The 225,671-nt window shown below is 43.1% G+C and overlaps 1 protein-coding gene across 5 annotated transcripts; it reads left to right on the forward strand.

The window, feature by feature from the left end:
• The first annotated feature begins 3,692 nt into the window (after nucleotides 1-3,692).
• On the forward strand, nucleotides 3,693-204,798 carry LOC119653869 (UDP-glucosyltransferase 2-like). Of its 5 annotated transcripts, none has more exons than XM_038059003.1 (7): nucleotides 3,711-3,833; nucleotides 105,201-105,443; nucleotides 105,512-105,771; nucleotides 139,575-139,945; nucleotides 140,009-140,207; nucleotides 203,846-204,285; nucleotides 204,352-204,798. In XM_038059003.1, the coding sequence occupies exons 3-7, from the start codon at nucleotides 105,517-105,519 to the stop codon at nucleotides 204,623-204,625; spliced, it is 1,539 nt and encodes a 512-aa protein (XP_037914931.1). In that variant the 5' UTR covers nucleotides 3,711-3,833; nucleotides 105,201-105,443; nucleotides 105,512-105,516; the 3' UTR covers nucleotides 204,626-204,798. The 5 variants fall into 5 exon arrangements, with proteins under 5 accessions (XP_037914906.1, XP_037914915.1, XP_037914931.1 ...); XM_038058996.1 differs by having other exon boundaries at nucleotides 105,515-105,771; XM_038058978.1 differs by lacking the exon at nucleotides 105,201-105,443 and having other exon boundaries at nucleotides 3,693-3,833.
• The last annotated feature ends 20,873 nt before the right edge of the window (nucleotides 204,799-225,671 follow it).

A 225,671-nucleotide genomic window follows, 5' to 3' on the forward strand; every position in this document is an offset into this window, starting at 1 on the left:
CGACTTCTGCAAATGGAATCCCCGAGACGATTGGTCCCGAAGGGACGGTACCGTTCAACGCCGCTGTCACCTTCGGCCTTTGGGCCGATCTTGATACCTGCTGCCTTGTGACCTTAACATTGCGGTATGCAGAACATCCACGGTACGAAGCCGGATGCCCTCCGCTCCCGCAGTTGACACAGAAAGCTTTTTCCTTGCCCTCTGCTTCAGTCAGCGAATATTCGGCTGCGGTATGGCCTTTCCGGCACTTTACACGTAAGGTCATTTGAAAGTTCACTGCCGAGTGACCGTAGCGCTGGTAATTAAGCGACCTGATGCCGATCAGATCGCTTCGCCGGCTCTCCGGGCTTATCTGCACGAGGAAATGCGGCAGGATTCGATTTTCCAAAATGCATCTCCTCGTACTAAAGCGTGACACTGAGAAGAACTTGGCCTCAGTTCCCGTCTCCCGAAGCATTTCGAGCACCTCATCGGGCTCTTCCTCCGCATCCAAGCCTTTCAGAAGGAAGGTTTGCACCTTCTCTTCCTTCGGAGTGTAGGTGAAGTGAAGAGCCTTCACTCGCTCGAGGACCTCCCGTGCTTTTTTGTAATCTGATATTTTGTTACATTTGACTTGGACTCTCTCGGCCCCCATCTTTTTAATAACAAAATTCGAGAGCCCTGCGCTCCCATTAAGTAGAGTGGCTAAATCTCTACCACCTAATTCATAAACATTAATGGGGAGCACCTTTTCCCCCTTTTCTTTATTTCGAGTGCTATTTGCATCCCCGGTCGGATTATTTTTTAAATTTTCAATCGTACTTGTATTATTTTTTACATTAGTTAACATTTTTTCTTCAATTTTCTTTTTCTTTTTTAATTTTTTAGAAACATAAAGCAGCCAGTTTTTCCTCTTCACTACTACAACTTGCCTGGTTAGCACCCTCTTCTGCGACATTTCCATCGCCACCGTTGTCGGTGTCTCTCGTATCGTCAGCTTGATTGTTTCCTATGCCCTCCATATGAACAGATTCGCTGCCGAAAACTTGTTCGCCTCAAGGCAGCCAGGCTCCTCCATGGCTGCAGAAGTAGTCGAAGAAAGCTTCACGTTTTTCCTGGCTACCTTTGGAGCCAGTGGCGGGCCCACCTCCCCAGCCATTAGCTGCTCCGTAAGCTTTCCATTTTTCTTGATCAATAATGTCATTTGATTTTTCAGATCTTCTTTCAAGATTGGCTATACTTACTTTGACTCTTTTCAAGTCTGGATCCTCCTTGTTTCGGACTTCACGACCGATCCGAGTGCCTCTAGGCCTTATTGTGGGGGGCAGGTCTGGTCGGCGGCTCGTCGCTCATTCCCGTCAACAACACACAAGCCAAAAAAACGAATTTGTTCTCAAAATTTTTTTGGGAAAAAGTAACTTAAATAACAAACCAAAAGTAAATTAGTTTCAATTAAGTTTTAAATTATATATTATTAATTAAGTAATATAAATGTCTTTTTATATTATTGACAAAAGTTAATCTAATTTTAATTTTAAATTCTTTTTATTAATAATATTAATTTGTAGACACGTCCGTTCTCTACAAATGTCAGCCTACTACCACAATCTGCCCTCAGTTTATCTTTGTTTGGTCTTGTTGCCGGTGTTCTTGGTAAAATTATACTTCACTTGAACACCTCTTTCTCCATATCCGAATCACGGGTAGCATTACATGCCACGGTAATCAAGTTGTCCACCACCGAGGCACTGCGGGGAGCTGCTTGGTCACTCCCAAAAGCCTCCGGTACTGGTGTTTCGAGCTCCTGCACCATAAGTTTTTTACCAGTCATGTTTTCAGCCCTCACTTCCCTACGTTATTAAATATGGGACCTGTTATTAATTGAGGCTTTTCATTTAATACCCCACGTGGCTATATCCTGTGAAAAAAAGTGTTGCACCTCCCTTTCAAATGTGTGGGGAGCCCCCTTTAAATTCAACAGAAAATGGCGCCAATTGCTGTATGTAAAGGTATTCCCAGACCAAAACCCAGACACAGACCAAAGCCGTTTCCGAATAAATCGGGTGTGACGGACACATCGAATCAATTCTAATGAGTTTTTGTTTCACACACAAAACCTTAAACAAGTCGGGACACCGGAGGCTGGGCGTTTCAGGTCATTTCGGGTTTCATATTCTTTGCGGAACTGATTTTGCATGGTTTACTATTCGTACATAGCTAAAAATGCAAAGTATTTCTGCATTAATTACTAAACTCCAGATATATACATATGTACATCCAAATCGTATACAAAAGGATGCAAGTATGTACTTAAAGTAAATACCAATGGTACTAACATACCACATGTCTATCCTATGACGTATTCACCTCTTAGGGTGCAATACATTTTCGTGAAATGCAAAAGTTTCAACGCCAATAACTTTGTTAATAATAATTGGATTTAACTTAAACTTCCAAGGTTATGCCTTTTATAATTTGTAATACCAATGCCAAGCTTTTACTTCTAGGATGAACTTAAGGGGTTTTGGGTAAATTTCTAAAATATAGTAATATGCTATTATTAACTTTATTTGAGCAGATATCCGAATGAGATGTACTTTAAGGCCTAGATTTCGTATAGATGCATCGTTGTGATTTTTTTCAGATTTTTCCGCTGAATAGGTTCTGAGAACGAGACTTGTTCCACTTTTTGGGCCACACATTTTGAGCTCCCACTCCCCTGTTTCACCATATTCGGTGAAAAAAATTGGTTCAGCTGTTTCCGAGTAAACCGGGTGTGACAGATAAACATACGAACAGACAGAGAGACATTGAGTCGATATTAATAAGGTTTTGTTTTACACAAAGCCTTAAAAAGACCATTTGCAGAACCAACTTCAATTTTCAACGAAGCATTCTAAGGAAGTTACGAAAGAAAGCTGTATTTTCACAATCTCGAAAACATGGAGGGGGGGGGGGGGCTACTGTATTACATACATCACCTAACCATCTCTACTAAATGGATAAACATTGGACTATTTTCCATCTTATTCTAAGTCTTAACCCTCACTCATTGGCATAGGCAAAAAACCATTGAGGACGAAAGAATAATTAAGTCTAAATCTCCAAACATACTTGTACCAGCGATCATATGGCCACCAATTTTCCGACAATTAGCAACCATCAGACAAGGATATGGAGATCCCTACAGTGTTTCATTTTTTGGTTGTATGGGGACATCCAACTTAGAGGGAAGGAGTTAACACCGAATGCAACATTCCATGCACGAGCACCTAACAAAGCAGCTTCCATAATCCATTGACCTGACCAATTTTGGCCATTTGGCAGAAATAACATCTTTCGCTATTCTGCTGACGCTACGGTACATGCCACAAAGGCGAAGAAATATAATTTAGTGGTAATTAAAGGTAGTCTAGAACCAACCTTTGTAAAAACGAATTTTTTTCTCAAAATTGTAAATTATAGTTTTGTATTTATATCAAAAATATTTTATAAGTTACTGGGAATTGGAAAAGTGAATAAAGGGTGTGTGGATAGTAAAAACATTTCTTTTTAAGACAAGTGAGTTCAATAATCGGAGAAAAAGGTCAGCGAACACAATTACACGTACATGCACTTGTACCCAGAGTGCATCTGTGCGACCGAGTCTCTCTAATGGCGTCTGGTGCAGAAAGAATGGGTACGACAATGAAGCATTCGCCATCCTCATGACAGATCTGCTTGTGCGCCGCTCGGTCAAAGAATTGTTCAGAGCATTTTGAAAGTAACGTAGGTACAATCCTCAGTATAGATCGTGTGCTTAAGGTTTTCGTTTGCCGCCGCCTCGCTGGTTCATTCAGTTCTGATCGCACTCTGTAAATCTCTGCCAATTACTTATTCCTAATTCACAGCAAGTTAATTCCGTGATTTAATCATAATAAATAATATTATTTCAAAGTAATTTTTGTATGCACGTTTGCGTAATCGCTTCTTGGACTGGGAAGATTTCTCCTTTTGCAAGTATTCAGTAGTGAATAGAATAAGCTGAAATCTAATTCTAGCCAGTGGATTTCTTTACTGAATAAGAAACCTTCCTATCGTAGCGACACGATGTATCTGTCGATGGCAGTATGGGGTCGTTGGCACCTCAGAATTATGTCACATAAAAATAGCCAGGGCATCCCTGACCTGTGCGCTTTGTACCTATTGTAAACGAACTGCGATTGCTCTGTGTGAACAATACGCTTTCTATGCATACTATGCCATACTGTACTTCACCGATGCAACAGTTCCACACAAAAATAGAATACGTCTAGTAATGACTTTGCAGTTTCAATAGCTTTGATCAAGCTATGGAATGGATACCTTCCTGCTCCACAACTGCAATGACACTGAAAAAAAATACAAATATTCCTTGGTAGTCTGGATCTTAATTAAAATGTAGGCAGAGTTTTGCCACTTCTTCAAATATTATTCAATACTAACTTCCTGCCAAGTCAGAGTTAATGGTAATAATGTACGAAGGTGACCTCCCACATGAGTATTTTTTTATTTTTGCATATGTGGCAGGTCATAGCCTTGATCATTCACATATACATACAGTGAGCAAAAGTGAAATCCGTGCTTAGAAAAGGCGTAGAAGGAATTGTGTGTGTTGTGTTTTTACGGGAACGTTGCATACAGTCTGCTGAATGCAATGCAAAAAGAATCAAAGAAAAAGGGTAAAATAAGACCCACTCTGAGTGCGAAAAACAAAACAAACTCGTATGCAAAATTGAAATCCGGGCAGTGCCAAAAATCGTAATAATGACATTAAAAACTCAAAAAAGTCAGGAAACCGGAAGCTAGGCGCTTCGGGTATAAAATGTTTTGTGTTTCCCTAAGTAAGGGACGATGAGTGCATGACAGTTCCGTGGGTACATAGTTAAAAATCCCATTGCTCTCTATTTTTTAAAAAACCGTTTTCACAAATAATTTGATTTGGAATGCATTGCATTGTATAGGACTTTTAGTATTTCCTGGGATGTCAATTAATAATAATAATCGTTGGCGCAACAATCCATGTTGGATCAGGGCCTTGAAGTGTGTTAGAGTACTTCATTCAAGACCGTAACGGTACACTAGGAGGCAATGTGGTCAGCCTTGCGCTCGCCCGAGATTATTACCCTGATTTGACTCAGGTACTCATTCACAGCTGAGTCGACTGGTATCCGACGTCAAATCACGATTCAAATCCCACTGCCACCAATGTCAATTATTCTTGACGTCAGCATCTTGTTTGCATGGCGTAAGATGTAGTAAATTCGCGCCAAATTGACAAGTTTGAATTGCTATAACTTTGACAGTATAGCCGGATGGATTGGCATGGTCCTCTATGCGGGTGCAAAATTTGGTACTGCTAAGATGAACTTAAAGGGGGGGGGGTTCGCTAAAATACTACTAGTAAGTTTAGATGAGCATATATCGGAATGGGTCCTATTTTGAAGTTTAGACTTCGTACAAGAGCATCACCCTGATTATTTTGTGATTTTTGGGTTTGGTAGTTTCCAAAAATGAGGGTATGGTCATATCTTGAATGTTTAACGAATACACAATTTTTTTTGCGCTGGTATGCAGATTTTTTTAAAAATATCAATGTTCATATTCGCATCCATATTCCGCTCCACGGATGCCACATTTCCCACGCCGTCCGCGCCGTAACAGCTTTCCTACCATAGCACTTCCCAAGTCGTGCATTTTACGTATTGCACGAAATAAAACTTGTGTTAATGAAGTCAATCAAGTAAAGCGATTTGAGTTTGTTCAAAGCCGTCTTGTTAAAGTCCAAATGCTTTGGGGTGGTGTACTCTTTGTCGATGAATCTAAATTTAATGTATTCTCCAGCTTTGGAGAAAAAGCATAGAGAAAATCTAACGCAAAACTGAAGCCCAAAAATCTGAAAATCCCAGTAAAGAAAGAGAAGAAAAATTCCAACCGAATATATACAGCGTTTGATCAAATCCACTGCCCAGAATGATGTATATGATGTTAAAAATCCCCATACAGAGTATTAACTTGTCTTTTGAGTTTTTAATGTTGTTGTTACGATTTTTTCGAAATGTCCGAATTTAAATTTTGGATACGAAAATATTTTGTATGTATTTTATCCATTTCGCTTATTTTCGTTGCATTTCGTTTCGGAGCACTTACGTATTTCATACGACGGCGTCCGGATTTCACTTTCGCTCACTGCATGTATGATCCTGAAGAGGCAGCAATACGACATCACCCTGAACATTTTTCTAGACATATGTATATACGTACATAGGTAGCGGTACTTTCACATATGACAAAAATGAATGTATTGTTTCCATGTGATTAAAAATGAGAAAATTAAAGGTCTTGAGAATTTAAAGTAAATAATGTAATAAGCTATGGTATGTATTGCAGGCATATAAAAAACAAAAACGTGCCCAAATTTTTTAAAGGTGATTTCCGTTAAAAAGTGAAACTGTTTTTAATCTTTATGTTATCTGCTATATATGATTTTGTAGCATATATTATATAGAATTAGATGTGTGATTTCCATTTTTGGAAAAAGTTGTCATAAAGTAACCACCGCTTTTATATATGCATATATCAGCATGCGGTTATAGGTTTTATTTTCTAGGATGAGCATAATGTCGCGTCCAGACACTTGTTAACTACCGCAAACTCCAAGCCTTCAACAAATATTTACCTTGGTTTGGCATATCGACATCGTCATCGTGCCCAACTGCGTTACACTAGCCACAGACGTCCAACCAAGTTGTCAAGCAAGTTTTTGGTTGGCGAGAGATTGCACGTGTGTGGACAAGTTACGGTTGCGGTTGCCGCAACCTGACGGCCAACCACACATGGTCAGCCCGGCGTGTAATCTCACTGTAACCGCAACCAACAAACGTGCGATTTCCTTCCTAGTATTAAGCCTGCTCACCACATTTGCTGCTTGTCGCCACCCAACCGGAACTAAAGGTAGAGCTTCCTTGAAGACTCATTTAGGATTAATAGCAATTGATCTTAATGGAATCTGTGAGCGAATGGTGCTTTAAAGTTCCTCTATAGGAAGTTTGGTGGAAGTACATGAGCATATACATTGTTATTCTTTTGTTTCTGTTTCCGAGCATGAACTTTTTAGAAATATTTCAAGGGCAGTGAAAAGAATAAAAGTTTTAACTACTATAGTGCGGCGTTATAAATATAGACTTCATTGGGTAAGTGGAAATATTATATTTTACAAGCATATTATAGAACAAACATAAGCTTCATTTTTAAAGTAAGTGGGCAAATTGTTTTTTCTACCCCCGCCCAGTAAAACTATTTGTTCCTGTTAGGGAACTCCAAACCCCCAGAAACGTGCGGTGTGAACTCTAAATCGCTTACAACTTCAATGTACAATGAACATTCCATGTTGGCGAAGTTCGCTCCAAATCCGCAAAAACAAGATTTCACATTGCTTCTTCATCTCGCGCACGCGCACACACTTTGATTGTTACCAAAAAAATGTCACTCCATTGGAACAAGCCAAACACCTTGTCCACGAGTTTACATTACGACTATTTGTTTATGTTTGGCAAATGTGTAGACGCGCCGGATCGCCACTAGCAACCAAATCAAACTACATGCTCACACGTTTGCGTTAAGGCGATTTTTTGTTAAGACATGGTAAATATGTGGTCGCGGCAGAATATTTGTGGCTTTAATATGAACATGCATATATCTGGAAGTTTAGAAATATATGAACGAATATTTTGAAAGTTCGGCTATGTACGAAAAGGAAAATGTGCATAGAAAGTTTCTCACATAAAATGAACACAAAACCTTTAACCCGAAGCGTCGAGCTTTCGGTATTCCGACTTGCCTCCATTGCCTCTCAACACACTTGAAGGCCCCGATCCAATTGGGTTATTGCGGCAACGATTATTATTATTATTATATAAAGTGAACTTATATGAATGGTGGGATCAATGGGGACATTTTAGCTTTCGTTTTTAAGGTTTTGTTTGCAAAACAAAACCTTATTAAAATCGGTTCAATGTCTGTCGGTCTGTCTGTCCGTCTGTCTGTCTGTTTGTCTGCCACACGCACTTTTCTCAGAAACGGCTATACCGATTAACACGAAATTTGGTGGGAAGGTGGGAACTGTGGACGCCCAGACATGCACTGAGTGACATCCTTCTATGTTGAGATTTAGGGGGCCCCCCATACATGTAAAAGGGGGGTGTAACATTTTTTCTCACCGAATATTGTCATGTGGAGTATCAAATAAAAGTTCTCGATTGGTACTTTTCGAAGCCGGTCTTAGTTTTGAGATTTGTTAAAAAGGCGGGGAGTGGGAGGGGGAAAAATTTGAAAACAATTAATGAAGCTCCCTCTATAAGTGCTATATGGTGCCCAGGCCTCAAAATACTCTCCATATTTATATTACATTTTTTACATTTTTACTACCTGAAAGGTAAAAATGCAACGAAGGCGGTCAAAAAAATTTGTGAAGTTAATGGGTCGGATACTGTAATGATTCGCACAGCCCAGCGTTGATTCGATCGATTTCGTTCTGGTGTAGTGGATATCGAAGATACACCCCGTACTGGTAGGTCAATCGTCGTAGAAACCGATAAGATCGTCGAAATCATCCAACTAGACCAGCATGTGAGCATTCGCTCGATTGGCCAGAAACTGGGTAAGGGCCATAAAACCGTTTGGAACCATTTGCAAAAGTTTGAATTCCAAAAAAAGCTGGATGTTTGGATGCCACACGAGATGTCGGAAGAAACTCTTTTTGACCGATATATAAGAGGGGATAATGGAGTTGCCTTCTAAATGACAACAAGTTTCCGAACAAAACGGCGCATATTTGACTCAAATCCGATAATTCTAAGTATGTTAAATAAAGCGTTAAAATTCGATCACAAATACGACATTACTTTTTCCCTAACCGATGGTAATTGGCACGGTTGACTGGTCGCTGCAGTACAAGCGGGATACACTTGCTGCCTTCTTGGATATAGAGGGAGCTTTTAACAACGTCAGTACCAACGCCATCAAGGAAGCCTTGACTGGTGTAGGATTGGCGGGGTACCTTACGCATTGGATTATATCCATGCTGAGTACCAGGATAATCCAGTCGGATCAGGGAGGCAACCACTTGACCAGAGCTTTGAACAGAAGCACGCACCGGTACTCTGGTTAATAGTAATGCACAAAATTTTACGTACATTGGACAGCAGCGGGGTGAAGGTAGTGACGTATGCCGACGACTTGGTGATATTAGTATCAGGGATGTTTCTGTCGATTATGAGCGACATCATGGAAGGAGCGTAGCACAAGGTGTGCCTGTGGGCCGCAAGATGCGGACTCAACATAAACCCAACCAAAACGCAACTGATGCTATTCATCACCAAGACAAGGATATCTGAAGTCCATCTACCACGGCTGAATGAACAAGGATTGGTTCTTTCCTCTAATGTAAAGTATCTGGGTGTAATCAATGTACTCCTGCATCTCCTCCCCCTAGACCTCTACACAAATATGCTGCATCGTGCAGTGCCGTCAGACTACGTGAGTCCGGGTGCTGGGCAGCGAAGTCCTACGGCCACAGCAACATCCTAGATGAAATACCTCGGGAAATCTGAGCATCCCCCACGGACTATGTCACACGCAAGCTGAACTTCACGAGAAACTTTGCTGTGGACCTTTCAACCAGGGCAAAGTGGTAGACCGGCGGCGTGTTGCAAGAATATGACACGGTATTGTTTACGGACGGATCAAACATGGCCTCTGGAGTCGGCGCGGGGGTTCTCTCGAATACACACGGTGTATCCAAGTCATATGGTCTCCCAGGTTTCGCCAGTGTATTCCAGGCGGAAGTACTGGCGATATTGGAAGTCTGTCGATGGCTGGGACGTGATTCGAGCCCCAAGCGTAACATAGCCATTCTGACCGACAGCCAAGCGGCCATCAAGGCCTTGTATTCAACGACGACATCTTCCCGGCTGGTGGGGCAGTGCAGAGACTCGCTCAACCATCTGGGCGGCACGCTCAAGGTCACTCTCACCTAGCAGCAGCGGGCCTGAGATGACGAAGGCTTACAAGTTTTGCCAAGCTGTGATCACGAGAGCTCCTGTGCCAGACGCGCAAATGCATTCAAGGCGGTCTGCATGGGGCACTGGCCCATAGGGGATCATGCCGCTAGGCTCGGCATACCCTACAACTCGCATTACCGAAGCGGCGGAGAAAGAAGGGAAACCCTCATGCACTTTCTCTGCGATTGCCCAGCTCTGGCTAGAGTCAGGCTGTGGACACTCTGTAAACCATTCTTTAGCGACCTCAGAGAGATTTCTAGCTGCAGGGTGGGAGAGCTGCTTTCCTTCGTGAATACTACAGGCTGGCATTGAAGATCCGAGCCGGCTGGACTCTGCCTCCCTGCTCCCATAACAACAGTCACGGTCTTAGGAGTTTGTGGCATCAAAATGGCGCACCAAAACGCTAATTGGGCTCCTCGGAGCAGCCACTGATACCTACCTACCTACCCCCAACCCAATATAACATGAAGCTTATTATCCCTAAGTTTGATCAAAATCATACTATTAGTAGCAAAGTTACAGTAGCTCAAAGTTGTCTTTACCGTGTAAATATACAACCCGAAGTACTAAATCTAAGTGCTAAGTGCATATACAGGGTGCGGCAGCATAACTTCCTTTTTTAAAATGCGCGCCACTCAGTTAGTTGATGTCATAGCGGAGCGCTAGTGGTCTCGTTCAAGAGGGGATACAGTAAAGTTTTGTCCCGACACGGTTCAGTCGCCATCATCCGTTGGAATAGTGAGGAGCGTGCCTTTGCCGTTGAGGTTTACTTTTCAAGTGGATGTTCGGTTATTGCAACACAGCGTGCATTTCGGAATCGCTTTAATTTAGCCCCGTTGGCTCTCGTCCCAGACCGCAAATCAATTGTTACATGGGTCACTACATTCAGAAAAACTGCAAGTACGACAAAAGGAAGAACTGGAGTCTCTCGGCCCGTTAGATCACCTGAGAACATTGAGGCAGTGAGAGCGTCAATGTTGCGATCGCCACGACGTTCTGCGCGCAAACACGCATCTGCCCTTGGACTATCCGATGGTTCTGTGAGAAGAATTCTTCGTGATGATCTTCATTTTCATCCCTATAAGACGGCAATAGTGGAGGAACTTTCAGAACGTGACTTCAATTCTCGGATGAACGCGTGTGAGCTTCTTCTTGATGTCGTTCCCGAGGGTGCTATTGTTTTTTTAGCGATGAAGCCCATTTTCATTTGTGTGGGTCGGTCAACAAACAAAAGATGCGCTACTAGGCTTACACCAACCCTGGAGAATTGCATCAAAAGCCTTTGCATTCACCCAAAGTCACAGTGTGGTGTGCAATTTCCTCAGATATTATTGGTACCTGGTTTTTTGAGGAAAATGAGGTTACAGTGACAGTGAATTCGGACCGGTATGTAAACATTACAGATTTTTTTTTCCACGGCTAGAAAATTTGGATTTGGGGGACACTTGGTTCCAACAAGACGGTGCAAGAGCACACACTTCAAGAGCATCGATGGCTGTTTTGAGGGAACACTTTCCAGAGCGCCTTATCTCAATTAGAGGCGATTTGGAATGGCCGGCACGCTCTCCCGATCTGTCCCCTTGTGATTTTTTTCTATGGGGTTTTTTGAAATCCCGTGTTTATGTGAACCGTCCAAGAACCCTACAAGATTTGAAGACCAACATCCAAGAAGAAATTGCCAACATAGCACCTGCTATGCTAACAAGAATCATGAAAAACGCCAGAAATCGGTTTACGCAATGCATGGAGAATGGGGGACGTCACCTAACAGATTTGATCTTCAAAACAATGTAAATAAAAACTTTAGACATGTACCTACATTATAAAAAATAAATATTTTCCGATGCATACAATAGTTTTTATTGAGTTTTGAAAAAAGGAAGTTATGCTGCCGTACCCTGTACATAACGCGCTACCATATGTACAAAGGAGATAGTGCTACACTCAAATATACTCAGAGAAGAAGCAAAGAAAACCTTTCATACCTGCAGCGCCCAGCTTCCGGTTTCCCGACTTGTTTTTTTGGCTTTTTTAGTTATTTGAATATCAGTATCAATTACTAGGGATTGCTATGTATACGAGTAGTGTACAATAAGTAAGACGTGTGTATACTTAGTACCAACGATTTTTACTTTACAAACATATGTGTTTGCTTTTGTGCAGGGAGTAAAGTCGAAATACGTGAAGATGCGTTATGTATTCATCAGTATGCAGTAATGTGCAATGTTTCTTTATTTAGGATGTGTTCATATTTGTCTTTCATATGTATATGTACATCTGTATGGCTTGAAGTTTGGCAATATATGGATGAATATTTTTCAAGGATTGGATATCGATTTCATGCTTTGTGTATATTTTCAACTTAGCTGCGGAATAACTCGGTTTTGCCCCAGCATGACATGTGTCTGAATAGCTGAGTGGTTAGAACACAAGGCTGTCATACGGAAGGTCGCGGTTCGAATCTCACTGAGTCAAATCAAGGTAATAATCTCGGGCGAGCGCAATGCTGACCACATTGCCTCCTACAGTATATTGTAGTGTATCGTTACGGTCTTGAATGAAGTGCTCTAACACACTTCAAGGCCCTGATCCAATATGGATTGTTGCGCCAACGATTATTATTATATTATGACATGCTTTATTGGGTGCTCCGGATCCTACCCCGGAGATTTTTTAGATGAGAATAAGCTTCCGCCTTTCTTATTTTGTAAGATATACTACCAATCCTAGAAACGATGATCGTCTCAGGCCGAACACTCATTTTCTTCTTAAAATGTATTTTGTGGATCAACCTTAATCCAACTGCCACGACCATTTTTAATGGGAATTGTCTGCCTCAATTTCGCTAGCGTTTTGGGCAATATGTTCCCACCTAGCGAGGTTTCACCACTTTTTCTCAAGACTTATTGGTTTCTTCGGTGGTCCTCCTCTTTCTCCAGACCCCTCTTGTTTCTCCGGAAATCAGCGTTACATGTATTGTCTGCGATTCTGTCAAAGGGTGATTTTTGGGTATTTCCTTCGACTCTTTCTCATTTTTCCATATCCCACACCATCCCCGTTTATTATATAGAGCGGTGGTTGCTTTTTGGTGGTTTGTGCACGCAATCCTTATCTTCAATACATTCCGACAGCTCATCGATTTTGGCCAAACAGAATGAAGGACAACTCTTGACTTGTGACCTCCATTCCTCCTTCCTCACATTACGGGTTGTTTAGAGAACTGCTTTGGCTCATGTCTCTTATTGCTGCGATCATGTTTGCACATTCTCAAAAAACGCCGATCTGGGGGTTTCGTATCCCGTATCGTAGGTTTACATCTTGCATCGTCCATATCGGTTTATTGCTCTGGGTGACTTTTCCATAGCCATTTTTGTCTACCTTTCCGACCTGTGCATAAACACGCCCACACATCCTAATGCGTACATGTGCGTGTTCATACGTACTGCCGAGAATTCCCTCATCTGCCTGAACGGACGCCGTTAATGGGAGGTTTGGCAAACTCTTCATGGACTCTGTCTGTCTGTCACACTTTTCTTAGGAACGGTTATATTTATAGGCATGCGATTCGGTGAGAAGGGCGGAAATGTAAGTCCATATGCATGCAACGTAATTCTACGGTGAAATTTAAGGGGTCCCCATACATGCGAAAAGAGGGGGGGGGGCACGTTAATTTATTTTTACCAGATATAGATATGTGAGGTATCAAATAAATTAAAATTATCCGGTTTAGTTCCAATATTAGGTGCAAAGGTAGCAGGAGCTGGACAGTATTCACTCATTTCGCGGGCCCATATTCAGAAACTGTCCACTCTAAAAACGCGAAGCTGCGCCTATATCTAGGCATAAAAAGACGTTCAATACTGATATTTGCTCAAACAAAGTTGTAGTAATTTATTGTTATCGTTTATGAAAATTGAGTTCAACCTAGGATCATACAATCACAATAATATAAGATATAATGTAAAGCAGATAGTATTAAGTTTGGTGAAAATTCTATCATTACTAACAATTTACAATAGATCAAATGTGTGTAACTACAACCCGGGAACAATATTTTATCCATATCAGTGAATAGTCTGACATACCAAATGCATATACATTACGAAATAACTACAAATGGAACAGTTGTGCATTCAAGCCTTCTTATATAACAAATGCACGTTTTCGTTGCTACTAACTACACTAGGTTAATTCAATTTATCGACAATTCACTAAATAATATAATAATCGTTGGATCAGGGCCTTGAAGTGTGTTAGAGCACTTCATTCAAGACCGAAACGGTACACTTCAGTATACTGTAGGAGGCAATGTGGGCAGCATTGCGCATTGCTACACTAAGTTAATTCAATTGGTCAACAAAATAAATATTATGAGAGCAAGAGGGGAAGAAGTCTTCAATAAAATTCTCTCTCCAATAATTTGTTAACAATTCTATCGCCTCGCCATTTCAGCGTAAGGCTTGCGACGATTGAGTACAATTTTTAAGGTTTTGTTTGCAAAACAAAACCTTATTAAAATCGGTTCAATGTCTGTTTGTCTGTATGTCTATCCGTCTGTCTGTCTGTCTGTCACGAGCACTTTTCTCAGAAACGGCTATACCGATTGGCACGAAATTTGGTGAGAAGGTGGGAACTGTGGACCCCCGAACATGGAATGACTGATATCCTCCTACGTTGAGATTTAGGGGGGGGGGGGTCACCATACATGTAAAAGGGGGGTATAACATTTTTTTTTTACAGAATATAGTCATGTTGGGTACCAAATGAAAGGTCTCGATTAGTACTTTTCGAAGCCGGTCTTAGTTTTGAGATTTGTTAGAAAGGCGGGGAGTGGGAGGGGTGGAAAGTGATGATTGCTTCAACGGACTCATTCTCAGAAACTACCCAACCGAAAAATCTGAAAAAAAATCATGAAGCTGTCTCTATATGGTGCCCAGGCCTCAAAATACCCTCCATATCGATATCTGTTAAAATTAAGTTAATAACAGTATATTACAATATTTTTGGGGCAATTGAGTAAAACCCCCCTTAAGTTTATCCCAGAGTTATAAAAGGTAGTAGCATAGAATATAATATGAGCCATATTATCCCCAAGTTTGATCAAAATCATACTATTACAAACAAAGTTACAGTAGCTTGAAGTAGACTTTGCCGTGTAAATTTACTGCAACTAAACATCAATATCACAGTAAAGTGAGTAGCCTAACATGCTAAATGCATATACAAAACGGGCTACGGACAAATGGGATAGTTCTGCACTTAAATATACACACAGAAGAAACAAGCAAAACCTTTCATACCGTGCTTCCGGTTTCCCGACTTGTTTTATAAGAATATGGCCAGATATTAGTTTCCAAAACAGACTAGCTTACTGCGTCAGCTGGAAGATAAGGGATCGAGGACCCTAAGTCTACCCACCGTAAAATCTAATAGTTCTCGTGCTTAAAATTTGTAAATAATAACAGAGATGATTCAATATAAAACCTAGGTCTCAAAATATATCCCATTTTGTTACCTGCATAAATAAAATTAAAAATCGTATATGTATTACTATATTTTAGAAATTTATCAACAAGACTGCCTTAAATTCAGTTTTAAGTACGACATTTTGAAGAAACATGAAATATACCTCCGTTCATTGCGGCAGAACCGAAGTTATGCTTCGCAATAGTTAAAACTTTGACACTGCAGGTGTCAAAGGCGTTATAGCTACGTCGTTTCCGCCCTCGATACAAAGTATACGCTAGAGGTGAGGGACATCATCCTAAACCCGCCGCCTGAGAGCCGGTACACGACGTTGAAGGAGGCTTTGGTGAAACGCCTGTGTACGTCCCGGGCGCAGCGTACGCGACAACTTCTCGAGAAGAGATCGGCGACCGTAAATCGAAGCAGTTTCCTTGGCAACTGCGCGACCTCGTAGGAACATCATGCAGCGAAAAAGTTTTTGGCACGCTGTGGGTGACCCGATTACCCTCCAACGGCTAGGATATTTTTGTAACTCAGAAGAATCAGCCTCTAGACAAAGTAGCTGACCTGGTGGATGCACCGTTAGAATCGACCGGCAGCCAGGTGGCACAGGTCTCCCCAGGAGGCATCGAGCCTTTGGGCATGGAAGCCATCGTCGTGTTGCTGATAGCTAAGCTCACGCATGACATCGACTCCTAGAAGCATGAAATACGATCGCGATCGAGAAGCCGTAGTCACTCGCAAGCGAGTGGCCATTATTGGTACCATGACGTTTTCGGTGCCGAAGCAAAAAGGTGCCCGACGACTCGCACCTGACCGACTTCACATGGTAATGAAAAAAGATAGCAACTGGCGGTCTTGTGGTGACAACCGTGGTTTCAGTTCACGCGCGATACGCGACAGATATCCTACACCGCAAGTACACAACTTCGCGCAGTCTCTGCAAGGACCTCGATATATTTTAAGATCGCTCGCGTGTACAGCCAAGTGTCAAACTCTATTTAGAGCCGACCTTGCGGAAGCGACGCTCTTAGCGCACCGTAGTGCAGGAACGCAACTGGCCCTCGTATGTGATGCGTCCAACCTTCCCCCTGTTCAGTAAAGTAACGGAGAATTATAGGAACCAAAAGCTGAGTCCAGCCGAAAGCAGCTACAGCGCTTTTGACAGAGAATTGTCCATCATCTATAGCGCCGTCAAGAATTTCAAGCATATCCAGGAGATCTGTAGTTTACTATCTTTCATCATCATCATTAACGGCGCAACAACCGGTATCCGGTGTATCCCTACCTTAATAAGGAACTCCAGACGCCGAGGTCCAACAATTCGATATACCTAAAAACTATCTGGCGCCCTGACCTCGCCATAGCTCCATCTCAGGCAGGGTCTGCCTCGTCTTCTTTTTCTATCATATGCTTAACGATATCAAATACCAAAAGACCCTCCAGCGGGGATCATTTAGAGATATATAGTCTCCGCAGTTCGCTTACAATATTGACAGATTGATTCGTCAACGAATTTTAATCCTCTATACCGGCTCGCTACAATATTGGATTGGGTCCGACAGAAGGATGAGATCGATGATCTCGGTTTCGAAGCTGTGGTCGTGAATGTGAAAGCTACAATGGTGGACATGGTGGACGCGGTTGACGCGGATATTTTGAGGTGGGATCGCGGTTTGCTGGGTTGTCTTACCCAGGTGAGGGTAAGGTTTTCTGCTTTCCATGAACGCACCAGGGTTCTGCTTGATGTTGGAAAAGCATTGACTTTCCGGGCTGGATAATCCTCATCCATATGGATTAAGTGACCCGTCCACCGCAACATATTGAGCCGGATTTTATCCACAACCAGACGGTCATGGTGGAATCCTCCATCCTCATGTAGGGGGCCAAAAATTGTTCGGATGATTCTTCTTTCGAACGCGCCCAAGAGTTCGCATTTTTTTGCTAACAACCCAAGTCTTCGACTGGCAAGATCATAGTCCAGTTTAGTAAGAGCTTTGCCCTTATGGTGAGACTTTTCGAGCGAAACAGTTTTCGTAAGCTGAAATAGGCTCTGTCGGCTGCCAACAACAGTGCGCGGATTTCATCATTGTAGCTGCTATCGGTTGTGAATCTCGACCCTAGATAGGAGAAATTTTCAGTGGTCTCAAAGTTGTAGTCTCTTATTTTCATTGTCTTCGTTTGACCAGTGCGATTCGATGTTGTTCGTTCGTTCGATTTTAGTTTTGGCGCTGAGGCTGCCACCATGTACTTCGTCTTGCCTTCATTAATGTGCAGCCCAAGATCTCTCGCCGTCTGCTCGATCTGGATGAAGGTAGACTGTACATCTCGGGTTGTTCTTCCCATGATGTCAATATCGTCAGCGTAGGCCAGTAGTTGGATGGACTTGAAGAAAATGGTGCCTCTTGCATTTACAGCGACATCGCGAATCACTTTCTGCAGGACCAGGTTAAAGTGGACGCATGATAGGACATCCCCTTGTCTTAGACCATAGTTGATGTTGAATGGTCCTGCTGCTTTTATCTGGCCTCGCACATTGGTCAGGGTTAGTCTAGTCAGTCTTATCAATTTCGTTGCGATACCGAATTCTCTCATGGCCGTGTACAGTTTTACCCTGGCTGTGCTGCCATAGGCGGCTTTAAAGTCGAAGAAAAGATGGTCGAAGTGATGTCCATATTCCAATAGTTTTCCATCGCTTGTCATCCGGACTGTTTCGTCTATGCTTGGTGGTAGCAGCATTTGTCCTTCAGTTGACGGGACCTACAACTCGCCGATATTTTGGTTGTTGAGAAGTTCATCAAAATATTCAACCCATCGCTCCATTCCCATTCTGTCGGAAATTAGATTTGCCTCTTTGTCTCGGTAGGATGAGCATCGAGGTGTACAAGGCTTCATCCTGCTGACTTGTTGGTAAAACTTCCGCGCCTGGTGCCGTTGCTCTCTGTACTTTTCGAGTTCACGGACTTGTTGATTCTTCCAAGCTTCCTTTTTCCGTTTGTGAAGTCGCTTCTCCGCTCGACGGAGTTCGTGATAAGTTTATGCGCTTGCCCGCGTTCTTTAAGAATGCAAGATTACTCGGTATGCGGCATTCTTCCGTTCCGTAGCTTCCGATTTTTCTTGCGGCTGGGGCATGTATCTTTGTGGCCATATCAATCAATGATAACGTTTTTCAGGTGGTTGTGAAGATCATTTGTTGATGCTTCGTCTCCAGGATCTCTGTTGATTGCGGCTATTGCGGCATCCATTTCCCCCTTATAGGTGTTGCGGAGGGCGTGTTGCGAATGGCTTCAGTATTCACTCTAATGTGATTGTCAGAGGGGATTGTAGGTGGTGTCGTAATTCGAGCTCGGAGCACTATCGCAACGAGATAGTGGTCCGAGTCTATGTTGGACCCCCTGTATGTTCTAGTATTCATTAGGGCTGAGAGGTGGCGCCGTTCAATCAGAACGTGGTCAATTTGGTTGAAAGTGGTCCCGTCTGGAGAGACCCACGTATATTTGTGAACCGCTTTCTGCGCAATCCCGGTACTTCCAACAACCATTTCGTGCGATACTGTGAACTGAATAATCCGCAGTCCGTTATTATTAGTATCCCAATGTAAGCTATGGAAGCCGACGTATACGGGCTCCGTGTTGAAATCTCCAAGTATGATCTTGATATCGTATTTGGAACAGGCTTCGAGGGTCCGCTCGATTGCCTCGTAGACGGTATCCTTCTCCGACTCTGCAGTCCTCTATAGGGGTGTGAACGTTGTATGTGTGTGTATGTGTATGTGGTGGGGGAGAAGCTACAGTTTTTGAGCACTTAGGCCGCGTTAGTCCATTGTACTCGTCACCCCCGTCTAAAGGAATATTCTGGATTAGTTAGCGTATCGCACGATTTCCGTTAGTGGATGTGATGCGACCCGTCGCAACTGGAGAACATCGGAACCAAAGATCTGATGCCTGAAGCGTCCATAGGCAGGGCATTCACATAGGAAATGCTCCGTGGATTCCGCTTCTTCATTACAGGAGGGACACGTATCATCTTGAGTAATTCCTATTCTGAACATATGCCCAAATAGTGAATCATTGTCAGCCAGAATGCCCATAATACACATGCAAGTCCTCCTGCTTTTTGACAGGATAAACTTTGCGGTACTCATGTTCGGTTCTGGCAGGAAAAGTTTGGCCTGTCAAGCAGGATTTAGGCACTGCCATCTGCCATTGTGGGAAACTTCTTCTCAGTTTTCGAAGACACACTTAGCCAATGCTACTGATATTTCAATTGCTGGTTCCGGTTCCGGCATAGGGGGGATTGACCCCTCTTTCGCTAAAGCATCCGAGATTTCATTTCCTCTACGCCACAGTGACCAGGTACCCAGCCACCGTATTGAATCTAGAGATAGATTTCAAACGGTTTCTGCATTCCTGAACGATTTTCGAGGTGATCAAAGGTCTACTCAACGCCCTCAATGCAGCTTGGCTATCACTGCAGATTGCGATGCACCTGCCCTTCAACCGCTCGTCAATCATCCAGTTTGCAGCCCTTAGGACCGCATAAACTTCGGCTTGAAAAACCGTTGCATATTGTCCCAAAGGCAAAGCCCACTTCTCGTTTTAATTCGAGAGGTGGACTCCAGCTCCAGAACCCTCTTCTGTTTTTGAGCCATCGGTGTAGAAGACTTCCGTATATCCCGCCACGCATTCCTGTGGGACTTCCTAGTTCTTTCTACGCTTCAGGGTAACTTCCTATCTTCTACCAAACAGATGTATGGGGACACGAGCATCGGAAGGCTTTGTAAGAACTGGATTCAGTACTCCCAGTAACTCTTCCAATGCTCTGTGTCCACACCCCCGTTATTTCCCCATAGAGCTAATCGAATTAGTCTATGAGCTGAACGTGAACGTTTATGAGGCTTATATTTCTAAACTTGCCTCGTAGACGCAGAGTACATACCCTATTTTCAAAGCCGATAACAGCAGGTTTCATTTTTTGGTTGACTAAGAAACCTAGTCCGAGCACATGGTTTACTGAATGGTCGCTATAATATATGGTGTCGTTGCCGGGTTCGTCGTTTTGAAATCCATCCTGTCGGAAGCTCCTTCCGTGGCTTCGTAACATCGGTTTTCCGTGTAGGGTTGTCCCAACCCAACCCCCAACCTGGAGGAGCAGTTGGTACATTTTGTCCTATTTTTAGGCGCGGGGGACTCACCTCCATCTTTCTCCGTCTGCAGTTTTTCATAAACACAGAACTCCCAGCGATGACCATGTGGAGGTGGAGATAGGATTTGGTAGTAGAGCTGTTGGTGTAGGTTCAGTAGGCGTTTCCCAGGTTTTATGCTCCATCGTGGGTACCAACCCACTTATACTACCTTTTGACCGTTTACTATCTTTACCGACGATAAGTGGCTCACCTCTGTATTCAATAGGAAAGTTGGCAGCATCTCCCTGGTAAGGACAATATTGCTGTAGAAGTGCTCTCGGGAACGAGAGAATTGAAACTCCTCCGATTAACTACTTTGTGTTTGTCGTAGCTCAACTTGTCAAGAAGGAGTTCAACACACTCATTGAACGCGCGGAGGTGGCTATCTACTGCGACATGTCGACAAAGGTCGTTCGACCCTACATGATGCCTACATAGATTGTCTCATCAGGTAGCGAAGTCAACGGCGAAAATAGCAACGTAGCGTGATATTTGGCAGTTGAAGATCTCGAGGCACGTGAAATTGTCGACTAGCAATTTTCAATAGCCCTCTTCCCGCTTCGAACATGCCCACAACAATATCGTTACACTTCCACACTCGGAAGGAATGCTATGATATTGCCTAACGTGCGTCGACCGCTATACCCGATGGTCGGAAGCGTTCCTAGTGCCAGACCAGGGCAGAAAACGTCGCCAGCATCTTCTACAAGAGCTGGATCTGCCGTTACAGTACACTACTGCGAGTCACGACTGACCAAGGTTGGCAATAAATTATGTCCTTTCCAGTCCCTGAATCGATTGAATCGTTTGGTAGGCACGAATCATATACGTACGGCAGCCTACCACCAAAGCAAAGGGTTGCAGTGCAGCTGAAAGCCTCCATTCGTTGCCATCAGCAGGAGCAATGAACATGAGTACTCCTTATTTTTCTTCAACTTTCGTCCCGTTCAAAAGCGGGGTCGGCTCGTCGTGAACCGTTACGCCATTTTATTTCATCAATTGCCTGATCTTGATGCAATCACCAGGCTTTTAAATCTCTATGCAGCGTATCAAGGCACCGTTGTTTCGGCCGGCCTTTTGGTCGTTTACCATCGACTTCAACGTTCAGACCAATCTTGGCAAGTGAATTCTCGTTAGCGCGAATTACGTGACCATACCGTCGAAGACGCCTCTCTCGCAGTTTTTCCACGATCCATATCGATCGCGGATATACTCATTTTGGATGTGATCAAAACGTGTCACGCTACTAATCCAACACACCATCTTTCTCTCCAATATCGCGTGACGCCTTTCATTGTCTTTTATAGCTGGTCAACACCCAGAACTATAGAAAACGACAGGACGGACGACACTGCAGTAAATTTTAGATTTGAGCAATTGTTGATACGTCTATCACAAAGAACACCAGTTGTAGAACGTTACTTCATCCAGGTTGCGTTAATGTGTGAAGCAATTTCATAACGCAGTTCTCCATTGGCTGAAAGTGTTGGCCCGAGGTGTTGCGTCAGTAGTTCCACAGTTCTTGACAAATCCGGCTTGATTTACGATTGTTTCAACGATTTCGCGAATAACACAACAATCCATATTGGATCAGGGCCTTGAAGTGTGTTAGAGCACTTCATTCAAGACCGAATGTTGTCAAGAATGCCTTCAAAAATCCTCTTGGTATGTGAAAGTAACCGGATCGGACGGTAATTTGAACAATCTGTTGGACTACCGTTTGTAATGGTCCGCTCGGGTGACAGCGATCACGTTCTTACCTTGGTAATCTTATAAATTTGTTAATTGGCCGATGTGTTATAGTCGAAAATAGTTAGTCGACGTGGCGCTGCGTTCTGGGTGGCCGTCGCGAGGACCCCCCGCGGACCTAGTTTTTTGTGGTAGGCGCGAATTTACACGGGAGCGTACATCTGGTCACTTTATCACCGAATCTAAGTTGGTACCAGCAAATGCCTTTGTCCGTAGGTTGTCGGGACGACCTGCTACCCGAACGCCCTTTTCGAGTGGCAGACCGTGAGCGAGCTCGCGATCTGGTGTCCGAACGCTGAGCGTCCAGCGTCGCCCGCATCTCGGCAACACTGGCTGTTAAGGGGGCTATCTCGCGTCTCAAGTCGCCCACCTCGTCCGACGGCGGTTGAACGGCCGCTATGGTCGGACGTACGTGCACTTCATGCACTTTGTCGGCCGCAGCTACCAGTTCCTCCAAGGAATCGGAGACGCAAGCGAGGACCGCCTGGGTGCCCTCCGGGAGCCGCCACAGCCAGAGCGACTTGATCAGGTCGTCGCCGATCTGCTTCATTTCGCGCAGCAACTGACTGGAAGTTCGATCTCTTAACGTTAAACCCGCCAGCAAGTGGTCTAGTTTTGCCAACTCAGTTACCGACGCCTGATCAATTCGGTCTTCAACTGCGCGTACGAAGCGGACTTCATCACATCGGACACCAAAAGAATGGACTCCTCGTCCAGGCCGGCCAGCGCGTAATTGAAGCGGCTCGCATCGGCTGTGATACCGGACATCTGGAACTGTGCTTCCAAATGCACGAACCACAGTTGCGGGTTTCGCCGCCAAAACGGAGGGACGCGCACGGCGAGGGCGGCCACTTACGGGCCCGATGACCCGGCAGGTCGCACCCACAAATGTCCGTACGAGCGAAAAGAAAAACGAAACCATTGGAGCGGACGCTTTATGCGCAGACCGAAAATAATCCAAAGACCTCGCCAAAGGAGTGGAAAGCCAACGCTGAAAATTTCGCAAAAGCTATTGACGCCGTCTCTCGCAGCGGTTTCTATTTTTATTCGTCTGAACGACTTCAATATGTAACTTTGCAAATCGGTTATTTTAAAATAAAAATAATAAAAGTTGGCGAAGTCAGCTTCCGCTTCTTAGCGGCTGGTTATCGAACTCCTGCTGTGTTCCTTGCGGTAAGCCGCGTCGTTGGCTTTTCTTTGGAAACTTCGCTGAGCTGAGGACCTACATCAGGTTTCCGCTGTGTGGATGCAGACCTCGCACGTGAACTCGGCTGCATGACTCTGCCTGGGCGCAATCTTCGCAATCACACAATTTCCTATCTTCCACTCGGCGCTGATATGGGACGTCCTCGACCTAATTCAATTACGTGGCGGCTACGACCACGAAATGAATTCCTTCTGACCACTCATTTAACACCGCGTTCTCGGCGCTGCGTCTGGTTCCTTCGGGCGCCCGGTTTAGCCACCAAACGCATTCGCAACGAGCGGCACACTATACACAGCCCGAAACTGGCCCTGCGACGATGTCGGCTGTCGCTCAAGTCTTACTGCGCTGCCCCGCTAAACATCAATTGAATGTCGGGCCTCGTTGCCTCCGCTGCCTTTTTCGTTCGAATTGTCGGGGTCACCAATTTAGTAAAACAAATAAATGTTTAATACACGCCATTTTTATTTGTTTTATTTCATTTAACAAATTTTTCCTTTGTATTGAAGGTTCGAATTTTTAAAGCACATCCGGCGGCAACACAAGTTGGAGGCAGAAGAGACCGGTTCGTCTCCATGCGGTTCTTTCTGCTCCCAACCAACGGCACATGCTCACCGCTAGCTCTCCACTCCCGTGGCGAGTTCTAAAGGCGTGGAGAGTTCCGTGCGCCATCTATCCGCTCGTATCCGCAACATTCGAAATAAATTTCGAATGCTGCGAATCCTGATGCGTCACAACCTGCTTATGCTATATGACAGCCGACTATGTATACTGGTGAACTTTCTGTACCAGAACTTTTACACCTGATCCAGTCCAGAGCCCCTCCAGTTCTTCGGCTGGCATTGCTAGTGATAATGTAAATCAGTCTAGCAATATCCTGCCTTAATGAATCCCGCCGACGTTCCAATTGCAACCTGACAGTCGTAACTGCGCTATAATACACAAATGATTCTAGTTGCAGCAGCGACATACCAGCACACAATCGAGATGCAATCTCATCATTGATTTGAGATGAAATTGTCGAAGTGTCTGAAGATGAATATAGTCAGGGAATACCTGGCCTATGCTAAGGACAGATTTCCGAAAATTTTATACACGCTCTTTAGAGTTCGTCTCGAACCTCAGAGAAAACCTTAGCTGGACGGTGGAGGAGAGTGCTTCGGCGGGTACTGAACTGCGGCGTGTTGTTGTTGGTGCCGCCGACTCTGACCATATGGACTCTCCCTCCTCCTTTATTGATGATTTATTTTTGTTTTCTTATTTCTTCCTAATTATTTTTTGTGTTGCATTAATTTTTTGATTTGGAGTATTTCTTGTATCAAGCATTCTAACTAAATTTCTTTGATTTGCGGACTTCCTTCTTTTCTTCTCCTCCTTAACTCCACCAAATTCACCAAGCTAGCCACTTCTTTTTAGGTATTTAAGAAAGTCCTTCCCTCTAGGTCGTCTTCGGCCACTCAGAATGGTGTTTTTTTTTTTTAAGTTTTTTATTTACCATAGTGTCTTACTTCTAATACATTATTAATTACTTTCTAGCTTAGATATTAAGCTTAACTAACTTAACTTTATTTCAATGGGTGGCTATTACAATTGTTTGGCCTACCCGACCTTCTGTGTAATTCTTACGTTAATTGTATTGATTTAATACATGGATCTTCACATTTGTTTTCAACTGATCTGAATTATTTCAAGACTGCGCTTGCACTAAAAGCGCCAGAAGGCATTACTTACTTACTTAAATTAACTAAGCCTAAACTTAATCTAACTTAATCTAACAACAAATACTCAACCTACTATTTACAATAGCACATTACATGTCTTGTGCTTAGCCTCGATGTACCCCTACCAGGCAGGGAGAATCATATAGGGAAAGGATGGCGGGTTTAAGAGCTTCGCTCACTATTTGGCAGGGCCTTAGGAAGTTGGCCAATGGGAAGGTGCTACCCTGTTGGTAGAGTTGCCGGATTAGTGGATTTGGATGGTTCTCCGTTCTTTCGAAGAACCGTTCCACCAAGTTGAGAACGAATTCTCGAAGAGGTTGTACCTTGACGCGCCGATATACCTCGGCGTTTTTTCCAACCTTCTTGGTTTTCCAATTATAGGAAAGACCAGTGCAGTACCTTAATATCCGGCGTTCGAATGCCTCACATTTGGACATGGTTCGGGTGGAGCAAGTGATCCACGTGGGCGCTCCATAGCAGATAATGGGTCTGATCAGGGTCTTGTAGAGAGTCAATTTGGCCTTGGTGCTGAGTCCTACCTTCTTTCGAAGAAGAAAGTAGATCCTACTGAATGCACCGCGTGCCTTACCGATCGCGAGCTCAAGATGTGGCTTGAACTTAAGGAGTTCGTGAAGTTTAACTCCTAAGTACTTGATGGTCTGGGAATTGCTCACTATAGTGTTACCGATCTTCATTTTCAAGCGTTTAGCTTTTCTATGGATTCCTCTAGAACCTAGGTATCTAGCTTTCCTCCGGAAGGTGCAGAATTGCGTTTTGGCCTCATTAATCTTAATGCCCCATGCCAGGTAATATTTGCCAAGGTCTTTCAAATATCTCTCGACCGCTTTGGCTGCCCTGTTGGGGTGGAGGCTTGAAGCGAAGATGAGTGTATCATCGGCATATTGAATGAGTTCGGTGCCGGTCTCAGGAGTTGGGACGTCAGCCGTGAACATATTATAAAAGGTGGGTCCAGAAATGGATCCTTGCGGTACTCCCGATGTTACCGACAAGAGATCGGAGAATTCATTCCCCACACTGACGTAGAAATATAATACCTATCGTCGAAGAAGCTTAGTGCAATTCTAATGATCGGAATTGGGAACTCAAGATCTATCAGTTTGTAGATTAGTCCGTTTACCCATACGGAGTCAAAGGCCTTTTCTAAGTCTAATGCACATGCTACGGTCGGTTTATTATTGACGTTAAGTCTTGCTACGACGGTGTCGTGAAGGTAGCTAAGTGCATGTTGAGTTCCGTGCTTGCTGCGGAACCCGAACTGATGGTTCGGTATAATCTCTTTGAGGTTGCAATATTGGACTAGCCCGATTGTCCATGCTCTCTCAAAGAGTTTGCCTAAATTGGGTAATAATGAAACGGGTCTAAAGTTGTTAGGCTCAGTAGAGAAGCCTTTTTTCCGGATCGCAATTATTTTAGCTATTTTCCAGGTGGTGGGAAAATAGCCATTATTTATGCAGTTATTAAATACTGCCAGCAAAAATTTGATGGAGACTCGGGGAAGTTGCCTAATTACGTAATTAGGAATTTCGTCAGGTCCGGCTGATTTTTTACCGTTTAGGTTTAAGGTCAAGGCGGTGAGTTGTGATAAACTCAGGAATTGTTGCGAATCCGTTGGTTTTACCGAGGAGTTCGTTTGGGAGAATGTGACTAATCTATTTGAATGCCTAGAGACAAAGTCGGCGATAGTTGTTTCAACCATCGACACTATTGCCGGGTTACTTTGAGGCGGAGGGGTATTGAGCTGAGACTCAAATGATTCCGCAAGGACTTGCGCCTTTCTAGCGTCTCCGCAGATTGGTTCCTTGTTCCTGGTAAGAACGAAATTACGGGACTTATTTTTCCCCGCTAGCCTATTTATATGTTGAAACATATCTGGCCCGGGCTTAATATCTGCGAGATTACGGGTTAATTCTTTATTCCGAAATTGCGCCACCAATTCCCGGATAATTGTACTCAGGCAATTAATCCGGGAGAGCAATGCTTTGTATTCAGCATTAACTTTATTTCCATTTTTATGGAAGTTGCGCTTGAGGTTCCTGCGCCAAATCTGTCTGACCTTCATATGTAGCATGATATCATGCGGGAGTTTGTTGTATACAAACTCATCAACTTTGATAAGCCTGGTATTTCTGCGTGTAGCAGTATTGATGGCGTCCGTGGCCAAAATGATTGCTTCGTCGATTTCTTTGTCCGACAAATTGCGATCTGTAGCGAGCTTCTCCAAGTTCAGCCTTGGTGATAAATCTGACTTGAATTTGTTCCAATCAGTGTGGGCGAATGACCTGATGGTTATCTTAACTCGCTTCTGCAGTTGTGAAGTTGAGGCCATTTTGAGTTCAACTGCAAAATGGTCGGACATGCCTGGCAAGGTTTTGCAGGAAGTTACCTGAAAACTTTGCTTGGTTTCATCAGACAGCAGGAAAAAGTCAATGATGGATTGACTAGCGGGTCTTGTCGGCGAATCCGGCGAGACCACCTCAAGGTTGGCTGGCGTGAAAGGGTCGTGGATCCAGTTATACAGGGTTTTCCCATTTAAATTTTCTGCCTTATCGCCCCAGGATTTGTGCCGTGAGTTAAAGTCGCCACCGAAGATGAGATATTTTGATTTTAACTGGAGATCGCCCAAGACTTTTAAGTCATGGCCCAGTTTCTCACTTGGGGAATTGTATTTGAAATAAACGGAAACTACCAAAATCCGTTTATTATCGATAGTTTTAACTATTGCCGCTGCAGCGGAACAGACTAGTAAGCCCTCGATGACGACTTCTTCAAAATGGTAGTCTTTTTTGACTAGAAGGGCAGCGCCCGTGTTGCTGTTATGCCGAATAGTGGTATATCCGGTGAAATTGACATTATGTCTGTGGTTTAGGTGGGTCTCCGAAACGCAAAATATGTCTGCTTTCAGAGTATCAACCAACGCTTGGGCAGTGGCACGTTGGGCGTGTGAGACCAGGGACGCGGAGTTAAATGTAACTATATTTAACTCCATAAGTTCATCAGTAGTTGGATTGCGGCAATTTGCCGCTGCTCATTCGTTTGGGCGGAAGCGAGGCTATCGACCAAGTTCTTGAAGGCCAGTTTGTTGCCTTGTGGAGCTTGAGGTGCAGCTCTAGGAAGAGTATTCCTAGCTGCTTGGGCGTATGATACACCTGGCCGGGACAAGCTTTGTGACATCTGTGTCACCGTTTGCTTGGTCCTCGCCGTTTCTGCATTTTTTCGCGCCCTGCCAGCTTCCCTTCTGGCAACCATATCTTTGTATGCCGGGCATCCGCGGTAGTTGGCAGGATGTCCGGTCTGGCCGCAATTGCAGCAATGCGGCGCCTCCGCCGATGGTGTGGGGCATTCCCCGCAGACGTGTTTTTTTGCGCACTTCACGCACCTGTGCACAATGGAGCAGTTAGGGGCAATGTGGCCGCAGTTCTGACAGTTGTAGCACTGCACTTCTTCAATTGGCTTGACTTTCTCAAGCGAAATCTTCTGGTGAAGTATATATTTAATTTTTTGTACTTCACTGAGCTCTTGGGAGGGCTCGAAAGTGGCTATGAAAAGTCCCGATTGTGACCTCATCGGGAGTGCCGGGTTCTGGCTGTGCAGAAGCTTATCTGCACGCGTAATTAAGTCGGCCACAGTTTTCAACTTTAATTGCGGGTAATCTTCATTGAGTTCCCGCAATATGTCTGCTGGATCTGTCTCCCTGTGGAGACCGCGAATAACCAGCGACTTGGTTCTAAGGGTCGGTGGGGTGCTGGTGGTGGCGTGAAGCCCTTTCTCTCTTATGAGAGCGAAAATTGCAGCATGGTCTTCTACCGTCTCGGCGAAGATGAGGGTCTTGTCAGCCCTCGTGTTCTTCAGGGTTGCTTTCAACCCTTTCTCTTTAATGAGTCGTAGGAACTGCGGTACATTTAGCCTGTACCCAGTTATCGGTGGAATTTTGGGTTTCTTAGGGGTGGCTGCTTGGGGAGAGGATTTTGGGGTGGTTGGTGGGGCACTAACAATGGTGGCACTAACCTTAGTCCTATTCGCTGCCTTTTTTTTCCGGACGACGAAGTTGAAGGGGTCGCCTTCTTCCTCCTCGATGATTATGTCCGGGCACATGCCGTCATCTTCCTCGCTTTGCTGCTGCTGTCGTTGCTGCTGCTGCTGCTGTTGCCGCTGCTGCTTCCTCTGCTCCTGCTGTTGTTGCTGCTGCTGTACGATTAACTGCTGATGTTGGACCGGCTGCTTCGCGGCCATGTTAGCTGCTTTTAACTCAGCCATCTGCTGCTGCAGCTCCTTGATAAATGCCAACTGGCACTCCAACTGTTGGGCCATGTCGGCCTTTTCGTGCTCCAGCTCTGCTATTCTCATAAGGAGGCTCGAGTTCCCCTCCACCATCGTTGTAGGGCCCGTTGTTCCCTCCTCTTCAGACGAAATTTCGTCCGGCAGAATCAGCTTTGTCCTCTTGGCGGACATTCTGTCCCCAAGCCCGTCCTGCGTGGCATCATCCTGTACTTCACTGAAAAGATAAAAAACGTCACTAGTAAATTTATCACTTGGCTATGCAGTGCCTCAATAATCTCGAGCTGCACTGTATAACGAAACAGAACGATACTTCCTTGAGTATCTGCTTCTCCCTGCAGTTGTATTCTTCTCTGTTCGTCTTGTCCCGCACTATCACCACTCACTATCAATTTTCAGAATAAATTTTTTGTCAGCGCCGACGTCTGTTCACTTCGATGGCTCGGAGTGAACGTGTGGGAATGGTGTTTTGACCATCCATAATCCACAATCCATCCCATTTAGTTATTACATCATAAATACGAATGCGAACATATTCTATGATTTTCTATGAGTACGAATACGAATTATTATACATTCGTATTTGTATACGTGAATATTTTCTTATACACACAAAGTGAATAAAAATATATTTTCCCATATTCAAAAAATAGAAGAAATAAGAAAGGGCAGGCAGCAAAAGTGCAGGTGTAGATAAAGAAATATGTACATACAAACTCGAAAGATATTTCCAAGCTTGCAAATTTTTTTTGTCAAGACAGTTGAAAGCAAAGACAACTACTTCGTTTTCTGTGTTTGTCTCAATCAAATGTATGCGACTGTATCAGACATCAGACAGACAAATGACGGTTTCAAGTAAATGTTTGTTTCAGACAAAATCTCTTTCCTTATCATACAAATGTCTGAGTCTATCTAAGGTATCAGGCAAATGTAAAATAGTCTAAACCAGACAATAGGCAGACAGATATTTGTGTCTGTAGTAAACAGGTGGTTGGGCAATTTACTCACACAGTAAGTCCATGTAAACAAGTACCACTTACGAAATACGCATATATAAATATTTAAGTCCTTATTTGGTTAGTCTCAAATGAAACAGAAACTTAAGTATTTTTATATATGCGTATTCCATAGATGGCAATCGTTTATATACACGTACTCTGTGAACCAGTTGTCCAATTCAGCCGGAACCACCTATTTGCTTCAAACACAGGCATCTGTCTGATTGCTGTCTGATACAAAACAATACGACCCAATTCGTATTCGCACTTGGAAATATATGATGAAAACATTCGCGTATCCGAATGCGAATATGTTCGTATTCATATTCATAGAAAATCATCGAACGCATTCGAGATTACAATACAAATATTCCCAATTCCGCTTCGAACCACCGTTACTACATGGAATTTAAGGACATGTCACTTCAAATTCACACAATCTCCGTTATTTAATTCACTGTATTATATTAAAATATAAGGCATAGTCAAACTTTCCGGATTTTACTTTTGCTGAGAAGTACTAACTTCCTGCACATAATTTATAATTTCAATTCATGATTCATGTCTTTTGTAATATCGATTTAAATATGCTTTGAAATTTGCATGCGATTTTACAGGCACCGCTATGTGATTTCTGCTTTATTTTATTTAATATAGTAATGAATCTTGATTTCTCCACTAATTATCATAATTTGTCCAAATTTATACGTTACTAAACCTTATTAGGTTGTTAAGTTGCACTGGATGAGTAACTTATCTCCGGTATTCGAATGATTCGTGGAATGTAGCTTCCTCGGTCCTCCAAAACTCCGAGGCTTGGATAATGTTTGTTCGTTGAAAATACTCTATAGATCAAGGTAGCTGTCAGATGGTAATATTAATTTAATTACTTTGGTGAACTATATCTGACTCATTTTTATCCTGGGTAAGACTCTGTTCCCCCACTGTAACTTGCCATGACGTTGTTCCACGGTAAAACAGTTTCTATTATTAATGAAACATCTTTAGCGCCCCTTAACCTCAACGCATGCTTCCCTTACTGCATGCGTGGAAGTTCCCGATGCCAAATTTCATTTATCTTGATAGATGCAACTGTTTTCGAGAAAATTGTGTGTGATAGATTATAATAGAACTTTGCTTTGCAGAAAATCTTAACAACAAATGGGGAATCGGTAACCCGGGGTTTCAGGTATGAAAGATTTTCTACGATGCCGTTTGCCAAGCAGGTAATGAATGCGGGCGTTAAGTTTGTTTACTTATATTCGCACAAGTGGCTAGCTTTATTGGCTAAAATATCTATCGGAATCAGCCTTGCAATTAAGCATGTTGGTCCACACAATATTGTCCGGAAGGCAATGGCTGAGAGCGAATAACAAGTTTATCGATGCAAACTTGAACAGTTTTCTGCAATTTGTTAAAAGTACCAAAGGAATTTAATGTTCGGCAAGCTGCAGCCCGCAGTTTTCAAGCCAAGACTTATCGCCCAGATAGCTCGCATAAGTTTCGACTTGATATCACGGGTCACCAGTGCGCAGTATTTCTCTTCGTCAAAGGCTCCCCTGGCTCATCAAATGAATTTGATGGCCAACGTATTTCTGGTCTCTCCAAATTAGGATTTATTGCCCTGTCTGCCTACCTGGCTAAACCTATCGAGATGGTCAAATGTCAGGCATACAGTGAGTGATATATATTTTTGTGTGGAATTTAAGGGGCAGCCCTAATACAAGAGAAGACAAAGTGTTAAATTGATTTCCGAAAGTAGCGTGTGGACACATTATCAGAAACTCCTCAACCTAAAAGTCTGCAAAAGAACAAAATGATCCCTGTATGTAAAAACTGAGCCTTAATATACATTTCATATCGACTTCTATTCAGATAAGGTTAACAATAATATCATATATTAAGTTGGGGAAAAAGTAATGTCGTGTTTTGTCAATAGATGGCGACACTTAAACATATCTTGTGTTGTACATATCGTATCGGGTCAAACTATACGGCATTTTGAAGACGACAGTCTGGGCTACAGGTGTCTCTTTGACAGTTTTATGATCCTATGTTTCAGTCTCAAGTTATAGCGCGTCAAAGATCGAGTCCACCAAGCAAGAAATTCGTCATATTTAACGTTTTTACTACCTAAGAGGTAAGAATGCAACGAAGGCGGCCAAACAATTTGTGAAGTTTATGGGTTCGATACTGTAACGATTCGCACAGCACAGGGTTGGTTCGATCGATTTCGTTCTGGTGTAGTGGATGTCAAAGATGCACCCCGTGCTGGTAAGCCAATCGTCGTAGAAACCGATAAAATCGTCGAAATCATGCAACTAGACCGGCATATGAGCATTCGCTCGATTGGCCAGAAACTGGGTAAGGACCATAAACCATTTGGAACCATTTGCAGAAGATTGGATTCCTAAAAAAGCTGACTGTTTGGGTGCCACACGAGTTGACGGAAAAAAATCTCTTTGACCGAATCAACGCCTGCGATGCACTGCTGAAACGGAAAAAGATCATGGTCGAAGCGCGACGAGTCGGCCCAAACCCGCCAAGCCCGGATTGACGACCAGGAAGGTTTTGCTGTGTGTTTGGTGGGATTGGAAGGCAATCATCTACTATGAGCTGCTCAACTAAGGCCAGACCCTAAATTCGGTCCCCTACTGTGAGTAGCTCGACCGTTTGAAGCAGGCGATTGAACTCGACCGGCGGAAGGATCGGATTGTAAGGGATTCCCTGAACTAACAACTCTCTTCCTCCCCTCCCCTCCCCGTTGGTGAAAGGCATTCACTGTCTTGAATGCTCCCTAGGCCGAGAGAGCGGGAGGGCTAGTCCGAAGTAACGTACCAAACGGTTCCAGGCTAGTTCTTTGATGACAGGGAGGTGTTTAGTTAGTGTAGTGTTGCGGGAGTCCAACCCTCTGTGCGTAAACACATTCACCTATCCTACTCCACAAAAATAGTACTATATCGTCGGCACCACCTATGACCCTGGTCTCTCCCGGAACCGGAAGGTTAGACTGATTATTGTACATGGCGTTTCATAGTAGGGGGTCCAATACGAAGCCCTGTGAGTTCTCCATGAGTGTTATTCCAGAGGCTCATTTCTACTAATTGGATGTCTGCAATAGTGGCGAGATAGCTGAAAACACCAATCGTCGCCAGAGATTTCCGTAATAAACTACAGCAAGCCAACTTAAATGTAAAAGGTCACCATTCTGCAATATTTGCTGGTACTTTTCCGTGAATTGCGTTCTTGGCCAAGTCGGTAACCAATGTGATGACATCAACCGTTGATCTCGTTTTACGGAACCCATACTGCTGATTAGATTGTAGATTACCTGCTCTTCATGTGGGTCTATAGCAGGATGGTTCATCGGAAGGAGGCCCTAAGTAGTAGTACCAACTTCTGCCACTTCCCTGCTGCAGGAAATTTACTCTCGAACATGCGCGCTTCGAACAACTCAGCGGACATGTCCGGTCTAGATTTCACGGCGAGTTCAAGGAAACCAATCGCTTCTCGACTGTTGTCAGCTATTTTGATGCAAATATCCTACAACTCGTCTCTGGTGACTGCAGGAATTGCCGTCACATTAGAGATCTCTAAAAGGTGTCGTTGTCTCTCTTTTGCTGAGGACGTAAGGTTAGTCTAAACATACTTCTGTGCAGATTTGGCCAACCAATCCTCTTGCACACTAGATTGATGCAATCATCAACTAAATTTCTCCACACTTTGAAAATAATTTTCTGGTAACCTCTATGGTTGTAGGCCCCATGATGTGCCCGCACATACTGCGGCCCAGCTCAGGATTAGCAAAAGCCAGGTTTACGACTGAGACAGACCCCTTTTTCGAAAAGGGCTTATATAACCTGCGTTAGCCCGAACTATATTCAATTGTACCTCTAATAGACTTCGACCCTTTGCGTTGTTTTCTCTGCTTCCTCGCTCGAGGGCCCACGCATTAAAATCATTAGCTATCATCTTTGGACTTTGTCCCCCTGCGTCGTAAAGAGTTTGTCTAACATTCCTTCAGATTCAAACAATATGAGACTGGGTAGGGCGTAGCAGCTGTACACATGTGCGCCGCTTACCTTTACGCACATAAAACTGCTGGCCTACTGACTCATGGTGCAGTTACACAATGCAGCAACCGTACTCCCATATTACAGCCCAACTGGTCAGTGACCCATACGCCAATTTCCATCTCAAATTCTTAGGCAGTCTGCTCAAGTAAATCCTAAACGGCAATAATAGAGGTTTATTTAAATAAGACTCATTTGTTCATTGCAGTTAACACTGGGCATTTACCACTTCCAGTAATATTGCGGTTATACATTCCCTCCCTTCCCACACCTTCTGAGCCGTCCAGTTGTCTCCTCTAAGCCTATTATTTTTCACTTTCATTATTAGAGTCCTTAGTAAGATCGTACTTTGCTTCAAAATCTCTTTCTCCAATTTTGATTCAATTATAACATTGATAGTATAGTTCCAATTCCTGTCTGCCTTTCTATCTAGTTGTCTTTCTGCATGGTAGGCTGCTGGTAGGCATATGGAAAGCATGAAATCCCCCGCACCCAACGAAAAGCATGATTTTGTGTGGAGTTTAAGGGGGCTTCCGATACTTTTTTTTCTCCGAATATAGTCATGTGAAATATCAAATGAAAAGTCTCCATTAGCACTTTACGGAAGATTAGATCAAATTTGTTTCCAGTTTTAAGGTTAGAAGGAGGGGTTACGAGTTAAAAAGCACAAATTTGAAGTAGAAGAAATCTCATTCTCAGAAACGGCTGAATCGAGAAGTCTGAAAAGAATAAAAAAGGCGCCTCAATATGAAATCTAGCCGGTAAAATACATACATATAATCTCTGTTTAAATAAAGTTGATAATATTAAGGTATATTACTATTTTCATGGTTTCAATGGAAGGCTTCTATTAAATTTATGCTAGGATTAGAAATTTTGTGAAAACGTAAAGCCCAATATCAGGCATGATATTGGATGTTTGAAGAGAATCGCACTACAACTGATAAATTTATAGTGGGTCAAATTTGTCTATTTCATGTGAATTTACTTGACCCTCAGGCAGCACAGATCGCGAGTATCATATTAGAGGGAATAGTGTGACTTATTAGATTCATATACACTAGAATCTATTAGCTACCGGGTGTAGAGATGGGTCTAGTGGTCATAAATGTTTCATATTGACAGCTGATTGCCTTTATGTCAGAGTGCAGATATCTGTCAATAATATACAGTGGATATTGCTTTAAGTATCACTCAATATACCTTTTTCAAGGTTTTAAACTTTATTAAAATTGATGCACTGTCTGTCAGTCTGTCACACGTACGTTTTTCCAAAAAGGCTAAACCGATCGGAACGAAATTTGGTGGACAGATGGGAACTATAAAATCCCCAGGCATACATGCCCATACATGCAAAGGGGGGGTTTACAAATTTTTTTCACCAAATATAGTCGTGTGGTGTATCGTGAGGTATAAAAGGTCGCGCTTAGTACTTTTCGAAACTGATATTAGTTTTGACGTGAACTGTAAAGTGCGCGAATAAGGAGTCAAAATGTACACACTTAAAGTGAAACTAGACTCATTTTCGGAAGCTACCCAACCCAAAAATCCGAAAAAAATTAGGGCGGGGCACTTAGATGAAATCTAGGCTTCAAAATATGTCCCACTCCGATATCTGCTCAAATAGACTTACTATTAGTATATTACCAACTTCTAGAAATTCGCTGAAAACCCCCGTTAAGTTCATCCTAGGAATATTGCAGCAGCATAAAGGACAATATTTTGCATACACATGCCAAATTTCAGGGAAATCGGGCCCGCAACGCCAAAGTCATAATACTTCAAACTTAGCAATTCCGCGCGAATTTACTGCTTCTAAACCCATGCAAATAAGATGTTGACGTCATAATTAACGAGAATAATTGGCATTCGCGTGAAATATTAAGGTCGCATTTATGAGGAATATACTTCTCCCCAGCCCTTTTTAAGGTTTTGTGTGAAACACTTATGTGAAATCTAAGTCTCGAAAGATGTCCCATTCCGACATCAACTCAAATAAACTTACTAATAGTATATTACCAACATTTAGATATTGACTAGAATATCCGCCTGCAGTTTATCCTAGCAGTACTTAATTCTACACCCGCTATAGAGGACAGTATCGTGCATACGCATGTCAAGAAAATCCGGCTATTAGTCTCAAAGTTATAGCAGTTCAAACTTATCAATTTTGTGCGAATTAACTGCATCCTAAGCTGTGTAAGAAAGATGCTGACGTTATAATAAACGATAATTGACATTCGAGTGAAATATTAAAATTTCATTCATGAAGCTTTTGTATAAAACAAAACCTTATTAAAATCGGTTAACTGTCTGTCCGTCTGTCTGTCAGCCTTTTCTTTCGACGTTGGAAGGTGGTAAGTTTCAAAATCTCCTTCTAATTCGACTTTACCCACGGAACTCCTATAAAGTATTGCGTCGCGGGGCTGGATCAACTTTTAACTGCGGCTCATTATGGTTCTCTCCCTTCCTTGTTTCCGTCGTAGTTCTGCCTCAGCTGTTGATGAATAGCTGCCAGTTCCTTTACAACCTGGTTGCAAGCATCCGTTGACTCCAGCATGAACTCCACAATGTTTTCGGGTGTTAAGCGTCTGTCTGCGACCGCTTGCATTCTTGCTCGGTGCGCGGTGAACCTGAGGAAATCAAATATGACATGCTCCGCATTCTCAGCCACGTTCCCACATCATGAGCAGCATGGTGGCTCGTCGTGACTAAATCGATGTAAATAAGCACGACAACCTCCATGCCCACTTAAGAATTGTGGTAACTCGTAGCTTAATTCCCTATGGCTTCGTTTAAACCATCTCCGAATATTCGGAATGATGTGGTATGTCCAACGACCAGTTTGTGACTCGTCGCAATACGCACTGCATACCCGGAGTGCACTTAGCCGATGCAGTCATCATGCTGATTACGTCGACAGTTAATTTCGCTTCACGAAGTCCGAATTGTTTATCGAAAATGCCTCCTTGCTTTTCCGCAACAGCGGGCAGCCTGTTGTATATTAGTCGCCCAAATTATTTGCCAATGTTGACCAGACATATCGGTCATTATGAGGAGGGGTCATTCAATGGGTTACCTACTTTCGGAATGAGTATGAGCTTTTGTAGCTTCTATTGCTCGGGGAATTCTCGTTCCCCAAGGCATGCCGTGAAAACTTGTATAAACATACCAGGCGCTGTCCTGGCGGCTACTCTCAAGGCAATACTAGGGATTCCATCCGGCCCTGGAGTCTTTTTCTCAATCAATATTTTCGCTGCGTCTAGAACCTCCTCATTTACCAATACCGGCACTTCGTCGGGATTTAAATGTACCGCAGGAAGACTTGTACAGTTCACATCTACTGGGAACAGAGTGTTATCTATATTCTGCAACAACTCTGGACAAGTAATCACTGGGGAGCACTCGTCCTTTAGTGATGACATCACCGACCTATATGCGCCACCCCAAAGGTCCAAGTCAGCTTGAGTACACATCCGCTTGAAATGTTCGGATTTGCTCTTTGTGATAGATTCTTGCAATTTTTTCCTCGCATTTTTAAGGTTTTGTTTGCAAAAAAAACATTATTAAAATCGATTCAATGTCTGTGTCTGTCTGTCTGTCTGTCATACGCACTTTTCTCAGAAACGGCTATACCGATTGACACGAAATTTGGTGAGAAAGTGGGAACTGTGAACGCCCAGACTTGCAATAAGTGATATCCTTCTACGTTGAGGGGGGGGTCCCCAAACATGTAAAAAGGGGCTGTACAAATTTTTTTCACCGAATATAGTCATGTGGGGTATCAAATGAAAGGTCTCGACTAGTACTTTTCCGGTCTTAGTTTTGAAATTTGTTAGAGAGGCGGGGAGTGGGAGGGGTGGAAAGTGATGATTTCTTTAACGGACCCATTCTCAGAAACTTCCCAACCCAAAAATCTGAAAAAATTCATGAGGCTGTCTCTATATGGTGCCCAGGCCTTAAAATACTCTCCAAATCGATATCTATTCAAATTAATAATAGTATATTTCCATATTTTTGAGAAAATTGAGTAAAACCCCCCTTTAGTTTATCCTAGAATTATAAAAATTGGTAGTAGTATAAAATATAACAATGCTTCATGGCCAAATTTTGATCAAAATCATACTATTAGTAACAAAGTTATAGCAGCTGAAAGTTGTCTTTACCGTGTAAATTTACAACCTGAAGTACTAAATCTGGCATGCTTAATGCATATACATAACGGGCTACGTACAAATGGGATAGTTCTACACTCAAATATACTCACAGAAGAAGCAAACAAAACCTTTCATACCTGAAGCGCCCAGCTTTCGGTTTCCCGACTTGTTCATATTGCACGTGCAGTTCCTCGAACTCAGGTCGATTTCTTCTGCGCTGGGCCCAGTTTTGGGGCACTTTTTCGGCAATCTTCAATTTCTGAATTCCACCAGAAATTAGGATACCGTTTTCGGAAAGTGCTACGGCGAGGCATCGCATGCCCACTACCATTTTTCAACGACCTGTGGAACTTTTTTCTGTGAGTTTCCCGATAGCAATGTATAATCCAGAAGTACCTTCTTGAACATTCCCGCGTCAAATTTCTTGGTTACCCAGCTCATCGTTATTCTTTTTAATGGCTTCAGAATATCCCTTTGCGAGGTTTGGAAGATGATAGCCTGATAATCGCTGTGGGTGTACTTCTCGCTCACACGCCACTACAAGTCTCTGATATTAGAGTATCACTGGCGAAAGTAGGTCTACCACCGATTGAAATTCTCCCCGCCGAAATATGTTGGCTCCCCCAGAGTTGACAAGTACCACTTTTAAGCGCGAGAAGGTTTCCAGCAATATTCGCCCTCCTGCATTGGTTTCTCTCCTACCCCATTCTTCTACCCATGCTTTGAAGTCGCCGGCTATTACTTTGGGATTGAATCCCTCTAATGTGAGGCTCGGTGCTGTGTACATTCGAAATAAATTTCAAATGTTGTTAACCCCGCTGCGCCACATCACTCCGCCCCCAGATGAACCAGATTATACGGCGAAGCGAACGCGACGTTGATTTGGGGCGCAAACGGGTTTCAGCCTGGATAAGAAGACCCCCTTTTTCTGTTCCCTGATCTCGAGCTGGAAGAAATGCTCTCTCCGCTCGAGAACATGGTACGGGCCTTCGTATGGAGGCTGCAGCGGCTTCCGGACAGCATCCGTCCTGACCAGGACGTGCGTGCACGTGTCCAGCTCCTTGGGTAAGCAGGTAGGTGCGGACGAGCGTCGTGTGGGAGGTGTGGCTTTCATGTGGCGAAGATTGTCTTTCAGCAGGCGCAGGAATCCCGAGTCTATAAGACCTGATCTCTTGTCGAAGGCCGGATCAATTGGGAGCTCCGCGAGGCTGGCAGCAAATTCCTCTCGGCGGGTTGTTCGTAAGACGAGTAGGACGAGAGGCAAGACTTGAGTCCAGAACGGATCATCGCGAGCCATAATGGTGGCTTTCAGCGTCCGGTGCCAACGTTCTAGCATCCCATTGGATTGCGGGTGGTAAGCCGTAGTTCGCTGGCGTTTTAGTCCCAAGAGTTTGCCTAACTCCGAGAGAAGGTTGGCTCAAATTGCATTCTCTGGTCAGTGATGATCACCTCGCCAAAGCGAGGGATCCACTCTCGACAGAGGGCTTCGGCACAAGATTGCACCGTAATGTCCTTCAGAAGTACTGCCTTAGGCCACCGCGTAAACCTGTCGATGATTGTAGGGCAATACCTGTAACCATGCGAGTCTGGCAAAGGTCCTACCATGTCGAGGTGTATGGTGTGGAACCGCTTGGTAGTGCGGGGAAATAAGCCAACTTCTTTTCTTACACACCTGGTGACCTTACACTTTTGGCATACGATGCACTCTCTGGCCCAGGAGTTGATGTCCTTATTCATGGAGGGCCAGAAGTATTTTTCGGTGACTAACTGATTTGACATCCTGATGCCTGAATGCGCTAAGTCGTGAACCGCGTGAAACACTTCCTTGCGAAAAGTGGCCGGAATGTATGGCCGGGTCCCCTTTTCCGAGTATTCGCAGCAGAGAGAGAGGTTCGAGCCGAAGATGGGCAACTCCCGAAATTTATATTTGGGGTGGGATTTGAGGCTCTGAAGTACTGCGTCATCTACCTGCGCCTTGAAGATTGCCGAGAAGTCAAGTGAGGCGGGGATGTTAACCTCGGAGACACGAGACAAAGCGTCAGCAACTATGTTGTCCTTGCCGGACACGTGCTGGATGTCTGACGTAAACTGGCTTATAAAGCTCAGGTGTCGAAGCTGACGAGGGGACGCTTTGTCGGGTTTCTGTTTCAAAGCATACGTGAGAGGCTTATGGTCCGTGAACACTGTGAACGGTCTGCCTTCTAGGGAAACGCGGAAGTATTTAATGCTCAAGTACGCGGCGAGCAGCTCCCGATCCTAGGTGCTGTAATTCCATTGAGCGGGGTTTAACTGTCTGGAGAAGAAGGTCAACGGCTGCCAGACTTGATTCACCTTTTGATGCAGAGCAGCACCTAGTGCGATGCCAGAGGCATCAACAAAATCGGCTAAAATCTTGTCGAGGAAATGCCAAGAGTGTAGCATCAGCCAGTTTTTGTCGGGATTTATCAAATTCGCTGACAGCCTCTTCAGACCACACAATCTGGTGTGTCCTTAGTTTTGGGGCCAGACAAGTAAGCGTTGAAATCGGACTGGTATTGGGCGGCCTTGGGCGGGAAACGATAATGGAAGTTTGGCATGCCCAAGAACCTCCGCAAATCCTTCACGGTTTTCGAACGCGGGAAGCGGGAAACTGGAGGAACTTGCATTTATCAACGTTTAGGACTAAACCGGCCTCACGGAAACGTTGAAAAATGCACTCAAGATGGGCTAAGTGCTTTGAAAGGTTTGCGCCGCATTGCACAACCCGAAAATCATTCGTGTGAACTCGAAGAGTCCAAAGGGTATGTACATTGCCGTCTTTGGAATGCCTTCTGGAGCTACAGGAATTTGGTGATAGACCGTGGTTAAATCCAAAGTCGAAAAGAAGCGGCAGTTTGCGAAATGATGTGCAAAGTTGTGAATGAGTGGAATAGGATATCGGTTTGGAACAGTCTGGGCGTTTAGCCTTCTGTAATCCCCACAGGGGCGTCATTCGCCATTTAGCTTAAGGCTGTGCTTCACTGGTTTGGAGAGACTACATTCGGTAGTAATCTGTCTGAACTTTTGGAGGAGTGCCCGAACACGAGAGTCAGTAATGCCCTCCGAAAGTACGGGAAGATTGTTACTTGGGTGGGATGCCATTTGGCTCGACGAATTAAGGTTGGTTGTGGAGTCTATAAAGGACCTGTTCTGCAAGTCCACCAGCAACCCATAGTGACAAAAGTCTGCGCCTAGAATGGGGAAGTTGACGTCCGCCAGGATGAAACGCCACGAAAATGTCCTAAGCAAGCCAAGATTCACGTCTACTTGCCTATACCCGTAGGTGTTAATTCGGGAGGAATTTGCCGCTGCTAGTTTCAGGGATTGTGGAAATAGTTTATGGTGCTGGGGTACGGGAAGAACCGAAACTTCCGCACCAGTATCCACGAGGTAGTTGCGCCTGCTGAGAGGGTCATAAACTGGTAGGCGACGTAGCGCTGGGTTCTGGGTGGCCGTCGCCAGGACACTCCGCGAACCTAGTTTTTTGAGGTAGACGCAAATTTATGCGGGATCGTACATTTGGTAGCTTTCTCGCCGAATCTGCGATGGTACCAACAAATACTTCGGTCCGTAGGTTGTCCTTTCCGAACGCTAAGCGTCCAGCGTTGCCCTCATTTCAGCCATACTGACCTCTAGCGCGGCTATTTCACGCTTCGGCTCGCCAACTTCGTCAGAAGGCTACTGAACGGTCGCTATTGCTGGACGCGCGAGTTACACAGGACCTTACACCCATTAACATAAGTACACCTAGTACACTTGTACCTAACCCCCAGGGTAACCTTCACCAATAATCCAGATGATGACATCAGTCCATATCATCAGTAATATAAGTACATATGTAAACATCCTCAACTAATGTAAACACTATCTAAGATCATATGTAAACATCCCTCAACTAATGTAAACATCAATCCGTTCAATACCATATGACTCATCACCTTATCTTTTCCAATATTTAATCCGTATCTTTAATATGATGAGTCATCACTATTTCATCATCATTTCAAACAATAGATGAATTCATTCGATCTACATAATATAAACAAACTAGATCAAATGAAGATCATCGCGTAATTAAAATATCGAATTACAGAATATGCAAAATGCATTATCAGCATTTTGTATCCTTTGTCCGGAACACTATAAATATAGATATCATTTCAGTTCGAGTGGAGTTCTCCAGAAGTTCAGTTAAGTTCAGTTCTTGGTTCTTATTCTAATAAATTCAGTCCGGTTAATTAATTCAGTGTTCCTTTCAATCATTTAAATAATAGTTCCAGGATACATAAAGTTAGGTGAAATCACCATAATTATTTAATAAAGTGCTTTAAAAGAATCAAAATGGCGTTTTAAATAACAAGCCTCGCGGAGGAGACTTAAATTCTTATCGTTTTAAATAGTGCAACCGCACTATTTGTAACTCGCGTGCACCTCGTGCACCTTATCGGCCGCAGTTCCTAGCGCCTCCAAAGAACCGGAGAAGCATGCGAGGACTACCTGGGTGCTCTCCGGGAGTCGTCGCAGCCAGAATGATTCTTACAATTGCCTCATTTCGCGAAGCAATTGGCTGGGAGTTCGATCGCCTAACGACAAACCTGCCAACAAGTGATCCAGCTTAGCTGACTCACTTACCGACAGGTGCTTGATTAACTCGATCTTCAACAGTGTGTAGGAGGCCGATTTCACAATCTCGGCTACCAGCAGGATGGTAGCGTGGATGAGGATCCAGACCTATAATCGCGTGGTTACATTTGGTCGCCAAATTTGGAGGGACGCGCACAGCGAGGGCGGTCACTTGAGGATCTGATGGGCCTGCCGCGTCTTGATTGTCGAACTGCATAACTAAAGCTAAGTTAACGACGCGAGTGTTGCCAAAGACGCGGCTGTACCGGATTCTAACAAAGCCCTGCACTGACTACGGTAGGCCGTACCCACAAATGCCCGCACGAGCGAAACGCAGACACCAACCCACGCACCCCGAAGCGGATACGTAGACCAAAATGAAAAGAACTCACCACAAAAGCGAAACTCCACCGACGACAACAATGTGTTTAAAATTATTTGTATATAAATATATATAAATTATGAAGTAATGATAATAAATAATAGTATAAATACTTAAAACTTAAATTTTTTTTTTCGGTGGCTCCTTGCGGCGACGTCGTCGAAGTCAGCTGATTGTTGAGTTTGCCTTGCCGATTTGCTATAAAATTATGTGATGCCGACGATCCGACAATCGCTCCTAGTTCGCGTTCTCAACGCCGCTGACGTCACACAAGATTTGAAGCACAAATTGGTTGAAAATATCCAAACATCGTCGGTAGAGTAGTAGACTTCTGGCAAAAAAAAAAAAAAAATGCAGACACACCAGCGTACAAGGGCGTTAGGTAGGGCCTCGAATTCGAAGAAGGGGCAACGAAAATGTCCGCTGGTGGCACTTTGACAGCTAGGGCCGTGGTCGTAGCTTTTCCTTCCTCCAATCGGGCGAGTTCTTCGGGGTCACCAATTTCGACTTACTGCGAATTGCTGTGTTATTTCCGTGCGTGAAATGTATCAAGTCCATTTCGTCTCCCTGCGAATTGCTATGTTGTTATCGTGCGTGAAATGTGTCAAGTCAACTCCGTATTTCTTCGAATTCACTGATCGCGGCTGAGTTCCTTTCTCGTAATAATAAATAACAATTTGGTCTTCTTCACTGTATGAAATCAAATGTTTACCATTTAGCGAAAAGTCGATCTTAAAAAAAAACTTTATTTTATTTCATAATTTAAAATATAATGCTAACAAAAACTTCACAACTTTTAATGCTTTTCTTACTTAATTCACAAACCACGGCCTGCTCCGCCACGGAGAACACCGACGGTGGCCAATGTCAATCGAATTAACAAAATTCGAAATAAATTTCGAATATTGTTAACCCCACTGCGCCACATATATATGCGTATCTAAATTGGTCTAATGCATTTTCACTCATTTCCAGTTTACCCCGTGCATAAAAGCATATATGTATAATCTGTACGTACATTAAAAACCGCTGGTAACCAGGTACACACATGTCTATTACCTCGGTTACTACCCGCAAGCTTTATTAGCACATCCATATATACATACCCATGTCTACCTCGAGTAATTGATACTGACATGCAAATAACTAAAAAGACACAAGAAAGGAAAACCCCGCCGTGCTTATCACATTCATTACCTGAAATGCGAAACTTTCACCTTCTATAACTTTGTTAGTAATAGTTGGGTTGCCTTCTATAATTAAAACAACGTGGCTTGGTGAAGACGAAGAAAAGACTGTCAAGTTTATTTTCATAGACAAAGGTGTAAAGAACACAGCCAACTTCAGTTCACATATTTTATACAAGATGGCACTAGTAATAGATATACATCTATATTTTCCTACTACAATATTCCCACTCAAAATATATATAAAGAGAAAAAAGAATAAAAAAAAAACAAATTACAATTTAACAATTCCTAAAGCGTTCAAATACTTATAATGTTTAATACCTGGCAAACAAATCTGCAGGCATGTTTGATGTACACAGATATTTAACACTTACAATAATAATAATAATAATGACATCAATATGCTTCGTTTTATTACGGAATACAGTGTTCAACAATAATTTCTGTGCACTCATATTATCATTATACAAAGTGATCTGATACATTCTATTAGTCACTTCAAACTGTAAATTTCTCAAGTAAACTGCCTCTTTTCAAGCTTCTGATATGGATGCATATTCAGATTCTGTACTAGAAAGTGTAATACATTTTTGTTTACTACAACTCCAAGATATAACTGACCCAGATAGAGTATGACCATATCCTGAATATGATTTCCTATCATTAATATCATTGCACCAGTCTGCACCAACATAACCTTCAATGTTTATGTTTTTATCTTTACTATATTTCAAACCTAAATCCCTTCCTTTAAATATCTTAAGATTTTTTTAGCATAAATCCATTGTTGTTCAGTATTTCAATTATTAAATTGACTTAAATATGACACTGCATAAGCTATATCGGGCCGTGTAAGCACAACTAGATACTTCTAGCTCCCGATAAGCTCCTGATAGGGATTTTTATTACTACAATCACTTTCCTTCTTACAGTTTAAATTGATCTCCATTGGAGTATTTACAGAGTTACAATCAATCTTAGATAACGGTTTATCAATTTATTTTTCTTGACTCAAAGTTACAGTACAATTTTGTTTATCAAATGCAATTGACATACCAAGACATTCCTTTACTATTCCTAAGTCTTTCAACATGAAATGCTTATTTAACATATTCTCAAGATCGTTAGTTATATTGCTGTCATTTGAAAATACAAAGAAATCGGTGACATATAGTGTCACTTTGATTTTACTGCTGCTGGCACATTTCATACATAAACATGGCTCAGTTTTAGATTTAATATAACCGTCAGCTAACATGCAATTATCCACTTTCTTATACCATTCACGGAATGCCTGTTCCCACTGCTCACTTCCTGCTTCTTCTAAAGTCAGTTCATTGCTAATGTATTCATTACACTCTTCTGTGCACATGAATCCATATCTGTATGGCTTTTGTCTCTGCCGTTGTGGTAAAGTTTTTAATATGGCGTCTGATTGCTGCTTTTCATCAGATATCATGGTCTCATCCGGTACATAGGTTTCATCCATTTCATTCGTCGGAATGAATGAAACCCCACTATCATGATCTGAGACCTCTCCCACTGAAGATGTATGTGGACCATTCTCTGTTGGTTTGTCGTCATTTCCATTTGAATCATGTTTTTAGATGTTTTTTTCATTTATGAAGATAACATCTCGACTGGTTCAAATGGCCTTTGTTAAAGGATTGTATAACCTGTACCCTTTGACATCCTCAGGGTAACCAACCAGTATGCATTGTTCTGACTTCTTATCCCACTTATGACTTCTTCTTTTGGGTATATGGCAGTACTACCAAATATCCTTAAATGACTGAGGTTAGGTTTCCATAACTCATACGGTGTACAGTCATTCAATCCAGACGGCTGTGGTAATGGCTTCAGCCCAAAACTCCTAACTTAGTCTTGCATCAAATAAGAGACATCTGGCTTTTTCTATTAGAGTACTATTCATGCGCTCACAAAGCCCGTTTTATTTAGGGGTGTAAGGATTTGATTTTTGATGAATTATACCCATTTGTATACCGACTTTGCTTTACTTCACAGCACAATAAACAGTTAGACTTGCTAATGTCTGCCTTCTCAGTTAATTTCACCCCCTCCACACCATCCCGCATTTTATTCATGTTATAACTGTTGACGTTCCCCAATCTACGATGCCAAACCTCTGGAGACTCTGCTACTGCTGCCACCAAACAAGTAGAAGTATTTAATTTATAAACTCCATTTACAAATGATGCAGTGGCTACTAGAGTGTCCTATTTATTAAATATCTCGTATCTTTCGCTGGTAAAATGGACCCTTTTGCAATCTTTATTGCTTGTCAAGTACGAACTAGCGTCGGAGTCGACATACCAATCATTCTTGTCAAATATTCTGTTAAAAAACACGGCATTAAATGCATTACTCCGTTTTGACTATTTATTTTCTGGATCCTTGTTGCATTTAAAAGTACACTGATTGCGGTAGTGGCTATGTTGTTTGCAATTATAACACGTTTTGTTGACGTTTTGTTTTCCTTTGATAGATGTTGACACTTGTGCATTTGCAGGTGGGAACTGTAAACCCCCAGCCATTCAGTGAGTGATATCCTTCTACGTTGAGATTTAGTTGGGGTCCCCATACATGTAAAAGGGGGTATACAATTTTTTTTCACCAAATATAGTCATGTGGGGTATCAAATTAATGGTCTCAATTAATACTTTTCGGTGCCGGTCTTAGTTTTGAAATTTGTTAGAGAGGCGGGGAGTGGGAGGGGTGGAAAGTGATGATTCCTTTAACGGACCCATTCTCAAAAACTACCCAACCGAAAAATCTGAAAAAATCATGAAGCTGCCTCTATATGGTGCCCAGGCCTCAAAATTCCATTTCTCCATATTGATATCTTTTCAAATTAAGTTAATAATAGTATATTTCCATATTTTTGGGAAAATTGAGTAAAACCCCTCTTAAGTTTACCTCAGAGTTATAAAAGTTGGTAGTAGTAGAAAATGTAATATGAAGCACGTTATCTCCGAGTTTGATCAAAATCATACCATTACTAACAAAGTTACAGTAGCTCAAGGTTGTCTTTATCGTGTGAATTTACAACCGAGAGTACTAAATCTGACATGCTAAATGCATATTCTTAACTGGCTACATACAAATGGGATAGTTCTACACTCAAATATACTCACACAAGAAGCAAACAAAACCCTTTATACCTGAAGCGTCCAGCTTCCGGTTTCCCGACTTATTTATATATATTTGTTGACATGTTCAGTTGATATTTAAGCATTTGTGGTATTGATGGCCACGCGTTGCACAGTGTGTGTCTACAGTCATAAGATGTATATATTCGATTTACAATATTTACATATAAAATATGTAAACGCCCTACACTATCTGATAAATAACCGCCATTATTAATTATTTGATATAGCCGGTTATATATTATCCTCTCGATGTTAGCTGGCCTATCTGCGTACCTGTCTTCAGGATCAATATAAGTTTTTGTAATTTCCACTCAGCGGGAAAGACCCTTCTTTTAGACAGTCTGTGAATACTTGTGTATAAGTTTGGAATTGATTGCTAAAGGGAGGAGTGCGGGGGTCTGAAGAGAATCAGTTACTTCAATGGCCCATTTTCAGAAACTACCCAACGTAAATATCTCAAAAGAAATATAGTGGTCGATGCACATGGTATCTATGCCACAAAATACTCTCCATACCGATACCTGTTTAAATAAAGTCAATAATAGTATATTACCTTATTTATTATAAGTATATTTTCAAGAAATTGAATAAGAAATCATCAACCTTTCTAGTAATATAGACTATACCACAGAGCATAATATTATCGAGTTTGATGGAAATCGTACGATTACTAATGGAGTTATAATAAGTCAAATTTGACACTTTTGTGCAAATTTTTTCAAGACTTTGAATTTTAATATCATATTAAAGTGAATGGTACAAATGGGGGGAATGCACTTAGCTTCCGGATTCCCGACTTGCGTGAAACAAAACTTTATTAAGATCAATTTAAAATCTGTCCTGTCTGTCAGTTGTTACTCGGAAATGGCTGAACCTATTGTCGCGAAATTTGGTGAGTGAGTGACGTCATTTACTATTGAGTTTAAAGGGGACTCCATACATGGAAACGAGGGTGCACATTTTTAAGGTTTTGTGTCAAACAAAACCTTATTAGAATCGATTCGACGTCTGTCTGTCTGTCTTTTTTTTTTTTGAGGAGGTGGAAATCTTCAGAAGACACTGGCCTGGACACGCCAGCGTGTGGGATTCTTACCCACTAAAACCACCCCCGACTCCCTCCCTGCACCGCGGAACCACCATAAGGTATTACATCACGGAGCGGAGTCAGCTGATTTCAGCTTGGTCCCCTTTCGTCTCCACGCGGCGTACGTAAACGCGCTTTTCTGGTCTCCTCTGCCTTTCGCAGTTTGCTATGGATAGATACGACCATGGAGTTGATCGCATCCCAGTCTTCCTGACATGCTAGCATTCTTCGCACCAGATTCTCTGGTACGAGCACCTCTCCTAGAGTCTCCTCTAGGTTCTTCCTTTCCTCCACAAACCTTGGGCAGTGGAAGAATACATGCTCTGGGTTCTCTGGGACTCCATCGCAGTTTGGACAATCGTTTGAGGTATCTAGTTTAAACCTGAACAGGTACTGGCGATATCCTCCATGCCCCGTGAGAAATTGAGTAAGATTATAATTAATCTCACCGTGCCGTGTCTCTAACCACTCCTTGATGGCAGGGATGAGCCTGTGTGTCCACCGACCCTTTCCCGAGCGTCCCCAAAGCTCTTGCCATCTATTTAGAGATCTCTCCCTTTCGGCGTTCTTCCTCTGCGATAAGGGAGAGGTAGACTTCGCACTTTATATATTCGTCATCTCATCTGCCAGGATGTCAATAGGCATCATTCCAGAGATGACAAATGCTGCATCATCTGAGACAGTCCTGAATGCCGAGCACAACCTTAGGGCTGTTCTGTAGACTGAACTCAGTTTGTTAGCATTAGATGTAACTTGTCTGTGTGGAGTTGCCAAATCTCCCATCAGGCGCGTCCCTTCGTGCGGATAAGGGAATGCTCGGCGAATGTGTCATGGCCATGCACATGCACGCATCCGGAGATGTGCGTGTATGGGCATGTTTATGCGCAGGCCGGGTAGGTGGGAAGTAAACGCCCACCCGTGGATAAAAATTGGCTATGGGAAGGATACCCAGAAATAAAACCAAACATGGAGGATCAGAAGAAGAATGAAGTTATGGTGCAGGGCTTCGGAAACCCAGTACCGGCGGTTTTTGGGAGTGAGCAAGCGGGCTCCCGGCCGTCGATATCCAACGACCGCAGTGCCTCAGTAGTAGGAACCTTGGCTACTGTGGCATCTAATGTTACAAGCGTACGGGAGGAACTTGAACTGGCTCCAGTGATGGACCCGTTCAGAAGGAGCTCGATTTTTCGCAGATCCCCTCCCACACGGGCACAAACCCCCACGATCGCTACCCCCAGTGGGAAGCGTATAGCGGGAGTCTTCGATGAGGAAGAATCACTGACGCCGATTCACTCGAGCGATGTTTTGGGCAATGATCAGTCTGGGGCTGCCTTTACTGCCCTCGGTAAAAAGATCATGGAGCTGTGTGAGTTTATAAAGGAGCGCAGGAACATTCACCAAAATATAGGGGCCAAGATAAGAGGCATCCGTTTGACGTACGGCAAGGCCCAGGATGAACGAGTAGTGAAGTCGCCGATTGGAAAAGTGAACCAGGCAACTCAAGTAACGCCGGTTCAAAACACAAAAGGGGAGAAACCGGGGAAAAGGCTGCGCGAGAAGCTGAATGACTCAGCAGGCCAGCAAACCCCGAAAAGAAAAAAGGACTCAACTCCCAAAAAGGCGGAGTTCATGAAAAGTACGTCTGAAGCTGCCAGTGAAAATACTGCAGTGGCTACCTCGAGAAAAGGGATCGAACCTTCAAAGGCGGATGCGGAAGCTTGGAGGAAGGTAGAATCGCGGAAAAGAAATTATCGGAGGAAGATTAGACCGGAGGTGATTTTCATTTCCAAACGGGGCGAAGGGTCATACGCCGACATTCTCAGGAAAGTGAAGGCAGACCCCGAACTCACCAATTTGGGAGACAATGTCAGCCGCATTAGACGGTCCCTGAAGGGAAATCTTATGTTGGAACTTAAGAAATCCAAGGATGTAACCGCGGACAAATTCTTAAGCCAAATCGGGAAGACATTAGGGCAGGAAGCTGACGTAAGAGCTAGCAGGCCGGAGATCACTATATTCTGCAAAGATATAGATGAAATCACGACGAAGGAGGAGGTTCGCGAAGCGTTGGAGAAACAGTTCGATCTTGCCGGACTACAAGAGTCAGTGGTGAAAACGCTAAGGAAAGCCTATGGGGGAACACAAACCGCCATCATCAGCCTACCAATAGAGAACGCACTCAAACTGTTAGCAGCAGGGAGAGTGAGAATAGGCTGGGTTATGTGTCGCCTTAGGGAACAGGTGGCGTTAAAACGGTGCTTTAGATGCCTTGGCTTTGGTCACATTGAGAACGCATGCACTAACTCAAATGATAGGTCAAAGCAATGCAGGAGATGCGAAGTGGAAGGCCATATCAGCAAGGACTGCGGAGCTGACCCAAATTGTCTACTGTGCAAAGGAAAGGAGGGTGTGGACCATCGGCGCATTGCGGGCAGCAGCAGGTGCCCGGAATACAGGAGAGCCCTTAGCACGAATCGCAGATGAGGTTGATACAAATCAACCTCAACCACTGCGAGGCGGCGCAGGATCTACTCGCGCAAACCATCCGCGAGATAAACATCGATGTGGCCATACTAAGTGAACCATACCGAAACCGCGGTGGTAACGTTTGGGTCAAAGACCAAACGGGCCAAGCAGCGCTGTGGACTTGTGGAGAACAAGCCTTCCAGGAAATAATGGAGCACCCGGAGGAGGGCTTCATCAGAGCGAAGGTGAAGGACATCCACATCTACAGCTGCTATGCTCCACCCAGCGCTACACTCGTCGAGTATGAGCGGATGCTTGCTGCTCTTGTTTTGGATGCAAGAGGACGTTGGCCGATCATAATAGGAGGCGATTTCAATGCGTGGGCTCTTGAATGAGGCAGCCGGATAACTAATGTCAGGGGACGTGTTCTCCTCGAGGCATTCGCGGAGCTGGACGTGGTACTGGCGAATGTTGGGTCTTCGTCCACTTTCCGGGGAAGGGGCCTGGGGTCTATAGTGGACCTGACATACGTGAGTGCCACTTTAGCCAGTAGAATCGCTTGGCATGTCAGTGAGGACTATACTCACAGCGACCACCAGGCAATCTGCATAGAGATCAAGGGCGGATCGAGCTCGAAAAAGTGTTCTCGCAGAATGCCGGGTGGTATGCTTGGCTGGACAGTGAAAGCTTTCGAGGGGGACACGTTTTCCGCGGTGCTCAAATCTGACATATCCCTGAATGGTACGGCTGGAGAGAAACCCACGCAGATCACTCGATGGGTGACGGAAGCATGCGATGCTACTATTCCCAGAAGGCGATTGCTCCCCAGTAGGCAACCCAACTACTGGTGGAACAACGAAATCGCAAGTTTGCGAGCCGCATGTTTTCGGGCAAGGAGGCTTTGCCAGAGGCTCAGGGGAAAACCCGGTGGCGACGGTAGAGAGGAGGCACACAAGCAATTGCGTGGCCGCCTAAAGGAAGCCATTCGGAGGAGCAAAAAGAACTGCTTCAAACAGCTGTGCGACCATGCCGACATAAACCCTTGGGGCGAGGCTTACAGAGTGGTGATGAAAAGGCTGCGGAAATCACGCCAGGTGACCTGTCCGCGCCTCCTGAAACAGATTGTTACCACTCTGTTCCCTCACCACGAAAATAGGGACAGGCAAATTTTTGTCCAGCTAAATGACGGCATAATACCGCCTGTAACTGTGGAGGAGCTGCGGGAAATATGTGGTAGGTTCGGTGACAACAAGGCCGCAGGTTTGGATGGCATCCCCAACCGAGCTTTGAAACTGGCAGTGAAGACTAGGCCCGAACTTTTCGCCAACACCTTCCAGGCGTGGCTAAAAGAAGGAATATTCCCTGCCCAGTGGAAAAAGCAAAAGTTGGTGTTGCTTCCGAAGCCTGGCAAGCCACCTGGAAACCCAGCGTCGTATCGTCCTATCTGCCTGTTGGATACAATGGGGAAGATGATGGAGAGACTCATTTACAACAGACTCCTGCCCATCGTCGAAGCCAGCAATGGTTTGTCGGAACGCCAGTTTGGTTTCCGACGCGCCCACTCTACGGTGGACGCAATTGGCATGGTGGTAAACCTGGCAAAAGGTGCACTAATTTCTGGCGGCTGCTGTGCCGTGGTGGCGTTGGATGTCAAAAACGCATTCAACTTGGCCAACTGGAATAGAATTAAAGGGGCGTTGGCTGACATAGGTGTACCCGGATACTTAGCGAATTTGGTGGAAAACTACCTCTCAGAGAGAACTCTCTGGTACGGGACGGATGAGGGCCCCAAAGAGTACATTGTCACAGCCGGGGTACCGCAGAGATCGATACTTGGTCCCCTGTGGTGGAATATCATGTATAATGGGGTGCTTGCTCTTCCAGTCCCCGAGGGGACTACGATTGTCGGCTTTGCTGATGACCTAGCTGTGGTTGTTGCAGCAAAACACCCAGAAGATGTGGAGGTTTACGCAACGAAAACAGTGAGCGCGGTAAAGTCCTGGCTAGAAAAGGCCGGGCTGACCTTGGCGGACGCGAAAACGGAAGCGGTCTTGATAACGAAAGGCAGGAAAAATAACACTGTAAAAGTGGAGGTCGGTGGACATATGGTCGTATCAAAGCCGGCTATCAAATACCTGGGGGTAATAATTGACACCAAATTGAGTTTTAGGGAACACCTAGAGTATGCTTGCCAAAAGGCAGCCAGTGCCACCACGGCACTTGCAAAAATGTTGCCAAATATTGGTGGACCGAAACATTGCCGGAGGTTGGTGCTAGCCGGAGTGGTGCGTTCCATCCTGCTCTACTCGTCGCCTGCGTGGGCAGAGGCGCTTGCAAGCTCTCAGAGACGGAAGCAGGTGAACTCGGTTTACCGGCTGATGGCTTTGAGGGTTTGCAGTGCTTTTAGAACAACATCAGATGAGGCAGTATTGGTGGTGGCAGGCATGATTCCGGTTGACATTCTGGCCAAAGAAATGAGTGTCCTGTACAATGCAAGACATATGGAGGGGCATGCACAGCTTAGAAATGCGGCAAGGTCAGAGTCGCTTGATCTCTGGCAACACAGATGGGACGAGTCTACGAAAGGTCGGTGGATGCATAGGCTCATTCCCAACATTAGGGTGTGGCTTGAGCGAAAACATGGGGAGACCAACTACCACATTACCCAGTTCCTCACGGGACACCGTGGTTGCTACAGGCAGTATCTGCACCGCTTTGGGTTGCATGATTCTCCAAACTGTCCCAGATGCGATGGCATACCGGAGGATCCAGAGCATGTGATGTTTCACTGCCCACGATTTGCGATGGAGAGAAGGAGCTTAAACCAGGTACTGGGCAGGAGCGGGACCCCGGAGAGCTTGGTTACTGAGATGCTGGAGTCCGAGGAGAAGTGGCTTGCGGTTGACTCCGCAATCATCCAAATGCAGGAGGAGTTGCTGAAGGAACAAAGAAGGAGGAAAGCTGCAAATAGGTGAAGGATGAGTGCCTAAGAGCAAACCTACCCCGGGAAGTAATACCTGAATGGTGGTCCCACGGGGCTGGGGCTGGGGCTGGAGAGACCGGGGGTGGTTTTTAGTGGGTGTGAATCGCACACGCGCCCGCTGTAGTTCCGCCGTTCAGGCGGCGGAGCTGCGGCGGACGTGTCTTTCTAAGATTTTCCACCTCCGTGTACGCACAAAAAAAAAAAAAGATGCAACTTGCAATGCCTTTCCCCAAACTGGAGCTGCATAGAGCAGGATGGAACTCACTACCCTAGCCATAAGCAACCTGGAAGCATGCCGTGGCCCTCTCACGTTCGGCATCATTCCAGGGCCACACTCGCAGTGGATGCTTTGTCATAGAAATACTGCACGTATGGCTTATAGCTAATCTTCCCATCTATCATCACTCCCAAGTATTTGATGGCAGGCTTAGAAGTGATGATATGATTCCCAATTTGAACACCGTCAAAATTTCTTTTACGGCGCTTGGTGATGACGACCGCTTCCGTTTTTTCTTCCGCAAGTGTCAGACTAGAACTCTCTAGCCAACCCCCCACTGATCGCTTCGCATGAGTATAACTCAGCATCTTCGAGATGTTTTGCGACAACAACCAGCGCTATATCATCGGCGTAGCCCACCACCGTGGCTTCCTCAGGAAGAGGAAAATTAAGAACATCGTTGTACATGATGTTCCACAGCAGTGGGCCCAGTACGAAGCCCTGCGGGACACCCGCGGAGACACCGTACTCCGTCATCGGTGTCATACCAAAGCCTCCGTTCTTGTAGATAGCTGGTGACAACAGTTGCAAGATAAGCGGGAATACCAATCTTCGCCAGAGATTCCCGTATTAGATTCCAACTGGCCGAATTGAATGCATTTCTCACATCCAGGGTCACTACTATGCAATATTTGCTAGTACTGCCCTTTCCGTGGATTGCATCTTCGCCCAAGCCAGTAACCATTTTGATGGCATCAATGGTTGATCTGGCTTTACAGAACCCATACTGCCGATCTGAGAGACTTCCCTGGCTCTCAACAACCGGGAGTAATCTATTATAGATTACTCGCTCTATCATTTTGCCCACAGTGTCCAAAAGACAAATAGGTCTGTAAGAGGTTGGCTCACCTAGAGGTTTACCAGCCTTAGGCACTAGCACCAACTTCTGTCGTTTCCATGATGCAGGAAATATCCCCTCGTACATGCACGCTTCGAACAACTCAGCAAACATGTCCGGTCTGGATTTCACGGCAAGCTTAAGGGCCTTATTTGGCACGCCATCCAGACCCGGAGCTTTGTTATCTCCTATTCTAGCGCAGATCTACAGCAGCTCGTGACTGGCGGTATTGCCGTGTCGTTCAGAGGTCGCTGGAAGCTGTCTATGCCCTCCTCTTGCTGAGGGAATAACCCCTGGATAATTTTTAACAAGAGTGAAGGACACGTGATCTGCGGAGATGATCGCCCTCTGAATCGCCACATCACGATTCTATAGGCGCTCCCCCACGGGTTTACGTCCGCTTCTAAACAGAGCTCCTTAAAGAATTCCCTTTTGTTCCTGCCTACCACTCTTTGAGCCGCTCTACTGGCTCGGTGACAGGCTGATCGAAGGTTGGCCAGTTCAGCATTCCACTAGTAGTTTGGTCTTCTACTGGGGAATGAGCACCTCCTGGGCATGGACGCGTCACACGCTTTGGCGATGCATTGGGCCGCATTGGTAGCTCTTTCCGTAGAGGCGCCTGCTTTATTAGGTTGGTCTAACCACACCTCCATGAAGGTCTGCTCATCCAGAGCTTTAGTGGACCAGCCTGACATCTTTCTCAGTTTCGGGCATGATGGTCTTATGCCCGGTGATTCGACCCATAGCCCAAAAAAGATTGCCTGGTGATCGCTGTGGGTGTAGTGCTTGCTGACGCGCCAAGACATACCACGTGCCAGTGCAGGGCTGACAAAAGTTAGGTTTACGATTGAGGTAGATCCCCCTTTCTGAAAGGTGTTTACATATCCTTCGTTGACGAGAACGACATCCAACTGTGTAAAAGCGTCTAAGAGACTGCGGCCCCTTGCATTTGTCTCTCTGCTACCCCACTCCCGGGCCCAAGCATTGAAGTCACCAACAATCTTGGACTACGACCCCTTGCGTCGAGAACAAGGCTGCCAGCATTTCCTCGAATTCGGGCAGTGTCAGGTTTGGTGGGGCGTAACAGCTGTATACATATACCCCATTTATTTTCGCCCACACAAAGCCACTGTATGTCTGATTCCCAGTACATTGTATGGCTTGTCGACCGCATGCCCATATTGCTGCTCCACCTGACGAATCTATAACCCACACGCCACCGTGACGGTTTCTGTAGGGGTCGCTAATGATGGCAATTTCCACCTTGGATTCATAGACGGTCTGCTCGAGTAAATCTTGTGCGACCTTACAATGATTAAGGTTTATTTGAATAAACCTCATTTTTTCATTGAAGTGAGCACCTTCCTAAATTCCGGGCATTTAGCACTTCCGGCAATATGCCGGTAATCCCGTCCCTCACTTCTTTCGCACAATAAGCATTCGGGGTCCCTACTGCACGCTTTGGCAATATGGCCTTTCTCCTTACACCTTCTGCATCAATCGGACCGATCAATGTCGCTGGTGTATGCCTTCTCGAAATGGCCAAATGCGAGGCACTTGAAGCACCTCTTTAGAGAAATCTGCTCTCTCAGACGACAAACAACCCATCCGATTCGAACCTTCCCGGCCGCCAATAACTTCTGCGCGGCGTCCACTTGCAATCGCAATGTGGCCGTTTGAGTATTGCCATAGGCTTTTTGCAAACTCACAATGGCCTCTTCGGCAAGTTCCTCCAACTTGAATTGTTCCATCAAGTCAGTGAAAATTTCTCCTTTGGAAGTCACTTCATCGAGATCCTTGGACTGAATATAGACCTCATGTTTTTGGGTCCGTACTGTGACATTCTCCGCAAGTGAGTTCTTAACCTGAGCTCGGAAGTTTTCCCCAAGCTGGTTTTTTTTCAGCTCAAACATGAGGGCACCCTTTTGGGTCCTTCGAATCTTGCTAACATTTCCGCCTAGATCTTTTAGGTCGGGGTCAGCTTTGACCTTTTTCAGTATCTGCGCGTAAGACAAACTTCCATTGCTGGAGATTACAATCGCTTCTGGGCGAATTCGCACTTTTGCCTTTTTCTGAACTACCTTGGTCCATCCACCTTTTTCATTCCCCTTGAATTTTGTCGAGTCGATTGCCGGAGCTCGCACCTGGGGGACCTGCTTTCTCTCTTCGGTGCTTTTAGTTCCATTTTTCGGAACTATTTCTTCTTCTTTTTCTTCAGCCTTTGTCCCGTTCACAAGCGGGGTCGGCTCGTCGTGATCGGCTTCGCCATTTGGCTCTATCAAATGCCTGATCTGGGTACAATCTCGAGGCTTTCAAATCCCCATCCAGCGTATCAAGCCACCATTGCTTAGGTCTGCCTTTTGGATGTTTACCATCGACTTTGATGTTCAGACCAATCTTGGCAAGTGAGTTCTCGTTTGCACGAATTGCGTGACCATACCATCGAAGACGCCTCTCTCGCAACTTTTCCACGATCGGTGCAACCCCATAACGATCGCGGATATCCTCATTTCGGATGTGATCTAAACGTGTGACGCCACTAGTCCAACGTAGCATCTTCCTCTCCATTACCGCAAGACGCCGTTCATTGTCTTTTATGGTCGGCCAACACACAGAACCATAGAGAGCGACTGGATGGACGACATTGCGGTAAATTTTAGATTTGAGACGTTCGTTGATACGTCGATCACAAAGGACACCAGTTGTGGAACGCCACTTCATCCAGGTTGCGTTAATGCGTGAAGCAATTTCAGAACGCAGCTCTCCATTGGCTGATAGCGGTGACCCGAGGTATGTAAATCGCTCAGTTCTGGGCAGATCACTGCCGCTGACAGTGATTGTGCCTGTTTCATGGGGATCGGTCGTCAAAAATTCAGTTTTGTTTAAATTCAATCTGAGACCGTGTTGCATGAGGCGATCATTCCATTTTTGAACAAGTTGCTCGAGATCATTTTTGCTATCAGATGCTAGGAAAACATCATCTGCATAAAGCAGTGTGTAGGGCGCTGGACGTTGGATATCCCGTGTGACGGTGTCCATAACAAGGACAAAGAGGAGTGATGAGAGGGCACTTCCTTGATGAACTCCAACAGAGACACGAAGCGGCTTTGATACACCCGCGATACTTCGAACTTTACTTTTCGGATCGTGGTAGAGCAATTGAACCCAGCGCACGAGTTCTTCTGGCACTATTTGTATGGCTTTTTTCCTCTTAGGCGCCTGCTAACTTCCCAGAGAATCCACATCTCCTTCCCGCACCCTCTTGTTTGGTGGTAGGCCAATTGCAACACGATTAGGTGTCACTTGGGTCGCTTGTGACATCGTTGTGGCAACAGATTTCGACTTGCCCTTGGAATTTTCTGCCTCCTGCTGCGCTTTGTTGTAGAGCACTCTAATTGCTCTCACCATATTTTTTATGGCTTGGTGGACGTTGTGCTTGTCCTTGATGAACTCAGGCAGCTCCACTATTTTTGCACCAAGGGTAATTCCTCCGCTTCAGGGCTCTGCTCTCCATGATTCCTAACCAGATTACTACTTTTAAATAGTCCTTCACATTTGGCATTCATTGACCTTCTCTCCGTTTTATCTTTTTTAAGGTTTTGTGTAAACACAAAACCTTATTAAAATCGGTTTACCGTCTGTCTGTCTGTCTGTCTGTCTGTCCGTCTGTCTGTCTGTCTGTCTGTCTGTCTGTCTGTCTGTCCGTCACACGCATTTTTCTCGGAAACGGTTATAGCGATTGACTCCAAATTTGGTAGAAAGATGGGAACTGTGAACGCTCACGCATACAGTGAGTTACATCCTTTTACGTCGAATTTAAGGAGGGGTCCCCATACATGCAAAAGGGGGGTGTAAATTTTTTTTGCATCAAATGTAGTCATGTGGGGTATCAAATTAAAGGTCTCGGTTAGTACTTTTCGAAGCCGGTCTTAGTTTTGACATTTGTTGGAAAGGTGGGGAGTGCGGGGGGTTGAAAGTGACCATTCCTTTAAGGGGGCCATTCTCGGAAACTACCAAACCAAAAAATCTGAAAAAAATCAGGAGGCTGCCACTATATGGTGCCTGGGCTCCGAAATACCTTCCATACTGATATCTGTACAAATAAAGTTAATAATAGTATATTACCATAATGTTTAGTAATTGGCTGCAAAACCCCCCTTAAGTTCACGTTAGCACCATGAAATTTCGCAATGATATAGGCTATATCATAGAGCATGATCTCACCAAGTTTGGTTGAAATAGCACTATTACTAACAAAGTTATAATACGTCAAAGTTGTCGCTTCCTTGCAAATTCAAGACTATGAATGTCAATATCATCCGAAAGTGAATATTCTCACATAATATATGCATTTATTACGTGCTACGTACTAAGAAATACACAAAACCTTTCGTACCTGAAGCGCCCAGCTTCCGGTTTCCCGACTTGTTTGATGTTTGGCAGTGGCGGAGATCTCAAAGTTGACGAACTTCTTCTGAATGGGTCCTTTTCCTGGTCCTGGAGTACCTCCTGCTGCTGCTCTTCTTGAGTATGTGCGGTCAATGTTGTTGCTGTTTTTGTTGTCCAACGATCTGCTTTCAATTCATCCTTCTTCGGTTTTGTTACTGGTGTCCTTGGTAGAATGGTACTTCGCTTGAACACTTCCTTTTCCAAATCTAAAACAATTGTAGCATTAGATGCCATGGTAGCCAAGTTGTCCACCACCGAGGCACTGCGGTCGAGGGATATCGACGGCCGGGAGCCCGCTTGCTCACTCCCAAAAGCCGCCGGTACTGGGATTCCGAGCCCCTGCACCGTAAGTTTTCTCATTCTCACGTCTTCCATAGTGGTTTCATGTTCTGGGTATCCTTCCCATAGCCATTTTGGTCCGCGCACCAGAGATGAGCAAACACTAGCCCATGCACCGTCAGAAAAGAAAAGTGCATGAGCACATATTTACACATCAATAGGTATGCCCCAATCCGCCAGCTAGGGTCGCGCCTGATGGGAGATCTGGCCACTCCTCACAGCTCTGTCTGTCTGTCTTTTTTTTTATACGTTGGAAGGTGGAAAGGTTCAAAACCTACCGCTGGCTCCTGCCACACGGTTATGTGAGACTTTTACTCACTAAAACCACCTCCTTCTCCTCCGCTTACCCCGCGGGACTGCCATTTCGGTATTACATCGCGGATCAGGATCAGTTATCAACTGCGGCTTCTGTCGTTATTTGTCACTTTCCTCCGAAGCTCCTCCCTCCTCAGCAGATTGTGGACCGCCCTCATTAATTTTTCCACCGCCCTCCAAGATGGTTCAGAGGCTAGCATGTGGTCCACGATATTCTCGGGTGTCAACCGTGCCTCGGCGTTAATTTCCGCCTCCGCTCTGTGTGCAGCGAACCGCGGGCAGTTAAAAACAACATGCTCCGCATCTTCCGGAATCATCACGCATGTTGGCCAATACGGGGAGTCGTCACGCCCGAAGCGATAAAGGTATGCACGGAACCCTCCGTGTCCGCTTAGGAATTGAGTTAGGTGGTAACTAACCTCACCGTGCCTTCGCTTGATCCATTTAGAGACATCTGGAATAATCCTGTGTGTCCAGCGTCCTTTAGGTCAATCATCCCACCTTTTCTGCCATTCCACAATAGGATCACTTCGTGCCAATTGCCGACGATTGGTATAAGACTCACCGATTGCATATGATGGGTCATAGAGGTGTCGACCCTCATTCGTCAAGATGTCGATGGGGATCATGCCGGCTATCACACAAGCTACTTCATCTGAAGTTGTACGGTAAGCTCATGACGTACGTAATGCGCTCAATCGGTATGGGGTTGCGATTTTTCTGCTGTTTGCTTCCACCTTCAAAGTCGATGCCCAGACTGGAGCTGCATAAAGCAAGATGGAGCTAACAACTCTCGAGACCAGGAGCCGACGGCTTTGCCTAGGACCACCTATATTTGGCAACATTCTTGCCAACAATGTAGCCACTCCGGAAGCCTTGGTTGCTAAATTTTCAAGATGAGACTTGAATTTTAGTCTTTGGTCAACCTTAACTCGTAGGTATTTAAGCGTTGGCTATGACTGTATTATGTCTTTTCCAATCCTGATCTTTATCGACGTCTGCTTCCTTCGCTTTGTAATCAAAACTACATCGGTTTTATGCTCCGCGAGTATCAGACCCGCTTCCCCTAGCCAAGACCTGATTTCAAAAATTGCCTCCTTTGTGAGTACCTCGATCTCATCAATGTATTGCGCCACGATTGTTACTCCGATATCGTCTGCGAAGCCAATGATTGTCACTCCATTGGGTAGTTGCAACTTTAAATTCCGTCATACATTATTATCCACAGGAGAGGACTGAGGACTGATCCTTGTGGAACTCCGCAGGTTGTTGTATAAGTTTTAGGTCCATCGTTCAAATCGTAACACAATATTCTCTCCCGGAGAAATCCCATGACTATGTGCACGAGATATTTAGGAGCGCCCAATTTGGTTAAAGCCGCAATTATTTTGTTCCATTTTGTCGTATTAAAGGCATTCTTCACATCGAGAGTAACTACCGCGCAAGATTTATTGGCCTCCATTGCTTTTTCCCCAATTTCCGTCACCGTGCTGATGGCATTGACAGTAGATCTTGCCTTTCGGAATCCGAACTGTCTGTCTGAGAGACCACCCTCCCTTTCTGTGATTGGTACAAGCCTATTGAAGATGACCCGTTCGAAAAGTTTGCCGATGCCGTTTGGCAGGCATATAGGTCTGTAAGACGAAGGATCACCCAAAGGTTTATTTGGCTTCGGGATTAGCACAAGCTTCTGTTTCCGCCACTCTTCCGGGAAAATCCCATCTATGAGGCACGTGGTAAATGTTTCAGAGAACCACCTTGGAACTGTCTTGACGGCCACTGTCAGTGCTTTATTCGGAATGCCGTCTAAACCTGGGGCTTTATTTTCGGCAATCTTCTTCACGACTTCCAGGACTTCTTTTGTGGTTACCTCGGGAATTTCACCGGGATTTACCTGGACAGTGGGTAGGTTCGACTCACCTGAAACGTATGGGAAGAGAGTGCTAATGATTTCCCGCAGCAAATCAGAGTTGATGATCGGCGGTGAGCGCTTTCCCTTGATTGTTGCCACAACTGCCTTGTATGCACCTCCCCATGGGTCGAAGTCCGCTTCCCTGCATAATCTCTCGAAGTGTTCAGTTTTACTACTAGAGATGGCTGTTTGCAATGCTTTCCTCGCCTTCCTATATTGGTTGTGCAACTCTTCAGACTCAGACCGGTTTCTGCTACGTTGGCTGCATCTTCTGGCTTTAAGGCAAACTTTACGAAGTTCTTCGATTTCGGCATTCCACCAGAAGTTGGGCATTCGTTTTTTGAATACCGTGCGGCGAGGCATGGAAGCGTCACAAGCTTTTTGTAACTTTTCAAGGACCTTCGCCACCTCGAACATTTCTTCATCAAGTTTTTTGGAGGTCCAACCCGATATTGCAGTGTTCTTGATTCGCTTTGCTCCTGTCGTACGCTCCATCTGGAAGATGATAGCCTGATGGTCACTGTGCGTATATTCCTCGCTCACATGCCATTGGAGATCCTTAGATAATGAATCGTTAACAAAGGTGAGGTCTATTACCGATCCCATATCCCGTCTCCGAAAAGTATTGGCGCCGCCAGTATTTGCCAGAACAACGTTCAAACGTGAAAACACTTCGAGCCATATGCGACCTCTAGAATTTGTTTCGCGACTTCCCCAATCTTCGGCCCAAGCGTTAAAATCGCCAGCTATTATTATTGGGTTGTGGCAGCTTGCTTCGGAAGCTAATTTTTCCAACATCAATGTGAATTCATCTAGCGTGAGGCTCGGCGTAGCGTAGCAGCTGAATATGTGAATGCCACCTACCTTAGCTCGTGTGAATCCATCATTGCCGCTTTGCCGCTTCTGTCTGATACAAAGACACCACTGTGGAAGTCTTTGTAATATTCGCATATAGTGGCAACGTCAATTTCATGTTCCAGCACGCTTTGAGAAAGCAGTTCCTGAGCTGCCTGACAATGGTTTAAATTCAGCTGTAGGAATTTCATTTACAAGTCGCCTTTTTAAACGCTGGACATCGGTAACTGCCTGTGGCATGATCGACGTTACCCTCCTGCATAGCAGGCATTTAGGATTCGCATTGCACTCTTTGGCAATATGCCCTTCTTCTCCACACCTTCAGCACAATTTAGATCTATCGTACTTGCTTGAACAGTTTCTCGAGATGTGTCCAAATTCCAGGCATTTGAAACACCTCTTCGGCGATATCTGTTCTCGCAGTCGACAGCTGACCCAGCCGACGCGTATTTTGCCAACAGTAACAGCCTTTTTTGCTGCTTCGAATGGTAGGACTATTGTGGCCGTCTGAGTACCACCATATGCTTTTCCGAGCCTTATCACATTGGACTCAAGGATCAAATCTAGCCCGAGTTGAGTCTTGAAGGCCTCGCAAATCTCCGCTTTTGTGGTGATCTCATCCAGGTCCTTGCATTCAATTAGCATTGAGTCCTGGCTCACCTTTACCTCAGCTACTTTGCCCAGTGATGACTCGATCTTCTTATGTAAATCGTGGGACTTACTCTCTCCTGGCCTAAGCTCAAGGAGCAAATCGCCTTTCTGCGTGCGTCTTATACGGTTCACGTGTTCACCCAAGTCCAAGAGGGAACTGTCTGTTTTTACTTTCCGTAAGATTTCTGCATATGTCAGGTCGCTTGTTGATTTTATAATAAGCGTATCGGGCCTTACCTCTTTTGTGGCCTACCTTTTCGCTCTACTTTAGTCCAAGTAGAGTCACTGACGCATGTCTCCTGATGGTTTGGTAAACTTTCACGGGGAAAGTTTGTTGATTGCACTTGCTGTACTTTGCCCTTCTTGCGCTTTGGAGTCCGCTCTGGGGATTCTATATTAGCGTCCCTATGCCGTTTGCGGGGCTCTGCTATTTTTTTTTTCACGAAGCCGATCCGCTGCTAGATTATCAGCTCTAGTTCGAGTTCCTATCAGGTGGATTGATTTTGAGGACGTTTGTGTTGCTACTTCCACTGTAACCTTTTTTTCTGAGAGCAGTGTAGCTCGTTTCGTGCTTCAAAATACATCGATCTGGTAGCACGCACTTGGCTTTTTATTTCGCCGTGCACGTTGTGCCGGGGACCTACAAACTCCATCAGGTTCAAAATCGTCTCCCCTAACTTTGCAAAAGCGTCTTTTTCCTCGCCATTTACAGCATTAACACCGTTTGCTGCCGAGTTTTTCCTTACACTTGTAGTTGGTGTGCGCTCTAATATCCCATCTCCTCCACTTTTCCCTGTCGGCGATCTCAATACTCTAGCGCTCCGCCTGAAAGGATCGTTTAAACGGCTCCTCTTTAGCACATTCGCAAGTGAATTGTACACCTGCTGCCGCGATGTCCTTCGGCAAAGGGGAACACATATCTCCTTCGTGCTGAATGTCCTGATCCATCCTGTAATTATCTTGAAAATTTTAAATTAGAATTGATAATTTATAAAAGTTGGCCACTCCAGGTACCGCGAGCCATATGTTTGTCCAATTAACTATTTATACACAACCACTCTTCAGGGTAAAACAATTAAAGTTTATTTTAGAATAAATAACCCAACTCTGCCCGCAGTTTATCCACCGTCGCCACGCAACTAAAGTACGCGCTTTAGCGGAAGACTATGCGCTGGCTATGAGTGCCCGACTCTGTGTAGCACTACCTAACCTGCACTAGTTAGGGTAAAAAAAAATATATAAATTTAAAAATTGCTGTTTTTCCTTTTTTTGTTTCGACTGAATATCAAACCCAATGGGCCCACAAGTACAGAGCTTAGATGAAACGTTATTTATTAATCAATAAAAAATTCGATCTAAATTAGAATCGAACCTGAGCCCCAATGTCCCCTGAACCAAAACGTTTCCAATACACGGCGCACACACCCATATTACCCTTCTCAATATACACTAGCTCAGCTCACAGTCGGCAATCAGTATATTTAGTAAACGGTGAATTCCCGCATATCAAATCAAATAGACAAAGGAAATTACCGCGAACAAAAGAACTGATTGTTGTTTAAATAATCGGCTAATTTATGCAAAGGTACACTGGTCTGGACACACCAGCGTGTGGGATTTTTATCCACTAAAACCACCCTCACTCCCTCCTGCACCGCGGAACCACCATAAGGTATTACATCAAGGAGCGGAGTCAGTCTCCACGCGGCGTACGTAAACGCGCTTTTCTGGTCTCCGCTGCCTTTCGCAGTTCTTTTAAGGTTTTGTGTAAACACAAAACCTTATTAAAATCGGTTTACTGTCTGTCTGTCTGTCCGTCACACGCATTTTTCTCGGAGACGGTTATAGCGATTGACACCAAATTTGGTAGAAAGGTGCGAACTGTGAACGCTCACGCATACAGTGAACTACATCCTTTTACGTCGAATTTAAGGGGGGGTCCTCATACATGCAAAAGGGGGGTGTAAAATTTTTTTTCATCAAATATAGTCATGTGGGGTGTCAAATTAAAGGTCTCGATTAGTACTTTTCAAAGCCGGTCTTAGTTTTGACATTCGTTGGAAGGGTGGGGAGCGCGGGGGGTTGAAAGTGATCACTTCTTTAAGGGGGCCATTCTCAGAAATTACCAAACCGAAAAATCGGAAAAAAATCAGGAAGCTGCTACTATATGGTGCCTGGGCTCCGAAATACCTTTCATGCCGATATCTGTTTAAATAAAGTTAATAATAGTATATTACTGCAATTTTTTGTAATTGGTTAGAAACCCCCCTTATGTTCATCCTAGTACCATGAAATTGCAGTGATATAGGCTAAAATATAGAGCATGATCTTACCAAGTTTGGTGGAAATCGCACTATTACTAACAAAGCTATAATACCTCAAATTTGTTGCTTCTTTGAAAATTGAAGACTATGAATGTCAATATCACCAGAAAGTGGATACTCTCACATAATTTATGGATATATTACGTGCTACGTACTAAGGCATACACAAAACCTTTCGTACCTGAAGCGACCAGCTTCCGGTTTCCCGACTTGTTTTTTTTTTGGGGGTAGGGTAGGTGAATGCATTTACGCACACAGTGTTGGACTCCCGATTCAGTACGTTGTCGGACTACCAACTAAACACCTCCCCATCGTGAGAGAACTAGCCTGGAACCGTTTGTCATATTACTTCGGGCCAACCCCCGAACTCTCCCGCCTTGCGGAGCCTTCAAATCAGGGAATTCCTTTCACCAACGGGAGGGGAGAGGAGGAAGGGAACTGTCTGTTCAGGGAACCCCCTGCCATCCGGCTCCTCCAGCGGTCGAGTTCTATCTTCTTAGCAACGAGAAGGGCCCGAACGTAATGGGCAACACGGTTCCAGCTGTCAGCAGTCCTCAACATCTCTTCCACAATGTTGTCTGGAGAGAGATCCCCTGTGTTTAAATAGAGCTGCTGACGAACCCCATCCCACCTTCCACAAGAAAAAAAAGTGTGGTGGGCATCGTCCACAACTCCATTGCAAAACACACAATCCGGAGAACGCGCCTTTCCAATCTTGTGCTGGTAAGACTGAAAACCTCCATGCCCACTTAAAAATTGGGTAAGGAAGTAGTCAGTCTCACCATGCTTCCGGTTCAGCCACGCACCTAAGTTGCCGATGAGCCGCGCAGTCCATCTGCCTCTAGTTTCATTTTGCCAAGAAAGCTGCCACTCGTCTAGAGTGTGTTGCCGTTCTTCGCGAGCAACCACCTCCCTTGGCTCATCTCCCTTGCGCTTGTATATGGCCTGACGCTCCCTAGCAAGAAGGGCAACGGGGATAACTCCCGCGATCACCATCACGGCCGGTTCAGAGACTGTGCGGTACGCAGACGCCATCCGTAAAGCTCGCAGTTTGCTATGGATAGATACGACCCTGGAGTTGATCGCAACCCAGTCTTCCTGGCATGGTACCATTCTTGGCACCAGATTCTCTGGTACGAGCAGCTCTCCTAGAGTCTCTTCTAGATTCCTCCTTTCTTCCGGAAATCTCGGACAGTGGAAGAATACATGCTCTCGGTCCCCTGGGACTCCATCGCAATTTGGACAGTCGGGTGAGGTCTCCAATTTAAACCTGTGAAGGTATTGGTGATATCCTGCATGTCCCGTGAGAAACTGGGTGAGATTACAATTAATCTCACCGTGTCGTCTCTCCAACCACTCCTTGATGGCGGGAATGAGCCTGTGATCCACCGACCCTTTCCCGAGCGTTCCCACCGCTCTTGCCATCTATTTATGGATCTCTCCCTCTCAGCGTTCTTCGTCTGTAATAAGGGAGAGATTGGCTTCGCATGGTATATATTCGCCATCTCATCTGCCAAGATGTCAATCGGCGTCATTCCAGAGATGACGAATGCTGCATCATCCGAGACAGTCCTGAAGGCTGAGCACACCCTCAGAGCCGTCCTCCTGTAGACTGCATTCAAATTGCTAGTGTTAACTGATATGCGCAACGTCTCGCTCGAAACTGGGGTCGCATAGAGCATGATTGAGGTCACCACCCTGGCTATAACCTAGAGGTATGCCGTGGCCCTCCCACGTCCGGCATCATCCTCGCCAGGGCCATACTCGCAGTGGATGATTTATCACAAACGTACTCTACGTGTTGCTTATAGCTGAGGTTCCTGTCTACCACTACCCCCAAGTATTTGATGGTCGGCTTGGAAATGATGATATGATTCCCGATTCTAATACAGATGTCATTTCTCTTCCGGCACTTAGTGATGAGGACCGCTTCTGTTTTTTCCTCCGCAAACGTCAGACCAGAGCTCTCTAACCAGCATTTGACAGCACTGATTGCCTCGCTTGAGTATAACTCAGCATCTTCGAGATGCTTTGCGACAACAACCAGGGCTATGTCGTCAGCGTAGCCCACCACTGTGGCTTCCTCCGGAAGTTGAAGATTAAGTACATCATTGTACATGATGTTCCACAGTAGTGGGCCCAACACGGAGCCCTGTGGGACACCCGCGGAAACAACGTACTCCTGGGGTCCGTCATCAGTGTCATACCAGAGCCTCCTTTCAGTTAAGTAATTATCAATGATAGCAGCGAGATAGGCGGGAATACCAACCTTCGCTAGGGATTTGCGTATTAGATTCCAATTGGCCGAATTGAATGCATTTTTCACGTCCAGGGTTACCCCCGCGCAATATGTGCTGGTACTACCCTTTCCGGGGATTGCATCTTCGGCCAAGCCAGTAACCAAATTGATGGCATCAATGGTTGATCTGGCTTTTCGGAACCCATACTGCCGATCTGAAAGGCCGCCTTGGCTCTCAACAACCGGGAGTAATCTATTATAGATTACCCGCTCTAACATTTTCCCCACCGTGTCCAAAAGACATATGGGTCGGCATGACGATGGTTTACCTCAAAGTTTACCAGGCTTAGGCAGAAGTATTAATTTCTGTCGCTTCCATGCCGCTGGAAATATTCCCTCGTACATGCACGCTTCGAACAATTCAGCGAACATGTCCGGCCTGGATTTCACGGCAAGCTTAAGGGCTTTATTCGGTACGCCGTCCAGGCCTGACGCTTTATTGTCTCCTATTCTACCGCAGTTCTCCAGCAGCTCGTCTCTGGTGACTGGCGGGATTGCCGTCACATTCAGAGGTGACTGAAATGTGTCGGCGTTCTCCTCTTGCTGAGGGAATAACCCCTGGATGATTTTCAGCAAGAGAGTGGAACACGTGATCTGCAGAGATGAACGGCCTCTGAATCGTCCCATCACGATTCCATAAGCTCTCCCCACGGGTTGACGTCCGCTTCTGAGCAGAGCTACTCAAAGCATTTCCTCTTGCTTCGCTGGATGGCGAGCTTGAGGGTTTTGCGGGCTGCCTTATAGGCGCACTCTTTCTGCCCTGATCGACTCTACTTACCGCCCTCTGGTCCGCTCTTCTGGCTCGGTGGCAGGCTGATCGAAGATCGGTCAGTTCATCATTCCACCAGTAGTTTGGTCTCCTACTGGGGAATGAGCACCTCCTAGGCATGGACGCGTCACATGCTTTGGCGATGCATTGAACCAGATGGACGGCTCTTTCCGTAGAGGCGCCTGCTTTATCAGGTTGATCTAACCACACCTCTATGAAGGTCTGCTCATGCAAAAATTTTGCAGACCAGCCTGAAATCTTTTTCAGTTTCGGGCATGATAGCTCTTTGGCCTGAGGCTCGACACATGTCTCAAAGAAGATTGCCTGGTGATCGCTGTAGGTGTAGCGTTCGCTGACGCATCAGGACATACCACGCGCCAGCGAAGAGCTGACAAAGGTCAGGTCTGCAATTGACCCTGACCCCCTTTCTGGATGGTTTTTACAGCACCTTCGTTAGCCAAAACCATGTCCATCTGCGCGAAAGCTTCTATTAAACAGCGCCCCCTAGCATTTGATTCTCTGCTACCCCACTCTATGGCCCAAGCGTTGAAATCACCAACAATCACCTTTGGACTTCGTCCCCTTACGTCGAGAACAAGATTATCAAGCATTTGCTCGAATTCAGACAGTGTCAAACTTGGTGGGGCGTAGCAGCTGTATACATATACACCACTTATTTTCGCCCACACAAAGCCACTGGCTGCCTGACTTGCAGTGCATTGTATGGCCTGTCGACCGCAAGCCCATATCGCCGCTCCACCGAATCTGTGACCCATATGCCACCGTGACGGTTTCTATATGGTTCACCTATGATGGTAATTTCCATCTCAGATTCGAACGTGGTCTGCTCAAGTAAATCCTGAGCGACTCTGCAATGATTCAGGTTTATTTGAATAAACCTCATTTTCTCATTGCAGTGAGCGCCTTCCTAAATTCCGGACATTTACCACTTCCGACAATATGCCAGTTATCCTGTCCCTGTTTCGCGCAGTAGGCATTTGGGGTCCCTATTGCACTCTCTGGCAATATGGCCTTTCTCCCCACACCTTCTGCGTCGATCGGATTGATCAATGCTGCTGGTGCATACCTTCGCGAAGTGTCCAAACATGAGGCATTTAAAGCGTCTCTTCAGTGAGATTTGTTCTCTTAAACGGCAGAAAACCCATCCAATCCGAACCCTTCCGACAGCCAACAACATCTGCGCTGGCACTCGTATTGTGGCCGTTTGAGTACCACCATAGGCTTTTCGTAAGCCCACAACAGACTCCTCGGTAAGTTCTTTCAACTTGAATTGCTCCTTCAGAGCAGTACAAATTTCTCCTTTCGATGTCACTTCATCGAGATCCTTACATTGTATATAGAACTCATGTTTTTGGGCACGCACTGCGCATTCTCCCAAAGTGAGTTTTTCACTTGAGTGCGAAAGTCATCAGTTTTGCCACCGCTGGATCTTTTCAGCTCGAACATGAGATCCCCTTTCTGGGTTCTTCGGATTCTGTTCACATTTCCGCTCAGATCTTTTAGGTCGAGATCAGCCTTGACCTTTCTGAGTATCTCCGCGTAGGACAGATTGCCCTTACTGGAGATAACAATCGCATCTGGACGAGTTCGCACTTTTGCTTTTCGTTTCGCTTTTTAAGGTTTTGTGTAAACACAAAACCTTATTAAAATCGGTTTACTGTCTGTCTGTCTGTCCGTCTGTCTGTCTGTCCGTCTGTCTGTCTGTCTGTCTGTCCGTCACACGCATTTTTATAGGAGACGGTTGTAGCGATTTGCACCGGTTGTAGCTATTTGAAAGGTGGGAACTATGAACGCTCACTCATATAGTGAGATACATCCTTTTACGTCGAATTTAAGGGGGCGTCTCCATACATGCAAAAGAGGAGTGTAAATTTTTTTTTCATCAAATATGGTCATATGGTATCAAATTAAATGTCTCGGTTAGTACTTTTCGAAGCCAGTTTTGACATTTGTTGAATAGGTGAGGAGTGCGGCGGGTTGAAAATGATCATTTTTTTAACGAACCCATTATCAGAAACTACCCAACCGAAAAATCTGAAGAAAATCAGGAGGCTGCCACCATATGGTGCCTAGGCTCCGAAATACCCTACATACCGATACCTGTTCAAATAAAGTTAATAATAGTACATTACTATAATTTTTAGTAATTGAAAGGAAAACCCCTTGAATTCAGCCTAGAACCACAAAATGTTGCAGCAATATAGGCTGCAGCACAGAGCATGATCCTACCAAATTTGGTGAAAATCGCACTATTACTAGCAAAGTTATACTAGGTCAAAACTGTCGCTCTTCTGCAAATTCAAGACTATGAATGTCAATATCACCTCAAAGTGGATATTTTCACATAATATATGCATATTTTACGTGCTACATGCCAATGAGACAAATGCACACTCAAATCTCTTTATAAAAGAAATACACAAAACCTTTCGTACCTGAAGCGTCTAGCTTCGGGTTTCCCCCCTTGTTTATTGGTAACTTTAGTCCATCCATAGTTTTCGTTCGTCTTAGGCTTCGCAACGCTGGTCACGTTTCCTAGATTCGCTGTACGTTGTCCTCCTTCTGAGCTGTTAGTGTTGGTTTTCAGAATGTTTTGGCCGCCTTTTTTTCTCTTAGGCGCCTGCTGATTATTTAAAGGATCCCCCTCTTTTTCACGTACTCGCTTATTTCGCCGGGATTCGATGGTCTGTCCGTTTGTCTGTCTGTCACACCCGATTTATTCGGAAACGGCTGGACCGATTGTCACGAAAATTGGTAGGAGTATATGATCTGCCGTTCCCTTTACATGCAGCAACTGACGCCATTTTGTGTTAAGTTTAAGGGGGGGCTCCCCATAGATGTGAAAGGAGGGTGCAACATTTTTTTTCACAGAATGTAGCCATGTAGGGTATCAAATAAAAGGTCTCAATTAGTACTTTCCGAAGCTGGTTCATTATTTGATATTGGGTGAAACATAGGGGAGTGAGGACTCAAAATATGACCATCAAAAAGTGTAACAGGTCTCGTTCTCAGAACCTATCCAACCGAAAAATCTGAAAAAAATCACAGTGGTGCATCTCTACGAAATCTAGGCCTCAAAATATATCCGGTTCCGATATCTGCACATTTGCATTTTAGAAATTTACCCGGTATCCCCCATATGTTCATCCCAGAAGTACAAAATTTGGCATGCGTATAACGAAGAACACAATGCACAATTTGGTTGAGAATAAACACAATTTTTAAAGTTTTATGTTCACACAAAATCGGTTCAAAGTCTGTCTGTCTGTCATACCCGATTTGCTCGAAAGCGACTGAGCCAATTGTTACTAAATTTGAGAGGAAGGTGTGGTCTGTGAATCCCTTTTATGTTGAGTTTGAGGGGGATATATGTACAACCGTGTATTCGATAATAGACAGTTTGTTTGTTTAGAGTGAGGGTAATATCTATGGCTTTTTGGAAAAATATGAAGGTATACGCCGGATTTATAGCTATATAGGGATGAAAAAATATGCGTAGAAGTTTTTCACATAAGATGAACAGAAAACTTTGATACCAGAACCGCGAGGTTCCGGTATTCCGACTTGTTGCATTTGGGAAGCTATTGCTTCCACACAGGTTACTCTCTGTTCACAAATAAACTTTAGTTTCGGTTGTATGCATCTGCCGGCTCAGAGATGAGATTTTAGATACCACCTGGACAAAGGAACGGTTTCCCGTTTCTTCATCGCTTTCTGTGGACCTGACGCTTTTTAAATGTAAATAACCCAGCTTGGGGCTACGTTCTTTAGCAAAGATCCGCTTCACCTTCGCAAAACCGTCTCCATGATGATTCTTTCGCTAATCTTATGTCTTTCTTTGGAGCTTCCTGTGCTCTTTATATCGATTCCAGCCAGCGGCTGAATCATGCAGGAACGGGGTCGACCATTTGCAGAGTTCGTACATACCTCGAAGAGCATTACTGCCTGTGATACTCATTTGCGTTTTCGTCGGCAAAGCTTAGTCGTAACATTTTACGGTGTAGACCTACGGACTCTAACCGAACCTTAATGCGATAATGCAGTCCTTATTACTACTTACTTCATATGTGCATGTGACCCCAAAAATACTTTATAATTTACAATACTTTAATAAAATTTGTTAACCCATCATTCGATAAAAAGTGTCTGTTCACTAATTTTCACTTGCTTTGCAATTTTACCGTACAATGCTCGCAAAATTATGATAATAATAATAATAATCGTTGGCACAACAATCCATATTGGATCAAGGCCTTGAAGTGTGTTAGAGCACTTCATTCAAGACCGTAACGGTACACCACACTACACTGTGGGAGGCAATGTGGTCAGCATTGCGCCCGCCCGAGATTATTACCCTGATTTGACTCAGGTACTCATTCACAGCTGAGTCGACTGGTGTCCGACATCCAATCACGATAACAAATTCCTCTGCCCCCAGCGAGATTTGAACCGCGACCTTCCGCTACGACAGCCCAGCGCTCTAACCACTTGAGCCATCCGGACACAATTATGATAGATAAACAAAATTGATTGTGGAGGAATTGTACGCTTATGCATAAGAAATATGAATAAAATTTATTCGTTCTTCAACCATAGAGCGTTTTAGACAAAAATAAAACAGTTTCTTCCTAAGCTGTTTGCCCAGCTCGGTATCACAACCAGTTGGATTGTTGTCATCATACAAGATCTAGACACTGGCTTCGATAGCCCGCTGCAAATGAAGGCTTTGCGGTTGTTGCCGGCCGAGCCTCCTTTGCTAGCTTTTGTGTCGAAGAGTTGAAGGAGAGCACTTCTACCGCTTCGGTTCGCCCTTAGCCGCAAGTGTGGCAGATGCTCCTTTCCTCTCAACCTTGACAAAATCGTGGATTGGGATTTGCCCGGAGGCAATTATCGAAGGAGGTTTACTCGGGGGATATTTACAGTCCAAGGATAGACGCTTACCCATGGACAAGACTTTAGCATCAGCAGGCAGCGGAATCAGGAGTACTGACAGAAGGGACTTGCTTCGGCTCGTCCGTTGAGGACTGAGTCCCAACCAAATTGGTTCCCGTTTGAGTAAGTGAAGAATCTGAGTCTAGACTTAGGTTCTCCAGCGATGAGCTTAGGATTGCCCTTTCAATCGGGGTTGTATCGTCACGGTCCACATTTAATTTTAGTTTTACCTAAGGTTTCTTATTTTTTGTTTTTCCATAATTGGCTACCATGGCCTTAGTTTTATCGGGGAAAGTAAGCCGATCTCTGAAGAGCTCCTTTCTGCCGAGACAAGACTAGTTGAAACTTGGAGCCGCCTAGTACCTATTGTTCACCGTTCACGGGCATATTTTAACCCAAGAAGCCTCTCTCCCAATTGCCCCAATCCAAAATGAGGATATCCACGATCGTTATAGAGTTGCGATCGTGGATATCCTCATTTCGGATGTCATCAAGGCGTATCACGCCACGACATTGCGACATTGAACGCGAACGCGGTAAAAATGGCTATAAACTTCTCTATTTTGGTAACCGACACACTCAATATGGTGTTGGCGTTGCCATTTCAGAGCGTTTTCCTGATCCCATTAAAGCAGTCGAACGGTTTGATGATCGGCTAATGAAGCTCACCATTATATCAGTAGTATTCATTTCTTGACCATGTACGCACCAGCGGCAGGTCGACCTGATGCCGAGAAAGGTGCTTTCTGCCAACTTCTCCATGCAAAGACCCGCAACGTGCCTGCTAATGGCTATATCTTCATTGTCGATGACCTTAATGGTCATGTGAGTGAAAAAACAGTGCGTGAAAAGGCAAACGGTGCCAAGAGGGAAAACGTTTGGAGCGCACAATGAGTGCGGCGAGTTTATAGTGAATTTTGCGGACACCCATGACTTATGAATACATGGTTCATCAAAAAATTGTCTCATTTTTAAGTTTTTGTGTAAAACAAAACCTTATTAAAATTGATTCAATGTCTGTCTGTCTGTCTGTTACACGCATTTTTCTCCAAAACGGCTAAATCGACCCGAACGAAATTTGGTGGACAGATGGGAACTATGAAATCCCACGCATACAGCGAGTAGCATAAATTTAGGTGGAGTTTAAAGGGGGGCTCCCCATACATGCAAAGGGGGGAGTCAAAAATCTTTTTCACCAGATATAGTTGTAAAGGGTATCAAATGAAAGGTCTCGATTTACACTTTCCGAGACTGACATTAGTTTTAGCATAAATTGCAAAGTGCGTGAGTAAAGACTCAAAATGAACGCACATGAAGTGAGACAGGACTCATTTTCGGAAACTACCCAACCTGAAAATCCGAGAAAAATCAGGGTGATGAATTTTGTACCAGCATAGAGGACAATATTTCGTATACACGTGCTAAATTTCGTCGAAATCTGGCAATTAACGCCAAAGTTATAGCAGTTCAAACTTAGCAATTTCGCGCGAATTTACCGCTTCCAAAGCCATGCAAATTAGATCCTGACGTCATAATTACCCGGAATAATTGACATTCGCGTGAAATATAAAAGTCGCATTCATGAAGAATCTACTTATCTGCAGAACTTTTTAAAGTTTTGTGTAAAACACTTATGTGAAATCTAATCTTCGAGAGATGTCCCATTCCGGTATCTGCTCAAAAAATTTACTAATAGCATATTATCAACTTTTAGAAATTGACTAAAGAACTCCCCTTAAGTTCATCCTAAGTGTACGTACATACACATACCAAGTTCCATGAAAATCCAACTATTAGTATCAAAGTTATAGAAGTTCAAACTTATCAATTTCGTGCTAGTTAACAGCATCCTAAGGCATACAAATAAGATGCTGAGGTCATAATTAACGAGAATAATTGAAATTCGATTGAAATATTAAAATTCCATTCAAGAAGAATCTAATTCTCCCTAGCCCTATCTTATATTTGATGTTGGTTAAATTGTTGGCATTTGCTAATAATATTAAACTCAGGGTGTGGGGCGTATGAGGTTGACCATTATCAACACAGGGCTTTCCATCAAATGATTCATTTAAATCGCTTCTAGATGGAATTTTTAGCTGTATTACACGGAGCTGTCGTGCACTCGCTGCTCCACACATCTTTTTCTTTTAGTTCAGCCTTCAGTTCACAAGCGGGGTCGGCTCGTGGTGATCGGTTTCGCCATTTTATTTTATCAAATGCCTGATCAGGATGTAATCTCGCAACCTTTAAATCCCCATCCAGCGTATCAAGCCACCATTGTTTTGGCCGACTTTTCGGTTGCTTACCATTGCTTTCGATGTTCTGACCAATACTGGATGTTGAATTCTCGTTAGCGTGAATTACGTGACCACACCAAAACGTGTCACGCCACCAATGCAATGCAATATCTTCGTCCCCATTACCGCAAGACCCTGTTCATTGTCCTTTAGAGAGCGGCAGACGGACGACATTGTAGTAAATTTTAAATTTGGGACGTGCGGTGATACGTCGGTCACAAAAAACACCAGTTGGGGAATGCCACTCCATCAAGGTTGCGTTAATGTGTGAAACAATTTCTTTACGCAGTTCTGGCAATGGCAGTAACCTGCCCCTCGAGATATTCAAATCGCTGAGTTCTGGCAATGGCGGTAACCTGCCCCTCGAGATATTTAAATCGCTCAGTTCTGACAGTGGCAGTAACCTGCCTCTCGGGTCAATGCTATAAGCCAATGGAGAACTACGTTATGTTCCTCACATAGGGAAACACAAAACCTTTTACACCTGAAGCTGTCAAGCTCCCAGTTTCCCGACTTGTTTATAGTGGGAATAGTAAAACACAAATCGTAATCAAAGTCGTACATTTTACAGTGGGAATAGTAAAACACAAATCGACTATATTCTCATAAGACGCCACCGTCACTGATTGCAAAGCTACTTCCTATAAAACTATTGCACCTCAACATCAACCTGCCACGATATGAGCGATTTAAATATCTCGGGTCAGTGGTATCAGTCAATGGAGAACTGCGTTGTGAAATTGCTTCACGGATAAGCGCGATCGACGTATCAATGGTCGTCTCAAATCTCTGTATGATTCTAACTGTTGGTCAACTATAAAAGGCAGTGGACGGCATCTTGTGGTAATGGAGGCGAAGATGTTGCATTGGATTAGTGGCGTGATACGCTTTGATCACATCCGAAATGAGGATATCCGCGATCGATATGGAGTTGCACTAATCGTGGAAAAATTGGCAGCAAGACGTTTTTGATGGTAACGAAAATTCACTCGCGAACATTGGTCTGAACATCGAAGTCAACAATAACCGAACAAAAGGCCAACCGAAATAACGGTGGTTTGATACGCTGGATGGGAGTTTGAAAGCCTCGCAATTGCATCCAAATCAGACTTTTGATAAAACCAAATGGCCGATCACGACGAGCCGGCCCCGCTTGTGAACAAAACAAAAGCTAAATAGAAAGAAGAAAATCACGACGAGCTGGGCCTGCTTGTAAACGGGACAAAAATTAAAAAAAAAAATGAAAATAGTACGGAGCGGAATAAAAAATAATACATAATTTTTATTGCTTCAACAAAATCCTATAATTACCAACAGTTTCCTATGAATTCATTCTCCGGAAGACATCATCCATACATGTAAGAGCACACGGATTCCTAAGTTACGTCATAGTATCAAACCTAAAAGCTTTTCTGTGTGGGGTCCCCACAGGTATAGAAACGATTAGATATTATAGAGTTTGAGTCGTAGTGGTTTCGACAGGTAGCAGGTTGCAAAAGTTAGCAAGATTCCTACTTAAAATTGTCATAGCACCAAAGGTATATTTGTTTATATTTTCTTCCGAATAATGTCAAAAATCAAGTTTTACCTTGCCAGGCATTTAATATAGTGGCAATCCCTTGCCGGCACCTCCAACATTCAATACAAAATAACTGCACCTACGATTACCTGATGTCGTGGTGAGGGAACTCAGTAAGGAAGATCCTCTAGGGAACAAGAGGTCACACCTGAAGCCAAGCGGTAATCAGTACCCCAAGGTGTGACTATCGTGCCGAGGGCTGAGTGGTCACAGGGATTAACTAGCCTTTTCTCGGCAAAAAGGGGCCCTGCAGAGACGATAAAACTAAGGTCATAGCAGCCAATTATAAAAAACCGAAAAACAGGCAACTTTTAAAAATAAATAAAATTAAATTTGGATCGTGACGTCTTGTAGCACCAGATGAAGGAAATAAGTGTTCCCCAAAAATAATTTAATCGTTAGAAACATCGCAAGATTACACTTAGATACTAGATGAGTTCGTTTTCCACACGGTCAAGCACTTCCAGAAATGCAATATAAAGAGGACGATGCTTCTCCATTTATCTATGCGTAACCACGCAGCGTGTAGTGCGTCAGTAGTTCCGTAGTTCTTTTCAAACCCGGATTGATTCACGGTTTTTGAGTACGGTTGTAAAAGTACGTTCAAAAATAAATCTTCATGGTATGCGACAGCAACCGGATCGAACGGTAGTTTGCACATTCTGCTGGACTACCTTTCTTTTTCCATATTGGAATTGTGGATCCCTCTTGCCAGTCAGATGGTGTTCTACCTTCCTCAATAACCCGATTGAAGAGCTCACTAAACCTCAGGGTTGGGTAGCAGCTCTTCATTTTCCAAAGTCCAGACGCAATGCCGTCAGGTCCTGCTGCTTTCCTCAATTTTATTCGTTGTATTGCTTCCTTCTTTAGTCACGCTGACAGATGAAATGGCTCCAAATGTCGGTACTGCCTGTGGAAGTAGAGGAGGAAGAAATTGTTTCATTGAAATCTGTTGAAAATATTCTTGCCATCTATCCGTCACGGCTCGTCGGTCGGAAGTGCTCGACATCCTGTGTGCATTAGTGGCTTTTGTCAAGTCAATATAGGCCTCTCTCGCCATTCCGAGTGTCCAGTTTGTCGTAAAGATCTTTGTAATGGCCACTGGGAAGGCAGCGATCCCTTTGTTTGCTTCCCAGTTGGCATTCTTGGAAATTTGCCAACTGGCCAGCGTTTTATCGTCAAGAAACTTGCGCTAACTTCATTTGGACATCGTCCCTCCAAAGCCAAATATCTCGAATGTTGAACCAATTACCTGGCTTGGTGACCCCGAGGATTGCATAGACCGCCCTGTGGATTGTGTCTTTAACTCGGTTGCACGATTCTTCCCCATTCGGAATGGTTGGTAATTGCGTAAGTAAGATCATTTCTTCTTCTATCTGACGAAACCACCACCATTTATTGCGCCGTGGGCCAGTACGTTTCTCACGCTGTTTTATAGGTGACTTGATTCAGAAGACGGTAATCAAAGGCCTATGTTGAGGGATGGTCTTATAGAGAACAGCTTTCCAGACAATGGCGGCTTTAAAATGTAAGCCTCTTTCTTATGAAAACATAGTCGGTTTCCGTTTGACTATTCCCACTATTAAATATAGGATGATGAGACAATCTTTTAATGAACGATATATTCATAAGTACAAAGTTACAATAATAATAATCGTTGACACAACAATCCATATTGGATCAAGGCCTCGAAGTGCATGAGGCAATGTGGTTAGTATTGCACTCACCCAAGATTGTTACCCTGATTTGACTCAGGCACTCATTCACAGCTAAGTTGGCACTTGTTGCTGTCTGTTTTTTTCCACCCACATGACCAATAAAGTCACCGGCAATGATGATATAGTCCATCCGCAAGCACATCACAGGTGTTTGCATTGAGAAATTTTCAGAACGCATCTTTCTCACATCACCCTGTCTGTGGTGCGTACGCGGCGAAGAAGTGAATAGGGCGATTAGTTGATATAATTTTGAACTTAATTAACTTCTTTAATAGCATTACGGAAACCCCCAGAATTTATAGCCATTTTTTCCGCATTCGCGTTCTATGTCGCAGCTTTTGCGGGGGGTTCTTGTAGAGTGCGAATATCAATGCGCCTCCTCCGAAGGGCTCTTGCGAGTAATTGTTTTACTCGGACTAACTTGCTTACGTTCTGATGTCGTCCATGCGTCAGGGACCCCTATCTACTTTTCGGACGGACCCGGGACCGTCCTACCGCGTCGACTGAGGGAAAAGCCTTTACAGAGACTTAGGACTCAACACCATCATTTTGTTTTTAACGATTTTAGATGGATGTTCTTGGTGGACCTATCGTGGGACCTGCCGCCAAGAAAGATCAAATGGAGTCCGTGGATTCAGGGAGCCTCAGCTACCCTAAGATCTCTCCTATCCATCTCCTTCTTTTTCGCTTTAAGAATGCTTTGAGTATAACGTGCCACTCGGCTCCATGTGTCCTTGTTCTGCAGCAAAGCACCCTTCCATCGAAAGTTGATAGCGATGGCGTTCCCACCTTTTGCAAAAAAAAAGTATGACAGGCATCATCCACCACGTCCTTGCAATAAATGCAGTCGGGTTTCCCATGCCCGCTGAGCAGCTGGGTTAGGTGATAATCAATCTCACCGTGCTTTTGATTAAAATACGTCTTTTTTGAGATGCACGGTCCATCTGCCTCTCGATTCTGTTTCCCAAGATTACTTCCATGCGGAGAGCGTACCAGATCTCATTTCACAAGCGACAACTTCGTTATTTCCCTCGTCTTTTCTGAGGTATAAGCGGCAGCATGGAGAGAGATCGGGATAATTTCCGCTATCACCATTACAGCTGGCTCCGAGACGATACGATGGGCGGACACAACTCGCAGAGCCCCCGTCTTTATGCTTGCACTTGGTGCTTAGGATCCATTTCCTTACTGAGAGGGTCGGCCTATACTTCGAAACCTGAAAAAGAGAACGGAGTAATCCGCACTCATCAGCAAGCGACACTTGCTTGATGAAGGACTTCCGACATTGGACGTCAGCCGGCAAATGGCAAACAGCAGCAGCAGCCTTGTCTGCGGTGTTGCGAAACTGCCCGAAGAATCTCATTTTCGAGTCTATCATGATGCCCAGGTATTTCACTGCTTCGAGAAGACATGGTTTCACCCATCTGAATAGGAAGGACTGTGCGAACCCTCTACTTGTTCAGCACAACGATTTCGATTTACTCCAGAGCTAGGAAGAATCTATGCTTAGCGATCCATCTACTTACTCGTCGCATCACCGTTCCCAGTGTGACCTGAACTTGCTCAACCGTGCGTGCGGTATCCGGTGGCACAACATCATCCACGTACTCGACCAGATGTGATTCAGCAAGCATCTCGAGTCGTAGAAGAATATTGTATAAGGCGTTCGAAAGATCCGGACCAAGGATAGATCCCGAGCCGCCCTCGATGTCACCTTCATTCGGCGCTGTCCTTCCAGCGGAAGGGAAAAAACACCCGCTGTCTGACAAATTTCAATCTTCGGGCTTAACCCACGGAAGGGAAATTTGTCCGTGTGCTGCTCTTGCCGCAGTTTCGAGAGGGAAAAGAAAAAATAAGAAAAAGACGAACGGGAGTGACTTGAGACATGTTTGCGTGTGGGATGGAAAAAGTTGATGATGGTGTGAAAAAAAAAGAAAAGGAGGTGTTTGAAAAAGAACGTGGTGAAAAATGCTGCCCGATGTTCATTCATCCCATGGACACGGTTATAATCAATCTTTGAATTCATATTACTTTTATCAACCAGCCACACATCACAAGGCCCGCGCATTCAAAGCGCGCTACAATTAACTGGAGCGCTCCCACTGGTGGAAGCTGTTTCAAGCGAGATTTAACATTTTTAAACTCTGACTCACAGTGCAGGGTCTGGAGAAAGATCATCTACGCCCGTCCAAAACTTCGCGCTTTTCAAAATCTTCCCGCCTTCGGTGAAATATTAGGTTTGCTATCGATGTCCAAAAATAGCCACTTATCTCATCCGAAAATCTCGTTACTATCGTCGGTTATTGTCCAAATTTACTATACCTTAATGATGCGCATTTAACGAATCGCCATGAAATCGTTCACGTGCCACGTAATTTTTGGCCCATCAGTAATTTGGAGAGTTTATTCTTATGTGGAATACCAATTGAAGTAGCCCAGATTGTACTCTTTTGTACCGAGAATGCACTGAATCCAGAGCATTTAAGGATTATTGAATCCGATCCGGTTACGGCGTATATGAGTAACGTATTTGCGGAACCATTGAAGCGGAAGAAATTGTGACATTTGGGAGTTTCGATAAAATTTACCGTTTACTACTTTTGGAATGCGCCATTTATAGATTTAAGAAATGGATACCCGTTTAATGCTCATAAGAGTTGGTTTGGTTCTAACCCTCTCCTAGGATAGCGTTGGTTTATTTAGGGTTCTCCAATTATATTGGAAGCGGCAGGGAGCGAACACTTAGGTTTGGATGAGCCGCCGCAGGGCCATCATATCAAATGGCCCCCCATAAAGAAGAAAGGAAGACGGGCCACTCGTCGCATTGATTTCCGTCTCCCTTATTGGACCGTTTGACATTTTAACTCCTCTTGGATTGAAACTTTTGGTGGAATCACTCCGTCTCGAAACTTCACGCCTCTAATAGTGTAGTTTACCCCGGGTAGGTTTAGTTTTGTAGTAGGCTCCTGAATCAAGGCATGGAATCTCTGTGTCCTGACAAGGCGATAATATGTGATGATAATATATGTTTTCGGGTTAGTTCCAACAAGTGCCGTCCGGTTCCATATATTATCTCGCTCAGTAGATGTCCATGACTGGCAAATCTGTTGGCGGAGTTTGGTTGGTTGACAGCCTTGGTGACCGTGTTGCTGCCAAGGTGATGCATCGTTGGAGTCCTATCGTAACAGAGGTGGCGCCCAGCGTGGTGCCACAGTATACCACACGAAACTGAATTGGTGCCCAGCGTGGGGCCCGAAACGGCGCATTTTCGCTATCTTTCGGGGTTTGCACCCATCGGGCTTGACAGTATTAGGATCAGAACTTCCTTCGCTTGCGAGTGTTTTAACGCCTAAACGAACTTAGGAGAATTTAGGTCACCAGGTCCTTTTGTAAGTTCGAGCTTAACGCTCAAAACAGAGCTATTAAGCGAATTCCTCTGCATAGCCGGCTGAAACGATTGCCAAGCTGCCGAAGTGGAGGATATAGAGAGAAGTAGAATGGGCCGCCCTCCGAAACCCAGAATCCATCTTTTAAATGTTTGGCAAGGAGTTTAATTAAAATTCGTCGTCACGTTTTGTTGACTTTGTGGCTGTCTGGTTTGGATCTTCGCTTTGTGTTTCGACCAGACCAGTCAAAGTTGAGAAGATAGCCGTGCCGTCACCCCATCCCTAGCCTGGAAGTGACTCAGGTTTGCGATTCCCAACCTCATCCTTTTATTTCCTCAAAAAGCTTGAGGCTGATTAATCTACAGGGTCGGCAGGTGGTCGTCGACTTTCTTCTTCATGGGAGAATTATTTTCTTTATCTGTGAGGACTGACGTTTTCTGGGAGTTAAGAAGGAGCTTAAATACCGCGAACTTTCACAATAACTTTTTCTGTTCTATCTTTATCGTGGAACGGCTTTCAGAGAAACCTCTAACACAATAAATAACGAACGAAACATACACTCTGACGGATCCTCTGCGCTCGTCCAATAGATTGAGAGGCTACAGGAGGAGACGCGGGGAGTTAGGTTTCCACCGGAGCACTGCACGGTTCGCTCTTTACCGCCCGTATCCAACGAGGACTCACCGAGTCCCCGATCGTACCGGAATACCTCTACTCCTCGAGCTGGAGCATCGCATTTGCCATCTGGGAGTTCGGTTCCAAGACCCATTTCTAACCTGATTAGATTCTCCACAGGAGGAAATTACCTGGACGGCCGCGTGGGGAAGATAGTGTCCGGATGGAGCCTGAAGTTGTCGGGAGCCTCTGACTCGATGCCGATTGGCAGTTTCTTGCTGACTTAAGATACCCTTCAGTCGGCATCTCCACTTGTTGTTAGCAGGACCTGCCCTAGAATGGTATTGGCGTTGTCGGTGGAGCGCTGGTTTTCTGCCCTAGAATCGACTGTGCGACGAACTGCTACATCGGTTCGATCAGACTGCCTCCGATGGAAATACCCGGAGTCCCATGAGCAGCCGATTCCATGGAGAGGGCGAGCCATTCGACGAGTATCTCCAGGCAACTCTACAGCTGGAGAACCGCCTATCCACGCCCCTTGTCCAGGGCGAACTGTTCGAGGTGCTCCGAGCAGGGATGAGCATTCCGCTTAGACGAGCTCTACTCAGACAGCGTCGTAGCAGCGTCGCGCAAACTGCTGGGGAGCTGGAGTTCCTGGATAAAGAGAAGCGATCGAGGAAAAGTTCGGAACGGTTCGGAGACCGAACCCCTCACTCACGAGATCTCCAGCGATTCAGAATCTACCCCTTCGAACGTCGGAGAGGTGGACAACCAGCTAGAAGCATAGTCCGTCTGTATCACCAGGCATAATTCCTTCACAATGCGATGATTCCCGGATTGCATTGAACGCCTGCAGCCCGTTTGAATCTGTCAATCTGTCTTCTAACGATAACTTTATGAAAGTAACCGCAACGCCCAACTCGAATTCGTCGATAAGTATTGTAGCCACTACTAGCAATTTAAATAAACATTCAATAAATTCAAATACACCCGTTACGCCATGAATCCCTTCGCCGGATTTGTCTCGTGAGCAGAGATATAAACATGGAGGTATCAGGAAGCTCGAGAGCGAATTGTTGTCGAACGAGATCTTGAGTAACAAAAAGTAGGAGTTTGCAATGAAAACGCGGTGAGTTTGTAATGAAAACGCGGTGAATTTGCTCCGACACGGCAGGCCGCTCCCACAAATGACCGCACGAACAGAGTAGATAACAACAACCCGAAGCGGACGCTCTCAAGCACAGACCAAAGTTAAGGAGGAACTCGCCAAGAGAATGGAGAACCTAGTAGGCGTTCAGGATCGTTTGATGATGTGCGGCCCTGGGCAAGAAGCGACGATAGAAATTTAGCATGTCCAAGAACTTTCGTAGATTCTTCATCGTGGTTGGTAGTGGAAAACTTTTAATCGCCTCAACCTTGTCTGGGTCAGGGGGTTACAAAATGGCCAAGAAATTTCACCTGCCTCTGGAGAAATTTGCATTTTTCAACTTTGAGTACAAATCCGGCCTGAAGGAGACGTTGAAAAATACACTCGAGATGTTCTAAGTGCTCAGATTCTGAAAAGGAAGCGACGAAACAAAAGTCCAAGTTTCGTAAGACAGAGTGGATGAACCTCTGGAAAGTCTGCACAGCTTCTAGTGAACTCGGAGAGTCCGAAAGTTATGCAGATAGCCGTCTTCGGAATGTCTTCCGGAGCGACAGGGATTTGGTGATACGCCTTGGCTAGATCCCAGGTCATAAGATCACGCAGTTCGTTAACGAGTGCGCAAAATCATGGATGTGTGGAAAAGGATACTGGTCTGGAACTGCCTGAGCATTCAGACGTCTATAATCTCTACATGTGTCGCTCGCGCAAGAGCTTCAGTTACAAGCTGCGGTATTCAAATTTCTCTCTTTCACGTAACAAGAACTAGGACGTACATCGTTGGCATCGCATCACATTGATGTAGCAGATGCCAAACCGATCAAAAAGCATCACTATTCAGTATCGTCAGCTGTTGCTTTTGTATGCCGAGGTACGTCGGCTGGGGAAATAAGGGTCGCCGAGAAATCCCAAAGCGCTTGCGCTTCTCCGGTGGTGGTTGTGGTGAAACAAGGTAAGGATGTGCCTCGATACCCGTAGAATTAATCTGTGCACGGTAAAGAGCGCTTATCCCATGCCGCTCATTGATGAGATCTTGAGTCGGTTGCCTAAGGCTGAATATCTTTCCGGTATTGACGCGTCAAGGGCCAGGTAGACCCTTGTACCAGTTCCGAACTATGCCCTTCGAATTATGCAATGCACCACAGTCATTATGTGAGCTAATGGAAAGGTTGATTCTAGGCCATCTGAAGAATCCAATGTTTCTTCTATCTGGATGATTTGTTGATCGTGCCTGAGACTTTCGAGGACCACATTTTCATCTTTCAACAGGTTGCAGCTCATCTAAAAAGCGCGGGTTTGACTATCAATGTGGAAAAAACCATTTCGCACAGAAGGAGGTGAAATATTTGGGGCATATCATCGGGCATAGAATAGTTCTGACGGACCCTGACAAAATAAAAGCTATTGTGGACTTTCCGCTACCGAAATCAGTACGACAGTTGCGTCGTTTCTTGGGTGTCTGCCGCTGGTACCGTAGGTTCATCCGCGACTTGGCAGCTGTTACAACTCATTTGACCAATATGCTATGTAAGGGTCGTCGGTTCGAATGGACCGATGAGCGTTTCTTCGACTGAAGACAACGCTTACTTACGCCCCTTTGCTGTATAATTCAGACTTCACCAAACCGTTTACTACACAGCGTCAGCGTTCATGAGACTCGCAGATGTCGGGGCTCAGCGACGAGGACACCCCTGAACTCGATTTGAACTATCCCGCTTTTAAATCTGCGGAACATCTCCTACTGATAGTTCAAATCCAAAACAATTCTCGTCAACTTCCGGATCTGCGTGCGGTCGAACGGTACATCTACAAAAGAACAGAACGCCTCGAGAGATGCTCTCCAGGAAGCTTCGAGTTGGAAATTTTGAGTTCCGGGTCAGTTGACGGAGGATTTAATTGAGCAACTTTATGACCAATACCTGTGTGCTCATGGGGGCTTTGCTAAGGCCTTACATCGTCTAAAAAGCATGGACTTTTGGTACTGTATGGCTCAACAGGTGAAGTCATATGATGGCAATTGTAGTACGTACCAAACCAAGAAGGCGCCCAATCAAACACTTCGCCCTCCTATAGTTCCTACTCCAGTCCCCAATAGGCCTTTCCAGAAGTTGTTCATCGCCCTCATTGGTCCGTATCCACGAAGTAAGTTGGAAAACGTCGGAGCTACTTCACGAATTTGTAATCTGAATTCTAGTGGATCGCATCTTTAATGTCTTCGGCACTCCTAAATCGGTGTTCAAGGACAACGAGATACAACTTCGTTCCGCTCACTTCGTCGGGTGATGAAGCTAAGGGGCATTAAACACGTGTTCACCGCTCTGTATTTCCATCAAGAAAATGCCTATGAACGGGTTAACCGATCCATAATAGCCGCCATACGGACTTATGTGTCCGATGATTAGCGCGACTGGGCCAAAAACGTCGCTGATATCTGCTGCGCGCTGAGATCATCCGTACATTCAGCCACCGGACACATCCCTTACTTTTTGACTTTTGGTCGGAATATGATCACGCATGGTGGCAGGATATTCCGGAGCAACTTCTGGCAAAGCGATTTTAATAAACATTATAACGCCAAGCTGGACTTGAAGTTCCTCCCCAGTGTAGTGAAGAAGCGCCATCTGTACCTGCTGGCGGATGATCGTGGGAGAGATGTAGGGGAAGTCCATGGGAAGAACATAAAGTCTAGCTCTCAGAACATCCCTAGGCAGCTCGCACCACACCACGCTCCTCGAGTCGTCTCTTCGGACGAAGTTGATACCGCAGTGACCGAAAAATCATCATCAGTGGTACTACCGCCGCTCAAGGCGATTACCCTCATCCAGAAGGTTCAAATTGATTTGTTGAAGTTGATGGACCGAGTGAAGCAATACAAGGGCGGTTCTCGAGTGAGCAGGGAGTACTTATCCATAGACGAAATGCTTACTCAGAGGCTTCTCCAACTGGACTTGATAGACGCTTGGGGCCTGGATAACGTCAAGGCCGTCCGAAGGGAGGCCATCAGTCTACGAGTGCATTTCGGTTTTGAAGGCAACCTTCGGCTCAACCGCTATTGACTGATTCCCTCAGGTTCTCCTCCTTGCCGTGGGGCCGGGGTGTATGGTTTGTTACACTGATAAAATTTTCCTGGCCGCTTTTGAGGGTCGAAAATTCCAATTTGAAATTAAACTTCGAAAGTTCAAATTTGAATGTTTGAACTTCGACCACGAAAGGGGAATTCGTCCGTGTGACGCACTGCTCTGCTTTGCCGCACTGCATGGCTGGGGAATTGGCTTTGGACACGGTTACAATCAATCACAAGGCCCGCGCTCCCACTGGTGGATGCTGTTTCAAACGAGATTTAACAATTTTGAACTCTGACTCACAGTGCGGGGTTTGGAGCGGGATCATCCACGCCCGTCCAAAACTTCGCGCTTTGGAAGTGATAAATTTGAGCGAATGCACCTACTTTTCCCGCCTTCGGTGAATTATTGGGTTTGCTATCGATGTCCAAAAATAGTCACCTATCGCATCCGAAAATCTTGTTACTATTGTCCGTTATTGTCCAAATCTACTATCCCTTAATGGCGCCCATTTAACGAATCGCCATGAAATCGTTCACGTGCCACATGATTTTTGACCCGTCAGTAATTTGGAGAGTTTATTCTTATGCGGAATACCAATTAAAGTAGCCCAGAATGCAGTGAATCTAGAGCACTTAAGGACTATTGAATCCGATCCTGTTACGGCGTATATGAGTAACATATTTGTGGAATCATTGAAGCAGGAGAAATTGTGACATTTGGGAGTTTCGAGAAAATTTACCGTTTACTATTTTTGAAATGCGCCAATTATAGATTTAAGCAACGTCTAATCGTTTAATGATCATAAGAGAAAAACAAGCCGGAATGCCGGAAGTTCGTGCTAAGGATATAAATCTAACATATTACTTCATATTCTTCCAAACTACAACACATACGTACTTATTACAGCCATAGATATTATCCCCAACCTAAACAAACAAACTGCCTATTTCCAAATACTGTGCATATATGCACGTATATGAATTGAGGGTACCCGTTTTCCGATTTACTTTGTGCCCAAAAGCATACATATGTACATATATGGTACGTATATTATTTATGGCTGATTTAATGTGCAAATATATCTATCCGAATTAGACACTACACGCAAATTTCATTAGCACGCATATACTACTACCTATATACTCACATGTCTCGTTGGAATAATTGATATTCATATACAAATGATTAAAAAACTAAAACAAAATAATTCTTTTCCACCCAATTCATACGAACTTCCTTCGTTGTGGTATTGGCGAATTGATATGTGATGATGACGTCATACACGTGGTAGAATGCATGAAATTCATAAAAAAATGGCGAAGTTATAACTTTGTTAATAATAGTTGGAATTTGTTCATGTTTGACCAAATTGTGCACTATGTTATCCCTTACATCCATGCCGATGCACTACTATGTTTATTTTCAGATTTTTTGGTTGGATAGGTTCTGAGAACGAGACCTGAGACACTTTTTGATAGTCATATTTTAAGCCCTCACTCCCCTATGTTTCACCCGATATCAAATCTAGAACCAGTTTCGAAAAGTACTAATTGAGTCCTTTTATTTGATACCACACATGGCCACATCTTTTGAAGAAAAATTTGGTACCCTTCCTTTACATGTATGGGGAGCCCCCCTTAAAGGTAACACAAAATGGCGCCACTTGTTGTTTGTAAAGTAAACAACAGATGACACGCTTTTGCCGATTTTCGTGACAATCGGTTTAGCCGTTTCTGATTAAATTGGGTGTGACAGACAGGCAGACAGATAGACGGACAGACAGAAATCGACTCGATTCTGATAAGGTTTTGTTTCACACAAAACCTTACAAAGAAAAATTCACATTTGTGTATGCTGTACAATACTAATCCACAATTTATAAGCTATTGACGTTGAAGAGAGTAGGCGGGAAATCGAATTTTTATATGCTTTAAGATACTAGTTCATAATTTATAGATGCTCGACAATACAGATTCATAATGTTTATATGTAGTATTGTTCAACATTCACAGTTCATAATTTACACTCTATTGACGTTAGAGTGAGATAACGCGAGAAATTGAATTTAATTTTAATATACTGTAGTAGGCCTTCAATAATAAGTGAAATATGAGGAAAAAATAAGGCAAGTGACTCCAAGATGGTAACCACTAAGTTTCAATGTAATTGGCATATGAAAGTAATTAACTAAGTAGATTTATATGTTACAGTAACTTACATTGATAAAGTTGTAATGAATTAGTCGTGTTTGTTTGGTTCTAGCCATCCCCCAGTATAGCGTCGGTCCTCCCATTTATTTACGGTTCCCCCATTATATTGGAAGCCGGCGAACAATTATGTTTGGGTGAGCCGCCGCAGGGCCATCATATCAACTGGCTCCCCATGAAGAAGAAGAATGCCGTTTGGCATTTTAGCTCCTTCGGATTGAAACCGTTGGTGGTGTCACTGCGCCTGGAGACATCACGTCTCTAACAGAGTAGTTTACCCCGGGTTGGTTTAGTTTTGTCGACTCTTGAATCAAGGCGCGTCATTAAATTTCTGTGTCCTGACAGGGAGATATCCCGCCGAACTGCGAGCATTCGGGTTAGCTCCAACACGTGCCGTCCGGGTCCATATGTTACTTTGCGCAATACTGATTGTTCATGACTGGCAAACCTGTTAGCCGAGTTTGGTTGGTTTGCAGCCTTGCTGACTGGGTTGGTGCCAAGGTGATGCAACGCTGGCCTCTCATCGTAGCAGAGTTGGCGTCCAGCGTAGGGCCACAGTGTTGCGTACCTAACAGCTTCTCTGGAAATACCATCCACCTCTTGCGCACTGAGCAATCCCCCGTATTCTGGGACAGTTCCTTCGTAGGTTTGCAAATCCAGCTGTCTACCTGTACACGACTAATTTCCCGGGATGCAATTTCCTTTTGGGAGCCGGGGCATTACAAGCTGCGGTGATGGGGTTCGTCGAAAGAACTAGCGATTCAGTTGCGGTTCTTCTGTCTCCGCCTGGGTTTTGTCGCTGATTCACCCCTCTTGTGAGAGTTACGACAAATTCAAAGTCGATAGATGTTTGCCCGACAACAGAGCATTAAGACCTTTGTCACTTCGAAAGAAATGTACTGATGATCACTGGTCGTGAAGTCTTTCAGTGCCTTCTATCGTTGGACCACTGATCCTAAGGACTTCGTTACGTCGGGGATAGTGCTCCCACAATCGAAGCGTCGGAATGTCGGAGTGCTGCCGGTATTTACGGCAATAAGTCCTGTCTGTGTGCCTCAAGAATCTGGTTAAGACATACTCCATTCGAGGGTTCTGGCGTTAAAATTTCCTCCGACTAGAATTCTCCCTTCCATGTTTCTAATCTCGTCCTTCAAGGCGGTGAGCCTATTCCGAAAAGCTTGCATAGATTCATTCGGTGTGAGGTATATCAACATATCACGATAGTGAGCTTCTATCCCGATACTGTTCGCTGAGAAGTAACAAGTCAGCTCTTCTTTCTTGCACCATCTGCCTCTTCAGGTCGTGGCCAGTTACACTCCTGTGCATGTTTGTTTGCAGGATGTTGGTGCTTGAATTTTTACTTCCTGTAAGTCTTCTTTGAAGACCTGGCAACGCGCATCACTTAGAGTATGAGCCACATCTTCTTTCTTCAGACCGCGGTCTTTGCAACGGACACAGCACTTTTCCGATTCACATATCTTTGCTTTGTATTCGGGTTCAACACATTTGTGACACGAAGTGCTTCTGCGCTGCAAGCCCTGCTATATGTCCCCTTGCAACCCCTGCCATACGCCCGTATGCCTAGCCCTTAAGACAGCGGGCTGGAACTGTCCTTCGCCTTATTCTGAAAATAATCACCCGATCTTTATTTTTCCGCAATGGAGAAGTTGGCTTGCTATCTTCTTAGGGACAATGACAATGGCCAATTTTTGTCATCTGGAGTTAACTTCCGGGTAATTCCTTATTATCTCCTGCTCCACCTCTTCTGTATTATTGAGATAATCTAGGTTTCTTATTTCAAGGGTGTACATGGGTTCTAGTCTGGAAACCACTGCTTTCGTGCCTGGAGTGTCTCGCAGAATGTACTCTCTTTATCGGTCTACGATCCAAGCTCAACTAGTATATCACCGGATAGATTTGGAATCCACCCCAGCGTTTGGCGTTATTGCGGAATTCTGGAAGAACTTCCGCAAGAGATCTCCCTTTGTTCGGCTTGATGAGAATGGGCTCTGACCGTAGTTTGTCCCCTCTCTTTTTCTTTGGCGCTGATATTGTCGTTTTAGTTGACTTCGATTTTGCTACAGTCAAGTAACTTCTGCCACTATGCAACTTAGATTGTTGCTGCTGAGTTTTCTCCTGGTTTCGACGCTGCTTGCTCTGCTTGGTTAACACCTCGTGGGATTCTTCTTACTGCGTCCTCGTCGGCATATCCGCAATGTTTTCTCCTCGCCTGCTTTTGCCGGTGAACTGAGGGCACTGCATTTTATGCAACTATGGGCTGCACTAGTGATGTTCGTTTTCCTCAGCTCCTCTTCCGCTGTCTTCCACAGTTTCGCTAATGTTTAATAATGTCCAGCAGTTCTTCCATCTTCATTATGCCATTTTAACCATCCGGGGAGGGGTGGGGATATTTCGCTGGATGGTGGTAGCAGCCTTCATTTTCTCTAAGACCATCCCACACTCCTTGAGCAGCCTTCCTTCCTCTACCCTTATCTTTCCGATGAGGTCCATCCTCTCTCCCTTTTTTACTTCCAGTCGTCTTCATCATTGGGGTAGTGAGCTTTTCTACTTTTCCAGTAAGTGACCGTCTTAACTTCGCGCTTCTTGCAAACGAATTTATAGGGGAATCTCCCATTTTAGCTGCCAGAAGCGGTGAGCGTGGTGTATTGTTGCTCCTTCTGAAAATTTCAGCTGTAGCCGGTTGTGTCGTCATGCTTGTTGCTGCTGTTCTTGTCATTGGTGTTGTTGTCATTTTAATTTAGATCCCAGCTGACACAAATCCTTATGGGAGTTTGTTTTCAGACCCGGAATCAGGCGTTAGTCAGAAGTCCATCTCAACTTAATGGTGTCACAGCTTTGAACGGTCTTGCTGTCCTACCAAGGTTATTATCGGGACGGAAGCAGTTGTAGCGTTAACCTGAAAGTCACGTCCACGGGTTGTCACTCTCATGTACTAAGGTAACAAGATGCCACAGCTGTCAGCTCATATGCAACCTATTCCGAATCGTTTGCCAAATCATAAATCAATGCCATGTCGGGTGGTCGTCGCTGTACCCGCTCACGTTCACCAGGTTTACCAGTGGTTATCCGGGGCCATCAACTGGGAGGTGTGAGTTGACTCACACTTTGCCCTTTCTGGAGAACCCGTTTGGCTCCTGGATTTAGCAGAGTGGAAAACCTCCAACTATAATTTATTTATCTCTTTTCCTGATCTTTGTATTTAATTTTTGTTTCACTGAGGATAGTGCAGAGTACGTTGTCTCGAACGCTCCTTCTGAATCTGGGCTTGGGACCAGCAAGCTATATAAATAAGATGGTGGAGATAGGTCTCGACGAGTACTTAACATGGCTAGCTGTTCTGATATTTGATGCAAACCGAGGGACTGCGGGGGATGGAAAGTGGTAATTTCGTTCATATCCATTCTCAGAAACTATTCAACATAAAAACCTAACAATTTGAAGACATTGATAGAGAGCCTCCTTAAGTTTATCCAAAAACTATCAAGTTTAGTAGCAATATAGGCTATATTATAGATCAAGTTTGGTGGAAATCGCACTATTACTAACAAAGCTGCAAAAGCTCAAAGTTGTCTCTTTTCTGTAAATTAATTGCACTTTACGATTTTGTCAGTAGCATACCAAAGTGAATAGTCTAACAAACTAAGTTCATAAAAGTTACCAGCTAGGTACAAATGAGGCAAATTCCGACTCCGGTATTTTTATATAAACAAATCGGAATATTTCCTATATTCCGAACTTCACGAAAAATGACAAAGTTTCACTCCCTGTAACTTTGTTAATAATGATTGGATTTTCTTCAAACTTGACCAAACTGTGCACTATGTTATTGCTTACACCCATGCCCATTTTGTACTTCTGGGATGGACATAAGGGGAGTTGCCGGGTAAATTTCTAAAATATGGAAATATAATTTATTTGTTCGGATTTGTTCGGATATCGCAACCGGATGTCTTATGGCCACAGTTTATGAAAAAAATGTTTGCACCTTCTATTCATATGTATGGCTCCCCTTGAACTTAACACAAAGTGGTGCCACTTACAGCATGTAAAGGGAACAACAGATGACACGCTTTTGCCGATTTTCGTGGTAATCGATCTAGCCGTTTCCGAATAAATCGGGTGTGACACACAGACACCCACTCAATTCCACCTTTCATACTGGTAACATTCAGCTTCCGATTTCCTGACGTGTTTTTTATTTATGATAACTGACACTATGAAATAAGTCGGAATACCGGAAACTGGGCGTTTCAAGTAGAAAGGCTCTTATGTCACAAACATTTTAAGCATGTTTTCCAATTCGCACATAGCTAAAAATTCAAAACGTTTCTTCACATATTTCCAAACTTCAAGATATAATTACATATTAGAGAGAGATGTTGTGCTCATCCTAAACAAACAAACATTGGAAACATTGCCTACACCGCAAACTGGCGCGTACATATACAAATATGTACGCAATTAATCAAAAGCATCTCAATATTTCATCCTAACTTTGTCGCAAAACCATATGCGCATATACTTATCCATGTGTACATAAACTGAATGCCGCTGGTACTAACTTATATACATATCCATCTTAATTAGACGCTACCCATAAATTTCATTGACATATACAAATATATATGTCTCTCTTGAGTAATCAATACTCATATGCAAATAATTAAACAAGTCGGGAAACCGGAAGCTGGACGCTTCAGGTACGAAAGGTTTGGTGTATTTCTTAGTACGTAGCACGTAATATATGCATATATTATATGAGAGTATCGGGTGATATTGACATTTATAGTCTTCAATTTTCATGGATGCCGCAATAACCGCAGTCAATAGAGGACCTGGAGATGAAGCATCAACTAATGATCTTCACAACCACCTGAAGAACGTTATCATGGATACGGCCACAAATATACTTGGCCCCAGCCGCAAAAGGAGTCGGAACGGCTGGTTTGACGATGAATGTAAGCTAGCAACGGAACGGAAGAATGCCGCATACCGAGTAATGTTGCATTCTCAAAGAACGCGGGCACGCGCAGAGACTTATCACGAACTCCGTCGAGCGGAGAAGCGACTTCACAAACGGAAAAAGGAAGCCTGGGAGAACCAACAAGTCTGTGAACTAGAAAAGTACAGGGAGCAACCGCACCAGGCGCGGAAGTTTTACCAACAAGTCAGCAGGATGAAGCCTTATACACCTCGATGCTCATCCTGCCGAGACAAAGAGGGAAATCTGATTTCCGACAGAATGGGCATATTAGAGCGATGGGTTGAGTACTTTGATGAGCTACTGAACAACCAGAACATCGGCGAGTTGGAGGTCCCGCCAACTGAAGACGACGGACAAATACTGCCACCACCAAGTTTAGGAGAAACAGTCCGTGCATTTCATCGGCTAAAAAATCATAAGTCGCCAGGAGCCGATGGAATTACAGCCGAATTGGTTAAATATGGAGGCGACCAGTTACACCAAGTGGTTCATCAACTTGTGCTCAAGGTATGGGACAGCGAATCAATACCTGACGATTGGCAACGAGGCATAATCTGTCTCATACATAAAAAGGGAGATATCACATAGTGCAGCAATTATAGAGGTATCACGTTGCTGAGTACCATCTATAAGATATTCTCCACTATCTTGCTAGGCCGGATAGCCCCATACGCCCAGAACATCATTGGCCCATACCAAAGAGGCTTCACTCCAGGCAAATCAGCAACAGATCAGATTTTCTCTCTGCGGCAGGCGATGGAAAAACTGTTGGAATATGGACAACAGTTGCACCATCTGTTCATCGACTAAAGCCGCCTATGATAGCATAGCCAGGGTAAAACTGTACACGGCCATGAGGGAATTCGGTATCCCGACGAAATTAATAAGACTGACTAGGCTGACCCTGACCAATGTGCGACGCCAGATAAAAGCAGCAGGATCACTCTCAAGACCATTCGACATCAACAACGGTCTACGACAAGGGGATGCGCTATCATGCGTCCTCTTTAACCTGGCCCTCGAGAAGGTGATCCGTGATGCTGAGGTGAATGCAAGAGGTACGATCCTCTTCAAGTCCACCGAACTACTGGCCTATGCTGACGATATCGACATCATGGGAAGAACCACCCGAGACGTTCAAACTGCCTTCATCCAGATCGAGCAGGCGGCGCGAGATCTTGGGCTGCACATCAATGAAGGCAAGACAAAATACATGGTGGCAACGTCAGCACCGAAGACGAATCAACCAACAACATCAAACCTCCTATCTAGGGTCGAAAATCACAACCGGTAACAACTACGATGATGAAATCCGCGCACGGTTGTTGTCAGCCAACAGAGCCTACTTCAGCTTACAAAGACTGTTCCGCTCGAAACGTCTCACCATAGGGTCAAAGCTCTTACTGTACAAGACTATGATCTTGCCAGTCCTCATGTATTCCTCGGAAACTTGGGTTCTTAGCAAGAAAAATTGCGAACTCTTGGCCGCGTTCGAGAGAAGAATCCTCCGAAGAATTTTTGGCCCCCTACATGAGGATGGACGATTCCGTAGCCTACACAATGACGAAATCTATGAGCGATACCATGACCGTCCGGTTGTGGATAAAATCCGGCTCAATAGGTTACGGTGGGCGGGTCACTTAATCCGTATGGATGAAGATGATCCCACCCGGAAAGTCTATAAGGGCAATATCTATGGTAGGAAAAGAAGACGAGGCAGACCCTGCCTAAGATGGAGCGATGGCGTGGGCCAGGACGCCAGACAGCTTTTAGGGATATCGAATTGGTGGACCTCGGCGCAAAACCGGGATGTCTGGAGTTCCTTATTAAGGCAGGCCTAGACCGGATACCGGTTGTTACGCCGTTGATGATGATGATGATGAATTTTCAAAGAAGCAACAAATTTGACGTATTATAACTTTGTTAGTAATAGTGCGATTTCCACCAAACTTGGTAAGGTCGCTCTGTATGCCTATGTCACTGCAAAATTTTGTGGGGCTAGGATGAAATTAAGGGGGGTTTCGCAGCCAATTACTAAAAATTGTAGTGATATACTATTATTAACTTTATTTGAACAGACATCGGTATGGAGGGTATTTCGGAACCTAGGCACCATATGGTGGCAGCCCCCTGATTTTTTTCAGATTTTTCGGTTGAGTAGTTTCTGAGAATGGCCCCTTTAAAGAAATGATCGCTTTAAACCTCCCGCACCCCCCCCCCCCTTTCAAACAAATGTCAAAACTAAGATCGGATTCGAAAAGTACTAACCGAGACCTTTCATTTGATATCCCACATGACTATATTTGGTGAGAAAAAAATTTACACCCCCCTTTTGCATGTATGGGGGACAAGGGGGGCTAAATCTAAACGTAGGAGGATATCAGTTATTCCATGTTTGGGGGTCCACAGTTCCCACCTTCTCACCAAATTTCGTGCCAATCGGTATAGCCAGATTTAGTACTTCGGGTTGTAAATTTATACGTAAAGACAACTTTGAGCTACTGCAACTTTGTTACTAATAGTATGATTTTGGCGACAGGACGGACGACATTGCGGAAATTTTAGATTTAAGACGTTTGTTGATACGTCCATCACAGAGAACACCAGTTGTGGAACGTCTTTTCATCCAGGTTGCGTTAATACGTGAAGCAATTTCATAACGCAATTCTCCATTGGCTGATAGCGTTGACCGGAGGTATTTAAATCGCTCAGTTCTGGGCAGATCACTGCCACTGACAGTGATTGTGCCTGTTTCATGGGGATCGGTCGCCGAAAATTCAGTTTTATTTCAGCTCAGATGCGATGTCGTCAGGTCCTGCTGCATTTCCTGATTTCATTCGTTTTATTGCCTCCTCGACTTCAGTTGCGCTGTTAGGTGGAACTGGTCCAAATGTCGGCAATGATTGTGAAAGTGGAGTGTGAGCAAATTCTTCCGATGAAATCTGCTGGAAGTATTCTCGCCATCTATCCTTTGCGGCTCGACGGTTGGTAAGCAAAGTACCGTTTCTGTCATTAACGCAACAGAAGTGTTCGATATCCTGCGTACGTTCGTTTCGGCTTTTCGGCTTTGGCAAGTCGATACAGATCTCTCTCGACATCCCGAGTGTCCAGTTTATTGTAAAGATTTTTATAATGGTTCGCTCGGGTGACAGCGACCGCTTTCTTTACTTCCAGGTTGGCATTCTTATAAATTTGCCAATTGGCCAGCGTTTTATAGTTGAAAAAGTTGTGGTAGAGGCGTTTCTTTTCACGGACCTTCATTTCAAGATCATCATTCCAAAGCCAAGTAGCAAGTACCGTTTACCCGGCTTGGTGACGCTGAGGGTTGCAAAAGCCGCTTTGTGAATCATGTCTTTCATTTGCTTCCACGATTCTTCCGCATTCGTAATAGTCACAATTTAATATGCCGCTTAATTCGCAGGACGGCAATCAATGGCCGATGTTGAAGTGCGATGGTCTCATAGGCAATGGCTTTGCAATCAGTGACAGTGGTAAAATCTCGGCGTCTTATGAGAATATAGTCGATTTGCTTTTTACTGTGTGGGGGAAGATGAGACAATCGTTTGATGAACAATGTATTCATAAGTGCAAGGTCATGGGTGTCCGCAAAATCGATTATACGCTGGCCACCCTCATTGCGCGCTCCGAACCCCTTTCCGAATGGCACCTGTTACCATCTGCCTTTTCACCCACATGGATACCGGATGCTGGACGCTTCGGGTAAAAAGGTCTTATGTGAGAAATTCTCTATGCACGATTTTCCATTCATATATAGCTAAGAAAACAAAATATTATAATATAATATTTTGCAAAATCCATGATACATACATGTACATACATATAAACGACATAAATACTGTATTCATCTTAAATAAACAAACAATGTCTATTACAATGCATGCATAGACTTGTGATCTAACGCTGGTAACCAGCGTTAATGTACGCTAGTTACCAGGCACATACATATCTATTATATTGATTACTACCCGCATGCTTTACGAGCACATACAATTACAAATACATGTTTACCTTGAGTAAATAACACTTATATGCAAATAACTAAAGAAAAGCCAAAAAAGGAGAACTAAAACGCCTCCATGGATCCCGCCGTTTATATAATTTCAATTTATATGATGATGACGTCATACACGTCTTAGGCTGCAATAAATTTACTTGGAATATTAAATTTAGACCTTTTGTCCCGTTGTTAATAATAACTATATTCGGTGCAAAAAATGTACACTCTTTCGCCTGTATGGGGCACAATAATCCATGCCAGAAATGTCGGAAAGAAGCCGTGCTGGTTATACTATGTGCTCTAAACGTTAAGTACCTGTGTATATAAATACACTTCCGTCGTGTCTACGAATGGCCGTACATTGCTGCATTGACATTTTTTCTCTGCGCCTGGTGCATGTTTGTAGCAATAGTGTTAATTATTTTGGTATTAAATTTGAATAGTATGTCCGGATAGCTGAGGGGTTAAAGTACAAGGCCGGAAGGTCTTGGTTCAGTACGGAAGGTCTTGGTTCAGATCTCACTGGTGACAGTCGGATTTGTATCCTGATTTGACGTCGCCGTGAATAATTACCTGAGGCAAATCAGGGTAATAATCTCGGTCGAGCGCAATGCTGCCCACATTGCCTCCTACAGTGTACTGTAGTGTACCGTTCGGTCTTGAATGAAGTGAGCCTGATCCAATTGGATTGAGCTGCCAACGATTATTATTATTTCCCGAGTTGTCACAATCTCGGCAGATGCCGGATTTTACCTAATACTAGCACTAAATGCTGGTGGTGGCCGGTAGTAGATCAATGAAAGCATCCGTCCAGAACTCCACACAACATCGAGTACGTATGCAGAATAGAGTACTTCTGCATGGTTTGAACCAGACTGTGCGAAAATCCCAGGACATCAAGGCAAGCCGTGAGGGATTTAGGTACAATACCTGTAGCTGACAATGTTATGGGAACTACAACTGCCCGCTTGAGACGCGAAATTTTCTTTGATTTCCCGAGCCAGTGGCTCATAGTTCACCTTCTTCTCCAAGTATTTCCATTCGATGTTGCTATTACGGGGGAAAGTAACATCAATAATATACGCGGAGCGATCGATCTTGACAACTAACAGTATGTCAGACTTGTTATGTGGAGTATGGCGATCAGTCAGAACTTGCCGGTCCCAATGCATGCGCAAGCAGAACTATCAAGTACTGCTTGCGGCTCATATCGGTAAACCGGACATGTTCCCGTGATCAGCTCATGCTTCTATGCAAGGCTTTGATGGATAACCTACATAACAGGATAACCAACATACAGCATTAGACCATTACAGCCAGAAATGAGATCGTCCAACGTCTCTAACGCCGAACTACACATTCTGCACTGGTCGTCCTCCACCCATTCTTTCATGAAGAGCTTTTTATATGCTCGGGTGGCGACCACGCCATCCTGAATGGCACACATGAATCCCTCCGTCTCAGCAAAGAGTTCCGCAGCACACAGCACACATCTGTTCGACAAATGCAAATCGACAAATGACTGCCAAAGACAATTCACGTGTTTACCGTGCATTGCCTTCGACTTCCAGTTATCGATCCGCTCTTGGTCCGACTTCACCGCACTCAGAGGACTGAAAGATCGATCCTTCAAGTTAAATGGAGTCAGTCGCCTTCTCTTTCCTGTAAAAATAAGCGCGCAGTGAGTCGGCTTGGCGATGCTGTTGTGCATTGTGCCATCGCCCCCCTATCCCCAACCTCCGATGTCACGAGGCAGGTTCATCGGCCCCACAGCAGAGTTTGGATGATTCATTCGGAACTTGGTCATAGTTGCCCGTATTCGACGCCGGACGTTTTCCAGATCGGTCTTCGTGCACGGCAATATTCCGAATGCATAAGCCAGTGAAGAGATAGCGAATATATTTAATGTACTTATTTTATTCTTCCCCAAGTGATGCGATTTCAGTACCAGCTTTAATTCGGGCAGAAGAGCATCCTTCAGATCACCAACTTCAGCATGGGTTCCTTGCAGAATTTCTAGGTATGTGTAGAATTCAGTGTCGGCCATAGCTTCGATGTGGAGGTCACCTATGCTATGTTTGGCATGCGGCTCCTGATGACCTTTGCGGATAGCTTGGATTCGACACTTGTCTAATTCAAACCCATCCTAATATCACGGCTGCGCATGTCTACTATTCGCAACAGACTTTTGAGGTGGTTGTCAATACCAGCATACAGCTTGATGTCATCTAAGTGCATCAAGTGTGTCAGTTCGCACTTAGAACATAGGCCAAATTTTATTGCAAAACCATGCCCTCTAGCTTCATTCAGTAGCCACGAAATGGGATTCAGTGCCACGCAAAACCAAAGGGGACTCAACGATTCCCCTTGGAAGATGCCTCTCCGCATTGGATGGGCGCTGAAGTATTAGCACCCTCACATGTACGCACTGATAAAGCGTTATGCCACCCTTCCATGACAGTCGCCAAAAACTTTATTAGTTTCGGATCAATGTAATACAAATGTAGGGCATCGATTAGTCAGGTAAGCGGGACGCTATCGAAAGCCTTGGCATAGTCGGTATAGCAACTAAAGGGGTTTCTTTGGCCTCTAGTTTTGTGTCCTACAACTACCGAGTCGATAATGAGTTGCTCTTTGCAACCCCTTGACCCAACTCGGCAGCCCTTCTGCTCCTCGGACAGAATGCCGTTCGTCTCGAGGTACGCATTGATCCTTCCACTAATAATGGACGTTATGAATTTGTACTGAGTTGGTAAGCAAGTAATCGCTCTTGTGGCTGCGGGGTCCTGAACCGTGTCCTTCTTAGGGATGAAGTAGGTAATCCCCGCAGTGAGGAAGGGTGGACATTCCTCCGGCCGACTCATGACCTGTTTATACTGTATGCCAACCGACTGTGTACGCTAGTAAATTTCTTATACCAGAAATTCTTCACTCGATCCAAACCTGGGCCCCTCCAATTCTTCGAGCTGTTTATAGCTCGTCGAATTTTCTCCTCGGTAACATTCGCTAAATTCATGCCAGACGTGGTGACATGGCGGGTGCCCTCGGCGGTTATCTACTTAGCCTGCTAAGCGGGTAACCCCCAAACTCCACCACAGTATTCTTTCGCTTCCGTTACTAAAAACTGTATTCTGTGAACGCTCGGTTGGTATTCGTTAAGAGATCTGAAAAAGCTCCACTGGTTCCTTGTGTATGTTGCATTCTCGACATGTCTGGAGTGACTTTCAACATACCGTCGTAACCAACTGCATACGACAGAAAATTTCTGCTTTAGTGTGTCCAGAATTTCAACTACGGGTGTCTCACTGGTGATGGCATAGTTCCTGTAAACCCTCTGCACTTTATTTCTTACCCATCTGCATTGCCAGTGTTTATTTGAATCAGCCTAACAGTGTTCTGCCTTAGTGAGCCCCGTTCTAGACGAATTTTCCATGGTGGATCTCTTTGGTCACTCAAACCCATAACGCGAAAGCGAATCTTCTGAACGTTCAATCTGACAGCCGCAACTGCGCCACATATTAGCACACAGTCAAGATGCAATCTCATCATTGATTTGAGATAGAATTCTCTGGTCTGGTTCTCTGGTCCCGAACCTCAGCGGAAACCTTAACTGGACTGTAGAGAAGTGTGCTTCGGCGAGTACTGAAACTGTTGGCTACAGTGTGGCCTAGTGTTATTGATCCCGCCGCCTCTGGCCCCATCGACTCTCGGTCACCAGTCTCCGCGATGACCTCAAGTCGGACACGCTCCCTAATGATAGCCGGGATTGTGTCGCTGCGAGTAATAAAGCGGTACTGGTTTGCGACTCGCTACACAGTCACGTGCGTGAATTGCGGAAAACGCTCGACGAATCTCTGGTGCAAGAAGGGGCGGTAAGATGTGGTACCCGCCCCAGACATTATTTCGTAATAGAAGGAGATGAAGAGGTTCATTTCTTCAGTTCACTTCATCCGCTACCTACGCGAACCTGCTAAAGCCACAGACTGTGGCGAAACAGCTGCCGCAGGCGGAGCAATGTGGCGCCCATTTCGACGCCGTGCTGTCCGTTACGGGTGCGCGACCCAGTCACCAAGACGACTCCGGCCAGTTATCCGTACCGGACCGGATTTGCATTTTATACCTAACTGCCAGGTGTGGGGATAGCTTCCTTAGTGAGTAATCTGCAAGACTGCAAAGTTCCTGCACTTTCGTTACCTACCCCTTGAGACGCTGCGGTGACGTATTCAGACTGAAGCTATCCATCCCTCCTCCTTTCACAACCGGGCTTGGGACCCGCTACGGCGGAGTTTGGCGCAGTCGGCAGTATAAATATAATAAAGTTTAGTTTTCTTATTGAAAGTGAACAACGAAGCATTATTTTAATTAGGGCAAGAAGACTGAAAATAGAAGGTTCAACTCCCCTTCGAAATTTTATGATCGTCGTATGTTCGATTTTGTACGGTAAATGCACGAGAAAAATTCCACCGTGCACTGGTATGCGATCACATTACGAGCATGGGATGGAGAAGCATACACAAGAAAGCTATCGGCACACCAATACATTGACCACCTTAGCCTCGGGCCAGTTAGTTACGTCATCTTTCCTCCCGAATAAGCAATGGTGATTGATTTGCTTCTCTGTCTCCTTGGTTGAGGGTTTTCAATTTTATACGGTGTCTATACGAATACTTTTGTATGAATGTTTTTGCCTATGCCTGGTAAGCATGAAGATTTTTGCCTGTTTGTGTCTGCAACGCTATGTGCTTTATATGTTACCCGCTGGTAAGCATAAATACAGGTCATTTGGTTTGGACACATCTGGAAAATCATCAATATATGTACTTTGATGAGGCCTTGGTGTAAACATTTACTGAAAGGTTTTGAAGTAAACCTGGAATGGTTTCCAATATGTAACTAGAAACATTAACCCTATAGCAATAGATTAAAAACTAAAGGTACGACCGTATTTACACTACGCGAGCATAAACTGCACAGTGTCTTTCAAAATACCTATATACAGCTCCATTGGCGGCTATACACGCTTCAGAGGCGCCGCGTTGCGCAACATTCAGCTAGGCGACACGACGTCACCGAGGTGCCTGGCAGAGAATATTTTGCAGCGTCGCCTGTCATTTCCATAGATTGAATTCAATTGGCTGCAGCGATTTTTCAGTTTTGATTTGTACCTTGTTAAAATGTCAAAATAAACAGTTGTGTGTAATTGACTGCCGCGTCGCGACAGTTATGCTGAATGCAGTTTGACGTCGGGTAGTGTATATGCGGTCGTACCTTAAAGGAACGACAGCATCTACGTTACGCGAAGCGATGCGGCCAGAAACTGCACTAAATGTCAAAATATCTTAACATGATTTTGTAGGCAGCAATACACATTTGAGCGACACTACGCGGTGCGACATTCAGCTGAGTAACGCAACACGGCCAATTGGCTTAGCAGAGAATATTTTGCAGTGTCACGTGCTATTTCTATATAGTGGACTGCTGTGATTTTGTCAAAACATGCAGTGGAACTGTACTGAATGTAGTGTCGCGTACCGTAGAGTAAATGCGGTCGTACCTTAATACCAGTAGAAAGCGCCACGTCGCGTCGTCTAAAAATTAAGTAATAATTAAATATCTTTCGAAAATTTTATTTGATTTTTCTAAACACTAATATCCTTTCCTTTCCAGTAGAAATGTCAAAATGGAAGAACTCATTGGCTATAATCCTACTTCTGCTAACAAAAACGCATTGTTTGAAAATTCTTGGGCTGTTTCCACATCCGGGCATCAGTCACTTCCATTTCTTCCATCCTATTATGCGAGCATTGGCAGAAGCTGGTCATGACGTCACCGTTGTCAGCCATTTTCCCGATAAAAGCCCACCGATGCATTATAAAGATATTGTTATTGGTGGTGTGCAACTTCTTAACGACACCGTGGATCTTCAGGTGAATTTTAGCTATTGAATACTTAATAAGAAAGCTAGTATTGATGTAAAATGGTTTTTCTATTTTCGTCCTTACCATTTGCATTTTGGACTAATCTATTATACTAAGCCTTATATATATATATTTATGTTTTAATTGCGGTTTTTTCCTTTCATATATATACAAAGTGAACGTTCTTTCATTGCATTATTCTTCGCTTTTGCATTTATAGAAAATAATAAATCATCATCATGATCATCAACGGCGCAACAACCGGTATCCGGTCTAGGCCTGCCTTAATAAGGAACTCCAGACATCCCGGTTTTGCGCCGAGGTCCACCAATTCGATATCCCTAAAAGCTGTCTGGCGTCCTGGCCTACGCCATCGCTCCATTTTAGGCAGGGTCTGCCTCGTCGGCAATATCTACCATAGATATTGCCCTCATAGACTTTCCGGGTGGGATCATCCTCATCCATACGGATTAAGTGACCCGCCCACCGTAACCTATTGAGCCGGATTTTATCCACAATCTGGCGGTTATGGTATTACTCATAGATTTCATCGTTATGTAGGCTACGGAATCGTCCATCCTCATGTAGGGGGCCAAAAATTCTTAGGAGGATTCTTCTCTCGAACGGGGACAAGAGTTCGCATTTTTTTTTTGCTAAGAAACCACGTTTCCGTTTCCGAGGAATACATAAAAGCTGGCATCATAGTCTTGTGCAGTAAAAGCTTTGATCCTATGGTGAAATGTTTCGAGCCAAACAGTTTTTGTAAGCAGAAATAGGCTCTGTTGGCATAGGTATTATCGGTTGTGATTTTCGACCCTAGATAGGAGAAATTCTCAATGGTTTCAAAGTTTTAGTCTCCTATCTTTATTGTTTTCGTTTGACCAGTGGTTTTTGGCGTTAAGGTTACCACCATGCACTTCGTCTTGTCGTCGTTAATGTGCAGTCCAAGATGGATGAAGATAGACTGCACATCTCAGGTTGTTCTTCCCATGATGTCAATATCGTCAACCTAAGCCAGTAGTTGAGTGGACTTGAAGAGGATGGTACCTCTCGCATTTACATCGGCATCGCTAATCATTTTCCAGGGGCAGGTTAAAGAGGACGTATGATAGGGTATCCCCTTGTCTTAGATCGTTGTTGATGTTGAATGGTTTCGAGAGTAATCCTGCTGTTTTTACCTGGCCTCGCACATTTGTCAGGATCAGCCTAGTCAGTCTTATCAATTTCGCCGGGATACCGAATTCTCTCATGGCCGCGTACAGTTTTACCCTAGTTATATTGTCATAGGTGGTTTTATAGACTGTTCTGCACTGTGTGATATATCCCTTTTTATGCATGGAACAGATAATATTCCGTTGCAAGTCGTCATTGATTCGCTGTCCCGTCATTGAGCATCAGTGGATGAACTACATGGTGTAATTGGTCGCCTCTATATTTAACCAATTTGGCTGTAATTCTATTGACTTCTGGCGACTTATGGTTTTTAAGCCGGTCAATTGCACGGACTGTTTGTTTTATGCTTGGTAGTAGCAGCATTTGTCCGTCGTCTTCAGTTGGCGGGACCCCCAACTCGCCGATATTTTGGTTGTTAAGCAGTTTATCAAAATACTCAACCCACCGTTCCAATATGCCCATTCTGTCGGAAATCAGATTTCCCTCTTTGTCTCGGTAGGATGGATATCGAGGGCTATAAGGCTTCATCCTGCTGACTTGTTGGTAAAATTTTTTTTTCCGTTTGTGAAGTCGTTTCTCTAACGAAGTTCTTGGTAGGTCTCCGCGCGTGCCCGCGTTCTTTGAGAATGCAACATTACTCTTTATACAGCATTCTTCCGTTCCATTGCTAGCTTATATTCATCGTCAAACCAGCGGTTCCCATTGTGGCTGTGTCAATGAGAACGATTTTCCAGTAGTTGTGAAGATCACTTGTTGATCCTTCGTCCCCAGGGCATCTGCTAGCTACGATTATTGCGGCATCCATTCCCCCCTTATAGGTGTTACGGAGGGCTGTGTTGTGAATGGCTTTAGTGCTCACTCTCATCTATTTGTCATAGGTAGGTGGTATCGTAATTTGAGCTCAGAGCGCTATGCCAACGAGATAGTGGTCCGAGCCTATATTAATAATAATCGTTGGCGCAACCATCCATATTGGATCAGGGGCTTGAAGTGTGTTAGAGCACTTCATTGAAGACCGAAACGGTACACTACAGAAAAGCCTGTAGGAGGCAATGTGGTCAGCATTGCGCTCGACCGAGATTATTACCCTGATTTGACTCAGGTATTCATTCACAGCTGAGTCGACTGGTATCCGACGGCAAATCACGATAAAAATTCCACTGTCACCAGTGACATTTGAACCGCGACCTTCCGTACGATAGCCTTGTGAGTCTATATGGTCCCCCTATATGTTCTCACATTAATCAAGACGGCGACATTCGATCAGCACGTGGTCAATTTGCTTGAAAGTGGTGCCGTCTGGAGAGGCTCACGTATATTTGTGGAGAGCTTTCCGCGCAAACCAGGTACTTCCGGTAACAATTTCCTACGAAACTGCTAACTAAATAATCCGCAGTCCGTTGGAATGGTATTCCTATGTAAGCTATGAGAGCCGACATATCGCTTGAATACGGACTCCGTCCCTACTTGACTGTTGAAATATCCAAGTATGATCATGATATCATACTTGGGACAAGGTTCGAAGGTCCGCTCTACTGCCTCTCCGACTCTGCAGTCTGCTCTGTTGGGGCGTGAACGTTTATGAGGCTTATATTTCTAAATTTGCCTCGCAAATGCAGAGTGCATAGCCTTATATTTCATTGCCGATATCAGCAGGTTTCATTTATTGGCTGACTAAGAAACCTACTGCGAGCACATGCTTTACTGGGTAGCCGCTATAATATATGATGTAGTGGCTCTTCTCCAGGAAACGAGTCTCTGTCCAGCACATCTCTTGCAACGCTGTTAGATCAGCCTTATATTCGGACAAGGTATTGGTTAGCTGCTCAGCAGCATTGGATCTGTACGTAATTTCGTTGCCGTTACCGGTTTCGTCGTTTTAAATTCCATCCTATCCGAGGGTCCTTCTGTGGCTTCGTAACGTTGGTTTTCCGTGTAGGGTTGTTAGTCCTACCCAACCCCCAACCTGGATGACCAATTGGTACAATTTGTACGGTTTTTAGGCGCGAGAGACTCGCCTTCATCCTTCGCCGTCTGCAGTTTTTCATTAAGAAAAAGCTTCCAGCAATCACCACATGAGGCTTTCGTGTATTGCTTTTATAAAGACATTTGTGTGGATATTGGTCACATTCAGAGTCTTAGAATGTAGTAAATTAGTATAAAAGTGACCAATTTGACCTAACATAACTAATTATAAATAATAGTGCGATTTCCACCAGATTTGGCAGTATTGTATATCCTTTATGACTGTAAAACTTCATAATTTTAGGATTCCCAGGCAATTTCTAAAAAAATATGAGAAGCAAGTCGGAATACCGGAAGCTCGCGCTTCGGGTATAAAGGTGTTGTGTTCATCTTATGTAAGAAATTTCAACGCACATTTCTCTATCCGTATATAGCTAAAAATCCAACATATTCCTTCATATTTTTCCAAACTCGAGACATACGTACATATTACAGCCATAGATATTACGCTCATCCTAAACAAACAAACTGCATATTTCCGAATACTGTACACATATATGCACGTATATAAATTGATCGTACCCATATCTGGGATTTACTTCTTATATCTATTTGAATTAGTCTCTACCCACAAAGTTCATTAGCACGCATATATTATATAACTACATACACACATGTCTGGTTGACAAATAACTAAAAAACTAAAACAAAATAATTCACTGCGACCCAATTCATAAGAACTCATTTCGTTGTGGTATTGACGAATTGATATGTGATGATGACGTCATGCAGGTTGTAGAGTGCACCACAAAAATTGTAAATTGTAAAACCCCCTATAACTTTGTTAGTAATGGTTGGATTTTCTTCGAACTTGACTAAACTGTGCATTATGTTCCTCTTTCCATGCATGCCAAATTTTTTACTTCTGGGATGAACATAAGGGGGTGCCGGGTGAATTTCTAAAATGTGAAAATATACTATTATTAACTTTATTTGTACAGATATCGGAATCGGATATATTTTGAGGCCTAGATTCCGTAGAGATGCACCACTGTGATTTTTTTCAGATTTTCGGTTGGACAGGTTCTGAGAACGAGACCTTTTACACTTTTTGGGGGTCATATTTTGAGCTCCCACTCCCCTATGTTTGACCCGATATCAAATATTGAACCAGTTTCGACAAGTACTAATTGAGACCTTTCATTTGATATCCCATATGGCTACATTCTGTGAAAAAAAAAATTGCACCCTCCATTCACATGTATGGGGAGCCCCCTTAAACTTAACAATGGCGCCACTTACTGCATGTAAAGGGAACACCAGATTACATACTTTCACCAATTTTCATGACAGTCGGATTAGCCGTTTCCTAATAAATCGGGTATGACAGACAGACAGGCCGGCAGACAGACACCGTCTCGATTTTAATAAGGTTTTGTTTCACACAAAACCTTAAAAACATCGAGGTGTGGAGAATACTTTAAGACCTGGATACCATGCGCATGGACCACCATAATTTTTAAGATAGTTGGTTTGAATAGCTTCTGAGAACGGGTCATTGAAGTAACTGACCCTTTTTGCCCCCTTACACTCCCGCCCTTTGCAACCAATATCAACACTAATATCGTATAATAAGTACTAATCGAAGCCTTTCATTTGATACGGTACATCACAAAAGCTTAAAAATGTATCCAGTTGTTGTTGCCCTTACATTTGAGATTTGATCCATTTTTTTCTGCTTTTTCACCAAACCGTGAACCCAAAGAAAGAGCAAATGCTCTCACATGAAGTTATGATCCGAACTAGAGATAACGGGATTGGCTGAAAGGAGAATTTTGGCAGCTTTTAAAAAATTAAATTTCAAAATTGTTCTCATTTTTAAGGTTTTGTGATTACACAAATCGGTTTACTGTCTGTCTGCCTATCTCTCTGCCTGTCTGTCTGCCTGTTTGTCGGTCACACGCATTTTTTCGGAGACTGTTAAAGTGATTGATACCAAATTTGGTGGGAAGCTGGGAACTGTGAACGCTCACGCATATAGTGAGTTACATCCTTTTACGACGAATTTAAGGGGGGGGTCCCCATACATGCAGGGTGTACATTTTTTTTTTCATCAAATAGAGTCATGTGAGATATCAAATGAAAGGTCTCGATTAGTACTTTTCGAAGCCAGTTAGTTAGTTTTGAGATTTGTTAGATGGGGAAAGCGGGGGTTGAAACTGACCATTCCTTTAAGGGGGCTATTCTCAGAAGCTCGCCAACCGAAAAATTTTAAAAAAATCACGTAGCTGCCACTATATGGTGCCTGGGCTCTGAAATACCTTCCATACTGATATCTGTACAAATAAAGTTAACAATAGTTTATTATCATATTTTAGAAAGTTATCCGGAAACACCCCTTAAGTTCTAGCTACAACTACAAAATTTGACAGTCGCATAAGGAGAATATAACTTTGGAAAGCTTGAATGGCACCCACATATTATTAGCAAAATTATAGAAGATGAAGCTTTTGAATATTTTGTGTGAATTTCGTGCATTCTAAAACGTGCAATTCGACGATACCACAATGTAAGCTCACATGAATGGGTGATCACAAGGAAACATTTCGCTTTAGTTTTTTAATCATTTATATATCAATATCAATTACTCCACTTCACTACCATATGTGTTTATGAAGATTTAGGGTAGCGCCTAATTCAGTTGAATAGATTTGTAAATTGAACAAGCGATATTCACTATACGTACATATGCATGTATGCTTTTGTGCAGGAAGTAAATCGGAAATGTCATAGCGGAGCGCTAGTGGTCTCGTTCAAGAGGGGATACTGTAAAGTTTTGTCCCGACACGGTTCAGTCGCCATCATGCGTTGGAATAGTGGGGAGTGTGTCTTTGCCGTTGAGGTTTACTTTTCAAGTGGATGTTCGGTTATTGCAACACAGCGTGCATTTCGGAATCGCTTTAATTTAGCCCCGTTGGCTCCCGTCCCAGACCGCAAATCAATTGTTACATGGGTCACTACATTCAGATAAACTGCAAGTGCAATCAGCTGTAATTATTGGTCCCTGGTTTTTTGAGGAAAATGAGGTTACAGTGACAGTGAATTCGGACCGGTATGTAAACATGCTACAGAATTTTTTTTCCCACGGCTAGAAAATTTGGATCTGGGGGACACTTGGTTCCAACAAGACGGTGCAACAGCACACACTTCAAGAGCATCGATGGCTGTTTTGAGGGAACACTTTCCAGAGCGCCTTATCTCAATTAGAGGCGATTTGGAATGGCCGGCACGCTCTCCCGATCTGTCCCCTTGTGATTTTTTTGGGGTTTTTTGAAATCCCGTGTTTATGTGAACCGTCCAAGAACCCTACAAGATTTGAAGACCAACATCCAAGAAGAAATTGCCAACATAACACCTGCTATGCTAGCAAGAGTCATGACAGACGCCAGAAATCGGTTTACGCAATGTATGGAGAATGGGGGACGTCACCTAACAGATTTGATCTTCAAAACAATGTAAATAAAAACTTTAGACATAAAAATAAATAAATATTTTCCGATGCATACAATAGTTTTTATTGAGTTTTGAAAAAAGGAAGTTATGCTACCGCACCCTGTATGTTTACGATGAATTTATATACGCGCATACATATCTAAGTATAGAACCCGGTAATAGGCAATGTTTGTTTGTTTAAAATGAACGTAATATCTACGTCTGTAATATGGAAGGAATATTTTGGGTTTTAAGCCATATAGGAATGCAAAAATGTCCGTTTCTAACAAAGATAAACACAAAACCTTGTTTTATTATTATAACATTCCTTAACTCTCCGAATCACTCCTGTCAATTGTATAATTCTTATCCTGATCTTGCTTTGGATCCAACATTTACCTTTTAGAATACTTAGTTTTCGTGATTTGAAGTCAAAATAATTTTCATTTTTTTGCATTATGCATTTTGCATATTGGGCAATAACTTTGTGGATAATATTTGAACCCATTGAGTGCCACCTGGCGTATTAGGTATCCTGAAAAGATTTTTTGAAGAGCAATTCAAGTAGGTGTTATATAGAAGTCCCACTGCCAGTGAACTAATGTGGCTCTTTGGACCCTTTAGTGATATTCGTCAAAGTTCCCAAGAACGCGACTAACTTTCTTCTCAGAGTATAACAGTAAAGAGCACGTACCGAGCACGACCGTATCACTTCTAACAGTAAATATCGGAATTCTGTTTAACAAGAGTTTCGTTATAAACATATAACAGGCAAGGGTAAATAGTCTTTAATTTCCTTGAAGAAATTAAGTAGTATTTCCTTTATTTCATTTTATTCTTGTTTGTTCATTGATCACCTATTTTTTCTGTGCTGTAGCATATCGTAAAACAAAGAAAGAACCATTCAAACCAGAAATTAACAAAGAATCAGGCTGTCGGTCCACAGTGAAGTTATCTCTTGTTGGGAATATCTGTACGCCTGTATTCGCGTCTTTTCGTCGGCCAGAGGTTGGGTACCTGGCTTTCCAACTCAGACGACGTCGTCATGAGTTGGAGTAGAAAGAGTGTATCAACGAAGGTGCTCGATAAGTGAAATAGCCACTTTGTGTTTATTGAGGGACATAAAATATATAAAATGAACTTATCAGAAAAATACATCAAAGAGAGCTCTGGCTAAGTCCAAGGTGCGGAAAACTAAGGTAATAATTAAAAGTTAACAAACACTATGCAAAATCGGTATTCGTACACTATCATTTTAACAATAGTTTGAAAAGTGTCTGTAAAATACTGGACGAAATCAAATAAAGGTGAACAACTATTACAAGGAATAACATTTTTTATTGAAACCACTAATATACGAACATTTGTGTAAACCTTATTAAAAACGATCCAATGTTTGTCAGTCTGTCTGTCTACCACACACACTTTTCTCCAAAACGGCTAAATTGATCCGAACGAAATTTGGTAGATAGATGGGAACTATGAAATCCCACGTATACAGCGAGTGACATAAATTTAGATGTAGTTTAAAGGGGGCTCCCCATACATGCAAAGGGGGGATTTAAAAAAAAATTTCACCGGATATAGTTGTGTTCAAATGAAAGGTCCCGATTAGTACTTTCCGAAACTGATATTAGTTTTGCCGTGAATTGCGAAGTGCGTGAGTAAGGAGTCAAAATGTATGCACTTAAAGTGAGACAGGACTAATTTTCGGAAACTACCCAACCCAAAAATCCAAAAAAAAATCTAGTCCTCAAAATATGCCCCATTCCGATGTCTGATCAAATAAACTTACTAATAGTAAATTACCAACTTTAAAAAATTTAGTGAAAAACCCCTCTAAATTCATCGTAGAACTACTAAATTTCGGACCACATAGAGGGCTGCATACACATCAAAATTTCATGGAAATCTGGCCATTTACGCTAAAGTTATAGCAGTTCAAACTTAGCAATTTCGCGCAAATTTACTGCTTGTTAAGCCATGCAAGATGCTGATTTCCTAATTAACGAGAATAATTGAGAATCGCGTGAAATATTAGATTCGCATTCATGAAGAATCTACTTGCACCTAGCCCTTTTTAAGGCTTTGTGCAAAACACTTGTGTAAAATTTAAGCCTCGAAAGATACCCCATTCCGATTTGTGTTCAAATAAACTTACTAATAGTATACGACCAGCTTTTAGAAATTGACCGAGAAATTTTCCTTAAGTTCATTCCCCTCAAGTTCATCCCCCCCCCCTTAAGTTCATCCCCCCCCCCCTTAAGTTCATACTACTGGTGTACTAAATTCTGCGCCGGCATAGAAGACTTTCTCGTGCATACACATGTCATATCTTATCTACTCTTATCTCTTGCTCTGGATAGATACGAGTTGATCGCATCCCGGTCTTCCTGACATGCTAGAATTCTTCGCGCCAGATTCTCTAGTACGAGCACTTCTCCTAGAGATTCCTCTAAGTTCTTCCTTTCCTCCACAAACCTTCAACAGTGGAAGTATATATGCTCTGGGCCCTCTGGGACCCCATCACAGTTTGGACAATCGGGTGAGGTATCTAGTTTAAACCTGAACAGGTGCTGGCGATATCCTCCATACCCCATGAAAAACTGAGTAGGATTATAATTAATCTCACCGTGCCGCGTCTCTAACCACTCCTTGATGGCAGGGATGAGCCTGTGTGTCCACCGACCCTTTCCCGAGCGTTCCCAAAGCTCTTGCCATCTATTTAGAGATCTCTCCCTTTGGCCGTTCTTTATCTGCAATAAAGGAGAGATAGACTTCGCATTATATATATTCGTCATCTCACCTGCCAAGATGTCAATGGGCATCATTCCAGAAATGACGAATGCTGCATCATCTGAGACAGTCCTGAATGCCGAGCACACCCTTAGGGCTGTTCTTCTGTAGACTGAACTCAGTTTGTTAACGTTAAATATAACTTGCAATGCCTTCCCCAAACTGGCGCTGCATGGAGCAAAATGGAACTCACTACCCTAGCTATAAGCAACCTGGAAACATGCCGTGGCCCTCCCAAGTTCGCCATTATTCTTGCCAGGGCCACACTCGCAGTGGATGCTTTGTCATAGACATATAGCACGTGTGGCTTATAGCTAAGCTTCCCGTCTATCATCACTCCCAAGTATTTGATGGCACGCTTAGGAGTGATGATTTGATTCATAACTTGAATACGGGCAAAATTTCTTTTACGACGCTTGGTGATGACGGCCGCTTCCATTTTTTCCTCCGCAAGTGTCAGACCAGAACTCTCTAGCCAACCCTTAACAACACTGATCGCTTCGCATGAGTATTACTCAGCATCTTCGAGGTGCTTTGCGACTACAACCGCTATATCATCGGCGTAGCCCACCACCGTGGCTTCCTCCGGAAGAGGAAGTTTGAGTACATCGTTGTACATGATGTTCCACAGCGGTGGGCCCAGTACGGAGTCCTGTGGGACGCCCGCGTAGACAACGTACTCCTGGGGTCCATCATCGGTGTCATAACAAAGCCTCCGTTCTTGTAAATAGCTGTTGACATTAGCTGCAAGATAAGCGGGAATACCAATCTTCGCCAGAGATTTTCGTTCCAATTGTCCGAATTGAATGCATTTCTCACATCCAGGGTCACCACTATGCAATATTTGGTAGTACTGCCCTTTCCGTGGATTGCATCTTCGGCCAAGCCAGTAACCATTTTGATGGCATCAATGGTTTATCTGGCTTTACGGAACCCATACTGCCGATCTGAGAGACCTCCCTGGCTCTCAACAACGGGGAGTAATCTATTATAGATTACTCGCTTTAGCATTTTGCCCACATTGTCCAAAAGAGAAATAGGTCTGCAGGAGGTTGGCTCACCTGGAGGTTTACCAGGCTTAGGTAGGAGCGCTAACTTCTGTCGTTTCCATGATGGTGGAAATATCTGGATTTCACGGTAAGCTTGAGGGCCTTGTTCGTCGATGTCTGCCTGTCCGTCTGTCTGTCTGTCCGTCTGTCTGTCTGCCACACCCGATTTATTTGGAAACGGCTAGACCGATTGTCGCGAAAATTGGTAGGAGCATGTGATTTGTTGTTCCCTTTACATGCAGCAATTGGCGCCATTTTGTGTTAAGGGGGGCTTCCCATACATGTGAATGGGGAGTGCAAAATTTTTTTTCATAAAATATGGTCATGTGGGGGCTCGATTAGTGCTTTATGAAGCTTATTTAATATCGGGTGAAACATTGGGAGTGAGGGCGCAAAATATGACCAGCAAAAAGTGTAACAGGCCTCATTCTCAGACCCGAGAAAAGTCACAGTGGTGCATCTCTACGATATCTAGGCCTCAAAATACAGCCGGTTCCGATATCTGCACAAAGAGAGTTAATAATAGTATATTTCCACATTTTAGTAAGTTACCCGCAACCCCCCTTATCTCCATTCTAGAAGTACAAAATTTGGCGTGGGTGTAAGGAATAACAGAATGCACAATTTGGCTTTGAAGCAAATCCAATCATTATTAACAAAGTTGTAGGGGTTGAAACTTTGCCATTTTTTGTGAATTTCCTGCATTCACCAACTTGTATGACGTCATCATCTGATATCAATTCATCAATACCACAACGAAATGAGTTCTTATGAATGGGGCCTGAAAGTTTTTTAGTCATTTGTATATGCATATCATTTACTCTAAACAAACATGTGTGTATATACATAGTACAGTACAGTATAGTTCAGATAGATATATTTGTACATTAAACCAGCCGTATTCAATATACGTACTATATATGAATATACGTATACTTTTATACGGAAATGTAGGTACGATCAATTTATGTACGTGCATGGATATGTACAGTATTCGTAATAGGCAGTTTGTTTGTTTAGGTTGAGAATAATATCTATGTCTGTAATATGTACGCATATCTTGTAGTTTGGAAAAATTTGAAGGAATATATTGGATTTATGGCTATATACGGATGGAAAAATGTGCGCAGAAGTTTCTCACATATTTTAAGATGAACACAAAACCTTTATACCCTAAGGTCGAGCTTCCGGTATTCCGACTTGTTTGGATCTGTTGTAGGTTAAATTCTTCGCATTTGCTTATAACATTGAACTGAGAGTCTGAAGCCTATGAGGTTAACTATTATCAATACAGAGCTTTCCATTTACTTAAATCGCTTTCTAAAAACTAGAGGGCAATGGAATTTTTAACTACAGTTACTCAAAAAAGTATCCGGACATGACCGTTGTATAGATATTTTCAAAGAAATATAAACAATTGTGGCACATTTGCTTAATGATTATTTGTTATATTTATCTTTGATTGGTTTATAATAAATCTCCAAAAAAAAAAAATTTCTCAGTTTCCGCTTTAAAAAAAAATAGCTCCGCTGTTACGAACGCTACAAAAAATAAAGTCAAAAAAGTATCCGGACAGAAAGCGTTTGAAGGAAACTTACCCCTTTAATGTAAAATTTAATATCTTGTTGGACCTCCTCGATTTTTTATTACTTCCCTTAGTCGACTAGGCATCGATTTGACAAGTTTCTCACAAAATTGTGGACTGATCGTCGCCCACTCTTCCTTCAAAGCTTTTCTAAGTGTAATTAGACTTGAAATTTCGCAGTTTTGAATTTTTCTTTTCAAATGTTCCCACAAATGCACTATTGGATTTAGATCCGGACTTTGCGCCGGAGTATCTATCACTTTTGGGCAATTGTACAGCCGCCAAAGTCTACAAACGTAGGAGTTATGTTTGGGATCATTGTCCTCATAATAACAAAAATGCTCCATTTGCATTTTCCTTGCGCTTTGAAGTAAGTTTTCCTTAAGGACTGTGAGATGCTGATATTTGTCATATTTCCCATTTATAAACTTTAAATTGCCAACTCCCGCTGCTGACATACAGCCCCATACCAACTGAGAACCACCGCCATGTTTCACCATGCACTTTAAATTTTTCAAATTCAGCTCCGTATTTGGCTGCCGCCATACAAAATTACTTCCATCTGATCCAAATGTGTTATATTTACTTTCGTCGGCAAATATAACGGTTTTCCAAAAATCGTAAGACCTATTTATATGTGCAATAGCAAACCGTAGCCTTTTTTGCCGATTTTGCTTACTTATATAGGGCTTTTTTCTGGGAACTCTACCGTGGAAATTATTCTTTCGAAGAATATTTCTAATTGTTTCGACACTTGTAACTTTACCAAACCTTCGTTTTGAGAATGAAGAGGGGTCCTAAGTCCGCATCAACTTAATGCAGGACCGGACCAATTGAGGAGCAACTTACTCCTTCTTTTCTGGTCCACGGACCCCTCGCAGGGCTTGCACCCAAACTTTTTTAAAAAAAGTCAAGCGACGGCGGCTTTACGGTTTCTTACCAGGGCAGAGGCAAATCGTCAGACGCTGCCTCACCTCTGCCCTGGGAGCAGCGTGACCGTAGCGGCTCGCAGTTGTTGAATGCTCCTTTATATAATTCGTAAAACACGACATGCCTACGAATTATATTGACCGCAAATCCGCCTTGCTGACCAAAGCTGGCCATGGCTGAAATATTCGTTTTGAGAATGAAGAGGGGTCCTAAGTCCGCATCAACTTAATGCAGGACCGGACCAATTGAGGAGCAACTTACTCCTTCTTTTCTGGTCCACGGACCCCTCGCAGGGCTTGCACTCAAACTTTTTTAAAAAAAGTCAAGCGACGGCGGCTTTACGGTTTCTTACCAGGGCAGAGGCAAATCGTCAGACGCTGCCTCACCTCTGCCCTGGGAGCAGCGTGACCGTAGCGGCTCGCAGATGTTGAATGCTCCTTTATATAATTCGTAAAACACGACATGCCTACGAATTATATTGAGCGCAAATCCGCCTTGCTGACCAAAGCTGGCCATGGCTGAAATATTCGTTTTGAGAATGAAGAGGGGTCCTAAGTCCGCATCAACTTAATGCAGGACCGGACCAAGTTGATGCGGACTTAGGACCCCTCTTCATTCTCAAAACGAATATTTCAGCCATGGCCAGCTTTGGTCAGCAAGGCGGATTTGCGCTCAATATAATTCGTAGGCATGTCGTGTTTTACGAATTATATAAAGGAGCATTCAACATCTGCGAGCCGCTACGGTCACGCTGCTCCCAGGGCAGAGGTGAGGCAGCGTCTGACGATTTGCCTCTGCCCTGGTAAGAAACTGTAAAGCCGCCGTCGCTTGACTTTTTTTACCAAACCTCTTTTCCGCCTGAGCTCTCAACTTAACTGCACTTAGTTTGGGGTTTATTTTCATATTCCGCACGATCCATCTTTCTTCTCGGTCATTAAACTTTCGTGGACGGCCTGATCGCCCTTTCTTATCGATGAAACCCGTTTTTTAAAGCGTGTAATTATTTCATGAACCGTCGATTTATTCACTTTCACGATTTCCGCGATCGCTCGTATCGGTTTATTGTCCTTGAAAAGATCAATAATAACTTTTCTAACATCACTACTAATCTCCCGCGTTTTCCGACCCATCTTTATTAAACGTGTGTATACACAGAAGAATTAAATGCGCTACTAATCAATGTTTAATCACCATGTTAAATCAAAAGACAACTCAGTTGCAATATTGTGCATTTTCCAAGAATTCATCGCTATCCGGATACTTTTTTGACTTTCATAACAAGCATGTAAACATAAATTCTCAGAAAAACAACTGTACTAAAACGAAATGATGATTTTTTTTCGCTCATTCGAAAGTGTTGCTATAAAATATTATTATCGTGGAAAACGAAATTATGTTACTATTTTACAAATCTATGTTTTTCGCATTACAATTCTAAATTAACCATTGTCCGGATACTTTTTTGAGTAACTGTATGTATTACGGAGCTGTCATGCACACGCCACTCCTCACATTTTCTTCTTTTTCTTCAGGTTTTGTGCCGTTCACAAGCGGGGTCGGCTCGTCGTGATCGGTTTCGCGATTTGGCTCTATTGAATGCGTGAGCGGAGTGCAATCTTGAGGCTATTAAATCCCCATCCAGTGTATCAAGCCACCGTTGTTTCGGCCTGCCTTTTGGTCGCTTACCATTGACTACGAAGTTCAGACCAATCTTGGAAGGTAAATTCTCGTTAGCACGAATTACATGACCATACCATCAAAGACCCCTCTCTCGCAGCTTCTCCACGATCGGTGCAACCCTATAATGATCGCGGATATCCTCATTTCGGATGTGATCAAAACGTGTCACGCCACTAGTCCAACTTAACATCTTCGTCTCCATTACCGCAAGACGCCGTTCATTGTCTTTTATAATTGGCCTACACTCAGAACCATAAAGACCGACTAGACGAACGACATTGCGGTAAATTTTAGATTTGAGACGTTCGCTGATACGTCGATCACAAAGAACACCAGTTGTGGAACGCCACTTCATCCAGGTTGCGTTAATGCGTGAAGCAATTTCATAACGCAGTTCTCGATTGACTGATAGCGTTGACCCGAGGTATTTAAATCGCTCAGTTCTGGGCAGATCACTGCCGCTGATAGTGATTGTGCCTGTTTCGTGGGGATCGGTCGTCAAAAATTCAGTTTTGTTTAGGTCCATTCCATTTTTGGACAAGTTTTGGAGGTCATTTTTGCTATGAGATGCTAGGAAAACATCATCTGCATAAAGCAGTGTGTAGGTCGCTGGACGTTGGATATCCCGTGTGACGGTGTCCATAACAAGAACAAAGAGGAGTGGTGAGAGGGCGCATCCTTGATGAACACCAACAGAGACACGAAGCGGTTTTGATACACCCGCCATACTTCGAAATTTACTTTCCGGATCGTGGTAGAGCAATTGAACCCAGCACATGAGTTCTTTTGGTACTAAGTGTTGTCGTAAAGCGTACCAGATGAGTTCGTGTGACACACGGTCAAACGCTTTCTCTAGATCCAGAAAGGCAATGTAAAGAGGGCAATGCATCACGGTATTTCTCCATGAGTAACTTCGCAGCGTATATTGCGTTAGTAGTTCCGCAGTTTTTGACAAATCCGACTTGATTTACGGTTATTTTTGCGAAAGTAACCGGATCGGACGGTAATTTGAACATTCTGCTGGACTACCTTTCTTTTTCCATGTCGTTCCCTGGTGTTCTTCCTTCCTGAATAACGCGATTAAAGAATTCACTGAGCCACAGTGTTGGGTTCCAGCTCTTCGCTTTCCAGAGCCCAGATGCGATGTCATCAGGTCCTGTGGCTATTCCCGATTTCATCCTTTTTATTGCCTCCTCGACTTCAGTTGCGCTGAGAGTTAATCCCTTGAGTGTTTAACGTATGCACCTGCCGTGGAGAATTAATCCTACGATCCTCTTCAGACACGGATTGATTTTGTGACCACAATCAGAGCCCCGCTGAGACAAGCAACAACGGTACCAGTCTATACCAAGTGCATGGCATTCATACTGGTGGATGCAAGAATTACCTAAATCTCTACCGAACTATGGAGTACGGCATCCGTGTTGATACGCAACACCACGTCGAGGCCCGAAGGTCTCTTCTCGCTTGAGCACAACCACCATGAAACTCCCACTAGGGGGGCCAACCGCAAATAACCGAGCTGTCCCAACATACAACAGGAGTTCACCCGAAGTATGTGAGTCCAGGGGCTTTCCCGGTTCCCATGGTACCAGTATACCCCTGGTAAGGTTTCTGAGCACCAAGTTGCGCTGACAGGTGGAACTGAGCCAAATGTCAGTAATTATTGTGGAAGTGGAGGATGAGCAAATTCTTCATTTGAAATCTGTTCGAAATATTCTCGCCACCTATCCGTTTCGGCGCGACGGTTGGTAACCAAAGTATCGTTCTTGTCATTAACGCAGCAGAAGTGTTCGATATCCTGTGTACGTTCGTTACGGCTTTTAGCAAGTCGATACAGATTTCTCTCGCCATCCCGAGTGTCCAGTTTATCGTAAAGATTTTTGTAATAGTTCGCTCGGGTGACAGCGACCTCTTTCTTTGCTTCCCGGTTGGCATTCTTATAAATTTGCCAATTAGCAGGCGTTCTATCGTCGAGAAATTTCTGGTACAGGCGTTTCTTTTCAGGGACCTTCATTTCGAAATCATCACTCCAAAGCCAAGTATCTCGGTTGATGTACCACTTACCCGGCTTGGTGACCCCGAGGGTTGCAGAGGCCGCTTTGTGGATCGTGTCTTTCATTTGGTTCCACGATTTTTCCACATTCGTAATGGTCGGCAATCGTATGAGTGAGATCGTTTCTTCTTTCTTCTCACCAAATCCCCACCATTTAATGCGCCGCGAGCCAGTGTCCGAGCTAGTTCCTCACACTGTTTTATCGGTGGCTTAATTCGCAGGACGGCAATCAACGGTCGATGTTGAGGTGCGATGCTCTCATAGTGAACGACTTTGCAATCAGTGGCGGTGGTAAAGTGTTGGCGTCTTATGAGAATATAATCGATTTACGTTTTACTGCCGTCTGCCTTTTCACCCACATAACCATTAAGGTCGCCGGCAATAATAATATAGTCGTCAGCAGGCACGTGACAAGTCTTTTCATCGAGAAGTTGCCAGAAGGCGTCTTTCTCGGCATCAGGTCGACCTGTCTGTGGTGCGTACGCGGTGAAGAAGTGAATAGTGCGATCAGTTGATATAATGGTGAGCTTCATCCGCCGATCATCAAATCGTTCGACTTCTTTAATGGCATCACGGAAACCCTCTGAGATGGCAATGCCAACACCATATTGAGTATGTCGGTTACCAAAATAGAGAAGTTTATAGCCAATTTTACCGCGTTCGCGTTCAATGTCGCAGCTTTCGGCACCAGAGCATCGGGTTTCTTGCAGAGCGCCGATATCAATGCACCTTTTCCGAGGGACTCTTGCGAGTTCCTCCGTCTTTCCAGTGAGGGTACCAATATTTTACGTGCAGACACGTTTGTTTTGTTCGGACTAACTTGCTTACGTTCTGACGCTACTAAGGTGGACGCCCTAGCATTTCTCCGAGGCTTGTGACTCGATCCGATCATCATGTTTGTAACGACATTGTATGCATTTTCTTGGTCGGCCTGTCGCGGGACCTGTCAGATATCAGTGATATATATATCAAGCATGGTCATTTCGGGGAGCGCCCCGCATGGATATATAACGTGTGAGAGCCGCGGTGCTTCCACACTGCAATGGCTGGGTTCACTTCAAACACTTCTGCAGAAGTCTACTGCCTTATTTAGATCGAGGTTACTTTGCGACCTGATTTTCTGCTTTAGCACCCCGGGGATCTCTGCGATCGGCATATGATCAGAGAGGCGGTAGTTTCCAATGATGTAGTACACTCTTAGTGATGGGTGTCCAACAAGTGCTTGCGTGTCACGCCAAACTCCATTCTCAATTTTTCGACTTATTTGTTTAATCGAAACACCAACAACGGTAAAATCTCCGAGCGCATACCTCTGTTATTGGCTCCAGGATGTTAATTATTGAGACGAATAACCGTGACAGGTGCAATGCAGACCGGACGGCGAACTTCTGTCGCGGTAATCTCAATACGGCAGCTCGGTTGTTATTCATAATCACAAGGTACTGGCTGACGCCATTCAGTTCCGGAGTATTAGCTAGCTCCGGAAATTGTATTATGAACGGGTCATGGAGGCGACGTATTTACCCTGATGGATTCCGTTCTAAATACGTGTTATAATAATAGGTGCACACGATAAAGTCATGGAGTTGATTCATACAGCCCATACGACACCTTGGTGTTCACTCCCTGGTGTTGACGGCATAGCCACCGAAACATTCAAGTGCGAAGAACGATTCTGATGTTGTACGACTTCTAACCGTGTTGTGCACTGTCTTCGTCCCCCAAAGTATAGGGTGGCAACGTCAGCACCGAAAACCAACCAACCAACAACATCAAACCTGACTGGTCAGATGGGAAGAACAAAGATAGGAGAATACAATTTTGAGTCCGTTGATAATTTCTCTTATCTAGGGTCAAAAATCACAACCGATAACAGCTATGATGATGAAATCCGCGCACGGTTGTTGTCAGCCAACAGAGCTTATTTTAGCTTACAAAAACTGTTCCGCTTGAAACGTCTCATCATAGGGTCAAAGCTCTTACTGTACAAGACTATGATCTTGCCAGTCCTCATGTATTTCTCGGAGACGTGGGTTCTTAGCAAGAAGAATTGTGAATTGCTTACTCCAAACTACAATTTTATTTTATTATGTATATATATATTTCGGGAGCAACTTACTCCTTTCCTCAGCTAAGTAGCTTTGCATTGTGTCACCATCCTTCGAGGTTGAAACTGGGTCGATTTATCCACTTATTGCAACCCCAGCCGACACCTATAACTATCCAAGCACAGGAAGCGTCCGCGCTCAAAACTCAACTAGGCGACAGCTCTCAACGGGAACCAAAGACAACGCTTCCTTAAAGATGCATCTAGGATTGATGGCAATGGACCTTACTGGAATCAGTGAGTGAATTGTGCTTCTAAGTTCTTCTGCAGGAAGCTCGTTCTTCAACAATTCCATAACAATCAAAATTTTCTACTGGAGCCCATACTCTGCCAAACAAGTTATAACAGGGTGATGTGCCACGTTGGGTTGTGCAATTGCATTTCCTATAAACTTAATAAAATTTTGTTCAAACATTAGTTTTCGCAGATCTTTTGCAAATGGTATCTCCGCATCTCTCTCGGAACTGATGATGATATTAAAATACCCCTGATTAGAGCCGCCATAACTTTCTAAGGAGGGAAACCGCCGCGATTTTTCAACGGTATTTGAGAGAGAGGACTCAGAATTAATCCTTAACATTTTGACATGAATATAGGCCTATTATGGAAAGCCATGGCGTTTAAAACGGTGATATGAGCCACAATTCTTTAACGGAATTAGAAAGAGAGTCCCTTTCCTTTTCTTCTACATATTCTCTTCACGCCGTCCCCTTTACAGGGTAATAATAATAATAATCGTTGGCGCAACAATCCATATTGGATCAGGCCCTGAAGTGTGTTAGAGCACATTATTCAAGATCGTAACGGTACATTACAGTAACAGTGTAGGAGATAATGTGGTCACAGCATTGCATTCGCCCGAGGTTGTTACCCTGATTTGACTCAGGTACTTATTCACAGCTAAGTCGACTGGTATCCGATGTCAAATCACCATGCAAATTCTACTGCCACCAGTGAGATTTGAACCGGGGCCTTCCATACGACAGCCTTGTGCTCTAACCACTCAGCAATTCGGAAACACAACTTTACAGGCTAAAAATTCAAAATTCAAAGTTAACCATGCGATATCCACCACGAGCTGTGAAGAGGGGGCACCCACCTCTTCCCCCTATAAACTTCTGCCAAAGTTATAATTCAACCGTCAACTGGAAAATATTGTGAAATGAAGCGCAGCACATCCATACACAGAACAATGCAATCGTTTGTGTTGCCCAAAAGATTTCAAGCATGTTTGAAACTCGTTAAAATTATTGCGCAACAGCCTGCATAAGTCACCATACAAAAAATTGGAAGAAACGATGGAAAAAAGAAACTCATGTAAAAGAATAAGAATCTTGAAAAGACGAAAGTAAGAAAGTTTACACAATTCCAAAAACTTCGTTCGCATTTATTAAACAAGTCGGAATACCGGAAGCTGGGCGCTTCAGGGATAAAGGCTTTGCGTTCATCTTATGTGAGGAAGAAAAAAACGTGCAAAGTTTTTTCGCAGATAGCTATAAATTCGAAATATTCCTTCAAATATTTCCAAACTTTCAGATGTATGTACATATTAAAAACATAAAAATTAAGCCCATCATAAACAGAAAATTTAGTTTTTCAAAAATCGCAAAAAAACGTTTGTTGCTAAAGAAATGAATTTTCTATCCGTTCGAAGCCAGACGTTTGCTTCTCATTCCTTAAAAGGAAGACCACGCACATTTCGATATATTTGAACCTGCATGCATGCACACATTATGGATGCAAATATTAAAATTTTTACAGTTATAACTGTTTTTATATTTTTTTTAAGCTGATTCGCATATATTATTTTGAAGTGTGGTAAATGTTATCTAGCGGCAACTATTTTCATTGCAGTTAAGAGGGCCATCTTCCTTCTCAAATTAGTGCGGCCAGGCATTGGTAGATGGCGGGGTCATAATCATATGTGGGAACGCGGCAACGATCGGCACGACATCTAAGAGCGAGGACAGTTATATCGGTCCATACAAGGGATTATTTCAGACAGAGGACACATGGACGCCATATTTTTCCACTCCTCGCGCAGCGTACGAAGCCGGCGGCGAATAAAGGTGTCCAAATCAAGCGATAGTGTTTTAATTTGATGGGAACCATACATAATTTTAATTTGATGGGAACCATACATTGGAATACAATGAATTCACGTGCAATACTAAACTTTGACTTTGTATAACTTTATTAGTAACAGTTGGACTTCCTTCCTTCAATCCTTTCCGAATTGTGTCCTATTTTCATCATATATCATCATATACTGATGCAAATTTCACACTTTTAGTATAAACTGAAGGGGGTTTTCGGGTAACTGTCTAAAATATATGTTATTCCGAGTTATCACAATCTCGGCAGATGCCGGATTTTACCTAATACTAGCACTAAGTGCCAAGCATTTAGGCTCGGACGATCCTACCTACTTAAAAACTAAAAGGAGCACTGGTGGTGGTGGCCGGTGGTAGGTCAGTGGGAGAATCCCCGCAACATCGAGCACGTATGCAGAATGGTGTACTTCTGCATGGTTTGAACCAGACTGTACGAAAGTCCCAGGACATCAAGGGAAGCCGTCAGGGATTTAGGTATTATACCTGTAGTTGACAATATTATGGGAACTACAACCACCCGCTCGAGACGCCAAATTTCTTTGATTTCCCGAGCCAATGGCTCATAGTTCACCTTCTTCTCCACGTATTTCCGTTCAATGTTGCTATTATGGGGGATATCAACATCAATAATATACGCGGAGCGACCCGTCTTGTCAACTAACAGTACGTCAGGCTTATTATGTGCGGTATGGCGATCAGTCAGAACTTGCCGGTCCCAATACATGCTGTAAGCAGAACTATCAAGTACTGCTTGCGGCTCATATCGGTAAACCGGACATGTTCCCGTGATCAGCCCATGCTTATATGCAAGGTTTTGATGGATAACCTTACATACAGCATTATGCCTGGTGATGTATTGCACTGGTGCCATAACAGTAGAGCCAGAAATGAGATGGTCCAACGTCTCTAACGCCGAACCACACATTCTGCACTGGTCGTTCTCCACCCGTTCTTTCATGATGAGCTTTTTATAAGCTCGGGTGGCGACCACGCCATCCTGAATGGCACACATAAACCCCTCCGTCTCAGCAAAGAGTTCCCCAGCACACAGCCATCTGTTCGACAGATGCAAATCGACAAATGGCTGCCAAAAACAATTCACGTGTTTACCGTGCGTTGCCTTCGACTTCCATTCATCGATCCGCTCTTGGTCCGACTTCACCCCACTCAGAGGACTGAAGGATCGATCCTTCAAGTTAAGTGGAGTCAGTCCTCAGTCTGCCTTACAGACAGCCGCATGCAAGGGACTCGCCTGCTCTTTGCTGTAAACATAAGCGCGCAGCGAGTCGACTTGGCGATAATGTTGTGCCGCCACGTCAACCACGCCTCTACCTCCAATGTCACGAGGCAGGTTCATCCGCTCCACGGCAGACTTTGGGTGATGCATTCGGAATTTGGACATAGTTGTCCGTATCCGCCGCTGGACGTTCTCCAGATCGGTCTTCGTCCACGGCAATATTCCGAATGCATAAGCCAGTGAAGGGATAGCGAATATATTCAACGCGCTTATTTTATTCTTCCCCGAGAGATGCGATTTCAGCACCAGCTTTACACGTTGCAGGAATTCGGACAGCAGAGCTTCCTTCAGATCACCAACTCGAGCATGGGTTCCTTGCAGAATTCCTAGGTACTTGTAGAAGTCTGTCTCGGTCATAGCTTCGATGTGGAGGTCAGCAATGCTATGTCCGGCATGTGGCTCGTGATGACCTTTGCGAATGGCTTGGATTCGACATTTGTCTAATCCAAACTCCATCCGAATATCACGGCTGAACATGTCTATTATTCGCAACAGACTTCTAAGATGGTTGTCAGTACCAGCATACAGCTTGATGTCATCTAGGTACATCAAGTGTGTCAGTTCGCACTTAGCACGTAGGCCATACTTTATTGCAAAACCATGCCCTCTAGCATCATTCAGTAGCCATGAAAGGGGGTTCAGTGCGATACAAAACCAAAGAGGACTCAATGAATCCCCCTGGAAGATGCCCCTCCGAATACGGATGGGCTCTGAGGTATTAGCACCCTCAGATGTGCGGACTGACAAGGTGGTATGCCACCCTTCCATGACTGTCGCCAAAAACTTTATTAGTTTCGGATCAATGCGATACAGATGTAGGATGTCGATTAGCCAGGTATGCGGAACGCTGTCGAAAGCCTTGGCATAATCGATATAGCAACTGAAGAGGTTTCTCTGGCCTCTAGTTGCTTGTCCTACAACTACCGAGTCGATAATGAGTTGCTCTTTGCAACCCCTTGACCCAACTCGGCAGCCCTTCTGCTCCTCGGACAGAATATTGTTGGTCTCGAGGTGCGCATTGATCCTTCCACTAATAATGGACATGATGAATTTGTAGAGGGTTGGTAAGCAAGTGATCGGTCTTGTGTCTGCGGGGTCCTGCACCGTGTCCTTCTTAGGGATAAGGTAGGTAATTCCCGCAGTGAGAAAAGGTGGAAATTCCTCCGGCCGACTCATGACCTCATTTATACTGCGTGCCAACCGACTGTGTACGCTGGTAAATTTCTTATACCAGAAATTCTGCACCCGATCCAGACCTGGGCCCCTCCAGTTCTTCGAGCTGTTTATGGCTCGTCGAACTTCCTCTTCGGTAACATCCGCGAAATTCATGCCAGGTGTATTGGCATGGCGGGTGCCTTCGGCGGTGATCCACTCAGCATGCTGGGCAGATAACCCCCAAAGTCCACCCCAATACTCTTTCGCTTCCGTCACCGAGAACTGTATTGTCTGGGCGCTCTGTTGGGATTCGTTGAGAGATCTGAAAAAGCTCGGCTGGTTCCTCGCGTATGTTGCATTCTGGACACGTCTGGAATAACTTTCGCCATACCGTCGTAACCGACTGCATATGACAGAAAGTTTCTGTTTTAGTGTGTCCAGAATTTCAACTACGGGTGTCTCACAGGGGATGGCATAGTTCCGGTAAACCCTCTGCACTTTATTTCTCACCCGTCGGCTGGCATTGCCAGTGCTGATCTGAATGAGTCTAGCAATGTCCTGCCTTAGTGAGTCCCGCCGACGTTCCAGACGAATTTTCCATGGTGGATCTCTTTTGTCACTCAAACCAATAACGCGAAAGCGAATCTTCTGACCGTGCAATCTGATAGCCGCAACTGCACCACAATACACAAGTGATTGTAGTTGCAGCAGCGACATATCAGCACACAGTCGAGACGAAATCTCATCATTGATTAGAGATAGAATTCCCGGAGTTGCTGGAGATGCATAGAGCCTGGGAATACCTGGTCTATGCAAAGGATCCATATCCGAGAATTCTATACACGCTCTTTGGAATTCGTCCCGAACTTCAGCGGAAACCTCAGCTGGACGGTGGAGAAGAGTGCTTCGGCGAGTACTGAACCTGTTGCCTGCAGTGCGGCGTGGTGTTGTTGATGCCGCCGCCTCTGCCCCCATCGACTCTCGGTCACCAGTTTCCCCGATGACTTCAAGTCGAACACGCTCCCTGATGGTGGCCGGGATTGTGTCACTGCGAGTGATGAAGCGGTACTGGTCTGCGACTCGCTGCACAGTCACGTGCGCGAATTGCGGGAAACGCTCGACGAATCTCTGGCGCAACAAGGGGCGGTAAGATGTTGTACCCGCCCCCGCCGTTATTTCGTAGTAGGAGCGGATGATGAAGAGGTTCATTTCTTCAGTCCATTTCATCCGCTTCCTACGCGAACCTGCTGAAGTGGTCGCCACAGATTGTGGCGAAACAGCTGCAGCAGGCGGAGCTGTGCTCCTGGTCGTCGTGGCGCCTAGACGTCGAACCGCCCCACGACTAGCGGTTTCGACGCCGTGCTGTCCATTACGAGAGCCCGACCCAGTCACCAAGTCAGACGACTCCCGCCGGTTATCCGTACCGGACCTCAAATTTCTCCTTCTTCTCATTTTTTGGTGGTGCATTTTATCCCTAGCTGCCAGGTGTGTAGATAGCTTCCTTAGTGAGTAATCTGCAAGACTGCAAAGTTCCTGCACTTTCCTCACCTACCCCCTGAGACGCTGCGGTGGCGTACAGCCATTCAGACTGAAGCTATCCATCCCTCCTCCTTTCACAACCGGGCTTGGGACCGGCTTCGGCGGAGTTTTTAGTTTATTATTATTATTATTAGTATTATTAACTTTATTTGTGCAGATATCGTAATGGAATGTACGTCGATGCCTAGCTTTTGTAGAGATGCATTGCTGTGACTTTCTTTAGATTCTTCGGATGGATAGGTTCTAAGAACGAGGCCTGTTTCATTGTAAGTCCCCACTCCCCTGTGTTTTGCTCAATATAAGAAAGAAGATCATTTTCGAAAATTATTAATCGTTTCGTTTGATATCCCATATGACCATATTCTGTGAGAAAAATTCCACCCCCTTCCGTATATATGGGCAGCCCTCCTTAAACCCAACACAAAGTAATGTCACTTGTCGCAGGTATAGCGGCTCACAGGCAACATATTCTCACCAAATTTTGAAACGATAGTATCAGGTCTTTTCGGAGAAAATCGGGTGTGATGGACACACAGATAGACAAACAGCCAGACGGACAGACATGGAACCAATTTTAGTAAGGTTTTGTTTCACACCGGAAGCTCGACGCTTTAGGTATAGAAGGTCTTGTTTTTTTCCTATGTAAATTTATTTGAGTGCAGAACTATCCCATTTGTATGTAGCCCGTAATGTATATGTATATTTATCATGACAAACTACTCACTTTATTATGCTATTGATATTTGGTATTTTGGATTGCAGTAAATTTACACGGATCAAACTTGGGAATATCATGTTTCATACTATAGTCTATATTTATAACTCCAGAAGGTTGTAGTCATATTCCCAAAAATGTAGTAAAATACTATTATTAACTTAGTTTGAGTAGATATCAATATGGAGAGTATTTTGAAGCCTGTGTACCGTATAGGGATAGCTTCATAATATTTTTTCAGATTTTTCGGCTAATTTTTGAGAATGGGTCCATTAAAGAAATCATTACCTTCAACTCCCTTTTTATTTGGTACCAAACATAACTATATTTGGTGGAAAAAAATTATCACTCCCATTTTATCTTCAGCTCAACGTAGAAAGATATAACTTGCTATATGTGTGGGCGTTCACAGTCTCCACTTGCTCACCAAATTTCGTGTCAGTCGGTATTGCCCTTTCTGAGAAAAGTGCATGTAATATTCAAACAGACAGACGGACAGACCGACATTTTAAGCTTTATTTTACAAACAAAACCTGAAAAAGAAATTTAACGAAAAAACTAATTACTGATTTTTATTAAATTCACTTTCGATTTCAAACTCGATGTAACTCACTATTCTGTGTTAGCTCTTCTACGCACTCTATACTTTACTCTTATTGATTTTTATATCAAAAATTCAGATAATTACATTATTTTGATCATAGCTCCGTTATTATTTATTCCATTAACTGCTATTGCACCTCATTTTAAAGGCCTTTCCAAGCAGTTTAAAAGAGCTTTAGATCAATTTCCACCAAAAGTTACTGATATTGCGTTATTTGACCCTGAAAGTATTATTTTTTTCTAGGCATTACGAATTTATGTTTGACGAGCCATGACTCCGTGCATATTGTACCTTTAAAAAAATTAAAAAATTCATTCTTCTTGTTATTTAATATGGTTTGTTCCTGCTTAATAACATTTTTATATGAAATTCATGGTTTTCGAGTTATTTGCAAAAAACCATTGAAAACATGCATTTTTCCATGAAAAAGCGGCATGTTTGAACATGAATAACTCAAAAACTACTACTTGAACGAAAAATGTTCACAGCATTTAATCGATTTTTATGGTTGCTTCGAAAAGAAAATACCCACACGTCCGGGAGGGAGGCGCACATCAGCGCTTATATGAAATCTAAGTGATTAATGTCAAAATTATAGCAGTTCAAACTTACTAATTTCACACGAATTTACCGCATCTTAAGTCATTTATTTATTTATTTCATTTAACGGACAACAAACAGAGTAACTCCAATTAATTATTGTTCTCAGGAGGAGGAGAAAGCAAAAATCTGATCCTACGTTTAAAACTACTTAAAGTAGAGAAGTTAAAAGGACCAAGCTGTTCTGCGTTGTAATTTCGACAAAGCGTAGGAATCGAGGTCTGCGAAGGGCACCTTGAAAATGTCTGCGCTACGTGTGTTATAAGACGCAGGACGGCAGGTGATATCGTCAGCGGCGGAGCAGTTCATCAGACCCAAGGAAAGTTTAAAAGGGAAGCTTTTCTTAAAGAAGATGGAACGGGTGAATTTACGTTGCACATTTTCAAGGGCAAGACAATCACAGTTACAGGAGGGTGACCAGATCACGGAGCAATACTCGAGGGTATTCCTTACGAGGGAATTGAAGAAAGCTAAGGAGGGTTGGATAGAGTCAAAATCAGAGGAAGAGCGAAGTATAAAGCCTGACAATTTTCCTGCTCGATTGATGACATCGAAGCAATGGGTATCAAAGCGGAGCTTATTGTCGAAAGTGACTCCGAGGTCTTGAGTGGAATTTAAGCAGGATAAGGAATGTCCGTGAAGAGGGTAGGAGAAAGAAGCGGGTGAGGATTTTAGGGAGTAGCACATTGAGTGACTCTTTCTGACGTTTAGCGCTAAACAATTAGTCGAACACCAACGAACCAGAGGGTCCAGGTTAGATTTGTCGTCTACATAGAGCAAACAGGGACAAGTAAGGAGGGAAGGAAGGTCGTTGATAAAAAATAAAAATAACGAAGGACCCAGAATAGATCCCTATGGGACGCGAGAAGAGAGTGAGCAGGAGCGGAAAGTACACCCGTCAAAAGAGACGCGGCAGGATCGGTTGGAAAGGTAAGAGGCAAGACATAAAACAAGTGGTATGAGAACGTTTAGAGACGAGAGTTTGGATAGAAGTATCTTGTGATTTACAGTGTCGAAGGCTTTAGCAACGTCAGTGTAAATGGTTTGAACTAGTTGCCGTGAATTTAGACATTTGGCAACAAAGTTGGAAAAGCCAAGCAGGTTGGAGGCAGTGGACCTACGTTTAACGAAGCCGTGTTGCTCTTTCACTATGTGTTGGCCCAATTGGGCGGGCAACCAGTCGCTGACATATCTTTCCAGGATTTTGGAAGAGGAGGAGAGGAGGGAAATGGGGCAAGCGTACGATCGCCACATTTGTGAATGGGGACGATGAGAGTCTCTTTCCACAAGCCCGGAAAATGCTTCTCTTCGAGGCTTTTGTTGAAAATAAGAGATAGGAGAAGGGAGATGGACTTACCAGTTTTGAGCAAAAAGAGGTTTGAAAGACCATCGTAGCCAGGTCCGACATTGGCATCAAGTTTGTCAATGAGGCACTCGACAAGGATAGGAGTAAGAAGAGGAATGGTAGGTGACGCGGGGCAGGCTACATCCACTATCCGAAGCGATTCGGAGGAACGAGGGGGAACATAGACTGACGAAAAGTAGCGGCAGAGTAAATCTCAAGATAGTTGGGTGGGGTTAGCTGAGAAGCCGGAGAATTTAATGGACGGAAGAGATAACTGGGGAGGGCAGCGGGAGTTGCGAATGCGGAATCAGAAAAGTTTCAGGTTTCCGCGCTTTGGTGAGTCTTCCGCACTGGACAAATATTCATTTCTGGACTTACGTAGTAAGGATTTGACCGAGAAACGAAGAGATTTGAAAAAAAAATTAAATTAGCATCGTTTCTAGGAGACAGGAACTTCTTTCTCGCAGCCTGTTTTTGACGTAGTTTTTTTGTGAATGTCAGTGGTGAACCAAACGGGGTAAAAGCGTAAGCACTTAGGAGAGGAGGGAACGTAATAAGGAGGAAGATCAGATACAATGGTGTAGAAAGTGTTGAGTGCTTGGCCACACTTAAATGGAGAGACGAGGGGGACCCAGTTGATTGACGCTAGGTCTGAGTTCAGATCTTCGAAGCTCGCCTTACGAAAGTTGAACTTGGTTGGCTTGCGAGCGACAGGAGAGTGGATTCGGGATATCTGAACATGGAACTCGAGAGCAAGATGATGGGCTTCAGGGGCAACGTAAGACAGAGCATGAAGGGATTGGAAAAGACAACGCACAGGAAGGTTAGAGAGGCCAAGGTCAAGAGTGCGATCTAAGTGGTTTCTTGAAAGGTTAGACTGGAGGGCGCCATAGGTGTACATGAAAGTGGATAGAGGAAGGGAAGGGTGGATCGAGTTATTAGGGAGGGAGGGAAGACCAAGAGTAATGTGCCAGGAGAGCATAGAAAGATTAAAGTCGCCACAGATGATGAAAGGAAGTGAGGGAAACAAAACGATTAGGTCCTCTGATTCTCTTTCGAAGAAATCCTCGTACAGAGAAAGCGGGCTTAGGCAGGGCTCCCCCGCCAGTTGTCTTGTCAATTGCAGCGCAGTCTCTGTCACAACGAAAGACAGAGTAACCTTCGAGGAGCTCAGAATATAAAATCCTGTCATCCAGCCAGGTTTCAGAAATGCAGATGACATGATGTTGGAGTGCTAATACAGACAGTTTGAAATCCGACAACTTGGTCCTTAGACCCCTTATATTTTGATAAAATAGCGTATAGTTATCGAAATCATTCAAGTTCGGTGAGGCAGGCGGGCGGGCCGGAAATTTTCACGAAGCTTAGTTCTCTGATAAGGCTTGACAAAGACCCCCTGTTGCCAAAAGGAAGATTGGACGATATCATCGAAGTCGTGGGGATATGTGACTTTGAAGGAAGTTATCACTCGGTTAGGAGAGCCATCCTTCGTCAGCTTCACACATGAAAGAAGTGATAAAGTTGAGTTGGCTTCGCTTCTGATATAGGCCGGAATTTCGTCGGACGTGGTGGAGTACGCTAGGCTTCACACGAACAGCTGTTTCGGCGGCAAGGCGACGTTCAATTGGAACCCTCGGGCGACATGAGGTTGGAAAGCCCTGCGGTTCAGCGGTGGCGGGCATCGATGATACACAGGAGGAAGCGTGTGGTGTAGGATAATCACCAGAAGTGCGTAGCGCATTCAATTCTGAGTAGGGAACATGCGCCTCGGATGGAGGACGGTTTTTCAGTTGGCTAGCGGACGTCGTCGGGATGATACAATCTTTTATAGACGCACTGGAATGCTGCGTGGCAGCTAGAGGCGATTTGTTTGTTGGCCGCAGTCGCTGCCAAGGTATAAGCAGAGCCAGTCAGCGGCATCTCAGGAGTTGAGGTTACGCTGGTGCTAGATGAAGCAGCAGCTTGTGGGGGCAGAATTGTCGGCGATTTTGAAACTGCACGTTGAATCAACGCCAAAGTCGCCGTATGTTGATGCAGCAGCTGAATTGCACAGATAGCGTGGTACAGCAGCGGCCGTTACAACGATAGTTGCAGTAAATTTACAGGGGAGAGTCAACTTTGAGCTACTCTAACTTTGTTACTAATAGTATGATTTTGATCAAACTTGGAGATAATATGCTCCATATTACATTTTATACTACTACCAATTTCTATAACTCTGGGATAAACTTAAGGGAAGTTTTACTCAATTTCCCCACTTAACTTAATTTGAATAGATATCGATATGGAGAGTATTTTGAGGCCTGGGCATCATATAGAGGCTGCTTCATGATTTTTTTCAGATTTTTCGGTTGGGTAGTTTCTGAGAATGTGTCCGTTAAAGAAATCATCACTTTCCACCCCTCCCACTCCCCGCCTTTGTAACAAATCTCAAAACTAAGCCCGGCTTCGAAAAGTACTAATCCTTTCATTTCATTTGATACCCCACATGACTATAGTTGCTGAGAAAAAAAATTTACACCCCCCTTTTACATGTATGCGGCCCCCCCTCCCTAAATTCAATGTGGCAGGATATCACTGACTGCATGTCTGGGGGTCCACAGTTCCCACTTTCTAACCAAATCTCGTGTCAATCGGTATAGCCGTTTCTGAGAAAAGTGCTTGTGACAGACGGACATTGAACCGATTTTAATCAGGTTTTGTGTTGCAAACAAAACCTTAAAAAGGTGTTAACACACAGCCACGGAAGCTAATGATGCAAAATGATTCAACTCAATATGAAGTGCATTGAAAAATCACGCGCACTTTGTATAAATTCGGCAACAGCATTGGTTATTAGCGGAAAAAAAGTGTCAAACGACGCGTAGAGGGATCGAACCCAGTACCCAGGGCACAATAGGCAAGCGTGCTGTCGCAGTACCACGTAACACTTCTTACCCCACCGACAACAGAGAAACAGCAATTTAGTATCGAAGTTCGGCCAAAAATATGCAAAAAAGGTCAAATTTATTTACAAATCGTTGCACTTGTAACAATTAAAGGTAATTAACCGGGGAACAGTAATTACAAAATTGGATGCAAAATATTGTTGCCGGAACAAAATTGTGAGTCTGAGAAAGCACACAAGAAGCGCGAAAATTAGCCGTTTCACTTGCGCGAGGTATTGACAGAATGCACAGCACCAGGTTACTCAGGGAAAGGCTGAAAGTACAAGGTAAAGGGAAACTGAAGAATATTTGCGATAAAAGTCCGTGTAACATGTCCGTTCGACTCGAAGTGATCCCACCAGCTCAAAGTCATGTCTCAAATGGAACGAAGACTTAAACCAGAACACCGGACAGCTTTTAGGGTTATCGAGTTGGTGAACCTTAGCGAAAAGATGTCTGGAGTTTCCTAGTAAGGCAGGCCTAGACCAGATACTGGTTTTTGATGATGATGACTATAATATTAGTAATTAACTCTAAGTGTCCGGATAGCTGAGTGGTTAGAGCACAAGGCTGTCGTACGGAAGGTCGCGGTTCAAATCTCGCTGGTGGCAGAGGGATTTGTATCGTGATTTGACGTCGGATACCAGTCGACTCAGCTGTGAATGGGTACCTGAGTCAAATAAGGGTAATAATCTCGGGCGAGCGCAATGCTGACCACATTGTCTCCTACAGTCTACTGTAGTGTACCGTTACGGTCTTGAATGAAGTGCTCTAACACACTTCAAGGCCCTGATCCAATCTGGATTGTTGTGCCAACGATTATTATTATTATTATTAATTAACTCTAAGACGCCCTTAATTTCATCCTAGAATTATAAGTGTTTGGAAGAATCTCCTCTCCCAGAGCCGTAGCATGGAACACCCGTCTAGATTATCTCTACACTTACTCGCTCATTCCCGTAGGTTTGCCTTTCTCCCAAAGATTGCGGCTCTGAAAGATCCTGAAAAGGTGGCTGGGAAAAAGGGAAAATTCTAACGTTTCAATAGTATTAGACAATTTATTTAAATGTTAATAATTACAAAATGTAAATTTATTTCATCTAACTAACTCTTACGAATACTCCTCTGCCGTCGATTCATTGCTCCACCTCCTCAGCGGTGTTTCAGTCCAAAAAACTGGTTGATCATACCGCGAAGATTTTATATGCAAAAATTGTGTATATTTGACGGTTCACAATCATGAATTGTGTGTCGACAACCATGAGTTACAATCATAATGGACGAATCCAGCAAATTTTTATGCTATATGAAATTTTGCTGGATAGGTGGATGAATGTTTGTACGGAAGAATGAACGGAAGCAAGCTTGTCGCAATGTTGTTGATAACTACGATGAATGCTCGACCGTGCATATGTTTTCAATTTGCGGAAATAATACACGATGCGTTCCCATATGTTTTCAATTTCGGAAATAATTGGTAGGGAACAGGATCGGAAAATGTTACTTGGGGATCGCCTGAAGAAAATCAATGATTTCTGTGAACATTCTCCTCTGAAGAAAATCAGCACTTCTCCTGAACATTCTCTCGCCTGAAGAAAATCATTGCTTCCCGTGAACAATAAGATTCTGCTCACTGCAGCCTATAGCCTATAATATAAGATATGATCCTACCAAGTTTGATGAAAATCGCACTATTATTAACAATAGTTATAATAAGTCAAAATTGTCGCTTCAGTGCGTATTCTAAGACTTTGCATGTCCGTTTCACATCAAAGTGACATCCATTATGTGCTAGGTACAAAGTGTATGAAGTTGGCTATTGTCGATACAATGCTTTCATGCCTAAAACATCCAGCTTCCAGTTTCCCGACTTGTTTTTATCTACGTTTGGCGTTTGGCCCAATCATCCGGACTTGCTCAAATGTACATATCAATCCATTAGCATTATATTGAAGTCACTAATCCGGTTCACTTTTTCATACTTTTCAATCTAATTTTATGATAACCGCCTTCTAAACGAATCTCAACTTCGTCAGATTTCGCTAATTAGTTAAGTTTATTGGTTGGTTAAATTTAATAGTAACAGTAATAATATTGCCTCGTAAGCCATCTTTAAAGTTTCTATCATTTGAGGAACAATTATATCATAATTATTATTTGCAAAGTACCTTCGGATGGCTCAAGCACTAGGCTGTCGTACGGAAGGTCGCGGTTCAAATCTCACTGGTGGCGGAGGAATTTGTAACGTGATTTGACATTCGGATTCCAGTCGACTCAGCTGTGAATGGAGATTATTACCCTGATTCTCAGGGTAGGCGAGCACAATGCTAACTACATTGCCTCCTACAGGGTACTGAAACCCGTTCTTGAATGAAGTGCTCTAACACACTGCCAGGTCCCGCCGACGATTATTATTACTAACAGTAATACAGGAAGACTTTCGCCATTTAGATGCCTAAACGGTACTCTGCCACTCTGATTATAATGCATCTTCACCATGACTTTCCCGAAGAAAGAGGATTACGTATATTAGATAATGCAAATACTGCCCGCCTTGTTAGTTCAATATTTCTAAATATATGTTATAACTAACTTTGTGCCAGTAACTTTTAATTATATTTTATGTCAAATCATTGAAAGTCTAGAGCAATTGGTTACACTCTTTTATCTATTCTATTTTTAGAAATTTGAAAATCGTCCAGTTTACAGTATCATTCTCGATTTCTTTAAATTACATGAATGGGGAAAAAATACGTGCGAACACACCTTAAAATCTATTGCGCTGAGAAAGGTTTTAAAATCTCCCGATAAATTCGACGTTATTCTTGTGGAGCAATTCAACACAGATTGCATGATGGGAGTAGCATATGAGTTGAAAGCGCCAACCATAGCTTTAAGTAGCTGTGCTCTTATGCCCTGGCACTATGAACGTTTTGGAGCACCACTGATTCCCTCGTATATGCCGATAGTATTCCATGGCCATTCAGAAGACATGAATTTCTTCCAGCGCCTAGTGAACTGGTTTTCATCTCATTTGCTGCAGATTCTATACGAGTAAGATCAGAATTTTTAATTGAAATATGTATTTCAGGTTTATATTAATCAAATCTTTTTTAGGTATTATTCGCAAAGTTTGGCGACCGCATTGCTTAGAAGTAGATTCAGTCATGATATGCCTGAAGTCAGTGAACTTGTTAAAGAGACAAATTTAATGTTCGTGAACCAGCACTTTTCTCTAAGTGGAGCAAAGCCCTTGCCACCATCAATAATTGAACTAGGTGGTATTCACATTCAGAAGGCAAAGACGTTAGATGTGGTTTGTATGAATCAAAGTCCATAGTTTTTCAAGTTGGAATGACATGCATTGATAAAAATTGAAATCCGGACACCGTTGCAAGAAATGCAAAATGTTCAAAAAGGGAATGCGAAAAAATTAACAACAAAGAATAAAATAAAACCGTTACTAAGTTAGACAAGAAACCGTTTCTTCGTAGGTGAGGTTGAAATCCGGACAGAGCTACAAAATCGTGATAGTGACATCAAAAAAATAGAAAATGACTAGTTAATACTTCTTATTGTTTAGCTTCATATACACGTCGTTGTGAGATGGATTTGACTAGACATAGCCAATTGCTAATTTGCGGGTAACAACAGGCTGCTTGTTATGTTCTTACAAAAACAACAACAACAACAATTCTTTTTAAATCGTTTCTGAACACTTATGTTTTTCTTACAGTGTCCGGATTTTAATTTTGCTCACTATATTTTAGAAAATAAGTTCAGGTAGGGATTCACATGACTCACATACTTACTGGCGTCCATTGTACCCCTGATTTTATGAGTGCAGGGGATGGCAAAAACAGTCAAATATTTAGCAGTACACTTCGATTCCAAGTCAGCGTGAAGGCACCACATCCAGGAACAATATCAGATAGCTGTAGGACTACGATAGGTAAGACCTGGGGACTTTCACCAAAACGGATACATTAGCTGTATACCTGTACATATATAATAAAACCGATTTTGATGTATGCATGCATCGTTTGGTGGCCGAGACTGAACTTTGCTAACAGCAGGAAGCTGCTAACGTATATTCAGAGGCTTGGTTGCCTCAGTATTACTAGAGCAATGCGTACTACGCCGACTGCGGTCCTTGAAGCTATTCTAAATTTACCCCCCATTCACTTGGAGGTGAAACGTAAAGCAGCCAACGACGCATTTAGACTCGATACCATTGGAGCGTGGAAAGGCGGGCAATAATACGGTCATGCGTCTATCTGGAAATTTTTTGGCAAACATTCGGTCGCTCTGATGCCAAACGATCATATGGTTTCCAGATTCGTCTTTGAAAAGACATACGCTGTCGTACTCACCAAAAGAGAAGAATCGTCGATAAATGGCCGTGATTCTTTTCAAATTGCCGACTTTATAATCTTCACCAACGTGTCAGTCGTGGAAGGCGGATCGATTTATTTGATTTCATTGGCAGCAGAAGAACATTCCTGATGTGGGTGCCGGTGCCCTCAAACATCGGTGGTAATGAGGAGGCTGACAGATTGGCTCGCCAAGGGGCTGGATCCACAATAGTGGGACCAAAACCAGCTTTTGGCATCCGGCCATCCGCTGTCAAGTATACTATGAAGGGTGAAATTGCAAGTATTCACACAGTCGAGTGGAGAAATTCGAACTCTTGACGGCGGGCGAAAATCCTTGTGAAATAACCTGAGGTCACCAGAGCGGCATTCTTGTTGTTAAGAAGTAGGACATGAAAACTGCCTCCGAAGAATGTTTTCAGATTCGCTAAGCTAAGGGAATAGGCGATTTATAGGGATAGTACAATGGACCAAACAATGGCCTGAATGCTCGGAGCTGCGGCTCTCCCCAGTCAACTAAACTAAACTAAACTTACGAATTTTGTCTGAAGCCATGCGGTAATGTCAGTAGAAGCCGGGCAGTACAACAAGCCGGTGGAAACTTAAAGAGGTATAGTAGCTGAAGATGAAACTCGGATACTAATATATTTTTTCTCTTTCTATTCTGTAGGAAATAGATAAATTTATTTTCGTTAAGCTTAATTCATGTAAATATAAAATCCTTGAAATCCTTCAAATTAATTTTTAAAAATTTTACCCTAACAATTCATACGGAAGTAAAATTTCTGAGTGGCCGAGTTTCAATTTGAGATCACATACGCAAACTTGTTAAACTTCATTTTTTTTTAAAAATTAATGTGAGTAGATTTTGCTTTGCCTTTAAGGATTTTATATTTGCCTCAATAAAGCTTTATTAATAAAAATTTGTCTGCAGTTTTCATTCTTTTCTTACACTCTTAATGACCTCATAAAAACAAACCGGAATACCGGAAGCTGGCGCTTCGGGTATAAAGGTTTTGTATTCATGTTATGTGCCCGAGCAAATTTTTTGTTGAGGATGCTGGGAATCCTGAGTCCACACTGACTTGGTAATGGACCGGACCACTTGAGAAGCAACTTACTTCCTCTCAACAAAAAATTTACTTCGGCCTGGTTTAGGTCTCAACTACGGATTTGAATTGAATATAATTCGTACCCATTACATGTTTGCGATTATATTTAAAAGGAGGGATTACCACCTCGTTTCACACAAACCTCAAAAACGAGTCGGAATACCGGAAGCTTTTGTTTTGTGTTCATCTTATGCACTTTTTTTCCATTCGTTCCATTGTGCCTATCTGACAATCTCCGACTTACCCCGCGCGCAAATCCAACAGACACATATGTTCATATATCTACTAAATGTGACACTATCCTCAACTCCATTAGTATGTACAGATGCATATATGTATACGCGTGTGTGTGCTGCCTCGAGTAATTGATACTAATATATAAAACCAACTAAAAATAGCTAAAAAAACTCTGCATTTGTATGAGATCACTTTCTGTACACGTCTTAGATTGCTATAAATTCACGTGAAATACACAACTTTGACCTTCTATAACTTTTTAATAGTAGTTGGAGTTTTTTCCAACTTTCTAAAATTGTGTATTCTGTGGCGCGGCAGGATTCGCAGCATTCGAAATTTATTTCGAAGAGATGACGTCACCGGCGCTCTCCACTCAGTTTAGACCTCGCTACAGGAGTGGAGAGCAGAGTAGGTGACGAGAAATGTCACATTTTGGAAGGAGAAAAAAATGAGAAGGGAAAGATACAAGATGTCAGAAAAATAATAAAAATAACTAGCGCCAGTTGTGTTGTTGGAAAATGTGAAAAGATTCCTATACAAATTTTCTATGAAATTCATCCTTTGTTGTTGTCAGTGCCACTGTTTTTATGAAATAAATGAAGTGTTATAACCAGTGAAGATCGTTCTTCTTAACTTCTAAATTGGTGACCCCGAAACTCGCACCAACAGCATCAACAACTAAGGTCCCGAATTCCCAGAACCTGCAAAATAGAAAAACTCAACAAAAAAGAACAATGAACAGCAGTAGAGGTGCTCCGCACCAGCAGACGAGGCACTTTCACTAGCCAGTCGCTTCCTAACGGATTCAATCAATAAGCTGCATTGCAGTTCGAATTTGTTTAAGCCAATGCCAACGACCGCTAAAATTCCACCCAACTGCACAAGCACATCATCATTCACATCAACAAATCGCCCGACAGGCAGCTGGAACAACCACCACAGCATAATTCACGGTCACAGGTGCAACAACAGCCCCCATCTAATGCGCAGCAATCACTGGTGTCGATAGGAAATTTAGTAAGGTCACCGTGGATGACGCTGTTTTCTCTTCGTCACTTTCCGAAATTGCCTGAGGAATACGAAGAAATTGGAGAGAAGTAAGAGTTCCGCAGTCGCAGCAACCATCACTGCCACAGCCACCATCGCTGCCACAGCCACCATCGCTGCCGCAGCCACTTTCGTCGCTGCACTTATGTCCACCATCGCCGCAGAGTTCGAAGCCGCCGCCGTCACCGCAGCCCCACTATCGCCGTCGACGCCACTGCTATCGCTACAGACGTCGCAGCCCCCGCCGTCAACACGAGCCCAGCCGAATGTCACCATCACAAACGCCGACTTCACCGCCGTAGCCGGCACCAATATCACCGCCGCAGCCATCGCCATCGCAGCAGGAGCCGAAGGCTCCGCCACCATTGCCGCCTCCTCAGCAGGCGCCACCGTTTTAGTTGTAATAAGTTAATTGTATTTTACTCTAAGTCAGTAAAAAAGGTGGCAATTATAAAATTTCATCGTCGCAAGAGACGGCGTCGAGGTGTTTGCATCGGCGGATCTCTTTTCACTCGCTCTCAACTCTTGGCGAGCTTTTTACGTCGTTGGTGTTTCAATTTCGCTCGTGCGGTCATTTGAAGGTGCGGCCTGCCGTGTCGTTTAGGGATTTGGCTGAAGTCGGTGTTACCGCAGTTTCCTTCCCACAAGTTCGCGTCATAGTTATTAGTCTTTTGAAATGTCAGTTGACGGCAAAAACGCGGCAGGTCCAGCGGACCCGCAAGTGACCGCCCTCGCCGTGCGCGTCCCTCCTTTTTGGCGGCGGAACCCCGAACTGTAGTTCATGCATTTGGAAGCACAGTTCCAGATGACCGGGATCAGAGCGGACGCGACCCGTTTCAATCACGCGGTGGTCGGCCTGGACGAGGAGTCCATCGTGCTGGTGTCCGATTGGCTTCGAACTCACTGCTCAAAACCGAATTAATCAGGCGCCTGTCAGTGAGTCAGCAAAACTGGATCACTTGCTGGCAGGCCTAATGTTGGGAGATCGGACTCCCAGCCAATTGCTGCGTGAAATGAAGCAATTGAATAAGAGTGAGATCGACGACGAGTTGATGAAGTCCCTTTGGCTGCGTCGGCTCGCAGAAGGAACCCAGGCGGTCCTCGCGTGCGTCTCAGGTTCCTTGGAGGCGCTGGCAGCTGCGGCCGACAAAGTGCACGAGGTGCACGTACGCTCGACCATAGCGGCCGTTCAACAGTCATCGGACGAGGTGGGCGACTTAAGGCGCGAAATAGTCGCCTTAACAGCCAGTGTGGCCGGGATGCGGGCGATGCTGGACGCTCAGCGTTCGGGCGCCAGATCACGAGCTCACTCGCGGTCTGCCACTAAATGTACAATCCCTTGTAAATTCACGCCTGCCCCAAAAAACTAGGCCCGCGGGGGTGCTGGCTACGGCCACCCAGAACGCAGCGCCACGTCGCCTACCAATTTACGACCCTCTTAGCAGGCGCAACTACCTCGTGGATACTGGTGCGGAAGTTTCGGTTCTTCCCGTACCCCAGCACCATAAACTATTTACACAATCCCTGAAACTAGCAACGGCAAATTCCTCCCGTATCAACACCTACGGGTGGACGTGTGTCTTGGCTTGCGTAGGACATTTTCGTGGCGTTTCATCCTGGCGGATGTCAGCTTTCCCAAACTAGGCGCAGACTTCTTGTGTCTTTATGGATTGCTGGTAGACTTGCAAAACAAGTCTCTTATAGATTCCACGACCAACCTTAATTCGACGGGACAAATGGTTTCCCACCCAGGCAATAATCTTTTCGTTCTTTTAGAAGACGTTACCGACTCTCGTGTTCGGGCACTTCTCCAAAAGTTCAGCCAGATTACTACCAAGTGTAGTCTCTCCAAAACTGAAGCACAATGTGCAGCACCACATTAACACTACTGCTTCCCCGATCTTCTCGAAGGTGCGCCCTTTACCATCCCAGAAACTGGCTATTGCACGGAAAGAGTTTGAACAATTCGTTCAACAGAGTATCTGCAGGTCCTCAAAGAGCTGTTGGTCTTCCCCACTCCATATGGTCCCTAAGCCAAACGGCGAATGGCGCCCCTGTAGGGATTACAGAAGGCTAAATGCACAGACTGTTCCTGACCGACCACTCATTCACGACTTTGCGCACCCCTTAAATTCATTGTAAAAGGATGTAACTCACTATATGCGTGAGCGTTCATAGTTCTCACCTTTCTACCAAATTTGGTGTCAATCGCTATAACCGTCTCCGAGACGGACAGACAGTAAATCGATTTTAATAAGGTTTTGTGTTTATACAAAATCTTAAAAAGTATGGTGGGCGTCGTCCACAACTCCTTTGCAAAACACACAATCCGGAGATCGCGCCTTTCCAATCTTGTGCAAGTAAGACTGAAAACTTCCATCCCCTCTTAAAAATTGGGTAAGGAAATAGTCAGTATCACCATGCTTCCGATTCAGCCACGCACCTAAGTTGCCGATGAGCCGCGCAGTCCATCTGCCTCTAGTTTCATTTTACCACGCGAGCTGCCACTCGTCCAGAGTACCTTTCCGTTCTTCGCGAGCAACCACCTCCCTTGGCTCATCTCCCTTGCCCTTGTACATGGCTTCACACTCCTTAGCAAGAAGGGAAACGGGGATCACTCCCGCGATCACCATTACGGCAGGTTCAGAGACAGTGCGGTACGCAGACGCCAGTCGCAAAGCTCCGAGTCTCTGTACTTGCGCGAGACATTTACGATATACCTTCTTGTTAAGAGCGTCAGCCCATACCTCTGCGCCGTAGAGCAGGACAGACTGCGTTGAGCTCATCAGGAGACGTCGCCTACTAGACGTAGGACCCCCAATGTTTGCCATTAGCCTACTTAACGCCGAAACTCCAGCTACAGCCTTGTTCGCTGCTGCATTGATTTGCTCAAAAAAGCGCATCTTTGAGTCAAGAGTCTACCCGAGGTACTTTACTGCTGATTTTGGCTCGATTATCGACTCACCCTTTTTAGTCAGGGTGACTACTTCGGTCTTTTCCAGTGCAAGGTTGAAACCATGAGTAGTCATCCATCCGCTTACCGGTCGCATCAATATGCCGAGTCTGCTTTGCGCCTGTTTGACAGTGCGTCCAGCAACAAGCGCTGCGACATCATTTGCACCGACCAGACGCGACTCTTCTGGCATGTCGAGTTTAAGTAGACTGTCATAGGTAGCGTTCCAGAGGTCCGGCGTGACCTCCATCCTCCTTTGACCCTCTAGTGTTTCATACAGCAGGGAGCGATTCCTCAGATAGTCCCCCCCCCCCCGCGTTTCATTTGTCCTATGTATATTTTATTGCAGTCGCTGCACGTTATTCGGTAAATCCCGCTTTTTTCATCCGCTCCCAAAGGATCCTTAACGCTTCCCAGTAAACTCCGAAAGGTGGATGATCGACTCGAACCTACGATTTCCAGTTGGTACTTTTTTGCCCAATTCGTGATGTTGTTAAATAGGTAGGAATATGGGATACTTATTCGTCGGGTGGTTGCCTCCTTCTGCTACGAAAATAGCGTTGTATAGGCATACCTATTGTGTTGCCTGACTTTCCTTCCAATCAATTTCTCAATGGTCTGAGAATTATACCCATTCTTAATAGCGGTGTCAATAATGTACTGTCGTTCTTTATTGAAACCGTATTTTGAAAGAGGGTATGTGATCAGTCGGTGAATCATGCAATTATAGGCAGCATTTTTTGGGAAAATGTGTGATGTGAAGTTACCGGTATCGTTCTCTGCGTTGATGTAGGCTTACGGTATATCGCGAACTTAAGCTTTCCGTTAGAGTTGACGACATTTAGATCCAGGAAAGGTAGAACCCCATCCCTTTCTACGCCTAGTGTAAACTCGATTTTATTATGAATTTTGTTTATAGAGGAGATGACCATGTCTATGTCGTCCCTTCTAACGATCGCAAATACGTCATCTACATACCTAAACCATACTTTAGGCATTATTCCCCTCGATTCAATTTCTTCTTCGATTGATGACATGAACCTTTCAGGGAGTAACGGCGAGAGGGGGTTCACCATCGCTACTCCCGAAGTAGTTTTGTAGAATCTGTCCCGAAATGTAAAATAGCATAGATACGAACTTTTCTTCTCCATTCCAGCAGCGAGCTTTGCTCTTGTTTATTGCGCTGCGGAGTATCCTTTTGGCTGATTTGTACTCCATCATTATGGTACATGCCTCCTCCCAGTCGCCTAGACATTGTGTTAAGCGGCGGGGCCTGTGACACTCCTTCCGGAACTCTGCGCTTTCCACTGCCTACCAATACATAGAAGACAAGCGACGACGGCTTTACGGTTTCTTACCAGGGCAGAGGCAAATCGTCAAACGCTGCCTCACCTCTGCCCTGGGAGCAGCGTGACCGTAGCGGCTCGCAGATGTTGAATGCTCATTTATATAATTCGCAAAACACGACATGCCTACGAATTATATTGAGCGCAAATCCGCCTTATTGACCAGAGCTTGGCCAGAGCTATAATACATAGAAGGTTTACCGCGCCTCAATGTCTTCCTGGGTATGGAGGCTAATCAGACCATCGTTATCAGGTTCATAACTGCATTTACGACAGTGTCAGCTGCGGCCCCACCGCCCTCAGGAGGACCCTCCAGCGTGGCCCCACCTGTTCCCAGAGTTTCGACAAACTTCCCGGTATTCATATTCGTGACGTTTCATGCATAGAAAGATCGCCGGGGTGGCGCAAACCGGAAGTTTGTGTCCATCACTTCGAAAGCAATGTATTGGTGGTCACTTGCCGAGAAGTCTTCCAGAACTCGCCACCCGTCCACCAGCGACACCAGTGATTCCGACGCGAAATTTACGTCTGGAACGCTTCCCTCGCAGCCCGGGCGCCCGAACGTTGGGGTAGATCCGGTGTTTAGAACTACCAGTCCTATTCTCGCCGCCATTTCCAGAATTCGTTTCCCTCTGGAATCTGCGTGGGGTATGCCCCATTCAAGCGCCCTAGGATTGAAGCGTCCTCCAAAGCATTAAGCCTGCGATGAAAGTCCGGCATCGTCTCATTCGGCGTAAGATAGACACTAAAAAACCCTGAACACCGAATCCAGACAAAGCCGTCCCCTCGGCCTTGAGCAAGAACCCTAAGGACGGTGCCGTCCCGAACCAAGATGGCAGCGGTACTTGATATGACAGGGTGCCATGAAACTGTGCCCTTGTTTTGGTACTGCTCACTGACGAGTACTAAATCAGCTTTGGTCTCCACAGCGAACTGCGCGAGCAACTCGTGAGCGATTGCACTCCGGTGCATATTGATTTGTAGGATACGAATCATGTTGACCGTGTCCTAGCTCTTTCCAGTTCTGCTCTGAAAACTGGACACCGCCCCGATCCCGCAGCGTGCGCAACGCTCTCATCAGTCGCGCCACGGTCCTTAAATAGGATGCAGCTTTCCTTTTCATTGCAGGTGTTTGCTTTATGACCTGCCTGACCATATTTACGGTATGTTGCCCTTGTGTTAGGTCCCCGACAGTTTGCAGATGTGTGCCCATAACCAAACATCTGTAACATTTGGTTGGGGCGCCCCGGATTCGTATCCTACACACTAACCAACCAATTCTTATTTTTCCGTTGTTTGGAAGCTTCCTCGCGGATTGCTCGGCGACTACCACCACAGCGAGTTTTTGACCTCGGGAGTTCGCAGAGGTGATACCAATCCGGGCATTGGTTACCTCCGGACATTCGCGTTTGATGGCCTCTTCTACCTCGTTTTTTTTTTTGTGCAACAGCCAAGGTCTCGGATTTCCAAAGAACACGTGGGTTCCAGGCTGGAAACCGAAGCTTTTTCTCCCAGAAGCCCCTTGATTGCTTCACAGAACGTGACTTTATTTATAGTCTTCGGGCCTAGTTCGACTAAGGCTCCACCACCCTTCGTTTTACGAATGGAAGACACTTCTGCTCCATTATTTCCGGGTTTAATCCTATAACGGATTTCACTGAGGACTTCCGCAGAAGTCTTGCCTTCCGTCGGTTTAATAAGCAAAGCTGGCGGTCTAATCCTCCTTCGTCTCCCCACCTTTTCTTTTGGTGCTCCGTTCTTCGTCTCCGCCTTAATTTTAGGCAGAGGTTTTTCTGATGGCGCGACGTGTTGTTGTCTTTTGTTCCTCTTCGCCTTCTTCTTTTGAGCCCTGGAGAGTACCTGGGTGAAGTCTCCCTCAGATGTCCCTTCCTCCTTTCGTTTTTTACCAAGTTCGCTCTGCAATGGGCTGTCAGCGATCCGTTCTCGTCGGGAAGCGCGGTTTCTTCTGCTTCCTGCGGATTTTGTCTTACTTTCCATGTCCGCCTATAGTATGAAATCCTGTCCAGGAGCTCGTCTAGTTCAATTAGCCCGTTTTTCACTCCCTTGCCGACGTTTTTCTGGAGGAACGTCGCAGATCGCATGTGCTTCACAACTGCCGTACATTTCTTAATAAGCCTTTCCTCTTCAGCTTGCGCCAGAGTAGTCGACAGTCTTCCCATTCGGCTTATATTCGAAACCATTTGATTAGTTTCGGCAGTTTCCACTGTGCCTCTTTTCACAATTATAGCACTGTGTGGTATGGGCTGGGTTCCTATCTGCGTTGCAGGTGCCGCATCACTTTGCGAGTCTCTCTCTCCGTCTGCGCGTCCCGATGTCTCACCTTGGCAGAGCTAGGCTGAAATCACCCCATCGACGTCGACAAGGAGTCGTCGACGGCTCTCGAGGTTACAACTAGGACGCAGGTATTATGCCAGCCACACCCCGTATCGTAAGCGACCCGTAATCGTGACGATCCCTGAGGAGAGGGGAGATGGAGTGATGGCTGACGATCCCTGAGGAGAGGGGGGATGGAGTGATGGCGTAGATCAGGACACCACCAAACAACTTTTAGGGATATCGAATTGGTGGACGTCGTCGCAAAACCGGGGTGTCTGGAGTTCCTGATTAAATCAGGCCTAGACTGGATACCGGTTGTTGCGCCGATGGTGATGTATTTAAAGGAAATCTAGGCTTCAAAATACATTCCATTCCGACTTCCGCACAAATAAAGTTAATAATTGTATATTACCATATTCTCGAAACTTACCCCCCCCCCCTCCCCCCTCAGGTTTATGCTAATGTTTTACGTAAAGTTCGAAGTGGGGCGGGTGTATCAAAACCGCTTTGTGCCTCTTTTGATTTTCATCAAGGAAGCACCCTCTTACCATTCCTCTTTGTTCTTGCCACACGGCACATCCAACGTCCAGCGCCCTATACACTGTTTTATGTAGATAATATTTTCCTAGCGTCTAATAGCAAAATCTCGAGCAACGTGTCCAATGGAATAATCGCCTCATGCAACACAGGCTCGGATTTAGTCTGAATAAAGATGAATTTTTGACGATCGATCCCCATGAAACAGGCACAATCACTGTCAGCGGTAGTGACCTGCCCAGAACTGAGCGATTTAAATATAGGTCCAAACACACCAAACACGTCCGTCAGCAGTGAGAGAAATGTCAAATGAAGTTCATTACACGGACTTGTATGAGGCAATATACAGCAAGTCCGATGCGCAATGCGGCACGCAGAGAAGTTCGGAAAATCGAATGCAATATGGTTGCGCTTTTCGGTTTCGACAGTTATTGTTGAATGTAATTAATTTGAATGAATTCGTTTTGAGAACTGCGGAAGACCCTATTTGCGTTGCAAGTGCTAATTATTAATGTCACTTGCATTAGTTCCGTAGCTTTCATTCAGGAAAAATAAAGCCGGAGGTATCTGCGCTCTTAGTGGCATTTAATTGTTTGAATTTCATAGCATAAAATATAGGAAGATTCATAAGCTAATTGTAGAAACGTGGAGATCATGTGCAATGCCGCGATTTTGTGGACGGACAATCGACCTGCGTGCATATTTTATGTTATGAAAATCGTACAATTAATGCCTCTAAGAGTGAGCATGCCTCCGGGTTAAATTTAATTTTTGTGAATGGGAGCGACGGGATTAACTCAAAGACATTAATAATGACCACTTGCAACGCAATTGGTGCCTTTCGCAGTTCCCAAAACGGATTCATGTAAATTAATTACATTCAAAAGTAGCAGCCGAAAAAAAAGCAAATGGGGCAATCTGTCATCAGAACAATCCTTGCCGACGTGAAGCGAACTTTGCCGACATGAAATCTTTATTCTTCTGCACGCATCGTAACTATGTTTAGGCCTTATCTCGGGTCAATGTTGTCAGCCAATGGAGAACTGCGTTATGTAATTGCTTCACGCATTAACGCAACCTAGATGAAATGGCGTTCCACAACTGGTGTATCAACGAACGCCTCAAATCTACAGTTTACCGCAATGTCGTCCATCCTGTCGCTCTCTATAGTTCTGAGTGGTGGCCGACTACAAAAGACAATGAACGACGTCTTTCGGTTATGGAGACAAAGATGTTGAGTTGGACTAGTGGCGTGCCAACCGAAACAACGCTGGCTTGCTACGCTGGATGGGAATTTAAAAGCCTCGCGATTGCATCGAGATCAGGAATCTGATAAAATAAAATGGCGAAACCGATCACGATGAGCCGACCCCGCTTGTGAAAAAGCCATGGAAAAATGGAAAAAACGTTCATAGAGATTTCCTCACATAAGATGAACCCAAAATCTTTATATACGAATCGCCAAGCGTGCGGTATTCCGGCTTGTTTCTACATAAATATTAGTTATGTTTTAGGTATGTGATCGCTGCTTGATTTTTAAGGTTTTGTTTTCAAAACAACACCTTATTGAAATCGGTTCAATATTAGTTTGTCTGCCTGTCCGTCTATCTGTCTGTCACATGCACTTTTCTCAGAAACGGCTATACCGATTAACACGGAATTTGGTGAGAAGGTGGGAACTGTGAACGCCCAGACACGCAGTGAGTAACATCTTTCTACGTTGAAAATAAGGACTCCGTCGGTCTCACTGAATATAGTTATGTTGAGTATCAAATGAAAGGTCTTGATTAGCACTCTTCGATGCCAGTCTTAGTTTTGACATTAGTTGGAAAGCTGAGGAGTGAAAGTGATGATTTCTTTAACGGATGCACTTGTGGACTAATCACCGATATCATGTGTGTGCTCGCTCGATAGGAGATAGAGCCTGGAGTTTATGTAGTTGTTCCTGGAGATTCAACACGACCAGTGTTCGAACAGGTGGTTGTTTGAAAATTGTAGGTTTTTTAATGCTCCCATTATATTGAAGTTTTGAAATTCGATCTCAATCCCGCAGTTGGGGCTTATTATCGTTAGAATATCCTGCTCGCTAAGTTTTATTATTTCGTGCTTGTCTTCGCATCTTATATGCACGATCTGCGAAACTGGGCCAGAAAATCTAGACCTCAAAATACATCCGATATCTGCACAAATTATGTTAATAATATTATAGTTTATTACCATGTTTTAGAACTGTAGTATCCTGTAAGTATCCGAATAGCTCAGTGGTTAGAGTGGTTCAAATCTTGCTGGTGGCAGTGGGATTTGTATCGTGATTTGAAGTCGGATACCAGTCGACTCAACTGTGAATGAGTACCTGAGTGAAATCAGGGTAATAATCTCGGGCGAGGCAATGCTGACCACATTGCCTCCTACAGTGTACTGTAGTGTACCGTTACGATCTTGAATGAGGTGATCTAACGCACTACAAGGCCCTGATTCAATATGGATTGTTGCGTCAACGATTATTAATATGTCTGTATATATGTATATTTTATTTGGCATTAAATGGTGGATTCTTTTTGCATTCTTAGCTATGTACGAATGGAAAAACGAGCTTAGACAGTTGCTCACATAAGATGAATAGAAAAACCTTTATATCTGAACGGCCGAGCTTCCGGTATTCCGACTTGTTAAAATCATATTTCCGGGGAAAATTTGTAATCTCCCCGGATACTTGACATCATCATCATCATCAACGGCGCAACAACCGGTATCTGGTCTAGGCCTGCCTTAATGCTTAATGCTGTCTGGCGTCCTGACCCACGCCATCGCTCCATCTTAGGCAGGGTCTGCCTCGTCTTCTTTTTCTACCATAGATATTGCCCTTATAGACTTTCCGGGTGGAATCATCCTCATCCATACGGATTAAGTGACCCGTCCACCGTAACCTATTGAGCCGGATTTTATCCACAACCGGACGGTCATGGTATCGCTCATAGATTTCATCATTGTGTAGGCTACGGAATCGTCCATCCTCATGTAGGGGGCCGAAAATTCTTCGGAAGATTCTTCTCTCGAAGGCGGCCAAGAGTTCGCAATTTTTCTTGCTAAGAACCCAACTTTCCGAGGAATACATGAGGACTGGCAAGATCATTGTCTTGTACAGTAAGAGCTTTGACCCTATGGTGAGACGTTTCGAGCGGAACAGTCTTTATAAGCTGAAATAGGCTCTGTTGGCTGACAACAACCGTGCGCGGATTTCATCATCGTAGTTGTTATCGGTTGTGATTTTCCACCCTAGATAGGAGAAATTGTCAACGGTCTCAAAGTTGTATTCTCCTATCCTGATTCTTCCTGTCTGGCCAGTGCGGTTTGATGTTGTTGGTTGATTCGTCTTCGGTGCTGACGTTGCCACCATATATTTTGTCTTGCCTTCATTGATGTGCAGCCCAAGATCTCGCGCCGCCTGCTCGATCTGGATGAAGGCAGTTTGTAGATCTCGGGTGGTTCTTCCCATGATGTCGATATCGTCAGCATAGGCCAGTAGTTGGGTGGACTTGAAGAGGAGCGTACCTCTTGCATTTACCTCGGCATCACGGATCACTTTCTCGAGGGCCAGGTTAAAGAGGACGCATGATAGCGCATCCCCTTGTCGTAGACCGTTGTTGATGTCGAATGGTCTTGAGAGTGATCCTGCTGCTTTTATCTGACCTCGCACATTGGTCAGGGTCAACCTAGTCAGTCTTATTAATTTCGTCGGGATACCGAATTCTCTCATGGCCGTGTACAGTTTTACCCTGGCTATGTTATCATAGGCGGCTTTAAAGTCGATGAACAGATGGTGCAACTGTTGTCCATATTCCAACAAGTTTTCCATCGCCTACCGCAGAGAGAAAATCTGATCTGTTGCTGATTTGCCTGGAGTGAAGCCTCTTTGGTATGGGCCAATGATGTTCTGGGCGTATGGGGCTATCCGGCCTAGCAAGATAGTGGAGAATATCTTATAGATGGTACTCAGCAACGTGATACCTCTATAATTGCTGCACTGTGTGATATCTCCCTTTTTATGTATGAGACAGATAATGCCTCGTTGCCAATCGTCAGGCATTGATTCGCTGTCCCATACCTTGAGCACAAGTTGATGAACCACTTGGTGAAACTGGTCGCCTCCATATTTAACCAATTCGGCTGTAATTCCATCGGCTCCTGGCGACTTATAATTTTTTAGCCGATGAATTGCACGGACTGTTTCTCCTAATACTTACTTGGATACTTGACGGTCGTGTTTAAAGGATTATTCATCATCAAAAGCAGACATTCTCTGGTTAAAACCGTGTTTATTAACGGCACGTTTAATTTACTAATATAGATTATATTGCCAAGTATTGTTATTACTTGTTTGAAATCACTGATTTCCCTTAGGTGGAATAGTACTCTTTTAAAGGGCCATGTGCGAGTATTCCGTGACTGGAATTGCTTCGTATACTCACATCTGGGTGAACTCTGCACGTCGTACACCGGGGCAGTTGAAAACTGGGCAATACGATTTTTACCAAGAATCAATCGTTGCATTTTTACTTCTGCTACCCTGAAGAAAAGGGGCAGTCATTCCTTATAACCTACCCCAAATTTTATTTGGTTAGGTGCTACCAACCCTTTTGCTCTGGGCGTCGGTTACTATGTCCCAAAATATTTGTTGTCTACCTTCCAGCTCGAATAGTTGTAATATCAAGTGGTATATCTTTGGAAACACTTGTATCTTCGCTGCTTTTTCTACTACATGATGCAGCACATTGACCTGGCTTGATATCGTTGGCTGGCGTTTGCTAGCGGTTCAGACAGTATGGACGGTTGTCTTTACTATACTTATTTGGCGTTTCTCTAACTCCGCCCATTTATTGATCTCCAACTTTAATGTATTGATTTTATGGTACAAGTCCTTCTCATCCTCGTTGTCAACCATCCCAAAGAAAAAATGAAAAGCATTACCTTCCCCACCTACTAGGGATCGGCTAACACGGTTCCTGACCAAGAATTGTTCCAATGCTTCTGTTCATTTTCGAATAGTTTGGACATATATTCGATTGTATTCCTCCTAACAGATGCAGTCGCTGGTAGTTGATTTTTGGCCCCGGGACAATTGGCGAACGATTTTGTCTTTCCGCCAGTAACAGCTGGTGCTATAATTTAGAAAGGTCCAGTTCGATGATCACACTCTAGGTTGTTTGGTATGTCCATAGCTCCCCTAATTGCTCGAAGATTACACCTGTCGAGTTCAATGGAACCAGCGTGTATCACTCCTGGGTTGTTTCGACGGTTATAATGAATATTATTTTTGCGGCCATTAGTTGATTAAGCATTTTTTTCTGAAACAGAAGAATTTTAGTGGATTTATTTTTGAGAGGGCTAGACGTTATACAGCTTGAAGCAATTGTTATCTATTGTTGTGCCCTTCTAATGGATGCGGATTGTTGTGTCCACTTCTTCCGTTGTATTGCTTCTTTAGCTGTTGTTTACTCAAAAGTACACACGTACACGCACTCCATCGGAGTCAGTTTATTATTGCCACGTGTACTGCTGTTATTAGACAAATGTCGCAGATCTTAAATACTACTTTCGGGTTTTCATCTAATATGCTACCAGAGTATTCCACCAGCGGTCGAAGAGTTCCCTCTAGTTTGCATTTTTTTATTTTTGACAATATAGAGACTCCTTTAAACAGGTCGCTCAGGAAGTTTGTTCCATGATGTTACTCGCCGCTTTGGTATTCCATATCGAGGTACTACTTAATCAAAAAACTTGCGCAACGGCTTCCGCTTCCGCGTTTGGAATTGCATAACAGTTCATCAGTTTTCAAAGATTGTCTTGGAAAATCAAGATGTACTGATTCCCAATAATCGTAGTTTCAAGTGGACTCACTATGTCCCTATATACTTTATCAAAAGGCCTTTATCAAAAGGACTTTATCAAAAGGCGATGTCCGTTAATACATCGGCTTCTTGATGGGTAAGGATGCCTTCATTGCCAGACATTTGTGGCATTTTCCAATGTACTTCCTTACATCTCTAAGCACCAGTACTTTTTTTCAGTCTCTTCTATGTGCCCATGACCCCCTGGTGTCCTCCTATGGTAGTCCGGTAAAACGATAGCGATTTCCTTAGGTTTGGTCAACACTTCTACTTGGTGGTTTCTGTCGTTTGTTTGAGTGACCGTTACTTCCTCACCGTCACCTACTCAATTTTCGTTTTCCTCGTGTTGCTGTTGCTTGTTGCTGACGAGCTTTGGCTCGCGTCATTATTCAATATCCGAGCCTTTTCACTATTTCGCTTGTTCTACTGTGTCCATACATGTGGAATTCCACTCAGCGTATGGGTGTTGTACTTGCCTGGTTTGTTTTCTATCTTTTAGTCATATTCAGATCTGATCAATCTTGTGCTCGGATCCCATACGTTAAAGATCCCTTTTAACTACTTATGGTCCGTCTATACCGTGAACTTGCTATTCTACAGGTACCTACTGGCGTAGACCGCCTAATCGCGCTTCCTTATAGATTCTTGCGACAACACTGCGCTTATTGCTTCGCCAGTCGCATCCATTGTTACATTAAACGGAGTTGAGTAGTCCGGATAGCAAAATATTGGAGGTGAAAGGAGTACTGTTTTAATGGTATTAAATGTTTTCTCAATCTCTGGAACATGCTTCGTAACTTCCAATTGTGGTTTTCAAGGTTTTTTAAATAAGTTTCTATTCCTAATTTAGATAGACGAAACATTCCAGGTTCTGTATCCGATTAAGAATGTAATTCATTACCCTTTGGAATGCTGTGGGAGTCCCTTTTAAAGCAAACGGGATACGTTTAAACTCGTAATCTGTACTGAAGGCAGTATTGGCCCCATTTTTCCAGTGCATTAATACTTGATGGTATCCGCTAGCTATGTTCGGTATAGAAAAATACCCTAGAATATCCTTACTAGTCCACTATGTCCTCTATTCGAGGACAGGGAAAGAATCCCCTATGATCTTCTCATTTAATTTACGGAAATCGGCCACCACTCTGCATTTCTTTTCTTCGTTAGGTCCCGATTTTTTCGGATCCATCAACAGTTGTGAATTCCATGGGCTCTTACTTGTTTGGACTATTCCTACCCAATTAGTCGTTCAAAGCCTTCCGCTACACCTGGGCCAATCGGTAACGTGTTTGGCTGATAGGTGGCTGATCCTGCAACAAGGGAATTTGGTAGGTGATGTCCCTTGTATAGGTTAACTTATCTCCCTTTAAATGGAATATTTCATGATATTCGTTACATGATTCTCTAATAGAAACTTTTTCCTCTTTACTCAACTGGCCCCTAAATTCACAACGTTTCTTAACTGGTCCAACCTTGCTTGTTCTTTACTCTGTTGGAGGCGATCGGCTGTAAATGTCGACCAAGGTGAACTACTTGTTCGTCACTGTCTCTAGTACGCCCATTTTCGAGATTGTATATCTAATACCCCTCAAGCGGGTCAGGTAGTAATGCCATATTTTTTAATTCAACCTAAGTCTCCATACTATTAACGACTAGGATGGCTACCTTCCCGATTTGTCCGGGTAGTAAACTATTTCCAATGTAGACACTGCCACTTATCTCTTGCGCTGGTACTATGACCGACGCCTGAATACGTTGTGGTTCTCTCATTGGCTATTTTAATTTTATCTCCATTGTATTATGTTCCCATTTGTCTCTGTACTTATTCGTTGTCATTCCGCATCTTTTCTCTGTTTAGTTAGCCCTCTGACTGGCCTTCTGACGCTCTACTCAACTTTCTAATAACACCTCTGCACTGCGGTCTTAAATTCCTTGCGAGAAATCCACTGGCTGACTAGAGTCGCAGCAGTAGGAGCATCCACCAGAACTTCTGGCTTCAGGTTCGGGTCTGTTCTTACCTGTTCTCGATCTATTGTTAGTACTCACTCGTGCTCTAGCCAGGCAATTGTGCTCCCTTGAGCGCCGTGCCTGGGTGATGTATTTGGATTCTTGCAATTCCATCTCCCCAGTACAACATGCCAGTTCTACTTAATGTAATGGCACTTGCAATGGATCAGCAGGTCTGAGGTCTGAGCCCTTTGGGACACTAGTTCTCCTTGATGTCGTCCCTCTACATTATAGTGTGCAGAGAGGAAGTTGTTTCCAGGTGCACCAGCAACTGCGGTGTCTCTCTTTTACTACCTGGAACTCGCAAGGTATTCCTGTATAGAGTTTTAATATTGCCCCGCGTTTGCCTAAAGTTTTCCTTTTCCCAAACGGAGTTTACAAAATACAAGTTTTGCCTTGCTTTATTACGGTGCTGGCTTTAACGATTGCTCCTTTATTATACTTACTTCCGTGCCCATGTTGACAACCAGCTCCACCTGTGTCTAGAAGGACCCGAACCGATGAAATTGTCTTACATACATAGGTGTGCCATCTTATGCTACTTTTGTTGCTCGGATTTTAACTCGATCTTTGGGAGTTTCCCTGACGTTGGGCTTCCCATTTTGCTTTAAATATGCAATCTTTCACCAAATGTGCTAAATGTTCGCAGAAATGACAACTTCTTTTCCCTGTTGCAGGTCTAGACACTGCTGGCTCAGGTTGGTTATCCTGTTGTGTTCTTACGGCAGGTTTGATTAACACGGTTGTATGATACTTTTTACATATTTTACAATATGGTGTTGAAGTATTCCTTGTGTATATGCCCTTTTTGTGACAAAAAGCACGTGTTGTAGGGCCTCGCTTGACCCTGTGTGTCCACCACGGTTGGACGATTGTTTCCTGTCTGTTCTTCTTCTACTTGGACATTTGTCAAGTTCATCTATTGATTTTCTAGTGTGTTCGAATGTTAATCAAAGGTGAATAGATATTGACATCGATGTGGGATGTTTACCCCACTTTTCAATGTACCAATTGCAGAGTCTGTCTGGTTCTGCATGTATGTGGTTAGCCGCTGCCTCATACTTCCAGGTGGCTGCCTTCTTACAAGTGCTAGTCTGCTGTCCCAGTCTAGACATAAAAGCTATCCAAGGTTTAGGAAAGCTTAATAGTAAGCAATTTATTTACTACTGATATATTTTGCGTGGTAGATAATTTCTAACCAGTAAGTTCTCGGCCTCTTCAAAGGTCGACGGATGGCTGCCTATAATTAATTGATAGACCTTACCCCTAAGTCGAAAGGGAATTAACTGGCTGGCCAAATTAGGCACTTCCACAAAATACTGCAAATTTGGAAAGGTTGTTGCTCTGGACTAGTAACCATGGTTCTTACTTTTTCTTTAGCCTTTGTCCCGTTCACAAGTGGGGTCGTTTCGTCGCGATCAGTTGCGCCATTTTGCTTTATCAAAAACCTAATCTAGATGCAATCTCAAGGCTTTTAAATCCCCATCCAACGTATCAAGACACCGTTGTTTCGGCCGGCCTTTTGGTCGGTTACCATCGAATTCGAGGTGACCATACCATCGAAGACGACTCTCTCGCAATTTTTCCATGATCGGTCCAACCCCGTATTGATCGCGGAAATCGTCATTTCGGATGTGTCACGCCACTAGTGCAACGCAATATCTTCGTCCCCATTACCTTTAAACTCTTATAGTTGGCCAACACTGAGAACTATAGAAAGCGATTGAGCGGACGACATTACGGCAAATAGTAGATTTGGGACGATCGTTGATACGTCGACAGCAAAAAACACCTGTCGTGGAATACCACTTCATCCAAGTTGCTTAATGCGTGAAGAAATTCCATAACGCAATTCTCCATTGGCTGATAACGTTGAGCCGAGATATCTAAATCGCCCATTTCGTAGCAGGTTGCTGCCACTGACGGTGATTACGCCTGTTTCATGGAAATCGGTCGTCAGAAATTCGGTTTTATTCAGATTCAATCTGAGACCATGTAGCATTAGGCGATCATTCCATTTTTGGACAAGTTGTTCGAGATCATTTTTGCTGTTAGCTGATAAGAAAGCATCATCTGCATAAAGCAGTGTCCAGTTGATGAACACAGACAGAGACGCAAGGCGGTTTTGATACACCCACCACACTTCGAACTTTACTTTTCGGATTGTGGTGGAGCAATTGAACCCAGCGCACGAATTCTTCTGGCGCTAAGTGTTGTCATAGAACATACCAGATGAAACGCTTTCTCTGGATCCATAAATGCAATGTAAAGACGGCGATGCTTCTCAGGCTATTTCCCCGTGAATAACCGCGCAGCGTGTGTTGCGTCAGCAGCTATAGCTCTTGAAAGACTCGGCTTGATTCACGTTCACGTGATTGCTTTCAAAAATCTCGGTGGTGTGGAACAACAGCCAGATTGGACGGTAATTTGAACATTCCGCTGGACTTCTTTTTCAATATTGGAATTATGTTACTTCCTTGCCAGTCAGCTGGTCTCCTACTTTCCCCAATAACTGGATTGAAGATTCAGTGAGCCAGTGTTAGGACCCAACCTCTTCGCTTTCTAGAGCTCGGATGCGATGTCGTCAGGTCCTGTGGCTTCCCCCATTTCATTCGTTTTATTGCTTGCTCGACTTCACTTGCGCTCACAGGTTGAATCCTTCCAAATGCCTTCAATGATTGTGAAAGTGGAGGGTGAACAAATTCTTCAGTTAAAATCTGTTCAATATATTCTCGCCATCAATCAAAATTGTGGCGGAACTTGCATGTCGGACGCACGTAGGTGTGAATCATTGCGGCCGTGACATCCAAAAACTATTTTTGACAGCGAAAATTGTTTTTCGTTGTCAGTTAGAGATCAAGCAGGATAAGAGAGGTAACTCCTCTCAATTAAATTTAAATTAAGTTAAGTTAAGTTGATCTAATTAATAGTTGTGTGAATTTATGTAATGTTAATTCTTTGAAACTAACTCATTTCTTTAGTGTTCCATAAAGTTAATACAAATTGATTATTCATAAAGTTTATCATAACTGGGTAAGGAATGTTAAACGAATCAAAACATCGACAAAAGTACCGTTCTTATCATTAACGCAACAGAGGTGTTCAAATCCTGTGTGCGTTGGTGTGAGCTTTGGCAAGTTTCTCGCAGAGGCAGATCTCTCTCGCCATCCCGAGGGTCCGGTTCGCATTGTTGTAAATTTTACGTTGAGAGACTTGTGGTAGAAGCATTTCTTTTCACGGAGCTTCATTCGAACCTCGCCATTCCAAAGTCAAGAATCTCGATTGATGAACCGCTTACCTGGCTTGGTGACCCCGAGGGTTGCATAGGTCGCGTTGTGGATCATATCTTTACCTTGGTTCTACGATTCTTCCTCATTCGTAATGGTTGGTAATCGCGTAAGTGAGACCATTTCTTCTTTCTTCTCATGAAATTGCCACAAGTTAATGCGCGGCGGGCCAGTACGTTCCTCACGCTATTCTATTGGTGGCTTTGCAATCAGTGACGGTGGTAAATTGTCAGTGTCTTATGAGAATATAGTCGATTTGAATTTTACCACTCCCACTATAAAATGGAGCAGGATGATAAACCATGTATTCATAAGTACCATCAGGTATCAGGCCGACACCTGCCTGTGATGTGGACGCGAGAGTGCGATCTGCTGATATAATGGTGAACTTCATCAGCCGGTCACCAAATCATTCAACTTCTTTAATGGCATCACGGAAACCCTCTAAAATGGCAGTGCCAACACCGTATTGCGTGTGTGGGCTACCAAAATAGAAAAGTTTGTAACCATTTTTATCACGTTCGCGTTCTATGTCGCTTTGGGCACCAGACCGTCGGGTTTCTCGTAGACCGTAGATATCAATGCTCCTTTTCCGAAGAGCTCTTACGAGTTCTTCGGTCTTTCCAGTCAGGTTGCCAATATTTATAGTGCAGGTTATTTCTTGGAAATTTTGCATACAGTTACTCACACCAAAACTATTGTCAGCTAAAGTTATGTCTTTTGCAGGACTATTTTTCGTTTGGAAATAGAACTGCTCAAATGCCAATAAATCTGCTCTGAATTTCTCCGTGACGTCCCTAATTTCGAGTCACTTTTTGCTGTCTTTGCCGCTGTGCCTATTCGAAATGTCCATTTAACGTTTCGCAATCGGAATATCGAAGATTATTCAATTCTCTTGCTTCCTCATAGATCGATTGAAGCTTATGTGCTAATGATCTTCCTAAGATGGTAAGATGGTACTACATAGTCATCTCGGTGACTGCTCCTCCTTGATGCTAATTTTTAAGGTTGACATACTGGTCCGTTTTTTAAGGGTTTGTGTGAAGACAAAACCTTATTAAAATTGGTTTACTGTCTGTTTGTATGTCTGTCTGTCCGTCACACGCATTTCTCTAGAAGACGGTTATAGTGATTGACGCCAAATTTGGTTAAAAGGTGGGAACTGTGAACGCTCACGCATATAACGAGTTACATCCTTTCATATCGAATTTTAGGGGGGGGGGGCATACATACAAAAAGGGGGTGTAAATTTTATTTTCATCAAATATAGTCATGTGGGATATCAAATTAAAGGTCTCGGTTAGTACTTTTCGAAGCCAGTCTTAGTTTCGACATTTGTAAGAAACGTGGGAAGTGCGGGGGCTTGAAAGTGATCATTTCTCTAACGGACCCATTCTCAGAAACTACACAATCGAAAAATCTGAAAAAAATCAAAAGGCTGCCACTATATGGTACCTTGGCTCCAAAATACTCTCCTTACCCATACCTGTTCAAATAAAGTTAAGAATAGTACATTACTATAATTTTTAGTAATTAACAGGAAAACCTCCCTTAAGTTCACTCTAGGACCACCTAATTTTGCAGCAATGTAGGCTGTATTAAAGATGCAAATCGCGCTATTACTAACGAAATTATAATATGTCAAAGCTGTCGCATCTGCGCAAATTCAAGACTTTGAATGTCAATATCACTTGAAAGTGGATATTTTCACATAATATATGCATATATTACATGCTACATACTAATGGGACAAGTGTACACTCAAACTTCTTTATAAAAGAGATACACAAAACCTTTCATACATGAAGCGTGTAGCTTCCGGCTTCCCGACTTGTCGAAGAGTTCAAGTTTTTGGAGGTTACGGCTTTACGTTTCCACCCTTTCAATTTTGTCCATTAATGTCTTCTGTAACATTTTTAGAAGAGTACCTCCTTTTCTGCACAAAAGTGTTCAAGTTGACTATATCAACTCTCGTGATGAGCTCTTATTATTTATTACACAGGCACCACTGCACCGGCGGCACCAAAATGTAATGTGATGATAGTACTTGCCGGCTGCGCCAAAATTGTTATGATATGGAACGCTACCATGCACCGTCAAGATCGGCTTCAAGAACGATTCTGTAATTGAGGACGAAAAGTTCAGACATCAATCTTCCGTAGCAATAAACAAGTCGAAATACTGGAAGCTCAACGCTTCGGGTATAAACATTCACATTTTTCCATTCGTTCATAGCTAAAAATTCAAAATAGTCCTCATATATTACAAACTGCAAAACATACAGATATATATATTAAAGTCATAAATATAGCTCATTCGAACAAACAAACCAATTCTGTTGCTGGGGCTGGAGAGACCGGGGGTAGTTTTAGTGGGTGCGAATCCCACACGCGCCCGCTGTAGCTCCGGCGTTCGGGCGGCGGAGCTGGGGTGGACGTGTCTTTCTAAGATTTTCCACCTCCACCTCCAACGCCGGAGTTACAGCAGGCGCATGTGGGATACCCACCCACTAAAAATCACCACCGGTCTCTGCAGCCCCAGCCCCTCGGGACCACCATTAAAACATTACTTCGCGGGGTACGTTTACTCTTAGGCACTCGTCATTCTCCTATTTGCGGCTTTCCTCCTTCTTTGTTCTTTCAGTAACTCCTCCTCCATTTGGATGACTGCGGAGCCAACCGTAAGTCACTCCTCCTCGGACTCCAGCATCTCCGCAGCCAAGCTTTCCGGGGTCACGCTACACAGATCATGCAACTCTGACCTTGCCACATTTCTACGTTGTGTATGCCCCTCTATACGGCTTGGATGGTACAGGACACTCATTTCTTTAGCCAGAATGTCAACAGGGATCATGCCGGCCACCACCAATACTGCTTCATCTGATGTGGTTCTAAAAGCACTGCCATCAGCCGGTAAACCGAGTTCACCTGCTTCCGCCTCTGAGAGTTTGCAATCGCCTCTGCCCACACAGGTGACGAGTAGAGCAGGATGGAGCGCATCACTCCGGCTAGCACCAACCTCCGGCAATGTTTCGGTCCACCAATATTTGACAACATTTTTGCAAGTGCCGTGGTGGCACTGGCTGCCTTTTGGCAAGCATACTCTAGGTGTTCCCTAAAACTCAATTTGGTGTCAATTATTACCCCCAGGTATTTGATAGACGGCTTTGATATGACTGTATGTCCACCGATCTCCATTTTCACGGTGTTGTTTTTCCTGCGGTTCGTTATTAAGACCGCTTCCGTTTTGGCATCCGGCAAGATTAGTCAGGACTTCACCGCTCTCACTGTTTCCGTCGCGTAAACCTCAACATCCTCTGGGTGTTTTGCTGCAACAACCACAACTAGGTCATCAGCAAAGCCGACAATCGTAGTCCTCTCTGGGACGGGAAGAGTAAGCACCCCATTATACATGATATTCCACCACAGGGGACCAAGTACCGATGCCTGTGGTACCCCGGCTGTGACAATGTACTCTTTGGGACCCTCATCCGTCACGTACCAGACAGTCCTCTCTGAGAGATAGTTTTCCACCGAATTCGCTAAATATTCGGGGACACCTATGTCAGCCAACGACCCTTTAATTCTATTCCATTTGGCTGAGTTGAATGCGTTTTTGACTTCCAGCGCCACCACGGCGCAACAGCCGCCAGAAATCAGTGCAACTTTTGCCAGGTTTACCACCATGTTAATTGCGTCCACCGTAGAGTGGGCGCGTCGGAAACCAAACTGGCGTTCCGACAAACCATTGCTGGCTTCGACGATGGGCAGGAGTCTGTTGTAGATGACTCTCTCCATCATCTTCCCCATTGTATCCAACAGGCAGATAGGACGATAAGACGCTGGGTTTCCAGGTGGCTTGCCAGGCTTCGGAAGCAACACCAACGTTTGCTTTTTCCACTGGGCAGGGAATACTCCTTCTTTTAGGCACGCCCCGAAGGTGTTGGCGAAAAAGTCGGGCCTTGTCTTCACTACCAGTTTCAAACTTGCGATTTCGTTGTTCCATCAGTAGTTGGGCTGCCTACTGGGGAGCAATCGTCGGACTACCAACTAAACACCTCCCCATCGTGAGAGAGCTAGCCTGGAACCGTTTGTCACATTACTTCGGGCTAGTCCCCGAACTCTCCCGCCTTGCGGAGCCTTCAAATCAGGGAATTCCTTTCACCAACGGGAGGGGAGAGGAGGAAGGGAAACTGTCAGTTCAAGGAACCCCCTGCCATCCGGCTCCTCCAGCGGTCGAGTTCTATCTTCTTAGCAACGAGAAGGGCCCGAACGTAATGGGCAACACGGTTCCACCTGTCAGCAGTCCTCAGCATCTCTTCCACAATGTTGTCTGGAGAGAGATCCCCTGTGTTTATATAGAGCTGCTGACGAACCCCATCCCACCTTCCACAAGAAAAAAAAGTGTGGTGGGCGTCGTCCACAACTCCATTGCAAAACACACAATCTGGAGAACGTGCCTTTCCAATCTTGTGCAGGTAAAACTAAAAAACCCCCATGCCCACTTAAAAATTGGGTAAGGAAATAGTCAGTCCCACCATGCTTCCGGTTCAGCCACGCACCTAAGTTGCCGATGAGCCGCGCAGTCCATCTGCCTCTAGTTTCATTCTGCCAAGAGAGCTGCCACTCGTCTAGAGTGTGTTGCCGTTCTTCGCGAGCAACCACCTCCCTTGGCTCATCTCCCTTGCGCTTGTATATGGCCTGACGCTCCCTAGCAAGAAGGGCTACGGGGATAACTCCCGCGATCACCATCACGGCCGGTTCAGAGACAGTGCGGTACGCAGACGCCACCCGTAAAGCTCCCCGTCTCTGTACTTGCGCGAGGCGTTTACGATATACCTCCTTTTTAAGAGCGCCAGCCCATACCTCTGCGCCATAGAGCAGGACAGACTGCGTTGAGCTCATCAGGAGACGTCGCCTACTAGACGTATGACCCCCAATGTTTGCCATTAGCCTACTTAACGCCGAAACTCCAGCCGCAGCCTTGTTCGCTGCTGCTTGGATTTGCTCAGAAAAGCTCATCTTTGAGTCAAGAGTCAACCCGAGGTACTTTACCGCTGATTTTCACTCAATGATTGACTCGCCGAACGATATGGGACGCAGGGTCGGAATTCTCTTTTTAGTCAGGATGACTACTTCGGTCCAGTGCATCGGGCATAAAATTATACATATGTACATATAAAGTACGTATATTGAATACCGCTTGTTCAATGTACAAATATGTCTATCTGAATTAGGTACTATCCCAAAGCTTGATTTACATATACATATAAATACGTACATATGCCTGTCTGGAATTGATATTGATATATAAATAATTAAAAAACTAAAACGAAATGTTTCCCTCCGACCTCCCATCCACGTGAGCACACTTTGTTGTGATATTGACTTATACACGTTTTAGAATGCATGAAATTCACATAAAATGTAAAAGTTTCACCTATAACTTTGTTAAGATTGGTTAGATTTCAAACTTCCCAAAGTTATGCCTTATGTTATCCCTTATGCAAGTGCCAAATTGTACTTCTAGCATGAACTTAAGGGGGAGGTGTTCAGTTAAATTTTTAAAATGTGTTAATATAGTATTATCAACTTTATTTTTGCAGACATCGGAACGAGATTTCGTTTAGATACACCACTGTGATTCTTTTCATAATTTTCGGGTGGATGGGTTCTGAGGACGAGACCTGTTACAATTTTTGACGGTCATATTTTGAGCCCTCATTTCCCTACGTTCCACCCGATATCAAATAAGTTTCGAAAAGTACTAATTAAGCCCTTTGATTTGCTACTCGACATGGCCACATTCTGTGAAAAAATTTGTACCCTCCATTCATATCTATGGGGAGCCTTGTGAAGTGAACTTAACACAAAATGGAGCCACTTACTGTACATATATAAAGGGAACAACATAAATTTCATAAACAGACAAACGGGCAGCCAGAGATCGACTTGATTTTAAGAAAGTTTTGTTTCGCAGAAAACCTTAAAAAGGTAAAAATAAGATATTCACATGCTTCCTGCTGGTTATATGAGTCCACTTTACATGAAGATGACGTCATACACGCCTTACAGTGAAATTAGCTCATATAAAATACAAAATCTTTACGCTCTGTAACTTTGTTAATAGTAGTTGAATTTCCTTCACATTTCTCATTTTGTTTTGCTTTCCTCAAAAGATCGATTTGAATATTAATAATATTATTGGGATTAAGTCGAAATTGGTAATTAATAATATATTAATGTACGTAAATTAATGTAAGTAAATTGTTTTCAGCTGAAGGCGTTTTAAAGAAATTTTCCAATAGTTTACAGGTAGAAAGGGCACGTTCGCCTTATCTGATTTAAGATTGAGTAGAGAGCGAAAGAAACAAAAATGCAATGTGATATGGAGCTCCCATCAAAATCCCATATAGCCACCATCAAAATACTACAATTCCTAAAAAGTGGTTAAGCCAGCAATGAAATGATTTGTGGTGTCGCCATTTAGTAACGAGTGTGTAGTACTTGCTAATTCTCTCATGAAAAGTACTATAACTTTGCTGATTTCAATATGCTTATCGTGAAACTCGGGAGTATCATGCGACATATAATCGGCTATGTTACTGTAAAATTGTTTTCAATTTAAAATACAGTAGTATGCTATTATTAACTTTATCTGTACAGATATCGGAATGGAATGTATTTTGAGGCCTAGATTCTCTATTAGTGCATCACTGTGATTTTCTTCAGATATTTCCATTAGAGAAGTTCTGAGAACAAGACCTGTTTCACTTTTTGGGGCACACATTTTGGGTCCTCATTCCCCTGCGCTCCACCCAATGTCAGAAATAATCTAATTTTCAAAAAGTACTAATTGAGCCCGTTCACCACATGACAAACAAACAGGCAGATTTTGAACCGATTTTAGTAAGGTTTTGTTTCACACAAAACTTTAAAAATGCAATTCATCAATATATCATGAATTGCATAAAAATGTGTACATAAAAAGTGATTACTCGAAGCACACGGTGAGAACTGGTGGGCGTGAGAGTACTCAGAGTGAGACAGCATGGAAGACTGATTCGCTCCCTACGACGGCTTCTTTCGGGGTAGTACTTTTCCACTGCTACGTACCAAGAGTCTGAAGCTTCTGGCGAGGACTTTTGATAGCATAACAATTGTCTTCCGATTTTAGCATGTTAAAATAGCGTTGATCATTCGAGTCACTGATTGAGCATTTTTGGATTTGCACAAGTCAATGAGTGTTTTGTACCAATGGTTGTTTTTTAAGGTTTTGTGTAAAACAAAACCTTATTAAATTCGGCTTACTGTCTGTGGAAAGGTTCAAAACTCACCGCTGGCTCCTGTCATACGGTTATATGAGACTTTTACTCACTAAAACCACCTCCTTCTCCTTCGCTTACCCCGCGGGACTGCCATTTCGGTATTACGTTAATTTTTTCACCGACCTCCAAGATGTTTCAGTGGCTAGCATGTGGTCCATGATATTCTCGGGTGTTAATCGTGCCTCGACGTCAGTTTCCGCCTCCGCTCTGTGTACGACGAATCGCGGACAGTTAAAAACAACATGATCTGGATCCTCCGGAATCATCTCGCATGTCGGGCAACACGGGGAGTCGTCACACCCGAAGCGATAAAGATATACACGGTACCCTCTGTGTCCGCTTAAGAATTGTGTCAGGTGGTAACAAACCTCACCGTGCTTTCGTTTGATCCATTTAGATGCATCTGGAATAATCCTGTGTGCCCAGCGTCCTCTAAGTGAATCATCCCATCTTTTTTGCCATTCCAAAATAGATTCACTTCGTACCAATTACCGACGATAGGTATAGGACTTGCCGATTGCATATGATGGGTCACAGAGTCGTCGGCGCTCGTTCGCCAAGATATCCATGGGGATCATGCCTGTTATCATAAGCTGCTTCGCCTGATGTTGTATGGTAAGCGCACGACATTCGCAATGCACTCAATCGGTATGGGGCTGCGGTTTTTCTTCTACTTGTTTTAAACTGCAAAGACGGTGCCCAGACTGGAGCTGCATAAAGCAAGATGGAACAGACAACTCTCGAGATCAGGAGCCGACGGCTTTGCCTAGGACCACCTGTATTTGGTAACATTCTTGCCAACAAGCTCTGGTTCTTAAATTTTTAAAAATGGGACTTGAATTTCAGTCTTTGGCCAACCATGACTTCTAGGTATTTAAGCGTTGGCTGCGACTGTTTGCTTCCTTGGCTTGGTAATCAAAACTACCTCGATTTTATGCTCCGCGAGTGTCAGACCAGCTTCCTCTAGCCAGGACCTGATTTCAAAAATTGCCTCGCTTGTGAATACCACGATCTCATCAATATTTTGTGCCACGATAGTCACTCCGATGTCGTCTGCAAAGCCAATGAATGCCACACTTTTGGATAGTTGCAACTTTCAAATTCCATTACACATTGCTATCCACAGGAGAAGACCGAATACTGATCCTTGTGTAACCCCGCAGGTTGTTATATACGTCTTAGGTCCGTCTTTCTGTATGTCTGTCACACGTATTTTTCTCAGAGACGATAAAAGCGATTTACACCAAATTGGGTGGAGAGGTGGAAAGTGTGAGCGCTTACGCAGATAGCGAATTACATCATTCTCATTTAATCAAAATTGTCACTTCTTTGCAAATTTAAGATTTTAAATGTCAATATCACGTGTCAATTCCCGGCCATTGGATGCAGCGGTGAAGATGAATCCATAATAGGGCGTAGGTTTATGATTCTGATGCCCGGCCACAATTCGCTTGGTTATGACAGCCACTTTATCAAGAGCGAACCCTGGTGGAGCTAGAACCTAGTTATGGCAGTCATCCCGTGTGCCGGATCCGCGGAATCGAATTTTTTGTTGGCATCAATTATATGTAGATATAGTGTAGAATATATGAGCAAAGTGATATTTTATATATATATAATTTATTGCCAATAATGTGTTACAAAGTTGTTTTTTTATATAACAAAATTTGAAATTCAGAGCCCAGTTAAACTAACTTTACATCTTACAATTACAAGTGTTGCATGCGCGCAATTTGTACTTTATACATTATGCGATATTTAGAGGAAAATGGCAATTAAAAACCTCTACAACTTGAAGTAAAACTAAAACTTATTCTAACTTAACCTAATTAAACTTTATAAGCTAATTTTTTTTACGTTAAAGAATTTATTAACGGATTATCCACAAGTGCAATCCCATCATAAAATTTCTTATTCAATACACTAATTACTGAATCAATTAAGTCAACTTTAGCTAAAGAGTGCAGTGCTTTCGTGCTGAAAAATTTCGAACGATTTAAGATTAATTTCAGCACTTTATTTTGTGCAATTTGAAGTTTTGTGGTATGTGATTTAGCACAAGTAGCGAAGATTGGAGCTGCATAGGACATTACAGGCTGGAAAATCATTTTAAAAATTAACAGCTTATTTTCTATGCTTAGTTGGGACTTTCTATTAATTAGTGGGTACAGAACTTTAATCAGACTATTAACCCTATTTATCGTCTGAGTAATGTGATCTTTATAAATTAAAGATTTGTCGAACGTAAACCCCAAATACTTAAGCTGCTTAGTCCACTTTACTTTACATCCATTTATGGATAAATCTGAGGTAGGTATGTAAGGAATTGATCTACGTTTAGTAAAAAATATGGCTTGAGTTTTTTGTTCGTTAATTTTCCATTTTTGAAAATATTCTAATATAACACCTATTGCATGTTCCACTGTTGTTTGGATTTTAGAATAGAGAGTGTCTGCTGTATAAATTGCAGTATCGTCTGCAAATATTGCAATTTGTACACCGTTTGCCTGAGGAAAATCATGTGTGTAAATAAGGTACAATAGTGGGGCCAGCACTGAGCCTTGTGGAACTCCTGCCCTAATATTCTGGGGCTCCGAAAGGTTATTATAAATGTGCACCTTAAATGACCTGCCACTAAGGAAACTATTCACCAGATTAATAAGGTAAGCCGGAAAGTTCGCCTTTATGAGCTTGTAGAGTAAACCATTGTGCCACACTCTATCAAAAGCTTTTTCTATATCTAGGGACACTAAGGCCATAGATTGTTTTGAACTGAAAGCTAATTCAACAGCATTTTTTACACGCATTAACTGATGGTTTGTTGAATGCCTTTTCCTAAATCCAAATTGCTCGTCCGGTATCATTTTTTGACATTCCACGTGGACAGAAAGATGTTGTTTGATGATCTTCTCAAACACTTTTGCAAGATTGCTCAGAAGACTTATAGGTCTATAACTGCTAGCTACATGAGCAGGTTTTTGTGGCTTCAAAAGCGGGATGATTTTTGCGGATTTCCAAACAGTTGGATAATAACCACATTTGATGCATGCATTGAAAATGTGCATAAGAAATACGATTGCTTTCCTTGGCAACTTCATTAAGCAAATGTTGGGGATATTATCAAAGCCCGTGGATAACTTCGGTTTAGACGATTTGATTATATCCCATATAATCTTTGGTTTAATCGTTGGGAAGCTTCCGGACATGGAAAGTGTGTTCCACTCTCTAATTGTCCGTTCAACCTCTATTTTTTTTTTGATATTCAAAGTCATTCGGGAATTATAGTGTTAAACACGTAATAAGTCACATGCCAGATTTATGTCGATCGCCGTAATAAAGCTCGTATTTATCGGTCCGAATGACTTTCGAATGACTTCACTAAAAGGAGAAGAATTGAAGCCAAGGCTGTCTTCATGAAACCTAAGGTTTATGGACTACGCATAGCAGATTAATGGTCAGTTAAGGTTTTATGGCTAAAAATCGCATTGTACTTTTTCAATGCGTTTTTCTCGAAACTGTATGTTGAAAATCGGCTGCCACCATAGCCCAAAATCTATCCAACTAAATTTTTTGAAATTTTCACGACTTATTCAGAACATATTTCTACGGTCTACACTATATCTACATATAATTGATGCCAACAAAAAATTCGATTCCGCGGATCCAGCACACGGGATGACCGCCTTAACTAGGTTCTAGCTCCACCAGGGTTCGTTCTTGATAAAGTGGCTGTCATAACCAAGTGAATTGTGGCCGGGCATGAGAATCATAAACCTACGCCCTATTATTTCTGGAGCCGGAGTCTACCTCTCGAATAAAAACGAGAAGTGGACTTTTCCTTTGGGACAATATGTAACGGTTTTTCAAGCCGAAGTTTATGCGATCCTAAGGGTGGCAAACTGGGTGATTGGCGAGCGGTTGAAGGGCAGGCGCATCGCAATCTGCAGTGACAGTCAAGCTGCACTGAGGGCATTGAGCAGTCCTTTGATCACCTCGAGAATCGTTCAGGAATGCACAAACCGTTTGAACTCTATGTCTAGATTCAATATGGTGGAACTACTCTGGGTACCTGGTCACTGCGGCATAGAGGGAAATAAAATCTCGGACGCTTTAGCGAAAGAGGGGTCAATCTCCCCTATGCCGGGACCGGAGCCAGCAATTGGGGTATCAGTGGCATTGGCTAAATCTGTTTTCAAAAACTGGAAACAAGTTTCCCATAATGACAGGTGGCAGAGCCTAAATGCTACTCGACACACCAAACTTTTCCTGCCAGAACCCAACATACGTACCGCAAAGTTTATCCTGTCGAAAAGCAGGTGTATTGTGGGCATTCTGACAGGCCATAATTCACTAGCTGGGCATATGTTCAGAATAGGAATTACCGAAGATGATACGTGTCCCTCCTGTAATGAGGAAGCAGAATCCACGGAGCATTTCCTATGTGAATGCCCCGCCTATGGACGCATCAGGCATCCGATCTTTGGTGCCGATGTTCTCCAATTGCGACGGGTAGCATCACATCCACTAACGGAAATCCTGCGATACGTGAACGAATCCGGAATATTCCGTTAGATGGGGGACGCGAGTACAATGGGCCAACACGGCCTGAGTGCTCAGAAGCTGTAGCTTCTCCCCACCATACACACACACACACACACACACACGCCCTATTATGGATTCATCTTCACCGCTGCATCCAATGGCCGGGAAAAACAGTGGACGGCCTGACATAGACAGGACAAGACAACTGATCACCTTTCAAATTGTCATAAATGTCATGAAGTAAAATTCAGAACCATTTCCAGTGTGGCCACATTCCAGTGTTAAATGTAAAGGAGTTAAGAAGTTGCAATATTAGAAACATTTGTTTGCGTGTGTTTATCTGTTTAAATTGAAAAGTTGCCAAAAATAGATATTACTGAATTTCCAAGCGTTGTATCATATATCGTTATAAATGTTTCGGTTTAATTGAAAAATTAATAAACAAAAGAAGAACATTTTTCCAAAGTGGTGACCCCATACTTTCCATCAAAACAGTTTTTTCAAAAGAGAGTTGCATACGGGAAAGGAAAGTGCCGTGTAATAAGCAACTATTTTAATTAAATTACGACCGCTACACCAAAGTGTCTTAAGATTCGAGAAGCCGGGCGTGCATTGATTGACTTTTTGTCGGCAATTTCCATTGTAAAATATCGAATATTTACCGGAACAGTGAATCCGGTGAAAGGTATTACAGTGAAGAGAGAATAGAAAGCTGGTAGTATGAAGTCACAGCGCGAAATCAATGTGATACTGCACTCAATCAACACGGTTACGAGGGTGGCTTTTTGATATGAGATAGCGAAACTAATTAGTGGATCATTACCAAAGAAAAACCCAATCCCAACAGGGATAACAGTTCCAGCGGACAGAGGAAATACAGTAACTATTCCAAAATCCGTGAGCAACAAGTGGCTTCTATTCGTCCTCTAAAAACATCAAATGGTTTCTAATAGTGCATATATGTTTTCCAAACGATATTTCGTGGACGAAAATATAGATTCGACTCCTGCTGCAGTTTACGTGTCGGTTCTCTCTGTATCCCGCCCGAACACCTCATTCCCGCAAAATTTACGCCTGGCGGCCGCGAACTCATCTCCCATCAGCACCTATGGCTATAGGTAGGTGGACGTGAGTCTCGGACTGCGCCGAATTACGTTTCATTCTGGCGAACATTTGCGTCCGCATATTAGGCGCAGACTTCCTGTGTCACTATGGGCTGCTGAAGGACTTACAGAGCATGATATCGACAGACCCCCCAATCTCGTTACGTACGTCAGGAAAGATTTTTACCTAGCAAAATGGCACTCTATCTTTACTTTTCGAGGAATTTGTCAACCACTGCATTCGCGCACTCCTCCGAAAGTATAGCAACATAACTACTGAAAATAGTTTCTCTAAGCCGGTTAAGCACAGTGTGCAGCATCATATCAACACTGCCGGCTCTCCAATTTTCTCAAAGATGCATTCACTTTCACCCAGACGCTTGCTGCTGCGAAAAAAGAGTTTGAAGAATTGATGAAACAGGGGATCTGCAGACCATATATTAGCTGTTGATCCTCTCCACTTCATTTCCAACCTGACCCAGACAAGGTTGAGGCGATTAAGACTTTTCCACTACCAACTACGGTGGAGTATCTGCGAAATTTCTTGGACATGTTAAATTTCTATCGTTGCTCTTTGCCCAGGGCCGCTCATCATCAAACGATCCTGAACGCCTACTTGTCTGGGTCCAATACTAAAGACTACCGCGAAGTCGCGGGGTCTGCAGAGGCCGTCCATGCGTTTGAGATAGTGAAACAACAGCTTGTTGATGCAACACTGTTGGCATTTCCTCAGCCAGATTGCACCCCTAGCTGTGTTCATCGATGCCTCTGATAAAGCGGTAGGCGCCGCTGTTCACCAACGGGATCAAATTTGGCAACCATTGAGCTTCCTTTCGTGAAGTACTCGCTGCATACCTTGTAATTAAATACTTCCGCTTCTCCCTTCAGGACAGGCCGTTCACTGTGTTCACAACCACAAACCCCTTACGTTCGCGCTTAGACAAAAATCCGGCAAAGTGTCCCCTCGCCCATTTCGGCACTTGAGTTATATAAGCGAGTTTCCTTCTGATATCCAACAGGTGTCCGGAACAGACAACATGGTTGCTGACGCTTTGTCTGGAATCTCGGAAGTCACAATTCCCGCCGGTCGATTATACGGCAATCGCCGAGGCACAAGAAGACAATGTAGAGCTTCAAAACATCAAGGCAAATTCCAAATACAAATGCAAAGAGTTTCCTATTTTCGACTGAAACTCTTATTTACTCTGCGAGACCTCAGATAAGGGACCGAGGCCATTTTTGCAGGGAAGTATTCCACGCGATTCACGATCTTGCCCACTCAGGCATCAGGTCGACGAACCCGTTGGTCACTGATAAATATTTCTGGCCGTCCATGAACAAAGAAGTAAACTCTTGGGCATAACAGTGTATCGCGTGCCAGAAGTGCAAGCTCAACAAGGACTTTCGGAAAAAGTAGGTGTATTCCCTCGGTCAACCAAGCGCTTCCACATCATCCATCTCGACATCATCGACTCTTTGTGAGACTCGCATGGACTCAAATATTACCTCGCAATCATCGACAGGTTTACGCGGGGGCCTGAAGTTATACCTCTGTCGGACATTACGGTGCAATCTTGTGCCGGAACCCTCTGTCGAAAGTGGATTCCGCGCTTTGGTGTTCAAGCGGTTATCATCACGGACCAGGGTATACAATTCGAATCTACTCTTTTCAAGTTAGCAAAGCTCCTTGGCTTCAAACGGCATAGGGCTACTGCATACCATCCGTCCAATGGTATGCTGGAGCGTTGACATCGGACGCTGAAGGCCGCTCTAATGGCCCGCGACAATCAACTCGGTCCTTGCCTTTCGTCCTTCTCGGCCTCCGCAGAGCCAAGTGAGAGGAGTTCGCAGCCAGCGCCGCGGAGATGGTTTACGGGGAGAATCTACGCCTCCTCCCTGACCCTGTACTGGAGATCAGAGTAGAGTTAAGCGACTCGGGAATGCTAAGTTAGCTTAAGGACGCAGTTTCGAAGATGCGGCCGACTCCACTCCAGGGATCTTGGGATGTATGACCAGCTCTTCATCAGGGTGGATACCCTCGGAAGCCGCTGCAACCATCATACCGTCTTTAGAATGCTAGAACGAGGCGGGCACTCGTTCAATTTCGATGTTCGAGCCCAAGTGCGTCTCCTTATCGAGGCTGAAGTCGTTCGTCAGACCGGCAACCGCTCCGAAAAAACGCCGGCGATGCGTGTTGATTCGCTGGGTGACTCCTGTTGGCGTGATCGCGCGGACGGCTTGCTTCGCTGAAACCGCGGGGTTTCAACTAGGGGCGGAGTGATGTGGCAGGCATCGGAGGCGTGAACCTGCACTCCAGTTTCAATTTGTTCCTAATGCCGCCGCCCACCACTAGATGAGCCATGTTATTCTTCTGCCTTAAATGAAGATCCCAATCTGCTCCCTGGGATTCTCTACAATTCTATTGATTTCAGATTCGTCCTTAATGTTGAAACATATTATATTATTTTGTAATTCAATGTACGCCTGCCACCACGCACGCGAAATGTCGTGAAAAATATTGGTTTTGCCATTTGGAGTTAATTTTCAGGATCAATGTTTCGCATAATGCAAACGAATTTATAATACAAATTTATTTCAGGTTCAAAATTTAACAGAAAAAAATAATTAAATAATGTGCATAGTAGTTGTTTTTTTTTCTACAGAAATGTCTAGCCTTTTCCTCCCTCCCTTGAACTCACCACTTTTTTGTAGGCAGTTGATAGTTTATGTGTAGAATACATCCATAAAACCTATTCCAAACTGTGCAGGGTTATTAAACCGAAACCAGATTGTTTCTCAGCATATATAACTCCTAATGACATTTTAGTCACATAAGACTTTAACAACACTACAATCCAACAATATGAACAACATGAAGTTCACTCTCGTCGCTTGGCGGCTTCGTAACTTAATTTCCTTGTCTGTGGTTCAAAAATGTTCTCCATCATCACCGCTTACTCAAGTTGCACCAGGTTTGCATTTTCTTTACGGAAGACAAATTTTATAGGGGGGTGGTAATTTGTAGACGACGGGCGCGGATTGATCCACACTACTTTTGCTGTTCTCCCATCCACGAATTTTTGTAGCGCCATAGCTATAAGGAAACAAGTCGAGAAACCGGAAGGTTCTGTGTTTCCGCATCTGAGGAACGATGAGCGCATAACAATTCCGTGTGTACAAATTCCATTGGCGTCTACTTTTTAAAAAAGCCATTTACACAAATAATTTGATATCGAAAGCATTGCATTGATAATAGTCAACATCATACGCTTCACACATTATTATTAGCAAATGTGAAGAAGTTAACCTACAGCAGATACAAAACCTTTATATCGCCGAGCTTCCCGTATAAAGGTTTTGTGTTCATCTTATGTGAGGAACTTTCTATGCAATTCAAAACATTACTTTATATATCCTCCAATTCCACAATCATTGCCGACATTTGGACCAGTTCCACCAGTCAGCGCAACTGAAGTTGAGGAGGCAATAAAACACATGAAGTCGGGGAAAGCAACAGAACCTGACGACATCGCATCTGGGCTCTGGAAAACGAAGAGCTGGGACCCAACACTGTAGCTCCGTGAATTCGTTAACCGGGTTATTCAGGAAGGAAGAACACCATCTGACTGGCAAGAAAGTACCACTGTTCCAATATGGAAAAAGAAAGGTAGCCCAGAAGAATGTTCAAATTACCGTCCGATCCGGTTAAGTTTCACATACCATGAAGATTTTTGAACGCATTCTTGACAACCGTATTCGTGAAATCGTTGAAATAACCGTGAATCAAGCCGGATTTGTCAAAAACTGCGGAACTACTGACGCAATACAGGCTACGCGGTTACTCATGGAGAAACACCCTGAAAAGCATCGCCCTCTTTACATTACATTTCTGGATCTAGAGAAAGCGTTTGACCGTGTACCACACGAACTCATCTGGTATGCTTTACGACAACACTTCGTGCCAGAAGAACTCATGCGCTTGGTTCAATTGCTCCAACATGATCCGAAAAGTAAAGTATGGCAGGTGTATCAAAACCGCTTCGTGTCTCTGTTGGTGTTCATCAAGGAAGCGCCCTCTCACCACTCCTCTTTGTTCTTGCTATGGACACTGTCACACGGGATATCCAACGTCCAGCGCCCTATACACTGCTTTATGCAGATGATGTTTTCCTAGCATCTGATAGCAAAAATGATTTCGAGCAACTTGTTCAAAAATAGAATGATCGCCTCAGGCAACACGGTCTCAGATTGAATTTAAACAAAACTGAATTTTTGACGACCGATCCCCACGAAACAGGTACAATCACTGTCAGCGGCGGTGATCTGCCCCGCTATCAGCCAATGGAGAACTGCGTTATGAAATTGCTTCACGCATTAAAGCAACCTGGATGAAGTGATCGACGTATCAACGAACGTCTCAAGTCGAAAATTTACCGCAATGTTGTCCGTCCAGTCGCTCTCTATGGTTCTGAGTGTTAGCCGACTATAAAAGACAATGAACGGCGTCTTTCGGTAATGGCGACGAAGATGCTACGTTGGACTAGTGGCGTCACACGTTTTGATCACATTCGAAATGAGGATATCCGCGATCGTTATGGGGTTGCACCGATCGTGGAAAAGTTGCGAGAGAGGCGTCTTCGATGGTATGGTCACGCAATTCGTGCAAACGAGAATTCACTTGCCAAGATTGGTCCGAACATCGAAGTCGATGGTAAACGACCAAAAGGCAGACCTAAACAACGGTGGCTTGATCCGCTAGATGGGGATGTGAAAGCCTCGAGATTGTACCTAGATCAGGCATTCGATAGAGCCAAATGGCGAAGCCGATCACGACGAGCCGACCCCGCTTGTGAACGGGACAAAAGCTGAAGAAAAAGAAGATACACACCTATCTAAATTGGTAGTACGCATCTAAATATTTCCACTGCAAATTTCTAAAATATAGTATATGCTATTATTAACTTTATTTGAGCAGATATCCAAATGGGATCTATTTCGAGGCTTAGATTTTGTATAAGTGCATCTCCCTGTTTTTTTGAGATTGTTCGATTGGATAGGTTCTGAGAACGAGACTTGCTTCACTTTTGGGGCATATATATTGGGTCCTCACTCCCTTGCGTTTCATGATCATATTCTGTGAAAGAAGTGTTGATCTTTCCCTTTCTCATATATGGGGAACCCGCGTTAATCGCCACGAAAAATGAAGCCACTCATTGCATGAAAAGGGACACACAGACTACATGTTCCCTCCAAATTTCGTGACAATCGGTTTAGCAATTTCCGAGTGAATCGGGTGTGGCACACGGACAGATTTTAATAAGCTTTTGGTTTACGTGAAGCCTTATAAAGGGCATGGAAATCACTTTAAACGTGCATATTTTGACTCCTTACTCGCGCACTTTACAATTCACGTCAAAAGTAATATCACTTTCGGAAAGTACTAATCATTTCAGTTAATACCCCACATGACTATATTCTGTGAAAAAAACGTTTACATCCCACTTTGCGTGTTTGAGGAGTCCCCCTTTAGACTCCACTTAAATTTATGTCATTTACTGTATACGTAGGACTTCATAGTTCCCACATGTCCACCAAATTTTGTTCGGATCGGTTTATCCGTTTTGGAGAGTTCGTGTAACAGACAGACAGTGAATCGATTTTAATAAACTTTTGTTTTACAGAAAACCTTAAAAGGGGTTGTGGAAAAGTATATTCAACAGGAATAGGATTTTAATATTTCACTCGAATATCAATCATCAAAGGCCCAACAACCGGTATGCAGTCTAGACCTGCATTAGTAAGGAACTCCATACACCCCGGTTTTGCGTCGAGGTGCACCAATTTGATAACCCTATCATGTTTGGGGGGGGGGGGGGATGGTGGAAGGTGTTTTTTTTGGGGTAGGGTAGGTGAATGCATTTACGCACACAGTGTTGGACTCCCGATTCGGTACGTCGTCGGACTACCAACTAAATACCTCCCCAAGGTCAGAGAGCTAGCCTGGAACCGTTTGTCACATTACTTCGGGCCAGCCCTCGAACTCTCCCGCCTTGCGGAGCCTTCAAATCAGGGAATTCCTTTCACCAACGGGAGGGGATAGGAGGAAGGGAACTGTTAGTTCAAGGAACCCCCAGCCATCCGGCTTCTCCACCGGTCGAGTTCTATCTTCTTAGCAACGAGAAAAGCCCGAACGTAATGGGCAACACGATTCCAGCTGTCAGCAGTCCTCAGCATCTCTTCCACAATGTTGTCTGGAGAGAGATCCCCTGTGTTTAAATAGAGCTGCTGACGAACCCCATCCCACCTTCCACAAGAAAAAAAAGTGTGGTGGGCATCGTCCACAACTCCATTGCAAAACACACAATGCGGAGAACGCGCCTTTCCAATCTTGTGCAGGTAAGACTGAAAATTTCCATACCCACTTAAAAATTGGGTAAGGAAATAGTGAGTCTCACCATGCTTCCGATTCAGCCACGCACCTAAGTTGTCGATGAGCCGATGAGTGGAAGGTGTTTGGACTGAAAACACACATACACGTTCTCGGAAACTACCTACCCGAAAAATTTAAAATATCGCGATGTCTTGGTCTCGAAATATTCTCCATAACGATATATTCTTAAATAAAATTAATAATAGCAGCTAACTATATTTTTTTGAAATCGCTGTATACCCTGCTTCAATTAATCATAGAATCGTGGATTTTGCAGGCTATAGAACATGATACAATGTAACCTAGACCGAGCCTCAATGTAACGATTTCTTCGATGTAAGAAATTTTTCGAAGTCCTCTGGAACTGCCCATAAGTGTTAATACTAAATTAATCTTTGTTGAAATCCTCTTTTTAACAAATTTTCAATCAATGCTGCTAAAAAAAACAATTCACCTCTAATTAACGACGGATTTTGTCATCTTATAACCTTCACATAAATTATCCTCACTGTTAATTGAACATAATCCCACCACAGCAACAAAAATTCGTATGTCGTCAAGTTCAGTAACGTTAAATTTTTCTTCATTCATTGATTGTTCCAACGAATCGTACACCAACCTAACCTCCATAGAAAAACCCTCACTGTAATTCATTGTTTGGTATCACGATTATTTAATCGCTCTAATACCCAATCCTTTTCAGCTTTGTTAGATCGAGGTTTGTTACGACGAGAGTCTAGCATTGCATTACTTTGGCACCAACACGGTCACTAAAGCTATCAACCAACCAAACTCCCCTCACACATGTACCAGTCGTGAACACCAATTCAATTCAATTCAATTTATTCAAATAGTGACTTACAACTAGACAATGGTTACTTAATGCTAGCTTAATAACGGCTAATTGATCTTAACTCTATCAAACGGGTGACTATTACATTGTTTGGCCAACCCGACCTTCTCTGTAATTTACTTTACTTACTATATTATTCTTTATATACATGAATCTTGACAATTTTGTAGTACAATCTTGGGTTTTTCAAAACTGCGCCCGCACTAAAGGCGTGAGAAGGTTTAAATTTACTTACTTAACCTAGTTAAATATAACTTAACCTAACTTATTTTAACTTAACCTAGCTTAATCTAACATAATTAATCCTTAACTAATATTTACAATAAGCACATTACAATCTCCTGTGCTTAGCCTCTATCCACTCCTACCAGGCAGGGAGTTTCAAAAAGGATGCGGATTTTAGGTCTAAGGGATGAACTCACGATTTGGCAGGGCCTTAAGAATATCGCCAATGGGGAGGTTTTACCCTGTTGGTAGAGATGCTGAATTAATGGGTTGGGGTGGTCCTCCGTTCTTTCGAAGAACCTTTCCATTAGTGTGAGAACGTATTCTCGAAGCGGTTTGACTTTGGCTGGCCTGTACACTTCGGTTTTTTTACCGATCTTTTTGGTTTTCCAGTTGTAAGACAAACCTGTGCAAGGCCTGTGCATTTTGCCATGGCTTGGTTGGAGCATGAGATCCAAGTTGGTGCTCCGTAACAGATAACGGGTCTTATTAGGCTCTTATACAGAGTCAGTTTGGTTTTGGTACTGAGATCTTCTGTCTTGCGAAGAAGATAGTAGATGCCATTGACTGCACTGCGTGCCTTGCTGATAGTGAGCTGAAGGTGGGGTTTGAACTTGAGGAGTTCATGCAGAATTACTCCCAAGTATTTGATCGAACTAGATCTGCTCACTGTGGTGTTGTCGATTCTCATTTTCAAGCGTTTAGCTTTCCTGTGGATACCTCTAGAACCTAAGTATCTAGATTTTCTCCTAAAAGTGCAGATTTGCGTTTTTCCCTCATTTATCTTGATTCCCCAACTACGGTAGTACCTGCAGAAATCTACAATGTAGTTCTCAACCGCTCTGGCTGCCCTGTTGGGGTGAAGGTTCGAAGCGAAGATAAGCGTGTCTTCGGCGAATTGGATCAGGTCAACGCCATCATCGGGGATCGGAACGTCAGCCGTGAAGGTGTTATAGAAGATTGGCCCAGAAATGGATCTTTGCGGTACTCCCGACGTTACCGGCAAGAGATCGGAGAATTCATTCCCCACGCTGACATAAAAGTGCCTATCTTCAAAGAAACTTAACGCAATTCTGATTATCAGGACTGGGAACTCATATCGATTAATTTATATATAAGTCAGTTTACCCACACTGAGTCGAAGGCCTTTTCTAAATCTAACGCACATGCTACTGTGGGTTTATTGTTGAAGTTAAGTCTTGAGACGACAGTCTCGTGTAGGTAGCTGAGTGCGTGTTGGGTTCCGTGTTTAGAGCGGAATCCGAACTGGTGGTCAGGGATAATTTTATTTAATTTTAATGAGATTACAGTGCTGGACTAGCCCAATTGTCCATGCTTTCTCAAACAGTTTGCAAAGGTTGGATAATAGGGAAATAGGCCTGAAATTGCTTGGCTCGCTGGAGGTGCCTTTTTTCCGGATCGCAATAATTTTTACAACTCTCCACGTGGATGGAAAGTAGCCATTATTAATGCAGTTGTTGAAAACTGCTAATAAAAATTTCAATGAGGCTCTGGGGAGGTTCTTTATTACAAAGTTATGGATTTCGTTGAGGTTTTTGGTTAAGTCGCTGAGTTGAGGTAAGCTCAGAAAATGTTGCGATTCCGATGGCTTGGCTGAGGTATTGGTTGTGGTGAATTTAGTCAGCTTCTGGGAGTTCTCAGAGACGAAGGCCTTGATTGTCGAATCAACAATCGCCCATATAGCCGGGTTATTTTGAGGCGGAAGGAAATTGAGCTGAGTCTCATAAGATTCCGCGAGAACTTGCGCTTTCCTAGCGTCACTGCAGATGTGCTCCCCGTTCTTGGAAAGAGCGATATTGCGGGATTTATGTTTGCCGGTTAGCGTATTGATATGCTGAAATATATCTGGCCCGGGCTTAATATCTGGTAGTTTCTTTGTTAATTCTTTGTTGCGGAAAATCGCCACTCTTTGCCGAATTATTGTACTCAGACAATTACTCCGGGAAAGCAATGCTTTATACTCACCATTGGGCGTTTGAGGTCAGGGACGCGGATTTAAACGTAATGATATTTAACTCCATAAATTCATAATGAGTTTTATAGCGGCGAATTGCCGCTGCTCATTAGTTCAGGCCGACGCGAGAGATTGCACCAATTCGCGGAAGGCGTTTGGTCCGGGGATAGGAGCAGGTTGTGCTGCCACTCTTGGTTGAGAGTTTCTGGTAGCTTGAGCGTACGATATGCTGGGATTAGCCAAGCTTTGTGTCAGTTGTGTCTCTCTGTGTCAGTTGTGTCTCTGAGCTCTCATTGGCTCGTCTTTGCTTGGCAGCTTCCTTCCTAGCTACCATTTCTTTGTAGGCTAGGTACCCGCGATAGCTCGCTGGGTGGCCAACTTGGCCGCAGTAAAGAGGCCCTTCGGTTGCTTGTCTTCCGCATTCCCCGCGAGGATGGGATTTTGTGCACCTAACACTCCTGTGTATAATTGTATAATTTTGGGTGGTGTGCCCAAAATTTTGGCAGTTAAAACACTGCACTTCCTCTAAGCTTTTAACCTTTTCCAAGGTTACCTTTCGATAAAGGATGTATTTCACCTTCATCACCTCGATGAGTTCTTGAGAGGGCTCGAAAGTCGCGATGAATAATCCCGATTGGGATTTCATCGGGAGGGCCGAATTTTCGCTATGCAGAGACTTGTCCCTGCGCGTAATGAGATTCGCAACTGTCTTCAGCTGGAATTCTGGATGGTCGGTTTTCAGTTCTTCCAGGATGTCCACGGGGTCCGTTTCCCTGTGGAGTCCGCGGATAACTACAGACTGGGTGCGAAGGGAGGGAGGCGTCCGAGCAGTGGCGTTAAGCCCTTGCTCTTTCAAGATTGCCAAGACCTTCCCGTGATCTTCCGCCGTCTCCGTAAATATGAGGGTCCTGTCAGCCCTCGTATTTTTAAGGGACGCTTTTAGCCCCTTATTCTTTAGCATTTTCAAGAACGAGGGTACGTTCAAACCGTACCCAGTTATAGCGGGGATTTTTGCTTTCTTTGACTTAGTGGATTGGGGAGCTTGGGAGGGGGTAGCCTGTTTAGGAGCGTTTACAGTTTTTGCACTGACCTTAACTTTAGTCTGCTTCCTCCCCCGGACGAAGTTGAATGGGTCGCCTTCGTCAATGATGACTTCCGGATATGTTGGTGGTGGTCCCACACTGTCCATATCGCTTGTTTCTTCTCGGGTTCTTGATGATTCTTGCTGGGTTCTTGATGGTTTTTCCATTATTGATGGTGCTCCCACGCTGTCCATGACTATTAATTCGCAACTTGCTGATTCCATTGATGTACCGGCTCGCACTGTCTCCTGCAGTGCTGCCAGCTGCTGCTGGAGCTGAATTATCAGCTGTTGTTGGCACTCCAGCTGATGTGCCATCGCTGCTTTTTCACATCGGAGCTTCTCCAGCTCCTTCCTTAATGATTGATCCATTTCTGGGGGGCCCGTGATCTCCTCCTCCTCCGAAAACAACTCCCCTGGCAAGATTACTTTTGATCTCTTGGCGGACATTACTGTCCCCAAACCCGTCCTATATCGATGCCGAAATCCTCAGGAATTTACTAAAAAAAATGGAGCAATTATTTGCAATTGTACTGTAGTACACAGTGTCTTAATAATATTGAGATACTCTGTAGCACTCTACTTCCTTTAGATCAATTAGTTAATTGATTAATTGCTCCACAGAGCACTTCGCTTATCGCTTTTGCACTTAACTTCACTTTCTGATTTTTATGATTCTCTAATCAACGCTCCGCTGCACGTGTGTCAACGAGATCTCGAAGTGAACTGCCGTGAACACCGACCGCGCGAGATAATATATGAAACCGGACGGCACGTGCTGGAGCTAACCCGGCTGCTAACAGTTCAGCGAGGGCTGGTCATATCCAAACGGGATGACTGACGCTTTCTTTTCTTTCTTTTTCTTTTCTTGGAAAGCTAAATGGTCTCTTGACCACAACTTTTAGTATTTAAAAAAAAATTTTATATAGTATAAATATAACGGATATATCCCGTAAAGTTAGAATATCTTTTCAATGTTTAATTTTAATTTAAGCTTTCATTTTTCTCAAAGATAATGTTGTTTTTCCTGTTCTTCTTTTTCCTTAGGTCCCTTGACCACTATTTTTAGTATTCCAAATTTTAGGTTAACTGTAGTACATATTGTTCTAAAATTTACGTATCTTGTACAAAGCTCATTTTTGTCAGAAGTTCTGCCGATTATTAGGTTGTTGCACATGGAATGGCCGATTTGGCAATCAGGTGAAGTTAGTTGCGATTTTGCTGTATCAAACCACCACCAGTTGGCGCTGTTAGTGTTGGATAATGAAGTATAAATAATTCTACATTTAATCAAAGAGTTATTTCAGTTTTGACCATCGTTGTGATAACGGTAAATAAAAAGGCAAAAAAGGATGGAAAAGAGCTAAGAACGTATACTTTTTCTGTATGAGTTCCAACTCGGTCATAAAGCAGCGGAGGCAACCAGGAACATTAACAACGCATTCGGAGCTAATACGGTAAGCTGCGTTTGCTAGTCGAATCTGACACACGTCAGTCTGTGGGAGACATTGCAGAGAAACCGGGCGTACACTATTCGACAGTTTCCCGGCACTTGCAACAATTTGGAAAGGTGAAAAACTTGGGGAAATGCACTAAAAATTGAATATGCAACGGCCGAGATTGGTCAACAGAGATGGTGTGATACTCCTTCACGACAATACACGACCGCATGTATCCAGAAGAACGGTTCAAAAGTTGAACGAATTGCAGTATGAGACTCTGCTTCATTCCCCATATTCACCGGACCTTTCGCCCACCGGCTACCACTTTTTTAAGCATTTGGATCATTTTTTGGCGGAAAAACAATTTAGGAACGAAGAGGCTATCAAAATTCCCTTCGACGAATTTATCAACACCCGACAGCTGGACTTCTACGAAACTGGTATACATGCTCTTGAATTTAGCTGGGAGAAATGTTTTGAATCAACTGGCACCTACTTTGATTAAATAAATAAATATTTGAGGGGTTTATAGTTGTTTAAAATTTTAGTACTAAAACGACCATTTCATTTGCAACAACCTAATACGACTTCATTGAGCCGCTTCCCTGAATTCACGATTGAACCTCTACGAATCATATCCGGGAATATTCATACATATGATCCCTTGCGGTACTCTCGTACTGTTGGTGTCGCATAGTATTTACCATTTTCATGAGATTTGAGACTTTCAGCTAGTTTTCCTTACTTATAACGAAATTCACAATTGATTATCATAAACAAATAAGAACATTATATTCAAATCATTTCGGAGAGTATGCAAAAATAAGTCGGTGGCGCTTTGGGTATAAAGTTGTTGTGTTCATCTTATGTGAGAAACTTACTACGCACATTTTTCCATTCGTATATGGTTAAAAACCCAAAATATTCCTTTATCTTAACCACAACATATACGAACAACAAACCTAAACAAAGAAACATTGCCTATTACCTATTACCTTCTATTATTATGCATAAACGTGTACATATGTATATTGGATACCACTTGTTCAATGTACAAATATATCTACCTGAATTAGGGATTACCCCAAAACTTCATTTATATATACATATAAATACATACGGATTTCTATCTCGAGTAACTAATATGGATATATAAATGATTAAAAAACTAAAACGAAATATTTCCTTGCGAATTTCCATTCATGTGAGCTCACTTTATTGTAGTATTGACGAATTGATGTTATGATGACCTCACACAAGTTTCATATTCTATAACCTTGTTAATAATAGTTCAACTTCCTTCAAACTTCCCTGAGTTATGCTTTATGTTATCTCTTATACCACTACTAAATTTTGTACTTCTAGTATGAACTTAAGGGGGTTTTCGTTAAAATTTCTAAAATATGCTAACATATTATTATTAACTTTATTTGTGCAGACATCGGAACTGGATATACTTTAAGGCCTAGATTTCATTTAGATACGCTGTTGCGACTTTTGTCATTTTGCGGTCGGATAGGTTCTGAGATCAAGACTTGCTACACTTTTTGGGGTCGCTCCCTTACGTTTCACCCGAAACCAAATGTGGGACCAATTTCGAAAAGTACTAATTGAGCCCTTTGATTTCATAACCCATGTGGCCACATTCAGAGAAAAAAAATGTTGCACCCTTCTTTCACATGTGTGGGGAACCCCCTTAAACTCAACACAAAATTGTGCCACTTTCATACCAATCGGTCTAGCCGTTTCCGAATAAATCGGGTATAACAGACAGACATCGACTCCATTCTAATAAGGCTTCGTGTGAAACAAAAATGATCACCATCGCCCTCCAGGGATTTTAGCGCTGAAATTTACTCTACTTTAACTTACGTTCGAATTTAATTCTGGAAGGAAGATCTTTGTCAATTATTAACGATTTTGCACAGATCAATTATGATAATAATAAATGCGTTCTATTTTGGAAACATTTGAACGACGACATAACTTCTACGTGGTTTACAATCTCCCCTACAACTCGCTTCTATGTCCGAACTCTAGCGTTATTGAACAATTTGCACATCGTCAGATGAATTAATATTACACTATTTGGAACAGCTCACCCATGAATTCCATTCGTGGGGCCAAACACCAAAAACCCCGAGTCCAAAATTTTTCGCTAGCCAATTCCATTCATACCGTAATTCCGGTGAACTCTGGATCGAATCCATGTTCTTCTGTCCAGAAACCATCTGATATAGAGTCATCCAGTATTATTGACTTTATGTACATCTCAACAAAAGTAAACAGGACTAATGTAAAACGACCAAGTACACAACCGGGGAACACATTTGAAGCTCGGCTTTTCTAATTACGATAAACAAACAGCCGGCCACCATTTCATCTTTTTGATCAGCGTCCGCTCTCCATTCCCTTGTTCCCCTCCAACAACAATATTTTCCAGGCATATATTACGCGGCAAAGCAGGGCAGCCACAACGATAAATTTTCCTTCCGTGGTCCGCCTTGACTCAGTTTTGAAATTTCAAAACTGAACTTCAAATTTAAATATCCAAACCTCAAAAGCGGCCAGAAAAATTATACCGAACACTCTGTCACCCACCTCGACGGTAGATGGGCTTGCCTTCAAGTTGTGATGCTGAGCCAATTCCAGTTTCTCTTGGACCTCCTGTTTTGAGAGCTCCATGCTCGCATCACTGGAGATGACTGAGAAAGGATCCTGAAAGAGGTACACTTGGCACAACAGACGATAAGACCCTCCATGCGCGATCATATTCTGACCAATGTTCTGGTTGAATGTACATATGATCTCAGTGCACAGCAAATATCACTGACTTTTCGGTCCCAGCCGCGTTGATTAGGGGTCAGTTAACCCGTTCGGAGGCATTTTCCACAGAATGGTGAACACATGTTTAATGCCCCTTTGCTTCATTAACGGATTGAAGTGAGCGGAACGGAATTGTACCCCGTTGTCCGTCAACACCGATTCAGGAGTACCAAAAACATTAAAGATCCGATCTATTAGAAATTACAACTTTAGCCACGAAGCGCCGGATCGGCTCCACGGAAACGAATTTCATGAAGTAATCAAGCACGGCGATTACTGCGACGTTTCCCGACGTGTGAATACAGACAAATAAGGTCGATGAGGGGGAGGAGTGGAGTTGGAACCAGCCTTCGTGGTTTTGCATGTAGCACAACTATCCATATATGATTTCACTTGTTGAACCATACGGGGCCAAAACTACACACTCTTTAGACGATGTAAGGTCTTAGCAAACCCCCCATGAGCAGGGAGTGGTCATGAAGTCGCTCAATCAAACCCTCCGTCAACTGACCCGGAACCGAAATTTTCCAATTCGAACCTGGAGAGTATTTTGTGAGGCGTGCTCTGATCTTTTGTAGATATACCCGTCGACCACCCGTAGATCTAGAAGTTGATGAGAATTGTCCAGGATTCGAGATATCAGTAGGAGATATTTCGGAAAAGGTCAAGTCGAGCTCAATGGTATCCTCATCGCTGAACGTGGTCATCTCCAAGGTATCAGTGACATGAACGCCGGACAGTGTGTAAGGAACGACATTTTGTGTCCCCTTACAATGCTTAATGGTGAACTTTAAACCTTGAAGCTTCAACGCCCATCGTGCAAGACGATCACTCAAATCACTTTGGCTCATCAGCCATTTGAGGGAAGCCTAGCCAGTGACCACACAAAAAAAACCCTGACGCGCGAGGGATGTACGGGGAAGGATTGACTCTAAGCTGACTCTGGCATCTACGCGACGAGTGGCCCCCTGCCTTACTTTCTTCTTCATGGGGAATCAGATGACATGGTGGCCCTGCAGCGGCCCACCCTAACCTGATTGTTCGCATCCTGCCACTTTGAACATAATGGAGGGGCGCTATTCTAATAAGGTTTTGTCTCATACAAAACCTTAAAAAGGACTGAGCAGAAGTAGATTCTTCATTAATGGCATTCTAATATTTCACTCTAAAGTCAATTACTCTCGTTAATTGTGACGTTAGCTATCTTATTTCCATGGGTTTAGATGCAGTAAATTAGCGCAAAATTGATAAGTTTGAACTGCTATAACATTGGAACTAATAGATTTCCATGAAACGTGGCATGCGTGTCACTGTCCTCTATGCTGATGTAAAATTTAGTACCCTAAAGATTAACTTAAGGGGGGTTTTCAGTCGATTTCTAAAAGTTGATAATAAACTAAGTTTAAGTTTATTTGATCAGATATCGGAATGAAACATATTTTGAGGCCTAGATTTCATACAAGCGCACCACCTTAATCTTTCTCAGATTTTTGGGTTAAATTAGTTCTCTCTCATTTTACGTGTGCATATTTTAACTCCTTACACGCGCCTTTAGAATCCACACCAAAAATCAGTTTCAGAAAGTACTAATCGATACTTTTCATTTGATACTACACATAATTCGGTGAAAAAACATACAGTATGCAAAATTCGTATTGGAACACATAGGTTTTTAACAGTTTTTTGCTTAAATCTTCGAAATTCGCACGAATTTTGAAAAATTAAAATGTGTTTTGGATTTTAAAGCAAAATATTTATTCAATTGTATAAAAATAACTAAAAATTTTTGTAACAAAAAAAAAATAATAATAATTTCATACTTTAACAAAAACAAAATTCGTATTGGAACACTAAAATGGATTACAAAAATTCATTTTCTTAAACACATCTAATATTTAGTTGGGTAGCCTTTTTGCTTTATAACAGCCCTTAGTCGTTTTGGCATCGACTGCACCAATTTTTCAGTCAAGTTTCTCGGAATTTTTTTCCATTCTTCCTGTAATGCAGTTTTAAGGTCACTGATGTTTCTTATGCTATGATATCTTAACCTCTGTTTAAAAATTGACCACAAATTTTCAATAGGGTTAATGTCTGGGCTCTGAGGAGGGGTTTTTAAATATTTTCTACAATTGTACAATAACCACAAACGAGTATTTAAAGCGGTATGCTTGGGGTCATTGTCTTGCTGAAATATGTAGCGGTCCTCAATGCCCAAGTTTCTCGCACTTTTATGCAGATTTTTTTTTTAAATGTCGATATACTGCGCGGCATTCATATTTCTTTCGATAAAGTGGAGCTCTCCAACGCCGGATGCAGCGAAACAACCCCAAACCATTAATGAGCGGTACCCATGTTTAAAGGTTGGTCTCAGATTTCTCGGATGGAGGCGAATATTTCGTTCACGCCAAATTCGTATGCGACCATCCGACGACTTAACATTAAATTTACATTCGTCGGTAAAAATTACATTTTTCCAAAATCGGAAGTTTTTATTTAAATACCTTTTTTCGAATGTAATTCGCTTTTTCCGATTTACTATATTTATAAAAGGTTTTCTTGCACTTACGTTGCTCCGAAATTGAAGCCGGCGAATGTAATTTCGAATCGTTTGAGCTGTTACACTTACTCCACAATATTTCTCTAGGAGGGCAGCTAGCTTTACAGCAGTTACGGCATTATCCTTTCGAATTTGACGGAGAAGAAAGGACTGATGTCTGCGAGTCAGAAGCATTCGATTCGGATTATGCGATTTCTTATTGATCCTGCCGCTTGATTTGTATATTTTGATTATGTTGTAAACCGTCGTATGACTTCTTTGAACGATTGTTGCTATTTCCCGGAGCGATTTCCCATTTCCCATGCAAATTAACGATTAATTTTCGAACATCGTTTGATAACTCTGTTGACTTCCGACCCATTTTGATAAATTTTGAATAGTATAACTAATTATGGAAAATAAATGTAATTTTTATACTTAAAACTATTCTCTAACTCGATACACAGCCGATCATTAACTAAAGCATCACAATCTGTGCAAATTGTGCATTTCCTGGAAGCGTACAGTGTCGCACCATTAGTGTTCTAATACGAATTTTGCTTCGACAATAATGATCTATAGCCCATTATGAAAAACCGGTTTTGTTATTTTAAAAACTTTTATGTGTTAAAAGTGTCTTAACTCAAATGCAAATAATTAGAAATATAATTGTGCTAAAATCATTTAATTTTCTCGTAGAATAAACCATTTTTCTGTAAAATCATAGGTGTTCCAATACGAATTTTGCATACTGTACATGGAAGCCCTTCTTTAAATTCCAATTAAATTTATATCACACACTGTATGCGTGGAATTTCATAGTTCCCATATGTCCCCCAAATTTCGTTCGGATCGGTTTATCGGTTTTGGAGTAAATTGCGTGTAACAGACAGACAGTGAATCGAATACCAGTTTTTAAAAGCTACAATTGTTTTTAAATTTTTTTGATGATAATACGCAAAAGTTATTTTGAACTAATCGAAGCGTACTAAGTGTCATTTAGCGACAACTTTTTGCATCACAGTTCAGGGCAATAATGCTGAAATTAGCACTCCCAGAAATTGGTAGATGGCTTGCTCATAATCAATCACTGAGCCTCCATTGGCGCTCGCGAACCTCGCAAAGCCCGTGACGACGCGCAGTAAATGCCGTTCTCCTTGCATGTGAGCGTTTAACTGCCAAAGGGGAATTTAAAGGCAGTAATTATTTAGGAAATACTTTATATATTTATATGCATTGTATGCAATATGATTCAATGGAATATTCTCTTTGTTCTTCAGCTGATTTAATATTTCGTCTCAAAGTCTTGAAGTAACAACGCGAAGTGCGATCAAAAACTGACATAACGATCGTTGTTAGAAGCAAATCTCAAACGGAACGTTTCACGAGGTTACGTTATTATTAACTTTATTTGTGCAGTCACCGTCATAGAACGTACTTCAAGACCTAAATTTTGCAAAGATGAGTTGCTGCGATTTTTTTCGGATTTTCGATTGGATAGGTTCTGATAATGAGACCTGTTTCGCTTTTTGGTCAACACATTTTTAGTACTCACTCCCCTGTCTTTTACCCAATACAAGAAGGAAGATAATTTTCGAAAAAAACTAACTGAGCCCTTTCGTTTGATACCCTACATGACCATATTCAGTTAAAAAATTACTGCCCCTTTCGAATATATGAGGAGTCCCCCTTAAACGCAATACAAAATGATGCCACTCGTCGCACGTGTAACGGTTCACAGACCACATATTCTCACCAAAGTTCGTGACGATAGCTCCAGTCCTTTTGGAGTACATCTCATGTATCAGACGGACAGACAGACAATGAACCCATTTTAGTAAAGTTTTGTTTCACACAAGCCCTTCACAATGTGATTTCGAGGAAAACGCATTAATATTTCGGGCTAAAATTTCTAGAATATACTCCCAACATATTCTGCTTTCAAAACATATACAAAACCAAAACCATCACATAAGAAAACCACATTAAGGGGAGAAACTACATTAGAAGCCTTATTATTATTTTCGAGTTATCACAATCTTGCCAGATGGCGGATTTCACTTAATACTTGCACTAAATGCTAAACATTTAGGCTCGGACGATCCTACCTACTTAAATTATAAAGGGGCGCTAGTGGTAGGTCAATGGCAGAATCCGTGGAGAACTCCCTGCAACATTGAGCACGTATGCAGAATGATGTACTTCTGCATGGTTTGAACCAGACTGTGTGAAAGACCCAGGACATCAAGGGAAGCCGCGAGGGATTTAGATACAATACCTGTAGCTGACAATATTATGGAAACTACAACCACCTGCTCGAGACACCAAATTTCTTCGATTTCCCGAGCCAATGGCTCATAGTTTACCTTCTACTACAATGCCGGTCCTAATACATACTGTAAGCAGAACTGTCAAGTACTACAACCCGTTCTTTCATGATGAGCTTTTTATATAGCGACGTCATCCTGAATGGCACACATGAATCCCTCCATCTTAGCAAAGAGTTCCCCAGCATACAGCACACATCTGTTCGACAAATGCAAATCGACAAATGGCGGCCAAAGACAATTCCCATGTTTACCGTGCATTGCCTTTGACTTCCATGCATCGATCCGCTCTTGGTCCGACTTCACGCCACTCAGAAGATTGAAAGATCGATCCTTCAAGTTAAGTGGAGTCAGTCCACAGTCTGCCTTACAGACTCTCCTGGTCTTTGCTATAAAAATAAGCGCGCAACGAGGCGACATGATGATGATGTTGTGCCGCCACGTTAACCACACCCTTACCTCCGATGTCACGGGCTAAGTTCATCCGCTCCAAGGCAGAGTTTGGATGGTGCATTCGCAATTTGGACATAGTAATCCGTATTCGACGTTGAACATTTTCCAGATCGATTTTCGTCCACGGCAATATTTCGAATGCATAAGCCAGGGAAGGGATAACGAATATATTTAATGTACTTATTTTCTTCTTCCCCGTCGCAGGATTTCGGACAGCAGAACATCCTTCAGATCACCAACTCGAGCATGGGTTCTTTGCAGAATTCCTAAGTACTTGTAGAAGTCTGTCTCGGTTATAGCTCCGATGTAGAGGTCACCAATGCTATGTCCGGCGTGCGGCTTGTGATGACCTTTGCGGATTTCTTGGAACCGACACTCCACACTTCGCACTGATATGGTATGCCACCCTTACATGACTGTTGCCAAAAATTTTATTAATTTCGGATCAATGTGATAAAGATGTAAGACATCGATTAGCCAGGTATGCGGGACGCTATCGAAAGAATTGGCATAATCGATATAGCAATTAGAAGTTTCTTTGGCGTCTAGTTGCGTGTCCTACAACTACCGAGTCGATAGTGAGTTGCTCTTTGCGACCCCTTGACCCAACTCGGCAGCTCTTCTGCTCCTCGGACAGAATGTTGTTGGTCTCGAGGTGCGTATTGACCATTCCACTAATAATGGACGTTATGAATTTTTTGAGGGTTGGTACGCAGGTAATCGGTCTTGTGTCTGCGGGGTCCTGAACCGTGTCCTTCTTAGGGATAAAGTAGGTAATCTCCGCAGTGAGAAAAGGTGGAAATTCTTCCGGCCGACTCATGACCTGATTTATACTGTATGCCAACCGACTGTGTACGCTAGTAAATTTCTTATACCAGGAACTCTGCACCCAATCCAGACTTGGGCCCTCCAATTCTTCGAGCTGTTTATGGCTCGTCGTGCTTTCTCCTCGGTAACATCCACAAAATTCATGCCAGATGTTGTGGCATGGCGCGTGCTCTCGGCGGTTATCCACTCAGCATGCTAGGCGGGTAATACCCAAAGTCCACCACAGTATTCTTTCGCTTCCGTTACCAAAAACTGTATTCTGTGGACGCTGGTATTCGCTAAGAGATCTGAAAAAGCTCGGCTGGTTCCTTGTGTATGTTGCATTCTCGACACTGGAGTGACTTTCACCATACCGTCGTAACCAACTGCATACGATCGAAAATTACTGCTTTAGTGTGTCCACAATTTCAACTACGGGTGTCTCACTGGTGATGGCATAGTTTCTGTAAACCCTCTGCACTTTATTTCTCACCCGTCTGCTGGCAGTGTTGATCTGAATCAACCTAGCAATGTCCTGTCTTAGTGAGCCCCGCCGACGTTCCAGACGAATTTTCCATGGTGGATCTCTTTGGTCACTCAAACCAATAATGCGAAAGCGAATCTTCTGAACGTGCAATCTGACAGCCGCACTACAATACACAACTGATTGTAGTTGCGGCAGCATCATATTAGCACACAGTCGAGATGCAATCTCATCATTGATTTGAGATAGAATTCTCGAAGTTGCTGCAGATGCATGGAGCCTAGGAATACCAAGTCCCGAACCTCAGCGGAAACCTCAACTGGACTGTGGAGAAGAGTGCTTCGGCGAGTACTGAAACTGTTGCCTACAGTGCGGTGTGGTTTTATTGACCCCGCCACCTCTGGCCCCAACGACTCTCGAGTACCAGTCTCCGCGATGACCCGTTCTAGCACAAGACTATGCGCTGACTATGGGTGACTGACTCTGGGAAGCACTACTAACCTGCATTAGTTAGGATAAAGGAAATATGTAAATTTAAAATCGCCGTTTTTCTTTTTTTGCTTCGGCTGAGTGTGAAACCCTAAACCCAATAGGCCCATAAGTACAAAGCTCTGATTAAAAGTTATTTATGAATCAACAAAAGATTTTAATCTAAGCTAGAATCGAACCTGAGTCCCAATGAGTCTCTAGCTAGCACGCTTCCACCACAACGCGCACACCACTATGCCAGTCCCTTCAATATACACTAGCTCAGCTCACAGCCGTCGGTCAGTACATTTAGTAAACGGCGTATTCTCGTATATCAAGGCAAATGAACAAAGGAAATTACCGCAAACAAAGGAACTGATTAAATAATTGGCTAATTTATGGAAAGGTACGCAACAGATACACACCGCCACTCGTCACTTGCACTAATTCACCAATCCGCACAGTCTTTTATCGATTTTCTTCGTTGTCCTCTTCGATTATATCAATTTCACCAAGTTATTCGCGGGGCGATATGAAAAATGCACCTGCCACTGTTGATGGTCGACGTCTGTCTGTCTGTCCTTCTGTCCGTCTTTTTTCTTTTTTTGAGGAGGTGGAAATCTTCAAAACACTCTGGCCTGGGCACGCCAGAGTATGGGATTTTCACCCACTAAAACCACCCCCATCTCCCCTCCTACCCTGTGGAACCACCTTTAGATATTACATCACGGAGCGGAGTTAGCTTACTTTAGCTAGGTCTCCTTTCCTCTACCCGCGGGGTTCGTAACCGCGTCTTCCTCACTTCTTCTGCTTTTCGCAGTTTATCCTGGATTACTACGATCATGGAATAGATCGCATCCCAGTCTTCCTGACAGGCTACCATTGAGGGGACAAAATTTTCCGGTGATAGCACTTCACCTGGAATTTCCTCTAGGTTCCTCCTTTCTTCCACGAACCTAGGACACTGGAAGAAAACGTGCGCTGGGTGTTCTGGGACCCCGCAGTTTGGACAATTAGGCGAGATGTCCAATTTAAACCTATGCAGGTATTGAGGGTATCCTCCATGGCCAGTGAAAAACTGGGTGAGATTATAATTGATCTCCCCATGCTTTCTTTCCAGCCACTCCCCGATGGAAGGGATCAACCTGTAAGTCCAACGACCCCTTTTTGACTGGTCCCATCGCTGTTGCCATCTGCTTATGGATCTCTCCCTTTCGGATTTTTTCACCTGAGATAAGGGAAAGATGGACCTGGTGTTATAAATGTTCATCATTTCGGTTACCAGGATGTCAATCGAAATCATTCCCGAGATGACGAACGCTGCATCCTCTGAGACGGTCCCTAAGGCAGAACATACTCTTAGGGATGTCCTTCTCTAAACCGTACTCAGTTTATGTGTATTGCCTAAAACCTGCAGTGTTTTTCCCCAAACTGGGACTGCATACAGCATGAAAGAGCTCACCACCCTGGCTATGAGCAGCCTGCAAGTATGCCGCGGTCCTCCGACGTTCGGCATCATCCTTGCCAGAGCCACACTCGTGGTGGATGCTCTTCTACAAGTATGCTCTATGTGCTGTTTAAAATGAAGTCCTCCGTCTATCATCAGCCCCAAGTATTTGATGGCCGGCTTGGAAGTGATGATATGATTCCCGATTATAATGCAGGCGTAATTTCTTTTGCGGCGCTTAGTGATGAGGTCCGTTTCCGTCTTTTCCTCCGCGAGTGCTAGTCCAGCACTCCCTAACCAAGCCTTAACAACACTGACCGCTTCGCTTGAGTACAACTCAGCATCCTCGAAATGCTTTGCGACCACAACCAGTGCTATATCATCGGCGTAACCCACCACCGTGACCTCCTCCGAAACCGGAAGGTTGAGTACATCATTATACATGATGTTCCACAGGAGTGGGCCCAGTACAGAGCCCTGTGGGACGCCCGCGGAGACAACGTACTCTTTGGGTCCATCATCGGTATCATACCAGAGTGTCCGCTCTTTCAAGTAGCTATCGATTCCAATTGGCCGAGTTAAACGCATTCCTCACATCCAGGGTGACCAATACACAATATTTGCTGGTACAAGCCCTTCTGTGAATTGCATTTTCCGCGAAGCCAGTAACCATTTTGATGGCATCAATGGTTGATCTGGCTTTACGGAACCCATACTGCCTATCTGAAAGGCCACCTTGACTCTCGACAGTTGGGAGTAGTCTATTATAAATAACCCGCTCCAACATTTTCCCCATAGTGTCTAGAAGACATATGGGTCTATAGGAGGACGGTTCCCCTGGAGGTTTGCCAGCCTTAGGCAACAGCACCAGCTTCTGCCGCTTCCATGGTGCAGGAAAGATATCCTCCGACATGCACGTTTCAAATAGCTCCACGAATATATCCGATCTACATTTGACGGCAAGTTTGAGGGCCTTATTCGGTATGCGACTGCAGATCTCCAGCAGCTCGTCCCTGGTAACTGGCGGAATCGGTGTCACATTCAAGGGGCGCTGGAAGGTGTCAATACCCCCCTCTTGCTGGGGAAATAACCCTGGATTATTTTCAACAAGAGTATGGGGCATGTGATCTGCGGAGACGATCGGCTTCTGAATCGTCCTGTCATGATTTTATAGGCCACGGATATATGTCCGCTCCCGAACAGAGCTCCTTAAAATATTCCCTCTTACTCCGCTGGATGACGAGCTTGAGGTTCTTGCGAGCTTCCCTATAGGCATGCTCCTTTTGCCCCTGACCGATCCTACCTATTGCCCTCTAAGCCGTTTGTCTGGCTCTGTGGTAAATCGATCGAAGGCTGGCAAGTTCACTATTCCACCAATAATCTTCTAGTGGGGAATGAGCATCTCCTAGGCATCGACGCGTCACATGCTTTCGAGATGCTCTGTGTGACATGGAGAGCTCTATCCGTAGAGGTTCCTGCTTTGCTAGGCAAGTCCAAGTCACACCTCCATGAATGTCTGCTCATCCATCGCTTTGGCAGACCATCCTGGTGTCCTTCTGGATTTCGGCTTCCGGGGTACGGGTCTCCTGCCTTGTGACTCCGTCCTTAGTTCAAAGGCGATTGCCTGGTGGTCGCTGTACGTGAAGTCCTCGCTAACTTGCCAGGACATATGTGCTAACGCAGGGCTGACAAAAGTCAGATCTACAATTGAACGATTTCCCCCTTTCCGATAAGTGTTTACATCGCCTTCGTTGGCCAGAACTACATCCAACTGGGCAGATGTTTCTAATAAGCATCGCCCCCTTGCGTTAGTCTCTTTGTTGCCCCACTTGATAGCCTACGCATTAAAGTCACCAGTTATCACCTTTGGACTTCGTCCCCTTGCGTAATGAACAAGATCGTCTAGCAGGGCTTCAAACTCAGGTAGTGTGACGCTCGGTGGGGCGTAACAGCTATATGCGAATATACCACTTATTTTTGCCCACACAAAGCCTCTAGCCCTGACCCATGCTATATTGTATGGCTTGACGACCGCACGCCCATATCACCGCTCCACCAGTCGAATCTGTGACCCATACACCACCGTCAAGATTTCTGTACGGTTCATTAATGATAGCAATCTCCATCGCGGATTCGTAAGTGGTCTGCGTAAGCAAATCTTGTGCGACCCTGCAATGATTAAGATTTATTTGTATTAACCTCATTTTTTCACTGGATCTAACGCCTTCCTAAATTCCGGGCATTTACCACTTCCGGCCATATGCCGGTTATCCGTTCCCTCCTTTTCTTCGCACAAAATGCATTTGGGGTCCCTATTGCACTCCTTAGCAATATGTCCTTTTTCCCCACATCTGTCGATCGGACCGATCGATGCCGCTAGTGCATGCCTTCGCGAAGTGTCTAAACATTAGGCATTTGAAGCACCTTTTTAAAGAGATCTGTTCCCTTAGTAGGCAAACAACCCATCCAATCCGAACCTTCCCCACGGCCAACAACTTCTGCGCTGACTTCACTGGCAGTCGCATTGTGGCCGTTTGAGTACCGCCATAAGCTTTTCTTGGGCTCACGATAGATTCTTCATCAATTACTCCGACTTGAATTGTTCCTTCAGGGCAGTGCAGATCTCTTCTCTGGATGTTACCTCATCGAGATTCTTGCACTGTATATAGACCTCATATTTTTGGGAACGAACCGCGACACTCTCCCCAAGTGAGTTTATAACATGGTTACGGAAGCCGTCGGTTTTTCCCAAGCTCGATTTTCTCAGCTCAAACATGAGATCCCCCTTCTGGGTCCTCCGGATTTTGCTGACACTTCCGCCTAGGTCTTTTAGGTCGGGGTCAGATTTCATCTTCTTCAGTATCTCCGTATATGCTAGATGTCCTCTGCTGGAGATTACAATTGCCTCCGGGCGAATTCGCATCTTCGGTTTCTCGTCTCTTTTCTTGTTCACGACCTTAGTCCAACCAACGTTCTTATTTTCTTTCAGTTTCGGTTCTCTAGCCGACTTTCCTACTTTTCGTACTTTGGGTCCTTCTGAACTTTTAGTTCCTTTTGTTGGACTGGTCAAGACCCCTTTCTTCCTTTTTGGGGCCTGTTGATTCCGCAAAGCTTCCCCCTCCTTGCCTTTCACTCTTTTACTTGAGCGAAGGTCGATGACTTTGTGCTTGGGTGTCACTTGGGTCGCCTGTGACACTGTTGAGGCCCGGATGTCCGGCTTTTCCTTAGGCTTTTTTATTTCTTCCTGTGACCTATTGTAAAACACCCTGATGGCTCTCACCATGTTCTGAATGGCTTGGTGCACGTTGTGCTTGCCCTTGATGAATTCGAACAGCTCAACTATTTTAGTCCCAAGCTGTATAAAAGGTAGTTATTCTGGATCAGGGCTATGTTCTCGGTGAGTCCGGGCCAGATTGCTCCTTTTACTGACTCCTTCACCTTTTTCAGTTGCTGAGATCCCATGAGCTTTCTCTTTTGCCGGCTTTGATATTGGAGGAGATCGTAAAATTGATAAGTTTCTCCTGAATGGATCAATTTGCTGCTGTTGGAGTACCTCTTGATCAAATCCGATGGGTTTCGAAATCGCCTTTTTTGGCCAGCTATCTCCTTTTAGCCCATCATTCTTTGCCTTTGTAATTGGTGTTCTTGGCAGAGTTGTGCTTCGTTTGAACACCTCCTTCTCCAAATCTAAAACACTTGTAGTATTAAATGCAACGATGGCCAAGTTGTCTACCACCGAGGCACTGCGGTCGAGGGATATGCTCTCTCCCAAAAGCCGCCGGTACTGGGGTTCCGAGCCCCTACACCGTAACTTTACTCCTTCTTAATTCGTCCATGTTGGTTTTATTTTCTCGGTGTCCTTCGCATAGCCATTTTGGTCCACGCACCAGAATTGAGCAAACACTAGCCCATGCACAGTCAGAAAAGAAAAATGCATGAACATATATTTACACATCAATAGGTATGCCCAAATCCGCCAGCTGGGGTCGCGCCTGATGGGAGATCTGGCCACTCCTCATAGGTCCTTCTGTCCGTCTGTTCGTTCGTCTGTCTGTCCATCTGCCTGTCTATCCTTCTCTCCGTCTGTCTGTCACACCCGATTTATTCAGAAGGGGCCAGACCGATTGTCACGAAAACTGGTGAGAGCGTGGATGTGTTGTTCGCTTTACATTTTGGCGCCATTTTGTGTTAAATTTAAGGGGGGCTCCCCATACATGTGAATGGAGGGTGCAAAATTTTTTTTTATAAAATGTGGTCATGTGATGTATCAATCGAAAGGGCTCAATTAGTACTTTTCGAAACTGGTTCCATGTTTGATTTCGGGGGAAACGTAGGGGAGTGGGGGCTGAAAATATAACCATCAAAAAGTGTAACAGGTCTTGTTCTCAGAACCTATCCAACCGAAAACTGAAAAAAATCACAGTGGTGCATTTCTACGAAATCTAGGCCTCATCCGGTTCCGATATCTCGACAAATAAAATAAATAATAGCATATTTCCACATTTTAGAAATTTATCCGGCAACCCCCCTTATGTTCATCCCAGGAGTACAAAATATGGGAATAAGGGATAACATACTGCACAGTTCGGTCAAGTTTGAAGAAAATCCAACTATTATTAACAAAGTTATAGGGGGTGAAACTTTGCCATTTTTCGTGAATTTCGTGCATTCTACAACGTGCATGACGTCCACATCACATATCAATTCGTCAATGCCACACCGAGAGGAGTTCGTATGAATGGGGTCGTGTTTGTATATGAAGTATGTAGGTATATAGTATACGCTTGCTAATGAAGTTTGCGGGTAGTGTTTAATTCAGATAGATATATTTGTACATTAGACCAACCGTACTTAATATACGTGCTATATATGTACATATGTATGCTTTTGTGTCCGAAGTAAATCGAAAATATGGGTACGATCAATTTATATACGTGCATATAACATATATGTACAGTGTTCGGAAATAGGTAGTTTGTTTGTTTTGGATGAAGATAATGTCTATGGCGTATGTCTTGTAGTTTGGAAAAATGTGAAGGATTATGTTGGATTTGTAGCTATATAGGGCAACAAACACAAAACACACAAACCAGACCTTTGTGTGTCTGATATCTGAGGAAGACTCATTCATTTGTGTGAATATGTCTGAGATATTTGTCTATTTGATGTCAGACACACACATTTGCCTGACACAAGTACAAATGTTTGTTTAACGCAGAGGTTTATCTGAAACAGTCATTTCTCCGAGGCAGACATTTGCCTTACACGGTCATAGACATTTGTCTGCCTATTATCTTGACGGCGCCAAACATTTGCGTTCACCTGAAACTTTTTATACTTGAATCGTGGAGCTTCCCGTTTTCTACTAATTTACGCTACTTTCGTATAAAATAATGGAGTAGTGGGAGATTACTGATAATTCCACCGTAAATTATTTAATCAACATTGCACAAATGCATGTATATATGTACGTATGGGTTTGATAACATGATTTCATTTTTCAGGAAATTCAACATCTTCTCGAAGGTGCTAAACACGGAGTTGTATATATTAGCTGGGGATCAATGATTCGCGCGGAGTCCTTACCAGTGGAGAAACGTGAAGCTATTCTTCATGCAATGGGCAGGCTTCCGCAAACGGTTCTATGGAAATGGGAGAATGAAACAATCCCGAGAAAACCATCGAATGTCCACATTCGGAAATGGATGCCACAACGTGAAATTCTCTGCCATCCTAATGTGAAAGTCTTTCTCAGTCACGGAGGCCTGATGGGCAGTTCTGAAGCTGCATACTGTGGGGTTCCTGTGATTCTTACTCCAATGTATGGAGACCAATTTTTAAATGCAGCATCTCTAAAGAACAGAGGAATGGGTATAATTTTGAACTATGAGGATATTACAGAAGCAAATATTTTCAGAGCTGTGAAACAACTTTTGGAACCTAGGTACACGTACCCGTTAGTGTATATATTTTTCGGTCATTTAAACTAGTCTTTTCTTTTAAAATCCAGATACCACGAAAACGCTAAATCGATTTCATTTGCATTCAGGAATCGACCGCAGAAGGCTTTAGACACGGCAGTATGGTGGGTCGAATATATGGCAAAAACTGAAGGAGCTCCACTTACAAAATCAGTCGCAACTCACATTTCAAGATTTGTTTATTATTCTTTGGACATCTATGCTTTTCTCATTGGCGTGCTCTTGTTTTCAACAGCGATTTGGATATTTCTTTTCAAATGGTTCCAAGGAAGATATAGAGAAAGAAAATATAAAAAAGATTAACTCTTTAAATATCATACGTGAAACTAAGGAAGCAAAGTAGAATTGGTTTCTATACCTCCGAATTAGATTTTTAAATAAGTTAACTTTTTTTGCGCACAAATGAAGATAGATGTTCAAAAGGCATTGTGCTACTTTCTATTATCTAAAATAAATAAAAGCAATTTGATTGAATATACTAATTTTTTGGAGACTGAATTAATGAAAACTAGGTGTTCTGTTTTATTCGCATATTACAGTTATGACCTTTGTAAGAGATGGTGAACAATATACAGCTATTATCCGTTCCTTATCGGCTGCACTTCTACTTTGGCTTTAGTCGGAAATTCACCATCCCTAGTGTACCTATCTTTCTTCGCTTTCCAATTGTGACAATATCGTTTCAAAATTGAATACTTTTGTTATGGATTTAGATGGGGCAGATAAAACAGCACATACATTTGAAATATTTCACGGCGCCTTTTTATTGATAAGACTCTGTTTTATTACTGTTTGAAAATATTGTTTTAAATTATTTGAATACACAACATAGTTTTATATTTAAAAGGGTTTTTGTTTTACTTCTGGTTTCTTCCCGATTATAATTTTGATATTATAATGCGAGGTTAGGGATAAGAAAATATAATTATGATCAAATTAGCTGTGTACTTGTGGCGCAGCGGGGTTAACAATATTCGAAATTTATTTCGAAGGTTGTATGTAATAAAAGTATTTAAATTATGAAATTAAATAAAGTTTTTATGATTAACTTCCCTCTGCGGTTTTAACCCATAAAAAACAAGTTTGTAGACTTTATAAAATGGCCTTGCGAAATCTAGAAGCTTGGCACGATCGAAGGCATATTTATCGCTACCAAGCTGTACTCGAGAGGAAACGGTTTGACGAATCGCGTTGCATTAAAGGCTTGCGGGAAGCTCAAGATTCACTCGAAATTGGCGACAACCAAGAACTCACCCAATTGGAACAAGGAAAAGCTGCGACCTCGGCCGGAGTTGTTAAAGTGCCACCGGAGGACATTTTGCCCCTTCCTCGAATTCAGGCCCTAACTAACGGCCTTGCACGCTGGTGTGTCTGCAATTTTTGCAGAATTCTACTACCTTCCCGGTGATATTTGCATATTTTCACCCAATTCGTGCTTCAAATCTTGTGTGTCGTCAGCGGCGATGAGAACATGAACTAGGTGCGACTGTCCGGTCGTCGAAATTGACTGCAGCCAGTTCGGTGAGACAAACTCAACAACCAGCTGACTTCAACGACGTCGCCGCAGGGAGCCAGAGCCGCCGTCAAGTATCAATCACACGCTTAGGAGCCCCAACCTCATAAAAGAAAAAGCTGGCACTTCAAGCCACCGAAGGAAAAATTTAAGTTTTGAGTATTTATTAGTATTACTTAATTTTTTTATACAAATAATTTTAAACCACCGCAAGACACATCATTGATACGCTTTTAGAAATTCATCGATGGAGTTCCGCTCTTGTGGCGAGTTTCTTCTCATTTTCGTCTGGGCATCAGTTTCGCGGTGCGTTGTTAGTGTGTTCGTTTCGCTCGTGCGGGCATTTGTGGGTGCGGCCTGCAGCGGTCAAAGTAGGACCTTAGAGAATTCGGTATCGCCTCGAGTCGGAAAATCGGCTTTAGATATGTCGTTCGACAATAAAGACGCAGGCCCATCAGATCCTCATTCATCATTTTGGCGACGGAATCCGGAACTGTGGTTCGTCCATTTGGAAGCGCAGTGCCAGATGTCCGGAATAACGGCGGACGCGACCAAATTTAACCACGTAATTGTAGGTTTACATCAGGAGTCCATCCTCCTGGTAGCCGACATTGTGAAATCGGCCTCCTATACACTGTTGAAGACCGAGTTGATCTAGCGCCTGTCGGTAAGTGAGTCAGCTAAGTTGAATCACTTGCTGACAAGTTTGATGTTGGGCGATTGTACTCCCAGCCAATTGCTTCGCGAAATGAGGCAATTGGGTGGGAGCAAGATCGACGTCGACTTGTTAAAATCACTCTGGCTGCGACGACTGCCGGAAGGCACCCAAGCGGTCATCGCGTCCGTCTCCGGTTCTTTGGAGGCGCTGGCAGCTGCGGCCGATGAGTTGCACGAGGTGCATGCGCGTCCAACAATAGCGATCGGGTAACAGGTCTTCAGAACAACCTACGGACCTAAGCATTTGTTGGTACCATTGCAGATTCGACGAAAAAGCCACCACATGTACGATCACTTATAAATTCGTGTTTACCTCAAAAAACTAGGTTCGCGGACTGTCCTGACGACGGCCACCCAGAACCCAACGCCACGTCGCCTGACAATTTATGGCCCTCTCAGCAGGCGCAGTTATCTTGTAGATACTGGTGCGGAGGTTTAGGTTCTTCCCGTACCCCGCATCATCGACTATTCCCTGAATTTTTGAAACTTGCGGCGGCAAATTCCTCGCGTATTAACACCTACGAGTACAGGCAAGTGGACGTGAGTTTTGGCTTGCGTAGGACGTTCCCGTGGCGATTCATCCTGACGGATGTCAACTTCCCCATTCTAGGCGCAGAGTTCTTGTGTCACTATGGGGTGCTGCTGGACTTGCAGAACAGGTCCCTTATAGACTCCACAACCAACCTTAATTCGTCAGGCCAAATTGCATCTCACCCAAGTAACAATCTTCCCGTACTTTTGGAGGACATTACTGGCTCTCGTCTTCGGACACTCCTCCAAAAACCCCGACAGATTAGTACCGAATGTAGTAGGATGAACCATTGATCCACTCGGTACTGCGAAACCTCGACCTTCTGTTTGTATATTTGGATGATGTTTTGGTCGCTTCCTCCTCAGAGTCTGAGCACTTAGCCCATCTGGGCATGGAGGCTCCACAGACCGTCGTTATCAGGTTCATAACTGAATTTACGACAGTGTCAGCTGCGGCGCCACCGCCCCCAGGAGTACCCTCCAGCGTGGCCCCACCTGTTCCCAGAGTTTCGACAAACTTCCCGGTTTTCACACACACATAGACACGTTCATTTTGTATTTATGACACGTGAAGGATCAAAGAGCTCAAAGCCCCCCCCCCCCCCCCCCACATTCCTGAGTCTTGCTAGCACAGAGGCGTGCAAGAGCGTGTCGACCGAGCACTTTGAAGGAGTCTTTGCGGGCGGACCTTCACGGTCAATTTCGCCAACTTTTTAGGATTCCTCTGCCCTCTAGGTCATTGTCGGCCACTTAGGATGATCGTTTGATCCTCTTATTTCCCACAAGTTCATTACACATTACAAAAATTTTTTGCGATAAACTGGACACTCGGGATGACGAGAGAGATTTTTATCGATTTGCCAAAAACCGAAACGAACGCACACAGGATATCGAACACTTCTGTTGCATTAATATAGATAGATGGCATGAATACTTCGAGCAGATTTCAATTGAAGAATTTGCTCATCCTCCATTTCCACAATCATTGCAAATATTTGGAGCAGCTCCACTTGCCAGTGCAACTGGTGCTCAGAGGTGACGGCGAGGAAGATGGGGCGGCAACCTTATAGGCCAAACCAAAACCAAGTGGTCGAAGAGAACCTCCATAGTGGTGGCACCGGGAGATGCTGTAAACACTTTGGTTTGCCGGCCGTGATTCAGTAGGCGAATGCTCCAAAGACCTAATCAGGGCGATCAGACCCGAGTCTGGACGGGGACTCATCTGAAGTGGCAAATTGGTCACGAAACCTTACCAGGGGTATACTGGTACCATGAGAACCGGGAAAGCCCCTGGACTCCCATACTTCGGGTGAACTCCTGTTGTATGTGAGGACAGCTCGGTTATTTGCGGTTGGCCCCCCTAGTGGGAGTTTCATGGTGGTTGTGGTTATGCTCAAGCGAGAAGAGACCTTCGGGCCTCGACGTGGTGTTGCGTATCAACACGGGTGCCGTACTCCATAGTTCGGTAGAGATTTAGGTAATTCTTGCATCCACCAGTATGAATGCTAAGCCATGCACTTGGTATAGACTGGTACCATTGTTGCTTGTCTCAGCGGGGCTCTGACTGTGGTCACAAAATCAATCCGTGTCTTAAGAGGACCTTAGGATTAAGTCTCACGACAGGTGCCAACGTAAAACACTATGGGCTTCACTGCCAGTGCAACTGAAGTTGAGGAGGGTTAGATCCAGAGTTATTCAGGAAGGTAAAGCACCATTTGACTGTCAAGAAAGTACCACAGTTCCAATATGAAACAAGTCGGGAAACCAGAAGCTAGACGATTCAGCCATGAAAGGTTTTGTGTATTTCTTTTATAAAGAGATTTGAGTACGCATTTATCCCATTAGTATGTAGCACGTAATATATGCATATATTATGTGAAAGTATCCACTTTCAAGTGATATTGACATTCAACATCTTGAATTTGCACAGAAGCGACAATTTTGACCTATTATAACTTTATTAGTAATAAAGTGATTTTCACCCAGATTGGTTGGACCATACTCTATGCTGTAGCCTACATTGCTGCAAAATCTCGTGATTCTAGGGTGAACTTAAGGGGGGTTTTCCTGCCAAATACTAAAAATTATAGTAATGTACTCTTATTAACTTTATTTGAGCATCGGTATGGAGGGTATTTCGGAGCCTAGGCACCATATAGTGGCAGCCTTCTGATTTTTTTCATATTTTTCGGTTAAGTAGTTTCTGAGAATGGGTCCGTTAAAAAAATGATCACTTTCAACCCCCCGCACTCCTTACCTTTCCAAAAAATGTCAAAACTAACGGCTTCGGAAAGTACTAACCGAGACCTTTAAATTGATACCCCACATGACTATATTTGATGATAAAAAATTTACACTCCCCTTTTGCATGTATGACGACCCCCCCCCCCCTTAAATTCAACGCAAAAGGATGTAACTCACTATATGCGTGAGCGTTCACAGTTCCCACCTTCCCTCCAAATTTGGTGTCAATCGCTACAACCGCCTCCGGGAAAAATGCGATAGATAGACAGACAGACAGTAAAACCGATTTTAATAAGGTTTTGTGTTTACACAAAACCTTACAAAGAAAAGTAGTCCAGCAGAATGTTCAAATTACCGTCCGATCCGATTACTTTACCACACCATGAAGATTTTTGAACACATTCTTGACAACCGTATTTGCGGAGTCGTTGGAATAACCGCGAATAAAGTCGGATTTGTCAAGAACTGCGGAACTATTGACGCAATACACGCTGCGCGGTTACTCATGGAGAAACACCGTGAAAAGCATCGCCCTCTTTATATTGCATTTCTGGATCTAGAAAAAGCGTTTGACCGTGTGTCACACGAACTCATCTGGTATGCTCTACGACAACACTTAGTACCAGAAGAACTCGTGCGCTGGGTTCAATTGCTCTACAACGATCCGAAAAGTAAAGTTCGAGGTGTTGCGGGTGTATCAAAACCGCTTCGTGTGTCTGTTGGTGTTTATCAAGGAAGCGCCCTCTCACCACCCCTCTTTCTGCTTGTTATGGACATCGTCACACGGGACATCCAACCTCCAGCGCCCTATACACTGCTTTATGCAGATGATGTTTTCCTTGTGCCTAATAGCAATAATGATCTGGAGCAACTTGTTCAAAAATGAAATGATCGCCTCGTGCAACATGGTCCGACATTGAATCTGAATAAAACTGAATTTTTGACTACCGATCCCCATGAAACAAAAACACAATCACTGGACCCAACAATATCATTTTGTGAATACAGTTCCCCCAATAGCAACGGAATCCGTCAGCGGAATCCTGTACTGACCAGCTCTCACCAATAGAATACAGTTACTATTTACGGAACATTCCCATCTTTTTCATATGCTGCGAAGAATGAAGGCAGCCTTGAGTTGAGCGTGTTAGAGGAATCCAACATCAATTAATTTTAGTTCGGAACTCCGACAATTTAAAACACCGAGCGCGTCCAGACATCAAGAGAAGACACAACCCTCCCTTTCGTGTTAAACATGCATGATCGGCGATCGTCATTCGTGGGAAGATACTTCGACATAATTTCACTCTTCATCCACCACCTCTCGCATATTTTCGAACTTAATATTTCTTTGGAATATTAGCATCGATGTCCTTACATATATAAAAAATGCAGGGGAAACAAGACCCCGAAGGAGGAAACAAGTTGTAAGTGGGACACCCTCCCAAAAGGTTCTGTGTATGAGAGCGAGATAGCATGATCGAGCTTTTAAGCGTTCGTGCCATCTCGCAAGATCCGTCTCTTTTGCACTGCGGCTTTGGGTGGTAGGCTTCACTACGAACTTGAGGCGATTGGCTTGGCCGATGCAAATTTTGCGGTTATCATTGCTGACTTAGGTAATGGGACTAAATTTAATTGAAAAAGTTGGTTGATAAAGTGCAAATTTTTATTTTCATTATTAGACTCATTTACACATCATTCAATATTCTTTCTTTTGCTTTTAACAATATTTATATATATCTTTTCTACTATACATCTAAAATGTGTGCAATTCTCAATGTTCGATGAAGCCATTACAATTTTGGTGGATATAATTTAGCAAAACCTAGGGCGATAGCTACTGCCGCTATAGGTTTCACTAGGTTGAAAATATGGTTGATGATCATCGAAGACGATGATTTAACACTCGGTCGATTATAAGGTCCGCAAACGTTTTCTCGGTTAACGTAAATACATGTTTGTGACAGTCGCAGATGTTCAGCTTCAATGGCTGAGGGAGTGTGTTGATTTCTAACGCACAGAAATAGCACTTAACATAAATAAATTTGTGTATCGTCAATGTTTAAATTGCTGAAAGTTTTCAGACGATCGTATTAACGTTTTAAGTTTATCATTTTGACTGCGAATTTCCATTTTAAATGGCGTCTTTTATATTAATCCAGGAGTTGTTGTCAGATTTAAAAGCAAGCCACTTACCAAGAAAACGATCCCCCCGTCCTTTTTAAGAGCTTTTCGACGAGACGTATATCTGCTTGCTTAATTTGTAGTAATTCCAGTTCGTAGAACCGCCCTTTTATTAAATTTCCTTGATAAACTTTAAGAGTACGCGATTCTGTATTTTTTATCTGATCTACCCTGAATATTTCTGTTGACCAATTTGGAGTATAGCCCTTTTCAAAGGTATGTTTGTGCTTGTTAATTCATACATAATCACCTTTTTTAATTTCGGTATTGAGGTTACGTTAAACATTTATACACAGTTGATAATAACTTAATTTCATGGTACGATGTTTGGTCATATTATATTTCTTTATTACTCTGCCGAGCAATTTGATCCAATGGTAGTTCCTGTTTATACTGAATTCTTTCCCCATAAAATGCTTTAGCGTACAGTTAAATCTTTCTACAATTGACGCTTCCGAGAAGCTGTAGGTAGAGTAGTGATTGATCTCGATTTTTTCATCAATTGCATAAACGTTCTATTAAAAAATTCTTTGCCATCATCTGTCTGCAAACTTCTTGGTACACGTTTTTAGTTTAGAATTGCTCTTACCACTTCGGCGCCGCTTTTATTTTTTATTGGCGCCGCCAAGGCAAATTTCGAAAATGTGTCGATGTCTGTAAAGACAAATTTGAATTCTTGGTTATCAGTCAAAAATGCACTCATATCAATCAAATCTGCATGCCATAAATCATCTATACCTTCAATAACGACAATCCCGCGTCTAAAATGTCTGCGAGCCGGTTTATGTAACTCGTTGATAACCTGTCTCCTACTCATTTTTATAATAAATACGTATAAATAAATATTGACTTGGATTTTATTTTCATATTGATTGTGCCACTGATTTGTGCGTGAGATAAGAAAGTTTATTCTTCCGTTTACAATGATGTTTGCCGGTCCTTCAGGATGCGGGAAGAAGACATTTATAGAAAATCTTCTAAACAACAAATCTCTAATACAACCTCAAATTATAAAAATTATTTGGTGTAATGCGGAAAACATGTCCTACCTAACTTATCGTTTGCAAACATTGAATAGTTGGATTCCATTCCAGATGAGTTGACCAACATGAGAAATGAGCCGACACTAATTGTATTAGATGATATGATGTTGAATGCTTCTTCAAGGCAGGTGTGTGAGCTTTTCACAAAAGGATCCCATCAATGTGTTTTACCAAGGCAAATTCCGCCATGGTATACCACTTAATTGCAAATACTTAGTAGTTTTTAAAAGCCCGCGGGACAAAAGCCAGTTTCACCATCTTGGTAAACAGATTTATCCAGAGAATTGTAAAGAGCTAGTGAAAATACTATATAAAGATCACACAGAGGCCGTATCGTTATTTGCTGGTGGATTTAACTCAACGTACAAAGGAAGTCCTTAGATTTCGGACCGCGGGATAACTTTGCCCCCATATTATTAAAAAGTCTACTTTCAAGTCCTATAGGAGCAGTTATCTAAAATTAAATATTTAGAGAAACAATGTTCTTAACAAAATGCTTCTATTACCACCCGAGGTATACAGAAACTTCAAAGACGTTATTGAAGAATCAAACAGTCAGACTTTGTTTGAAAAGGCGATGAAAATATTGAAGAGTAAAAACCTTCCTGATATGAGTAAGTGGTATAGAAATAAGCTAATAAAATTTTTAAACACCAAGCGACGAGGTAGATATATTCCAGAACCAAAAGTCCACCCAGACAAAATTAATTTTCAAAGAAGATTTATCGACCCTGACATCACCAAAGAGGGAACTGTTCTTGAAGGAAGAGAAATATTTTGAGGCAAAGGGTGAATAAGTAACGCCACCAAGAAAATCCCTTTCACCTGCAGCTAAACGAGATTTATCAGCAGGCAGTATTGCAAAAACCTTCAGCCACTGAAAGTGCAGAAAACTAGTACAAGTAGATCAGGTACGGATGATTATAGGATAATAACAGCTGATGATGGTATAAAAGTAGACACAGTTCGCATGGACATAAGTCCCGGCGAAGTTGACAGAGCTATGGAGAGGTTAGAAGAGAAAGAAGAGGAAAATTAAAAAAGGAAGCAAAAAGGACCTATCAAAAAGACTACATTGAAACCTTCACGTCTAGATCCTGGTCAATATGAAATATCATTTCCAGTGAAAAAAACTGCAGGAAAAAGTGAACGTTTCAAAGGTAGACGGGAGCGAGCCGCTAATACCGGATTTTGATTGGGAAGGATATAAAGTAATAAAGATGCCGTCAATTTAGAAAGCAATGACCTTTATATTTTTCTTCTAAGCAATAGTTCACTGCTCTTTCGCCCTGATACCACACACGCATGTTTTCGAAATATATTACTAAGATTGTGTAAACTAAACGATGCCTGGTGTGTGCGAATTACAGAAATGGCAAAACGTGCTTTACCAGAAATAAACAAAGCTGATCCCACAGATTTGATAATTGTGCTGGACTTTGATGACTTTCATGGTTCACTTAACTGGACGTAAAAGCAGCTCAAACAGATAAGCAATGAAGATCGTTTAAATGACTTTTGAAAAGTTATACATATCCCTCTATTTAGCACTCTATTGATGTGATTATGGGTCAAATCCCAAGGAAACGAAGAATGTATGACAGTTTAGAATCCATTATTGTTTTTGAGGAGGTTCTAAAGGAGGGCGCACAGCAATGTGGTAGACTTTATGGGAAAAGTTCTTGGAGATATCTTAAATCAAGATAAATTGCTAATCAACAGGCTAAAGCTGCCATTTTTTCGCTAGAAAAACCCCGAATTTTACTTTTATTGTAAAGACGACGTTCAGCCATCACTAATCAAAATATTAAAGGCGACAATGTACATGAACTATGTAACTGTGAATTCGAACATCTTACCTGCGCATGAAAGTGTGTGAAGACAAATATTCTACCGGCAAACACATTTTGACTTTCACTCAATAACGCGGTGATTGGACAAGTACCGAACTCGCTGGTGCCGGTATGGTAGACAATGAGACATACACAGGAAAACGGTTGAAAAATTCATACAAGTTTAAAGGACAAGGATCAGTTTATTAGTGGAGTACAAGCACCAAACCAACCTCTAGATAAATGATTATAATCAATGACGCCATCCGACCACGTTAATCCATTTATGAATTTATTATTATAATCTTTTTGCCATGTACTTTTTGAGTTAAGTTCTTCCTTCGGGAACGGAAGTTTGAAATGCTACAAAACTGGGTTAATGGAGTCAGTGCTCAATGTAACTAGCTTTGCTTATTGTTACCAACTACAACTACCGGTTTTTGGTCGTATTACACTGTCTTTTCCGAATCTGCGATTCGAATTTTTAAAAATAAAAGAAGCATCCTTATTAATATTTAATATTTTTCTCTTTTCATTCTTGTAATTTAACTCTCTTAAAGCCGTATGTTCTTGCCTAAATGGAAAATTGACGATGTTTGCGTCAATCTCTATAATATCATTTGAAAGAATTGTTGAATTCAACTGATTAATGCTTGATATTAATGAAAGAATGTGTTCGCCATTTAGCTCGCTTACAGGGCTTAAACTAGACTAGACCATATATGTAGGTTTCTCATGCAGCGAGTTTGACAGTGAAATCTACATTGAAATTTTACTACCCTCCATAGAGTTTTTCACGGTTTCATTAACGAAACCGACCTTGCAAAATATTTTCCTCATGACCTTTAAACTCATTCAGACGAAGAACCATTTTCAACCCTTTAACATTAAATTTCTTGAAGCTGGTAAATTTTTTCAAAATTATTTCGAATTTTTTTATTAATCCTGCACCGACTTGATAATTTTGATTAGAAAACATTAAGTCAGAGTTGCTATTACAACGCGCATTCGCAATAGTAGTAGCAACACATATCGATAAAGTGGAAGCTGTCGATCCATTTGTAATATTGCTTATAGTTGAATAATCTGGCAATTTTACACACTTATCTAGAATTTTGAAAAATTTATGAAAAACTGCATCATCCTGATTTATTTTAAACTCCCAGGAACATTTAAGAAGAATCTCAAAAAACGAATTATTTTCTTCAATGTTATTGACACTTTTTGTTTTTTCCAAGTGGCTAATAACAGTACTCAACACTTCAAAACAAAACTCTTCACCCAAAACTACAGAATTTTGTAAAAGTTAAATTAAATTAGATGTGAAAGTAAGACAGGCCTCATTTTCGGAAACTACCCAACTCAAAAATCCGAAAAAAATCAGGAAGGTGGGCTTAGATGAAATCTAGGCCTTAAAATATGTCCCATTCCGATATCTGTTCAAATAAACTTACTAATAGTATATATACCAACTTTTAGAAATTGACTGGAAACCCGCCTTAAATTCATCCTAGGACTACCAGCGTAGAAACCTGACCATTAACACCAAAGTTAAAGCAATTCAAACCACCACGCCATTTCACCCGAATTTACTGCTTCTAAAGCCATGCAAATCAGATGCTGACGACATAATTAACGAGAATAACTGATATTCACCTGAAATATTAAAATCACATTTATAAAGAACCTACTTCTCCTCAGCCCCTTTTAAGGTTTTATGTAAAACACTTATGTGAAATCTGAGCCTAGAAAGATGTCCTATCCGATATATTCAAATAGTATATACCAACTTTTAGAAATTGACCGAAAAACCTCCCTTAAATTCATCCTAGGAGTACCAAATTTTGCACTGGCATAGAGGACAGTATCGTTCATACGCGTGCCAAGTTTCATCCTAGGCCATACAAGTAAGATGCTGACGTCATAATTAACGAGAATAATTGACATTCGAGTGAAATATTAAAATTCATTTCTTGAAGAATCCACCTCCCCCTAGCCCTTTTTAAGGTTTTGTGTGAATTTTTTCCTCAAATATAGTTAGGTAAGGTATCAGATGAAAGGGCTCAATTAGTGCTTTCCGAAGCCGGTCTTAGTTTTGGAATTTGTTGGAAAGGTGTGGAGTGCGGGGGGTCGAAAGCGATCATTTCTTTAAGGGGCCCATTCTCAGAAACTACCCAACCGAAAATAGTAGTAGTAATAGTAGTATATTACTATTAGCATTATCCCACCAGGTTTGGCGGGAATCACACTGTATGCGAACGAAGTTATAATAAGTCAAAATTGTCGCTTCTTTGTAAATTTAAGACTGAATGTAAATATTCTCTCATAATATATGCATATATTACGTGCTACGTACTAATAGGACAAATAAACACTGAAATATCTTTATAAAAGAAATACAGAAAACCTTCCACACCTGAAGCGGCCAACTTCCGATTTCCTGACTTGTTTTTTGTTGATATAATCACAATATCTTGGGCCTATGCATTTTTTATGCATCATTTTGCAAACCATGCTAAATATTGCAGTAAATCATGAGACAAGTATCTGTTGAATTTTGTTCGCAGGCATTTGGTTCCATAGTATTATGAAATTGTAGGAAGTTTGCATTTGCAGATGTTAGGCAATTAATTTCAGAGAATATAAAAATATCAGAAAGTTGCACTAAATAACTGAAAGAATAAAGGCATAAACATGTGCAATGTTTTTATTGACGAGCCACGTATCTTCATGAACACAATGTCTTAGGCCCATATATTTTGTTTTTTCTCTCATTTTGCAAATCATGCGAAGTGTTGCAATCAATCATAAGACAAATATCTGCGTAACTTTGTTCATAATCATATGGTTGCATATGTTAGTATTATGAATTTGTTGGAAGTTTACATTTACAGATGTTGGGTAATTAACTTTAGCGAACATAAAAACATCACAAAATCAAAAGGCGAGTATCAGAACATGATTTTTTTTCATGAATTTTCTGGATATCTCTATGAGAACATAATATTTTCATGTAGCGAATACATGTGTAGAAGGAATTTCTTCTGGAGGTAATTATCATTTGGAAGGCTGCATCACACCAATAAATCTATTTAACATTGATTTAATTTTATAATATTGATTCGATGCGCTTTTAACGCAAGAAAACTCAGCGCTAACTTTATGTTTGGGTTGCTATTATATATTTCCCTTTTAATTTGATGAAACAAAACAAATCTGTCTCTGAAAATGCAAAAAAAAATATATTTCTGAAGTAAAATTCCAAACTTCAAGTTTGGGTCGTCAGTATACTTTTCCTGATTTTCTTAAGAAAATATTTTACAATAGTTTATTAGTTTCCTTAGAATACCATCGAAATCCTGAACAATGTCAGCGAAATATTACCCCAGACCTAGTTTAAAGGTGGGTAAAAAATTTGTCATCACCGAATTCAAGTTTGTTATAACTAAATTTGGACAGCGTTTGACAATCTATTTTAGTAATAACAACTTTGTTTTCTTATCAGGTCGCTTCTCCGAAAGGATTTGTAACCAGAAGTAGATCGATGAGTTGAACGTCTTACAGGAACACTATTTCGTTTTCGAAGTAGTAGATGTGCAGAAACACAATTATTTCAAAATAAAATTTGTTCAAAATAATAATTATTCAGCTCATGCACTGTAATTTGAAGTAATATTCAAAATGTCGCATAATATTGTGAAATAGGTTTATAAGATAAGGATTTTAAATGACATCACCGAAAGATTTGTAATATATTTCATAATTTGTATATAAAATGTGAAATAAATTTGTAGAGTCATTATTTGATATTAACTAGTATAACCACATCTATCGAGAAAGTTATATAAATAAGTGTACACATATTGTTAATTCTAAAGAATTTTGAATTACGTATGTGTAAATAAGTATAATAAAATAAATATTTGAACTTTATCAACGAACTTTATCATTTAAACTTAATACGATCATCTACGTCAGCAATGATAACCGCAAACTTTGCATTGGCCAAGCTAATCACCTTAAGCCTGCAGCGAAGCTTACCACCATAGCCTTCCGCCGTGATTCCCACAAATCCCACTTCAACCTAGACACTCACCACAAAGACCGGTACCCAGAAAAATACAAGAAAACAGCTTAATAAACCCTAAAAAACACACCAAAAAGATAGATACCCCCTATAAAGACACCCAAAACAACTTGATACTCCCCAAAACGCACTCGGAAAAGATCGTTAGCTCAGACACACACCAAACAAGCTTAATGACCCCCAAAAAGCACACAAAAAAGACCAATACCCCCATAAATGTTGAAATATTATCTTTTACATTTCATACAAAAACTAATTCTTTTCTACTTTTATTACTGTACCCTAATAAACCTTTTCATAGAAAAGAGATAAAGTCCGGAACTCATTCTTTTACTGTTTATACAAGTGTGCATTTAAAATGAGTTAGATAAATGCTTGTGGTACATATAGTTACATATCTGCTAGTTTTGTTCAATAAGTACAGTCTTCGATAGACCTTTTTCAAGTTAGTTAGTCACCCCTTGCTTAATAGAAAAGAATAAATGAAATTAATAACAGAAAGAAACAATTGTGCTTTCATTTAAATAGATTCTGTGCCAATATTTCAATAGGTTATGGGCCCAGTACACGTTGTGAATTAGTTTCGGTTTTGAAAAGTAATTTTGAACAATACAAAGACAGTGAAGAATAGTGGATTCTGTGAAAATTGAAAAAGAATAAAATATAGGTAGTTATGGATCGTGTTAGTGCGAAAAGAAACATTAAACCCTTTGATGGTGAAAAATATAGTGTCTGGAAATTTCGAATTCGCGCCTTATTAACCGAATTAAATGTTGTGCAAGTTGTAGACAGTGAAGTTCCAGATGAAATGACCGAAGAGTGGAAAATTGCAGAAAGGACTGCAAAAAGTGTAATAGTAGAATATTTAAGTGATTCCTTTTTGAGTTTTGCAAAGGAAGAAAATACGACAAAAGAAATAATAAGTGACTTGGATGCAATATACGAACGAAAAAGTGTCGCAACCCAATTGGCTTTAAGAAAGAAGTTACTCTCTTTAAAGTTGCAAGGTGATACAAAACTGATAAAACATTTCACTAATTTCGACGACATTATTCGCGACATGTTGGCGGCTGGCGCAAAATTAGATGAAACTGATAAAGTTGCACATTTGCTGTTGTCATTACCGAATTCGTATGATGGTGTGATAACTGCAATAGAGACATTATCAGATGATAGCTTAAGTCTAGCTTTCGTTAAAACACGACTGTTGGACCATGAAGTTAAATTAACGAATGAGGGACGAAATTTATGTGAACAAGTGCTCCATGTTGAAAATGTGTCGTACAATAAAAAGAAATTTAAGCAAAAAGGTGCTATGAATAAAAGCGACTTTAACAGACATAATAATAAAATTAATAAATTAAAATTCCCTAAAAATACAAGAAAATTTGAATGTCACCATTGTGGAAGGAAAGGGCACATCAAAAAGGACTGCTATTATTATAAAAACTCTAAATCGAAGTTCGATAAAAAGAATGAAACTATGGATAAGAAAAGTGAATCATCAGCAAAGAATGCTTACGCTTCGGGATTCGCATTTATGATTGGTGATAATTATGAGAGTGACCACGTGAAGAATGAAATAGAATTTGTCATCGATTCTGGTGCATCCGACCACATAATAAATAGAGAAGATTTAGCAAAAGACTTTGAGCATCTTCAACATCCGTTGAAATTATCTGTGGCAAAGACTGGATCATTTATAACAGCAACTAAGAGAGGCAAACTGAACGTAATCAGCAAAATAGGGATACAAGGAGAATTAAAGGATGTTTTGTACTGCCCGGAAGTTCCATACAATCTATTATCTGTAACAAAAATGCAAGCAGCTGGAATGACGATAATTTTTAATGAACGTGGTGTCGTTGTTCAAAAAGGTAGTAAGACCTTGATGACAGGTGAGCATTTTAACAGTATTTTGAAATTAAATTTTAAAGTTGGAATTTGTAAGACAGAAAATATTGATCGCGCTTTCAATGTTACAAAAGTCAATTATAGCCTGTGGCATCAACGATTAGGACATATAGGCAAACAAAAGTTTATAGAATTGAAAAATAAACAAATGATTTATGATTTAGATCAAATTTGTAACATAAATCCTAGTGATGACTTATGTGAAGCTTGCATTAAAGGTAAGCAAGCCAAGCTACCATTTAATAAAGAAAAGGATAAAAGTCATGTAAAAAGACCATTGTTTATTATTCATTCTGATGTTTGCGGTCCAATATCTCCTACGGCTATAAACAACAAAAATTATTTTGTGGTATTTATTGATGAATATACACATTATTGTGTGTCATACACGATTGCACATAAATCCGACGTTTTCCTGGTTTTTAAAGACTTTGTGGCAAAAAGTGAAGCACATTTTGATTTAAAAGTAGTAAATTTATATAGTGATAATGGAGGAGAATATCTATCAAATGAAATGAAGGACTATTGTTGTGAAAAAGGTATTACTTATCATTTGACAGTTCCGCGAACGCCACAGTTGAATGGTGTTTCGGAACGAATGGTAAGAACGATAACCGAAAAGGCTCGATCCATGATAATTAGTGCTTGTATGGATAAAATTTTCTGGGGTGATGCAGTTCTCACTGCTACCTATTTAATAAATATCACTCCAACTAGAGCCCTAAAACAAACCAAGACACCATATGAAATGTGGCATGGTAAAAAGCCACAAATAAAATATTTGAAGATATTTGGTTCTACTGTTTTTGTACATAACAAAAACAGTAGAACAAAGTTTGATGATAAGTCTTGGAAGGGAATATTAGTTGGATACGAGCCAAATGGTTACAAAGTATGGGATGTTGAAAGAGAAAAGTATGCAATAGTAAGAGATGTAATTGTTGATGAACTTGATTTTATAAGATCAAGACCTATTGCGAAATGTGAAGGAGTTAATAAAGGAAACTCTGAAGATAAAACTGATGTTTCTGACAAAAAGTCAAAATCAGTAGAAGGTCAAGTATCTGAAAATATATCAGATAAAAATAATGTGCAATTAGAAACTGATTCCGCTGGTATTCAGTCAAAATCAGTAGTTGACCGTGAAAAATCTGATAATAGTAAATCAGATGTGACAGATCCCATGAGTGAAAAAAATGAAAATCAAACTTCTGTAAAAGAGAATAATAGTCCGAATTCATCTGATAGTGATAAAAAAATTCCTAATGAACCAAGGAGAAGTGATCGAATTAAGTGTAAGCCATTGGTAAATTATATTGAAGATAATATAAATGATGATCATATTTTATGCGCTCAATCAATAATTTGCAAAATTCCAACTTCATATAATCAAATTAAAGATAGTGATGATAAAGATAAATGGGAAGAAGCAATCAGGGAAGAACTAAATTCTCTTTCAATTAATAAAACCTGGACTTTAGTACCAAGACCAGAAAATAAAAATATTGTTGATTGTAAATGGGTTTTTACAATAAAAAATTACGAATTTGGAAATCCATTAAAATATAAAGCACGCCTTGTTGCAAAAGGTTTTAGTCAGCAATACTTGGTAGATTATAATGAAACCTTCGCACCTGTTGCAAGAATTTCTAGTTTCCGATTCATGATTGCATTCGCCAATCAATTTAATCTACTAATTCATAATATGAATGTAAAGACAGCCTTCTTAAATGGCAAATTACTCGTAAAAGAAGAAATTTATATGAAAGTTCCACAAGGAATATCATGTAAAGAGAATTTAGTTTGTAAACTGAATCCCTATACGGTTTGAAACAAGCAGCAAGAAGCTGGTTTGAAGAGTTCGATCTTGCTTTAAAAGAAAGAGGTTTTCGTAGTTCACCTGTTGATAGGTGTATTTATATTTTAGACAGAAAAGATATTTCGAAAAATATATATGTAGTACTTTATGTTGACGATCTTGTGATTGTGACTGCTGATATTGATACATTAAATAATTTTAAAACTTATTTGATGAATAGATTCTCAATGGTTGATTTGAAAGAAATAAAGTTATTTTTGGGAATAAAAGTTACTAGGAATGGTGAAGAAATTACTTTAGATCAGAGTGCATATATAGAAACAATTCTGAAGAAATTTAATATGCAAGATTGTAAAGCGGTTTCCACTCCACTCGAAAGTAAACTAAACTATGAAGCTCTTAGTTTAGAAGAGAACTACAATGCACCTTCTAGAAATCTAATTGGATGCTTAATGTATGTAATGGTATGTACACGACCTGACTTGAGTGTAGCTGTTAATATTTTGAGCAGATACATGAATAACAATAATCAAGAGTTGTGGAAATATTTGAAGAGAGTATTAAGATATTTAAGAGGGTCCACTAACATTAAATTAACATATACAAGAAACGATTATACTAATATATTAATAGGGTTTGTAGATTCTGATTGGGGTGGAGATGCTAATACAGATAGAAAAAGTACCACTGGATATCTATTCAAATTATTTGAAAATTGTACAATAGCGTGGAATACTAGAAGACAAAAATCAGTAGCAGCTTCTTCTTCTTCAGAAGCAGAGTATATGGCTTTATTCGAAGCAGTTAGAGAAGCATTATGGTTGAAATCTTTATCAGAAAGTATCAATCTCCATATCCCAGAACCAATTATAATATATGAAGATAATGTTAATTGTATCAGCATAGCAAATAATCCGACCAATCACAAGAGATCGAAACACATTGATATTAAGTATCATTTTTCTAGGGAACAAATAGAAAGAAAAATAATCAAAGTTAGTTATATTTCAACAGATAATCAGCAGGCAGATATTCTAACGAAGCCCGTATCAGCAATCAAGTTTAAGGAGCTCAGAACCGCGATCGGCTTGGAGTAATATAAGGTACTTTAAGTGAGTGGTCTGATTAGGTTTTGACTGGGTTTTCCTAATCCTTGCAACAAATGTTGGACTACAGGTATTTTGTAATTTTCCCAGAACGAACATACAAAGGAGTGACTCTAGCATTTTTGATATGATAAATTCTTAGAATTTAAAACATTACATTTCACACGATTAGTTTTTGAGGGGCAGTGTTGAAATATTATCTTTTACATTTCATACAAAAACTAATTCTTTTCTACTTTTATTACTGTACCCTAATAAACCTTTTCATAGAAAAGAGATAAAGTCCGGAACTCATTCTTTTACTGTTTATACAAGTGTGCATTTAAAATGAGTTAGATAAATGCTTGTGGTACATATAGTTACATATCTGCTAGTTTTGTTCAATAAGTACAGTCTTCGATAGACCTTTTTCAAGTTAGTTAGTCACTCCTTGCTTAATAGAAAAGAATAAATGAAATTAATAACAGAAAGAAACAATTGTGCTTTCATTTAAATAGATTCTGTGCCAATATTTCAATAATAAAGGCATCAAATACAGCTAGATACTCCCCAAAAACACTTAAAAAAGATCGCTATTTCAGAAACACACCAAAACAAAACTTGTCATCATCCGAGACACACACCACAACTTCTTATAAAACACCAAAAAAGCTTAATATCCCCAAGACACAAATCACCCACTCAAGGTGCAACCCCCGCCAAAAGCACACACCTCACCCAGAGCACCACCCTGTACCTCAGACGCAAACCCCCTCCAAAACCTCACCCTAAGCCAGACCCAAAAGCTCGTTATTGCGAAAGAGGCGGAGCGAACGAGACAACATGAAAGCTTTATCATGCTATCTCGCTCCAACACCCGGACATTTGGAGAGTATCCCACTTATTACTTACTCATTCTTCGGTTGGTCGCGGCCGCCGGGGCACAAAACACAAGAAAGTCTCAAAGCAAACCGAAACTCCCACGCAGACGAATTTCCCACAAATCTGATGTTCCTGACAAGAAAAGAGTATGTTCATTAGATTTTCCTCCCAACCTTGCACGACGCAGAAAAACGGCAGCGCACTAAAATCGTAAGTCGACCTGAAGCCAGAAACAAAATCCAACCACGACGTGTGTCGAAACGCATCACTAATCATTCGTTCCGATCCAGTGCAAAGTGATCATCCATCACAATTGATATCGAAACACGGTTTAGTATCGACGAATTATCGTCTTGAAACGTCTGATTCCTCTGACTCTTCCTTTTTTCAAATTTGATTTCACGAATTGTTGTCCTACCAGAATTCGCGCCTACATATTATTCATTCATCATAGTATTCCACATCTTCCACTGAAATTTTAGATTTCCCTGCGCTCACTTGGTCAAAAGTGCCGTTCACCGCCCGAGTCGGCATCCAGCAGTACGCCGTCTTCCTTTTTACTTAAATCCTTTTTTTATTTTCCGAAAACACGAACAGAACTCCTTGACCATTTCACTTTAAGTGCATTTCTATTCTCCCGTACTACACAACCTCAACTTCCCGGCTCCACTGTTCCGCTGTTCATCAAACAACCGGTCCCGCTAATTTTCAGGCAAAATGCAATTTCACTCGCCACAACCGGATCAACCGGTAGGCTTGCATACTGAAATATATAAAATAATCAAGTTCAAACGCAAGGTCAATATTCTATTTTGACCGGTCATACAATATTCAAACACTATTATTATATACAAATAAATGAAATGATTTTTAAAATTTTAAATGACTGATGTAAATGAATGTCGGGGAAGGGGAAAAAGAGAAGTATAGTCAGAAAGCTAAGGGGTGTTCAATTTTTTTTTTTTGACAGAAGACAGATACTATGCGCTCAGACAGATTACTTTAAGGGAGTTATTCCGTGTGTCGGATCTGCGGAATCGAATTTTTTTTTTTTTTTAGCATCAATTGTGTCTAGATATAGTATAGAATATATGGGCAAAGTGATTTTTTGATATTCGAAGTCGTTCGGAAATTAAACTGTTAAACACCTGATAAGTTACATGCCAGATTTATGTCGATCGCCGTAATAAAGCTCGTATTTATCGATCGGAGTGGCGTTCGAATGACTTCGCTAAAAGGACAAACATTGAAGTCAAGTTGTTTCTTGCAGAAACCTAAGGTCTATGGGTTTTATTTGTTATGCCTAAAAATCGCATTCTACTTTTTAAATGCGTTTTTCTCAAAACTGCATGTTGAAAATCGGCTGCCATAGCCCAAAACCTATCCAACGAAATTCTGTGAAATTTTCACGACTTATTACGAACATATTTCTACGGTCCGCAAACTAGGATAATTGCGATTCGTTCGGTAGTTTTTTTTATTCATTGAAGAAGCCGTG

The sequence above is a fragment of the Hermetia illucens genome, chromosome 1 (genome assembly GCF_905115235.1).
Source record: "Hermetia illucens chromosome 1, iHerIll2.2.curated.20191125, whole genome shotgun sequence".
Taxonomy (NCBI): domain Eukaryota; kingdom Metazoa; phylum Arthropoda; class Insecta; order Diptera; family Stratiomyidae; genus Hermetia; species Hermetia illucens.

What these genes read in the sequence shown, in the direction of transcription:
- LOC119653869 (XM_038058968.1), top strand. Translation starts at nt 3,927, where the DNA reads ATGCACGTTTGCGTAATCGCTTCTTGGACTGGGAAGATTTCTCCTTTT. An exon ending in TTGCTGCAGATTCTATACGA is followed by an intron (nt 139,946 to 140,008) that starts GTAAGATCAGAA and finishes AATCTTTTTTAG; the next exon opens with GTATTATTCGCAAAGTTTGG. An exon ending in AAACAACTTTTGGAACCTAG is followed by an intron (nt 204,286 to 204,351) that starts GTACACGTACCC and finishes TTTAAAATCCAG; the next exon opens with ATACCACGAAAACGCTAAAT.